Genomic DNA, 273,097 nt, shown 5'->3' on the forward strand with positions numbered 1-273,097 from the left:
GGTGGTAATTTTCATAATCAAAAGCCTATTCTTTTTCCTTCCCTTAAACGTCATTCTTAAGTCACAACTTCCTGGAATAGAAGTAGGCTGCAGCTTTATTAGCCCCTGCAATAGTAAGATCAGAACACTGTGATTCCTGGCAAATACCTAAGTGTTCAACATCACATTACAATGTTATGCACACATTTAAAAGCAAGACAATATCAGTAGCAGTTATAAAACAAGTCAATTCATGGACCACTAAAATACCTCTAGTACCAGGCACCCAAATCAGGTGCATAAAAGATTTCATTAAAAAAAAAAATCCCCCAAACCTGTGCTTCTTTGCCCTGTAAGGAAGCTAAAGTAGATTCTATCACATACCCAGGGTCCCAATTATAACAGAGGCCCTGAGGTTTTTTTGTCCTGTCTCACAAGTACCTTCTTGGAAACTTTTAAAAGTGAGTATCATCAGACTTCAAGCATCACTGGTCAACTAACTTCCCTCCTTTTCAACAGCCACTGAAGAAAAGAACGTGTCTGTCCAGTCCTTCCGGTTATTTTTATTCATTTTTACCAACGCAGCTTTAACTTCATACTCACTTCCAGTTTCCTACAGCCATAATGTTCAAGAAGCTTTAGCATAAAACCGTGTCAGGTTTTGAAGCAGTCAAATCATGTGTTGCTTCTCTCCTGTATCACTCATTATACAAGCACAAAGTGGTTTTAAGTTCAGTTTTAGCTACGCAATTAAGCTTGAAAATGTCTGTTTACCGCACATTCCGGAATAACATTTATCTCCACTTAAAGCCTCAGTGCCAGAGGTGGTGTTTGTTGCCAGCAATAGACACTGCACTACCAAATGCTACTCCTGATTAAAAAAAAAGGAAGCAGCTTTAACCAGACAAAAACAGGCATCAAATTAGGTTAGGTAATATCTATAAATGGATCACTTTTTTTTAGTGTAAACACAACAGTTCATCTCCTAGGTTTACTGTAAACCATTTTACACTTAATTTGCTTATCAAAGACAAAGACAAGAGAAACTGAAGGTATTTATTATTCAATCCACTTACAAAGCAGGTGGCTTAATGCAAGCTTACTGACATGTGCATGTATGATCCCCGAGGAACATCTTTTCCAAAGTGACAGTAATACTGTCTCAAATGTTTTTTGCACACTTGCATTTTGCAATGTTGAGCACATTTAAATAAACTATAATCTATCATATGCGAAAGAATGCTGATGAGCAATTTGAATCCTGATGTGGACTAAAACTTCCTCCAAAGGCGAAATGTTAGTACATTATAACTTAATTCTATATACTATATTATGCAGCAAATCTTAACTATAGAAAATATTTCAATCAGTGATGGACTGTTGGTAATTTATAAAGAGGGAATCTATGATCAAGGCAAAAACTAGGTAACCACATAATTTGTCTCAATTTCTACAGAAATTTACAGGCTTTCCATTTAGTAATGAAAAATAAAACAAGAGACAAGTAGATTTAGCTAACTTTATTAACTTTAAAACTAATAAAAATCCCAAGACAAGCCTGGAATCCTTAGAAGTTCTATGAATGCATGTATATCTGTCAAACCCCCAAAGCAAAAAAACACTAAAAAAACCAAACCAAAACCCCTGCAGCTCTAAGTCCTTATTGAAGGGTTTCATATTAAAAAACAAACAAAACCCACAAAAACAAAAAACAAACAAAAAAACCCACCCACCCTCAATGTGCGCAGATACTTCAACTTAAGTTAGCAGAAGACCAAACAGATTCAAAGCTCTTTTTCCACTTCCCTAATAATTCTTTCAATCTGCAAGTATCTACAATCCAGCTAACTGAAATCAACATTTAGTGTTCACTAGAGCTGTTTCACAGCAGCAAATATTTAAGTTAGGGATTCAAATTTCTAGACATAGGAAGAAAATGATAAATACAATCCGAACAGCAGTCTAAATGTTTAATATTGACATTCAAATATATCTGCATTGTGCTGAAATTTTAAAAACAAACACAAAAATCTGATCAGACAATAACTCCGGTGATGAGTATGCTATATGTATCAGTCAAACTGAATACAGTTCATATTCTGTTCCCAGTATTAAGGATGTTATCTGACTCAGAACTGATATTGTAAATATACAGCAGCCATTTTTTCCTAATTAAGGAATGTCTCAATACATATTATTATCCTTTTCTAGATGATCTTTATACATTTAAACTAAAATATATGATTGATTAAATTAAGGAATTCGAGGTTAGTAATGAGTGAAATCATACTTTCAAAGCTCGGTACTATGTAAAACAAACAAAAAAAACCAGACCACACAATTCTACTTACTAAAGCAGCTAATCTTGCCTGCAAGTTTGGGGTCACAAAGCCCGTAATATGTGCAAACAAATGCAATACAAGGAACCATGCAAAATACAGTAATGAATTGAAAGAAAAAATGTAAAACCTAAAAAAAAGTTTTATAAATACACTGAAACTCAACTGTCTTCTACACAAACCGTAGGTCTAGCATAAGTTGTACCATATAGCAGAGCCAGCACTCTAGGTTCAATGCTTCCAAACCTGCGCAGGGAAGTCATGCCATCTTTGGTTGACTGCAGTACCAGGAAGGATGAGAGGGAGCGAGAGGGAGGACAAGAGTTCTGGAAAGCGGTGTCAACTTTCACTGGGCAGTTGGGCCTCAATGTCCACTCTGCAAATGGGGCACTTCTTGTTAGTAATCAACCACTGATCTACACATACTTGGTGGAAAAGGTGCATACATGGAAGGCGCCTGTCATCAGAACAGAAAAACATGTGTGTTAATAAAGCATTTCCACACTAACATACTCATTGGAAAATGGTAATGTGCATTCTGCTATTTTGCTTTTTGCACATGCATGTTTCTCCACAAGCTTCACCAGCCTTTCCAGTTGAACCTGCATTTTGTCTGCTTCTAAGAAGAAACAGATATGGGCAGTGAAGTCAAGCATCAGCTGGCTTCTGCTGCATTACATTGGTTTAAACCTCTTATGGCTTAAGTAGCAATATTACAGAAAAACTAAATTTACAGCCCTGATTAATTCAGGATGTCAGCTTGGGCTCACGTTAGAAGACAGACAGTCAACTTATGGAAGACCATAAGAAAATAACCTATATTTTACTCAGCGTCAATACAGACTGAAAAATGTGTATTTTCAATTGCAACTTGTTTTATTTATTGGTTCAATGACAGGCAGTCTTTAATTGTAACTGTTAAGCTGGGGAGTATTGCAAAGAGTAGAGTACCATGTTCAAGTACGTATGGTCTCAAATCCAGAACATTAATATTATATTCTCATATTCAGTGGTACCATTTACCTGACATCTTCACCTTCCTCCAATATAGACAAACAGATGGTACACTTTTCCTCTGTGTCTTCTTCTGTTCCTTCCTCCCCATCTTGTTTGCAGTGCAGTTTCCTCTGTGAGAACCAATCAGTTGTTACCTTATTAGTAGAGATGACATTATTGACAAACTGAGTAAAATCTGTTTTTAATACACATTCAACACATACTTCTTTGAAAACATTTCATAATATTTATTCAAATGTATCTGAACCAAAATGAATCAAGAACTAGCACTTGGAGCAAAATCACAGGACATTTCAGATTTATTTAACTATTGTTAATTACAGAAGTCTACTGAACTGTGAATATATTCATTTAATATTGTTGCAACCAGTCCTTTAATGTGTGGTATATGTATGAATACCTCCATTTCATTCATGAAGAGGCAAAAAAATTCCTTTCAAACCTAGTATCTTAAGTCACTATCAAGTGTGACAGAACACTACACAAACGCGGAAGGGATTCTATATATTATGGTACAACAAACTCCAACTGAAAGACAACTTAAGTTGCCAAAACTCTGTGACAGATTCAAAACTTCCTAGTGTCCCACATCTTCCTAATCTGATCGTAGTACGGGTTAAAATGATACATACCAAGCAGGTAACCAAAATGAAAAATTCATTGCAAAAAAAATAAAGTTTTACTTTATTTAGTAAGTTCTCACTGAAGTCTGTTGACAATATAGCTATTACCAACAGTTATTTCATTTCTCACAAGGTCATTCACAGCTGCTGGACAAGTTATTAAATCACAGCAAAACACTTTTGTTTATCACATTAGAGTAGCTCTTTATCTAGGGACCAAATTTTAATCTTTGTGAAAGAAGAATCGTGCTAAGCTTTGCTTACAGTCCTTGAAATTGCAAGATACAGAAAACATGCACACATTGAAGCTGCCATTTCTGCAGATTGAAGCTAAATATAAATGTTATTACAAAGAAATATTACAGACAGGACACAATTTGAGAAATCCTCACCTTTTTGTATTTATGTGGATATGTGCATCTTTCTATAGTTCCCTGTGTTGCTCCACGATTCACATTGCCTAATCGTTCCTCCAAGTGAATCAGCTCCTAAAATATTATCAAGGAATAAACAGTATAAGAGCTGTTATTTCAACTACCTTGAGTAATATTAATTTTATTCTAACCCATTTGCAGAACGACAAACTTTCAATTCCCAACTTATTGAAATACAGGCAAAGCAGAAAAGAGTATGTTGTGTGGGAAGAGTGTGTGGTTTCTGTAGAAAACCCCACACAACACTGCCTGGTATTTTAAGTTATAGGGAAACACTATTTTACTACTAGAAAAAATAGAACTTGTTTGTCACCTAGGAATGGTTATCACTATGTTCACATGTACTTGCGTGTCTAATGAGGAAAATGCAATTTTAATGCACTAGGTAGATATTTGCTTTCTAACTTTATTTGCCTTCATTAAGGCTTAGAAGAAAAAAAGTTGCTTAAGTTGAAATACCATGACTGATTTTTCTCCAGCAATAAATTTATTAGAACCATGAGATGTCACTGAAGATGTTTTCAGTGGACTAGATCATTAACTCTCTGCATCTGATACCTTTTATTTTCTCTCTTTTTTTTCCTTTTCTCCATTTCAATTCCTGCACTAGATAAACAGGACACCACTGTTGAAGTTGCCAAGTTTCACCCTCACGAGGGGGATCCTGGCACAGTTATTCAGAGACACTACTAGCTTTGACCAAGATATCATGTGAATGCTACATCTGACTAACTGGGCTGGTGTGCAGAGCAAGATGTACTGTCAGTTAATAACCACCTAAGCCTACACTGTCCAGGGTACCTTTCATTGGCTGACTTTTCAACACGCTTTTATCCCAGTTTACAGTAGTGAGGTCATTCTATAAACAAATGGCTTTTTCTTTATGATTCTTTTACATCTATATATAGAACTAGCTCTACCATACACCCTCCCCATATTCCCTTCATGACACATTTTGACATATATCTAGTTTTATTCTATTACAAACCTCAAAATTGCCCCTGAAAGGGCCTCTGAATGATGTTCCATCCAATCCCGATGAAATGTAACGGATGTGAGGGTAGCCCGCCATGTCTGGTACCTATTCAAACAGCAGATGTTAAGTTAAACCTATTCAGAACAGTTTCAGTGCTTTACTGTTCACTTTGTAAAATTTAAGACCCTTTTGCTTTTATTGAATCACTTATTATTTACACTCCTCAGCTTGAGCATACAATTCGAACTGACAGGGTAACACAACACCACTCTGAGTTCTCTAAACATAACCAGAAGCAAAATAGAAGTGAGACTAGATCCTCTATTATAATCTCTCCTTATCTGCTTTACACATTGCTTGGTCTCGCTTCCCAAGTCTCAAATTCTCAACCCACTTTGTAGAAACTGCCATAAATATCCACCTGTTTTTGTAAACAAAACATCTAAAAGCTACATGTGAAGTTATGAAAAGGACTTGCTATAGATTCTCAAATGTAATTTTTTGGTACCACGGAAGCAGCAAGGCTACCACTCATTCCAGGAAAAAACAGCCAATATCCTTATCTTACCCAAAACAACTGAACATCTTCAGACACACTTTGAATTTAGAAGCAGATAATCAAATTTAGAGGCAGATAAAAAAACCAGTAACACTCAAGACTTGCATCTAAAGTCACAGGCAACTCTACATACACTCTATATTCAAGCATCCACTGACTTCCTTGCATATTAAGAGATACAAGCAGTGAACAAAATATCAGTGTCCAGTGATATACTCTACAGGCACTTAGAACACCAGTGCTTTTCATATAGGAAAGCAGAAAGGTAGTTAAAATACTAAGGACCACCTTCACAGCAGGGCCTCTGTGTTGTACTTTCACCCCTGAAAGATGAGTGAATAATGGTATTGACTTTCTGTCAGAAACATGCCAGCAGCAATTCTTAACGAACAGGTGAAAAAAACCCCAAAGGATCAGCAGATTCAGTTGACTTAAACATGTAGACTGCACTGAGGACTGTAAGCAGCAGTGCTTTTGGAAATAAAGCACTCGAGAAGTACTGTCTTCCCTTCTGTGCTATCAGCTGGTAACACCTCTGCTGCTGTATATGACAGTTCAAAATTAATCTCATGAGGCTGGCAACAAGTCAGACATTCCAGATATTATTCATGAAGTCAGGTATTCATCTGTGGCTTTTCATATTTCCAGAAGACACTTCTAAGCTTAACATATATAAGGATGTAAAACTGAATGAATGCATTGTGGAAAAGCACAGGCCTACACAAAGTCACTCACATAACATAACAGACCAATACACTACCTTTCTATATTTTTCAAATCCAGTCTGGTAACTAAAAGCTGACAGGGACAGAAAAAACTACTCTGCCCTAAATATATATTTTATTTTTTTTTTTAGAAAATAATAGAATCTAATTATTTTAAAGCAGTTTACATGGTGCTTGTTAAATGATGACCATGCAATGCCAATATAAGCCACAAATGCAACCACAATATTAGTATTAGATTTTTACAAACCGGAGTAACAGAAACTGAAGACTAAACTTGCAGAATATTTCCAGAATCCTAATACAGGAGGAGCCTCTCTCATAAGCAGCCTAAGTATCTGTTCACCTGGTACCAATTAGAGCTGGAGATGAGAAACAAGCAAGACAGCATAACTGTTGAAAACTCCAACAGTGTATCAATTTAAAGATCTACATTGTTATGCAACGTGCAGAGTGTATTCACAGAGATTATATGTCAATATATTAATTCAGTATAATATTGGGTGGGACAATACATTATCATGCTAATAAATCTGCCTTCATGTTATCCTGATGGGGAATGGCATAACATCTCTGCAGAATTATGTAAACATACATTATGTACAGGCTCTTCTATAAGATATTGTGAGAGCACAGTTTCTGGCCAAGTGAAACACTGTATTTTGGAAAACTTATCTCTGTAAGAAAAAAATAGCTTCTACACCTGCAGATTAAGTATTCTCCTAACACAGCAAGATTTTAACTAGTTCAATTTGTGACTACGAGCTAGAGGAAAGACAGGCAAGAGCGAACTATCAATAATGCCCAACTAAGAGCAGTCTAACTAAAATCCCTGTGACAACTACCTTCAAGTTTCAAATGCAAAGAGAAGATTCCAGCTCTCTTGAAACAGCTTCACACACAAACAGACATGTGTTTTCAGTAAGTTTTCATATTGAACATAAGAAACAAGAAAAAGCTTAAAGCTAACGAAGAAAGAGTTAAAGGTAATGCCAGCCTGCCCTAAGTGCTTGTCTTTTGGATACAGTCAAATTATAATATATACTTTAAAGTGACATAGTCTGAACCTGCAAATTCCGCTACAGGTTTGCCAAGAAGTGTTTGTTTCCTGTAGAACAAATATCTGTTTCTGGTTTTACACTTTCTATTGACACTTCCCACTACCACAAAAGTTTGTAGCAACTTATTCAAGGCTAAGGCTGAGCCACTTACAACACAAATATTCTGAAATAGTTTCAAACAGCTAACCTGCAGGAAAAATTTTCTTCCTTGGTACCTTCCTTTAAACACTCTCCATCTTTCCAGGACCTTTTTGCCTTTCAGTTGCCACAGTCAGTGAGCAGATTCTTGCATTGTATGGAATTACTTATCTTGTTCATCCCAATCTTTTATTCAATGGTTCATATTAAGTATGATCGTCACACAGGTTAAAACAAATCCAAACAATAAACTTATCCAGTTAACTGCTTAGGTCCACATCAATACTCCAGAAGTAAAGCTCATCAATTAATATCTTAATAAGCCAAATTCAAACAAGGTAAAGTTGCAGTATTCATAGAGACACTGCAAAGGAACAAGTAATGTGTACTGCATAGCTAAAAGCTGACTGTACCTGTGTCTGAGGGGATCATAAAATGAACACACTACAATAGCCTATATTCTACAAAGAAATGAAGACTAATTCATGTTGATATTAAGAAAAAAGCAGCAGCTGCATTACAAAGGTTCATTTTCTTATTTGAAAAATGCAGTTAAATTTGATGCAGCTAATCAACGCTATTTCAAACCTACAGTTCCCCTTGAACTACTATTGCTACTTTAAGTTACAGGTTTAAGCTAACTAAATGTTCAGATATCTTACAGCAAGTTTGCTAGCTTTTTTGTATGGAACAGTTGCATCTTTTAGAGCTATGATGCCCACAGGACTGCACTCTTGGTGATGATATTCTGACCAGCACACATCTATCATAATGTACTGGCACCTATTGGCCTGTACCTCCAAATCCCTCCCAATTTTCACAACTAAGTGTAAAGACAGCCTCAACTACTCTGCATTACTCAAGAGTTAAAGGAACAAACCAGCAAGGCTATGAAACAGAAGAAAAAGGGGGGGCGGCATATGAAAGCTGGATATATAACACCTGAGAGAGGTTAAGTTACAGTAAGTAATTTTTTTTTTTTTTCTTTTTAAATTATGATCCCTAGATCTCCCTCTGACTAGCAAGCTGCAGTTAGGTTCACAAATAAATTAAGGAGACTTCTCAAGGATCACCCTATAGAGATCATTACACCAGAGCTAGCAAACTGTAAAGTCCAGATAATTTCCCTTCCCTGAAATCCACGATCAACAAAACACTGTTGAAGAAGACAGAAGCAGCTGGAGTCAAGAGACTGGAACAGCATATCCCAGGAGCTTCTTTAACAGGTAGCCGAAATAATTTGAGAGGTATGTAGATAGCCTCCATTATTTAAGATATATTTTATAAAACAGAAACTAAAAAAACCCAACCAAACCACAAACGAAAAACCACCCATCACCAAATGCCACCACTATGCATAATACGATCTGAAAATTGTACATATGACAGATTTGCGTGTTTTAAAAACTACAAGCTGGATAGAATACTCAGTGGCAAGTTTGTCGCTTAAGTTTTAAATAGTCACAATCCCAGACCAGTTGTTGTTCACCTAAAAAGAGTAAAAGTATACTGAGTTAAAAGTCACAAAGGGAATACTGCCCGCTTCAGTTCTATATTACATTTAAAATTTAGTTATCAGTTTAGAGTTGAAGAGATTTTGTTTTTCTTCATTAATTATGAAGAGGAGAAAATGAAAGAGGGGAGAAACAAGACATTCTAGTTTTAACCTTTCACCCCACTTCCCGCTAAATGACAAAAAGGAACAAATTCAATTCATAAAAATAACCCTTTCTTTAGCAGAGCAGATTTAAAATATAAAGCACTGATTTTTTTTTTTCAGTGTCCTAGTAACAAACTCATATTCAGAGCAAGTTCCTGTTTCAAAGCTGAACTACAATTTCTAAATAAATGTCTGCAGACTTTTGAGACTTTATAACACACTATTGTCCATTTTTCTAATCCTTTCTTATTTTTTGAAGCCTGAAAAATGTTAGAAATATCATCTTTGAAATTACAAAAAGTAACCAACTTTACAACTAAACATAGCATTCTGGTCAGTCAGGTAACTGGATAACATCCAGAAAACATGAGACACAGTAGAGATGGCAGTACCAGAAGGGGACAACTTCAGGGTGTCCTCAGGCCAAATTTAGAAACATCTGAAGTTTTCTTTTTGGACTTTCATGCTTCCAGATTTCACTACAAACTAAGATGCCTTTTCTCTCCTGAAGTAACAGAATAAAAGAAATTCTGCTTGGATATGTGCTACAGCCCTAAGTATGATTTGGCTAGTCAGAATTATGGCTGGTAGATAGTTCATTATGAAAAAGTCACATTCCTTTTAACATCCATCTCATTACATTACAGAAATTCCCATCCTGTCCACCTATATGTGATAACTGGTGCTGGGCACTCTGAGTCAAAAAGCCTTTCATCAGTGCTAAAACAGCAGCCAAAGTCATTCGGAGTAACCAGAAACTGAAGTGGCATCTAAGAACAAGCACCAGCAGCAGAGCAGAACAGAGGAACAGAAAAGCCTCTGTCTCCTGGGTCTGTCTTGTCAGATGTTCCATTAGTTGTGCCATGCATTGATCTTCAGCTGATTCTTCCTAAAAATGTTCAAGTTCACAGAACGGATACTTGTCCAGAATACAATCCAGCATAAAAATCACTTTGACAGATGATCTTTCCTCAGCACATACATGGTGTTAAAGTAATAACAATAGGAACACAAACTACTTCTAAGCCAGGGTCACGCTTGACGTTATTTGTGTTAGATCAAGCAGGGAAGCAGTCTAATGCTTGTCTGCATAGCTATGGAAGAAGTTCTTTTTAACTGTTTTTAATCTAGGATTGCTCCCGAAGCAGCATTTAAACACGTGAATGTTTCTTCAACCAAGCTTATAGAAAGAAGAGATTTGTTTCCCCCATCTTCTATTTGGACTGTCAAAGCTGCTGAACACTAACTCTCTCCCCCAACATTAGTATTTTGTCTCCTGAGGGTTAAAACTGCAGTCTTCATTCCACCACTGACTAGATGAAGATTAGGTCATCTGCATGCAATTAAAAACTGAAATTGATATATCAGAGTACTAGTGTCATTAAAGCTCAAATAATCCATTATGCCCTTTATGGTCTGGCAGTAGTTTGAAGGGGTTTTAGTACTCCTGAACAGCCAGAAAAAACGCACAGTGCCTATTGGGCAGTATGGTATTTCAGAAAGTGGATTCAACACACATGAATTTTTTAGTTGAGCTGCATGAGTTACATTAAGACTTCTCCCTCACAATAAAGAATGGAGAATATAACATCCAATGACATTCACATCAAGAATACAACTAATGAACCTTGTAAATTGCTATTTAGTACCCTCAGTATTACTGAAGGGAAGAAAGCACTCCTCATTGCATTCATCACTTAGCAGAGAGACTCTAATCATAGCTTAGCCTCCTCTCCCTTGCCCCTATTCCTAAAGTTACAATGAAAAACCCAGGTGACAGCTGCAATTAACCTGTTGCTCTTTAATAAAAACTAAAATGGTACTTTTGTTTAATATCCAGTTAAGTTTGTTAGATAAAGCACTTCACTGACTGCTTGGTCTCTATTCAAAGTCAATTTTGCTGACAGATCTGCCATATTCTTACATACACGCAAATGAAGAAAACTTTGGCTACCATTATTGCCATAGAAGGGGTAGAATCATCAAAAGGCATTTGTAATGCTTTGAGCTCGTTGCATGTTAACTTCTAGCAGTGCTCTAACCTGCCTTTATGTTCTTCTAGTGTGTGTAATATGAGTACTCTTAAAATTAGTCTCAGAACACAACTTTTAAGTCGCAACACTCGATCCAATCACAGCGAGGTTCAGAATAGCCCCCAAACAGTCGAGGAAGCGCTGCTTACAGCAGCCTGCACACTGTACTGACAGTGTGTACAAAAACTCTACATACAAACAACTTCCATTCCATTTTGTCCAGCAATTCATGAATTACTGTTACACTGTTACAAGGGTTAGACATGCATAAATTTAACTCTAGAGTTAAACAGCCCTGTTCCATCTGACACCTTTATCAATTAGTAAGAGCAGTTACGGAGCAGAATGGCAAGACCCCTTTAAGTATTTTAACATTCACGAGATATTTCTGAAGGTTCTCTATCACAGCTTTCTTCCATTCTACTGCTAAAAAGAAGATAAAGAGTGGGGTCCCAACTACTCATTTGTGTAACATTTTAGTTGCAGGAATACCCTTATGAAAATTAAAACCCAGTTAAAAGTTTCTCATCGTACTGTAATACAAAGACCAGGTGAACTCTGACGTTTCTAGAAACTTCACAGCAATAGTGGAAGTAAATCCCCTAATTGACTCATTAGCCCTGATAGAAAAATGAGATAAAATAGGCACGTTTAACTTGCTGCCTCCTAATGCCATTGCAGCTCCTTGAACTATTAAGGAGGGACCTTTCTCTTTGAGAATCTAAAGCAACTGATACTATCTGTTATGGTACAATGCATGAAATAAATGTAAGAGAGGCAAGCCATTTTTCATCCACTTGAAAAAAGCCAGACACCTAACTGAAGAAGAATGCAGAAAATCTTAATTTGAATAGATCATGCACAGGAGAAAAGGTTATGCACTAAGAACCTTGTTGGCTAAACTAAAATACTGAACTCTACAGACTGCTCTAGAAAGTCTGTGATTAAGTATGCAAGCTGTGCATCCATGAATGACCAGCCCTGATTTATCAGGAAATTACTTGAAGGATTATTATCATATTTCTCAGTTAAACAGCAAGGAATAAGCAATGTAAGACCAGACTATGAAGAGACAGCTATTCCGGCATTGATTGTAAATTTACAGTTCAATCCCTAGATGTCAATTCTGGCTACTAACAGAGGAATTCTGGATGGACAAGACTTGCAGGTTGACTTTTAATTACAATTTTAGCATTCATTCACAGACGAGCCTACAATTTTTATTAGATTATCTAGCTTTAAGAGGGTTAAATAATATGGGTTAGCCATACAGAATACCACACAGAAACACTAAACATGCTCCGTTAAACTAAATTTGTGTCTCTATGAATTTCCATTAGACAAAATTAAGAATATTTTCTATAAACCTACAAAACTTACTTTCAAAAATAAATACTCCATAACATTCAGAAAGTATGCTGATTTTCCTTGGTTTTCTACTGTAGATTTAAAAAATCACGTGTAACAAGGGACTAGTTTAGCCTCACACTTCTCGTTGCTTGTAACACTTCATGCTACAAAACTATATAGTCACACAGAATTAGGTTGATGAATATCAAATATTATTTGAAAACAACCAGATCTCTAGATGGAATTCTAGCTGTGCTGTATACACACCTTAAAAATAAAGCACCAGTGCTAATCCTCATGCACTGGGTGGAAAGTTGGTACCTTTAACAATCCAAAACTCATTAAAGAAAAATCTGAACTTTAAAAATCAGATGCAGAGGGTCAATGCATTGCAATGCAAGTGACAATTTAATTCAAATAGGTTTCATTTTACAAGAGCTGAAGTTAGAAATGTTAATGTCTTAAACTGTGTTCTCTTATTAGACGTGAGCCTGTTCTAGCTCCCCATCTGGGAGCGACACACACAGAAACACTGGAATATTTTCTTCTTCAATTGAACCACTAACTTTTGCAGCAATGTATACACGTCAAATTAAATGCAGTAAACCTTAAAATAATCTTACTGACAGACAAAATAATTACAATGACCAATGATCATCACTTCTCATAAGCTATCTCCTTACCATTAGAGGAAGAGCCCCTATTTGCAAGTGATGAAGTCGAGGAGGTGCATGGTAGTGGGCCAAGTGGGGATGCAAGGGCCCTGGAGGGTAAGTGGCTGCAGTCACACCAGCTTCAATTCCCAGTTCCCTGTCACATGAAGGAAAGTGGCATTACAGTAAAGGTACATCCTGACTCCAGTTCCACTGCTTTGGAAAGCATACAACACAGCGCACCTACTGTTAACAGTTTTACGTAAGAATTTCTTTAAACTTATTTAAACTTTACTAAAGAATAATCTTAATCCTACTATAACTAAAAGTTGTTTTAAAATCAGCTGTGAAGATTTAGTATGATAAATCGCTGGAGACAACTTCACCATTATTGTGCCCAGTAATATTATCAGTATGGAACCTTCTCTGTAGCTCGTGCTGTGGGAGCAGCAGCTCTCATGCATGCACCTCTTCCCTAATGGTCAAAAATATGTTTTTAATAACAAATATAATACAGAACTTAAATAAAACTTTAATGAGTGGGCCTGATGCAATTTTAGATAAGTTCAGAAAAAGAGGAGAAAGAATAAATTAGTTTGTAACTCAAATCCAAACCTCTATTTTACAAAGAACATAAATACAAGAATAGTCTTCAGCAATGTTTTACTTGCCTATTTTAAAATCAATTATTGATATAACAACCTAGAGTCAGCAACACACAATTCCACTCTAAAAGCAATAGATAAAACCCTCTAGAAATACATTTAAGATACTGAGTACTCGAAGCAGTATTTCAAACCCACATGAACATCTACAACTTTTAAAGTACAGGTGCACGCAGCACTTTTTAAAATCACAGCCAGCATTATCTGTACTGTGATCAGCACATTCTGGTCTTTTGTCCTGAGTCCCAAAGAGCTAAAATAGTATTTGATAACTAACCAGGCAGATCTCTCTGGAGCTTGTCGAGGATGGGAAGACATTGTCTGAGGCACATGAATGTGATGCCCATGACCATAATTGGGATGCATTCTGTGAGGATGCGGAGGAGGCCGTTCATGAGCACGTCTAAACAACATAAAATAGCAACGGTTAATTTCATGTAGTTACTGGTATCAAGAAAGCAACACCCATAATCAAAACATTACAGACTGAATTACTGGAATGCACTTAAAATTAAAAAAATGTAACTCCCCATAGAGCATTTTAATTTCAACTTTAGATATAAGTCAGAAACTAATTATAATAGAGATTTCATATTCAAAGACAAGACCAGCTTCAGCAACTGTGATCTGCCCTTCACTCGGCAGACGTGACTACAGAAGGACTGACAAAGCGTTTAATCCCAACCTCAAACTGCAGGTAGGAAAGAAAAGTCCACGTGACAGTCATGTTGAGATCCATAGTCATTCACAGCTTGCTGAAGTTTATTTCTAGTAAAACTATACCAGTAAACACAATTAGAGGAAATGTAATACACTAATCAGATCTTGAAATATGTCTGTATCACAGCTCAAGTACTAAGAAGAGCACACAGTTTTTTCCATGTCAGCTGGTATAGAACAACTACAGTTTTGGAAAAAACCTTAAAAAAACCCACCTGCTGGCTGACTTCTGTTACTTTACCATTTCTCAGTTACAGAAAGAAATGGATTGGTATTTTTCTTTCCATTGCTTTCAATGCGGAAAGTGTGTTTTTGTTGTTGTTGTTTGTTTTTTTTTGTTGTTGTTTTGTTTTCTCAACGCGGAAACTTGGATTTTGCCCAAAGCAGTACACTGTCTTCAGATTCAGTACCACCTTAAACTACTTCATGAAGTGGACTAGACATTTTGTAAATCTACATGTCTAAAGAAGTAAAAAGTTACTTAACAGCACACCGTTCTAATAACTGTAAATTGACACTTCTCCAGAGAAATCTGTCAAGCCTGTATAAATTCCATCAGAACTATTAGTTTTCTGCAGTGGTACAGACCAACATATGAACAGACCTATCAGTGGAACCTACTCCTAGTCTTACCTCCCCCTTCAGTTTATCACATAACTATGGCGAAAAACATTTTTTGCTAAAAATAGCAAACCAACTTCCATAGTTCCATAAAAACTGAATGTCATGTAGGCCCATTTTTCCTAAAATGAGTCTTAATTTAAAAGAAATACCTTTGAAATTATTTCTGTGAATGTAAAATTCCTAGGCTGTCTATCCCACAATCCTAGTATAAAGTGGGTGATCAGATTGAAAACAAACAGAAAATTCCTATGTTACACAAATGCAATGCACCTTCACACACTGCCTTTTGCACATGTTGTGGCTGATTTCAAGAGCCTAAGGAGATTATACCTGTTGTACCCACACTTGAGACATGACAGTGAGGACTCTAACCATTCTCTGTTTCCAATCCTGAAAAAGTCCTATATTGTTAGACAGAAGGTCTACGAGCTAGACTATCCCATATGTTATTTCTAGAAATGAAGGATGCAACAATATCTTAAGAACACTTTGAGAGGGTGCAACATGGAACAGAAGGAACTGCAAGTCTGCTGGCAGTCTCGGTCTGTGTATTAAATAACTGAGTGAATATACACAAGTTCCTGGTTGTCAGAGTATAATCTGATTTATAAGAGGTTGGGCCAAGACACAATATTGATTTTGCATGTAATTTGTACAAGGATTAAAGGGGAAAAGAGCCTAAGGGTGGAACAACTTCATAAGATTACAAAAACAAAACTATAGAGGAGAACCCATACTGAGCAAATGGACATAGTTTAACCAGAGATGGGCAACTTCGGAAAGAATGTCAAGGAAGACCTTACCATCAACATGTGACTATAGTTTCTATACAGAAAATAAAATTCACCAGGCTAAGGAATGCCAATACTTACATTTCCAATCCCCAAACAACCAGAAAGTTTCCAGAACTGGTAAGATAGCTATCACTATTATTTTTCCTTAAAATGCTATTTTCCTCTCTTACATTCACTGGCTTGAATGTTCCAAAAATAATTTTAGGGTATGACTACATAATCATGGGCATACACAGGCAGCATGCCTGTATGTTTAGACGTTATGCCATTTGCGTAGCAAAGATAACAAAAGAACAGGTGTAGGTTCAGATCACAACTTCAATGACTGAGAAGGCAGGGTTATATTTGACTTTCCTGGGGGACAGGGGCAAAGTCTGTCATATGTCACTTTCTGAGCAGTTGCTGCCTATTGATACTCCTACGAATTACCCACAAACTACCTCAAAAGTTGCAGTTAAAGCAAACTGTTGTTTACGCATAAAATTTTAAGTTGGTTTCAAGCTAGTTACCAGTAGAATTTGTAGAACAAAATTAGGAGCAACAACTAGAGAGCTCATTCTTGAAAGTCTCTTGGAGATTTAAAAGCATTCTCTCCAGAATTAAAATAGCTTCATTTACTTTGTGATTGAATACCAAGCCAGTACTGACCTGATTTCTAGTGTCACAAATCTAGTTCAACAGCAACAGTAGCACTTCTTAAACAGTATCACCAAAGCTACCTCTCAACATTGGTCACATTCTCATGCAGATATTGCTCAGTCTCTTCCTTCTCTTCTAAAGACATAAAGGCATAGTAAAGCTAGGGAAGTATCTGAAGTTAAATCTGAATAAACCTGGTAAGCTGTCCCTTACGATAAATTGTTCACTTCATTTTAAAGCATTAGTTAGATAAAAAGAATCTGAACAGAATTGAGAAGGCAAAACACACTGTCAAGGAAAACATTTGAAAGGAGCTTATGATGTACTTTCTAGGCTGGCCAGCTGGAAGAGGAATTCCTGCCTGTTATCTGGAGGATGAGTAATGGGCAAGAGAAACATCAGCTTCCCTTCTCTTCCACGGCCCATTCGTGCCTTACCTGGAGACACTGCTGAGAGATGTCACGAAACAAGTTCAGTCTTAATGCTCATGTGACTCTGACAGTATTAAACCATAGTAAGAAGAGTCTACATACCAACGGTTCCTAACCATGCAATTAACAGTTTGAGATTCACATGCAATATTTTACAAACCTGAAGGAAACGAATTATATGTTTAGATATTGTTCTGAGTACATTTGTGACATACGTTGGGTGTTGCATCATCCTTCTTCTCTGGACCTCCATCCTCTGGATCACTTCATGAGGATGTAGCCTCTGTGCTGGAGGTGCCGTTGCAGGGATGTGATGGGATATAGGCTGGTGTGTTGCAGGAAGATGCTGTGGTATTGGAGCAGCTGCACTGGCTAAAGGATGAGTTGGTGGTGGAGGCGGAGGTGGAACAGGATGAGAAGATGCATGAGAGGAGATTGAAGGATGGAAGGGATGCACTGGATGAGGAATAACATAATCTACTTGAGGCGGAGGTTGTGGCTGTGGAGGAGGATTTCCGTGAGAGTGAGGACATGCAGAAGCTTGATGGTGAAGAGGTCTGGTCAAAGAAGCATCTGCAATGAAAACATCAGGTACTTTTAATTTGGTCAGTAGCAGGTTTTAACCTGAATTTATTTTAAAAAGTATCTTCACACAGGTGCTTCAGTATTATTACACCAGTGTAAACAGTGGCAACATGGGAATATGTGCTTATGCAATTTTTAAATAAAGTGATTCCAGCAATATGCCCAAAAGAAATCCACAATTTCTGTAGCCAAAAGTATTCCACTTGCCAATGTTGGTAAAATAGAAAAAAACCAAACAAAATCCCTATGTAACGCATGCTGAAAAAGGTATATATGGTGAAAAATTTTACTTCAAGTTTGTTGTTTTGAATTTTTAAAAATTCAACACACACCACCCCCCCCCGCCCAATGTTCTGCAGAGACAATAAAATCCAAAAAAATAAATCACAATCAAACAAATGAGTTGACAGCTTGCTCAAGCAGAACTCATTGAGGGGATGGACCAAGGAAAAAGAAATAAAATGTCACTGCTAAAATACAAAGGAGATGAAAATTATTTCCACAGTAAATACAGTTTTTGAAGTCTGAATGTTATCAAGATCACTCAAAAAAATATTTTAGCTTCACCTTGATCCTGTTCAAATCCTCTGCACAAGCTGAACTGTTTAAATACATTTCTTAATATGTGTTTTGCTAGGCCAGTTCTAAAGATCAAAGTAAGCAGATAGTAAGAGTTTTCAGTTGTTGTCAGGGGAGCTGTTTTCTTGTTTGCTTGGTTTCCCCCCCAGGTACCCAGTAATCAGCAGTACTTACAAGGAGAATGCATATAATGCCGACAGGAGGAGAGCGATGCCTGAGGAGGAGGTTGGGGCTGTGGCTGCGCAACCATACTCGATCCGTATCCATCCATGGTTATGGACTGGCTTGGACCAGCACCAGCCTGATGCCCATAAATTGCAGTTCGAGATGAAGAACCAGGACAGCAGGGGTCAAAAGCAGATGTTCCATGAAAAGCACCACTTCCATGACTTCTTATACCACTGCTGCTTAAGTCTACTGGCAATGCCTGCTGCGTAAACAAACCATCTTTTTTCAAGCAATTCTTCAGACATTGAAAACAAAGTCACTCTCAGACATAATGTGATAAAAAAAATACTATCACAAGCAACTGGGATCTAAATTTTTAAGTTTCAAGGCTCGACTTTGGAAGATACCTTAGATATGGTTAAGAGTTCATACTCTTAAGTTCTTGAATCTGGCGAGACACACAAAATTCATTACACCAGATCGTATAAAAAAACCTAAAAACCCTATGATGGATAAATCAGTGAGTATATGACAGCTACATGCCCTGAAATATTTGGAGGCAAGAAAAAAACTTTAGTGTTTTCAGTTGTGCCTAATACACTTAAACCAGAAAGCAGACTGATAGTTCTGCATGTTGTAAATTAGGTTTGTAAATATTGTTCTTAGTTATAACCATATTGTTTTAGAGCTGTGATTTTAGTTACTTAAAGAATCTTAAAACCCAATGCTTTTAGAAAAGCAACTCTTTTATACCTTTTATAAACAGATCATTAGACTTGATTTTTTTCTTCCCTTAAAGTAACTCAATTACTTGCATTGCAAAACTGTTATGGCTTGGCAGAGTGTATTTCAAGGTACGTATGTTTGCTTTGCTTAAACAGCCACTGTCATCTTACAGTCGTCAAGAAGATGTCAGCTGTCAATGCTTACTTGTTGGATCATGACTTTCTGTAAAATTTCAGTTTTCTGTGTCCATATATTATAGCTCAAGTTTTCCTTTTAGTTCCCTTCTATAGTGCCTGCTACACGACAAGAGAATAAGTAATCCACAATTCAGCATCCTATTCTATTCTCTCATATCTGTAACAACTTGAAATTGCAAAGGGAGGGTCACAAGAATTAAACATGCCTGGTCATGGTAAGTGGTGCCAGAACTGCTGCTTGCTCCACAAGGTGCAGGCACTGGAGGAGGCCGTTCAACAGGGCAGCTGGAGTCACTGAATGAAGGAGATAGCGGCACAGCTGGGTGAGGGTTGTGGTGGTGGTGGTGGTGATGTTGAAAGTGGTGGCCATGCTGCTGAAAGCAGCTTGTATGCGGGTGCCCCAGGGCATGATGAGTCTGTGAAGGTCCTCCACACGGAGAATGCTGAGGGCAGCACGACGGTAACCTTGGCATGGCCGGAGGGCCAGTTTCCAGTGTCGTATTAGGTGCAGTTCTTCTTATTTCATCTTGAAGATAAAGAAAGTTAATATTGAAGTCAAAGAAATCAGTAAAGCTGATCACCATAAAGCAGTGCCTTAAATGGAAAAATTTTACTTCATGATTAAATAATTAACTGATTGAAAACCAGATCTGAACTAAAAACAAACTGGATACAAAAAAAGACACCTAGCAATGTCTGCCAAATGAACCAAAACTGAATGGTTCAGGTTGTGTACTCACGGGACCCACTAGAGGACATAAACTGACACCTACCTTATTTCACTAATTTAAGGCATGTAATCAGCAGGGAAAGGAGGAAAGACTGTCCCTGTAGTTAGTGTGCAGAGACCTCAAATTCTTGTGCAACTGTGGCCAGCTCAAGTGTTTTGTACCGCATCTGACTTGCAGACAGGGGGAGAGCATCCATGTTTCAGAGATGCTATGAATGCTACCTGTATATACGGCTCTATTATAGGTCAGTATCTGTACAGATCTGTATAGATGTGCTTCCAGTGATCTACAAGGGCTGATTCAAGAAATCTATATACTTCCTTACAATACACATTAAAAACCCCCACCCCTGTAACACGCTGCAATGGAAGACAATTTCCTGTGAGCTACATCCTACCTTCTCAAAAAGCAAGGATGTGGTTCATTAGGTATAATCAAATCATTCCAATGGCAAAGCCAGAAGGCTCCAGCACAATTTCCTTCATGTTTGGGGAGAAATCAATGATCTTTTTCAGATTCCTGTCCTTTCAACTTATTACTGTTACGTTCAGTACTAAAAGTTCACGTCGTTTAATCTAGAGAGTCCTTCTACCTCTTTTGTACCAGAAGGTACAAAACTAAACTGTTCTAAACCCTCGTGTTGTCTCCTCGTACAAAAGAGGTAGAGGAGGTACCAGGAGACAACACAAGAATTTAGAAAGGTCTCTTATTCTGTACCTCCAGCTGAAGTCCCAGCAGTGGCGCCACTGGGAAGACTGGTCGCGGTGTCTGGAGCTGCAGAGGGCTGGCTGCTGGAGCCACTGGGAGCCACTTCAGAGGCCTGCGCTGAGGTAGACGCACCAGCACTGCTACTGGCAGCAGAACTCACCACCTGCGGCTCCACTCTGGCTGATGTGGTTGGCACAACTGTTGGCTCTAGCAAAACAAAAAAGCTTTTATGTTCTTTAAGCTTTAATTCTGTTTCACTCTTTTTCAATCAACTCAAATTTTAAGAATTACTATAAAATCAATTCCCAACCAAGTCTGACAAACCGAGTTTTATTTAGTGAGTAAAACACTACCAGAAATGAAATTAAATTACTTTGGTACTTTATGATGAAAACACTTGCTGAAATCTTTCATAAATCCACAAGCAAACTACTCTATGATTAAGCATTACCCTTACCATTTTTTAATGCCTCCAAAGCATAGAAAAACTTACAGATAACTAACCAAGAACAGCATAACATCTAAACTAGCAGTACTACTTTACAAACTTAGGTCATTCTAGATACCTAGTACTAAAGGCTATAGCAAGATGAACTTGATTTCTATTCTCAATACACATTAAAAGCAGATTAATTAAATCAGTATTTGAGACCTGTTAAAAGTACATACAAGTTTATTTTGCATATTGTAAAGGTAATAGTTGGCAATATATTTAATGGGATCCAGGGACATACACCAAACACTTGATAAATCTTGTTCTCTACTACACAATCATTAACAGGTGAAAATTTTAAAAGATACTTAGTGGCACGATTCATATTTAGTTTTGAAAAAGTCTGCCTTTGACTGTAAGTTTGAAACTTCTCTCTAATTGCTCACAAGGCAGTGACATGACTAGGAAGATGAGATACCACAGAAGGGAATATCTTCAGAAACAGCTCGGGTTTTTTTAGTAAAAATGTCTGCATGGATATCAGGGGAAAAAAAAAAGCATCAAGACACTTCAAATACTTCTCTTACACAGTCTCAAAATAAAATATGACAAGTTTTCAAGATTTCTCTCTATATCTCAGCGAGCCAGGGAATAAACATATATCCCCTTCTTGAAAGTCTTCCAACTCATCACATTAAAAAAACATGATCCGATACCTATATATAAATTCCTTTGGATTTTAATGTGGCATTCCAATATACTAATTTTATTTAACGCAAAACATTTTGGAAAAATGTATTAATGTTCAAATTCAGAAAAAACCAGCAAGTATATAGGACACGTATAACCTAATATTGATACACGATCACCCCGCGCTCAAGGCTGGATGCTGCTCTGTTCTGAACGCAGCGCTGCAGCCACACAAGTTGCAGTCACCCTGCGAGCTGTGTTGACTCACCACCAGCAATACAGACAGTTCTGTTTCTCCCCCCCAAAACCAGTAACAGCCAGTGTGCTCGGTCAATCTCAAACTCTTAGCTAACAGAAACTCAATTTCAACGCACCTACATTAATCCAGGAAGATAGATGGAGATATGATCCTTAGGCTCATGGAAGTAGCTAAGCAAAGTTTTAAGATCAGTATCTTTGAAGACATAAATAAAATTATGATAAAGTGCACGGTTGCCTTATGACAGTGTTAATTCAGAATTTTCATCATTTATTTTCATGTGTGCAATTTGATGCCTAAACCCAAAAATAACAACCCTGAAATCCTGGAAGCTTCATCTTAAAAATGTATTTCCTCAGGCTGGGAGGAAACAGCTAGTCTTAAATATACACATTATAGAAGTAAAAGTTCATTCTTTGGTACAAGAATTTGGTTCCTCAGTTTAAGACTAAGTTCTACAATTTGAGTTTAAAGAGTAAATTAAAGCCTTCGCCCCTTCAATCATAGAGCTGTTGGGATATTTCACAGTAAATCCATACAGAAAATAATTTGTAAATCAACTTATCCTCTTTCTTAAAAAAGATCAAACAACTAACACCAATTCCAAACCTTCCAATTCTCCAACACACTCCAAAAATCAAGACAACTGGAAAAATACAACATTTGCAAGATACTAGCTTGTAATGCACTCAGGGATGGAACCACAACAGGACCAAACTTTTATAAAACATTAACAGTAGCATGTACTCAAGGAATCCCAAAAACCAACACCACAAAAATAAACCTTGAAAAACATACGTGAGCTTTAGTTTTTCCTTCTCTCAACAACTTGATGTTGCCTGGAAGTTGCTTTTAAGTTTTTCAGCAGGAATAGACTTAAGTGCCAGTAGGTTTTAATGTTAGGAAACAATGAAAGGTTACAGCTTCAGAAACCTAACATACTTTACTAGTTTGGGGTTATTTTTTTCTTTTTAAAATTATTTTTACTCAAAGGCCTGAAAGAACAGCAGCTATTCCAAAGCATAGGCAATGATTTTCCTTTTATAGTGTTGTATTGAAGTGCATATTTTTAAAGAAGTAGTTCCAACCTGTTCTGTAATTTCTGCCTGATGAGTCAGCCCTCAGCCACACACCCAAGTCTGTTTTGGAAGAAAAATCAGATCTAGTAGACCCACTGGAAATGACTAAGCTTTTTATTTTACAAGGAACTTTGCAAGAGGATTTTTCTGACAGACTTAGAAATTACGGGGGTTTTTTTTGTAATTTAGACTTTTTCACAGAATGCTACGTTCTAACCGATGCAATTAATTCCACTTCCCTTACAGTGATCATCCTGCTTCTGAAAAAGGAAGAGATTTCTCAGATAACTGCAACTTACCGTCTTCATCCACTGTGAGGTCCACCACTTCTGCTGCGTTCTGCCTCAGGGGCTGGATGACTGTGGAGATCCTACTGCGGCTCCGTTGTTCCTGAGGTCGTGCAGCATGAGAACTGGAGCTTTGTCCCCAGTGTGACCTTGTGTGTCCAAGTGTTGAACGAGACCTTAAAAAAAGGTAACACCTTAAGTATCGAGCTAAGTTTTGCCACTATTAATTTCTTCCCCTCACTGTTTGAGAAGTTATTTGAAGTTTTTTTATTATTAGAAAAGCATTTTTGTTATGTTGAAATACACCACTACTCCGCATTCACTAGATGCATACTTACCCACCTTACTGCAGCCTTTACCAGATAACAATGGCAAATATCCAATGGGTAGAGTTTAAAGGTCTTGAAACCATGTTCCTTTAAATACATACAGGTAACTTATAAAAAAATTCACTGTGAAACCCTAAAAGTGCAGTCAGGCAGCAATTATATCTGATGTTATGTTTGAATGTTGTTAATAGTAAATGAAGAGTCTCCAAAACAGTCTGAAAGAGCAGATGTCTGAATGATGACAGAAGTGTAAAGACAATAAAAATTTGTAAACATTAAGCTCTTTTTGCATGTTAATTTGTGACAGAATATTTTCAGAAGATAGTTTCTACACTTCAATTAAAATTTCCAAAATGTCCTAAAGGTGCAAAATATCTGGACTTTTCTCTCTTGAATATTATTTCCCCCATCTCCTCTAAGAACATAGCTTTATGTAACACTTAAATGAAATGTGGCGTGAGGAGAGGAAATCACAAGCCTGCAACTGTACCTAAGGCAAGGGATGGCTTTACCTCTGTAGTGTACCATTTAGCACCCATTCTGTTCAATTTAGCAATACAAACCCAAACACTCAAACCAATGATGCTTTGGAGTTTAAGTTAAGAGGATACTGTCTTTAATTAAGGGAAAAATATTTTTACAGTACTGTATTTAGCAGTTCACTCTCAAAAAACCTTTGCCTCTCCAGTATTTATATAAATCAAGCAGCTCTTATTTTCCAATTTGGAAAAACAATGTACTCAGACTTCAGAAATTCAGAAGAGGAAAATGTGAAGAAAAGGGAATGACTTCACTAAAAACAAACAAAACCCACTGCACGAATCACCATGGAGATCAGTCTACATTTCTGTTCTGCCTGTATTCCCTTCAACCCTGTCTGTGCAACTCACAAAGATCAGTTTATTTTCCTGCAGTGCAAAAAACACACTTGCTGCAGACTTCTCAACTGGCTTACATTGCAATTCCACTTCAGTACAGCTTTGCTTCCCCAAAATTCTGCCCATTAGTCACACAGGAACTACAGCCACCTTAACAATTCCATATTAGTTGAATTGTCATGCTTTAGCAAAGCTGTGGTTTGGGGGTTTTTGTTTGGTTTTTTGTTTGAGTGGTGTGGGGTTTTTTTGTTTGTTTGGGGTTTTTTCGTGGTTTTTTTGTTTTGGTTTTTGTTTGTGGGGGTTTTTTGTTTGGTTAGTTTGTTTTGTTGTTTGGGTTGGGGTTTGTGGCAAATTTGGAGTAAAGCAAAATCATATCAATACAAAGAGATGCAAGTCTCACCTGTAGTTTTCACCAACTGTGACAATCTCCACTTCACTATCTGTTGAGGTAACATTTATTTCTTCATTAGCAGTGACCTGGGGAGTGGAGGATGCTTCAATCACCACCACATCTTCATCGATACTTCCTGATGAGGAAAAAGGAAGAAAGAAGTTAGTATACTTCGTCTATCTCAGGAGCTGTCGTTGTAAAGGACCGTTTTTTTCCTGGACTTAAAATGAACTATTAAATTATCTACCTATGTGTATGTCAAAACTTTGGCTGCAACTATCAAATACAAGACGTAGTTACTAAAATTAGCAATTCTGCTGTAAATATGCAAATAAAAAAAGGAAGGAGACAGAAGATGGGGGGAAGATATGCAAGCTTGCATTCTACTGTGTACTGGAAGCAATTACAGTGAATTTTATTAGCTATAACACCAATGAAATTAAATAATTTAATATAAAAACAAACATTTAAACTAACAAAGCAGTGGTGGCTTGTTAAACAGTGCAACAGGATAAAAATGTTGCACCAACTAATATATTTTATTTCTACAACAAAATGATCACAAATACATTGGGTTTTAGAAACATCTTTACACCTACACTTCCAGTGGCATTCACAATTGCACAGTAGACAGAGCAAGTTAAAATGAAACCATCAATGGTAAAAAACAACCAAAACCCCACAAAATCAATTTAGAGACAAGTTTTGATAGGAAACAATTTCCACTTCAGGATATGTAATTAAAGTTCCAGCCTAATACCCAGACACAAGGGGACACTCTTCTACAGCTGTAATACTGACAGTAACAAGTCTGAGCTTTCTAGAACACTGAAACTGAGCTACGGATTATTCACTATAGTAATACCACTGAGCACCAAAGAACTTACTAAATAAATGAGCTAGATAGCTTAGAAATAGCAAACTACCACTTTAAGATCTGCAAATTTCCTCAAGAAAAGTACTTGAAGAATTTGCTCTCATTCAAGTCAATACTTACATCCTGTATAGACTGACTGTTCTCAGCTGCTCTACCCAATGACAAGGTGAGGCAGATTATTTCCCCCCACCCAAGTATCAACATCTTTGTATTTTGAAAAAACAAGCTGCATTCCTTATTTTCCAATGGCCTTTGTTTCTGGTCATACTTCTCTCAGAGAGATTGATGCTCAAAGCTGGAATGAATGATACTTCCAAATACTGATATTCACCAAATTCTTACAACTGGAAGTAATATGTGACTAAATTAATTCTCAGAACTTGCATGAAAATATTAGGAAAAAATGAAAAAGTTACAGTGTCTAAAAAATAAAGTCACATGTTAAAATTGAAAATACAGAGAGGCCAACTACTCAAAGTGAAAGAAAAGCAGCTAAAGTCATCGTCGCGCTCAGAAGTATGTCAATCTCATGCTGTTGACATCTTGCAAGTCATGGGCAAAGAAGCAACAGCTTCTTTACACAGAACTGTCTTAGCTGCTGCTCAGACAAAACCAGCTAGCCAAGCAGCTGGTGAAATGTCAGTTAGGGGAGAGAAAAAAAAAAAAAGACCAACTATTTTCCCCCTCTCACTGTGTTTCTAAACATGCGCTTCTCTGAATTACAGTAAGTTTGAGAGTAGTCCTGGGAGTTCACAAGTCCTCTGGCTCAATATTTATTGAAATTTATGACAAGTGCAAAAGCAAGAAGACTTAGATTTAAGTATGATTATTACTTCTCAAAATAAACAGCACCTTCTTGAGGACAAAATCATATGCTGCGTAATTTCAGTGTGCATCTCTACCTAAATTCTGACATGAGCTTATCTCATGAAAACCAAAGGGAATTCTCAACTGAACAGCTACACTATTCAGATACTCACCTTCATCATGGCTTGAGAGTTCATTTTACTTAACCCTTTCTTTAAGCAAATCTTTCGCCAAGATGTGATTTTACAGACTTCACTGTAGAAATCATTTTGACTGTTACTGAATGAACAGGTTTTATGACATCCAAAATAAGAAAGAAAATCTTTAGGAAAACAGTCAAAGTTGCTATAAGTGGGATCTAACACAGATATAGTTCAACTGCATGTATTTCCTACTACTCATGCTTTCTAATAGCGCCCTCCCACGTCAAAAGCACAAACTGACCGGGTTTTCATCCTATACAAGGAGCCTATAGTACACACTTACTTCAAAATGAAGCGGAAAAACAACTCCTCTAAACTATGGAAATATTTGTGAGGCATTTAGTAAGATTACACTGCTAGCAAAACTACAAATATAAGTTGTGATCATACACAACTTTGTACTCGCTATTAAATACAAAGAGCTTCCGAGCGAGTTCTATCAGAAGTATGCCAAGGTGAAAAGTACATCTATGTGGACTTCGCATACATGTTTTAAGAACATTGCAGTAGTTTGGAGAACAGTAGATGCAAATTAAGACAGTTGGCCAATACAAACTGGCTTAATTACATTTATTTGAACAATAAAAAGTCAGCTGAACAGCAAAACTTCAGCAGCATAAGCAACACTGAAGTAATGCTCATCAAGCAGCTCTTGCATGGTCAGACATCAGCCACAGAGCCAGCAGTACTAAGTAGTATGAAGACCAAATCTTTCATTGTCAACAGGACTTACTGTTTCTTTTTTGTCTCTCCTCATACTTTACTACGAGGAAGAGTAACACAGTTTTTGAAACATCACAAACAAAACCACACCAGCTTATTCTGATTTAGACAAGCTCCTACAAAGCAGAGCTATGGAGACTGGTAAACCAAAGAAAAGTCTCTGAAATAATCTGTTGAAATGAGGTCTCAGAGGACAGCCCCCTCGACAGGCCAACAGGAGGACAGGGGCTGCAGCACCCAAACAGCACCACAGCTGTGGAGGAGGAGAGTCCCTGAAACTTCAGCAAGCACATGCATAAGGGATTTATCCTAGTGTTAGAGCATTTCATTTACAAGGCAATTAAGAATTAAAACAGCAACAAAACTAAAAAACTAGTGAAATTTAAGATGTCTTTTTCGAATGTTCTGTAGTACCAAAGCTAAGAAAAAAAAAGTTCCCTGAAAAATGCACTTAAAATTCAAGTCTGCTGGCCTGAACTACTTCAAGCCTATTCCTAGCAAAGCCATGATGTTTTGCAGTTCCACATAATGTAACTTTGCAGGTTAAGTTAGTGTCTGAAGATGAACTTTACTGGTATGTCAGTGGGAGTAGTTCAAGATGGTTGACTTGAATTTTAAGAGTGCACAACCCTGTAAAGCAGAAGGAAAATTTCTTCAGTGAAATGGCTGACATGCAGAAGTAAAACAAATGGATTTTCAGAGGTTTTGCTATATTGTTTCTAAAAATACTTGCTCTAGAGAATTTTGAGGCATTCGCATGTCTCAAATATTTACCACATATGTAAGTCTTAGGAGCCATCTGGTGAATCCAAGGCTACACATTAGCAGTAAACAGCTGAACATATCTTTAAGGTGCCTACACCTTTAGGTTTATCTGGGAATACACTTGGTATATTGACACACTTTTAAAGTGAATTTCCTAAGAACAGCAGAATTCCAACAGAATTTGGTCTTCCAGTAAACCCCAGTTCTAATGTACCGCACAATTTACAAAACATACCGACACCCGAGGAAAAAAAAGCAACAAAAAAATCAAAATCCAGAAATATACGAGATGACAAAATACTTGCACATCTTTCTCAGTATGACTTTTCACTCTGTGGTCCACCACACAGGATGTTTTTATATAGTCCACCATGGCAAAGAATACTTCATTTATTTGCTTTTATGCATGTACCAGTCATCTTCCATCTGGAATGAACTTCAAGCAAACTTGATCTTACTTAAAGTACAAATATGGATACCTTACTCATCAATGCATCATCTAAATGACTGACCCTGCAAGAGAACAGCTAAATCTGTACACTACACTAATCCTATACTCCCGGAAGGTAATCTCCCTTCAAGGAGAAGGGTCACCGGACTGTTGGCAGCAAAATAGTTATGCAGATCTATGAGTGGTATTTTGTACTATTTTCTGCATAACAAACACCTATGGCTGTAAAACAAACAGAAAATTATCCTCCTGCAGGTACACACAACTTCTCTCCATCATGTCTTATTCATCTTGCTGAATAACCAAATGCAGCAAGCAAATTATACTCTAGGTCTTTGTGACTAAATTAGCCTTTGGGCTACCAATGAAAGACTCATTCTACATTTAAAATGGGTTGGTTAAAAACAAAACCTTTACTGAAAATTACAGCAAGAATTTTATTAGTTTGCACTGAATTTTGTTTTATTCCCCTTACTCACATCCACAAATAATATTTTATAGTGCACGCAAAACAACAGATTTTATTTTGCAAGTTTTGCATATCCCAACAAATCAAACTCATCCACAGCAGTCAGCAATTAGGTTTTGTACATAGCTGAAAATCAGTAATAAGCAGTAACTTCTTTATAGAAGCTTCTCTCCTCTCTCTTTAAGGCCTGGTTTATGATAGAGCCTAGTACTCAGCCAACCTAGCAGAAGGTGTAAACTATACTGGCTTGAATCCAAATTTGAACATGCTCAAAATCATAATCATCCCTTAAAAGCCAAAACATTCCTTCCCCCAGGCCCTACATCACAAAGACAGTAAATCTGTCAGATTGAAGTACTTTATTAAGCAGAATATAACTTTTAAAATAATTTAATAAAATGTAGTCCAATATTTAGAGGATCTCTTTTCCCCAGAAAGTTGTAGGATTATTTTGGAACTATAACTGAAAGGTACTGTTGATAGACCACATGTAGTTCTGAGAAGCAAGTTTTAGAACCAAATACTTATAATAATCCAGAAGTTATAAGCAAGACACTAAGCTTTGCACAGTATAACATGTATAATAGATACAATTATACTCTGTGCATAATGTATATAATTATACTATTACTTAACTCTGAAAGATCATGGCATAACTCAGAGATTAATCAATCATCATCAACCCAAGTACCCCACCAAGGACATAAATAACACTAGTACAATATCCAAATTTATGTTTGGCTGATTATTGTCCTTCCTGAGGGATATTTTACACCTATTTTGCAATTAACATGGGGTTTAACTTGTTTAAATATTACATGTAAGGTAGTGAAGGAGGTTTACAATACACAGTTTCAAATGAGACAGTCTGATCAAGCCATAAGTGAAAACATTTAAAATAAGCAGCCAAGTTCCAGGGACAGAGATAACTTATTTTGAGTTCCAAGCTTTCACTGGATCAGACCAAGGCCTGGCTGAGGCAAAATGGCAAAACTATGCAGTCAGAGCAGAAAATCCAGGGTACAATCTGTAACTGAAGCCTCTCACACAACCCAGCATCCACGACAATGTCAGAGAGCACTTTCTTGTTGATTCCTTGCTCAGGGACAGCTGTCAGTAAGTGCTTCTAAACCCTTTTTGAACTTGCTGGTACTATGTGCCTCTACAGCACCTCGTGCTGGTGAGTTAATTACCTGGATAGTAATTCAGCTTGAAATGGATAAAATAATGATATCCTACTAGTGTTAATGAGCACTCCCTTCTTCAACTTTCAAACTTCTTGAACTAGGTGTGACCAGCACCCCCTGCTCCCAACCCTGGTAATACAGTTAGCATAATTAATGCCATTTTATGAGGCAAGCAGCCATTGCCTAGGAGCAAGCCGGTCACGTACGTGTTCTCTTTCCCCTCATTCTCAGGCGCTGAAGGTCCTGAGAACCAGGCAGACAAACCAAACAGACTTCTCTGTCCCCTCCCTATCAGACTGAAGATTCCTGGGCACCAGGACAATTACTCCCTTCCTTGCTGGCCTTGAAGGTCACGGGCACCTGGCCAACCAGGTGCTCCTGATGCCCCCGTGGGAGCATAACAGCACACAGAGCACTGCCTATAAAATCTGGCAGTTAGAAGACCTAAGTGGGAACCTGGACCAGAACTGCTGCTGGACGGTGAGAACTGTGATTCCCCAGAGCCAGGGACACCCACGCCATTGTCCACTTCCTCCAGGGACCCAGTGAGTAACACATATTCTTTTATATGATTTTATTGTTATGTTGATACAGCAAACCACATAGTAAAGATTTTACCTGATCCACAGAGACCCAGGTAACTAGAAATTACAAGTTACATTATAAATTCTGTATTACGCTACTTATATATTGTACTATATTGATTCTCCTTGTAAAACCCCTGTGCCATTCTCATAATAAATTCTGTGCTATGCTAATCATAATATTCTGCTAAGAAAACAAAACTTCAATTTAACTACAGTTTAGTGCCATCATCATTCTGCCAAGTATCCTGAAAAGAACCTGCCTTTCCCCTTAGTGTTGGGTGACACCAGGTTAAAAGGTAACAGTTTTTCTGTAGCGAGACTTATTTGGAATATACTTTCCAGTAGATATGCATGATGGGAGAAATTTTCAAACACAGACAAATTGCTTAGGAACCTGTGCTCTGGTGCAAAAGATTGGAGTATATACCCCTGAAAGCACTTGCACCTTCACCCGTAACTGAATCACTAAACTACACAGCTGTTTTACCATCATCCTTATGCCCCAACTCTCCTCTGTCTCCTGAATGAGCTTCATCTGGTCAGCCCAGATTTAATGAGGACAACGGCCTTTTATGGCAAACGGTAAAACAATATAACCTATTCACAGGTGTCAGGATTTCATACTTGTTCAATACTTTCCCATTCCCACAGCACAAAGTTCCACCAGAAGAACAGCTGATACCCTGATAGAAAAGGAAAAGTAGGAAAAACCTGATAAAGTGTTGTTTGGGGTTTTTTTGATAAAGGTTTTGTAAACAAACAAACCAACCTCACACATAGATCTCCATTCATATAATTTTCCAGAAATAGCAAAATTACTTTTATTAACTACAAGCACTAACCGACTAAACACTTACTTGGTTAAAAAGATCTGTTACTTTAATTTCTCACAACAATCAGAAAGAAACATTTTTCAGAATATTACACATTAATTAAATTTACTAGTTCTTTAAATGCACTGTATCTTTAGATAAATGTCAACATTCGAAGCAAAGAAATATTTTGTGACATATCCTCAATACAAATTGCTATTAAGTAGGCTACAAGACTAATCACTTTGATGCCTGCTTATTAAAAACTGTTATTACCATATCTTTTAACTTTATTTTCTGATGATTATTCTCCTCCTTTCTTGAGTCTATCCTTTATTACTTTTACATATATGCTGCAAACCTCATATTCCTAGCAGTTCTTTGTCCTTCAGTACACTGTAATTTCAGCACATGCCTACATAACCTTGACATGCCACTCTAGAGCAAACACTTCCTCCCTAACATTAACAGGCTAGTGTAGCATTACTAGCAATACAACTATTTCCTCGTACAGAAACACCATCATGCTTGCTCACTATACAGAGAAGTTGCATAGCTATTTTTCTAGCTGGCCCCATTTCTGCCCTAATTAGCTCAAGAACCAGAAATGCCTTATGTAACAGCAGAAAGGTATATAAAGTGTTAATCATACTTTTACTAAAAATAGGATACTTTTATACAGGAAATCTGCACAGCTTCCCATTTTATCTGCAATGTAAATAAAATGCTCAAAACCTTCCCATCAATACATATTTCCACTGGAAAAAACCCATAATATTCACATACTTTAAGCCAGAATTACTTCTCAGCTCACTGCAAGTGTTAGTGGTGAAGTACAGCCACCACAATACACGTTCTTTAAAGCTTACCTTATTTCAGTTACAACTGATGTCAGTATTTTAATCTCAAATTAACTGGGGCAGAGCTAATCAATTTTTCATTCACGACACGAGAATAAACATAATTATAAAAATGAACTAAGTGTGCTTTTCCAGTAGTATAAAAATTAAACCATTGGATAATGCACTCTTCCACATAACTGTATGAAACAAACTGCAAGTTTCAGTTTTCCTACCATAAAAATAACATCAAGCTGAATCACTGAATTATCAGAAGTTACCTGAACAGTTTGAACACTGACTGACCATTGCATCAATTTTTAAAGAGATCTCTCTCCAAAAAGATTCTTTTGAAATGCCTATGGAAAGCCTCACTGTGGAAATACTTGTTCTACAGTACAAGGGAAATAAAAGCACAGAAGTGGTATTAATTGAATTTGTGTTCAAAGAGGGCAGTAGGTTTTAATAGTTCAAGTAGACTAAAAAAAAAAAATTATTGAAAACTCTCTCTTTAAATGCATTTATCATGGTTAGAATCAGTTGGTTGCCCAAGAAGTCATAACCTACATTTTCTTATCCATATACCAATTTCACCATTGCATGGTGCTCTGTGTGGCAAGAGAGTTGTTAATGGTCCTACATCATTTTACAGTTACATGGAAATCCTTTCTCTCTGAAAATGAAAAGAAACTATTAACCCAGAAACAGAAGCGTTAACACGGTACTTTCCCAAATTGGTTTTGAAGATGAATGTATGCATATCACCATACAATGAATTTTTACAAATCATAGCCTTTGATATGCTTGAACATGCATGTCAAATGTAACTTTTTTAGGTTTAAAAAATTACATTTGACTCCCCAAATATGCATGAAGATAATTAAGGCTGTGCAATAATTCTTCTGTTTCAGAGTTATTTACACATCTCTAGCCACTACACTTCTGCATTACAAATTTTACTTCTTGTATTTAAACAGTACATTACAGAACAACACACAAATTATTTCCTCTGCACTAGATAACAAGCAATAGCTTTCAGTACTCTGGTTCTGTTCAAGTATAAATCCTGCCCTAACATGAAACTCTACACTTTTTTTTTTTTTAAACCTGTCCTTGTGTTTTCAGGCATTTTTTCTTAGGGGAATGATCAGCACAGTCTGAGATATGGTTTCACTTCCTAAACCACACTTGTCACTAGGCAGAAAACATGGCTGCACAGATTAACACTACACTGCATTCTATCTATCTACTTCTCTATGCTCTCTAAAAAGCTGAAATGATAAACAGAAGGCACAAGTACAACATTGTGAACATCACTGATCCCAGTTCAGCACTGCCTTTCACTTGGCAAATTTAAGATGAAAGGAAGTCCGAGAAAATTGGTAGATGGTGCAAACAACACCACCACCACCACCACCCACAACACAAAAAAATCAACAACCTAAAAAAACCCACCCAACCAGAAAAAAACCAAGAAACTCCAAAAAACCTCCCACTCCAAAGATTCAAGCATGCCCTCAAATACTGTGTCAAGACATACTAGAGAAACACCTATGTAAACCAACTGCAAGACTATTGCATTGAGTTTACCTGGGTAAAACATTTGGTATGTAAAATACTGTGCTTTCCACAACTCCAAGACTGAGGATTTTCTTTTAATCTTGCAATACTAAAGCTACCTTCAACTGAATCCTGTTTTAGGCTCTTATCACAATGACCCATTTTATTATTTTTATCTTTTTTTAAGTTGTCAGGCACAGTTAATTGTGTATTAGCAGATATTTATACATTCTGAAAGCAGACAGAATTATTATTCCAACAATCAGTTAAAGCTATAATAGATACATTTTTAATACAATTCAACGGCTTAAAAAAACACAAGGCAACTCCACAGCATGTGACTTATCAGACTCAGCAACCTTCCAGTACATTGTTTAGAAACCATTAACTTTACCCTTTACATCAAAGATTCTACATTGTTTTAATTTTACTGGAAGCTCTGAATATACTTTTCCCAACAAGAATTTATGGTGTAATATTCACGTTGATTACAGCAAGTCTATTTGTAATATAACTTCTACAAAACCACAAAAAACAACTGCTCCAAAGCACTTACAAAAACCGGCATATTGTACATGATAAAGCTCATTAACAAAAAGTATCTCAGGAATAAAGTTTTACCTGAAGGAACAGCTGTACTGTTCTGGTGGTTTTCACCAGGCGACACAAATAAGTCTTCTTCTCCTTCAGTGGATGAACTGGAAGAAGATTCACTACTGAGATCATTCTCACTGGAACTGCTAGAGCTGGGTAGTAAAGCATATTTTCTTCGAGCTAACACTTCCCGCTTTTTCCTCTGCATTAAAATTCGTTCTTTTTGGTTCTGTGTCCGCTGTGATGAACTTGTTTTCACAAATCTCTTCCTATATGGAAGTCTTCTTAAAGAACTGCTGTGAAAACAGGGCCTTTTCATTAATAACCCAGGAACAGAGTCTGCCTCAGTCCGAGGCCACTTTTGTGACCTTGCACTATGAGTTCTACTTGTAGTATTCAACACTGCCTGAGGATGCCTTACAGGAGCATCTTTTTCTTCATCAGATGTTACTGTGTCGGAGTCCCCAAAATGTAGGCTAGATGAAGGCGAAGAGATACAGTCACTAAAAGAAGAATCATTGTCTTCACTCTGTGTTTCTAGATGCTGTCTTAATCCTAAGATTCCTTGGCTTTCTTTATCAGGACAATTTTGAGTATATGAAGGACCAGCCTGCTGGCTCTTGCGTTTTTTTCGCACCACGATACTTTTGTCTTGGTCTGTATGGTTGCCATTCATGTCCTTCTGCTTTTGAGAATCACCACATAAGTGAGAAAACTCATTCCCTACTTTACTGGCAATCATCTCAACTTCTGCAGTGAAGCTTTTGGCTGCCCCAATAGGTTCAGGGTTCAAGAGGATCCCCTTCAGGCTCTCCTGTCTCTTTGGTGCATCAGAAGGAACTTCACTCTTCATATCCGCTTCTAGAGTATAAATTATATTACATTCAGGAGTCCATTTAGACATGGGAAGTTTTAAGAAAGGCCTAGAAATAAAAATAGATATGCATCAATAAAAAGAAGCATCAGACTTTTCCACAGCAAAACTGAAATAAGAGAAAAGTCATTTATTACTAAGTCTACCCCGCCATGGGAAAAGCAAAACAGTAGTAACTGAAATACAACTGTTTCATAATATTAAGAATACAGCTTGACAATGTAATTTCGAATTGAGACAGAACTCTTGTAACTTGCATTGAAGGGAACTTACAGTCAGTGAAAATATCATCACTTCCACAGAGCAAGTATTGATGTATGTCACCTGCAAAATACGTGGACGATGTCTTGTTTTACTGATGCCTAAGCATTAGAGTTTTACAGGCTACTGCTTATAGAAGTTACATAAGTTTCAGCTAAATAGCTCCAACAGCCATCAACTAAACTACGTGCTTAAAGAAGGCCCACATCTTCCCCTATAGCTGTACATATGGATAGTAAATACCCTGAACACAATACATGGTACAGTATGGTGACAACTGAGCTATAAAAATCAGTTACTTAGGATTTATGGTTCTTTTCTGACATGAAAAGGAATAAAACGGATAAGATTAGGATCTTATTATTTGGGGGTAAAGTAATTCATCTATTACCTTGAGTTTCTTTAAAAAAACCCACCACATATGAATAGCATGGAGTGGCATACAAAGCTATTTTCAGTCCACTTGCCTCTGACTTTATCCCGCAACAGATACTGTGATATCTCACATGTTCCCTTAATAGTTGGTACTAGGCAGGTTCCCCTCACTGTCAAAATATTAGGCTGTCAACATACAATGCTACATTAGCGTCAAAGGCTATTTCAGAGAAAAACTTCTGTACTGGAAGACTACTCAGAGAGAGAGACAGAGGCAACAGCAACCTCAGTAACATATTCACCTTCAAACTGTTTCATCTGGCATCTCTGCCTTGCGTTTAAATTCCCAAAAGTGACAGCAGAATTTGGTTCACACTGTGATAACCACTGAAGCACTTTTTACTGTAACTAATATCACTTTTTGGTGCCTCAGATGAATAAGGCTATAGACATTTGACACTTGTACTATTTAAACAGAGTAGTATTCCCACTTTTCTCCCTCCCTCACCACTTGTTTGAAGGAACACCTCCTATGTTCTTCTAGAATAAATGTTTATGCACTGAACTGGAATGTAGAGCTGACCCATCTGAAAAACAAATTTCCCAACCAAATCAGACACCAACCCAGTTCATCACATAAGCACACAAACAGCTCTACCTGGCTCACTGCAGGCTGTGCTGAACTACCAGAAGGCTGCTTAAGAAAAACATGTGCAATTCTACCTCAGACAGCACAGCTGGAATATGCTTGAAGCCATTAAAAAATTAGTCTAAGGTAGAAACAGCAGGATTTACGGCAGGTTAAGTAGCATTGCCTACTCAGGTCCATAATCTTCTGCCTGTACCTTCAAGTTCTTCAAAATGCTAATGTGTTGCTACATCAGGCACTAATATTTAAAGCTCTTGTTTATTTTGTCAAGAGAATGAATCAATACAAGATTGAGACTACGGAACAGAGTCAACTCAACCACTCTGAGGTTGTTTCACAAGCTGATGATGCTTTCAGGAGCAGCTGTGAGCTTGTTGTTCCTCTCAGGCCCGGAAGAATGACTTATCTCAGTTTGCAATGGGTATAAACTTACACATTATCCCTGGCAGCCTGCATTCTCCTCCTAACCTTAAAAAATTAAAAGTAATTCTTCAAGTGATGTAATCTGAAATAAAAATTTTGCACAAAGCATGTATGCTGCAGTACTAACATCTACAGAAGCCATAAATTCACCAGATCTTTCTGGATATCAAGAATCATGTGGATCCTAGAACCTCAGCTGAGAAGATCCATTTGAATGTTCTCACCTATAATCCTACAAATTTAACAATTACTGTTAAATGTGAGGCCTATACGCTGTTATAACTAAGAAAGTGTTGCTGATTTCTACTGGAATTACAGTAGATAGGTATGTTTTACATCAGTAGGTCAAAAGCTAACTGCATGCAAGTGGGACTAAACCTCCTCTTGTCTGTGAATACAGGAGGACAGATTCTTACTTTCACTTCATCAGAGCACAATCCACAGTAGGAGATAGTTCTTATTTTCAAGTGTTAAATGGAAGACACTTGAATCCTGGACAATATATGTAATTATTTATTGCAATAAGTTTTAGTGGCATGTACTATATAAGGCTACCCTCTTCTCTAGGACTGAAAAAAGGAAGTTGCAAAACTGGAATAAAACTTGGAATGAACATTAAGAGTGTAAGACATCTACGTAGTAAACAAAGAAGCCTCTATTAAAGCTGTGGAATTCTGACATCTACCTTTCTCTGCTCGTGAGGAAAATGCCAGCTCTCACATGCTCCTCCCTATGCATGCACTTAGCCTCACATACATGCACCATCCTTCCTTGGAAAAATTAAGACCGAGACTTCCGTTTTATAAAATTTACAACGAGGGCATGAAATCAGAATTCAAACCTGTTATAAGCACACAGAGAACAAGCAGTACACGGTCTTTTTCTCACCCTCACGAGGTCACCTTTAAGGCAGTATTTTTGGTCTGTTATTTATGCACCACTGTCTTACAGAAACGCAACACCTAATCAATCTTTTCCGCAGTCCAAAAGCAAGCCAGCCCCTCCCACAATAAACCCCCTATTTCGTCACAAGTTTCAAAATAAAAATAAAAATCCACAAAATATTTCCCTTTGAAAAAAAAAAAAAGATGACAAAGTTATTTTATTCATGGAGCTTATTGTCTTCAAGGAATCATAACTTAACATTATATACTATGTGTCCAGCCTATACACAATAGTATTCCACCCTTTAAACATGATAAATAAAGGGAACAATTACATTTAATTCTGAACTTTTCTTAGGAAACAAAACTCTGAACATTTCCTCATTATGTGAGCACAGTCAGGGGCTGGTTTACAATGGACTCAGTTCTACGCACTGGAGTGCTTTCCCCCTTCCCCTCTGTTTTATTGTTAAACTCTAGTGTGGAAATCTCCATCAGTATGAAAGTTCTGCATTCTGAATATGATTATCTTTGTATAAGCTCTGAAATACAGACAGAGCTATTTAAGTTACAGCAAAAATATTAAAGCAAGAAACTTTACACTTTGAGAAACCTCAAACTACTGTAAGATGACAAAAAACCTAAACCATGACACAGTGAAAACTAACCAGAGCACTTGAAACGCTATTTACTAGCTTAGTTTTATTCCAAAAAGCAGCCTAGATAAAATAGCCAGCTAACTCTGTTCCAAACATTTTGTATATTTGCAGTCTTACAACCATGAAAAAGTCTGCAGTAACTCAACTAAGTCATCAAGAAATCTTCATTTTTTTTTTTGCTAACGAATACAGAGCCTGAGGGACTGCTTACATATGGGAGGGCTGCTGGCTTCCAATGAAAAATTATACAACAGCTAAAACGTGAGTATATTTTTGAAGTGAATGGCAGCAATCAACAATGACAATCAATTCGTTCACTATTTAGAAGTGCTATCACAAACCTTTGAACAGAAGACTTGACAAGAAAGACAGAATCTGGAAGAAGACCTTACCATTTAACTAGATTCCAATCCATTTTAAGTATTTTCAGTGGTTAGGCATAAGAAATATCCATACTACATGTAAGTCAAATGCTTTTACACAGAAGACAAAGTTTAAGATAGACTACAAAATTATGCAAATAATTAAGACTCATTAGAATGAGATAATCTGCTGTTAAACAGTTAGAATGTCATACAAAATCTCCCTCTAATTAAAAGTAGTCCTCAAGCTTTTCCAAAAAGCAGCAGGATGCTCACTCAGCATTAGTGTTCTTCCTTCCTAATCAAAACATTTACCTATTACCTAGAAAATCAAGACTTTGAGAGGAAAAATAGGGTAATATCTTCTTTTAAGTCATTTTAAGTAAAGACTCAATGAAGAACTGTTAAGACAGCTACCTGAAAACTATAAATAATCATTCTAAGTTCCCCCTGAAGTGTATAACTTGATTCAGAATCATGAATTGTACATGACACTTATCCATTTATGTCACACATGAAAGAGACCTTTGATATTAATCATGCCAAGGCACACAGCAGTGCAAGAAAACTCATGCAAACTGGGGAAGTCCCTCAAAATAGTTAAGTCAAAAAAAACAAGCTCAAAGTTTGAGATCTTTACAGCATATGTTCACATATAAAAGCAGAACACCTTGAGTTATAAGACAGAGCAAAGTATTTTCTCATTAAGAATTAATTTCATTACTAGCAATCAAAAAGTATGATAGCATTAAAGCACTATAAAACAGTGAAATGGTTCATTACACAGCATTAACTCAATTTTTTTGGTGTAAACTAGGTTGATGAGTACATGTAATCTAATACGTCATTACTCTGAAAATGTATTTTCAGTTACATTTTAAAATATAGTTGACTCCCTTCAACCTCAAGAAAAAAAAAAAAAATCTCAGTTTTAGGTGTCATAAAGCACTTTGATCAATTCTCTCAAGCTTGGCTCTAGCAAGTACACAGTGCTTTGACACAAGGCCAACCGACCACTTCGCAGAAAATGCCTATCTTAAGCATATGCTTCTTACATAACCCCAAATTACTGGTCTCTGTCCTGTTAGTGTAATACACACACCTCAACCCAGCTAGCCAAAGAGTTTATTCACCAAATATCTAGACTTCAAGCCAACTTGATGAAAAGCAGTGAACAAAAAATGCTTCATTTACAAATCAGTTAGTAGTCTATTTCCTCATTTTCTCCATCTTCGATTTCCTGCTTCTCTCTCATTACAAACCCAGTAACTTCCCCTTGTCTGATGCCCTCTCCACCACTCAGACCCTAAACGCACTCACAGGCAACTCGGCGATCCAGTAACGTTGAGCCCAGAGGCCAGTGCAAACAACAATTCTTCCCTATACAACTGCTCTCGAGACTACCAAGAGCTTACGGAACATGCTGCCATCATAATCTCAGAAAGAACACAGCAGTTCCACTTCCACAAAAATTCTGTGCTACCTTAGACCACTACTGTACCCAGCCCAAGTGCCCATATGTAGAAAGATATCAGGCAAGAGGATATTTACGATTGTCTCAGAAAGGAAGTTCCCGTCAGTTGCATTGGTAGTTTCTTTATTCAGTCCTCTTATTTTCTTTGCATATGTTCACTGAACTCATGACTAACTTTTAAAATTAATTCCCTTCCCTAATACATGGCTTTTATTAGATTTTACTTCTAACGTTATTTTTACTCTGATAAGCTAATCCTGGTAGTTATCTTCATAAGAAAACTGCACTGTTGATGTCTGGTATGCACAAAGAAATCTTACATTGTGTATACTGTTCCTACCACAGTACTTTTTTGAACTGGCAAACATGGCTATCAAGAGCTCAAAGAAAGAAACAGTGAATGAAATCATTGCACAAGCTGTATTTTGGAACACCAACAGTTGTTTCTTTCCTCTCATTAAAAAGACACATTTTTATTCTTTTGGCAAGGCTCTTCCATCAGATTAATCAAGATACCAAGAAAGGGAATAATGAAAAAGCTTACAAAATTTGTACAAGACCTTCAGCAAAAGTGAGATAACCTGCATACTACTACTACCCTTTCTCAAGAGCAAAGAGCCAAACAAGACTGACTCACGTGTGACCCTGATGCCATGGAGGCTGACAGAGGACTTGGAGCCATTGGAGAAGCTGTGCCCCCAACACAATCCTGTGAAGATCAAATCTCACTGCTATCATGCCCTGCTCCAAGGAAAATAAAGAACTCACTGAGCAGTGCACAAAACCCCTCCACTTGTTAGGCTAAAAGGGGCAGTCATGCCCTATTCATTTCATTCCTATCAAGCAGGGGACAACCTGCATAATGCAAAGTAGCAAAACCACAAATATCCAATATTCAGTTCCACTATGAGCAAAACAAGTGCATACTTTGAAACTTTATTGCACTATTCTTCACTTTAGGTTGCTCTTCATTTTCACCACTTCATGAGACAAACAGTGCTCTTTTAAAGCTTGTTTTAGCAACTAAGTTTTAGTATACTATATATTGGTCTTGTAATCTTTGCCAGAAAATAAAGCAATTGATAGTTAAGGATTATGCATCTTTATAAAACAGCAACAATCAGAAGGTAAACTGAAACTCTATTATGTTTGCTCTGATATTATGTAGTATCAAACACATCTTTATTCACAGGACATTATGAAGTACCATTACAAACCACTCTCAATTTCCTTTGTTTGCTTTAATGCAGCCACAGTGATGACAGCTACTCCAAATTTTGAAAAGACAAAATTGCCTGAGAATTCTCAGAGCAGAATACTTATCCTTTGCTCTATGGAAAGGTACGGTATTACAGAATAACATCCATAGTATTAGTTACTAACTGCATGACATTGTTCTGAAGACAGGTTCTTGCCTACAGTCTACCAAAGACACTCCCTTACATCCAGCCCAGACAGAAGTTTGTGCTCTGTAGAGGCGCTGTAGTTACATGAGCACAGCAATGCAGGCAGGCTTACTCAGTCCTTGCAGACAATTCTAAGAGCCATCATCAGCTTGGAAAGTCTACTCTTAAAGTGAAACAATGTTATTTCAAGTACACTACTACCTTTGCAAAGCCACCTCAAAAGTAAGTCAGACCGCAGTAACCGTACTGTGAAGTACTGTAACCAACAGTATCCATCTTCTGGAACAGCAAAGCCTCCTTAATTTTATTTCCAAAAAAAATTTCCTTTGAGACCTTCAAGGTTTGTTTCTTCACGCATAAGTCAATTCAGATCAGTAATGCAATTATCTTGCAAAAGAAATGCCAGGCCACCTATAGAACAGCTACAGAATGCCCTCATTATGCCATGTTATCATTCACCTCTGAGACTTACCACTACTGTATTCTCATGGAGAGACTACTGGAAGTGTTTGTCTCTCACTCCTTCTAACAGTATCCAGCACAGGACAGCTACAAACAGAAGAGCTCTTTGCTAGGAACAGATCTATGGCCTGGCTCCAGCTGGGACAGACAGAATGCAGGGAGCACGCGCAGCTGGAAGCAGCTCAGTTAGATGAGCTGGCAGGCTAAGAGTAGTTCTGCATTGAGCCCTATGAACAAATTAGTTCTCGCGCAATATACCACGAATCAGTCCAAGACCATAAGGCACCCACAGAAATCCCAGCATCAATCAGGTATCAGTGAAGCATTAGTGTGCACATCCTCACCTGTGCAAGGAATCTGTATGGCTTTGCACAATGGATGCAAGCAGGTGGATGTGACAAACATGGTGTTCACAAGCACATTCTTCAGTCTAGACATTTATTTGCTCTGTCCTAGGCTTAAACTCAGTTAGCTACATTAACACTATGTAAATCACGGTTTTAAGACATAAGCGTTATGATTTGGCAACCAGGAATGTTTTGGCTTTAGTGAACTCCAAGACAAACATAACAGCAATGAACTCGGGAATAAGGAGTTGTAGCTTTATAAAAGTCTGACAAAATAGACTTTTTTATTGGGGCTCAAGACCTTAACTGCAAATTCTGCTTCAACCAACTTTAAGAGTATTGTTTCGAGAGACAGCTAGGGAAGTTCTGAGTCAAACAGCCATCAAAAATAAAATTATTTCTTAGTCCCCCTGGCAGTTTTGACCTTTGAGGTACATGTAACTGTTCTCAATGCAGAGCCATTTTGCAAAGACTTCTTGATAAAGGTCTGAGCATCAGAGATGATCTTCACTACAACTGCTAACAAGAACCTTGCAACTGAGAACTAAGAAATTAACCGTTAGGACAGTTTTATGCTGTTCTTCAGAAAATCTATGAGAAAGAATTTTTGAGATACTAAACTGAGTAGATCTACCAGTTTAAGAGGGCAGGACAGTGCAGCAGAATTCTGTACTCTTCATCCTGTAGAGCCAAGTGGCAGTGGGTAAAAGCAAACATTTTACTTGACAGTAGCCAAGTGTTAGGACTGTACTTTATTGGCAAAAAACAACACAGAAGAAAGTCTCTTGATAGTAAAGTCATGAACCAGTCTTCTCAGATTTCACTTGGTAAACACTTAATAAGGAAGACATCACTTTAGTTCACAATTAATTACTTTTCCAAATAGCATAAACTATATAAAACAGCAAAATAATCTTGTTAGCAAAATTCTGGGTTAGTGAAAGAAACATTTTTCCTTTCTTCCTTTCCCCCTGCTCCATTAGGGGTCTCTGTTAGGCCTGACATCAGCCCACAAAGAAAATCACTAATCTAACTTTAAGCCTGAAGGAAGTTCACTAGTGTAACACTGGCTGCAGATACATTTTGTGTTTCTTTTAAAAGAACTGCAGTCTTTGGAAGCAGCTGATCACTGTCGCACTGTCAAAACTTAAGAGACTAAGACTGGAAGTAATTATCCTACCCCTATGTTGTACATGTGTCCCATATGACATTACTCAACATAGATATTTCTAAATCTCTTTCTCAACCTCACTGACATACAAACAGCTAAAACACTAAAAATCTGATGATAAAACTGACCTAAAGGAGGTTGCACATTAGTAAAGCTGTGGGGGAAATCTTTATACAACATCTACCTTTGGCAAATCCATCTCTCTGTACTACCCCCATTGTTTACATGTGAAGTAAATCATCCTGTTCCCCACCCCTCTCAGCAATTTTTTTCCCCATTTATTCAACAGCCTGACATTTAAGCCTTCAAAGTTCGTCAGCTAGAGCGAGAGGGCATTATTACCTCGATCTTCTCAAAAGAATGTCCTCACCGTTACAGGAAATATAAACAACTGAAAGATCCTTCATCTTGGAAAAAAAAGGCAGTAACTGCTGTCAGCTAAATGTTATCGCAACACGGCCACCTCCACTGAAAGACAAGACTGTTATAAATGATCCGGTTCTGCAGGTCTACAAAGTTATTAATTTGAAGATAAAGTACAAGTCACAGACCTATTAAGATACACTCTTAATACACTTTTACAAAAGCCATTGCTTCATAAAAGACACATTTCTGAAAGGTCAGAATGTTCCCATCCAGATTTTGAAAGGACATGTGAAATATGCATGAATACTAAGAGCTGTTGTTCACCCCCAGACTCCCAATACTAGACATAAGCACAGCTGTGGCTGCCAGGGCTTCAACCATCAATAAACAGATGTTTAAATATGCAAGACTTAACAGTCTTAAAACGGGAAGCTTGGTGTCTTACACACTTTAACTTAAGTGAAATGCAAAATGTTGCACACAGCCTTTCCTGTCTTATGAATTCAATAGGTCATTTTATACTGTGGATGACAGTGTGAGATGAGTGACCAGATGTTCACTTTATAAAACAAACTAAGCCCACATCTTTCCCTATCAAGCCTTGCACATCAGCCAGAATATAAATCTGAGCTGGTGATAACCTTGGCTAACAGTCTTTTTTGTTGTTGCCCCCCCCTGCCCCCCCAGTAGTCTCTCTATCCAACAAAAAGCTGAAAAGATGAGTAAAAACATTTAAACTTGTGGAAAACTACTTTGATAGCAAGGACTACAGGTATGTGAACTAAAGTTTTAACTTCTGGTTTTAAGAGTGACAAAATTATTCCAATTCTTTAAATATTAATTTTCCTCAAAAATGTTTCTACTAAGTATGCAGAATTTATTTTTGGAATTTTCTACTGGTTACAATAAAGACAATGTAAGGGCTTCATTCACCACCTGAAAACCTAGTTTTTATTTATTAGTTTATAATACAGATATTCCACCATGATAAATGCTAGCAAGGTCTCCATGCTGAGCAGTCAATTCTTACATTTTTTGTCAAATATGTGCCTCTGAAGTAATCATGTTAAAATCAAATAAAGGTGGACTATTACAGCAGGATCTTACCTCCTGCGTTATGTCTTCTGTTGGAGAAGTCATTGAGTATCAGGAATTAAGGGTATAATTTAATCAGCTAAGGCAACCAGGACTCGCTTACGATTTCACAAAACCATTTCAAGCCCTGGAAGAGCTTACTCAAAACAAAAATTCCACAGACATATGCTCAGTGTTAATCACCCAAACGCAGACACTTTAAAAAGTACACAGATCCTTAACACCTGTCCATTTCAGTAAGTTACAAACCTACGTACCTCTGAACATCGTGGCCTATATTTCTGAATGAATGTTGCTTCCTTGTTTATTAGGAAAAAGAAAATCTGACAATGATTTTTTTTAATACTAGTTAAGAAACAGAATACCAACTTTGCGAACAAAACAAATGACGTTGTAATAAACCCTATTACGCACACAAATAAAAATAAATTCTCTATTGTAAGGTAAAATTTGTGACAAATTTTCAAGAAGACAAAACCCAAGAGAGTGCTGCGGCTTCCCGCAGTGAAGATACTGCTTTGTACGTCAACGAGACACTGGGAAAAAAAAAAACCAAAAACCAAACCCCACCACCGCGAAGTTCCCACCCGCCCAACGGCCCCCGCGACCCCGGGCCAGCCCCGGCGGGAGAGGACGGGAGCGGAGCGGAGAGCCGGCCCGGCCCGGCCAGCGCTGCCGCCACCGGGGCGGGGCTGGGGAGAGGAGGAGAGCCCACCGCCCCCCTCCCGGCCCCCGCGGGCCCCACCCGCCACGACACAACGCCCCGCGGAGTGCGGGCAACACCGCGGCCCCCGCCCCCCGTACCTGAGACAGCGAGGCCGAGGGGAAGAAGCGGCTGCCGCCGGCGCCTGCCCAGGGCCGGAGGGGAGGAAGCGGCCCCGGCGGGCACCGCAGGGACCCCGTGTCGCTGCCTGGCGCGGCCCGGGAGGCCACGGCCTCCTGCTCGGCGGCGCCCTGCCCCGCCGCCCGCGGCGCCGCTTTGCCCCGGCCTGGCCGCCGCCGCCCGGACCCGGTGACACGCCGCGAGGCGGGCGACGTTTTGTTGTTGCGCAGCCCCCGCTCCCTCCCCAGCCGCAGCGCGACACTCGGCGCTGCTTTACAGCACTCCGCAAAGCGCAGCCGCGCCGGCTCGCGCCCCGCCTCCCGGCAGGCGCCGCGCCCCCTGCTGGGCGGAAGCGGCGGCGCAGCGCGGGGCTCGCCGCACCTGCAGGGCCCGGGCCGGGACCCCTCGGCACGGAGAGGCTGCGGCCGCGGCCGCCCCCCGCGCCTGCCCGCCCTGCACAGGACAGCGACCGCCCGAGCAGACCGAGGGGAAGGCAGCCGACACTGCCTCGGCCCCGGCCAGCCCCGCTGCCGCTGTGTCCGCATTTCCCCCTGCGACATCTCGTACGAACGCGTCGCTTTGCCACCCCGAGACGTCTCTTCCGTGTGCACCGCGCTGTCCGCCGGCCGCCCAGCCGGAGCTGTGCCGCCCGAGCTGACCGGCAGCGGCCAGGCCAAGGATCCCCGCGCCCGCCCCTCGGCCGGGCGGCCCAGCCCGCGGCAGCGGCGCCGGGTCCCGCCTGCCCCCGCAAACCGCGGGGCAGCTGCTGGGAATGCACACGCATCGCACCTACCCGCCTTAGAAACAGGGATTTAATTTGCGTTTACCGCAGAAATGCAGGAACAGGTGAGCCTGCCCGCTCTTCTTATTTACCGCTGTCAGTTGGACCTTGTGAGACCTTCTCCAGCTGAGGGCTGTGCCTGCTCATTGTCAACCCACCAGCGCTGTGAGCATCGCGACTTTGACAAGTCTCTCATTTAGCAGAAAGCCTTAGTGTTTGTTAATTTCATAGCTGCCCAAGTCTGCCCAGGCCGTGATACCCTTCCACGGAGATGACCTTCCAGCAGTGCTGGTGTACACACTCAAAACTCTTCCAGCTTAAAACACTGGGCAGAGAAGGGCTGTGTGCTGTGAGTGAGCGACATCTATACACTGGAGATTCGGGAGCAGAAAGGTGCGGTCTGATCCACCAGCAGTTAAAGATCTTACTCGGAATGCATTGCATACAAGAGTTCTTACACGTTTTGGCGTTTTGGAGGAGGTAAACAACCTTCATGCATCATTACAAAATAAATGGTCATTGGGAAAAAATGCATTTTGAGACTATTAATTGAATGAGTATTTGAATGGAATTTCCTTAAAGCAAAAGTGGATAAAACACCACAGAAGCTATTTCTCAAACAAGGAAAAAAGGCTGTAAGGAAAGACTCCAATAAATGCCTACCTCAAAAGAAGACATATTTCTGAGGCAGGAAAAAGGATTACTAAGCAAAGGAATAACCAAATATGTCAAAAAGTGTAGAAACAAAGTGCAAAAGGTGCTAGACCATGTAAATGGTATGAAAATCAACAAATTTTTCAGCTTTATACATAACACAAGAGCAAAGGAGAAAGTGAGACCCACATACAGGGAAGGTGGAAAGAAGGATCACAGGTGATTTCATGTGGTTTCAGAACCAAAATAATTCATTTCAGTTTTCAATAAAGACAAAAATACAGGTCATCCAGCATTAACTTGCTAGCTTTTTCTACACAGTTTTTTTGGTGTTTGGTTGGGTTTTTTTATTTTTTAAAATCAAGGAATACAGTACATTTCATGCAGCCAGACTTCAGGAAACAAGGACACTGAGCCACATATGAAACAACCACTGAAACCAGAGAGAATGGGGAGCAGTCCAAAAAATAAAAGAAACATACCTAAACCACTCAATAGAAGAAAGCAAAAGACAGTGGAAAGAAGGTCACATCAGGTTCTATGGAGGTCACTAATGGCTTGGTCATGTAAGCAATTTTAATATTTTTCATTAATGACTGGAACCGAAGGTGAAATACATAAATAAACATCTGCTGGGGAAAAAAAAAATACATGGGAAGAATTGAATGACCTTGAAGACCAGACTAATGTGAGCAAGGTGAAAAAAGTAAAATATAAAGAATGTACACTTAAATACTAATGACTAAAAGTTTTGGTATATATTTCATACTTGTCAGGTAGAAGGCAGCAGGATGAGAACTTCAATAAACTATGTAATTAAGAAAATGACCAACAGTCAACAACATGATGTAGACATGAAAAAATCAAACATGCTTGTATAATATTTGAGTCTAAGTATTTTCCAGAGAGAGAGAGGTTTCAACGCTATCGTAAAAACTACTCCTGATGTAGTCTTACAACTACTTTATCCAGCTTTTTAAAAAATTTATTCTGGAATGATGAACTCTAAACAGGACACTGAAGAGAATATAGCATAATATGAGAGGAAGCTAATGAAATTTAGCTAGATTACTTTAAGAAACGAGACAGAGGAACATTCTTTATAAACTGAACAGCGGCTACTACCAATAAAAACAATACACCAACTAGTTATGTATTTATCTGTTTACTTAACAATTGTTTTGAACACTCACATGAAAGATGACAGAAAGGTATTTCTTGGCAGAGAAAATGTAGAGTCACTCTATGCTCACCAATTGAAAGACATACAAAGACCATTTCAAAAACCAAAAACAAGGGCTACAGAGTGGCTATAAATCTCAGTTCACAAAATAAAAAGAAACACATGGTAAGAACAGATATTCTTGATTTTCTCCCAGTGCAAAGTCAGAGTGGCCAGATGATCTGTAAATGCTTTAACTGTATATGATTTGGTAGACCTTCCCTCCTTGGGTAAATTAAAGGCAGAATTCCTAACATCTTTATTAGCTATGATTTCCCAGTTCATATTTCACTATGGGCTACCAGCTGACAGTAATCTGCTAAGTTGTGGCCTACCTCACCCTTAAATTAACACTTGATAGAAATTAGTTTGTCAATTATTGACTGGTTATTAACATATTTTTAAAGCAAAGTGATGGAGAAAATGCACTTCGATGCCTAGAATTACTCACTTAAAAAAACCCCCAAACTTCTATCTGTGCCCTTTGATATATTTATTAAAGTTACTTCTGCCATTATTTTAGGTTATAGACAGCTGTCTTGAAAATATGTTATTGATTCCTTGGACAAAACCAAAGGATTCTCCTTTTCACACTTCTCAGCTACAGAAAACAAAAAGGTTAAATCAATTCATGCTAAATCACTAATGCAAATTTCAAAATAGCTTTCAGGCTGGGTGTCATCAATTAATACTAAACTCTTTGACTTCTAAGTGGAGCCTAACAAAACCATTTATATACGCACCCCAGGGCCTGGCAGGACTAAAGACACAAAGAAGCAGCTGTCTTGTCTAGGATCAAAATAATGCCAACCAGCAGGAGTCTGCACTTTGCATTTTTGGCAAGAAGACAAAAATCAAAGCAAACCCCTATGCTGAGGTACCGTCAGCAGCTCAGCTTCATAGCTGGACGCAGCGCTATGCAGGAGCACCGTTTCAGTCTGCTCACCCACAAAGGAAAGCCAGGCACAGCCTCTCCAGGTGCCAACACCAGCTTCTGGGACACCGTCCCACTGGGCATGTGGGCAAGGTGCAAGAGGGGCACACTTGTAGAAGGAGATGTCTTTGAGCTCTGTTACCTGCAAGCCTGGAAGAGCCCAGGACAGCATGGATCGTATACACTTACATACTCCTGTATATAGGCAGGAGGTTTATATCTCCTGTCACAAATACCGCAGGAGCTCAAAATTACTTGCAACCAGGTTATTTATCCAGATGAAAACAGCCCATTCTTTGACATGTATATCATATGTAGTTCTGTAGACTTAAAATGGACCATTCTTAAGCATATATTTAAATGTTTGTAAGTGTTGAGTCACTTTGAAATTACTAGTAATATTATTAAACTGTAAAGCCTTTCATGGCAGTATGTTGTGAGGGTAATACAGGAGAAAGAAAAAAAAAAATCACAAAAATTGTGAGATTCATATTCAGATGATACAAATTGTCACAGCTCAAACCAGTCCAGATGAAGATCCTACCAGTGAAAACTGGAAAAAATAGGGAAGAGGATAAAAAATGCTGCAAGATTTGTAACACGAAAAATTGCTGATAGGAAGTGAAAAAACGGATGCATTTGCAGAGTAAAAAAATACAACTCAACAGCTGTTGTGTTATATATTTTATGATGATAAATAACAGGAAATTTTCTAACGTGACCAATCTAAGAGCTTTCAAAAGCTCTGGAACATAACACACACCACTCAGGTAACTGTATATTTTTAACATATACGGAAGAACAAAAAAACCACCTACATTACAGCAACACACAGATACAGAAATGACCCACCAGTCACTCATTTAATTTCACACTATAAAGCCTGATAAGGCTGTGAAAGGTTAGAAGCAGCATTTTCACAACACATTACTTCAAAAATTATGCAAATCCCTACTAAGGTCTCAAGCAGTTAGATATTCTAAGATATTTTAAGTATTTAAGTTGTCGTATAATTAAGTAGGTGTGGTATATGTAATTACTTAGAAATAGCTACTTTGTTGACGGTATTTTTAATCTTTTTTTTTCTTGTCAAAAGACAAATATGTTGCCAATCTGTTAATAGAATGATCACATGAGATATTCCTTTATATTCTTTCAGTGCTTGTACAATAATGAGGCCAAATAGATTTTTGCACTTTAATGATGAATCAGCAACTATTTTTAGGGCAATTAGGTTTAAAACAAACAAAAGTATCCTGCATTTAATGATCTGATTTTACACTAAGAAATTCTATAGCCATTTCCTAGCCTGTACATATATACTTTCAGTAGTAAAATAAAGAAAAATATCTGTGTTTGATTTACAAGCAGCTTATGTTCTTCTCCTTGCTGTTCTGTAGAATTATAACAAGAGCTACTTAGAGACCAGAAACTCATTTCTACAACCTTCTTCTGACTGCTCATCATACAGCATATCAATAATACATCAAAAAGAAAACTATAAATTTGGAGTGGAAAAAGCTGTTTTTATAGCAGTGATGCATATTAAATTATCAGCGATTGTTGATGTCAAAATGTATCTATTGTCAGGCATTTGCTGAAAATGTCTCAAATGGCATTATTCATTCTTGCTTTGCCTGTAGAGGAGAGAAATAGTGCAGCAAACATACCATCTGATAATTTTTAAATGTAAGCTTGATTGGAGGTTTGAATATAGTCAGATTGATATCAGGAAATACTAAAAGCAAAGTTTGAAATTGTAGTAATAAGGCAATGTAACATGAGAACTGGGACAAACTCGGCGCCTCTCAAAGCAAAAGGGATTCTTCCTGTTCCTTTCAGTTGATCTAGCATCAGCCCAATGTCTCACTTTTTAAAAAAAAGTGTTTAGATCCAAGAAGGAACTGAGTCATTGCATCATTAATTGCTGTAATAACTAGCTTTGATGGAGTCAGCACCCAAAATACTGTACTAGAAACTTGGATTTCTGAAGCAAACAAACAAAAGCCTAAAGTTAGAGTGAAAATACACATTGCAGAAATCAGGTTTTAAACAACCGGTTTGTTAAGCAGAGAACTGCATACAGCTTTGCTGATAAAGAGACACGGAAGAGCAATGCATCTCAAATGAGACAGGATCCTGCTAATTGTAGGTACTTTATTTGGAGGTGACCTTCCAGGACTCCAACCCCTCCCCTTTCCGTAAACCAACATCTCTTCTTCTCAGGCGGAAGAGAAGAAAATTGGGGCAGCCTTTTCAGCTCTAGGTGAATGCCCTAGCCGGGTGGCTTCCTTACAAAAAAAAAAAAAAAAAAAAAAAAAAAGGCAAGAACTGCTTCCTATGTTTTAAAAACATTGAATATCACTGCATTTTTACAGAGCCAAATCACGTTAAAACTGCACAGAACATACCACCTGCGTGAAGCTGTAAATGAGGTAAAATAGCCAGTGTTTGGTCCTCCGCTAGGCTTTCGTGTGAGGTTAGCACTAGACTGGTCAGCACGGTTCAAACTGGGCTAATCTTCTATGCAGAAAAAAGCAAATTTACAGAACCCTGGGAAAAACATTAAAAATTGAAGAATGCTTACAACTTTCAGGTGTCTCACAGACAAGACAGACAAAAAAAATTACAGGAGCGCAGTTTTAGACTTCTGTCTTTGTTGCCATTTAAATATTAATATCTGGGCCAAACATTTCTGCTCTTTGAAAGTCTATTACCACTTCCTAACCAAACTCTACCACAAATCTCAGAACCTAATGGTATAAAACAATCTCTTTGAAAAATAATAGATGTTTCGAGAGTCTACAAAAGGACTAATAGAGTATTTTTCTTTAAAAAGACCAAACAATCAAAAAATCAGGAAATTAGAAACCGGCCAACCTAATTAAAATTCTGGGACGAATTCAAATTATTTGTAGATACCCGGAAAATAACAAAGTGATAAATAACAACCGACATGATTTGTTCATGACAATCTATCAAACCAACCTAATTTCCATTTATGGTTCCACAGACATCAATAAACTGAAGATGTTCGCTTCAGTGAGACTTTTGACATTCTGTTCCATCGACATTTTCATAGGGAAGATAAGGAAATTTGATTTGAATAGAAACTACACAAATCTAGTGCAAAACTGGTTTGTACCCAGAGGATCACTATTAGTAGTTTACTACCAAACTGTAAGTTATATCAAATAAAATTCCCCATACACTTCAATATTGTAAAATCTTTGGGTAATGGCTTAGAGATTATGCTCATAAACCTGGAGCTGACACCAGGTTGAGAGGTACTAGAAAGAGCAGAAGTGAAGACTGGAGTTTGAAATAATTGCAGTGGGACAATCCTATAAGCATGAGTGCAAAGTTCTGCACTTAGCAAGGAATAATCAACTGCACAGGAAAGAGATACCATAATAAAATTGCAGAAAATAAACCAATTGGTAGAGTGGATCACAAGCAGAACATGTCAACAAGTTCATGAGGTTGAAAAAGGCATCCACCCTACTGAGATGCATAACTGGAAGTGTTGTCACCAAGATAACTTCAAGAACTTACAGAAAGATTGGTCAGGAGCTAGAGGGGTACAACGACAAAAGGTCATGCGATTCAGAACTCTGATTTAAAAAAAGGAAATAATCCATGCTTTTAATCAAAAAATAAGAGACGGAAGAAAAATATGGTGACAGTCTTAGTTTATGTAAAATAATGCTGTGAAAAGAAAGGAACAATCCTTTATATTCACTTTGAATAAGAAGGCTAAATTGCAGCAAAAGGGGTTTAATCTAGACATCTGAAAAAGGATAGTTAAGGACTAGACTGCCCAAGGAACGAGGGGAATCTGTGTTTAAGGCTTTAAGAGCAGATTAGGCAAACATCCATCAAGGTTATTTTCATAATAGCTTATTGTCCCTTGAGGCAGGACGCTGACTGAGAATAGTCTTAAGGTCACTTTTGGCTCTGTCGGCTGATTTTTTTTTATTTGGGGGGTGGGTTAGATGTACAGCTTTCATATTTACATGACATCAACCAACAAGCAGTGAGGTTTAGGTAAGTCAAGCAACCCCTCTCCAACAGTGCGAGAACTGTATTTGTTACCCATCTCATCTTTCCTGAAACTGGACACAGTAAACTTGTCTTCACCACTACTAGAACCTGACCAGTGGGCTTTGTGTGTATTTGTACAACAGTTTACCACAGTAAAACTGACAGTCCTGAATGAGACTTTGTTGCACAGCCAAACTCAAAATATGCAAATAAATCAAACTTAGGACTTTTTCATGCAATGTTTAAATGTTATACAAACGATCACAAAAATCTGTTTCTGTAGTCTAAAGTTAAGCTAAAGAGTTCACTTATTAACTTCAAGGTCAACCCAAATGTATTTGATGCTAATGCAAATGTTATCACAGAATACAGCATCAGGAAAAAATAAATTAATTTCTTATTTGAGATTATTCTTTTAACAAAATCTTGGTACTAAGTGCAACAGCAGCATTAAATATCTAAAATATACATGCAATTATCAGTCCAAACTGTTTTTAGACTTCTGTGCACGCTTAACTTTTAAATACGTGTATATTAGTCTTTGTTAACTGATACCTAGTTAAGCAAAGTATTATTTAAATACTTCAAGTACATTTTGAAAAGAGAGGATGGTGTTACAAATCTTTGTAGGATTCAGGATTTCATCTGCACAAAAGGTTCTTTAACCAGTATTTATTAAAGAAAACTCTCATTCAATGTCTCATTTTTATCAAGATGCAATTTCTGAATGAAGAGACAGAACGAGAGGATTGTTGTGACTTATACTGGTTTAGACATACTTAAATTCACAGATTCTGCCTCATTTGAAGATTTAGTAGCAGCTGTAGCATCTAATATTGACAAAATAGCTTCAAGCATTCTCTACAGAAAGCAAATGAAATAGTTAACTAAGAAATCGCACGTTCCATTACCTGGTACAAATACAGCCTAATAAATCATAACAAAAAGTACTTTATTTGTTAATAAATAAAACATTAGTATCGTACTTCTAGAATACTTCCAATAAAAAACCTGTTAGGCAAACAGATCTACTTCTCCCTAGATTCTTCTTCCTCTGATATTTAAAATCATTGGAGCTAATATTTCACCTGAGAAAAATGAGTAAAACCAGCATCAATTATTTAAGCATATTTCCCAAACTTTGAGAAGTCAGTGGCCAGAGCAAACAAGAAGGTACGACCCAACTCCTTAATACGAATGGAGAAGCACCGACAATAGGTAAATAAATATTTTGCTTTTATTTAGGGAAAAAAAAAATCTAATACTTATTCTGTCACGAATCCAATGCACACTACAAGAGCTAACAAACTGAAACAGGAGGTAAGTAGATGTGCCTCCGCAAAGCTTGCAAAAGCCCACCAAAAAAACCCCCCAAACCAAACCGACAAACAAACGCCACAAAAACAAACCAACCACCCCCCCCCCCCCCAAAACAAAACCCCAACCAACCAACCCACCAACCCCACCTGCCGCAGATTCCCGCCCTGGGCGACCACCCTTCAGCTGCTCCGAGCCCCACGGAGGCCCCGCTGGAACCGCACGCTGTTTGCACTCGATCGAACTCGCTGCACGTTTCACAGAACGGTTTGGGCTGGGAGGGACCGTCAAGATCACCTGGTTCCAAGGGACACCGTCCAGCAGAGCAGGCTGCTCAGAGCCCCGCCCGGCCCCGGACGCCGCCCGAGGAGCGGCAGCCCCAGCTCCGCCGGGCGGCCCGTTCCGCGCTCACCGCCCCAGTGCGCTGGTGCTCACACGCGGTCACCTCACGCTTGTTCAACGCTACTTTTCCTGAACAGGCCTACAGCTGCATAAAGGGAAAGCCTCCGAACGTGCGCTCTCAAGAGAAACCAGCGTAACACAAGCCCACACAACGGCGGGCGGCGCGGCGCTGCCTCAGGCCAGTCCCGGCCCGCAGCCGGCGACCCCTCCCCGCCCCAGCGCGGCCCCGCGGCCCCACGCCTCCCGCCAGGCCCGGCCCCGCCGCCGCCCGCACCGCCCCGGGGCACCTCATGGCTCTCGGCGCCGCTCCCTGCAGAAGCCAGAGCCCAGCCCCGAGCCGTGCCGAGCACCGGCCCGTCCTTCCTGGGCGGGCTCCGCGGGGCCGAGGCGCAGCCCAGCAGCCCAGCACCCCCCACCCGGCCGGCCCGCCCGCCGCCAACCTCTCGCGGGGAGGTCCCGGGGCCAGGTGAGCCGCAGCGCGCCTGCGCCGCGCCGCCAGGTCGGCCGCAGCCTCCATCCGGGTACTGGGCGGCCCGGCGGGGCGGGCGGGGGGGGTTTCATTGTGCGTGCAGCTGCCGCGCTCAGTCGCTCTAAAATGGCCGCCGCCGCCTCGGCTCCCGCGGCCGCGCGGGCTCCCGCGGCCCCCACCGGCCCGGCGGCCGTGGCGCTGCCCCACACCGAGAGCAAGAAGATCACCGACCTGCGCGTCATCGACCTCAAGTCGGAACTGAAGCGGCGCAACCTGGACATCACCGGGGTGAAGACCGTGCTCATCTCCCGGCTCAAGCAGGTGAGAGGCCGGCACAGGCCGCGGGGGCCGGCCCGGCCCGGCCCGACCGGCCCGCTGAGGGGCCCGGCCTGCCGCCGCCAGGCTTCGGGGGCGGGGCCCCGCGACACGGCCGGCTGCCTCCGGTGCGGGGGGCGGGACCTCTCTGTGCCGCCGCCGGTGCCGGGGTGAGGGTCCGCGGGGACCGGGCAGCCCCGGCTGGGCGGCACAGCCCTCTCGGCCGCCGGGCTGGGGGCGCGGCTGGGCCGGGCCGTGCTCGGTGTCCCGGCCGGCGGAGCGCGGTGTCCGTGCTGGCGGAGCCCCGGCCGGCAGAGCTCGCCCCGCGGCCTTGCGGCCCGTCCGCCGCCCCGGGCGCTGGAGCTCGGCGGGCGGCCGGCGGGAGAGCCGCGGGGCCGGGTGTTGCTGTGGGGTTTCGGTGCTTCCCTCCCTCCGTCCTGTTTTTGCACTGCCCTTAATGTCATCACGGATGTCGCAGTGGCCTTCTGGTGTTGTGTTTCAAAGAGAAATGTGCTGATCCTTGATAAGCCGGCCTGTGAAAATGTCATTTTAACAGATTAAACTCTCGCCGTTATCGTTAGCGTTCCTTACCTCCTCTCCAGCTTTAAGTGAAAAGTTTAACCCGAAGTGTTTTATAAAATACTTTCGAGGTGGAAAAAAATAATAATTTGGCTCAGTGACTTCTGCTGAAGTCAAGTTGTTTAGCGTCCCACCAAAATCCATTAAAAATTCATTTTTTCTTCCATTTAGGCCATTGAAGAGGAAGGAGGTGATCCAGATAATATTGAAATAACTGTTTCAGCTGACACACCCACCAAGAAACCAGCTAAAGGCAAAGGTTAAGATCTATCAATATACATTGCATTCTTAAGCTGTTTTTGTTGTATATATCACCTTAAAGAAAGAGTGTGGAACTGTGTCATGTAGTTTGGATACAGTTGTGAGTTTCCTGTTTGTGACTTCTGTAATGTAAGATGTTTTGCCTTGCTTATCTGTTTTCAGTCACTGTGTATAGGCAATGTATAGGGATGCTGGATGTATATGGAAAATGGGTGGGCTAAGAGATGTGTTATTAGGCTGTACTGTCCGCAAATCCTGGAGACTTGCGCTGTGTGTGCCGAGGCTGTGTAGACGATCTGTGAGATTTTTGGAATATGCTGTGTTAACAGCAATCCTGATGTTCAGGAGTGTTATGGGGCAAAGCAAGTATAGGAGCTGCTGGGCAGCACTGGTGCTGGGCAGGGATATCTCTGTAGCATCCAAGAGTATTTGTGCAACAGCAGAGGGAGAACTGAGAGGTTCTTTTGCCATGAGAAGGTGCTGGACCTAGACTAGTGATGGGTGGACAGTAATATGTGGTAGGGGGTCCACCACCTGAAGAGAACTGTGTTGTGTGGGTTTGTTTGCATACTTTTTATTGAAGACAGGATTTACAAATATGAATTTCGTGAATAGACTCTGAACACTCACTGTGAAATGTCTAATTAAGAGACTTTTGGTTTTCTGTTGTGAAAAATAACTACCTAGATTCTAAACAAATCTGTTTGGCAGTGAATGTGTTAGCTCTGTTTTGCTTAAGTATTTAAATATTGTTTTGTGAATTTGGATTCTGGGGGATTTTTCTTTAGCTTTGTTTTCTGTTCTGGGAGCATCCATAGTCAAGTAATACTGGGAAAGGAAATGTCTCTTTTATGCACAGCATTCTTCATTGAACATACTTGCTAAGAATCTTCATACGTGTGCTTTAGATACCTGTTCTGGAAATGATCCACCTTCTACCACTGTTACTTGCCTGAGGCTGAATTTTGTGGTGGAAGTGATTATTCGTGCTTTTCTCTGGTGCTCTGAATAGGGAATTTAGTAATAAAGTCTATCTGCTTAGAAACTTTGAATAAGTTATCTATACTTTTGACACCCTATAAAAGTGAAGGGAAGTAAACTTTCACAATGCGGTTTAATTTTCTTCTGTGAAATTATTTTATTCCCTACTCTGCAAAGGTAACTAATACCTAAGAAAATTACATGGAAGCTAAATAAGGAAATGCTTCTCCAATTTTTCATGTAGAAACTGAAATGATTACTTGTTCTGCTGTGATGAACGCATTTCTTATCTGCTGCTTTTCATCCTCCTGTTCTCCAAATTAATATGATGTGCATAATATTCTCAAACTGGCTTCTTGTTTCATTATTTTATTTTGCTTCTGCAAAGGCAGTTTGCGTACTAGTGGTGCTGCTGCCTGAGGCAGGGCTGCCGTAGCTGTTCCCCTGCCACCTCTTCTGTGGATAGAACATGTATGTTCTTGGTAAACCTCAAAGTAAAACACTAGCTTCATGAAGTTCTTATCTGCTCACTTTGCAAGCTCAGGAGTTTTTCCTCATTACTTCTTGAATTACAAGTCTTACGAGCAAATTTTGTGCCAACAGTATGAAAAGTTTGTGCTGTATTAATCTTCAAGTGTGGAACAAGAAAAACTAATTTGCGTAGGGAAAATGGTTTTTGGTCTTATTGGTTTACTTCCAACTGTAAGAAAGAGTGTATTCTTTCTTTTTAAGTATGCCTTGTGTGTGTTACCTGCTGATTCTGGTGTTATTTCCCTCTGGTGCTTTTTGCTGAAATATGTTACTAATATCCAGAAAATATCCTTGAAAGCTTGAAAATCTAGCACTTCAAAAATCCATTCCTAATGGATCCCTAGGAAACTTTAAAAGGCATGTGGAAGATGCACGCCTGCCACTTCGTGCTGGTTTTGCCTAGACTGAGTTAATTTTCTTCATAATAGTTAGAATCTTTTCTTTTTAGTAGCTAGCACAGTCTTTTTTGGGAGCGAGTTTAGTATGAAAATAATGTGATAACACACTGAACTTCCCATGGCTTTGCCTGGGACTCGGTTAATTTTTTCTTTCCAGTAGCTGGGCTGTGTTTTGGAGTTGGTATGAAAAGAATGTGAGAACTCAGTGATGTTTTGGCTGTTCTGAAGGGGACCAAGGACTTTTTCAACTTTCCAGCTGCAGGTGCACATAGAGGCTGAGAGAGAGTACAACAGGACAGCACCCAGATTGACATCCAGGCTGGCCAGTGAGCTGTTCCCTACCACAGATCGCAGGAGCCAGCTTTTCTGGCTCTCTTCTTCTGGGAGGGGCTGTTCAGCACAACCATGTTGAAACACGAGCAGCTGTCTGGGTCTTCTTTGCTCCAGGATCAGCTGCACGGGACCGGTGTCCGTCGTCTTTGCTTGGTGGTGGGCTAGGTATCGGTCACCAGCTGGTCAGCAATTGCGTTGTGCATCACTTATTTTGTATATATATTGTTGTTATTATTATTATTATTATTTTCTCTTCCTTTACTGTCTTATTAAACTGTTCTTGTCTCAACCTACAAGTTCTTCCCTTCCCTTTTCATTCTCTCCCCCATACTAGTTGGTGGGGGGAGGATGAGAGAGCAGCTGCGTGGTCTTAGTTGTTAGCTGGGGTTAAACCACGACACAACTGAGTAGGACTGAGTTTCTGTTAAAAATTTACTATCTAGATTCTCCTTGTGCTGGTACACACTCTTCACTATGAGTGGTGTTGCCTCCTTCACTGATTTTGCCAACAGATTGCAGTAGGCCTTTTGCTAATGCTTGCTTCCCCTCAGGCCCACAGCTTCAGACTAATAGTAATGGGTCTTTAATTATTTTGCTGCTGTCCAGTGGGAAAATTAACAGCACTACTAGTCCTACAGTATTTTTTCTCCCCATGCTATTATTGCTGTACAAAGGAAGGTGAGAATATTAGATATTCATTGGAGTTATGAAGAAAGTATAGCCTCAGAAAAGACCATGGAATGGAGGTAATGGATAAACCTCCTCACAGCAGCCAGAGAGGTGAATGGGAAAAAGGAAGGAGGTTTCTCTTCCAAAAAAATAAAAAACTTTGTCAGATGGCTATCAGCTTTAGATCTGAATGTCTTTTGTAGCCAGTTTTACTGCAACTCCTAAGATCTGTGGAAAAAGTGAGATGTCTAATTCTCTAACACTGTCTGTTAGAGAAAACTTGATCTGGATTGTTGGCGCAGGCTGAATTATAGGGGGAACAGTGTGTGTGTGAGTGATATATTTGTTTTCCCTCTCATTGCTTTTTTGTGTGTATGTTGACAAAAATGGAGGAGAATAGGAATGAGGTTAAGGGTGGAACTTACTTTCATAGAACTGGGTTTTGTAGCAGCCTGATAAATTGATTTATCAACTGAGTACATACTGCAGATTTTTACTGGACTATGACAAGCTTTTGACAATGATGATGCAAAGGCAACTTGCTGTGAGTTAGGGAAGAAACGCTGTGAGTATAAGAATAAGGCTGTGACTAAACTGGTTTGAATGTAGACCTTCTTTCTCTATTAAAACAAACAGTACCTTGCCAATGGCCTGTACCAAGTTCTCCAGCATAAGATATTGTATGAAAAAGGAGCCATATTTAAAATAGGGCATTTACTGACTTGCCCAAAATTGAGATAGTACAGGGGGAGCCATGTGGATCATCATTGGGAAAATGCATAATAGGATGATTTTGCATCAAGACTTAAAGAATGCTTGCAGAAGGATTCTATAATCCAACAAAAACCCTGTATGCGAAGTTAGTAAAAATCTAACACTTTTTCCAGAAGCTAGTTTATTTAAATATTTGGAGTAAAGAAGAACTGAAGAACAGTTAATTGGAAGAGCCATACACGTGAGAGATAAGTTGATTTTGCCAACTGAAGTTTGAAAGCTCAAAGATGGAACAAATACTAAGTGCTCCATCTTTCATTGCCTCGGATGTGCCTCTCCACCCAGGAGTTTAGTGGCTATGGGCAAGTTTTTCTTTTTGTACAAAGATCACAGGTTTTGGAAAAAGCTGTTCTTTTCCAGCCTGAACATTCTGGTGCTTATATCTAGATCTCTGATATCTAGAGGAAGTTACTTTATTGCTAGCATGAAATATTTTTCAAATGTTTCTGATGTGAACATTAATTTGAGGTATCTGCAACCAAAAATATTGTAGCATATTAATACATCATAACTTGGTGATTGAAAGTTACTTTTCTGCCAAGTTTTGGAATTAGTGTGGCTGAAAACCAGCTTTTAGACTAATCAATTTTAACCTCAGAGCACTAATATTAGCGAGGATGTTTATTTGCTGCACTTCAAGTTTCTAAGTCCAGTTAGATACATATTACTTTGTGTCTTAAATATCCATCTAGATTCTGACTGAATTTACAATTCGACGAGACTGTCTCTTAGATGAAATGCTGACAACTGACAGTGGTTGGCTTATACTATTGCCCAAATAATTTTGGCTTCTTTGTTTAGTTACTTGAAAAAGTGATTTGATTTCTGAAACACCGCACTGCTGACTTTCTTCTTGCCTGTTACTGAATAGATGACGTATAGAAAAGAATCTTTCTCTGGAGGGAGGAAATTATTAAAGTAAAATACCAGAACTCAGTAATGATGATAGAAATTTAAGATATTGTAAGTTGTAATCAACAATTGAAAACCAACATGCAGACTGAACCTTGGAAATACTTTGCATAGGTGGTTCCGATATTAGAAGGTTGTTTTCATTGGTTAAGTTATTATATATCATGCCTTATTGAAGCAATATATAAATGGTGTATAACAAATTTAAGGTAAGCCTTCCATGTGCCCTCAGATAGGAAGAAGTAATTTTGTCAAATACTTCCTAAGTAATTTCATTAAAGTGGGGGTGAGTGTTGTCTCTAATGAGCTGCACTAGAAAGTGTTACGAATGTTTAACCATATGATTACAAACGATGGCAAATCTTATGAGCAAGTCGATGGTTGTCTAGAGAGTTATCTGACTTTGCAAAGTATCCCTCCTTTATAAAAACCATAAATGACTAAGAGCAGGATCCTGCAGGTGCTGTAGGAGACTTAAATATTGTTGTTACCCTATACCATTTAAGAATACAGAAATGTAACAGGATAATTTATTAGTATTGTGGCCAGTGATACTATTCAAATTGCAGCAGACTTCTTAACTAAATAATGGTGTAAAGAGTTTGTTCCATTGTAAAGACTTTATTTCCCTTTCTACCTTTGTGTCTCCTGTCCCATGTTTCCAGTGAATCTTCAGCATCGAGTATGACAGAAACCTGTTTGGGGTTTCAGCTGGAGTATCAGAAGAAATGCAAACACAGTCATCCAGATGCAGATGTCTAGTTTGTTTAAGGCTTATCTAAAATACACTCTTCTATAATTCTGTATGTGCTTGGGTAGCCTGAATTTCTCGTGCAGAGGACCACGAATAGATAAAACAAGCTTATGCTACTGCAAGGCTTGTAAATGAGATGAAAGCTACACCTGCATGATGTTAAACCAACGTTTTAAAGATGTTCTAAGTCTTCCACGTGCTTCTCAGAAGAATATTCATTCTTTATGTAAATAGTCTGTTGCAATTTTATGGTGTGTAGCAATTGCCATTGTCAGAAAAGGTATTGAGCATGGCTTATAAAGGAGTGCGATCATTCCAAGGTAAATTAGTATTTGTGTTGTCAGGCACCCAGATTTGTGGTGAGTGCTACTTACTCCACTGACATTTTCAGTAGCCACTGCATGGATAAGCCTGTACATACATTTTATCATGTATTGACAATTTGTATGACTTGAGACCTACTATGCCTGTTGTCTGCAGAAGGTCCAGCTGTTCTGACTGTAATTGTTAACATACCTTTTCATGCTAGTTATTTTCCTCAAAGTGCTGCTGGTCTTGAGTAAGTTCACAGAAACAGTTTCTGAAAGGTGTTTGTTGCAATCTGACTTCAGCTATATGAAATTATGAGCTAAGTATGCCTTTCGGTAGCCTGTCATGGATGAGTATCAGTTTGGAAAAGTGTTGAATTTTTGTGGGCACTGGCTTTTTGGCAAATTACTGTACCAACATCTGAAAACTGTTTCAGAACCTCGAAGTGTCACTTTTGAGCAATGTAACTCTAACCAGATCCAAGTAAACTCAAAACACAGAACTGAGAGGGAAAGCAAACTCCTGACCACTTTCTGGCTCAAAGCTGAAGAGTGGATACCTCTGTATGCAGAGTAAATGGCACTTATTGCAAAGAAAGACAGACAGACTAAAAAAATGCTAATGAACACATGTATTTCTGTCTGGCTTGATCTAGCAGCAAACAAATGATATGGACAGCTTCATTACTGGAAGGTATAACTTCCTTTTGATGAGGACATGTCAATAAAATATAGTTCCCTAGCTGCCATTGCAGAATGGTGGGACTGACTTGAGGGAACTTTGCCACTTTTTCTTTTTTTTTTTTTTCCTGCTGTTCCCTGTAAAGTCTGGGTCCTAGTTCACCTGCAAGATTGCCTCAGGCAAGATGAGTGAATTTAAACAGCTTTCATGACAGTACACGCTAGGCGGTTGCTAAATATGTCTAGCACCTGTGCGTCTGCCTGTCTCTGTATGCTTAGCTGAATATGGGATGCAGGAAAACCTTGGACTTTTAGGTTTAACAAACTGAACAACTAAAATGTGAGTGGGATAAAACAGAAAACAGTTGAATGTGTGTAGAAGTCCTTGCTGTCTCACTGTTTTACTTATATTGAAGATATCTGTGGCTTCAGATTCTATCACAGAATATTAAAATAGTAATACAAACATTAAAATAGTAATACAAAATGTGAGTTAGTCTTGCTTTCAGGCATCAGCGGTGATACATATCAAAACCTGTCCTTTCCAGTGCAAGTGCGCTCCTCTTTCTGAGGAAAGCGGCTTCCCAAACTACACCTGTGCTGCTGGCTTTTTGCACCAATATCTCACAAATCTGTTGCATTACAAATAGAAACCAGTGATGTTTTGTTTGTTTTAAATGAAGTAAAATCAGTGGCTAGATCTCTTTATGTGTTTGGATCTGAATGTTTAGATCTCATGTTTTACCGTGGTAGAAATAACTTCTGTCATGTGTCTTTTGCTGGAGTCTAGTGTGTCTGAACTCAAAACAACAATGTGCTGGATATAGGAGTGCCGTCCAGAGTGCTGTCTTTCAGTGAAACGAGTAAAATAAGTTGGACTCTAAAACCAAGACAGTAGTGTCTCTTCTTGCCCTGTAGTTGAGCAGTTTCCAGCTTGAAATGCAATTTAAGAACTGTGTATGTAAGACCATTGCTGACAAAAATTGACTCTTCCAGGTAGCAGAAATGTCTATAATGTGCGAAACTTTGGCTTGTGTTTTTCTTTTCTATTCCTTTTGAGTATCTATAGAATTGAGGTAGCCATTCATTAGAGGATGAAGGAATGAGGGAGGATGTGATGTCAAAAAGTAAGGCATTAAGTGCTGACAATGACTGCCATCCCATTTGCATCTCGAGTTGACACTGAGTTTCAGTAGAAGACAGTGAAGCCACTTCCTAACAAAGGTGCTTTTGTACCTTGAGCTGCTGAAAACCATTGCATAGGATAATGTTTGATAGAAGGAATCAAAGAGACAGAATGTGTGTGTGCTTGCATGGAGATATTTGTATCTAGTGTTATTTGGTCTTGTTTTTGCAAAAGATTAAGGAAATGCATTCTGTTCCAAAGGGAACTGTGTCTAGTCGTTGTCTCCACAGAGCCATCCTCATTGGAGAAAAGTGGGCGTGTGCTGGGAGAACAGAATTTTTCATGGGTACATGCCCTTACTAAATAAAAGAATATGAAGAAAACCCAAGTACTTCACCTGACTCAATTCTTTGGCTGCTTGTTCCCTCTAGTGATGAAAAGCACTGAAAAAACTGGCTTGGAGAGGCTGTGCAATGCCATGTTTGTGGCTATTCAGAAACACACTGAGCAATCTGATCATACTTGGAACTTAGCTCTGCTTTCAAGCAGGAAGTTGGGTGGACTGTATGACCTTTAGAGGTCCCTTTTAACCAAAATTGCTCAGTGATGCTAATTATCCTGTGGAGAAAGGCCTTTCCAAAGTCTTAAATCATAAAGTCTAGTTAATTCCAGTGATTCTAGAAATATACTCCTGAATGTTCTCCTGAAGTCCATTATCACTGAAAGTAGAAGGATTTGTATTAAAATCACTAAATGGGATGTAACTGCTTGTTTATACAGCAGCATTGATTGCTCAGCTGACATTTTTTCTCCTCATCTTAAAAATACTCAGTTTTGGGAGGGTTATATTACAGTAAACAGTTCAGATAAACTAGAGCATATAGAGAATAATAAACTAAGGCCCAAGATATAATCAGTATTGAAAGAAAGTCTGCTCTATATAGCAGCTCCAGTCATTAGCATGTCCTATCATTTCAGGTAAAAAGCCAGAAGCTGATGAACTAACTGGCGATGCTTCAGTTGAAGACGATTCCTTTGTCAAGGTAATAAAAGTATGTAAATTTTTTTACCCAGTTTATATTTAAGTTCGATGTTTGGCTTGATTTACCAAAAAAAACCCCCAACAAACCCTACTTCCATTTTCTTTGCACTAATCCATGTGGAAATTTGGAGCATCACAGCTGTGATGCCTAAGGGTGTTAAGGTGTGGGGTTTTTTAAAATGCTATGAATGGATGTGATGCAGTATTTTGCGGAAGCAATGATTCTAGAAGTAGATTTTTCAGAATATAGCTAATACCCTTAGTTATGCCAAGTATTTCTTGTTGATACGAAAAGGAAAGTGAATTGGAGACTCAAGATGCAAGTGATCAAGATGGAAATGATGAGTTAAAGGACTTTAAAGAATCTGTTGAAGATGAGAACTTGAATTCTAAAGAGCTACCATCTGCAGAAAAGAAAAGATACCATGACCTGGAGCCAGCGGAGACTACAGAAGATGCAGAGAAGGATTTGGAAAGCCAGGTACTTTGTTGTCTTTTACATGCATTTTTGTCAGCAAACTGCATTTTTTTTCTTGGTGTGTCTGTATTACTAGACAGTCAGAACTAGTTTTTCAATTTGTCTTGCTTTCTTATCTCCAAAAGATAATTTGGTACTTTTTTCTTTCTGTTCTCCTTGACTTATGTTTGAATAGTCCTGAAACAAACATGGCATTGATTGGTAAATTTCTACCACAGTCCATCTAGAGTTCTCAAGCGGCCCTTTTCCCTGGTGCTAGTAGTGACATATGTAATCTGAATAGTGAACTGAAAGATCCAAGTCATGAGAACTGCTCGTTGATGTTCACCTTATTCAGTGTGTATCCACTTAAGTAAGATGTTTTCTGAGTTAACCGAATCTCTTTACTCTCTGAATTTTTAAGTGTCTTACAAATAGTTTGCTGAGTAAGTCCCTTTTATGTTCTTATAGGAAAATGAAGGCCAAGACGTAGAAGATTACACTTTTCCAACTGTACATGTAAGTTCTGAATCAGTTCTGTTAACCTGATTTTCATGTCTGTTTAGTTGGAAAGGATCACTTTAGACTGGCTTTGTGTTCCAGAATGCATCTTACAGTCAGATGGTGTAATACAGTACAGGTAAACAATGTGGGAAGCTTTCATTCATATTTTTTTTTATAATGCAGATAATTGTGATTACCAAGTAAGGTGTCTTATTTAAATGCAAATTCCTGTCTACAATTTGGGAGTATTCAGTGCATAGATTTAGCAAGGAATGTTTTTCAAACTCTGTTAAAAACACTTCGGAGAGCCATGCCAAATGCTAACATAGTATATACAGCCTATACAGGGGTTTAGAACTCCTGTTTTAATGCAGAAATTTGCCTTTGGGGGGATGTAGGTTGTTTGGGTAAATGTTGGTTGTTTGGGGTCTTGTTGTTGTTGTTGTTAATGCTTATATCTGTAACATATTTAAGTTCAGAAATTCATTCTGAGTTACATGGAATTCATGTCTGAAAAAGGCCATATCATACAGCATGTCTTGCTCAGTGAGGTTAATGATAAACAAGTAAATACCTATTAAAATCGTAGTTACATTTTTAAGTACTTAGTGGAGAAAGTCTACCTACTTTCTGACTTCATTGTTAGCTTTAAAAACTTAGGATTGCTTGCATTTCATTGACAGTAGTAGTCAGCAGCATGATATCCATTCTCAAGGCTTTAGCAAGACACAGGGACAGTTTAGAAATGTCCTGTTGAGTTAAGGGAGGGAAGAAAATAGCTGCGTGTTCGAACCAGTAGCAAGCTGCAAGTGTTGCAGATAGATATGAGTGAAGTTTTGTGCAAATTATCAGTGATTTAACAATGGAGATGCACAGGCTTTGTGTCTAGATCATCTTTTCTTTGTAAACAGTTTTCAGTTCATTAATTTGCATTCATATGATAGAAATTCTGTGGAAAGTATGAACTGTTCTGCCTAAAATTTTAAAGTAGGAGATATTTAGTATTGACTTCCTTTTCTTGCAGAATGGAGAAGATGAAGAAAATGAGAAAGGTATGTTTAAAGTTTAATGGAGTTCAGAGGTCTTTAGTCTGCTAAAGCAGGCAACTTTCTCTTGTAATATTCAATCTCTTTACTAATACTAGGCTTGTCTCCAGTACTAAGTATCAGTTGTCTCTTTATTAAGCTCAGCACCTGGAATCATTGCAGTCAGTGGGTTTATCTCACTCATAAGAGTTATTTTACTCTTAAGAGTTTATTACAATATTTATCAGTTACTGTGGTAGATGTATAATATAGTTGTAATACTATGATTCTTAATGAAACAAACATAGTATTCAAGGACTCTGATTTTTATATACGGTAAGTCATGATGCAAAAGCTTCCAACTTGCACTGCAGTAACTGATGTTTAATTGAGTGAAATCATACACCCTTACACTGGACTTGAACACCCCAAAAATATATGGACCATCATATGCTTGGCTTACTGTCACTTAGGAGTACCAGTTGTATATAGGATGGTAAAACTAGTGTTTGGAAACCTTTGGAGTGGCTACCTTTTTTTTTAAGCTGTGCTCATTAGCGAAACTATAGAAGGAATGTAATGTATTTGGGCAAACAGACTTCCTGGAGAGAAGTCTTAAGGATTCTGCGTATGGTGGACTAGAAAGGACATGGAACACCATCACTTTACACTAGATGGAATAAACACATTACTGAAGTCACAGGATAAAATTACAGACTCCATGTTTACGAGGAACCCTATGGCTGGAATGTCTCATCTGCGCAAATCCAAGAATACGGCTGGAGATGCCAATGGTTGGAGATGCGGGACTGAGATGGAAAATCTGTCCAGTGGATGTGGATGAAGACTGAGAACCCTTTGTCTACGAACTCTGGATTAAAGCTCATTCATCCATTTTCTTCAGCACTCTCGTACAGCTAACTTGACTGCCAAACAACTGCTTACAAAGGAAAAGCAAAAGGGAACACTAGTATGGAAGACTGACTGAAATTCTCCAAGACTGTAATTCTTTTGGATTTGGGAAGACTAGAAGTCCTAGAAGCAGGAAGATTCAAAGACGGATTCAGTCAAACTGTGAGCTTCCAATGCAACTATTTTCTTCTGGAACGCTAAATCCTAAACTGGAAAATGTTTACTTCTTATGAAGAACGGGTATCTCCAGGATGGAACCATATTCTCCCTCCTAATGTTTGGTACTTGTCTCTAGAAAATGTGTTTTGCCGTGAAGAATAAGTGATCCTGGGTAAAGGATTTATATTTGTGTTAATACACTTTGTGTTTTTTTCTAACCTTCCATCAGTGCTAATAACTGGCTTTGTATTTTCTAGGTCCTATTCTAGCTTATGCATTTGAAATTGTTTAAACTTCTTGTTTTGCCGTATTTATTCCTGTTAAATCCTCTTAGATAAAGCAGGTTCTGGTGATGGTACACAAGAAGTATCTAAACGTCTTCCTTCAGAAGAAAGCCTAGCTGAGGCTGATCACACGGCTCACGAAGAGATGGAAGCTAACACCTCTGTGAAAGAAGCTGAGGATGATAACATATCGGTTACAATCCAGGCTGAAGATGCCATCACTCTGGATTTTGATGGTGATGACCTCCTAGAAACAGGTAAAAATGTGAAAATTACAGATTCTGAAGCAAGTAAGCCAAAGGATGGGCAGGATACCATTTCACAGAGCCTGGAGAAGGAAAGCAAGGACTATGAGATGACTGAGAACCATAAAGATGGTAAGAAGGAAGACTGCGTGAAGGGTGATCCCGTCAAGAAGGAAGCCAGAGAAAGTTCAAAGAAAGCAGAATCTGGAGACAAAGAAAAGGATACTTTGAAGAAAGGTCCCTCGTCTACTGGGGCCTCTGGTCAAGCAAAGAGGTTTGTTTTTCTATGTCAGTTCTTTACGATACCGAGTACCAGCATTCAATAAGATCACTCTACATTAAGGGGGTTGCAGCAAGAATCTTATAATTAGTATCCTATGCTCCTGCCTATAGATTTTTTTTGACCGCCATAAGTTACTTTTTAAAATTCAAGATCTTCGTATAGACACTATGTCCTACTGATTGCATTGTCGAATTGTCAGCATTTATTTATTTTTTTCAATTTGACGATTTTTTTAAATGTCCTTGTGATGATGGTTATGAACAGCTATCAGTTCTAAGAACACAAAATGAAGTCAAGTCCCCGTCCTGAAATCTGGAGAAGATTGCCATATATCCACTGAATAGAGTTGTCAGAAAATCTAGATCTTCAGGCATCTTGGGGAAAATCAGTGCAAGAATCCATAAGGGAATCATTTGTTCCAATATACAGTCTAGCCCTTTTTTATTTTTATTTTTTGAAATGTTAACTTGTCTATTAGTATTAGTAGTATAAAATGCAATACTTACCAAATTCTGTATTTTCAATTTTCTTCTGATTTTTTTAATTTGCTTCTTTAGCTCTACTAAGGAATCTAAAGAAAGCAAGACAACATCGAAGGATGATAAAGGTAACTATTACAAATTAGGGTGGCATTTTTGATAAGTTGCTTGCCACACTAAAATGGCAGATGTAATTGAAATCATCCGTCTGTAGTGAATTGTGCTAGAGGCACAGTAGTCATTAGCTGTATGTATATGTCTATGTATTTTTTCTCTCCTTATGCCAGATTCTTTGTAAGATCAAAACTACTTATTCTAAAGAGTCAAAATATATTCTATTTCAAAAAACTTTTGGGAGCAAATTCTACTTAATGTTTCCTAAGTCTTTATTTTGATGTGAAGGTGTAATTTTCAGATATGCCTACTGTAACTTACATACAATGGTTTGGGTTGATGTTATACACAGAACAAGGAAAAAATAATTGCAAGTACTTAAGCATAATGCAAATGAATTTTTTTTGTCTTAATTCTAGCTCATTTTTTAATAAAGTAAATTCTTAAGAGCTGGAGATGCCAGCTGGCAAAATTGTGCTTGTGGCTGTTTAGTGCATTAAAGTTGGACCTATTTGTCTGCCTTGGAGTTCCTGTCTGTTACCATAAAACCCTGTATTACAATTACAAAGTCACAGAGTGGAGCTTAAGAGCATGGTTAATGTCACCAGTTATGCTGATGCTTCATAGCTCAACAAATGCATTTGTATAAGCTCGTGTCTCCTTATTTTACCTGCTAGCTCTCTGCCAAAAACCTTTGTTGCAGCGTCTCTTGCCTATCACTAATGAGTGAATGGAACTTGACCTGATAAATTAATTTCTGAGGAGAAATTTTAGTGACAGACATAATTCAGTCTTCTCTAGATGCACGTCTGTTCATAATGGTTGTATGCTTACAATGAAATTAAACGAAGATGCAGCAGATCTGCTCTCATGTAGCATATATGATAACTGTAACAGTAACTGTCAAAAGCCTGTCTTAAAATACGTAGCCAAAGCCAGCGTAGTGGCTCTTTAATGATACTCTAAGTGTATCGTGGTTATCAAGATATCTAGGATTATCAAGATAACCCTAGTCTGACGATAACTGAGCTTTGTTGCCTTTCGCTCTTAGTTCATTTTGATGCCTTGAAGAAGGAAAGCTACCCTTTTTCCTCAAGGTGATTACCTTTTAAAACTCTGCGTACTGCCAGATTCTCCAGCTGTTTAGCTGAAGATTCAGTTCTGGTCTATGACTGGCTATGTTTTAACATATTCAAAAGCTATTCATGCATTTAGCAGCAAACAACAACAAGCTGAACTAAATAATATAAGGCTAAAAGATGTGGGGAATAAGAACACATGAATCTCTTGAGTTCTTAGTTGTTGCAAAAATGGATAATGTATGGTAGTGGTGGTGTGTTGGTCTTAAAGGCACGTAATGTTTTTCCAGCTTTTCTTTAGTATTTTCCTTAGCATGTGGGAACTAATTTTGGTGGGTTGCATCTAGTTCTACATCCAGCAGCATTTTTAAAAAGCTGCTCTGGATGGAGGGCAGATGCTTCAAGAAGTTGTGGAAATCAACCACATTATTTTGGAGGCTAGGATTACCCAAGTCTCCTCTATGTACCTTTTTCCTGTCTCTACGGTGAGTAGTGTAAAGACGTACTGATGAAGAACAAGTGTGGGGTGCTAAAAAAGATTTTCTTGGATGGAAGTTACTGATAAGAAGCAGAAGTTGAAGCTTAATGTACATACCTGAATGAGGGGTAAAGCATGCCTTTAACAAAGAATTGTCTGATTTTCCTAGTTCTGTTGTTTGGGTGTGAGTTAGCCAAGCTGTTGGTCTCAATACATGGCTAAATGAATGAAATCTTATGGCCTATATTTTTTTTATATAGAAGGCTTTTCAAGAAAGGTAACCGGATAAACAGTTACTTAAAGGTAACAGGCTAAGTTTCTCTTTTCAGCAACAGTTTAGTTCAATATTCACTGTACGTGTGTCTCCTTAATTGTTTGGCTGTTCTGTAAAACTTGTTTCAGGAAGTGCAAGCAGTGTTAGTGGTAGCAGTGGAAGTTCAACTAGGAACCTATGGGTTAGCGGACTGTCTTCCAACACAAAAGCTGCCGACTTGAAAAATCTCTTTGGCAAATATGGAAAGGTATTTCCTGGGGTGTGATGTCATGTGTTGTGTCTGTCTCTTTCTTCTAATCTATTCAGTTACAGAAATTGAATAACACTTGATTTAAATAAAAGTCTGAGATGAAATGTCTAACCAGTGTAATCTATAAAAACCCAGTCCTTCCAGCATCTAATCTAAGAGTGCCTGCTTACAGGAAGAGCCATATGTTAATTTTATAAGAAATTTTTCTTCCTCTTGAGGTAAGATAGATGCAAAAGAAATATCACAAATATGACTGGTTAGGACTGGCTTTAATTTTTTTTTTTAATTAAATAACAATGGCTGTGTTCTTCTGCAGCAGCTGTGTTTAACCATGAGTGTAAGATAATGTGCTAACCAGTAAAATTATATTATAAGCAGTCTTCATAGAACCTGCTGCTTTGGGAGACTGTTTTTAAAATGTTTTCTGAGGGCTTATGAATGGGAAAAACAGATTTTTAAAAGTTACAGTTATTGTCTGTTCTTTTAGGGACTCTTTTAATGACTTAATTATTTTCTTTTACAGACTGCTTAAACTATGTCTGTTTTCCTGGATTTTGGTTTAATGTAACCCACAAATTCCATACTGTTAAGGAAGTTTATTTTCCCTAGGAATAATGCAGAATCCATATAAGCTAAGCAGTCTTCTGAAAACCGTTTTTGTTGCAGTTCTCATTTTCTCAAAGGAGTTGCTGATAACTATGTGAATTTATAGTGTTCGTATAAGGCCTGTGCACTTGCGATCTTGGGAACTAGTTAGAACGTTAGTACTGTGAATATCAAGTGGATGTAGTGATTATTGGATACCTGATTTTTTTTTTTCCTAATGAATTTAGTAGGCGATTTTATTTAATGCCTTTACATGTATGGAAACCTGAAAGACTATGTCTTGTTAAAACTTCCAGTTCTTTGGCTGTTTTTACTGTAAAGATGCTTGGTACCTGTATTTACTTAACTTCCCAATTTCAAATTAATTGGGAAATATTTACTTTGTAAATTACTGTACCATTCATTACAGACTGGTAGAAAAGCAGAATTGTTGCATTAGAGCATGAGTACATCAAGAAGACTGGCTACAGTGGTTAGAGAAATTCTAGTGAGGAGCAGGAATGCAAAGCTTAATGCTTTCTCGGGAAGCAAATGTCAAAGAGCTGGTTGCTAAAGTTGCTTCTTTGACACATTTCCTAGATGCCTTTGAAGAACTGGCTCTCTCATAAGTAGTATTATGTATTAACTTTGTACCTTCTTGCCATTAATGCGCAGCTGCTGACTTTTTTGTGGGGGTTCACCTGTCAGACAAATGGTCAAATTCAGATCAATGGTGGTTTTGTGAATGAATTTTGACGGTAACTGTCAAAAGAAGCATTTAGATAACGTGCACGAGGTTGTGTCTGCTCAAAACAGGACGTGAGCGTTAATATGCCTTGATGTGAAAGTTGGGATAAAGTTCTCAAAGCTGCAACCTCCTGTGCAATGATATGCTTTTGAAAACTTGGAGCATCCGTTCTTCTAGTGGGGTGTTTTTTTAATTGTTGTTGGGGTGGTATTGTTTGATTTGGTGTTTATATACTAGGGTAGAAGTGTTATTGGAATACTGTTGCTTCCTTACTAGAAATATCTCTCTCAAAACCTAAATTTTATCTGTTTATGTAGGTGCTTGGTGCAAAGGTGGTCACAAATGCGCGAAGCCCTGGGGCAAAATGTTACGGCATAGTAACAATGTCTTCTAGTACGGAAGTGGCTAGATGTATTGCACACCTTCATCGAACAGAGCTGCATGGCCAGCAAATTTCTGTTGAGAAAGTAGGTTTAATAAGATGAAAACTTTTACCAAAATAGACCATCTTATGCAAGGATCTATATTAACCTATTTGCTTTTGGAAACAACTATAGGTGAAAGGTGATCCCTCCAAAAAGGAGTTTAAGAAGGAAAGTGATGAGAAATCTGGTTCAAGTAGAAGCACAGGAGATAAGAAGACTGCATCGAGTGATAAAGCCAGCAAGTAAGAAACTTCACTTGTCTTCTGAAGTTGTGAAAACCCTTTAAGGTGAATTTTCCTCATTGCATTTGTGTGTTTCTTTCCTAACAAGAACTCCATCAACCAAAAAAGAAGAAAAAAAATCTGAGAAATCTGAAAAAAAAGAAAGTAAAGAAGCCAAGAAAACAGAAGGTAAAGATGAGAAGAGTGATAATGGAGCAAGTGGCCCTAATCAAGAATCCACTAAAAAAACTGAAGAAAAGAAAAGAATAAGTATGCAATAGAGCCATGTTTCCTCCTGTTGAATCTGTGTGTCTGACTTGTTTTGGGAGCATGTTCTTGCTCTTATTGGAAAACAGACAATTGAACACATTCTTTTTTAGACTCCAGTAACATACATGTATTACTTCAGAGCTGATGTTAAAGTTTCCATATTTTATATCAGATTACAGATGTGCTGGTATGCTTCTCCTACCAGTTCAATCTAGAGATTTAGAAATTTAGCCAAGGAAAATCTGTAATAGGCAAATAGGGACGTGTGTGTGTTTTAAACCTTTTTTTCTTTTTTCTTTCTTTTTTTTTTTTTCCTCCCTTTTTTCCCCCCCTTCTTTCTTCACCCCCTTTACTAGGTGGTAGAAGCCCAGGTCAAATCGTAATTTTAGACCAAACAAAAGGAGACCCAGGCCACACTAGGACAGTCAGAAGGGGAAGGTTTGATAAAGTAAGTATCTGTAGATTTGATGCAATCCTTATCTGGTTTGATACTACCTTACAGTTGATATTTTAATTGAAGAGTCAATAAACCATTGCAAACTGTTAAGCTTAGAAGTTTTGTGTGCTTTGGGGTAGCTAAGTAGTTAATGATACTTCAATGTAGCATCCAGAAATCTCCCTAAAGGAATGAGACTTCTGAAATAACCATTATAATCTCTATCTATAGCCACAGATATTGAGGAACAAGGAGCGTATTATTCAAGATAAAATGAAATTCAGGGAATACAGGAGTAGAAAGGATATCTTGCCTTTTGAAAAGATGAAGGAACAGAGAATGCGAGAGCACATGGTTCGATTGGAAAGAATACGACGAGCTGTTGAACTCCGAAGGTAGTAATTCGGCTTTTTGCTAAAGGCTATTTCATGCATTAATTGATCAGATACTGTATTTAGAAATCTAATTAGAATGCATTCTGTCAAACCTTGTACTCAGATGTTAAAGTCCGGGCTTCTACCTAACAGTATCTTTATATGAATTAATGGACTCCAAAATTTTTGTTTAGTGTTTTAATAGCCATATATGTACATGTATAACTTAGTGTTTGTTATGGGGAGGATGTATCTCATAGGTGTTACTGCATGCCAGTTTTCTTTTTGAAGAGATCAGAAGCTGAGTAGGACATGTGGCCAAAAGTAGTGTTCAGGGGGTTTTTTGTATGTTTTTAAACAAAGAACTGTTGTATATCTTCTGAATGACAGATCAAGCATAATACAATTTTGTCCCTTTAAATAAAAGGACTAAACGCTGCACTGTTCTAATTCTGCTCTTTTCATACGGCCAGAAGTTTGCAAAGGATTGTTAAATGACTTGTGGTGTTAGCTGGATTTCCCTAAACAAAGGAATTCCCAGGAAGCATAAAGCTTAAAGGAGAAAATGCCTCCCCTGCTTCTTTTAAGGTGTACTATAGGAGGCGGGAAGAAGAAATCAAAATGAAGCTGCTGACAGGTGTACCTAACCCACGCAAGTCAGGGCGGCTATGTTATTCTGTCTCTTTTTTGAACAGAAAACAAGAAGTATTTTTTTTGTTAGCTTGAAGAGGGCAACAGCTAAAATAGCAAGTACTTTTAAGATCCAAATCATATTCTTTGCTAAGCTGTTGTTACTATCTGCTAGATGACAACAAAGAAGTATGAAGTATATACATTATATACATAAAGAATTATGATTCTTGATATAACTTTTCCCAGTATCTGTTGTCTGCTTAAATGGTTCTGTAGGATATATTAAAACCAGTTTGGCTACTTGGGCCTAAAAGGAGTAGACTTCTGATACCACGACTTCTGTCAAGAGCTTACTCTCAAATAGTTTTTTTAATGTCTGTGCCTAAGGTGACGTTAGTTTCAGATGAGAACGTTTTTCTGATGAGTTTCTGCTACATTTTTTCTTTAGGCGAAGAGAAATTGCTGAGAGGGAGCGTCGTGAGAGAGAACGCATACGAATAATGCACGAGCGAGAAGAATACTTGCAGAGAGAAAGGGAACGATTAGAAATTGAAAGGCAAAAACTAGAGAGGGAAAGGATGGAACGGGAGCGTTTGGAAAGAGAGCGTGTTCGTATTGAACAGGTGTGCATATTTACATGTTGGACACTAGTGCAGTATCATTTTGTAGTATAACCCAGTTTGCACTTGCGGTGAATTTTTCTCTTCACCCTTCTGCCCAGACCATAAAAGAACCAACCAAACATTACATTAATCCACATGCACAACAACAGTAATCTTTATCTTGTTTGCTTGGCTTGTGAATAGTTTGATGGCAAATTCTTTCTGCTGGTTTATGCTGTGGCTATACGTGTCTGTCTCTCAAACTGAAGTACAGCAGATCATATTGCCCATACTAGCCTTCCATAATTTTACTAGATTTTTCCTGGAGAATGTCACTGCAAACTTAATGGGATGTTTTTCCGGGCAACAAATACGATAGCAATACAAGAAATTGTCTGGAGATATTTCTGTCTAACAGCCGATGGTTCTCCAGATCTGTTCTCTACAAAGTATTCCTTATGCTCTTTAATTTTAAATGCTATCCAAGGATGAATTGTATCAGATGGCCTTTAATAGAAACTATCGAGTATTAACTCTGTATACTTGCTAACAGTTTTAGAAGTATCTCTAATAAAGAGCTATTTTATTTGTTGTGTTTATTCACCCTTCTCTTTCATTGCAGGAACGTCGAAAAGAAGCAGAGCGTATTGCTCGTGAAAGGGAGGAACTTCGTCGACAACAGCAGCAGCTTCGTTATGAACAGGAAAAGAGGAATTCTTTGAAACGTCCACGTGATGTAGATCACAGGTAATCTAATTCTCAAACTATTGTCTTAACAGCATTCAGTAAAAATAAACAGCTACCAGCCTTGCGTCAGACTTGAAAATGCTTTTGTACCTGAAACAAGCATTCACAAAAGAACTGGATTTCTGCTATTTGTTTGGTTTTTGACATCAGTTTATGCCAAGCATGAAACATACCTTATCTGTAGGAGAGAGTTTTGAAATAAGAGAAGCATCTCATTAATTAATTCTTATAGTATGAAAAGAGCATAACGCAATTCAGTGCATTTGCTGAGAAAAGCTGGTCTCTTGCCTTAATGGTTGAAATTTCTAGCTTCCACTTCGGAAATAATTCACATTTCCGGTAAACGGACAGTTCAGGAAGTCAATGTGATGGCTTTTAATTTTTACTGAAGCTGATGACATCTATCACTTGCTGTTTGAGCCACATGAATTGAACTGGCTTTGATTTTTATTGGATTATAAGAATAGGACAGAGACCTTAGCCATAAAATCAACATATTGGTGGTATGATGGAAGGTAAATGTAGGTCGTCAGGGTAGATACAGTAGCAGAACACTAGTATTTCTCTACCAGATGAAAAGAGACAGCTTCATTTTTCAAGGCTATTGATTATACAGTTTAGTTACTCGTGTTCTTATCGTAGACACTCTTTACCTGAATATTTCTAGTGAGCAAGGCTGTGAGGTTTCCTACGTTATTCTTTCCTGAGAAGGCTGTTGTGGTTTGTGGGTGTTTCAGTGGGGTTTTATTGTTTGGTTGGTTTGGTGTTTGCTTGGTTTTGGTTTTGTTTTTCTAGAAGGCCTTTTATTTTCCTAGAAGGCCATTTTCAAGACAAAATTTTGCTACAGTGATGTGTTTGTTGGGGTCTTGTTTTTTCTGTTTTTTAAACTGCCCAACATGGTAAACTATTGCTTGGATTTTATTACATATTTTATTGATATTTTGTCTACTTAATTTGCACTTCAAACAGAGGGGTGTGTTGTTTTCTTAAATTATTTTCTTCACTACTATGTAAAGAGTCTACCTTTGTAGGTGGCTTGCCAAAGGTCAAATTAGTGCCTTTAAAACAGATAGCTGACTCTTAACAATTTTCTGCAGATTAGACCTTGATTTGGATACATGTAACTGATGAGGGTTCATTTTTTTGCTTAAAGGAGAGATGACCCTTACTGGAATGAGAATAAGAAGATGGCTCTTGATACAGATGCACGTTTTAGTCATGGTTCAGATTACAGTCGCCAGCAGAACAGGTTTAATGATTTTGATCACAGAGAACGGGGACGATATCCAGATGGTTCTTCTGTTCCATCGTCTTCTTTTGATAGGTAAGTGTAGATAATAGGGTAGGTATTTGCCTGCCAACATCTCTGTAGATTCCACTCTTAACTAATCAAAATTTAAATGGTGCTAAAGGCTTTTTACAGTTCCTATGCAATAGAATTGCAGTAGTGTTCTGAAACTTCTTGTGTCTTCAGGACTGGCAGTTTATAAAATGGAATCTAGTCCACTTTTCTCTGAGGACTTTAAATGAGCTGCCTGGTGATCTTTTTTGGGTGACATTTTGAAATAATTTTTGTAATTATTCCTCTTTCTCATCTAGTCATAAGTGGGTTCCAATGGATTAGATATATCCAACTTGGTAACTTAGCAAGGCTGAAAGCAACTGATTTAATAAGTTATGAGCGTTACTTGCACGAGTCACATTCATCAGGGTCCGTGCAACTGTGCAGTAAATGCTGGTTACAGATGCAACTTCATGTTTCCATTAAACATCTCCAATAACCATTAAGGCCACATAACTGTAGGTGCTGGACTTCTAGTTCGTTGCAGCATAAAAGCAGAATGATATTTTCTAGCTGATTTGAGAAATCTAGTATTTCCTCTGCTTGATACTAGGCAAAAGGGAGGCCTACAATTGCTTAAATTATATTGACCAAAATGCGAACAGATCAATAGATAAAGAAATGTTAAATGGGCTGTAAGAACTTGAGTTCAAAATTACAATTGTAGAAATAAATATAATTTGGGGTGGGAAGGATCTTTGAGATATATACCCCATATATAGTAATAGACATGTAACATAAAGATGAATAATAGTTCTGTATACTGAGCATGTGCTTAAATGGGCAAATGGGAGAGAAGGAAATGACGTTTTCCTACTTTACCAACTTAGGCGAGAACGTTTTGTAAACCAAGGTGAAGCAAAAAAGGCTCGCCCGACAGGACGAAGAGAAGAGCCAGGGTTTGAGAGGTATCCAAAGAACTTCAGTGAGTCCAGAAGAAATGAACCACCACAACCAAGAAGTGAACTTCGAGATCCAGACAGACGAGAAGTGCGAGGAGACAGAGACGAAAGAAGAACAGTGATCATTCACGACAGACCTGAAATACCACATGGTCGACATCCACGAGAGACTGGTTCAAATCCACCTAGGCAAACGAATTGGAAGAGCGAGGGAAGCATAAGCGCGGACAAACGGGATGGCAGGTAAATTTGCTGGCTAACCAACAAACTAGTGAAGGTGCTGATTCTTGTAGGGTTTATCCATAGCAGCAGTTCCACAAGAATTGATGTGTAAAGGAAAAACAGACTGCCTCCTAAAGAATGGCAAAGTCACTTTCCAAAAGCATTAGAAAAAATTGTCTGTAGGTTGTCACGTATGCTAAACTTCATCTGTAAACTTGATGCTGACTCCCAGCAGTCTGTTCTTAATCATGTGTAGCTACATAGAGTAAGGAGGCTTTTGTGCAAGAATGCAGGTGTAAACAAATAACATGTAAGTTTTAATTATTTAGAGAGCCACATAGATCTAAAAGAATGTTTCTAAGAAGCAAACTGCAAGTTGCTAGAAAAACAAAAAGGAAGCTTTGAAATCTACATGTGCTATGATTTGGTATTAATTCTATTATACTGAAACCAAAATTTTGATAAAAGCCATTTTTACAGAGGTGAGAGGCCAGATCGATCGGGAAGAGAAGTGTCTGGGCATGTGAGAGGTGCACCTCCCGGCAGCCGCAGCAGTGCGTCTGGCTATGGAAGCAGGGAAGGAGAACGAGGCGTGATGGGCGAAAGAGGTGGAGGACAAGTGAGTCATCTTTTTGTGTTTGTGTGCATGAGTGAGAGACTGGAAAATGCAAAATCACACTGGAAAAATGACCACGTGGCATCACATAAATCATTAGTAAGCATTCTGGCTATTTTCAAATTATTTTAAAGGTTCTTTTTTGTTGAGTTTTTTAATAAGCCAGGAAATTCCAGAAAACATACCCAATTCTCCTTAGATCTAGCATCTTTCAAGTAGATCAGAACAATACCTGAATGAGTTGCTGATTTGGCTTTTAAAATTTGTTGTCATCTGATGTTTTCAGAGTCTTAATCTTACACTGCCTGCTACTTCTGGTGCAGTTGGTCATTTTAGTCTGTAATGTGCTGAGAAAAAACCTTCTGTAAGACTTGTCTTTAAAGTCCACAGACTAAATGCTCCATGCTACCAGATCCTGAACCATTAAAAAAAGTTTCTGTAGCTATATGGAACAGGCTTGTCAGTGATCATATGAGATCAGGGCAGAGCTGGGAATAAAGTATGAGTTCATGGACCTTCACTCTCCGCATGCCCCCTAGTCATTATTGCAAATTAGTTCATTTTTGTTACCTAGAGTTATTTTTAATAGGACTCTTGTAAGCATGGGTTAGCTGCCAGTGGCCTGAAATCTTAGATGCTTGACTTTTGTATGTTATATAAGTAAGCTGTAAGCTTAACTCTTTTGAAAAGCTCATTTCCTGTTGATAATTAAATATGCCTTTCATTCTGAAAACCACTGTCGCTTTTTTACCAGCACTATAATGAGGACAGACATGTAGTCGAACGCCACAGTCGTGAAACTGGACCAAGAAAAGAATGGCACGGACCTAGTTCTCAAGGAAGTGGGTATCATGACACAAGGAGAATGGGAGACGGCCGTGGAGGTGGCATGATGTCTCCACACACAAGGTACAAAAACTGCTCCTTCCTCTCCATTCCCTACTGAGCTCTCCGAGCTGCGGTTGTTTAGGAAGTGCAATAGCCTCTGTGCAAGCAGCGTGACTCTCTGTGGAAGGGTTGCTGCTGCACAACATCCAAAAAACAGCTTTCCAGGCCAGCACACAACTCCACAGTTGTCACATTGCTCATGGCAGTATTGTTTGGCTGCACAGAAGTGAGTCACTTCTTGCAAAGCCTTTTTTGCACGGTTTCAAGTCTGTTTTGAGACTTACAGTTTAACAGTTAAGTGATTTGAGAAGTAACAATGCTCTTACCTGTACACCAAGAGTTTAGATACTTATCGTAACTTAACACTTTTTTAAAACCTTTGTTTCCAGTAACTCTTCACCAATTAATAGAGTTGTACAGATCACAGGCAATTCCATGCAGAGGGGAAGTGGCTCAGGATTTAAGCCATTTGAAGGTGGACCTCCACGAAGATTCTAAGATCTACAGCTGCTTGGTTTCAAGATAACTTATTGAAATCTCTTGTAAACTTTCTCTGATTAAAAACAGGAAATCTTGTCTGGAAGTCCTGGTTAAATTTTTTTAATTTAACATGATTACTTTCCTCTCAATTTTGGAGGCATTTTAATAGTTACGTTGTAATTTTGGATAGTTTTTGTGTATCTTTGATAAGCATTTTCCCTGAGGCACTAGAGCTGTGTAAAAAAACAAATTGGAACCAAAATATTTGTTAATTCTGTATAAAAGAATAGGTTGCAGCTGTGTGCTAGTAGTTTGATTTACCCACATTAGCTCTGTGGTGTCATGCTTTAAAGTTAGCTACTTATCACAACATACACAACTATAACCTCCATTTTGAAGGTTGTCCAGACTATTATCTCTGCTTTCTAATTTGTAGAGAAATAAGATTGTTCTTTCATTAACTGGGTATTATGTAACCTATTTTTGCAGAAGGTACTGTTACATTGAGTGCATTTATGTGTATTCTTGGAAATGTATTCTTTTGAAATAAACCTTCATATTCTGTATAGCTTCTAGTAAGTCTTTGAAACAGTCCTTGGGGAAGGAAGATGTAATGAAACAGACATGTTGGCAAATCAAAACATGAGTGCTATTTACTGCCAACTAAAACTTCTTTAGTTGTCTCCTTCACTGTTACTGGGAAGCACCTCTGGTAGCTCAAGATTAGTACCAACAAATATAGGAACACTCAGGGGAGGCCTAAAGAAATAATTCTACAGTTCCCTCTTTATGTCTCGCAAAGCTCTGGCAGAACTTTCAGCTTATTCTAAACCAGAGTACTGCAAATGAACTTTGTGTATAGTGGCTGGGGAATCCTATAGCTGCAGTCTGGTTCAGGTATGCCTCGCTGTTCACTGATGTGGTCTCCAGCAAAAGGATGTGTCTTTTTAAAGCTTGTGGTTTAGCCTATGCTAAATCTCTCTTGACCAGGCCAGATCACAAAGGGAGTCAGTCCAAGACTCATCTATAAGTATATAGTTACAATGCTGTTTCAGGAACTAAAAAAAAAAAAAAGCTTGTAAAGTAGTATTTGAGTAAGAGCTGGAATTTTTCCTGGTCCAGATTGTCTTTTAAAGAATGATTTAAGTTACCAATTTTAAGGCAAGAGCCAGTAGGAACACGCTGATGTTGCCCATGGATCTCTGCCACCCTCAGCTGCAGTGGGAGAACTGCTACCTACCTGCAGCAGCCAGAGGGCTGAAGTAGCAGAAACCATGTAAACTAAATTGTTTCTCAGCAAGTAGCCTTCCAGGAAAGACGGGAGGAGAGACAAACCTGGTATAACAGCATTTTCTATAATTAATCCTTTGTGAATATTCACGACTAACAAATACTTAGGTTTAAACAAAATAAATATGCTGTATCAGCAAATGTGTCAGGACACATTTATCCAATAAGTAACTTATCCTGATGCATTTAATAAATCTTCTCATGTTGTTCAATTCTTAGTAAATTGAACTACTTAGATTTTTCTGAGGTTTTTTGCATGAGTTTCAAAGATAAAAGTACAAGTTAAGGGAGTGCATTTGAGAAAGTATCTATTTGGCTGCCGTCTGTGCTTCATTAGGTGTGACAACACATACAAAATAAGTATTTGCTATAAGATGAATGTGTAGTGGCTAATTGATCAAATGGGAAAGATGAAGCTATAAAGATGTACCAAAATAAAACTTGAGGTGTGACTTGATAACTTGCCTACAGTAAACAGGTCTAGATGCACAACCAGTAAGGGTATAAAAATATTTCCTGTCATTTTTTGTTTAATTAAATGAAAATGTGATTGTGCATGTGTAGATATTTCACTTAAAATATTGAAACAAACTAGGATGATAGGGGAAAAAATCTGATTGAAATAATTTGCCAAAAACTTTGAATTTACAAGATATTTAGATCAACAGAAGTCTATCCTTTTCTTTTTCAGAGCAAGATTTTTTCTTTTTTTCCCCCCAGATTTCATCCAACCTTTATTCTTGGGAAAGAACTTAAATACCTAAAGGAAATGTTTATTTAAGTTTGCACACTTAAATTTATTTACATACAATGAATTTCAGAAGACTGTTAACCAAAATATCTCTCAATAAGGTAAAGATCTTAAACTATAGAGAGGCTGATAACTGGAGACACTTTAAACCATAACAGAATTTAACAGTTCTTTTGTGGTACACAAACAAAATGGGGTATTAAGATACAGAACTGGACTTACCTGGAAATTATTTAAGTGTTCAAAATTATTTTAACAATTTACAAGGAAAATGTTTCCTTATAGTCTTTTAAAAACACATTAATACAATATAAACAATTAAGGCTTTTAAAATGCAAAACATTCAGTAGTTGGACTTGTAGATGCCATTACAATGTTGGATAATGGTGTAACAATGTAAAGGATTTCACTCACGTACATCGGTACGAACAATACTGCATGACTAGATTCAATCAAGTCATGCACTTTTAAAATTTAAAAAAAAATTAACTTCTCTTAAATCTACAGTAGCTTGCATTAGCTTTTATTTTTGCATTTCCCTTTAAAACTAGATTTAGAGATGACAGTGAACATGAGGTGACAAACAACCTCACAACTAAACTGCTGATTTAACACATCAATTGCACAAATCTGGTGGGTCTAAGCATGGCATCTTGAGTCATTACTAATCTGGAAGTCTCTTGGAACTTTCCTAAAATACGTTGTTTTTTTTTTTTTTTAATATATATCATTTCATTGTAAAAAGACTCAGTCAAGACAGTTAATGTGGTAACAAATATTTGACATAACACTGGAGAATTGGGGCAACTTCTGTAGGATTCATTTTTCTATGTTTCATCAGTTTCAGCGGTAGTTTCTTTAATAAGCTTACATGTATATGTAAAAGGTGATTATAAAAAGTTGTGCAAGTAATAGCTATGCGTCTATTCACCAGATAAAAGGATAATAAAAAATTACATGTGAAAACTTTGACAGAACCTTTCCCTGAAAGCTGTAATACAAAAGATAAACCAGAACTGTCATTTAACATTAAAGCTCTACCAGGTTATTGTGTGGGAACTGATAACAGTATTTTTCACTCCCTTATAAAGAAAGTAGCAGTAAGGTATTAACATTCTGTGACTTCTTATGTAAGAATTAGTACTGTGCAAATAGCAACAGATTTAGAATTTATTTCTGAGAGACACAACAAAATACTTCATACTTCCTATAGTTTTAGTGCCACTAGCAAATTTTTTGAGACTTGAAGTGGCAGCAGTGACTATACACTGCCAAAATGCAGGGGAGGAAGCCGTTCACAAGTGGCATCCTTGTCCAGTACAATCCGACAGCCACCTGGGCAAGTACAACCTGCTGGCTCCTTGCAAGCAGAGTCCTGCTGATGCGGTGGGTGTCTGTGCTGTCAGCAGGTCACCCGGCACACTCCTCAACATAATCTAACAGCACTCGGCATTTCAAGAGTTACCAAGATATAGGTGAAAAAACACTTGCTGCAACAGTTGTCTCTTGAAATCATTGTACCCATGGTCACTTTTTAATGGGTTCCTGAATTATTTTTGCCTGCCAGCCTGAAAGAGAAAGCATGTAAGAAATCCAGAAGTGCAAGCATACTGTTGTAAACTGAGTATATGAAATGCAAACGTAATTATTGCAACTCTTCGTGATAAAAAATGCAAATGCTGAGTTTTAAGTAGTTTAAAAATTCACAAGCAGATTCATTGGTTCACTGCATCCATCTGCAGTCTTGAAGATGACCAGCTACTATACTTTTCCAAGCAAAAGGAGGATTTTATTTTCACAGCAGTATTTTTTCCTATAATAAATACAACTCAATTGTAAAGTATACTAGGGATGCAATTGGACACACCCCCCATACTGTTATTTATTCACCTCACGTAGAACCTGTTTTTCAACTTCCAATCTGAAGGATTTAGCTAAAATACAACTGTAAACAAAACCAGTAATTAATATAAAACAGCTCCTTTTGACTGGGGTTAATCTGCAATAACAAAAGCTCTAAAATTAAGAGGCCAGTTGATGCCCTGACACCAAAATACTGAAGAGAAAACAAAGTTCTGTTGGAAATAAGCATAAAATACAGAAGAGGTGACATGCTGAAATCTGAAGAGACAGGTAAATTCAAAACTGAGGTTTGTTTGTTTTTTCTCTAAAAATACACAGGATAATCTAACACTAGCTTTCCTTACCAAAAAAACCAAAACAAAACAGAAGGTAGAAACAGCACAGATTAAACTTTCTTATTTGGTCAGATTTTTCAGAGGATTAGTATTGGTCATCAGCTTCCTCTACACCCTTTGGAAGCTCCAGCTGAAGTACAGGCTTTTATTTCAGTTGTTTCTCCCAGCTCTGTACTTGCAAAGCTGATACATGCTGCTAATTAATTTTGAAAAATTATGAAACTGGCTTGCATAAGTCTACACTGAAATGTTCCTCTTCATGGCTGCATCTGGTAGTCTGAAGTTGGACTGGACAGCCATTTAATGAAAAAGATTTAGAACAAGCGTTAAGCATTGCAATACGGCTCTGGAACTTTAAAAGGATCCTAAGACTCATTCAGCCACCACAAATTACTGTAAGACAGCCCTGAACTGCTCGCTATCGCAATTCACAAGAGACCACAGTAAAAATAAAAAAGTTACATTGTTTTGTTTAGAAATATTTGTTCCTGATATTTGTTAAATCCTTCCAGTGAAATTTCTACAGCATAGGTTTGCTACTAATGCAGTTTGTTAGTTCTAAATGTGACTGCAGCATATATAGCTAAATACAACATTCCCTTTTAAAATCAAGTGTTAAGGTGGTTTTTTTATAATATTCCATATAGATGTACTACAACACAAGAAAAACATGATCTCAAATCATTACAGTTCTTCAGAAACTCTCATGCATTCTTTAATTTCCCCAAACTGCAAAAAACAGTATTACAAAGAACATTTCAAGGTAGTTTCAAAGTCTATTAGGAAAGCAGTCGTCTGATTTTCTGTATTTCTTTCACAGAAAGTATGTGCATTTATAGCATGAGCAGAAAGAATCATGCTAGCTCTATTACGCCTGGCACAAATAATCAATTATAATATGGATTTAATGACAATATGTACTTGGAATTCATACATTACATGGAGAACTAAATCCATATCATCATGTCCTCAGTATTAAAGTCATTAGCATTAGCTAGGCAAAGATGGCACGGGTGTGTCTAGTTCAGCTACACCGTGTCTCCACGAGCTGCAAGAATCCACAGCAAAGGACCAGGCAGCAAACCAGAACTGCCTTGCAGCAGCAGCTGCCTCTCACAGCCCGGCCTGGAAAACTGCCTGTTCTGGATTCCTTGGGATGCAACACAGAAAAGCACTAGTATTTTATCTGATTTTATCACTTCCATTACATTTTATCATTTACCATTGCAAAAAAGACTGATTTGGCAAGGGTAGAAAGCTTTTTTTAGGGTTTTCCTTTAACTCTTCTACAGCTCCTGTATTTAAAACCATCAGAGCTGGTAAGTGTAAATACCGATTTTGTCCGTGTCTGAAAGCTCGGCAGTGTTTACTGGATTACAGGCATCAACATTAACTCATCAGCTTCACCCACTGGACCACATAAGCAAGCCCTAAGAAAAAACATTCAGTGCAAGTATTAATTACCAGATACGGCCAGTTCATATAAAGGGGGGGAAAAGTCTGTTTTCATATTGTTATTTTGGAGTTCCTCAAACGAAGAGATGACAAAGCCCAAGGATGTACCTGCGACTCAGCTGATTTAAATTAACTTTAAAGGACAGTTCTCAAGAGATTAACTAAAGAAATATAAAACATGAGGTTTTGTGCCTGTCCACCCTCAAGATCTATATACATTTGTCTTATGTTTGGCTGTATCAAACAATCGTCTGTCACTTGCCCGTGGCCACAGCAAGACCGTTGGCCACACCTCCACCTGTCTCCTGAAACGCGGGACCCGGCCAGCGAGGAAAGCACTTGCAGTACCTTATCTCATGTTTCAACAGATTACATTTAGAGAAACAGATGCCTTTATTTTCATCATATTGTCACAATAAAGTATTTTGCAAGCATACTGTTCATACTAAGCTAGCAAAATTTTCCATTAATTTGAGTACTGAAATGTATCTCAATTGTTCCCTATGGATTTCTCAAACCTAACAACTTTTTGCTGAAAATCTTTCTACGCTGTCAAGTAGAGGTAAACATGAGATCTTGACTTCTAAATATAATTAAGTAAAGTTCTTAACCTCAAAATAGCAAGGAAATGCTCATTTCAACACATGAAGCTTCTCCATGAGCACAAGTAATCCCACAAATCAGAGAAGTAACTGTGAAGGCAGGAAAAAACTTTCAGGTGTCAGCAAGTTCTCCAGAGCAAACTCTCCAGTAAAGAGAGCTCAGTGACAGAGCTGGCATAATGACCAAAATGGAACAGCGGACAATAATAAATACATTGCATTTCTACTGAACAACTACAAGGACGAGCTGTGAACAAGAAGGAGCTATATGGGAACAGTATGGAAATGAACATCAGACTTCTGTGTAAATGATTTTGTATGAGAAAGTCTCATTCATCTCAGCAAATTTTCCCACTCAAAACAACTGGCAGTGCTATGCTTAAAAAAAAAAAAGTAACTGCACTGAATCACAAGATAAAAAGGCAAAGTTCAAGTTCATGCATGTGACATTTGCTGTCATTGGACAATATGAACATTTTTCTTGTTACCATCGCATAGATGGAAAAAAAATGTGAGCATTATATTGCAACCAAACTAAGGCTTGGGTGGTTTGTTTGTTTTTGTTGGGGTTTTTGTTTAATATGCTAATGAGGATACTGCATAAAGTAACTTGCATTTCCTGAGTCACCTGCTGTTTAAGGTTACAAACTTTAAAAGTCTACTTTTATATAAAATCAATACAGCTCTTAATTCAGTATGTTGTATTTAAGGATGTACTTTGTATAAGCTTCAGTAACTGGCTGTGATAAGCATCCAAATGGTAAGAAAGCTGATCTAAGCGATGACCCAGCTTGGGGTTACACATCTATTGGAGCAGGAAAGAAGAAAGGTTCAGTTAAAATACATCGGCTTTACCTTTTACTCAAGTATTTCCTGCTGAATACATCAAAAGATTCAGTATCAAGAATTCAAATTCCTTTTATTACATACTGGAAAATTTTTTCAAGAACTTGCGTATACAAGTTTGAAGAAGCATTTGACAATAACATGGAATATCAAATGAGTGCAGAGATTGACTGGCACTGCAAGCGAGTGTACACAGAAGAGCATGTGCTTCACTTCTAGCTTGTGTGTCTCGGTCCACAAGAGCTCTGCAAGGACAAACTGAACAGAGACTTTATTATATTAACTAGATGGCTAGCTACAAAATATATTTTTTTGCATTATGTTTAAGTGAATTTTCAGGAATGATAATTTCATCTTCTGGTGTTACAGTCTTACTTTGGATCTGCTTTGGTGGGTCTTAGTCTGTATGACTGTCACAATAAAAGTGGGATATTTGAGTATTTACAAAGTGTCTTTTAGAAAAACATTTATCACTATGGCAGTGCTCAATTTTTTGCTAATTTTAGGCATACTTGTATTTAGCTTTTTTATTTCATAACTACAATGCAGCAACAAAAATTCTATGATTCCGTTTTCTGTGCTAACTTTTATCTAGTGGAAAACAAGTTCTACTCTACTTTTCTGGACACTTTCATATATATTATATAAGAATTTGAAGGAGGTGCATGCTAAATGGTAAACACAGATTTAAAGTATAAATCTGTACCCTTTCACCAGAACATGAGCAAATGAAGTAAATGGTCAGAAGTAGACATCTTTCTGGTACTCCATGAATATTTTGTAATATTGTTTTCCAAGCTTACTATTACAGATAAAAGCAATTCTGTTCAGTTTTGTTTGGGGTTTTTTTTTGATCCTCAGATAGTGTCATAGACACCAACTGTGATAGTTGCTTTTGGAATGGTTAGTCACAGTAGGGTATAAATTAAGCTTCCAGATGTATTTCATTCTGGATAGCAACAGGCTCATCTGCTTATAACATTTGCCACTAACAAGCCCAACTCATGCAGAACAATGGTCTAGATTTCAGTAATTCTTTACCTTATTTCCAAAGCTTCAAGACCTGTAAAGAAAAAAGGATATTAACAGGAAAATGCTTGAATAGCATCTCAAATAACCTGAGGCCCATTAGTCCTTTGTTGAAAGAGAAACTGAATTATCTGGGAGTTCAGAGTTCATGATGAGCATTGACATTTAACTCTTCTTCCTTTGTGACCAAGTGACAGCAAGTAACAGACTGTAACTACAGTATATTAGGTTTCAGGCACACCTGTCTGAAGCTGGAAATTTTACATTAATTCTCCTAATATGAGCAAGTATCTTAGGCAAAAAAAATATACTGAATAGTCACAATGCCTGCTCCAGCTAAATTTGTTCAAAAAGGAACTTAAAGTGGCAATACTGTCACTGAAAATAATAAGATAACAAACACTTAGCTTGACATATTTATTTTTCAAGGTCAATAAATAAATGTAAATACACGAATTTGGAAAAAAAATCTTAGTAACAGAATGTTTTTAAACAACATTCTGGCTTAAAGTCTTTGTTATTGACACTATTGGAATATTTTTTGATCTGCTTAATGTAGATAAGTCATGTTGGTGATCCTCCATCATATGAATTTGTCTGAAGAAGTTAGGCTACTGCAAAGGAAAAAAAGATGGCAACCTTTGCTCTGACATAGGAAATTATCTGAACTGTATACATTAAGTATTAAAATTACTTTTCTGGGCATGACTTTTCTAGAGAATAGAGAAATCTTTAAATTTACACTTTACATATTAGAGACCTCCTACCATTCATTACTTCATTATTATAAAAGGGAAATTGTAAAAAAAGTGGAAAAAAAAGAAGAGAGAAAAAAGGCATGGAAGAAAAAAGTGATACAAACTGGCCCTTTAGTTAATAAGACATTCTTCCTTTATACACCTAAATTTCATCCCAGGTTTGTAATAGATTTATGTGATGACTGGCTCCCATCACTGCAGCAAGTCTGCTTGAAATAATTTTAAAGCAGCTTTTCAGCAGTGGACTTGTGTTTAGCTACCCTCTCTCTTACTGACATTCTCCAAACACCTGAAACCAGGAATGTCGTGTTCCACCTGGCTGCCTTAGGTTTCCCAGATTACCATATACTAATGCACTTACCCAGGCGTACAGCGTGAATATGTAATGTGTCCAGGAGAAGCAGCCTTTTTGAAAAGTATCTACAAATCACTAAATAGAAATTTTTATCAAAAAGGTTCAACAAGAAGGTAATTGTTACTGGGTTAATGGAAGTGGAGGAAGATTTGTGGTTCCCTCGAAATTCAGCAAGTATTCTGTTTCTGTATTCTATAAATACTACAAGACGCAACGTGTTTATTTGGTTCCCATAAATTAGAAAAATCTGTTTTCCAAAAATTCTAAATTAGTGATTTAAAAACCAAAATGTTACACCTGACCACCTTTCCAAACAATCTCAGAGAGCAGCCTAGCTTCTCTCTCACCCTTGAGAAGTGTGCTTTTTAAGGATACATGATTTATAAAACAAACAGTGTGGTTTTTAACTACAGTACACTTGCTTAAATATACAAGTGGACCTGTTAAAGTCATGTTAAAGTTCAAGGTACTTCTGGAAAAAAGGCAGATAGTTATTTTAACTCTGCATTCTTACATAGCATAACAATTATTATAGACCTTAATTTCCTCTCATCATTCACCTGTCATATGGAGAGGTCAATAAATAAGAAGTTACCTGGTCCAGTTTACCTACAAGAGAAAAAATACTAAACCAAAAAGTTACCTATAAAATTACTTGTTTAACCCTGATAACATCTGAGTTGCCATGCCCAGTTTGTAATTGCAAAAAAAGCAAACAATAGTCATCTTGCTTATTAATAAATGCCCCATTTTTTATAACTTTTTGGATGATGCCTATCAAGTCACATATTCTTGGGGCAAAAGAGCTGGCCAGGAGGTGCAATGATAGCAGTAACACAGTATAAATCTGGGTTCAAATAAAAATGAACATACCAGATCCAGAAGCAAAGAAATCCAGACACTTTGAGGAGGCAGTGCCCAGCTGTTATTTGGGCTCTTATGTCATGAAGACTATACCCAGCCTAAGATATAGTTACATACCATGTAAGTAAGACAGAATTCTGTTGTGCTAGTGTACAGACTTCAGGAAAAAGCCTTACACAAAACCAATTGCCTCCTTTGTTTAGAGTGGAAGATAAAATAGCTTACTAACTGATGTAACGAGTAATGGATGTCACTATGACACAAAACTTGCCATGATTTGTGTGTTCAGCTACAAGGTGCAGTATTTCTTATGACTAACTCAAAGCACAGCGCATCCAACTGTGATTTGGAATTCCATCTTGAGCAGCACGCACTATGACTTTGAAAGAAGTCTGTATGATTGTAACAAAGTCATCCATCCTCTCTTGAAACGTGAATAAAATCCATGGGGTAATCAGGCACAGGCGGCATGTAACAGGTTTGTCTTCCTTTGTATTCCTTGTTTTTGCTTCCGAGGACATGCACTTGGCTCCAGAGTAAATCTGTTTTCTATTACAAGAGAACACAGCTATTCTTCTCTTTTTCTCTCTCTTTCTCTCGAGGCTCTTTACGTTTGCGTTCGTTACTCCCAGATTGTCTTCCACTTGCAGGAGAAGCAGCACCTTGCACCTGCTATGTAGAAAAAAATAACGGCTTGAATAAAACAAACATTGTAGATGCAGTGTGAAGTATTACTCTACATTTGAGTTCACAAACAAAAGTTTAACTGTTATGCAAACAGCAGAATTCAGAACTGCCACAAAACTTCTTATTTCTAAAAAACAAAGTCCGCTGAAAATATATTTCAAGTTCTGTGTGTCCCTCCTATTGTGCCAACATATTCAGATCAGTTGTTTCAATAATAAAATTTGTCTTCAAGCATTTTCTGCCACTTCTGTATTACTGTGCTGGAATTTTTTCCTACTTTCTTTTATAAGAACATAATCCACATTTCAGACGTTACCAAGCAGAAGTGTTGTTTTTGACAGCTAGATATGGCAAAGGAGCAGCTTTTCGTGACTAGAAACTAGTTAAGAACTTGGCAAGGGGTTTGGTATACAAAGGCAACATGAATTTTGTTAATTCATAGAATCGTTTTATTTGGAAGACACCCTCAGGATCATTGAGGTCAACCATAACCTAACCAACTCTAGCACTAAACCATGTCCCCAAGAACCTCGTCTAAGTGCCTTTTACCATCCATTCCATCTGTTATCCATTCATGGCTGCAAATGAGCATGCTGTTCAGTCCTGTTAAGCATGTTCTTCAGTTCTTTCTGCCTTTTTGCAGCTAGCAGTAGTGAATCTTTGTCTTAGAAGTAGCTACTGTTGATTCCAAGTAAGGCAATAAGCAGCAGAAATAACACAAATTGTCAAAATTCTTGTTTCATGCGTAACAAGCTGTGCTGGGTTTGCTGGGATCAATTTTCTTCATAGTAGTTAGAGTCCGTTGTTTTTAGGAGCTAGCACAGTCTTTTGGCAGGGGGGGGCTAGTATGAGAATAATGTGATAACACACTTAACTTCCCATGGGAAATAGTTAAATCTTCCCTGGGACAGAGTTAGTTTTTTCTTTCCAGTAGCTGGGCTGTGTTTTAGAGTTGGTATGAAAAGAATGTGAGAACTCAGTGATGTTTTGGCTGTTCTGGAGGAGACCAAGGACTTTTTCAACTTTCCAGCTGCAGGTGCACATAGAACCTGAGAGAGCGCACAACAGGACAGCACCCAGATTGACATCCAGGCTGGCCAGTGAGCTGTTCCCCTGAGCTGTCTCATGCTCCATACACAACTTTTCCGGCTCAGCCTTTGGCCTTTTTGCTCTCTTTGCAGGACGGGCTATTTGGGACCAGGGTGCGTTCTTTTCCAGGACTGGCTGTTTGGCGCAATCGTGTTCAACCGCAAACTGCTGTCTGGATCTCTGCTCTTCTGGGATCGGCTGTATGGGACTGATGATCATGACCAATTGCATTATGTCTCACTTATATATATACACATATATATACACATTATTGTTATTATTATTTTCTCTTCCTTTACTGTAATAATAAATTGTTCTTATTTCAACTCACGAGCTTTTCCCTTCCCTTTCGATTCTCTCCCCCATCCCGCTTGGCAGGGGTGGAGCTGAGAGAGCAGCTGTGTGGTCCTAGTTGCTGGCTGGGGTCAAGCCACACACAAGCACATCAGTGAATGGCTCTGAATTGCTTCAGGCCAGAGATATAGTCTTCGTGCAGATTATTTTGTACATATTTGTAAATAAAAGCAGTTTTAATAGTCTCCAGTGGTTACGAACTCCCTGAATCCAGAACGGTAACTTAAACATTGCCTTTCAGACACGAGATTTAGTTATATGGCAATTTTGTGTATACATCCACATGAAGCACATTTTCCAAGCATTTTGAATGCAACTGCTTAATGGGGATGGGGAGGGGACAGAAAGATATACTGGGAAAAACTGTTCATTTCCTCATTTGAAACAGGACTGAATGGACTCACATGATATCATAGACTGAAACACCTAAAAATATGAAGCAAACTTCTGCAAGAAAAAATAAAGACAAAACTTTGACTACTATCAAAAAGCTCTTATTTGAATTCCATTTTGCAAGTAATGTAAAATATTAGCTAATGCAATCTTTGTAACCTTATGTATTAACTCGTTCCATCATTCCAACTTAAACAGTATGAAAGAAACCCTAATTTCGAAGGTTAGGCCTGCTTTAAAGTATTCAAGTGGCAGCAACTGCCGTATCTGCATACATACTCCGACAAATACAGTGTATTTCTTAAGACTCCTATATTGATCTTGTCACTTGCTGTACAGAATGTAAAGGTCGGTCTTATCAGTCTGAAACACTGACAAACGTAGCTGTGTCTGTGTAACTATTAAGTTAATACTCTCTAAAACTCATGATCATACTATGTAATAATGCTTTCTTACCTGGACCTGAGCAGCTGCTTGTTCTTGTTCCTGATAGTACTGAGAAGCTCTTCTGTCTTCCTCTTCCTGGAGCTTCTTTGCCAGCTCTAGATCACTGATTCCTTCGGGGATCTGTTCCCAGTTAATATCTTGATTTTGCTGCTCTTGTTGTAGAGACAATGCCATCAGATAATCCTAAACAATAAACTTGTTTATTAATGCTCTTTCACATAGAAAGTAGCCAAGTCATATCAAGTGAATTTCTCAGCACGTGGAGCTACGCAGTCCCTTTTCCCCCAGCCTCAAATACATTTACCCATGGAAAGCAGGAATTTGTTTCAGAACCTGCTCATAACCTAAACTGCAGAAAGGCTGAAAACAGCTACTTTACATTTCTCCTTGCACAGTGCCTATGTCACAGTATAAAACCACAAAAGCTAATTTTAAAAAAAATTGCTTTCAGGTTTAAATTCCATCACTCAGGCAGCAGCAAGAGTGTCAGCTCATACCAGTTCTAGGTAGAAGATTTTGAAGTTGTCCTTTGTAATTTGCTATTTCTAATTAACACTCTGATTTACGCTTGATAGAGTATCTGTCCCCACTGCACTGAACAGCGTTGAGAGTACATCAATAAGGAACACTTAACTACTAAACAGATGAGAAAATAATCAAAGGGTAGTTTCAGAAATATCCAAACAGAGAACAACTCCAGACATTACTAGCCCTGTTATCTCTGCCAGATTCTTTATTCTACAAATGATACAGTGCTTGAATTTATTAAAAAGCATCTGCTTATTCATTTTTTCTCCAGTATTTGAAAACATTAATGATGATTATTATAAGTATAAACTTATTTTGCTTGTTCAGAATGTAAGATTTCTTGCTAGGTGCTTATGCATTAACTGGTACAAGTAAGTCCTGTCTCAGACATGACTTCTGGAAACTATTATATGTAGTTAAGAATAACAAATAACCACCATTACACACAATCTGCTATGGCTTTTGTCTTACATTCAGCAAAGTGGGCATCAGAAGACAAAGTTCAGCTATGAAAATATCTCCATATACGAGGTGTGACATTTTACCTGAGTAAGTTCTTTGCAGAAGGAGATTCTGAGAGATTAAAATCAGATTTTCCAGACTATTCATGGTTGGTCCTACTCTTCCTCCCTTGAAATCATGCTAATACTTCAAAGAAGCACTTTCGAGAACCCCAACCAAAGTAGCTAAAGAATATTTTATAGTCCTATATATGCATGAGCACACATACATACACATCTGTGTAAGGATACATATATATGACTAAAACCAAGTAGTAATTGTTATATATAGTCACAAGCAAACAGAAAAATACAATAGAGAGGCAGAAATCTAGTACTTGATCTATTTGATCCTGCTGCCCTCTGTAGACAGTTTCAGGGTCTGATGGAGGCCGTAGGTGGAATTCAGAATCACAGAAATTTCCATCACCATCCACATTGTGTAAGCTTTCCCAAACAACTTTCTCTTCCGTAAGAAAGCCCTGGTCTGTCACCAGCAGATAAAGCTGACCCTATGCAGAAAAATAAAGAAAACCTGTAAAACTAAAAAATTTTTTTTTTATTCTGATGTAATTAGCAGAAATGATCAGCTAATACAACTGTTGCATTCCAGTAAAACATTAATTCAGATTTTTTTAGCAAGTTTAAAATTTAAATGAATCAGTATACAGCATTAAACCACCAGATACTAGTATTCATTGCTAAATTATAGCCACACTTAATTTCTGTATTCCATCTTGTAATTTTTCATTAGTAATGAAAGTTCATATTGACTAAAAATTAATATAAAACATTAATATATACCTTGATAACTCATTGGAAACACACCAAAGAAGTATATGTCAAGAGTGCCAACGTAAATTTTAAATCCCAGGACAAATCACAGTAAATTCCAAAGACAAGATCTGGAGACAAAGGTGATCTTTCCAAATAATCCAAGAGGCATTACCTCAAAACGACTGCATCTCAGACTTCATGTTTTACAATAGGTTTTGACAAAATTTGAGGTTTATTTCAATTAAAAATCTGAATTTAATATTCTTGCTATCACTTGTCACCAATAACTAGTTTTGCTGGATTTTAGCCTCCTTACAGTTCCATAAGGCCAAATTTCTTGATTGCAAACTCTGAAATTATAAAATGGGCTGGTCTGGCAGTGAAAGAGACCATACTAACAAGTCCAGAAGCCAAGGAAGAGGAAGGACAAAACGCAAGCTTAGGTTGGAGGAATGAGAGAGGAGCTGAAATCAAAAGGAAATTATAAAAGCAGATCTCAAGTAAAAGGAGATGGTGCTGCATGTTTGAGGGAGAGCTAAGCAGCACAAAAATCCACGTTTAAATTTCAATTTAAATTCTATTTTCATCTTATCCTACCCTTTTTATAATGTTTTTTAGAATTATATTCCTAAGCAAGAATGGCCATACAGCACACTCAGACTGAAGCTTCCATTAATATTACTGAATGTACCAGATCAAGATATTCAACACAAATCTTGACATTTTTTAGCTGTAAAAAAAAAAAAAACAAAACCACCAAAAAAGCAAAAAGAAACAAACAAACCAAACCAAACAAAAACAAACCACAAAGCCATTTATTGTGACATCCACAAAACCTTTCTATTTGTATTACAGCAGACAAAGGGTTCTCAAAGATCACCATGCTAAAGATGTGCCAAACTCTGCCAAAACACAAGGGGCAGTTCCTGTGCTAATGATTTCATAGACTGAATAAGCAAAAAATGAAAACATTGACCCTATTCAAGAAGTCCAGAACTAGCTCGCTGATTTCTTTGAAGTCATTAAAAGACTGTCTATAAGAGATGATGAAATTAAAATCCAATCTCTTGAATCCTACTAGGTTTCCAGCCATCCCTTCTGCAGCTGAAAGGTCATACCACATAACAAAACCACTATTTGAAGATTCACATGCAGCAATTTCTCTAATACCACAAGATGCACTTATACAAAAGATCAAAATGAACAGATAAAAAACCCACAAAGGACACTACTCTATTTTCAAGCTTTGGAATGGCTGTTTCCCCAGCACAGGTGGGCTTACAGACAGAAATACAACTGTGAGAAGCAAGTCTAGTCACATAACATGATCTAAGCAATCATCTTTCCCTCAGAAACCTGCCTAAGAAATGAATGCTACTTCTGATGCTTAAAAATCACCCAAAGAAAGTTAAAAGAAATAATTTCATAACATTTCCAATTTGCACAGAATACCTACTTCACAGCATCTCATGTATCAGAAGTCTTTAAAAAGATGTAAAAAAAAAAAAAAAGAATCACAGGATCTTTAAGGTAAGTGTATTTAAACCTTTGAAAAATTATTTTGACCAGCACATTGAGTCAAACAAAACCCAAAAAGAAAAAGGAGTGTCAAGTTTTCCTCTATTATGCTATACATTTTGAATGACTTTTTAAACAGCTCCTAAAGAATGTAGCTTAATAATAATGTTAATGATTTAATAATCTCCCAACTACTGTGAGCTGAACTTTTCACACACAAATATTGGTGTATATTGCCACCTTTATGGGATTAGAATCTAATATCTGTCATTCAAAAACATTTTAAAGCTAACACTTGTTTCAATAGAGAACTGTCTCAATCTTCAATAAAATTCATTTTCTTCCTTTCTGTTTTTAGGAGTTCCTCAGTTGAGCTATACCTAAACACCTATTTTTAAAATGTTCTCTTAGAGTAAATAAAAGCACCATTTAAATACAGCTCCCTAATGAAAAGCAATAAACTGCATTACGTATCACCACATCACCGAAACAATACCATCCCAATTCCAATGCCAATTGTGTATTTTAAAATCACACTGCTTCATTTAAACAAAACCTAATAAACTAACAACCACAGGCTCCTCAGTGTTTGCAAAGAGACAGAGTTCCTTTTCACTTTACTGGAATGAAAGAACAATGGGAAAAAAACAGATCAGAGATCCAAAGTCACCTTTCCCTTTTTGTTTTACACCAAATCCTCTTATCTCTACTTCGCATTGGTATAATTTTATAGAATTTATCAAAAAAACCCCAGATTCCCAAGGGCCCTCCTAATATTGCTAACATTAATGTAATTTTTGGTAATAATTGGACAACTTCCAGTTTCATATACAAAACAAGTCAGCTCTTTTTGTATTAGGTGCAATGTCGCTACTCATCCCTGCAAAAAATCTGTCTTCCTTGAACTTCAACAGTTTTGTTCCTTCTACTTGCAACAAGCAAACTGAGGCCACATCTACAGACTGGTTTTCCAGGCAGTGTTTTAATGCCATGCATGTTCTCTTCCCAGTCTCCTGAAGGCTCACAGGCCAAATTCACTGGCACATCCAAATTCCACTGAGGGGGTCTGTGACATGAGAAAATCTGTTTATCATATGACCTTCATGCTGCCTCTAAATTTGAGCTGCACTAAGTACCAACAAGCCTGGTGTCAGGAATGAGCCACCGTTCTCCAGCACGTACCAGATCACGAGGATCAGTCGAGCAGTTTTACACCACATTTGTAGCCTACCTTCTGCACTTCAGCTCCACACAGTGCAACACACAGGGACGAAAAGGGAAAGATGGACCAGAGTGACAGAATCAGTAGGAATTAAATTAATAAAATTAAAACAAGACGATCAGTACACTAAGGTCATGCAATTCAGCTAATGACTGTACATAAGTACATTTTTCAAGTACACTTTGCCAAGAATGATACCATACTTCATAAAATAATGGGTTCCTAACTTCATAAAATCCTAACTGGGCATTTCTAAAGTACTACCAGCTTATCTTTTGTTTTTAAATGGTTCGGGGTTTTTTTGGTTTTGTTGTTTATTTGTTTGGGGGTTTTTTTAAAAAAAATACACAAGTCTCATGGGTTAACACTGCCCCCAAAATGCTAGCACATAATATATAGCAACAATATCTACTAATAACTGTTGTTAATAAGGAATAAAACAATAAAAGAAAGTCTCAAGTGCATAACTGTTAAGAATAACTATTTATCCTAAGAATCGATATCTAGATATTGCAGACCAATGCCCAGATTTTATAGTTTCACATATAAAAAGCTTGAAATAAAGTCAAGGATAAAAACAAGGCTGTTCTCCTGAAGAATGATCTCAGTCTTCTTGTTTGCACAAAAAAACCTCTCTGAAATGCAAACAGATGTAGGATGCAGTGATGTTACTGGTTACAAGACCTCCTTTCCTGGGTTAATTTAATGACCAGATTAAGTAATTAAAATTAATGCTTTTAAACTACTTGTTCTGATGCCAATTACCAAGTTTACAGCAGTTTAGAAAGCTGAAAAGGAAAATCAAACACCTGTCCAATAGCTTCATACAGTAAAGACAAACATTTTAAGCCTTTAAGTCTATGTAAACATTCTCTTGGACTTCTGGGCCCTTGGGTTTTATGAAGGTGTTTTATGTTGATGTGAATGAGCACTATTATTTTGAGATGAGTCTAATGTATCTGAATGTTTTAGCCATTAGAGAAAATTAAGAATTTTTTTTTAAAGTATACACAATTGGATTCAACAGAGTAACCTCCAGAATAAAAACTGTACACTTAATAAGAAATGGAAAAAAATATTTAAATATGTTTTCAAGAAGTTATACACATTGCCTCTACTATGCCAAACTCAGACATCATCTTAAATGCCCAAGGAAAAAGTGCAATTATTGCTATGAAATATACTTTGTATTTGGATAAGAATCTGTGTTGAGTTCTGAAACAGAAACCCAACATTTATAAACTAGAAAACATAACTGCAACACACATACTTCAAAATCTAAACAGGTGTCTTGTTACTTTTCGGTAAAGAAAATAGATTGCATTACAGTCACATCAGTGGGGAAAAACATTCCAACTGAACTAAGTTATTCTTACCAAACTGATCCCCTCTTTACAGTCCTGTTTTTCCTTGATCTAGGGAATTATCATTTCATGTATTTATTGTCTGTGTAATGAAAAGCAAAGGCAAAAAAAAAAAATCACATCTTTAACTGCTGAAAATGCTTACTGTATAATCACACCAGCCAAGACTATTAATATGCAATTAAAGGGATCGGAAGCAGAATAAACGTCTACTTGGGCAAATGGACAAATAATAGTGAAAGATATTAAGAATCTAATAACTGAACTGCCATTATTATCTAGCACTGACCATACTTCAACAGATGTGTAATATATTACAGAATTGCCATATTTGCTTTTCTTTCATATGTAATAAAGAATTTTTTTAAAATGTTACATAATTATTATATAAACAAACACGATCCTAATACTCACAGAAATTACAACTCTCTATTATGCAAATTTCATTCAATTTTCAGAAGAGGAATAATTTAATTATTCAAGACTATATTATATAATATAAACTGAGTAAACAAGTTATAACTGAACTGGTGGTCTATTCTGAAATGCAGTCTGTGAATCTTCACAATTACATTGTGATATCAACTCAGCAGCTTCAAAGAAAGCAATACTGAAGTCATTAGAGGAAGATTACTACAAAACTTTTCATAGTAATATCTGAAAAAACGCACTGCCATCATTCTTCTACTATTGTCACTTTATTCCTCAACTTCCATAATTTTAAAGTGAATGTTGTATCTAAAATAGATAAATTGTTTCTGAATGAGCCCTTTCCATTTAAGTACTTACTCCCAGAGTATGGAATTTGCAAGATATATAAAAATGGCACGATAGTTACCTGCCTGAAGATTAACCTTTTAGAAGTGTTCATGTGTTAAATTGAACTGGAATATTTCAAAACAGTAACAAATATTTTCAAACACAGTGACAGTGAAATAAAGTTTTCCCCTTTTGCTCTTTCTCTTGTTCATTAGTCAAATACATTTTAAAGTAAATATTTTTGAAAGTGTTCTAATATAACTTCTCTCCTATTATTGTCCAGCTCAAAGCCCAAAGCATTATTAATATCTTCATCCCCACAACTAGTGTAGAAATGCCTTTTAAATACCTGCTAGCAGAGGCTGTTAATAGGCACTTGCCTATAGCATATAACAGCATTGATACCTCTATAATCTATCCCAGGTATTCGTAATGTTGCTGTATGTTCATAACCATTCTACTGCTGATCTTGCAAGAAGCACTTAAGAGTAAAAAAACCAAACCAAAACAAACCCCACTATTTTATTATTGTTAATTTAGTAACAATTTTAAAATAATATTACAAAGAAAGCCGGGTTTGTGAGGAGTCACTCCACTTCCCTTTCTTACAAATTCCTTTACTACCCATGCAAAAAATATATCTTGGAGTCAGAGCCACTGGACACAAAGGCAGCATGAGCAGATTAACCAGTCTAACAATCAAACTCATTGGGCACCAGTACGCCCAGTGCTTCCAAGGGGTTCTTGCCACTATGCAACATTTTGTAACAGCAGCCTATGAACAAATTTTGAAGGCAGAATACTGTACTGTTTATTCACACTTTCATGTAACTCTCATTTCAGTAAAACAGTCCTCTATAATAAGCAACCCCAAATCAAGGTAAAGATCCTTTGATCTGACAGTGGAAAGCCACTCTAAACTCAGTATAATTGGATGAAGTGTTGCCAATGTTAGTAAATCTTCTCTTTTCAAATTGATACAGTGTTTCAAATAAATACTTCAAATGCTTTTAATAAAGACTTAAAAAATAGGAAGTTCAAATTACATGCACAAAGGGTGTTAGCAGTCTCCACCTCTCCTGTTTCTGCTCTCAAATATCTACAACATCATGCCTTATTAAGGAATAACAGGTAAATGCATATATAATATATTTAAAACCAGAAAATATCTATTTTCTCTAAAGCAAGCTCACCAGATAGGATGTGGAAAGAACTCTAATACAAATTAAAAAAATAAATCTGTTCAACCAAGCACCACAAATATTAAAAATAACTCAATCGCAATCATATGATTGTTATGTGGCACCAACATAGAGCAGAATTAAAGCTATCTGGGGGTTCGCCTGTTTTATTAGAAAAATCGATATGTTGAACTATAAAATGTCTCCAATTTATGAACTTTGCTCTTTGAATTATTTCAATATCACCAAGTATTTGTTTTTCTTTAATTACTCACACTCCTCAATTACAAAGCAAATTCTAGAAAAGATAAGCCTATAAGAGAACTTGGAACAAGTTTCTGCACTTCCTTTGAAAAAGCTTAGTGATATGTGTTTTTTCTTTCCTCCAGTAAGTGCAGTTAAGATCAACCGACATTCTACTTTCTTTGAAATATAACAACTGAAATCCAAGTCTTTTCACTAAAATATTAAGTTACTGTATCAGGTGTACATGAAAGTTTTCAAATAAAGTATTAGCTTTGCTACAATAATACTTACGTACTTCATGTACCTAAGGGATTTTCATTATAAGTTCTTGCTAATTATTTGAAGTGTAAATGTTTGTAAAAAGACAAAAGTTTTATTACATGACATAACTTCAATTACATGTATAATTCCCTTTTGTTTAACTTCATAACTGGTTTGCTGATACGTTTCCATATATTGGTTTGGAGGCAGAAGAGGGAAAGGCAATATTAGAGAAAGACAAACAAATTGCATAGTTTTTGCCCTAGAAGCTCTACACCTTCATTTTCTCTGGCATATCTTGTTGCTTCAGTTTTCCAATTGATGGACTTTTCTCCAAAATCCAGCTACTGCTGACTACTGCTCAAACTGTGAAGTAAAAGAAAGTCCATTAAAAATCTGCAGAGCTAGTACTAAACCTAGGAAAAGGAAAGAGTAAAGCAGTTGAAAAATCTCAGCTGTGTGACAACAATGCATTTGGCACTCACATGAGTATCCTGGAGGTCCAGAGATTTTTGGATAGCTAACCTTGGCTGAAAGCCCAAGTCGAGCCTATTTCTCACTTCATTGATACAGAAGAATTCCTAGTTGTATTGCCATTGCAAACAGCTAGGTAGTTTAGAAACAGACAGAAAGGTTACTGCTGACTTTTAAAAATACATAGTTTCTATCTTTATTAAATTAGTTTCTTGATAACTCAAATTCTGTCATGTACCACTCACCAGAAATCCAAGGCAAAACAACACCGTTTAAAAGTGACAACCCCAGGAACTAAAAGCCTGTAGATAACATGGCAATTGAACACTCACTGCGTGAGGTACACACAGTGACTATGAAACACAAGAATTATGGCCCATATTCCAAAACTTAGCATTTCAGAAGTCTAAGACTTCTCAAAAAGAACAAGAATAAAACCATAGTGACTTAGCAGCACTAAAGCTTAAATACACAACTAACTAATACTATACTTCAAATATTTTAACTCAATGTTTCTTCAGACTTGGATTTAGTTCCTACACTTAAAATTCAGACACAGATTTTTACTCACTGCCTTAACCTGTTCTGTATTGTTAATATTGGTTATGTTACTTAACTCACAGATGTGTTGCATTTTATTCCTTTAAGGAAAAAGGATCTCAACCGAGAAGTATAAGTTTACAAGTATGAAGTTGGTAAAGCACTGACAAACAAACACCAGGTTTTGGCCTTTAAATAAGGAGCTGCAGAAGACCACAAACAGTCTACATCCTACAAACAATATTCTGTATTGGTAATTCACAAGGTCAAATTGATACTCATTAACTGTATCTAATACAAAAAATATTTTGTTTTAAAAGATTTAATTATAGCACAAAACTGAAAGATTTCCAGGAGGATTTAAGTATTTTATCTGGAATATCCTTTAAAGAAAGTAAAAAAGATTTCCTGCACCTCTAGCTACCATTTGTACCCAGAAAGTGCACCTGCACTTCTCAGTATTTTCTTTTTAAAAACAAATTGTTTTGAGGTTGTTCCCCACACCGTGCCCCGTAATGAAAGTAACCATGAAACAATGTACAAGTTTACATGACAAACCACTACCAACTATTTCAAGAGCTAAATTAAGAAAAATGGAGACAAGCAAAACTATACCTCTTGAAATTGTGACATAAATGAGGTTCATCAGGAAGGGTAACAGTTGTAGTTTTAACCATACACACATATATTCCATAACTTTTTTCTAAATGGAAGGTGGAGAAAGATCCTTTCACCTGTACTACTACTTTAAGAGAATATCATTGTACATAGATCTAGAACAAATCTTAGATGCGCTCTACGAAGATATTAGGAAACCAAACGTATTACCCATTTGTAGAGTTGATCATTATTTATCAGGACTATTCAGAGCTTTAGCTCAGCTTATGGGTAGTTATTCAAACTGCCAAAGATAAGCATTGACAGTCAAGATTAAACAGAGGAAGATAAAAGGACTAGCACTGCCAAAGGGAAAACTTATGGTAATGTCATATACTTCATGTGAATTACACTATAACAGATGGCAAAACCAGTGCTTCCTTAACATTTTTGTATGTTACACATGCCCTTTTTTATTACCACTATTCATAAATGCAAGTGTAAATGAAAGTAGTTTTATTAAATAACAGATAACCAAATTATAATTTCAAGAGTTCTATACAAAGGTAAAAACTCATATGTTTGAGAGAAATGTCTAAGCATGATTTGACATTGCAAGCCAATGAAAAGTTTACTTCAAGATATTCGCATTTATCACTGAAGAGAAAGGAATTATTAAATCTTAGGAGACAATCTGGCCATGCCCCTTTCTACCTAAGTCAGATACACAAAAATACGCTGTAATCTTAGTAAAGGCAAAGTTGTGTCAGAATGAAGGTGTTCCGTTATTGTAAACTTGCCAAGCCAGATTCTCCATTCCACAGAGGAAGGAGTCTCAGAAGCATTAGCCAAGTTGTCACTTGCTTTTCATACCCTGAAGTAAATACTTCTTTCACAGTTCTCACCATTTTGCTTCCCCAGTTTCAGATTTTAAGAAATAATCTCTTCCCTAACAAAGGGAACCAGTATCGCAATTCATCTCAACTTCTCCAAATGTTTGGTTTTTTGTACACCATCACGGAGCTACTCATGACCCAAGCATAAAGCAAAGTTTCATATTCTCAGAAACAAGAAATTAAATAAAATCATTAACCTTATCATTCCCAATCACAAACTGCAAGTCAATTTAAACCATGTAAGAAATGTATGTCACTATACATAACCACAAAGGGAGTTAACACAAGGAGTAAACTGAACCTAAACGGAAGAGCTACAAGAGGACTTATAGTGATAATGGATCCTAACATCTAAAACACTGTAATAAATAATTCGCAAACAACACTTGTTACAGATCTTGTTACAGATTCACCATAAGCCATACTTACATATAACAACAAACTGGAATTTGTATTTCAAAACAGGGGAAAAACAGAACTTGCTTTGAAATGAGAATGCAAACAACAACAGTCGAGACAAAAATGTTGAATATACCTTGTATTTGGTCATGGTGCTAAAATGGTTGTTCCTGAAGAACACACAAAGCTCTCCCTCCTGGACAGCTGAAGTCAACTCACACAGTCCATGGTATGTCAACTGTGTAGCTGTGTTATTTAGAAATTGCTCAGCTACAAATCCTACAAAAGCAATACACAGTTATATGTGTCTATTACATACCTTCTAATATAGAAAATCTTGTTACAATGTTAATATTTTTCCTACCTTCTCCCTACCAAGATGCCCCCTTATTACCACAAATCTAAGGGAACACATTCAGAGGGCAAAACAAGTTAAAAGTTCTAAACCCTCAGTGTTATAGATAACCCTACCATGTTCAGAAATGCTATAGCCGCTTCTAATAGTACTGATTTTTTCCTTGTCATCATGTAGTATATAACTCATGTTCTAATTATACTAGGTAACACATAGCCAAGTAGAAATCTGAATGCTGCCCATAATACATTTTCATAAAAAGAAGTTCTCTCCAGCTTTTTAAAAAGTGTATTTAATGGACCAAGAGAATGAGGTTGATCCTTGGTGTGGAAATTGCATCAGAGAAGTTTAGAAGACAAGCACAGCGCTGTCTGCCTGCCCAGGCAAAGAAGTTCAGCAGACAGAATGCAGCTCTTCAGACTTGTGTCTCTACATGTTGAGACCCACATACAAAATATGTAAGTAAGATTTGACAGGGAAGATACTTCGATAAAGCATAGAAAACATTTACGCACCTTCACTAACGAGTTCACTGTTGTCTGACTGTTTACAAGAAATTATCTTCTCCACTAGCTGATTGTAACTGCAGTTACCGACTGCTTTTACTATGTCAGCAACCTGGAGCAGGAAGGAAGAGCACACAAAACAGAGAACTTAACCTTTGTGAAGAACAAAACACAATTGTAAACCTATGGCACTTCTTATTTTCTTATGAATAAGAGTTTCAAAGAGAGGACATTATCAACCTAAAAATAGTAGGCCAAGAAGATTTAGCCCACACTGTTACACATTGTGTGGTTTTGGATCCCATTTTAAATCCCTAAGTTAACGCTTAACATCAAAAACTGTTGCTGAAGTGGACAGAGGAGAGAATGGGGCATCAGTTGGCTCAGGTGGGTCGGGAAGAAGTCCAAGGGGATAAGCGAACAGCAACTTTCACAAACAAGGCATGAAAAGAAAAAACAAATCTAAGGCACAACTATTCCAGCCAAACTCAACAGTTTCTCTTTAAGTAAACAGTACCAGTTTACTGTTTATTAAATAATGTCATTAAAAATAAATCATATGTTTGTTAAAGATGCAGTTCTCTCTAATTGCTTCTGTAATAACATCCTCAGTTCTCAAAAGCAGTGACTAGTAAATCAGAATTAAAGGAGGAAAGTAACCTCGCATTCCTTCCAAGTGTTCCCTAACAAGCTTTCAGAAACAATCACTGGGACACCGTATCTGGCAACTTCCTACCTTCCTCAGAACAGCAATTCTTATTTACATGGTCATAAATTCAGCACAGAAGGTTTTGAAAGTTAGCTTGACTATAGACATAGTCTCTGTAAAGCTACCACACTAAAAAAACATCACAGCCTGTATTTACTCCTCTCTGAGGAAAATCCAATTTTTCTGACTACATTTAAAAAATCCATTATTATTATTTACTCCAGTTAAAATTCTGAAGCATCCCACTCCCCCCAATAAAATTCAAAATAACTTATATAATGTCTGAATTATTGAAAAAAAGTAAGTTACCTGAGGGTCCACTAACCATCCATGGTACAAAGGGATATCAAGAAGATCAAACACTATGCATTCAGGCGTGTATTCAAATACTCGCACACCTGTAAACTTCACATTGACATCCAGACCTGTCTGTAACTTATGTAGAATTGCCATTGCATCACTCATATTCTGAAAGCAGCAAAAAACAAAAACAAAAAAACCACAGATGACCAAACAGAGCTTTGTATACTTGGTGGTTACTTTTGTAACCCTTCATCATTTAGTAGTCATCAATCCAACATTAAAAAAAAAAAATTACAAAAGCAGAAATTAGCTAAACAACTGTTTCAATGCATATTCAAATTAATCATTCTCACTGTGCCAGAAGAGATCTGCAAAGTAAGTCTCCCTCCGATCAGCTGTATCTGATTGTTTCTTCTTCTACAATCCTAAGCTGCTTTTAGGCAGTGCCTATTTCTTTTAGCTCCATTTCCCACAGCCACAAGCCAGATGTTTGCAAGAAGAACTGGATTATAAAGGAATCTGTAAGAGATTCTCTTGAGGTTTCTTCTCCCCTTTTAAGTCCTGCCTTATGAGTCAGGCTGAAGTACTTGCCACCACATAACAAATGAACAAAGCAAACCGATCTACACAGTTCTAATTGCCAACTCTAATTTGAGGGTTCAGTACTTAAAGTGGTGAACAGCAGTGAAGAATCTAGGTTTCTTTGTTTCACAAGAAAAGTTTTGAAATTTTATTTTGGGGATACCTTTAAACGGCCTGTAGACTGTACTGCGGAAACAAGTCACGAAAGAAGCATTTCTCATAGTAGTGATCCCAACGGAATCTTAAGGGGAATTATCAACTTATGAAGATCAAATCACACAAAGCAAAGAAGAGACAAGGAAAAAGTGCTTTATGAGACAGTTCTCCTGAAATAACATGCAGGAAAACTAATTTTCCACCAAGTGGGAGGAGTCCACAAAAGGTATAATCAGAAAGTATTTGCAGTATTTGCAAAAGATTCAGGAAAACTGAAATGCCTTTTTTTTTGGCAGGGGGGGAGTGGTGATGAGTTTGGTTTTCATTTTGTTTTGTTGGTTTTGTTTGTTTTCCTCATTTTTGCAATATTCTGTTGCTTAAGTGGAACTCACTCAGGATTCCAACAATGGGGAAAAAAAGCATTACAAAAACCAGAAATACAGATTGGAACAGAGATGGAGACAGAAGAGATGCACAGACTAAAAGTACTGACAGTTAGAGACAGTTGCCTCTGTGTTGTCTTCTTCTAATGATAAGACAGTTAATAGGAAGAACCACAATTAATGGAACCAGTAAGGGAAGACAAAAAACTGAGGATAAGGATGACTGACTATGAAGGATGAATAATGAGAAAACTATTAAAGAGCTAAGTAGGCTAACAAGGCCTAAGTGGGATACATAGTGATGAGTAATTTTACCAAATTAAAAGCACTTGATGAAATGCAGAAAATTTACAAATAAATGGATCTGTTAAACAATAACATAACCAATACACTAACTTGAACATTCATGTGATGGAGCCCAGCTGTCCTGGAGATGGCTGAACACCTGCCTGTCCATGGGAAGTAGTGAATGAATCCTTTGATTTGCTTTACTTTTTAAACTGTCTTTATCTCAGCCCATGAGTTTTCTCACTTTTACTCTTCTGAGTCTCTCCTTCACCCCACCGGGGGGAGAGTCAGCAAGTGGCTGTGTGGTACATAGTTGGCAGCTGGGGTTAAACCACAACAGTGAAAAAAAAAAAGTTTTAGTTCCTTTGGACATAAGCAACAGTATTTTAGGAGCAGTTCCTTACCTGCTCATAATTTAGACGCTGAATTTCAGATATCTCTTTAGGTTTTGCATCAAGAATATAGTCTCCTAAAAAAAAAGTGGAAAAAAAATTAAGTTTACTCCACAAAGCATCAACACTTCTATGAATACTTCTGACTGAAGCTGACTGATACTAAATATTACCACTGAATTTTTCTATCAAAGTAATGAGCACACTTTGTTTTATAACCTGAGTTATAATTATGGACTAAAAGATGAGTCTAAAAAACACAGTAAGATCATATTAAAAAAACAAAATGCAAATGGCCAATGTTGTTAGTAAAGCAGCATTTCATAATCTCTTGGGGTATCATACCAATCTCTTAATTATTCAGAAATTTACCTCCCACTGTGCCTCAACTTAAAAATACAAAAAGGTCAAACTGTTCACAATAAGATATGTAATTGCATAACACAATTTAAAAATGCAACCACTTATCCTGACTGATACTATGAATATTCTGGCAAACATTTCCACACACCAATAATGCTGAAATGCTTGTATTCCATCTATGTCTACAACACAAAGGCAATTAATCAGTTAATCAACATACTGGGGTTCAAGATTTATAACATTTTTTGTGACTACTATCCATAAGCTGCCTCTCCAAAATTTTTCAGATCTTTACTTCAACGCTTTTCATATTTATTGTCTTGCTCCACTCCTAAAAAAAAAAAGTTTCTACTCAAAGAAAAACACCAATTCAGGTTTCCTAATTTATAATCTTTTAAGTTAAGATTGTTCAAATGGTTGAAAGGCTTTTCTTTTTTCATTTTTTTAAGCTGCAGAAGAACCACTTTGGCAACTGCTAATCCTGCTGACTGAATAGAAACCTAACTAATTTGAGATGGTAATTTTGTTATTCAATTTAATTAGGTAATTCCAGAAGCTAATATATGCCTTCAAGAAAAAAACACAAACATTTAGCCAACAGTGAGTATGCAGTGACTTCAGACAGTATTATCCTATCAATACAATTAGACAAAATGTTTAGACACAGAGAGCAAGATATCTTAAGACTTATTTTTTTGAAATTATGTAATTAACGTTTTCTTCCACTGAAAGATTGAGTGGCATGCTTTTGAAAAGAACAAGCTACATTCTTTGCAAGAAAAAAAAATAAAAAGAAAATATATTAAGTTTTTTTTCTTCTGCTTAAGAAAAAACAAACCTAGTCTATTAAACTCAAATGTTTTATATTTGTTATGCTACGAAGGGAAAGAACTGTGGTACATGTAGCTCAAGTACTATCACAACTGCACTTTTAGCACCTGGATCACTGTGGGCTATTGAAGTTACAGACTTGTCGGATGGAAACAGCTGCAGTTTTGCTAAACACTGAATCTGATAATCGAGTAGTGCCAGCAAATGAGGCCCAAACCACTGTGATTACTAAATTAATTTTTCCTGCTATTTTAATTGGGTTATACTACCAAGGATTGGTTACTACTGACAATTAAAGGCACAGTTGACTTACTATGCTCTGTGAACTATAACAAAAACACATTGTAAGAGACACAAATAAGTTTAAATCTACTGATGTGTTGGTAGACTAAGCCATACCAACTGCATCACTAGACTAAACACTCAGGAAAACAGCACAGAAAACTTTTTAAAACAGTTAAGGAAAAATATGAGTAACTGAATACCGTAAGTAGTTTTCTTGAAGCATGCATTCAAGTAAAGCAGAATAAAACAATAAGTAAATAAAACAGTCCTCCTATACTACTCACTAATAAGTATAACATAATTGAAAATTACTAACCTAAGTATTCCATCAGCTGTTCAGCCGTTATGATTTCCATCATTGGTGGCAGCTTAATCTGTGAAAGCAAAAGTATATGCTCTTTAAAACGCCAAAACAATACAATTTAGAAAGTATCAATAAGGCATCAATTTAGAAGAGCATTAGCATACTTGGACCAAGAACGTTCCCAGGACCTTCACTAAATAACAGCTACAAGAAGAGGTTAAAAAAGGCATTTTTAGAGCAACTACACGCACGCCGTGCTTTCTCTTGCTTGCAGCTCTCTGCATAGCGCTTCCTGCTCCCACCAAAACATCTCACCAGCATCCCCCTCGACTTTCCAGGAGTTCTCACTGCTCACTGCACCAGCTCAACCAGGATGAACAGACTGGAAACTGTAGCCACAATTAGTTAAGAAAGCTTCACCTTTTTCAGAAAAGTCTTTGACTCCCTGCCTTTATTATAGCTCCTAACCAAGTTTTAACTCAAAGCTCCTGCATACAGGCAAGAGGCTGTAGAGAATCAGGTGCAGCAGCTGCTGGGGCAGGGAAGCCAGGACTCCCGCAGGCAGGAGGAAATGACCTCCAGCCCCATCCCGCGCCTACATCTCCGAGGTTTGGTTTAAGTCCCACTCTTCAGAAAGGCTTAAAAAAAAAATTAAGTGATATAGCCCTGCATTGAAGCTAATACTTCAAAAATACTATGCATATGGAAATGGACCATGCAAATTTCTAATGGCTTATTATTTATAGGCTCAGAACATGTTGATCTAAAATATACAATTCCCATGAATTCAGCATTCCAGACAAAAAACAATTAATACTCCCTGCAAATAGTTACCTCTTGCCTTGTGGGAACAGCTTTGTGAACTTATCACACAATAGCCTGACAGTACGTGCTGCTGCGCGATAACCTTGCCCTCTCCCCGGACCTGGGCTTCCTCAGTCCCTCAGAGCAGGCCGCCTGTTCTGAACGGCCCCAGGCCGGCTGCCCTGCCAGCCCCGCTCACCCACAGCCCAGGCAGGACGGGGCCAAGGCCATGCTGAGCACTCAGCAGCCGCTCACCGGCAGCTCACCTTGGGAGGCTGAGCCAGCTCATCTCAGCAATCTGTGCAAGTTCTGGCCATAAGGAGGTTTAGCTCAGTAACAAGAAAAGGCAGATCACATGTGAAGAGCCAATGCCAGACCTCAGACCAGGCGCTACCACTGCAGATTCTGACAAATCAAATGGATATCACCAGGAACATACTGTCCTCAGCGCCTCAAAAAAAGGCCATTTTTATGAGACCCTCAAACTAAAAATTTCTAACTAGAAATTTTTTACTCTACATCTTCTCGGCGCCTCAGTTTGGATACATCTAAGCATAAATGGCTATATAACATTTACTTACATAATTGTTACAATCACCTAAAGAGGTAATTCATACAGTTCTAAAAGTTACCGAAATTCTAGTAGAACTAGGCATGTAGGGAACACAGCTCCCAAAACCTTCCATTGGCTGAGAGGACTGTGACAGAAAAAACTTTAAGATGCTACCAAATACTCTACTGGGATTATTCTCCTACATAAAAAGCTGTAAAGACAAGATATTCCATATGCACTCACTTCTCAAGACAATAGTAATATTATTTAGACTTCTATCACATTATGTTTTCACTTAGGCTTATTTTATGGTCCCAAACAATTTTTTTTATGTTCCCTGGATATTTCAGGTACGTAATTTCTATGCAGTGCGTTAAGGCGCACAGAGTTCTTCAGCTATATGACATAACATCCTACCTAAGAAACACAAAGCAGGATTACATGGCACCCTTATTAAGCTTTTAGCATTTGATGATGGCCATGGAGTCCATCCTGAAAAAGGCTACCCCCACAAAATTAGTTTAATGCAATGCCAGAAGATATTAGAAAGTGGTGCACGAACTACACCTAAGAAAGATCACAAAAAGTATTTAGAAAAGCAAGCTTTGCATTGCTAACCTTAACTACATAGCGAGCCAAAGGTCTGAGGAAAAACTGAGCAGTCTTCATATTTAAACAAGCTGAAAGACAGTGTCCTATACTCCTCCACATCAAGAGACAACCCATGTTTGTACATACGTTTTCAAATGTTTGTTTCAATACTCCTGCTTTCATTTCCATCACAGAAGCCTAAATAGTTACCACATTGTTTTGCTCAGAAGTTACATTTTCAAGTTGGTATCATACTGCTTTTGTTTTCTTTTTACTCAGAAGAACATTTCTGTATCTCTCTGTAAGTGGAACTCCTCGGCTCTATCTCCTAAAGGCTAAACTGCAACTTAAGCTTATACGGGCAGTTTGCAAAAACACTTCAAAAGAAAAGCAATTTCATAATTTTAACATTTCAAAGTACAGCTTCTACAACCTGCCACCTTAAAGCTATACGTCCAGACTCCTTTGAAAGTAGTAGATAGTAGAGAGGTAGAAGTTTTATCACAAGTTTAGTTCCAAAACCTGGTACTATCAAAAAGGAATTTGAAGAGTCCCAACAGGTGCTACTATTTCAGAATTTCCAAAAGCCCAAGTGTTGCCAAACCAGTATCTCACAGATTAGAACATACACTCTAAAAGAATCCATTTTTTTAAAGTAGTCTTTATACCTGTATCCCTAAATACAGGTCTTAACTCCAATATCAAAAGTACCTCCAAAAGGCATAATAAAAAATGAATGACTATAAAGAATATTGCTCCATTAATGAACAAGATTTTCATAACCACTACAAAGAAACACTTTGAGTGCACACTAACCTAAGGTACAGTACATCTTAAGTCTTCTTGTTATTGCAGTCATTTAAGCAAATTAACAAACTACCTATAGTCTCTCTTTACTCAGTGAGGCCTATCTCAAAAAAAGTTGTTTTGAATGAGGGCAACTGGAACATAGAAACAGAAGGTCACGAAAATGTTAGTATAGTTAAAACAATATTCTAGCATGGGGGTAAGAAGCTTGCATCTTGAGCAGCTGAAATACCTGAAAAGGTGAGTTCTCCTTAATATATCCAAATGTTAATCTGAGTTTTTATGCATAAACTTTTCCGTGATTATTGCCCACATACCCTCTATGAAGGCTTCCCACTTATTACTAGGCAGCAAATAAATATTTTGGTTCTAAGCAAATTGATTATGTGCCATTTCTCATAAACAATCATGTGAATTCAACTTTCACTTCTGCACAAGCACAGCTGATACACAGTATCTGATCTCAAGGTTATCACTCCCATTCTGGAATAACAGAGGCATATAATTGGCCACGCAAAGGGAATTGTTCATGAAAACCTGAAAACTACTGTTGTAACTACTGCTCCTCAGCTTTGAGTACTTGCATGTATTCTCTGAAGTTATTTGAGACCGTATCTACCTACGGATGACCAAAATTCTCAACCTTGTCAGGACAGAGTTCTGAGAAAGAAAGTTGGTGGCTGATAACAGGGAAGAGAGCCCAAACCTTAACTGTTCACCTTTTTATTCTCTGTTGTGATTTTATCTCCCCTCGTCTCCTCCTTACTCCATTTTTTTCCCTGCCACATAGCTTCTTTTCACCCAACATAAATTATGGTATTCTTCCTCTGCTTTCACATATTTTCATTTCTTGCTCTGCTTCCTTGTTGCCAAATTGTAGTTACCTGACCCAATCTAGTGTTCATCCTGGGTCAGGAGAAGGGTCAGGATGTGGATGTCCATCCTCAGCCTTGGTATGTAGCCAGCTACTGTCAATGGTGTGCAGATGAGCGGCCAATAAGCTTGCCATGACAAACAATGCCAATATGGTTCTTGAGTACAAACTGAGGAAAAGAAAGGCTAATTTGGAGAGGCACTAATTAGGAAAACAAATTATAAGCAACCAGCTAACAGGAAAACCCTCAAACCTATAAATAATAAGTCCCGTGATGGCAGTTTCACCAACTTAGCTGCCTGTCTGCAACTCATGTAAATTCTGCTGAAGTTTTACACAGACAGAATTACAGAAAACCTGTACTGTAATCCTAGCAATAAGAAATGGTAGGGCATTCCCAAGAGGCATTCTGATTTTCAACTATTTATAAAACTGGATATCACCTGAATTCTCACTAATGTAATATCTGATCAAAGCAGAATGCCAGTTAAAATTCTGGATGGAGGACAGCAGAAGAAAGCAATCATATTTAAGGTGCAAAGGAAGAATGCTAAAGAACAAAATCTCCAAAAACTTCAATTGAAACAACAAGAACAGTGTTGTGCCATTGATATGCTTTCATTGAATGAAAGGTTAAAAAGGAAAATCCCGTAACTAGCTATTTCTTTTAAAACACTAGCACACAGAATGATAAGGAATAAGTTCTCCAAAGCCTTCCACTCGCCACTAGATGTTACAGGGAGCACAGAAAGTGAATGTTAAATATTGAAGTCTAAGACAACCTTCACACCTTCTTGAGGATGGCAGAACCTACATAAGGCAATACCTTAAAATCACACACAATTTCCCTGCAGTGCTTTCACCAATGGCTAAGTATCTACATCACTGTAAATGCTTTCCCCTTGATGTATGAACTGTTCTGCTCAGGAAAGAGGACAGACACTGTAACTCAAACCCAATCATTAATCTTCTGGAAAGTTACCTTCCTATAAACAAATTTATTCTTATAATATTATTTCCACTTCGGCCTTTTCCTATGTCACCTGTTACACATGCGAACAACCTTCTACTCTTTCAATACCAAATTTCTTCCCCTTAATACGAGAACACAAAAACTATTCCCATAAAGCTTTCCTATTCTGTGACTCCACTCTATCAGCTCATCAAGCTTGCGTGGTTGAATTGCCAGCATTTCTTGATAAGTACCCCCTCATCCTTGTTTTGCAATGCACACAACCTCATAGCTCTTCTCCAACAGATATCCCTTTCACATATAAATGTTAATAACCACATTATGCCTTATATTTTGATTACTTAAAATTAAAAAGAATTATTTTAAGACTACAGAAGGCCCATATCAATGATGGCCATTAGAACACAAGAACTTCCAGGTCTCAAAGCTGTACCTGATCGTGACCTGATTTATTCGTTAATTTAAATACAATCTATGCTGCATAACTACATGAATGTACCCCTACTATTCAGGCAATTACTTGTACAAGTCTGTATTTTGTACAACTCTGTACGCACTTTATTACACAAAAATAACCTATTTTCTCAAAATACCACCTATGTTTTCAGTGCTATAATAGTAATGGTTACTTACTCGAAACCTGCACACATCTGCAAACCATACATTGCTCCGTTTAGTAAAGTATCATGTAGATTTTGATTTCTATTTTAAGGCGACAACAAAGTCTCTATGTAACAGCAGCATCTAGGTAGTATATTGGCAACAGACCGTAAGCCATGACTTATTTCTTTCCCGAGTTCCCTATGCGAGATACGTGCTTAACAGCAAGAACAAGTCTGCGTCTTCACCAGCACAAACTTCCAGGGGTGCACTGAGGCGGTTTCGGCACGGCTGCCCCCCGCCCGCTTCCCGCACCACCCGCCAGCGTTTCCAGGTCGCGGCGCTGCCCGAGCGGCCCCGCCCGCCCCGCGCACCCGCCATGGCGGCAGCGGCGCCCGGCCGCGCCCGCACCGCCGTACCTTCCAGGCCAGGAGCAGCACGTTCATGATGGCCAGCAGCGGGCAGGGGCCGTTCTCGTTCTGCGTGATGACGGGCGTGTTCTCCTCCTTCCAGCGGACCCACTTGATGTGATAGACCGACTGGCCCGGGAAGCGCTCCTTGGAGGCGGAGAGGAGCTGCGAACCCGCCGCGGGCCTGTCCCCTGCGGGCTCCGGGGCCGGGCCCCCCGAGGCGGCCCCCGCCACCACCGCCTCCTCGGCGTCGCTGTTGAGCTCGGAGCTGCTCGGGCAGCAGGAGTGCAGGTTGGAGAAGGACTCCAGCGAGTCCAGGCTCCGGGACTCCTCCCCCGGGGGGCTGGGAGCCCCGCTGCTGCCGGAGCCGGCCCCCGCGGGACCGCTCTCGGAGGTAGGCGCCGCTCCGGGGCTCTCCGGCACCGCCAGTCCCGCGCCGTCCGCCGCCGGTGGGCTGTCCTCCGCGGCTCGTGAGGGAGACGCCGTCCGAGGGGCCGTGGCAGGAGCGGGGGCCGGCTGAGGGGAAGGGCTGCGCCGCCCGCCGCCCTCCTCAGCCGCCGCGGGCCCGTCCCTGCAGCCGCCCTCGCCCGCTGCCGCCTCTTCCAGGAGGAGCTGGCTGGCAGCGCCCCCGCCGCCCCTCTTCAGCGAGCCCGGAGGCGGCGGGGGCTGCGCCAGGCTCTCCATGCCCGGCCCGCCGGCCGCCCGGCGCCTTCGCTCTCTATTGGCACTGCAGCGCCTGAGCCTTCGCCAACAGCGCCCGAGACGCCATCATAGGAGCGACGGCTCCGCCCCGCCGGGGACGTGTGGGCGGGAGGGGGAAGCAGCCGCGGGTCACGGCGGGGCCCGGGGCGGGGGAGCGCCCCGAGGGCGGGGCGGCGGGGCCGGGGAAGCCGCCGGCGGGGCGGGAGGCCGGAGCGGGGGCCCGGGGGCTGCGGGAGCGGGGGGAACAGGGGGGGAGCGCTCCTGCCCGCGAGTCGCGCGAAAGGCGTGTGAAGCCCGGCGCGAGCCCGGAAGGGGCCGCGCGAGGCGCGGCAGCCGCGAGGCAGGGCCGTGCCCGCGTCCCGGGGCCCGCGCGTAGCGGTTGCGGCCGCCTCAGGACGCCCGGCTGAAGCGGCGCAGGCAGCGGGGACACCCTCTCCCAGGCAGGACAGGCCCCCGCCGCGGTGCTCCTGGCTACGGGAGACAGAACGGAAACCGCGGCGCTGCCCCGCCCGCCTGTTTTGCCGGAAGCTGGCGGGGGCGGGGCCGCGCATGCGCGGAGGGGCGGCGGACAGCGCCCCGCCCCGCCCCGGAGGTGCCCGCCCGCCGGCAGGCGCCGAGGTGAAGCGCGGCGGGAGCGGCGGCAGCCCGTGTGACGAGCGCTCCTCACGGAGGGCGGCAGCTTTGCTAAACGTTTTCAGCGCCTTTCATTGCCGTTTGTTAGATATTCGTATCATAAAAGCATGATCATGGTGAGTGTAACGGATAATTTAAGAACTAATGCGGTTGTATTACACTTCACCTTAATGAGCCTGTTTCCTTCTTCTGTAGGAACCTTCAGCTTTAAGTACAGTTTTGCAAAGACAAGAATTTAACTTTTTTCTGTCCTCGGCAGTTCTCTTGCGTAAGCTCTTTGTGAACAGTTGCATCGACTTTAGCAGCCTTATCTGAAGTACCAGCATTGTAATTCCTACGTACATGTTTGCATAACAACTTTACTGTAACAGTGTTAGCAGAGTAAGGGTTTTCTTGTGCTGTAAGAGCAATCGGAAAGGAACAGCACAAATAGAAGTGGAGTGACAATAAACTGAGAAACTCATCACAAACCCTAACATAAACCAAAATATATTTGAGTTATCATAGTCGAATGTAAGAATTAGCACGTTAACAAATATGAAATGAAGCCTTTTGTCTGAACGGCTCACATTTTTAGCTTCATTGGAGGATTTTCCTTTACGCTTTGTGAAGGTTGTTCAAGGCAGCCTCAAAATGAAGAAATCCCTGCTCCGTGGGAGGGCTGCAATGCTTCACAGCACACGGAGCACCAAGAGAAATAGGTGACCTAAAGTAAAACTCGAAAAGTAAGTAGATTAGTTTCTGCAAAGAAAAATGTGCACCTGACGAAGGGATAAACGAACCCAGCTGAGGCGGTGTGTTTACACTTTCCTAAGACCTCGCGATGGCAAACGGCGCTGGCGGGGCCCTTCGCGGGTCCGGGAGGCCGCAGCCGCTGTGCTCCGCAGGCAGCCCCGGGGCGGCGGCAGGCGCGGGGCCGGCTGCTTCAGCCGGGAAACACCACCGAGCCGGGGCGGTGCTGCCGCTGTGCCTCGGGCGGGACCGGCGGCGGGGGCCCGCCCCGATTTGCTGCCGAGATAACACAACCGGGCCGGCCCGGCCCCGCGGCAGCAGCCGGGAGGCCCCGCCCCGCCGGGCCCTGGGGCGGCAGCCGACGGGCGTCGCCCCGCAGGCCCCGCCCCCTCCCCGCCGGCGCCGAACTCCGCTCCGCCGAGCCCCGCCCCTTGCGCGCAGCGTGGGGAGGCGGGGCGGCTCGCGCGTGCTGGGCGTGCCCTGCGGCCCCGCCCCGCCGGTGGCGTCGCGCGGGCGGGGGCGGGCGGCCGGAGGCAGTCGTGGCGCGGGGAGCGGAGCGCTGCCGGGCGGGGGGCGCCGGGCCGAGCCGCCGAGCCGTGGGCGGAAACGGTCCTGCAGAGCGGCGGGGGACAAAGCGGAGGGAGGTGCAGAGCTTCGCCCCTCCCCATCCCCGCGCCGACTGGGGCGGATGTGCTGTGGGTAGGCGGCGGCAGGGCCTGGGCCCGGCGAAGATGGATCTGGCGGGGACGATAATCCTGCTGTGCTCCTGTGCGGCGGGCGCCGGAGGTGAGGAGCGGCCGGGCCCGCCCGGCTCCGCGGGGCCCTGGCCTGCAGCCCTGGCTGGGGGCTGCCGGCCGACCTCCTTCCCTCCCTCCCTCCCCGCCGCGGCTCGGGGCTGGGGCGGTGGGCCCCGCTCCCGGGGCGGCAGGCCGCGGCACGGCTGCCGGCTGGGGCTCTCCTTGCCGTCGCCCTCTCCCGCGCGCGGTCCTTCCCGTCCTGCCCGGGCTCTCTTCCCCCGCCGCCTGGGCCGGCCCGGCGCCCCCACCCCTTTCCGGGACTTTCCGTCGCCGAGCATCGAGTCAGCTGTTCTCCGCTCCTTTCTTCTCCGGCCCCTCTCCCCCACCGCGCTCGGCTGTCCCTTCTGCCCGGCTCCCTGCTCCCAGCTCCGCTTGGGTCCGTCGGGACTTCGCTCGCGGCCCCAGGAGCCGTTTCCCGGTTACCGTTCCGTGCCCGGTCCCCGCGGACGGGAGCAGCCGTCAGGGGGAGGCGGCGGCGGGCGCTGCGGGGCGGGTGCCCGCGCAGGTGTCCCGCTGCCCGCGGAGCGACAGACCGGCCCTGCCCCCGAAACCGGGAACCCGGATTGACGGAAAGTTCAGTTCAAGGAAATAAAAGAGGAGCCCGGGCTTCTCCTGCAGCCTGGCTGTGGCCTCAAGGAGGGTCTTCGCTTTCTCCCAGGCCAGAGAAAAAACAGTTACCGGGGGCGCGTAAGTCTGTAACGGCTCCTGCTATGTCTTGGGGGTCCCTTCCAACTCAGAACATTCTATGATTGTTTTTCAGCACTAGGGAACTGTTGGGGCAGTTTCTTGACAGTGTCTGATAATGTTCGATTGGTCAGGTCACGGTAGGGAAGTAGTTTCAAATTTCTACAAGAAAAGGTGACTTTCTGAGAGTGTTTCTGGGGAAGAATGGGTGGAGCAGCTGATAAGGACTTAATTCCTCTGTTTCCTTTGGCAGTCCTCTTTATCTGGGCTCCACATCTGTGTACATCAATGTGTAGGTTTATTAACAAAGGCGCTAGCCCTAAGTCCTGGTCTTTTACACGTTCTCAAAAAGTAACATTAAAGTACGTGAAAACTTCAGCAGGTTGTACTTGTGACTAAGCTGTGAAGTAAAAAGCAAGCTGATTTTCATAGTTAAATCTCATTCTGTTACTTATACCATTAGTACTGCAACACACAGAAGATTTTGATGGTGACTTTTCTGTCATAAATTCTTGGAAACAATCAAGATATTTCAGACTTAATTATTGGCATGCTTTTCAAGGCCTCTTTGTTTTCCGAACTGAACTGTGCTGGCACAGAATTAATTCAAAGTGATTCATTAACCAGTTGTGATGGTTGTTTCTACTCCTTAATTCTAGACAGGCAAATAGGCCTTTTAAGTTAAAATCACAGTAAGCGTGTGAAGTGCAGTCCTTTGGATATACAGCAGCAAGTTCATGAAGTGTATTTTATTTTAGAAATGCTTGTTAATTTTTTTCTTTGAGAGAAGAATGGGCACCTTCAACATTTCTGGCACTAGGAAGCACACCTCCCTAGCAGATAACAGAAGCATGTGTCTTTTGGTGTTCAGCAGTAAAGGTAAATCTTTTAAGAGAGCTTAATAATGCTGGATAGAAATCTAGAAAACATGGCTGATACACATCTCCAGAATATCCTATGAAACTTTTTTTGGTAGAATTCTCAACATAATTATGAAAGACTTATCATAACTTTATGCTGAATTAAAATTAGTTTTTAGTATTAAAAATTTATATTTTAACTGTGTTCAGCTTTCCAGAGTTCCTTAATTGCTGTAAATGTTTTTATTTTACTGAAAAACAGTTCTTCATTTGCATGCTTTTCTTCTAGGCAGGCATTAATATTTGTGTGAAAAAAGGCAAGTTCATGATTCTTGATGATGGGAGAGCAGCACAATCTGGAAACAACTGAAGAAACCCCAACTATTTACCTGTGTTTCATTTGTGTAAAGTGTATCTTGTGCTCACTAATTTTACAGAAATCTTGAAGCTAAGTTATACTTACCTGTGAAGTTATCTAGTTTTAAGCTATATAGGTATTAAATAATAATAATTTTGAAAAAGCCATTAATCCGTACTTTTTAACAAACATGCTCTTCTGTGTGTTGAGTCTACAATTGGAATATTTTTACAGGATACCTCTTTGAACTCTTCTTTCAGAATTATGCCAGGCTTTTTCCCTGTATACCGTATTTATACTCTATTGTAATGGTCTTCAGACACTTTAGATATAAAGATGTATTATAGATTAAAAGATCCAATTGTACCTTTAGTTCACAGTTAGGTATGAATCACAAAATAGACAGTTTAGAATATTAACATACAACATAACTTAGTTCATTTGAGGAGAAGGATTAGAGTGATTTAACGCCTGAATGAAATATCTTTGTTTTGATAGAAAAAAATATTTTATTTTGTAGTTTGTATTGTTCTTAAAATTATGTAAAAGGAATGCAATCAGAAGTGACCACTAGCATTGCACTAGACATTTTGCAATGTCTGTATTATGTTGCTTTATAACCCACTGTATCGTTTATGGTTAAAACAAAGAAGTTATCAGCCATTTGGTCTAACAGGCCCCAAAACACAAGCTTAATCCGGTTTGGTATTAGATCACTTTTAGGGTGCTCTCAGACATTTTTGTTTCTTTGCTACCACCGAATAAATATGGCCCTCACAAAACAAGTGGCCCAGTAGGTCAGTTTGAATACAGTTTCAATAGTGTGAGAAGAAAAAGTGATGCCAATTTTTCTAATATAATTGGGGAAAGGTAGAACTTATCTCAAGTAGATACATGTATCTTAGCTTCTAGTATATAATGCCTTGAATTTTAAGAATTCTTTAAAAATAAAAAGTGAATCTCAGCATTTTCCCCAATATCCTTGGAATTGCTTGGCTTAAGGGATCTATTCACTGGCTGGTTCTGTTAATAATTCTGACATGTATGAAGTAGTCCTTAGTTTGAGCAATATTATTTGCAGCTTTTAGTAGTGCGTTTTGTTGCACATGATGAAGATGCGTGCAGGTATATTAAACAGTACTTAATTATCTGTACATAAGGATGTTCTTTAAGGAATGGAAATAACTGATAAAACCTTTCCTTCTCCCTGAGAGTCATTAAAAAAAGGGGGGGAGGGGAAAGGGAAATAGAAAATACAGAAAATAGAACTAATGAGATCCCAAAAAAGCTTGGATTTAACAAGAGTGATCGTACTTTGGCTAGGCTGGTCAGATGCTGAATATCATTGCAAATCTATGATCAATTGTTTTCACTGGTACAGCACACTCTTCTTTGTTGCAAGGACTTCCAAGTTGTATCTTAGTGTCTTGTGCTGCTGGATATTGAACTACCTATTTCCCAAAGAGCATGGGAGAAATTCTGTTGTTTTCTGAACACATGGGGGAGTTCTGGGAAGGCATTTATGAGCTATCAGCATCTGAGTGATTTAGTTTGCATCCTTGCTATAAATCGAGACGAATACTAGCCTTCATTAGCATGGCGCTCAGCCTCCAACATTTATCTGGGGTTTAAAATAAAAACATTGCGAATTTTATGAGACTGTGTCTGGTAAAGGCAGCTGTCAGATGGTTGTTTCAGAAATGTCCATGGTAATTGAAAGTAAATAAAATCAAGTGTTTAGATAGTAACTTTGAAATGCCATTGCCCAGAAGCCTAAGACTGCAGTTTATTTTGGCTTTTAAATGGATTTAAATGTTTAGTTGTGCGGTATGGCAGAGCCACTGTAATGAGTTACTCCTGTCTGGCAGTCCTGCCCTGGCAGTGCATCCCCACCTCTCTTTCTTCACCGCTTCTTGTGTTTGGTGGCATGAGGAGCCAATTCAACCTGGTAATTTAAGCGGAAGAAATGAACCATTTCCTGTCTGACATGTATTAATAACTTCTATTTGTTTATTATGCAGACCCAAGCCTAGTGGGGAGGAAAAGCTGCGACTTACACTGGGTGAGGAAGAAGAGGTTTAAAAAAAAAAAAATGGATATCTGTGTACGCTCACACTGGTGCTGCCGTACTGTCTAACTGTGCCCTAAGTGTGAGGTTTCAGTGAAGGGAAATGATCCTGCCTTGACTTTGTTTACATGTATTTCTTTCACCAAAACCTAACTTGATCAGTGGAGAAAGTCTGTTTTTCAGCTGTATCAGTTTTAGTGCCAGCACAAGGGCAGAGCAGAAAGGGAGTGGATGAAAAAGGACCTGCCCTTCTGCTGGCAGTTATGAAACTACAGCCTGAATGTGAAATCCAAGTTGGGAGCTATATGGTAGGATAACTGTCCTTCAGTGTACTTAAGCACAAAAGTGCTAAATCTGGGTGCTGTGTACGGTCTCTAGTGTCCCATGTAAAGAGAACATTTTTTTAAGATAAACTCTACATTGAAAACAGCTTGAAGAAGTACAACTTGCTTTGATAATCTTAAATTATAATAATAATTATCTTAAAGAGATTTATCATATGCTGGCATTTCAAATTTGCAAATCAGTAATGACACTTGCAGTAAAAAGTTGTTTGGTAAGTTAGCCTGGCTGCTGAACACTTTCTGATAGTCTATCAAGTCATATTCTGTGATTTCCCTGCCCCCCCCCCAACAAGCTTGACTTGTGTTTGAACTATTTGCTTTTGTCATGCAAGTCTTCACCTTTTAAAATAGTGTATGCTTGATTTATTCTCTTATGGGAACTTAAATCTTATCATCTTTTACCACGATATTTGTAAACTGAATAGATGTTTGTATTTACATTGCTAAACTTTCAGTACTGTTTATTACCAGTCGTCTTTACGTGCACGAAGCTAGCTCCTATAGGATTTCCTCCATTATCTTCCCAGGTACTGAGGTTAGTCTGACATGCCTGTAGGTCTCCAGGCCCTCCTCCTTGAAGATAGGGTTGTCAGGAGCCTGCCTCTGTCACCATAACCTTTCAAAAAGGTGATAGCCTCAAACCAGCATCAGCCAGCTCCCTCACACTCCTGGCTGCATCCCATCTGATCCCGTGGACTTCTCTATATGCAATTGGCCTAAGTGTTCCCGAGCTCATTTCCTCTGCTGCAGGTACTGCTTCATCAAACAGTTGTTATATATATAGCTGCTCAAGGTGTGCCAGGAGGCTTACAGCTAAAATCCCACGGGTGATGCATTTTACCCTTTGCATAAGCTCTGTTAGAAGGTGAGAATGTATAACTCAGACTCCTGCCTGTCTGGTGGGATTTGTCTGTTTAGAACAGCAACTGTAGATACTTTCTTTACAGCTCTCTAGGGATGCTGAAGAGATATAAACCCTCATACACAAAAATCTTTCACAGGGACTGTTGCCTTCAGATATTTGCCTAAATGTTCTGCCTAATTCTGTTTAAAGTCCTTCCTTGTATTTGGTTCTAAGCCCGTGAGAATAAAGCTTCATTCCTGGAGGGGTTTATTCATAGGAAATGCCACATCTAGTTTAGCAAGTGTTTAGAAGACTATCCTGTCAGGTTCAAAAGCCATCCCATTGTCACTCTTAGATATCTGTATCCTAAAGGATTCACTAGCTTAGCATTTAGGAGAAGTATAATGTTGGCTTATTCCACTAGGTTTCCTGGAAAGGTGTGATGCTGTCCTTGATATTTGGTTGATGGCAACATGATACATGAAATTTGTAGAGCAGCTCCCTTAAACTATATCTAGGTGCTCATAGTTCCATGTTCCTTACTGCAGGCTTCCTGATCATATCCTTATTTCAAAAGATCTTTGTCTTGCAGTCTCTATTAAAAAAAACCACCACACTAATTTTCCAGTGACAACAAAATAACCACAGTAGTTTTCCACAGAGAACTGTGTTCGTGCTATTGTAATGATTTATTGGGGTGCGCTACTCTGGTTCTGTGGTAGACTTCTTCCTTTTTGATGCAGGATCTTCTAATTACAAAAACTGGAGTTGGCAGTTGGACCTGCTTCGTGTACCTCAGTGAAGTCTTCTTTCCAGTTTAACAAATGTTCACCATAGAATCCTGTAAATTCTTATGTTACCAAGGTTGAGTTACTTTTTAAGCTACCTTTGTGAATAAGGTAATAACTTTTGATACGTAGCTGCTTTTATGAGAAGGAGATTGTATCAGTTGCAGATTTTGAATGCTATAGCTGTGTTGATGTTCTACATGCTTCTGGAAGTGAAAGTAAATGTTCATTTTGAAGCCTTGATTTCAACCCTGTCTGAAGTCCTCTTCTAGAAAACCTAAGAAGTGGTACGTACTGTAGGTGTTATGCAGCTGTTGGGTTTAGGAAGATGTGAGCAGCAAGAGTGTCTGTGTCAAGTGTTCACTATAAAAGTACTTAAAGCATAAGGAGTTGTTTAAGTTTTGGAGAAAGAGGAGATAGCATTGTTTCCCAGTGTGATCACGGAAAGCATACATGTTTTGGTTAAGGACAAAGATTTTTGCTTAAAACCCTCTCCGCTTTTGTTTAGCGGAGAGAACAGTTATATGACTCTTTAATGTCAATAGTCTTCTGCTGTCTTGTCACAGTAGCTAGCACTTAAGAACTATTCTTTGTGAGTCAGTTGGGTGCAGTCTCCCAGCTTTTCATGTGGTCATGAGGCCTGGATCAGGTGCAAAGCATTATTAGGTCTTCAGTAAGTTGTCAGTGCTATAAAACTTTTTTCCTAGGTGCCTGAAGCTGTTCAAAGAGTACCTTGCAATACTAAGAAAAAAAAGGCCTATAGCAATTTAAGGAATGTGTTATCAGAAGCCTCCTACCACAGAAAAGTTGAAGATGATTTAACTTGATAAATAGTCTTTGGATTATGGAGCACAGAAGTTTATGCGTTCTGCAGCATACTAACTCCTTAGTTTTAATAAAGGCTTTAAAGTGAGTTATTAGTATCATATTCTAGATTTAGGTTCATTTTAGAATTAAAACCTTAGCTAAGTTTTACTTGTATCGATTAATTTTGAAGCTTTAATGTTGGCACTTCGGGGTCATGTACCTGGAATTGAAAAGCATGTACATGGAGTCAGGCTAATGGATATTGTGCATCAGTCTGGTATAACAAGTGGACTCAGGCTGATCTTGTTTGGTTTATTGGAGTTCTTGGGTGATAGAGGTGTTTCTGCTTCATTTTGTAGGATAAAGGACAACATCCTTCATCCTCAGTTCCTCATGCTGGTTGCTGAAACTTTGGATTCGTCCTGTGTCTTATTTGAATTAGAATTCATGTCGATTTGTGTAAATCACAAATTTTATAAATGTTTAAGACACCTAGGAGGCTTCTGCAAAGCTGGATGAGAATGGACTTGTATTTTGAGACGAACACTGAGAGGAAATGAGAACGAAATTTTGTTATTGGACTGTGTTTGCAGTTAATGATGAAGAATCAACATTTGCAGAAGCCTACAGTACTGTGAGGGAATTTGAATGTGGTTTATCTGCAGTATATAATTACTTGAATTTTAAAAAGATGGCAGTGTCATCTTGTGCACATTGCTGCTAAACGCAAGTGATGCATTTGGAAGTATTAATTTACTTAGTAATCTCTCATGTTGCTCATTGAGCTTATTGGTGATCAGACATACAAATCCATTGAAAAGGAACAGGTACTGAGAAATTTGTGATCTTAATTTAAAGGCAACCTCATGAAAATAAATACACGGAAAGGCAAATCTGTATTTTTTGCTTACGAAGTTGTGTTCTGGGTACAATACCAAGATTTTTTTAATTTGAAAAACGTGACGCCGCTGAAGAAGAGCTTTGGGATACACTCGTCTTTCATTGGGTCTCTCTGAACCTTGTCAGTATAGATATCTGAAGAAAAATATTGCATGAAAGCTCCAAAAATTCTCACATTTAGATTGGTCTGAGGTTACACCGATTATGGGATATCCTGCTTTTTCTTACAGAATTAAGAATTCTGGAGAAAATTGGAGATTTGACTTTCTATTTGATCTCTCAAATGCTGCATTCTGTTATTTCTTCAGAGGAAAAAAAGATGATAGCCCAAGTCAGGTTCTTGAAAAATCACGCATGAACTGAATGATTTCTTCCCTTCCTTAAGGAGGAGGTAGAGGAAGGAGGGCTTTGAAGCCAGGTGAGGAGCCAGGAACAATGGGGCCAACACTGATGTACAATCAAGTAAGAATAACATGCGGTGAAAAAAGTAACAAAGCGGAACAGAAAATGAAAGGGAAAAAAAAAAGTTCATACGTCCTTGAGGCAGAAACTGGTGCACAGCGTTATACCATCCATTGTGGCTGCCCAACCTAGAATGTAGTAGTAAGTACTACGAAATGCAGTTACTATGACCTGGAAACAAATGTTATACTCTTCATGAGGACATGTCTGAATATTACTGACTCAACCTGTAACTGGAAAACAAGCAACTTGCATGTTCTGTGTTCTAATTTCATATTCTTAGTGTAGATAAGATTGTGTTTGTATACCACACTTTTCAATAGACAATTCGGTTTTATGTCAGGTCTGTCTCTTCGTAGATGAAGTGGTTGACAGTTGAATTTGTGTGTCCTTTTTGTGAAAGATGTGTTACAGCTAGTAAAAATTATGAGTATACATTTGCTGCACTCAGTTTATCTTTGTATTGGTTCACATTGCATCTCCGTGAATGAAAAAGATAGGGCTGATTTATTTCAATAAAAACATATAGTTCACTGAAACACCTAAAATTTTGGAATCTGCTTTATCAAAGGGCCATGTGGGTAAGAATTTGTATGGAAATTTTTACTAAACATTGACCGTGCTGAAAGACTCCTTCTCCATATACATTTGGCAATATCTTGCTGTCGCAGGCTGCTTGAAAGAAAATTAGACTTTTTGCATAGTAAAACTGTAAGAGATGGTGTTTGCCTTTAAGTGATAGATACATGAAGTAGTTTCTCTAACAAATAGGTGCTTCTGTGGAGTTACAAGAGAAAATAATTGTATGGGTTTTGGGTAGACTGTGTAGAAGAATACTGCGAGGCTTGGTTTCAAGAAGAGTGAATGTCTGCATGCTAGGTGCTGATAAAAGTTATGTATCAAAACATACAATTAGTCCTTGGAGTTTTGAAACTATACACTTAATATCTTTAATTCTTTGCTAGCTTAAATGTTTGGTACATCAAGAAACATGACATAATTTGGGTCATATATAATCTGGCTTTGAAACCAGGACCACTGAAGTGATCTCATTTTTGACTGTAGATTCTAAACTAGTTCCTTATGATTGGATATTTTAAATAGAAACTATTTTAAAACTTATTTTTCACTGTGTATGTAAAATGCTGTGTGCACTGTCTCCACTGCAAAGACACAGTGGTTTGCTCCACAAATTGTGTGGTGTTTTGTTTTTTTTCTATTTATCCACATTATTTTCTACTGTTGGAACTTCTGTCTTTTTTGGTCTCTCATCACAGTTACTGATTCACTTCCTCTTAATAATTCCTTCCATAACATTTGTGTTTACTTTTGGCAGGTAGATGAAGTATTTTTCATGCATAGTGTTCTAGGGCTGATGTTTGAGATAAAAATGTGGTAAGACTTGAAAAAATCATCAGTGTTGAATGTGCAGAGTCAGGGGATGGAGACTTCGGTGATCAGGCTATGAAAATATACTTCTCATGAAATAAATGCTGTACTGTCAATTTATCGTGCACACATTTGTATGATTGCTTGGGATGTGTTAACTAATAAGAAGATGAATCCTGGCTAAAAACTGTGTACTTAATTGGAAGAAGTGACACAAGTCAGAATTAACCAAATGTCTGTAGCGCATATAGTGGCTCCTCATCAGAAGGAAAGTAGTGCTATATTAACTTCCTTACGGTTTCAGTTCTTGCAGTTGCTGTCCTGTTGGCTATTTGGTAGGCAAAAATGCATGTCAGCGGTGTGCCTGACAGGTGTCTGGCAGCACAAGGCATTTGCTGTCCTGTTATTGACCTACTAATGCTAACCTTGGAGTGAAAAACACTGCGTTATCGTAGAATGTTTACTTTCTGGTGTAAATGCTGAGCTGATACGGTGGTCCTCTGTATGTGGATTATAGATCTATGAAAAGCTCTCAAGTGCTAGTGCCTCTGCTCAGTTCTGCGTGTCCCTTCCTCTGTCAGGATGGGAGGACCAAAATCTTTCCGTTTTCTGTCAGGCACTCTTAATGTGAGTCAGAAATATTACCTTAGGAGTGTCCAAAATAGACTGAACTGAATCTATGTCTTTGGAGATACATCTTTAATAAAACTTTTCCATGTGATAGAACATTCCATGTGATGCAAAATGTTCTGTTGCTAGATGGCATGATTTGCTCTTCATTTTTCTGGATATTTGGCATTCTGAGCAGACGCTTTGTTGTCATGAGTGCAGAGTGAGGCTGGAAATACAGTTCTTCTAGGGAACCAGAAGAAAGATGTTCAGCAGTTGCACTTTTCGTGGTTGGATCAGGAGTGCGTTTCTGAAATATCTCTCAATCATTCCTGTCTACAGTGATGTAGTTCGCATTGCCGAGTAGTTTTGGACTAAATGAACTGTACTCATTTTGGTTGAAATTAAAATGGAAGACGCCTTCCGAGTCCACCTAAGACACCCTAACTGCTAGTGTGCAATCAGTCTGTGGGACCAGAGTAGAATGAATCTGAAGCATACAAGGGAGAAAAAGGAAAGCTAAAATGCATATAATGTGCAATTCGGGTCCTCCTCACTGTTTTGCACCATGGATCTGCCATACCTGGTAGTGTGGTTGTAACCTTAGTAATTTCTCAGACGTGATAAACCTTGCTTTTTTATCTTTTCAGGCCAGTATGGAAATCCTCTAAATAAGTACATTAGACATTATGAAGGTTTGTCTTACGATGTGGATCTGTTACACCAAAAACACCAGCGTGCCAAAAGAGCAGTATCGCATGAAGATCAGTTCTTGCGCCTAGATTTTCATGCTCATGGAAGGTTAGTAATATTTTTAAAGGTATTTGTTTTAAATGTTTTATTCATGTATGTGTTTTAATTATATAGTAGAGTGTAAATGATGAAATACAGTCATCAGACTAGTGTTGGCTAGAGTACACTAAAATACAGTGCTTAGAGTTTCTATGAAGTGTTTGCTCTGCTCTTCAGTATAAGTGTGAAATTGTTGCTTATAATCACTCATTCAAACTTCTGGTGGTAACTATTCATGCACTTTGAAGCTTAAACAGTGGAATCGTATTGGGAACAGAATGGTAGTTGATTCTGAGTTTATAATGCCAAGCTGCCTGAGGAGATTCAGTTGAGGAAAAGTAAAATTTCAAATTGTGTTTGAAATTACAAAATAGGCCAAAAAAGTGTTCTGCTTCTTGTGTAATTGAGCCATCTATTTTCTGTTCTGTTGTGGAATTTAGCAATTATTTGACATGGGGAAAGCATAATTGCTGTTAGAAGGCTTGATTTGCCTTGCATTTATCATGTGATTGTAAGATCCAGTACAAAAGTTAGATATTCAATGTGAGCAACTGGAGTATAATTTGTAGGTTTCATTTAGGAAGATCTCTTTGTGCTTTAGAATATCCTGCATTCTGTATAACTGAGGAGAAGCAGTAAGAAAGTTATAATAATTGTGTCTGTATCTTTGTTTCTTTGACTCCCTCCTTTGCAGCACCACTGTCTTAATGTATTTGAGGAATATGTTATGCCCTTGCTTTTATAATTATTTCAGTTACAATTTAAGTAATTAGAACTTGATAAATAACTGCTAGCCATATATAGAAACATAGGAAGTTTGACAGAGCAAAGGTAAAACCAGGTCCTCTGAACCTGTTTGGAACATTGTTTTATGGGTAAGTGTTCTGCTTCTATGCCAGCTTGTAATTTCTTCAGGGAGTGAAGTTGCTACTGGAGGTGTATAATGTAATGACTGAATTTTAGTGCATGCTCCCAAAAAGTTAGCATTGGCGTTGTATTTGTAACTGTTGTAGAACTGCAACCCAAGTTCTGAATTCTAAGTCCTTAAAATAACATTTTGTGGGTTTTTTTAGTCCAGGGAATTTTATTATATAAAGAAGAGCCATATTGCTGCTGTCTCTGCTGTAGCTTCACAGGCAATCTCTAGTCTTTGCTATTAAATTGTTCTAATAAACAAGACTGCAGAGTAAAATGTTTCAAGGCTCCTCATTGTAAGCCTCTCCACTTTTAAATTAAATCTTCAGGAAGGTTGCAAGACAGTGAAGTTTAGTTTCAGCCTAATGCTGCTACTCTTAAGCTGCAGACTGATGGTTAATTTTGGTTTACCAAAGTGTGTACTACTGCAGAGAGGAACAGGCCTGACGGCATTCCCAGCATCAGCTTTCTGCTAGCACTAGTAGTCTTAAAACCATGGAAGGAATAGGCTCTGGGAACTGATCCAGCTGAAAATTATTTCGCAAAAAAACCCGTGGTATGACTTCAAGGGGTGATGAAGGGAGGATGAGACAATTCTTTCTGGGAGTAATCTACATTGCAGTCTGTTTGAGCAGGTCATCTTGTCGTCTGTAAAGATCCCATAATACTCAGCTGTAAAACAGAGCTCTTAGCTTTCCCTGTACATTCTATCTGTGTTAATAAGGTGGCCTGAAAATCCTTATCATATAAAAATGTTAACCGTACCTATGATAATGAGGTCTAAAAAATATTTCCTCTGTTGCTTCATGGCTCTTAGTCACACCAGACCGTAGACAAACAGGTTTGTAAAGATTTTGATCGCAGCTACTATTACTCAGGAAGGAAAGTGTTGATGTTTGTATGTGGAATTGATTCTAAGTCCCTATGCTCTGAGGCACAAATCCATCATTAACTGAGGAAGCTGAATGGAAACTTACTATAAGGTCAAACCAGTCCATAGTTTAGGATTTTGGTAGTTTTCCTGTGACATGTCTAACGCTTCCTGCCAAAGAGAGGATAGCCTGTAAACTTAATCCGCAAATTCCTATGTATCGGTCAGAGTGTGTTCTTACAAAATATTTTCATTTTTCTTTAAATGTGAATTAGGAAGGATCAAGCGAATTGCGTTTTACTTCATACAGTCTATTTAGTAGTTTTGAAGGTGTATAGCAGTTAGAAAAACTGTATAAATAGGATTGCCTTTTTATGGTTGTAGCTAGTTTGCTGTGCATATATGTCATCACTGAGAATGACAACATTAAAACCTTTCTGTCAAATATTCTGATTACTTCGTGCTAAGGTAGGAAATAAAGCTTTTGCAAAATACTTAAGCCACTTAGAGCTAGCCAATGGACTCTTAACGTATTGTTTTTTTTAAATACAGCTGATGAAACTTAAAGGCATTCAGTCAATGTGAAGTTTGAGATTCTGAAAATTTAAACCTCATTTTTTTAAATGATGTTACACCAAATGGTTACTTAAGACTTTGTCCAGGTGTAGTGGTGTTTTGGCACACAGCTCTCCCACTTGCATCTCCTTAACAAAAATACTAAACAGCTGCTACTTGTAAGTACCGAAGTTGTAATTTTGTGGTTTGAGTTGGCTCCTGCTGAAGTGGCTGTGTTCTATAGCCAGGAACCAGGGGAAAAGCTGTCTGATATTTCCCGCCCTTCAGCGCTGGAACCACCCGATGCAGCTGGCTGGGCCACAGCGGTTCCTCGGCTGTATCTCTGGTACCAGTGTGAACTTTATCGACCTCATCTGTCCATCTGGGCCAGAGGAAGCACCTGTTGGTCACGTGGCCAGTCAAGATGGGAAAGTGATTTGGCTGGTTCTCTTCCGGGCAGTTTAATTCCTCGTTTAATTCCATATATAAACAAACTTGCTGCGAGAAGAAAGGGTGCAGAAATAAGCAGAAGTGGTGAGAAGGAAGACGCAATACTACCCTTTTCAGTGGCAGTGCTGACGTGTGCCAGATTAGCATCCATCAATACAATCATAAAGTGCTCATAGCTGCCAGCCGTCTTGTGGACTGTGAACCTGTAAGTAGCAACTATTTGGTAGACTGTTTGGATTTAAGAACTGTATTTCATAGCAGTCTTTTGCTGAAAAAGGAAAAACAACCTAATAGAAATACAAACCAAGTTAAAGTGGCTCTTTAATCGTGGACTAGTAACGGTTTAATAGGGAAACAGGTACTGCAATAATGGAATTAAACCCAAAGCTACCTTTTTTCACATAACACTAAATAGTTCTACAAATGAGTGTATAACATCATAGTTTAGAAATGCTGCTTTATTTAACCTTAATCTGAAAGTTAAATTCTACACAGTATACTGTTAAGAAGAGTAATTTTTCAAAACTTTGTTGGGTGATCTAAAATACAAGTTGTTATGGCAGATGCAATGCCTGAATTAAACTAAACAAGCCACTATTCAATGCTAAAACACTAGCTTAATAGGGCAGTTAATTGCTGAAACTAAGCTATGGATACCTATTAGTTCTTTTAAATCATAAAGAGTGTTGTTTAGATGAGTTGACATTATTGCTTCACCAGTGATGCAAAATGTACTCATTTCTAAAATGCTTCAAATTGGAAGGAACACGAAGTTTTAAAACAGTCCTGGTTATTTATCATAGCTCTTCCACCTGCCAGTTATTATTGAGTGTTTGAGTTAATTTAAAGGTGCCCTTTGAGTCCAGGGGAGGTTTGTACGAAGTTAATGAATGCACAGTGTTAATATTAACCAACCAAGTTCTTGGTGTAAAGTAGCTTTTGAATTTACTCCACAGCTTCTGCTCTTTCCCCTCATCTCCCTGCTAATTAAAAAAAAAAAAGACACCCCCCCAACACACAAAAAAACCCCAAACCCACACCAAAAATATATGGAATTATTCATAGAAGAGCAATGCGTATGGCACCAGCCTGGGATATGGTGAAGGAATTTAATATAGCATAACTTTCTTTTGCATTTCAAGGTAATATCAGTAACTTTGAAAATGAAGTTGGGACATCAATAAAACTGACATTGTGTTTTATACTTTATTTTGACTTAGTGGCAAAATGTATACGTGCACTTGTTCACTTACTGAACACAGTCTTTCTCATGCAGAGGATTTGGAAAGTTGTTTTCTTCACTTTTTCAGTATAGGCATTTCAGTATAGACATCTGCAATATATTAATTATAGACCATCTTAAACTGAGTTCCTATCAACTGTAGATTGTCAGAAATACACTGGATACTTCATTCAGAGTGACTTTGTTTTGAGGAGAGAACTTGAAAAGCTCCCCTGCCATCTGCTGTTCTCTGAACTGTACCTTTTTACCTGATGACAAAACTGAATTCCTGAGACACTGATGCATTCAGAGGAATGTAGCATTAAACTGTACTGTCAGTCAACTTTTTACTTAATGCATTCCTAATAACTTAGGCTTTCTAAATTTTTCTTGATTTGTCTTGTTAGTCATGTATCCACACCCATCTCTGTCACTCTTTCTCTTGGATTAGTCAATGACTCTCGCTTGGCAAAGCTGCCCATGCAACTTGAGTGAACAGTTGAGTTTTCAAGTGGTACTTGAACACATGATAACACCTGCTTATTACTAAATTAAAGATGCATTGAGAGCTTCTTTGAAATGTTTGGCAATTTAGCTACAAATTTCCGTAGATTTTTGCCTAAAATTTTATTTAAAAAAATACTCTAAGTTGTTCAGACATGTTTGTTGGAATATATGGTCTATACGTGATCCTTATAGTAAGAAAAAGTGTTAATGGAAATGCTTGTACCATCACTTCTTTTTAGGCCATACAAATAAAAAGACCTTTCATGTGATTATGCTTGTGAATATTAAAACATTCAGCTGTTGAATATTGTTAGATTATTCTGTAAAACCTGAGATAGTTTAAAAGTGTGGGCTTCACTAATAAATGCTTCTCCATGTTTTAATTTGGGCTTACAAGGCATGGCTGCTAAATCCAGATTCTTTTAGCTGAGCATATTCAAATCTTAAAAACTGTTTCACTATAGAGTTAAAATCATCTAAACAGTAGATGATGATGCTGGTTTGTGCAACTAGAGTAACCTATTCTTCAGTCTCCACCACCTTATATGGTTCATCTGGACTCAAAAGTACTTATTTCTTATACTGTATGTGAAAATATAATGGACTATTATATTTTTCAGAGCAGTGTGCATAAATGGTTGTATTGGTTTGCATTATGATAGAAACTGGAATATCTTCTAACCAAAGATAAAAACCAGGTTTTCCTTCCACTCCATTAAAAATCAGTGATACTGGTCATTTGTAGTGATCCTTGGTGACCATTAGACATTTTCCTTCTCATTTTCTTGTTTACCAAAATGTTCTTGCCTACTGTTGTGCCTCACTACAAGAGCATAGCTCTGTGTATCCAAAAGAGCACTCATCCAGCTCTGCTCTCTAACTTCAGAACTACAGCACTAAGTGGCTTTTGGAGAGGAGGGAGTTTAGAAAAATCTTGTTGTCCAGTCCTTCTTGGGTTTGTGTGGAGGAGGCAAGGAAGGAGTCGTTGTTCTTTCTTCATGGTTCTATAAAAAGGTAACAGTATGCATGTGCCTAATGTGGCAAGTCCAGCGGGCACCAAGATTTGGTCATTATTACTTCAAATAACTTGAGAGGTGAAGCGCCTGTCAGTGCTGCTGGGTGCCAGGAGCTGGGCAGCTCCTGTCAGACAAGCTGCTGCGTGAGGCTGTTCTGCCTCCTCAAGTCCAATTGCCAAGAGTGGTGTTTGGACCAATAAGCAGCTGGAAAAATTTGCATCAGTCTCACTACTGCTGTTAGTAGGGCACTGCATGAGACCCTTTGTCTCCTGTAGTTGAGGAGTAAATTTTCTGCAATGTCTTTATAATGAAGAAAATGCTGTGTAAAGCTATGTGTTGCAGAGTGACCATATGATTCTGCTGCCAGGTAAAAATGCTTTAACTGTCACCCGATATGGAATAAAGGTCAATAAATGATTAGTTATTAAATATTCTATTACCTTCTACAGTGTTTTGCATTAAGCAGAGGAACTTTTATAACAATGAGAATGTATATTGTGAAATTGTGTGGCTTTGGGTCTTAATCTGTGCTCACTATACCATTTGGCAAGGCAAATTTGTGAAGCACTGTTTGCTCATTGGCTTTAATATTGATTTTCTGTGCAGCTATCAGTCATACATTAGTTGAACTTTCTAGTAAAGCCTTGAATGGCAGGGGTGGACCACAAAATTTTGACCTTCTTAATGAAGTATGTTTGGTTTGGGGTTTTTTTTATTCTTGGTTCTATAGTAATCTGTAATTTTTTTTTTTTTTATTGCCTTCATGTAAAAAATATTTTAGAGGCTGGATCTGTTGTTTACTGTCTTGCAGTTTATAAGCTTAAATACGGTGAGCTGGAATACATGTAGCTCTTGTGGTTAAAAAGGCATTTGGTGTTTCAGTCCCGTCCGTCCAGGAGACCCTGGCACTGCAGCGTTGGTCGGGTGAGGCTGTCCTGCTGGGTGCGGGGTTTCCCAGCCACACTGCTACAGTTGACATTAATGCTTATAGGACTTTGCTCCTTGGCTAACAAACTTTGGTAGGCGTAGCCACGTTCTCGAAAAGTGATGTTCTTAAAGTGAAAAGCAGTAGATTTCAGTGAAAGCAGTGCTACATGCTTCAAATGTGCTCGTATTATCAGCTAGCAGGTTTCTTTCTGTGTCTTTATTTGTTTCACTAGGAAAGCATCTTTCTAGTTTCTTAGTTCGAATTCATGTAGTAACTTTGCCCTGTGATTTTATTCTAGTACATCTTTACCTGATTTTTTTTTTGATCTAATGTTTTTTAATTGTTAGAACACGGCACTGCATGTAAATATTTAACCTTACGTAAATACAAATGAGAAGGTTATTTTGGAAAACTGGAAACCAAGTGACAGAATCTGCACTTAACTTCGCAAAGAAGTTTTACTCAAAGGAAAAAAAAAATCAACCCCAGGTAGAGACTATTCCGCTTTTAAAATCTGCAAACCATACTGTTCAGGACAGAGATACCTGACTGACTCACAGTGTAAATTAACCAACATGTAGCTACTTGTAATCCTGCTTGGATGGTTTCTGTTACCTGGGCTAGCTTATGTGTTTGCAACTCTGTATGTCAAGAATAATCAGTGGCAAATTGCTCAGGATGAAGGCTTCATCCTCAGTTGTGTTCTTTCTAGAATAACAAGCTTAGCAAGTCTGACTTGTGAAGGTGAGGAAAGAAATCTCTGAACAATCACAAGTGCTGCCCTAGCGGTGTCAACAGAAAACCAGCATGAGCTGCAAGCATTCTGGCTGGCATTGCTAGGTGTTGCAATGCTGTAGAGATTGTCTTTTAGACAAATACATACTAGAGGATGATACCCTCTATCTGCATCTAGGTGGGTAGTAGAAAGAATGATAAACATGGAGACCCCACCATGTGCTGTTTCAAAGACATGTTTTCTTCAGTGTCAGTAGTGGGACCATGGGAACTGTCAGTTAAATGACGATGGAGTATGTTACATGGGTTTAATAGTACGTGAAAACAGTGTGAAAAATAAGAATGTCCATAAGTATACGATGGTTCTGTACTTAGCTTGTGAGTAATTTAAATCCACCATTAAGTTGTTGAACTGTCTTCTATTTAATATAGTTCAGGGTTGGAATGAGTCTGACAGTCTGTGGGAACCAAGTTTAGACTTTGGGATGCTCGTGTGGAACCAGTTAGAAAGAAGGGCTCAAATTATTCTCCCCTTCCATTTATAGATCCTCATCCATTTTTCAGGGAAGAGAGTCTTTGACTTCTTAAGTGGGAAAAGTAGGTATAAAAGACTTGCACCTCAAGCAGAGTAGTATCTTCTAGATCCTGACTTGTGAGGAGGCTCATGAAGGTACAACTGCAAAGATTTGTCTGATTCCTACTGAGAAGAAAAGAGTAGAACCCTAAAAGTCCTCTCCTTGTACTGGAGTCACATTCGACACTGCTGCCAACCCAGAGCCTTCCATTTCCTTTTTCCAGCCACTGCTTCCAGCTGTGGAGTAACTCTTCCATCTCCTTTTTTCCTTTTTTCCCCAAACAATCTCCTGTGGTCACTGAGTGATTCTGTCTGCTCAACCTGCCACTGGTTACAGCAGTTTGAGGAAAGGGAAAATACCATGTGCCCTTTCATGTAATACGTGGGAGTTTGTGATTGCCATTGCTTAAAGTTTGGTGATTTGTTAAAGTTGTAAATTCTCGGAGTAGAGACTAATAGATGCGTGTTCCCTGCATGCCCCTCCAAGTCACCTCTTATTCCCCCTCACTTTTTTTGGTGGGAGACAACTAAAGGAAGATTTATAATTTCTTTTTTCAGTATTAAAATGGTGAGCAGTCCAGCCAGATAATCCTGTTCCCATTGAGCATGTTTGAATGACCAAGAAAAGACCTGTTTAAAAATAGCTCTGAGACAATCACGTTATCTAATAGTTTAACTAAATTAAGAAATCAAGTGGTCAGAGAATTGTTATTGTGAAACACAGCTGTGTTATTTTGTATTTGAAATAGTTCTCTAATTCTGCAAATAGAGGTAATTTTATTAATAAATAGATAATTAACAGCATGGGTTAGAATTTGTAGTGTTGGTTACATACCAATGCGGGAGGGAAGAGGAGGGGGAAAATGAAAGGAGAATAAATAGAGGCTTCTTAATTTTAAAATTAATGAAACTTTATTTGGTATATATAGCTTCTAATAGTCTGTTCTGAAGACAATATTGATGGAAGGGTATCCCATCCAGAAGGAAGAACCATTCCCAGATTCAATAAACCCTACTGAGCTTCCCATTGCCACTCCTGAAGCCCAGTCCTGCAGAGCAGGCCATCTGGGCAAACCTCCAAACCGATCCTAAAGCACGATTATGTGATGGTCAACAGCGGTAGTCCAGAAGCAATGTTGAATATCATGCCAAATTGTAAGAGTGAGAATGTAGATGACTTGGCGGTTGAGGACAAGATACCCTGGATGGCTTCACAACTGAGTCCTAGGACTAGTTCAGTTATCTGCTTGGTGTTATTTTAGGCTAATCTTGGTAAATCACTCACTTTCATTCTGAGATAAAAGTCTGGGTTTTTTCCCCACTCCACTGACATGTATGGGAGTTAGTATATGAGAAGTCCTGCATTGTCTTATATAGTGCACTTCAAAACAATAAATTGCTAAAACAATTGAGTATCAGAGATGGTAATTGCTCCTCAATTTTTTTTGAAAGTTACATGAATACAACAACAACAGAAAAATCTAATTTTAAAGTAACATTTTTGCACTTCTCGGAGAAAAGTGCGATGTAGATTGAGGGTTTTTTTCAGAAAAACTACCTCTTATTCTCACCAGGAAAAAGTTATTTTTACCTTAATAGGTGCTCTTGCTGAGATTAGTAGTTCATCAGTTCATCACAGAGACAGAATCGCAGAGTCCGTAGTGTAAGAAGTCTTCTATCAAATATTAGAGAGGGGAGGAGAGCTATTCTAAAGTATCTAATATCTCTTGTCATTGAACTTCGGTTCAGATGCACTTGAGGAGAGTCTGATTCATCCACAGTAACTCCGGGCAACTCAGGCACAGGGAAAACTCAAACTAAAATGGAGTTTGAATCCCTGGAACAGCTTGAGCAGTGTGTTACAACCAAAGTGAGGAGAGCTTCTTGAAGTACTTGAATGAAGTGCTTCAAATTCTTATCCATGCTGGTCTTAATTTTTTCTCCTTGTTCATTTATAACTTCTGCCCAGAAGAGCCACATAAGGTGGCTTAGTCTTTTTTTTGTGCTTTTGTTTTCTGTTGTGTGTTTTGGTTTTGTTTCCGATTTTGGGGAGTGTTCGGTTGGTTTTGGGTTTTGTTTTTGTTTGTTTGCTTGTGGGTTGTTTTTTTTTGTGGGTTTTGGTTTGGGTTTGGGTTTTTCTGTTGTTGTTTTTCTTAGAAAAATGTACAGCATAATTTTGTAGCATTCTGTCCTATGATGTTTTTGTGGATTGCTTGTTCATGTTATGTACTTATCCTCATGAACCTCTACGTTACCAAAAAGACAGTTTTACAGAACTATTATAGAGACTAACATAGAGAAGAAATTTTTTTTTTTTATCTCTATGTTGTGTATTATAAATACTAGCTAGCTATGATAAAACATGCCTTTCTGCCTGGGTATGAGTAGCTACTGTTTGCTGGTGTGTGTTCTTTGCTGACTCCAATTCTCAAACACATCTATAGTGAACTGTTTCTTCCTTTTTAACAGGAGAATCTGCCCTCATTAAATATAATACATCTGTACTGAAGCTACGATAGGAGCAGTGGTTGACTTGGCGCTAGGCCCAAGAGTTACAGGGAATTGCTGAAGTTTAATCTTCCTGGTCTACCAACCACGTCACAGAATTTCATAACCTTGTAGTAGATAACTAATGCATCACCAGAGGAGAATACACACTTTGAAACTTTTTAACGCTGTGATGACAATAATAAATATAGTTTGATTGTGAAATAGGGTTTGCATTACAGAGCAGTCAATGTGAGTCACTAGAGCCCTTACCAGGTTTTAAGTGGCTTTTTTCTTTGATCTTGAATTTTAATGTACGGTTGTTTGGAAGTACTTATAACTGTAGTGTCCTATTATTTAGCGTGCAAGTGAAAACTGAAGATATATATGCTTCAGGTATGCTAAAAAGTAGTTAGATTTGATCGACTTTACCCTGTGGAGCTTAATGTTTTGGTTATTTTTCTTTTAGCACAAATAGAACCTAGCTTTTGCTATGGAAACTCTATCATTAGTATACTGAGAGACTGGACACATGTTTTTTAGATGAAGACTGACACAGGTGTAGTTGTTATCAGTTACTCTTTGTGTAACAAATTGTTGACATAAATATAATACTCCTTCAATTTCATGGTTGTGCAGAAAGAGAAAAATAGGAAGAAAATCAAGAGTAAAACTGGAATAACTGAAGTTTCAACACCTTCACTGATACGTATTTGCACAGTGTGTTTGTAAAAAATTTAAGATAGTACCAAATGAAATTCTGAAAAGTAAGCTAATGGTTGTCACAGGAATGAATTCATATAATGTCAGGCATTTTACAACACTTCAGTTATGTTGCTTGACTTAACTGAAACAAACTTTTTTTTTGTACAATGTAATATGTTTCATATAAAGATGGAAATCCTAATCAAAGAATGTAGTGTTGTAATTTGAACAAGATCATTCAGCGAGTAGTCTACATAGTTGTGCATGTAACTCTACCAGTTTAAGTATTTTTTTAATGTTATTGCTTGTCTTATTTTTTGAGTTTCAGTTGGAACAGTAATTAGTTCATCTGCATTTCATTTACATTACTGAAATGTTGGCAATGAAAATAAAATAAGCTGATAGTTGTTCTTATCTCTTCTGCTTCACAGTGCTGTGGAGTAAAATAGTTGCTTGTTCCCTTAAGCTACATCTGTGTCTTCTGGAGGAATGGGAACAAGTGTATAGTCAAAGTCAGAATTCTGGATTTATGCATTTCAGTCTAACCCTGTTTTGTGGCTTAAATCTTGTAAATCAAACTACTTGTATTAAAAGCGTCCAAATAATCTTGCTTGAGAAAATCCTTCTAGGCTATGGTCTAATTCTTGTACAGTATAAACATTTTCTATAGATTTTACAGGATCTGCAAATTGTTTGCCCAGAAATGTTGATTAGAAGTACTTAGCTTAGTGCTCTTGTAATTGAAGCTCAAAGCCAATTTACTCTGTTTTATTCACTTTAGACACTTCAACCTTCGAATGAAGAGAGATACATCTCTTTTTAGTGATGACTTTAAAGTAGAAATATCAAATCAAGTAATTGATTATGATACCTCCCATATTTACACTGGACACATTTATGGTAAGTACAACATTCAAAATGGATTAAAGTGCAGTAATTTTAAACCAGAGATTTTTTTAATTGTACACGCAGAAAATTAGTATCTGTGTGATTAGGTTATCTTCATTATTAAACTTTGATAATTCATCTTAATGCACTTTAACTCCATCTGCTTTTACTCTCATGTAACAGTCACACTTAACGAATGAGTACTTTTACCTGGTAATTTTCATATCCATAAACTTGAAGTTCAACTCTGTTTATGAACATACTCTTCATAGAAGTCTGCATTTAAAAAAATTGCTGTCGGCATTAAAAAAATAATCAGGAACTGGTCTTAGCTTAAAGGAATTTAAGGAATATAGAGCTACCAGCATTAAACGTAGTATACCCAATTTCAGTAAATACAAAAGTAAAATTGATTTAAAAGGAAGGAGACAAGGAGTTAAAAGATGAAAAGAAAAGGCTTGAGACTTATTCTGTCCCTCTTTATACAGTCTTTTTGGTTCTGAAAGGAATCTAACTGCTTCCTGAAGATCTCTATTAGTAACGTCCTACAGTCTTGAAGTGACAGTTTTAAACTGCAAAAAGAAATATACTCTTAGCACTTTATGTGCATCTAGGTAGACTAACTTACCAGTCAACTTAAGTAGGTCAGAGGACTTTAAAGGTGTGTGGGGCTTTGTTGTGGTGTGGAATTAGTTCAGTTCTGATAATTTGATAGTGTGATTCTGAACCCTCCTCAGTGAGGAATATATAAACATTTTGTTAGTAATCTTTAATCCTCTTTATGGAAAGGCTTGTTGAGGATGCTGCGTGTTGTAGCTGTTAATGATTAAACTTTAACAGTTGTACTTTTTCAGATTGTGACTGTTTCAAATTCACTCCATCCCACATTTAAACCTAACTACACTTTTAAGGAGCTTATGCTTGAAGAGAAAAGTGGATGTTTTGAATATAGAGAAGTCTTTCTTTGAAAGCTTTCAAAATTCAGTACACACTCTGTGGGGGCTTCTTTTGTTGTTTTTTTGTTTGTTTTTCTAAGTAATTGTGTAAGGAGGTATATAAGGACAGGACTTGGATATAGGATCACGTGCTGTATATGTGACGGCTTTGAACTACAGAGTAGAATTCTTCATTATATGCTTTTAAACTTGTTATTTTTGCATCTGAGTAGGAAGCTATTCAACTTGGTAACTATGATTTTGGAATAACTGTATGTCTTATTGTTGAATAATCTTAGTCTTAAAAATTCAGACACAAACTTTCTGCAAGAATGTCTTACGGCTGTTATCCAGAATCTTATTACTGTGTGATTCATATAGGTTTATAGCAGTTGGGAACTGGTTCACAATCAGGATAATTATGCAAGTATCATGCTTTAGCTTTGTCTGCTTAATACCTTGGGTGGAATGTATGCTGAAATTTTGCACAGGACTGAAAGCTTCTAGAAAGTCAGAAAAACTAATGCATTTTTTTCCTTAACAGGTGAGCAGGGAAGTCTTAGCCATGGATCTGTTATTGATGGAAAATTTGAAGGATTCGTCCAAACTCACAGTGGGACCTTTTATATTGAGCCAGCAGAGAGATATATTAAGGACAAAACTCTACCCTTCCACTCTGTCATTTATCATGAAGATGATATCAGTGAGTACTTCAACTTTGTGCCGCAGATGAAATAATTTTTTGTATTAAATGTCAAAAACTGTAAGCCATTCGTAAGCATCAAATGAGACTTTGGCTTGTGTATGGCACTGTGAATCGTGCTGTCCTGATGTGATTCATATACAGTTATGGTGTGAAAGAAATTTATGGCAAACCAAAGTGAGTCTTCCTTATTCTGCCATTTTAAGACATCCTTAGCAGTCAGGTTTAAGTGTATAAGCAGTGTATTTTCGCAATGGAGATGTGTTTCTTTTGAAAAATGAATTCTTAAAATATACTGATTGTTCTTCCCTGTGATATGCAAAGTAAAGGATAATTATAAGTCCAAGTCACTCAGCATTTACCTACATCTAGTGAAGGTGGTACTTGTGGGGAAATAAAAGATTCCCCTGCTTGCACAGGTTGCAGCTGCCTTCAGAAAGCTCTTTAGAAGATGTGGTGGCACCCAGTATTTTCCAATTTACACAGTAGCTGATGGAAGTGTGCAGTGAATACTACTTGAACAGTATAGCCCCAGAAGTCTAAGCTTAGCTTTAAACACCCAGAAAGACAAGAAAGTAGCATGGAATAGTTTTACATCTTCAGAACTAATGCAGTAGAGTTCTCCTGCACTCTACCTGCCTTTTTATGTGCGATCGGTCTTTAGCTGTAATAAAAATCAGTTGTATTTGATGCTCAAGTAACTTTATGCTAAACCCAAAACCTACCGCAATAAAGTTGTGATTCCAAGTTTCAACCCTTCCAACTAGATGTTGGCAGAAAGTCACTCTAAGATTACCTTTTGGTTAAAGAAGCTACAAGTTGTGTGTTGCAAGTGAACTTTATGTAGAAGACCAGTCTTGCTTAAAAATCAATGTAAACTTCATTTAAAAACTTGTCCCATCAGGCCATTGGGCAAATCCTAGAAGACTGGAGTTTGAAATGTCACTTGAAATTGAGTGACGAGTCTTGGGTTAGATCACTAAAAATTACTTGAACCACTCTTATGATGATATATGTATAAATCATTTTCAAAATATATCATTGTGAGATTTGTATTGTGAAAATAAATGTCAAAAATAGGAAGATAGATGAGGAAAATCTCTAGTTGTGATTTGGCTTTATTTTATTTGGCTGTCTTTGAGTACGTTAAAGTGGTTGTGAGCGAGCAGAAGTGTTAGTCCTTCCTGTTACCCCATTCTGTAAATGTGATTACTAACCCAAGATCAAATAGAATCTGCATAATTTTAAAGAGCTTCTGAATGAATACAATTATTGAATTTTATGTACGTCGGGAGCTACACTTGTCTTCTGACTAAACATATATCTTCCTGACGCTTACAAGACCCATATTTGAGAATGAAGTTACTTTATAGGATAGTGTTCCACAGACTGGTTTTGATTCTCAAGGAGACGTTGCAGCGTGCGTTGAGTTTTCAGCTGTACAAAGCGTTGTGGGTGGAGGTCTGAGGAGGCCGATTCCCTTGCCGGCTGCTGTCAGAGTATTGCAGAGTTTGCTGCTGGAACAGGAGAGTAATGGGGGAACTAATAATAAAAATCACAAAAGCCTGGTGTGAAACCCATAAGAAGTCTTCTATAACAACATTTCTATGGATAATTTGTACGTACTTCTAAGTTCTTTAGTGTGTTTTATAGGTCTCACTGAGCAGTTCAAGTCACTGCTTGGTAGTGGGAGTACTAGACAAGAAGTCACTGTCTGCTTTACAAAGGGGTTTATTAAGCCTGTTGTAGAAAAGAGAGGGAGGGAGGAAGAAAGAAAAGCAACACAAGGCAGTAAAGTGATTTGCCCAGTTTCCAAGAGGCGAGATAAGCAGGAAGATTGTCGCATGTCCCAGTTCCTGATGCTGTAAATAGTGGGTGACTAAAAATACTCTCTTCGCTGTTATAAACTAATGACAGAAATAGAACTCTACATTAAAGAAGCAGATAATTTGATTTTATGGAAGTTAGTATTGCTGTTTTGAAGAAGTGATCTCTGCTGGAGGAGTAAATTGATCGCTTGAGAGCTGCAAAAAGCTAATGATGGAATCAGTTCATATTAATGACTTATTAAAGTGATTGGGAGCAGGATATGTCTTATTTTTAATTACTCACATGATGGTATGTTGCCTTACACTGTTTTTTCCTCTTGAATCTAGTGCATCAAAACCATGAGTTAGAAACAAAATGAGATTATCAGAGAAGAGTGTCTAAATCTATTGCAGAGAGGCCCCTGAAAGCAGCAGCGGTGCCCTGTGGCTTCCAAACCACCAAGGGGGTGAGCGTGGTCGCTGGCTCAGCATGGCTCAAACAGCCGTTCTGGAGCCGAAGCTGCTGCCGCGCTGAGCCTGATGTGCACGCGTCCTGATCGTACAGTTCAACTCCTTTCCTTGGTATCCAAGATGCCCCTAGGATTTCTGTGATCTGAAATACCTGAAGTATAGAATTGCTGCTGCCACTTCCTGAATAGTGCTTTCGAGGCTAAATTTTTTTGCCTCTCATGAGAGCTGTTTTTCACACTGAACTGCAGTTCAAAAAAAAAAAACCCAACAACAATGAAGAAAGCTAAGATTTACAGTAGCTTTAAAAATAAAAACAAGCATGCAAATCTGTTATTGCTCTAATCCTAAACTAACTCTTGCGAAACAGAGTAAAACAACAAGTGTCTTGTGCAAGACAAAAGCCACAAAAATACTCACATTTCTAACTCAGGATAGACTGGGGAAGAAGTTGTCTTTGCTTTAATTTGGGATATTTTTGGTCATCCATAGCAGTGTAGGGGAAAGGGACCTGGGGGTCCTGGTGGACGGCAGGATGACCATGAGCCAGCACTGTGCCCTTGTGGCCAAGAAGGCCAATGGCATCCTGGGGTGGATTAGAAGGGGGGTGGTTAGTAGGTCGAGAGAGGTTCTCCTTCCCCTCTACTCTGCCCTGGTGAGACCTCATCTGGAATATTGTGTCCCGTTCTGGGCCCCTCAGTTCAAGAAGGATAGGGAACTGCTGGAGAGAGTCCAGCGCAGGGCCACAAAGATGATGAAGGGAGTGGAGCATCTCCCTTGTGAGGAAAGGCTGAGGGAGCTGGGTCTCTTTAGCTTGGAGAAGAGGAGACTGAGGGGTGACCTCATCAATGTTTATAAATATATAAAGGGTGGGTGTCACAAGGATGGAGCCAGGCTCTTCTCGATGACAACCAACAGTAAGACAAGGGGTAATGGGTTCAAGCTGGAACACAAGAGGTTCCACTACAATTTGAGAAGAAACTTCTTCTCAGTGAGGGTGACGGAACACTGGAACAGGCTGCCCAGGGGGGTTGTGGAGTCTCCTTCTCTGGAGACATTCAAAACCCGCCTGGACGCCTTCCTGTGTAACCTCACCTAGGTGTTCCTGCTCTGGCAGGGGGATTGGACTAGATGATCTTTTGAGGTCCCTTCCAATCCCTGACATTCTGTGATTCTGTGATCCATGTTTCAGCCTTTTGAAACAATATGCTTTTTAGTGCTTTTCAGAAATCACAATGCTACATATGATTAGCATCTCAATGAGTTCTTTTTCAGTAGTTAAACAAAAGATTTTTTTATAAATGGGGATTATATTGTCAACTTCATAAGGCAGCTTTTGTCTGTTACAGTGGATGTGGTGACCAGTGGAAGGCAGCTTTCTATTCATGACTTGAAACACAAGTGGAATGATTTTAGTTTCTAAGCCACTCTTAATGAAACTGTTTTATATTTTAGTGCTAGAAAGATACACATGGATATCTTCATTAAAATATTTTGGACACTTTTCTTTAAGGATTAGGATTTCATTGGAGCTGTTTATTTAAGTTACATATGCTTCAAATATATCCCTGAGTTCATACTGTAAAATAGAAAATCGGTATTTTCTCAGATCACCAATAGACAGGAAAATCCTGTTCAGACCTTCAGGAAAACGAACATGGTCATTTAATTGTCATTATGGTCTTGGAATAACTGTACAACTGAGAACAGAAAGTAAAGTGTTTTGTAGTTTTGCAAAGCCTGATCTGCTGAATGAACTGACCATTGCAAACTATGTATTATTAGTGAGAACTTGGTTTCTTCTGGTTTTGTGTTGTGTTTGTCGATTTAATAATGAAGTCTACTTGGCCATTGTCGTGGGAGCACAGTGACAGACTGCATAGAATGAAATCTGTAATAAGGATTTCTTTGTATCTGGTTAAATTTTAATTTTGCTCTGGCACTATTGCTTTTGCTAGTATTGGGCAAAGCTTTATGGCTGAAAAACTGAATTTTCATCACTTTTAATGGAAGTTTGATGTCATATCCTTGCCCAGATGCCTAAATCTGGTATCCATTAAGTAGTTAACTTAAATGTTCAAGAGATCATCCTATTTACTGCCAAGCAGAAGAAAAATATTAATGCAATCAGGAATATCTTTGTGGTAGGCAGTGCCTTTATAAAAGGATAAAAAAATATTATTTTGAGCATTTGTAGCTGTATATATCATAACGGTCTGCCATCTGGTTAGAATAAGATATCATTGTCAAAGTATGAAATGACAAGGGTTTTTTGTTGCTTTTTTAGGTTTGTTATTGTTATTACTACTATTATTGTCAAGATGTACAAAAGTTGAAAGTGGAAAATGGGAAACTGGACAATACAGGAAAAGAAAAATGAAGTATTTGTTTCACCTGAAGATTTTCTGTAGTAACAGAACAGAACCCGTAATTAAACTCTTCTTCTATAGATCTGATGGAAAGTGGGCTTCTAGTTTGCTTTGTATGCAACTTGCTCTGCAAGCCAGACGTGGTTCCAAAGTGAACCATCCTATATTACCTGCCTCCTGTATTTAGTAGGGTGGATGCAAATCTGTCTTTTCCAGCACATGCAAAGCTTTGGCAATTGCTGGTGCAGACTGTTTCCTGATCAATTCTTTGTAATTTTAACTGTCAGGCTTTTAAAGTGTTTCTTACTAGATTATTACTTTTGAAGCGAGAAATATTTGTTCAAATTGCAGGGAATCAGTATTAAAAATGTATTAAGGGATTTCCTAACCTCTTTAGGGAGCAAGGTACAGAGGAAAGACTGCTTATTTTGTGTAATGCACTGAGAGCATTTATTTCTAGTACCGTTCTGTCAACTGTCATAACACCACCAAATATGAATGGAAGTGTGATGACAGCAGAAAATGGCATTTTGTGCTGGTGCAAAATATGCTGTGCAGTTTCCAGTTATTTCTGTGGATTCCTGCAGTTATCACCTGCAGGGGTTGCTTTAAAGTTATGTTGGGTTTGTGTAGATGTAGTGTGCTGATGGTGGGACAGTATTGTCCATTACTGACACCCTTGTGTAATGTACTTTTGTTGCAGAGATAAGTGGTTGGTGATGTGAAGTTGCGTGGTGGGTAATGAGAATTTTAGTTGGATTAAATATAGCAGATTTCTTTTTTAATACTGTGGTGGAAGGAAAAAAGAAGTGGTGCAGATGGAAAAGGGAAGGATCATATTTATAATCCTTTGCTCCAATCTAGTGGTAGTAAACAGCATCCCCAAAAGTGCAGATGACCTCAACAGTGAATGAGCAGTGCTTTTTGTTTAATATTGTTTATAGCAAAGCCAGTGTTCCACTACATTGTTAATCAAGTTGGGTGAGGTGGTTTACAGGAAGAGCTTTTTTTCCCTTCCCTCTTTTTCTCTCTTCATTCTTCTGGCACTGTGCTAGGGCTAACCGTACTGGGAGGAATGTGATGAGACAGCAGCACAGTATTTTGTACCTGGAAAATGACCCAATTTGGAAAAAAATATTTGAACTGTGTTTAACTTCGCCTCGTTTGTCATTAACTAGTTTTTTAAAAATAGTGTTAAACATGACCTCTTTAAATACTTGTAAATACGTGTGATTGAGAGGAGTGAAGGTTGGAAGACTCATTTCTTGATCAGTCCTTTTAAGCTTATCAGTGGATCCACTGAATCTGGTCTTTGGGTATTTTGGAGCATAAACTCAAATGGTTTGGTGGGGGTTTTTTTGAGAACTAAACTTACCTGTATGCCAAGGATATGATTTTTTTTTTTTTAATTCCTGTTTGCTATTTAATTTTCCCCTAGCTTTTAATTATTGAAATATGAAGTTTAGAGCTTAATGATATAGGGAAAAAATCTGAAGTTGAGCTTTTTTATTGAAATAGTTTAGCAGTAGCATACATTACGATTGCAAGAAACAAGTATGAGAGTCAAGGGCAGTTAAAGACACCAGTCAAGTGTCACTGCACCGGAGCGCACACACCAGGAACACATGTGCTGCTCTGCGGCTGCTCGCAGGCTGTGGCTCCACAGCACCGCACTGGGCTAGTCCGGGGTAAAACCCCCTGAAATGCAGATGTGGACATCAGGTCCTCAGGGCCTGCTCTTATGTGTCTGTTCCATTTACTCTGATTCTGGATCTTCACACTCCCTTTAAAAAAAAAAAAAAAAATCCCAGCAACAACTCCCAAAAAACAACAAACCTTGGTAAAATTTACACATTTCTGACAAAACCTGCACCTTGTTGAGATGATGGTAAAACTCTAGTTTGCCCTGCAGAAGCTGGTTCCTTAAGTGTTTACATATGTGGCTCCCATAACCTGTACTCCATTAGCTCTTACTGGGCACCAATTTATTAATATAATGGGAGTCAAACTGTGGAGGAATAGAAGGGGCAAGACCTCTTCCCTTCAGTACTTCTTGTCTTCAGAGGCACCTTCTGCAAGTACAGTTTGCTCACAAACCTCCAATAGGTACTGACAGTCAAAACCTCGTCATAGGTGTCTGAAGCACTTTCACGTGTGCAATGAGATCTGCCTTGATCTACTTGATCTCAAACAATTTTCCATTGCGAGTTCATCTTTTTCGAGCTGCTGTTTGTTCAAGCTAATGGGTACAGATGTGTAAATAATGGCTCTTGTTCTTATGTTAGATGTTGCTCATCATATTTTATTTTGCTGTCTATAAGAAAATAATGTTAAGAAGCAGTTGTCAGGTTTGTTTTGTTTGTAAAACTAATGTATCTTAGTAGAAATATTTAATAGAAGCAGACAGCTGCATAAAGCTTGAATGTTAGAATGGTTCCCTCAAAGTACATGAGCAGTATTGGACACACTGGAGAAACTGCAGTGATACAGCCATATTTTGCACTTGGAATTTGAAAACTCAACCCGGCCTTCCTCTTTTTAGGGTATCCACATAAATATGGACCACAAGGAGGTTGTGCAGATCACTCGGTATTTGAAAGAATGCGGAAGTACCAGATGACTGGTATAGAAGAACCAACAACAGAGGTATAACACTGGCTAATGGGTTATGCTGATTAGAAATCAGTGTAATAACATCCTATTTCTTTTATGTGTTAGTAGATACTGCTCTGACTAATGAGCATTATTTTAACTTGATGTGTAGCATACCACTTGTTCTGTGCTGAAGTGCTTTAGTATTTCTGTTTGCCAAGATAGCTGATAAAGGTAACTACAATGTGAAATAACCTGTGTTAGGGGGGTACATTTAAGTCCCATAGCACTGGGTTTTTTTCTAATCTATAAACTTGTTTGTTCATCTTAGAAAATGACTATGAAAAAGAAAAATTCCAAAGATCACATGAATGAAAAAATCTATTTCACATTGACTGCCTTTTGTAATATAAAATGAAATGCACAGAAGGGTTTCACTGAGATATTGTTAAAAATAGATGGCATACTTGAAAACTGGCTATAACACACTTAGTTTAATTCAAAATTCATAAAACTTTGTGGGTTAAAGAAGAATGAAAATCTGTTTGTATTAGTGGAATATGTGTAGCAAAATCTATTGCTATTTTTGGGTAATCTGGTGCAGCATGTAGATCTAAAAAACTAATATATTTAATTCCTGTGTATACGTAGAAGCCTTTTGAAGAGCCTAAGAACAATGGTCCACAGCTTTTAAGAAAAAAGCGTGCCACTCAGGCTGAAAAGAACACCTGTCAGCTGTATATCCAGACCGATCATCTGTTCTACAAGCATTATGGAACAAGGGAAGCTGTAATTGCACAGGTACTTTCAATCCCTTTATTTTATATGATCTGCTTTTACTTTATTTGTGTATTTGTGATAGATTTCATGTAATTTGTGTAGGTTATTGCTTATTTACTTTAGAATGTCTTGTTTCATTTTTTACAGTGATCTTGACGTTATTGAAACAGCTTTTGTTTCTACTAAAAAGATGCCATATATCTGTGATGGAATTCCTGGGCACTTATGCTTCCCTTAGTTAATAACAGCAGCTGTGGTTTGGTTAGCACCTCTGAGCAAGACTGCAGTCTGACTTTTCTTAGTTCTTCCTCAGAAAAATGATACTTCCTGAAGAGTTCCATTCTGTTTCAGAGCCTGGCAAGCCTCTGTGATAACACTCACATAGCCTTGTGTTTGAAATTTTAGTTCAAAACGCTGTGAGGTAATGACACTGAGAACTGTTCCTGTAGTGTCTGATGTAGTGGAAGGCTAAAAATATAGTGGAAGGCTAAAAATGCAATGGCAACTAAAGGCAGATGCTTTTCATTTGTCAATATACTATTAGCTGGAAAAGTTTTTTTTCTGATAATTTGCTAAAAATATAACTAGTTAACATTAACATACTTCTCTTGAAGTCTTAAGTTTCACTGTCACTTGCAAATCTGACTGTTACTATTTATTCATCGCACGGTACATACACAATTCAAGTAACATTTTCCAAAGCTCTGAAGTCACCTTCAAAATCAGGTTTTCAATGAGTTAGCATTTCTATGTGCTCTTGGAAAAGATAAATGATCAGTTTTTTCCTACCAGAAATAATATACAGAGTAATCCTGTAACAAGTAAATTTTTTCTCAAAAAAAAGAAAAACACGGTACTTTGAATATAATTTTCACTACAGTGCTCTCTTATCATAGTAATGAGTCAAGTGAGTATCACAAACAGGTATCTGAATAGTTGATGAAATTGTGTTAAAAAAAAAAAAGCAAATGGCAAAATATTTTGCCATTATCTGGCATGGTAGCAATGCAGAGACCAGGTTATGTAGCATGATTTATTTCCGTTATTTGCCATCAACATTTGATTTTAAAGGCCTGTTAGAGTTCATATGGCACAATATCTTATACGTTAAAAGTATAGGCCTAGCAGTTGTTGCTATTTAAGATTAGCTATAGCGTACTGCATAGATCTTTGAACTGTAAATACTTTAATTTTTGGCAGATATCCAGCCACGTTAAAGCAATCGACACAATTTACCAGTCAACAGATTTCTCAGGAATCCGTAACATCAGCTTCATGGTGAAACGAATAAGAGTAAGTTGTATTTGAAATATTTCTAGCTTCACTCATATTTCTTGGACGCTGTGTTTTTTGAAAGTCCTGTTGCTGTTCACTTGTAACAATTGTTAGTAATTTCGTAACACAAGTGTCTCTGTAGTAAATGGTTCCCTAACCCATTTATTTGTTTGGGTTTAGTGTTTATTGTCAAAAACCCTCTACTTCTGTTATTGAGCTGTAATCAATTTTTATAGCAATCAACTTCTTGTGTTTCATCAGTGTTGACTGTGCGGCGAATAGACTGTATTGCTCTCCAAAAACGTTAATACTAAAACAGATAACAGCTATCCAGGTTGAAAGGTCCTTCTAAAAGTGATGATTTAAGAGAATAAATATAAACTTTTGGGTACCGATGGAAAAGAAAAAGAGAGAGAGTGGAGATTTACTACACAGATGCAATTATTTATCGTAGAACTTGCTTTTGCAAATATTTGTCAAAGGGTGGTAATTTGTCAAGACATATAAAACTTTAGGAACCTCTTTAGCTATTTAACATGACAAGGTGACATTACAACCATAAGCCTCTTAGCTGGTATTTACAAGTCAAATGAAAATTAATCGTGTCTTAGAGTTTGTTTCCATTTACTTTTAGATTAATACAACCGTAGATGAGAAGGACTCTTCCAATCCCTTCAGATTTCCTAACATTGGTGTGGAAAAGTTTCTGGAACTGAACTCTGAACAGAATCACGACGACTATTGCCTGGCCTATGTGTTTACAGACCGTGATTTTGATGATGGAGTCCTCGGTCTGGCTTGGGTTGGAGCTCCTTCAGGTAATTATATCCAAACCTTCAGCACCAAGAGATAAAGTGTTGTAGGTAGGTACAAATAAGAAGGGTAGAAACAATGTCATTTGAATTGCCAGCAAATAGACAAAAACCTCATAACCAACACTTCACAATTTTGGTTAGGTACGGTTTGATTTTTTATATATGTATATTTATATATATATATATAGACAGCCTATCATGTGTAACTTCAATTAGTCCCGCTGTCTTTCTGATGAGTAAGATGCAAACAATAAAGAAAAACGTCTTTCTTTGGTTGGGTAAAGGTGGTATTACTTGGATGGCTTTTTATTTATGACAGGTGTGACTGACCAGTAAAGTCACAGAAGAAACAAGTATTTCTTCTATAGATAAACAGAGCTTAGAACTATTCAGTATGAATTTTGTAGTAGAATTACACCACAGAATCCTTAGTTTTTCTAGGTAGTATTGGAAGCAATTTTTGGCGTATTTGGCGGGTTTTAAAGTAAAATCAGTAAGATCTTGTTCTGGGAGATACCAGAATAAATATCGTGTGACTCTTCTTGAACTGTTTCTCATTAGTTTCAATCTAGTCCTGTGGTTTGGGTCTGAAGTATGTGTATTGATATACAAAAACATTGGTCTTCATGTGTGCAGCACCTCTGTTTGTCCTGGATGCCTTAGTTTTCTACAGTGTATTAGTTTCATAAAATGACATATTTGAAAGTTATTAGTCTTTAAATTGAAGTAAATACAAATTCTTTATAGCTCAGCACGAATTCCAAATTGTGGAAACTTTCACAGACATCAAAATCAGAAATTCAGAAGGAACAGTTTTCCCTTGTTTTTTCACTCAAGTGATTTCTATATAATAAGGAATTAAGATGAGGAACAACAGGTTCCATGAGACTTTGCAAGAGGCTGGATACTCTTATGAGAACATTTTCAAGAACTTTAACAGAATTTGAGTAATTTTGGAAGAAACATTAAACCTTATAACCTCACTTTGTTTACTGCTGTACTTTCCCCTAAAGCACGTGTTGGTTGTAGAGTACCGGAGCTGTGTGGAAAACTGTTGTGGTATGGCAGTCTCTCAGACTTTGATTTTAGGAGATTAAAATTCTCAAATAATTATTAGTAGAGTATCCAGAGAGGTAACAAGTGGTTAGACTGAGTGTAGGAAGTAGGTTAGAGGGACCTGTGTGGACTGACCTTAGTGACTATAGAAGGACCATAGGAAAAACACCACACAGGTGGCCTATAAGGAACTGAGTCTGTGACTAGTCTAGTGCGTAGGCTGAGTAAGCACAGGATGATTGGAATGTCCATTCCACAAACACTGCTTCCAAGACTAAATTTAATTGAGAAAAATTAAGAAGCTTTGAGACATTTTCATCTTGAACGCACGTACTGACATAGGTTGAGTGGAATCCTTCACTAAAATGAAATTTCACTTCAGAAAGCGAGGAGTGTTTTTTAGACACCATTTATGTTGTTGACAGAATAGCTGAATTTTGGAACATTGGTAATGCCTCAGTACAAATTCAAGTTATGGAAAGATTTGGCGAAATTTTAAGTCACAATTCTGAGACTTTTCCAAACACTAAGTGCGATGCACTTGATTGTTGACCTTCTAAATATGGGTCTGATTAACCCACACATCAAAAGCGTTTTCAGTTTTAGTTTGTACAGTGGAAAAAGAGTCACTTTTGCTGACAAGAATACATGGCTAATGCTAGGCATTTTATATAAATGCTCTTTCTGTGAGAGGGGATTTCCTGTGATTTTTTTACTTTGGGTTTGTTTTTTTACTTAGTGAAATATAAATGGGATGTATATTGAGGCCTCCTGTATTGGACATTGCACCTTGCTAGTCTTGTACTACAAGGATGGTGAAATCAGGGTTGGTCTGTGCAGTGAAAGCCCAAAATAGCTCTTAATAGCTATTCTAGAACAGCTAACTACTTGTGTGAATGTATCCATTCCGTGCTGAGAGCATTAGTGTGGATAAATCTAATCTACTTTCAAAGTTGGCTTAATATTAATTATACAGAACTCTTAGTCTGTAAGTGTCCACTGAGGAGGCAAGCTGTTTCTTGTTCTAAATGTCACTAGAAAAGTAACACAGTAATTTCTTAACTGTTGTACTTTTGTCTAAATGCAGGGAGCTCTGGTGGAATATGTGAGAAGAGCAAACTGTATTCTGATGGTAAGAAGAAGTCTTTGAACACTGGGATCATCACTGTTCAGAACTATGGCTCTCATGTTCCTCCCAAGGTTTCTCATATCACTTTTGCTCATGAGGTTGGGCATAACTTCGGTTCACCTGTGAGTACCACTATCGATCTGTTAACTCACTTTAAGCCATTTTGAAGTGCATGATTTGCAAATGGCTTTTTTACTACTTATAAACAAGAAAAAAGATCATGACTGCAAGTGCGTATGTGTGCACACACTGTATACAAACAAAAAACAGATTGCCGAACTGAGCCCCTTTTATGAGTATTTGTCAAGGCTGGTGCAACAGTGGAGTTTGAGAATTGTTTATTTCTACTAATTCAGTCTCTTATAGGGGGGCTATATTATTATTTCCTATAAAGTTCACTGGTTTTTATTGAATACTAGGGTCACGCGCCTGTTAAATATATTTTAGTTTATCATAGAGAGGAGGAAGAATCAATGCAAAATTGATTAAGATGACACTTTATTCAAGAAGTGAAGATAGAGCTGGCTCTTTTTTTATGTTCAGTTACAAATTTACCTGAGAAAATTGCAGAGAGGATTAAGGTATCAAGAACAATATTTTAGAGCAAAATCGTCTCCCAGTCATTTAGGGATGTAATTTGTTGTGGCAGGCTGAAGGCATGAGGCTTTTGGGTTTTGCTGGAGATGAGAATGAAGTTTTCTGGTTTGGCTTTTTTATTTTTAAACTTCAGTATACAGGCTTTCTACTCTTGGAAGTAAAGTGAAATCAAGATGTGACAGGAATGAGTTCTTCCAAAACAGATGTTCATATGTGAATGCTTTCTTCACGTGCCTTGAGAATATCCCTAATACCACTACTTGCAGTGGGAACAAGCCTTCCAAGTGTAACTGAAAATACGAGGATATGAAACTGAAAAACTACTCCCACTGAGTGAAACATCTTTTGGACCAGCCTTGAAGATGATTCTTTTAATTTTACTTTTTTTAAGTTGCGTTTGTTGTAGGGAAATATGTGAAAGTACATGTTTGGTTCTACCAAACTGTAATAAATGATATAGTTCTTGCAACTATGTTGAAAATTTTTAAATGTACCTACTTTTGAGACATAGGTTGTACTGCTGGAAGGCTGGATGCGTCAGAACAGCATAAGAGTTCCTCTTACACTTAACAACTTATTATGTTGTCAGTCTGCTAATTGCTAGTATGCCAACCTGTAATGCAATTAATTCCTCATGCTGGCTGTTGTACAGATCTGGTCACTGGCTGCAGAACCAGACTGCTGCACTGTTCTGGACATCTCTTTGTACCTCCCTCAAAACAAGCAGCAAGAATGGACTGCTATTTCAGTTGACTCCTCCAGCTTTTACTCCACAGAATACCTATTACCATTGGGTGATCGTAAAGCCACTCTTCTTAGGAGATGGCGACTTTTTCAAGTCAGTATTCATTCCAGGACATGCACTTGGGTTACACATTTGCCAAGAATGCAAATAAGCTGAAACTTAAGAAATTAGGTATTTGCTACTGTTTTGAGGAGTAATTAAATAAATTAAAACCACCTTTTTTTTCTGTATACTTTTTGTATTCCAAGAAACCTTAGAGTATAAGATAGTGTTGTGTTTTTATGAATCTTTTATTCTCACTGTGTTAAAGTTGCCAAGTCAGATTACTTTTACACATGTATAAAAGATAGCAAGAAATTAGAGAAGCTGTCTTGATAGAAATAATTTTAAAATATTTGTTTTGCAGCATGATTCAGGAATGGAGTGCACTCCAGGAGAGTCCAAGAACTTGGGACAGAAAGAAAATGGCAATTATATAATGTATGCACGAGCCACATCTGGGGACAAACTTAACAACAACAAGTTCTCTATCTGTAGCATTCGAAATATCAGCCAAGTTCTTGAGAAAAAGAGAAATAATTGTTTCGTTGGTATGTATTTAGTCATGCTGAAAGCAGAGTGGCTAAGCTGCTATGCTTGATTAGAAATTTATTTTAATATTTATTTCACTTTTTTATTTATTTTACTCAGTTTACTGAAAGATTCTATAAGAATTGAGTTTGAGATCTGGAGTACTGTATCAAGTTCTGGGCTCCCCAGTACAGGCAAAAATCTTAAAGGTCTTTTCCAACCAAAACAATTCAATGATTCTATACTGGAGTGAGTCCAGCAAAGCCCCACAAAGATTATTAAGGGATTGCAGCATCTGACATATGAGGAGAGGCTGTGAGAGCTGAGGCTGTTTAGGCTGGGGTGGGGATGGCTCTCGTGTCTCTTTATAAATGCCTCGGGGGAGGGAATCAAGAAAACGGGGCCTGACTCTTTTCAGTTACAGCCACTGAAAGGATAAGAGGTAAGGAGCACAAATAAAAATACATGAAATTCTATTTAAACATTAGGAAAAAAAAGGACAATTTCTTTCTGGAATCTGTGTGTGAGTTCTCACAAATTTTGTGAAATTGTGCAGTGAAGTAGGTTTGTATTTTGGGGTAGCAGTAGTTCACCCCAGTACCATCAGCTTTTGCCTTAAGGTCCTCAGACTCTGCTAAACAAGGAGGAGTGCAAGAAAGGATGCTGCTCCAGTGGAGGCTTAGCAGAAAGCTTCCTCTTGTCACTGTTCATTTCCTATCCACGCAAGAAACTCTTGTTATCGGCAGAAACATTTTACTCAGAGGTTTGAAATTCTCCGAGAAGTGACTAAGCTGGGCAGGAAGCAAATCATGCAAGTTGACTTGAGCCCTAGTCTGAAGTCCATCTTGACCAGGCATTTTCAGCCACATTAGCTGGATGCCAGTGCAAGTCAATGCTAACATTTACAAGTCTCTTTGCATATTCTTTGTACTGCTTTGTACATAATTTACTGGCATTTTTCAGAGTCTGGTCAACCCATCTGTGGTAATGGACTGGTTGAGGTAGGAGAACAGTGTGACTGTGGATACAGTGACCAGTGTAAAGATGAATGCTGTTATGATGCAAACCAACCAGAAGATAAAAAATGCAAGTTAAAACCGGGCAAATACTGCAGGTATTGTGTATGTCTGTTACAGTATGCTTTCATTTGGGGGGTTTATTGGTAGTTACAATTGCTATTTCAGAAAACGAATCTGTTTACTTGCGTTTCTCTTAAAGTATTTATTTTGTTTAAAGTGCCTTATACAGTGAGTGAGAAGTTCATAAGCACACTAATGCTGTGCAGTTATTGGTATTAATTGCAGCTTGTTTTCCCTTAGATGACTGTTCTCTAGCTTTTGAAAAAACGTAATATGGCACTGGATTGTATCAATAGTAACGTGTCATAATAGCGCAGACAAATGTGTTGAAGTTCTGTTATCCTTACCACAAATGCATTGTGCAGAAGTCTGGCCAAAAACTATATGATTCATAAAAACATGACCAGGATGCTGTTTTTACAATAGGGGTAGGAAAGTATTAATTGCCCAAAGGATAATGGAGGAGGATATTATGAAATCAGATCCTATCCTAGTGCCATTGCCTAACTAGAAGATGACTGAACAATATAGTTGATTTTTTTTTTTTAATGCTTGTTTTATAAATTAAATTAAATTAAACTATGCTTTTAAGTCACCTTGTATTTTGACAGTGTTGTGTACACAGTAATTTATAAGAGGAACTTTTAAAGATCATAAGACTTACAGTGAAGTAAGTCAACTTCCATCTTTTAGTTCCGTGACTTAAGATACATGTTAAATTTTTACCTCATCTGAGAAGTTAAGTGGACTTTTTTCACATGAAAGGCATGAGCTTTTGTTCCTTTCTAGAGACAGACATAAATCTAATGTCTGGTTAGACTCTTAGCCTAAGATTAAGTGACAATTACTATTGTTTTTAAGTCTAAACCAGCTCAACTTTTTAATGCAACATGCACAATATTGTTCTTATTAAGCTTTCCTCCCCTGAAAATGATCTTTGTCATCCTAGGACTGGAAGTAGTACCTCCTGTTAAATTGTATTTGACAGTGCAGACATAGTAGAAGGACCATCTCCTGTGAATTCATAGTTGCAATGATTTTGCGTGTCTCTTTGCCCCTCCCGGCACCTAGCAAGTTCTTATTATTTCAGCCAAAATCAAGGCCTTGCATTGTCTTGTTTTATAAGTGGTTGGAGATTTTATGTTCCATGTTGCACTTGTGCTGAGGACCCGTTTCCATGTACACCAGGTGCCACCACTACCCCCCTTCTTTGCTCTCCTGTGCTCAGCTGACTGTAGTCTGGCTTTATGTCCTACTGGAACAGCCTTAAATATGAATTGCTGTATCATTTTTGGTTTAGGATTCCCTTTTTTTCCAGTTCTATTAAGATCGACAATTTTGCTGTAGAAAGACATTTCCAAAGACATGTAAAGCAAATCCAAGTTTAAGAACGGATCACATAAATAACATGTTAAAATACACTTTAAGAAAACTATGGTATCTGTCCAGCTGCTTTACATGTATTTTAGTCTTTTTCATGTGTGATGGAAGAGTGATTTTTCTCACCATGCAATCGTTTTGAAATAGGGAGATCCTGACCTGCAGAAGGTCTGTGCGATCTGGTGTCCACTGAATGCCAACGAGCACACTGTGAGGGGTGGGGAGATACAGAATCATTTGAGCTGAGATCTCAGGAGGCTTAGCTTTAGTCAAGCAGTTACATATGTTTTATAACCTTCGCTCTTCACTCTTCTGCTGCTATTTTCTATATATTTTAATTTAAAACGTGATTATACTGTTTTTCTAATATAATGCAAATAGTTAAATTGGTTCCTACCATGACTAAGGAATCTGTATTCGGTGCAGTAACCTTTCGTTACCTTAAGGCACAGGAAAAATTCTTTTCAATTCACATTTTTCTTAGCACCAATCAGAATTATGTTGAGTATTTGAGCAGGTTGCAGGGTGAATAGTTCTGGAGTCATTCATGCTTTTTCTTTTCATCCATGTTTTGTTTGTTCGTAGCCCTAGTCAAGGCCCCTGCTGTACTGCACAGTGTAATTTCAAGCTGAAGACCGATAAGTGTCGAAATGATTCTGACTGTGCAAGAGAAGGGATGTGTAATGGGGTCAGCGCTCTCTGCCCACCATCTGAGCCTAAACAGAACTTCACAGATTGCAACAGACGCACACAAGTTTGCATAAATGGGGTATGTTTTTTTGCAGTCATATGCAACCGCAGTCATTTATTGCAAGGCACTGTATTATGAAGTGGTATGGTTTCCATACTTAACAGAGGAGAGTGTAAGATTAATCTGTTGTTCAATAAGAATGTTCAGTTTATTTGTTTCAGTCAAAATAACTGTGAAGGAACGCCAAATGTTAAGAAGCAAGTAACAAATATAAAGCTAGCTTTACAATTTGAGAAATTTCAACTTAAAGATTTTCTAAAAATCAGGAATATGAGAGTGTGTTACTTCCTAGTTCCATCTGTTCGTTGTTTGGTGGTTTTTTTCAGTCCTGGTCAAGTAATTCTGTTGGCTTGGAAAATTAGATATGCTATCAATACATGTTGAATTTGGTCTAATGAAAATACACGGTTCTTCCACCCGCGTGCATGTGATGCAGATGTGCAAGCATATGGAATTACTCTGAACTGCCATTAGTTCCCTGCATTAATGAGTCCAGGGCAGTTACTATGAAATATTGATGGGAAGTCTCTTATAAATTGATCTATGTTTACTTGGAAGCAGAAACAAGCAAAAGTTATCCTCTTAAAGAGCTGTAACTTGTTTTGCTCTAAGTCTGTGTTTTCTGCAGTCTAGGTTTTTATCAAATGATAGTGCTTGTAATAATTTTTCAGCTAATTTAGAGTCATCTTAGATATAGAGGAATTGTCTTTGTATAGTTACTTGATTTTGAAACAAGATTATAAATACACTCTGAAGGGTCTTCCCACAGTGAAATTAAATACAGAATCTTTCCTTCCATTAATTTTAATTATTATTATTTTCTGAGAGAAAATATTTTTGAAGACATGCTTTTGATTTATTTTCTTAACCACGGTTTTGAGTAATCAGATTTCAGTGTGAATTGCAGTGCTGTGAGTGTTTTGCAGGGTACTTTGAGACCCTAAAACCAGATAGTATTAAAACGGGTAAATCACCTTTAAAAAATATCAAATAAACACTGCAACTGAATAACTAATAAATTTTGTTTTATAAAGTTTAGAAGAAATTCAAGCTACTATTTTTATTGATAAGCATCTTTAGACCTACAGTTGTGGCTTTAGCTATTAAAAATTAATGTCTTTCCTAATGTTACTGTGCTTAAAAGTGAAATTGATTTTTCTGGTGTTGTGCTTTTGTCTTAAACAGCAATGCGCTGGCTCTATCTGTGAAAAGTACGGCTTGGAAGAATGTACATGTGCTAGTTCAGATGGCAAGGACGATAGAGAACTGTGTCATGTCTGCTGCATGAGAAAAAGTAAGATTTGTCTGAATTGTAAGCGTAAATATAGCACTAGGTATCTGATTAATCTTCTCACAGTGTTGATATTTTATTTTTTGTTAACTTTAGAGCATACTGCAATTTTGATCATACTTATTTTCAGGTAGGCATTGTATTTTGTAGGAAATGAACAATGTATTTGGGTTTTTCTACAGATCAATAGAAACTTGAAAATTTTCAAAAGCATTTTGAACAATTGAACACCAAGGTATTAGCGCACATATGTTTTGATACAATAATGGTTTGATTAATCTGTATTCACTTTTCAGTGGACCCAGCTACTTGTGCAAGCACAGGCTCTATCCAGTGGGAGAAACACTTCGGTCGTAAAACTATTACTTTGCAACCTGGATCTCCTTGTAATGATTTCAAAGGCTACTGTGATGTGTTTATGAGATGTCGGCTGGTAGATGCTGATGGCCCTCTGGCTAGATTAAAGAAGGCCATTTTTAATCCGGAGCTATATGAAAATATTGCAGAATGGATTGTGGTAAGTATTTTTTTAATCTTAGCAGTCTAACATAAAATGTTCTCGTTAATCAGTATTCACAGCTGGTAGGTGTTGCTGTATTTACACAGTATTTCAGCATTCTTCAAAGGACAATCAGTCCTTGTTTTGCTAGTTTTTCTATAATCGCCCCAAGTGCAGCAAAATAAGTTTGACAGATTGAAGGGAATGGAAACAAACAAGTAAATATTCTGTGTTAATACCTTTACTTACTCTGCTGTCTGTTTTGGTGTTAATGTTCACATTTTTAATTTACTGAGTTTTCCTATTTTAACTCTTCATCTTTGAGTGCTCTGATTTCTTCAAGGAACTAAATATATTGATCTCCAGCATTTCTTATTTTTATTGCAGTAGATGACATTTTCCTAATAATAGACTGGGAGGAGAGCTACAGTGAAACACCATTATAGAACTGCATAGTTTTGTGTAAGCTGTTGATTGTTTTAGGCTTATAGCTCTGTTGCAATGTATCTTCTATGAAATACTCTTATGATAATAGAAAGAATCTGAAGTTATTTGGGCGTTTTGTGTGTAAAAACTTTGGGGATGTTTTTCTTTAGAATGCCACGGTCTTTTAAGTGATGTTTCAGAACAGCTTTTTGATGAATTTTAAAAGGCAAACGAAAGCCATATTCGGTGACATCTGTTTCTTGTGCATGTCTACCAGACACCAAAAAAATCATTTTTCCATATTTTTAGGCTTATTGGTGGGCAGTGTTGCTTATGGGAATTGCCTTGATCATGTTAATGGCTGGTTTCATTAAGATATGCAGTGTTCATACTCCAAGCAGTAATCCAAAGTTGCCTCCTCATAAACCACTTCCAGGTGAGTACACCAGGTTATCAGCTTTGTACTGAGATGTTTTATCCTCAGCTGTTTTGTTCTAAAGGGAAATTTCAGGTGGCTCAACCTACAGTTCTTAGTCTGGCACTGTGAAACTGCAAATTGAATTCATGCCAGTGAAACAATCAATAAAAATGTAACTGTTGCCTTATTTTCCTGTAACACAATATACAAATCAAAATAAAGCTTTGAAGACTTTTTCTAAGTCAGAGTTCCTTTTATTTCGTATTCCACACTATATTTTATAAGAATCAGCCTGTTTAAGGAACTACTGTTTGGATAACAAAATGTACTCTGTAAATACTCCATGCAGGTACTCATCTTTTTAAAAGCTTGCAGGTATAAATCTGAAGCCTTTCAGAAAAATAGCTATATTTAATTTGCATGGCCAGGGCAACTTTTCTAGAATTCTTTTATTATTATTATTCATTTTAATAATGTGTACCTTTGTTTGAAACAGGCACTTTAAAAAGGAGGAGACCGCCACAAACCACTCAGCCACCACAGCGGCAAAGGCCCCGAGAGAGTTATCAGATGGGACATATGAGACGCTGACTGCAGCTTTTTGCCTTGGTTCTTCCTAGTGCCTACAATGGGAAAACTCACTCCAAAGAAAACCTAATAAGTCATTGTCCCCAGTCTAACTGTCAAAAATGGAAGAGGAAAAAAAAAAAGCATTGTATGCCCTCAAAGCAAGTGGAAATGGTTCATTTTTAATGAGCGAATCTTCCAGCGCAAAAAGAAGAAAAGTGTTTTTCTTGCATATTTTTAATTTAGTGGCACAAAGTCCTTAGAGTATCATGATTCTTTCCCCCTTCTGTGCTCTTCATTGCTGCATTTTCTTCACTTGCAGGCAAATATGGCTGTAGTAAAACTTTAACTCAATAATTGAAAAAAATATATATTTTTCGACTGCCAGACAAGGCTAGGAAGCTAGACCACCTCAGCATTGGAGACATTACTTGTCAATGTATATACGTTGTTATATGCAGACATGTATTTCTAACGTACACCTGTACTTGTGTGCAATTGTAAACAAGAGATTTGCAATATGGATGTTTCTTTGTATTATAAAACTTTTCCGCTATTAATGAAGAAATTACCATTTAATTGACATACTCAGGATAACAGAGGATGATGGTCAAGGATCCTGTGATGCTTTACACAGCAATTTTGAATCAAATCGAACTTCTTTATCATGATCCGAGTTGTTTCAAGCACTCATTTCATCTTTATCAAACAGCTGCTAAGCCACAGCATACAAGATTGAATGGTCTTTTGGAGAAATAACAGGTGTTCTGCAAACTTTGCAAATGCCAGAATGTTTCAAAAGCGTTTTATATATGTGTCTCATTTCTTGTAACTCAGCATAAATATTTCTAATTTGTCTGATTATTCAGTTGAACAAGGGATTAGATGAAATGTTTCCATGCTTTATTAGAAAATTCTGCCCGTTATTCAGCTTGTTTTAAAAATTACAACCAGTTTATCTGGGCCGTTCAGATATTCTTACAGTATGATAATTAAGTTTGTGGCCTGAGGGATATGGAAAGAAAGAAAAGCTGTAGTTTTTTAATTTTCTTTTTTAATTTATCAGATATTTGAATAACTTTTCAGCATGATACTGTTGATTGATAACCACTAAAGTAGAGTGATTTGCCCAGCTACTGTGCCAGAGTTAAAACTGTAGTTAGGACTACCGATTTTCCCACATTTTATAACAGTAGTGAAGTTCAACAGCACGATGTCCCATTCTGAAGTTTTTATTACGAATGTAATAATTGGCATTTTTGAAAGAGGAAACAAAAGATGTCTTAAGGTGCTTATTGCTATGCAGGAGATGAAAGGGGGCATTACAAAATGTTGAAGCTTGTGATGTATTTATTGCTTGTTTTCCAAAAGCACCGAGCTAATTAGGGGCGCAAATGGCTATAATTTTCCTGGCTTTGCTTAGGAGAAAATTTACTAAGGGTTGGACAGGCTTCCTTTGTTTGTTTTGTTTTTTAAGAGTATAAGGTTTACACAATCATTCTCATAATGTGACGCAAGCCAGCAAGGCCAAAAATGTTACAGAATATAATGAGATCTCTTCCTTGTAAACTTGTACAGTATGTGGTAACTTTTTCAAAATACAGCTTTTTGTACATGGTTTAGAGACAAATTTTGTACATGAAACCCCAAGTCTGATAGACTATATAAATAATTCTAAATGATCTTAACTAGTTAGAAGTGTACGTAGTTGCTTTTAAGTCATTTTAAATACATTTGTTTTAAGACTGTGCAAAGATTGGAAGTGGGTTTGCATTTCTAAAATGGTGACTTTTATTCAGCAAGAGTTCTTAGTAACTTCTTGAGTGTGGTAGACTTTGGAACATGTAAATTTTTTGCCTGTAATGTTATCCTGTGGTAGGATTTTGGCAGATAAATGCTGCCCTATTTTATTTTAAGTCTAAGTTAAATGTTTTCTGATAACAGAAATGTGCACTGAACTCTCCACTGCAAGTCAAGATGTGGTAAAACCGAAAGGAAGTTCAAGACAATGAAAAGGAATACTACTGTCGATTTCATGTCCACTGTGTTTTATACAGTATCTTTTTTGTTCACTTTGGAAATTTTTACTAAAAATGCAAAAAATAAAGTATTGTGCAAAGATATGTAAGGTTTTTTTGAAACTTGAAATGCATTAATAAATAGACTTGATGAAATCATCTTCTGAAGATCCATTTACTTTTTGAACACTGAAAGCCAAAAGGAATACACAGGATATACTTCCGCTTAATTTTTAGCTTTCGCTGGAAAGGGCCTGTCATGCCAAAAAGTAATTGTACTATCTTTACATTATCAAAGTGCACCTCTCAATATCATGCAGTTAAATTTAAGAGTAAATGGTTTTGTGCAACCTTCTTAGGAAAAAGCCCTGAAATTGCCTTTAAATTATTTGTATGATCACAGGAATAAAGCTTTCTCTGTTCTTGTCTTCAAAATGGAAACTAGTTACTGGTGGGGTGTTCAAGCCTGGCACCATAGGTAAAGAATGATTCTTCGGAAATAAACACATTTTTTGAAGGTGAATACTGGAATTAACATGCAATACTCTGAATTCACAACTGATGGATTAGACATTCAGAAGGAGCAAATTTGCTTTTTGCAAGGTGTTTTAAAACTGCTAAGCTGGGTCTCTGCGTTTTTGTGTATGTTGTATAGTTGGCTTTTAAAAGCAGTCTTGTCACTTAGGTCCTGGCAATTATTCTTTCATTCTTTGGGCTGTTTGTGGAGAAAGTTCTGCTTGGACATCTGCTTCCTGAACTGAGCAGCATGTGCTTTGAAGCAATCAAAGCATATTCAGAGTTCCTTCCTGTGCTGTGGGTTTTTGGTTTGTTTGGTATTTTTTGTTGTTGTTGGTTTTGGGTGGTGGTGGTGGTTTTCCCTGTGACTTTTATTTTTAATAGAAGTGCTTCTGATTGTAGCTAAATAGCACTGTCAGGGCAAAAGGTATCTTAATATCAGTTGGAGTGGAGCCCTTCTGCAAATCAGCATCATAGGTGCCTAATAGATTTGATGATGGTTGCGTTTAAATTTCTGCCTAGGAATGCAAACCAGAGGGGTAGAAATAATGTCCAAGCCTCTAAAATACAAGTTTTGTATATATTTTAAAATGTGTTTGGGGGAAACAAATGAGTACATAAATACCTGTAACTTTCCTAACTAATGTTTGACCTAATAACCCCTAGTTGTAGCTATTCATTTGTTCGTCTTGTATTTCTTAATGTTTTAGTCATTAATAGCATACATTCACCTCTGGTGTAGAAGCACGTATGGTCAGAACGGTGTGAATGGGAGAAGGGTATCAAACTCCCCTTAAGCTATGAAACTGTATTTATACCGTACAGACTGTATCTCAATGAAATAGTTTGCCTTTTAATTAACGTTCCAACATTTCTTTCAGGAAAAACGCACAAAAAGAAGGAAAGAAGAGACTGACTTCTGACTATTGAAGGTTCATGGTTACAGAGAGGTCATTCCATCGTTCTGAGCTGCGCTGGCTCAGAGAGGAGCGGGTTCCTGGTGGCTTTCGAGGGCTCCATGGTGGTTTGGAGCGAGGCAGGAGCCGTGCCGATGCGCACTGACTGAGGCACCGCCAAGGCACTTGCACTTGTATGTGTGACTTCGGTCTGATGTTCAGGTATTGGAAGACTCTGAGTATGCTGCAACTTGGGCTTTATTTCATTTTTTTAATCAGAAATTAGCGTAATGGTTATCAAAACACAGGGACAGGATTTATTTGGACATATGATGTGTGAAAAATGATATCATAATATCTTCATGTCTGCAAGAGTTCAAATACCAAATGTTCCTTTAGTTTTCCTGTTTGACTTCTTAAGTTTTCGAATTGTCTTATCTGAAGATATACTGGCTTGTTTCAGTTGAACTGGATAATGGGTTTTTTCCCTGGAAACTTCAGAAGTCCACGAACTGCAGTTTCCTGTTACTTGAGTTTTAGCACGTTGTAGACGCTCTGTCCTTTTCTCCACCTGCTTTTCCTGAACTAATGCTTTCAAGCTTGTTTATGCAAAAGTTTAGATCCCTTTGTTGGCCTTCTTACCAAGTAAGTGATAGTAATGTGAAAGAAATGCCAAATTTAATGTCTAAAATGTTTTGAAGTGTGTTAGAATGTCTAACTACAGGAAAATCATGACTTGAAAGAATGTTTTACACCATACAAATTCATTAAAAGCTGTCTCATCGACTCTGTATTACTCTCTTTTTTCAGGTGTAGCAAAACGCTAATGTGGTTTATGCACTGGAGAAGAAACACAAACCAGTTCTTTCTTGTCTTTATCTCTTGCTCTGACATCCTTCAATATCTTCTGAATATCCTTTTCTGAGGAGTGGGGGTAGGATTTGGTTGAGGAAGCTTAGGAAGTTCATAGCTGAGAAGGCTGGTGATAACTAATGTTGTAGATGCAATTGCAATGACAGCATTTCGATTCTTCTGTAAATAGACAAGTATTTTATAAAAAAGGAGCCCTAAACACAAGAAGTGGCAGATCTTTAGCTTTTTCCAGAAGCAGAAATTGAATTCTAGACCCAGTCTAGGGAGATTCATGGTTTGAGTCATCTACACACACACTTCTTTCCTCTCTGTCTCCATTTTTCATTGTGTTTTGGAAAACTAAAATGACTACATTGTCATTTGTTTCTTGTCTGTCTTTCTTCAGGACACAGTCCTTTTTAACTTCATGCCCCTAAAAATGCTGTTAGTGGGTCTCTAGCAATTGATTCTCTCCAGTGGATTATAGCTACTACAAATGTTTTAAAAAAAAAAATCCTAAAAAATATTAGAGCTGACCTAACTCTTTCCGGGGCATTTATTACTGAATTTTCCTTCCTCTGTGTGTGCTCCTGATTTGACATTTGGCTATTGTATTTAGATGATGTATTTAGATGTTCTGCGTTTATATAAAGAGCTTTAATATAATTATGGTTATGAAATTTATGTATGGAGATAGCAATCTGAAGCATGGAAATACTCAAATGGTAAAATTTTGACATAAAAGGTGGAAATACTTTTCATGTTTGAAAAAACAATTTGCTTCATTGAACAAAATCTTTAAAAGCACAAACATTAGTTTCAGTGAAAATCTAAAGATTCTTTTACATGGAGTTTGTATCTAAATCTATAAATATTTCTCCTAAGCAAGATGCTACTCCAAGTGGCCATTTTAAAGATCAGATCAGCTTCTGAAATGTGTACCTCAGGAAGGACAGCCCTTCTCATTTGAAAAGTAAGTATGCTTTAGTTCCCATCATATTTAGTCAGTGTTTCTGTTTCTGCATTGAATATTCCGGCTTGTTTAAAGGAATGGTAGTTATTGAAAACAGCTTTTAAAATGTAGAAGTTAATATTCTGAATGGTTGGCAAGATGACTGCTTTCAATATTTGGTCACTGTTCATTGCTTGCAGATTTGCCAGTTCTGTTCAGCTTGTTTATTTGTCATGCTTTTTAAATGAACCTCACTTTAATCCAGGTAACATCTGTATATTTCAGTTGAAAATTCCCTGCAATATCTGGATATGCAAAATATGCTTACTCCAGATCTTAGGAGTATCTTGCACATTTTTTTCCATTTAGAGAGCATTTAAAACAAATGACATTCAGAATAGAGTTGTAGAAACATAATTTTTAATGAATCTTGTGCTTAGCATTACAAATCGACAAATGAAATACTCTGACATACATATTGATTTCTATTTCAGTATGCAGTAATGGAAAAATAAAAATAATCTGAGATAATGTTTCTTTACGTAGTTTATACTCTGACATAGGAAACAAGGGAACTGTATATGTTTGAATTGATAATGTTTGTTTATATGCACTGAAGATGTTTGAGTGTTACTATTTCCATTTATTCGTGCGGTTTCAAATCATGCTAAGATCTGCTATACAGTGATTTAAAAATCTCAGGCCTTAAATGAGCAGGTAAATACGATTTTAATGGAAAAGCTAACTGAACTTAGTTGTGCTAGAATTGCGTGTAGTATACTAAGCATTATTAAAATAATTAAATTGCTAGTAATTTAAATCAGTACTTTAAAGTAGTTAATCAGCAAAGCATTTTCCAATAGCACAAAGTTTAGTAGGGCATTTTTAGGTGACATAGTTATTTGGCTTGTCATATGGTTATGACAGATAGTTCAAGCATTCTGTATGTTGAGATGGTTTTTGGTTTTTGAATGTTAGAGTAAAAACTTCAAACTCTTTGTTAACAATGTTATCTATTTGGGGAATCTTTTCTTCTATTGGTTATTTAACTCCCACTTCATTAGGAAATAATTAGGAAAGGTTTAACTGGTAGTAGTCGCTACTAATGTTTCAAAGTATTTAATGGGAAACGAGGCTCTCTTTTTCCCTTAAATCCAGCAAAATTATATTTTTGAAAGCCTTATGGCCATAATTCTTTCAAATACTAATCTTTTTTATTTTTAGTGAGTAGCAATTTAAAACTGACAGTTGCTGTTGATGAAACTGCTCATTGATCACTTTGAGGGTAGATTCATAGACGAACAAAGCACGTATTTCAGCTTACCATTGCATCACAAAATCTAAATTCTTTTATTATATTTTCTTCACCACCTACGAAACAATCAGGATATTTAAATTTAGTGTAGCTGTGTATTTTTAAAACATTTTACTAGATGTATATTATTTGGTAGATGTTTCGGTGAGCAGTTGCTTTTTGTGTTCTTGCTCACTTTCTGTTTTGCCTCCGAAAGCGATCGTCACACCTCACAAATGTTTTCTCTTGGGCTGGATGAAGGTGAAGGTTGTCGATGCTTTGAGAACAAAATGTCATTCTAGAAAGAAAACACAGCATGTAAGCATAATGTTACTTTTTAGGGCTACTATCTCTATAAAAGTGTGTTCTCTAGATACACTGGATTTGACTTTTTTTGTCTTTTTATGGTGAGGTTTCTGATTGTTTTTACAGGCTCGTGAGGCAAGAGATCAGATATTAACAGGTACAGAATAACAGGAGTGTGCAGCTCCTGGGCACTAGTGCTTTACGCCTGCATCTCTTGCTGGTATCCCACAGAGCCTTCCCTCAACAGGGAGTTGGTCTTTGTGTTCTCAGTGGCTGTTGTCGTTGTTTCAACTCTTACTCTGAGGATTGCACTAGTTGGCCTGCTAGTACTCAGCTGGACTACTAGTAGTTAGTTGTGAGGTTGCTGAAAATCAGTTATGTAGGATGCTAACAACATCAGCAACTACAGATGCTACAGAAATGTTTTCCATATTTGGAACTCATATGTTGGAATCTGGTATTTTATTGCTCAGTAGTCTGCTTGTTAACTGCTTATTAAATTTATGCTATTATGTTGTGTCTAAATGTTTGTTATTAGATAATCTAACAAAGGAAAATTTATCATGTGTATAAATACCACAAACATTGTGAGGAAAAGGTACATGGAGATAAAGTACTGTCAACAGTTTTTTCAAATGCTCAAGAAAGCTCAAGAGAACTCAAAACTCATCTTTTGTTTACTACCTTTTTTTAATACTGAATTTCCAAAGTTGCCAACATCCATATTTGGTCTTTCCAAGAAGGCCAAAATCTACACACACTTTTTTCTTTGAAGAAAATACTTTTCCTTTAGTATCCTCCTTTTAGAATCACCTCGTAGTCTTTAATTTCCCTCTCAAGCATTAATACAGTATTTCAACAGTAACATGTCATTTCCATTCCCATGCACCAAGAAAAACGCAGCGTGTAATTGGTATCCATTAAAATCTTGACACAAACTCCCACTTCTGCTTGCAGCCAAAAAACTTCTAAGGAGCATTTAGGTACCTGAAGATACCAGCATCATTTTTTGTTAGTATAACAACTACCCACCTCTGTTACCCATTTCCTAGGATTTCTTTAGTACATCAGTAGTAATTGGCTTGTGTCAGGTTATTGACACACCTGTATTTGACAGGAGCTTTCTGATTAGAAAAATGACTATACCCGACATAATCCTTTCACAGCCTTCATACTTTCTTCTCCAGTTACAAAAATCTGTATTTAAACAAAGCGCACTAACTTGCAGTGTAAACTATGCTTTAATTTCCTTCGGCAGCCAGGTCAGTACTGATTTGGGATCATTGATTTTAAAACAGCAAGAGAAGTTACAGAATTTTTTTTAATGGCAGGGGCATGTGCCAAGTGCAGGGTTAGGAGAGGAAAATACCGACGGAATATATTTTCAGGGCAACAAAACCCAAAAAGGTGTGAACACTCCTCTATGCCCCAGCACACACAGATTGTATTATGAAAATGTCCCCTTAAATTGTCTAATTTGTCTTTTGTGTCAGTATCAAGGAGATGCAGCTCTGCCAATAAGTATCTTTCCACAGAAAGTCTGTAGTAGTTATAACTGAGGCTGGCAAGAAAGAGACTATAGCAAGGAAAAATCACCTTCTAAGACTGAACCACAGTTACAAAGTAAGACATGTTTTTCTCATTAACCTTAATTAAACTGCTCAGCTAAAATTTCTCAAAGGATTAAAGCAGTGGAAATCATTACAAGTTTTGTTATTCTGTTCTTTGGCTGAAATTTCTCTGTGTGAATAAGCACTTTCAAAAGTTTTATTAGCATTGCTGTATGTAGAGAATAAGGCCACTCAGACTTGGTGATCTGGTTTCAAAGCAATCAGTAGAGGAAAAAGAAAAAAAGAACACCCACCCACCCCGCCCCAAAACAAGACAAACAAAAAAACCCCCACAAACAACAACAAGAACAAAACAGGTTCAGTTTGCACTCAGAATTTTTTTTCCTCCAGAAAACTACTCTCTGATGCTACTTCAGAGTTCAGCTGACAAAATTCACTTCACTGAATTCATACTTCAGAAAAAAACCACAAGCAGTGTGCAAAAATTACTGTCAAATACCAGTGAAAGTGCGGTATGTAGAAGTATAGGTAGTCGTTTTCCAGGACTGCTCACATCTCTTTGCCCAATACAGAAATTTCAAAATGTCTGTAATTGAAACTTTGCTTGCACACTTTATCACTCCAGGAACCTCTTATACAGCCTGCATGGTGTAGTAATCCATTATCAGCTATCGGACACTGGACTGGCTCTTAAGTGAATGAGACAAAAATATGGGAATTTTATGATAAAACCCTTAACTTCAATGAATAGTCAGATGACTGTAGGTTCTGCATGTGATCTGTCTAATGAGGACTTTCAAGAATGGCGATGCTGAGTTTCTCTGTGAAGTAGGTATTGAAAGTCAAATAATTAAGATTTGGCATATTTTTTTATAAGTAGGAATTTGAATTTTTCATGGCCTTAATGTTGGAGTTCATATTTATCTTACATACTGTCTTGTTTCTTTGAAATTTCATACAGTCCCTATGGAGTGAGAGAACCTCATTCTAAAAATGAGTAAGAAATTGTCATCAGTTATTGTCATCAGTTGTGTAGAAAAATTGCCCAGCAGAACTTGTTAAAATTCTTCCTTGGATCTGTGTGCTAACTCCTTCTCTATCCTCTATTCTAAGTATCAACAAAACTGTCACCCAAGGTTATTGTGCCTTAAACTCAGATTAGCAGCACTGGTGAGTCAGAACATTTCCCACTAGTCATTTCTGACCTGAGAACAAAGGAATTCTTTGTCACTTAAAAATCATGCAGTCTGATCTGAGGGGAAGGGGGAAAGCCAGAAGTTCTACATGGATAAATTCCCCATTGGTGTGAGTGCTGGGACACAGATGCTTGTATTTGAACTAGGATAACCTGTGTGCCAAACATCTGTGGGGTTATTACAGAAAAAGTGTTTTCATTACACTTACTTTTGCTGTGTTTCCCCTGCCTTCACTCTTATTGTCTTCACTATTAGTCCTGGTCGACGGGTGCCTTTTGTCCATGGTATTATGGTTTGAACCGTGTCCCAGATATTTTCCCAAACTGCAGTTGCTTCCCATTTTAACTTGATCATTATTAGGTCACCAATATCAGTGTCCAGGGTGATGAGAAAAGAGTAGGTTTTATTCCCATTAATACCTTCAACTCTGCAGAAAACAAAACCAGCATAATGTTGCCTTAATTATTATGGATTAAAGTGAAAAACAATGAGTTTCTCATTTCTTTAAAACCAAAGAAAGAAGTATGTTTCTTTGTCCTTCTTCAGGGGAGAACATTACTGTCTCAGCTATACTCTCCCTTCAGGTGCATAAAGTGGTGAAATATGACAACATGCTAGAAAACAAGCAGAAGCGGGAGAAGCTTCAACAGCTGGTGAAGCTGTAGTGGTTTCTGACAGCAAAAGAAGTGTCCCATAATAGTATCTACATGACGTCTTTTGTCTGCTAGAGCAAAGACTGACCCACGCTGTTGCCTTTGCTTTTGTTAATGCAGGTAGTGTCCATCATGAAATGTCCATCATCTTCACCTTAATTACAGCTGCTCATTTATTTGTGTTATAATTGATTAGACCTTCCCTGGATTAACCATGGAATGAGCTGAATATAAGTGGACAGGATACTTAATGTTCAGGGAAACTTCCAAGATTACAAAGTTTGTTTTATAGAGATTTTTCATGCAAAAACTGTATGAACGTTGTAAAAGCTTGTGACTTTTAGGGAGTATGGGTGAAGAGAGGACTAGTTCCAGTTCATCTTTAGCTGTGCTAAACCATTTTACTCATAGCACAACTATGTGTACGATATGGTATTATAAACTGGCACCTTGTTTCTCACTTGACATGTAATATCAATACTCACAGTGTGATGGGCAGGTTTTTAGCATCCTCCTTACTCCCTGTCAGAGAGATGGTAAAAGTTGGGTCTATCTGCTTGCCTTGGATTTCATTGATGAAGTGGATCTTGAACTGATAGTGGTAGACTGTAGAAAGGAAGAATTTGCAAAGTGACAAAATGGTCAAAGAAGCAATAGATTTCTCAGGCAAAAAAATTTTGCCTCTCAGAGCAGGAACATGATTGATATTCTATTTTATTTTTTAAACAAATTTGTTGCAATTAAGACATCATGGTTGGTTTGTTTTGTGTTGTTTTTTTCTGGTTGTTGCTGTGCTGTGTAATCCTTTAGGGTATGGAGCCCTGTTGCTCTATTTAAAAAGACGGAGAAAAAAGTTAACCTGGACTGAGTTCCCTTTGTAGGATAAAACATTCTTCCATGGGGAATATTTCAGCTTTTCTGAAGTTTAGTTGTTAGAATTTCTGGCAAGCCCTCTATCTAATCACCAGACAAATCCTTATGACTGGACATGGCTAGAGATGTGTGATACAGATTGAAGACCTTATACAATGTACTCAGGCTTTTTCTCTGAGCAGCTGGAAAATTGCTTTGCAAAAGAGATGACTCACAAACTTTACTTGACCGCATAATGATACATTGTGCTTAACATGCATCCATTAACAATGGGACTTTGTTCACACACATTACTATAAGAAAGATGTCATTAATACCTCGAGGTTTGGTGGGTTTCTAGAACAGTGTTTAGGAACTTCTTTGAACTGAATATTGTCAGAATGAAGAATGCGTGAGAAATCATCAGTGTACTGATTATGATCGGTTTGACCTTTAGAAGTTATGCAAAAAAACCCAGAAACAACGAATAGTTAGAGGCCATGTGCACAGATACTGTCAGCTAGATTTGAATGTCCCAAACTCTTCTGTCTGGTGATTCCACCAGCCACCATCTTGACAAAACTGCTAGATTTAGGTGTTAATTAAGAAAACCCAAAGTAATTTCTATTAACAAAGACCACAGAGTATTTGGAAGAATTAGGGGGTTTGCTTTCATCTTTGCAATGTGGTCAAGTTACACATGGGAAACTGTTCTGGTAAACATTATTGCACACTAGTTTTTGAGTAGAAAGATGCTCTTTTCTCATTTCCTCTCCTTACCCACTTCAGGCTTCCCTACAGCTGGGAATGGCTCCACCGTACTGCAAAGGGAGTCATCTTTCGATGTATGTGCACAGATAGATTTTGGTTGTGGTGGTGGTGGTACAGTTCTGAGTGTTCACAATGGAAGGTATTTGCTAGAAAAGCTGTATCTTTTTGTTGTTTTGTAGTTGTTGTATGTTAGTGAACAGTGTACTTTCTTTTGAAATGGTGTCACTCAGTAGAAAACAAAATGACTGATTCTTTGCCGCAAACCTGATGAGGACAAAGTAGGCAGAGAGGCTTGTTTACAGATCACTTTTATTACTAACTTGTTTTCTCTGAGTTTTTTCTCCATGTAAAAATTGATTGTTCTAGTGTATGTTCTGATGTGGTTATGATGCTCACTTTAAGGAAAAAGATGAGCAAATTCATATAAAAACTCTAACTCAGGGTCCTGGTACAGCTTTATTAGAAATGTTTACTTTGTAACAACTACATTTTGTTTGAACTGGATTGATGTATACTCCAGAATATAATGCCATTAGCTTGAAAAATGAAGCGTCAGATTTCATGAAGACACAGTGGATTGTGAAGTGTAATGCTGAGTTTCTCAAATTTCTTCTTTTTGGGCTTCTCACGTGATCTTCAAACATTTTTTTAAGAGTGTTACAAAGATGACTTTGTACGCGCCCTTCCACAGTTGCCGCCTTGTTTGGGAACTTTTGTGAAAGGAAACCATTGTCTGGGGCACTGATATCTGCCTATGCGCCAATGACCAGATCCAAGCATAAAAATGCAACATGTTTCAAATTGAAATCAAAACCACACAGATATTTGACCACAAGCTGGAACTACCTCCATGTCCAGAGAGGAACGCAACACTGGGATCGCATTTCTGTGCCCAGGTGTGCTGGTCGTGGGCAGAGCATCCTCAGAGCAATTTGCTTTCCTGGTTTGGACAGTGACCTGACTGTATTGCAGCGAAATTGCATCAGGAACTAGACATGGCCTCTTGAATTTTTAAATCTACTTCAAGTAGCTTCCTGGGGCATTTTAAAAAGTGTAATAAGAGATCCAGGGGATTCAGCTCCTCTGAGTATCAGTCAGGGCTGAGCAGCCTCCTCTGGAGTCATCACTGTGTGCTTCACAGCTGTGCTCCTGGAAGACTTCCAAAATTATTTTTAAAGTACCTGATTTTTTGTATTTTTTTTAAACCTATGATATTGCAGTTGAGTACTGGGCACTGTAGGAAAACAAGATTTGCAATGCAAGCAGTGTTTTTTAAAAATTTCACCTCAGCACTGGAAAGCCCTTGAGTGTCTATGCCAGGAGAACACTGCTGACGTTCAAAGTGCTTCCCCAACCCCAATGTCTTGGGTGGGGGACAAGCGGGCTGACCCCCTCCAAGAGGAGGGAGGCACCCCCTTTCTGGCTGTGCTGGGCTGAACGGGCCACCCTGGTGGCAGGGTGAGGTGGTGGGGGACCCCCATGGCGTGGGGCTGTTGTGGGGGAGCGCGGGGCAGGCAGGGCCTGGCACTGCCTCAGTGCTGAGGAGAGGGGTGGCTGTGGCACAGCAGGCACCATGCACTGAGGGGGCAGCAGCACAGGCGCTGAGGGGGCCAAAAACCCTTCGGAAGAAGCGTGTTCCTGCCGTTTGTCCCAGGCGATCCTGCTTGTTCTCGCTTTAAAATGTACGTAAACCTTTCCACTGGCAGGTAAATGTCTGCTCAAGAGCAGCAGTCTCCTCATGGGTGCTCTTGACAGCCTACAGCCTGGCCCAGGCCGTTTTGTAATGGAGACAGGCAGACAGGCTGGGTTGCCCTGTCAGATTGCTTCCCCTCTCTCTGGCAAAACGTGCAAGAAACCACATCAGTTGCCTCTCTGAGCTTATCAAATTGTTACTTTGTGCTCTCTATAAAGTAATTTAATGAAGATAAAGCTAGAATACCAGTCACTTTTAGTGCTACTGCTCTGCCCTGTAGAAGTCCATGCTATTCTGTTGTCTATCCATTCTTTGAGAAGTAATAATTTATATGTCATCTTGTAGACTTAATTGCAGGTAACAGTTGGGCAAACTTGGAACAGGAGGTTTTACAGGCCTCCCAGAGCAATTACGCTGCTTTCTTGGCTTGGCTGTGTGCCCGCATGTGTTCTAACAGACTCGCACAGGCCGGTTGCGGGAGGGGTCTCTGAGCAGCTCTGAGGCCTCGGGGCCGCAGCCCGTGGCGAGCGTGCAGCGCGCGCTTCCCCACAGAAATATTAGCAGTCAGGATCTTGATGAAAAGGCATCAAGACGGCCTACCGGGATTCTCAGTTGTCTTGGCAAATTGATTATTCCAGTAGGTTTTATGAGGTTTAGTAAATGAGTAAACAGGATCACAAAGCTTAGGCTCATTCTCACATTTTGTGGTCAATCTGGAGACTGTAACAAGTATTTCCACAAACCTTTGAAAGGCATACGTGCTCTCGTTTTCAAAAAGAGTCGTCTGCTTTTTGGTAGCCTTTCCTCTCTGATGTTGTAGCCCAGTGTGTTGCAGCGGTTCTTTCTACAGCTGAGGCACATTCCTTTTTCAAAAGTGTTGATGTCGTTGCACCAGTATGCTGTGCTTTGCTTATCATTGTGAAGCAGAGAGTCGATGAACAAATGAACTGACCTCTCGTGGGCACATTTCACAGTTTGAGTGATGCCTGAAAAAATGCAAACAACACAATTTTGGATGCCCTTTTTCCTCTTTACCATTTCAGCTGCAGAGGGTTACAGGAACCAACTATAAACAAATGTTATTGTTTTCCTCCCAACCCTTTTACTACTGAAACATCATGACTTTGCCTCAGAAATCATATATTGTGGCAGCTTTACTTTTAGGAGCATCCGAAAATAGTTTGGCTGAACCCACATGGTAATAAAGTTGAATAATTTAGTACTTAATGTCCTCTACCCTGACTGCATAAGACTGTAAGTATGAACCTTGATTTCATTGTCCTGGCTTTTCTGGTCAATATGAAATACGATATGAGACTATATGCAGTCTTTCAGATCATGCCACATCAAAGACATCGTTGTCGTTCTGAGTGGTTGAACGCTGTTGTCTTTTGGATGCTTACATGGTAATGTCATATTTTGTCCCTAATGTTGAATTTTGCTTGCAGCTACTGCTGAGGAAAAAGGAGCAAAATATGCCCTAAATACATTAAAAATTATTAAATACATAGATCTGCTTTTACAAGTATCTTTTTCTTAAGTGTCATCAAAGTTATTTTCTTCTGTGTAATTGATATATATCAAGATAGACTGTTTTAATACACGTTCACTGATAAGCTTTCTAGCTGATGCTTGGTTTCACATTTGTCGTGAATTATCTGTTAATAAGAAAGACCTACTTTTAGGTAGTGCGATGACAGTTGAGAAATATTTTTGCAGTGCAGTGTGCTGGGTGAATAGAACTCTTGGGGTTTTTCAGTGATCAGTTCTGGTTGTCACTGTGTATCAGTACCTTACTTTTTTTCAGTGTGTTGCATTAGTTTCTCTATGTGTTGATGTCTAGGTACGTTGGAAATAAGCTTCTATATACAAAACCTAGCCTGGAAGACTGGCAGTCAGGTCCTAGAGAGTGCATCATCTACGCCGCTGAAGGAGAGGGAGTTAGGAAGAAGTGAACTAAGGAGGTGAGTAGTGCAGCCCTGTGTTTTATTTTATTTGAAATAATTAATTGCACACTAGATAAATCTGGCTTAATTAGAATAAATTTTCTCATTTCCTCTGCTGCTAAAACAAATACCTTTGAAATTATTCAGAAGTGCTTGACAGCAGGATGCTCCTGGCTTTGTTTTCAGAAGTGCTAGGCAGCCGAATTCCTTACTGGAGTCAGTAAGAACAGTTTGAACTCAACACATGTAAAAATCAGAGAACCAATTTCTAGAAAAGGAATTTCACTGCATATAATGGGAGATAATACTCCTGTTAGGTACGGTTTAAGACCATAGAGATGTGTAAAGTTTCCCAGAGATACTGTCAGTGCAGCTGCAATGCTGCTTCCCGTTTTGTGCCATTGGTTCTTACCAGTGATTCCGTATTGTGCGATGTGGTTATACACGTGCATGATGTGACAGCCAGGCTGAAAGGTGCCTCCATTGGGATAAAAGTCGAAATGAGCCACAGGCTGTTTGATGCCAACACTGAGACCCATGTGCTGTTTAGTGAATGTATGAATTGCGTCTACAAAGTTTGCATCATCTGGAGATAACCGGTCTGTTGGTGACATTCCTTCAAACAAGGGACCAGCAGGGTCAAGGCCTGCAATAAATGCAAATAATCCGATTGTGATATAGTGCAGATGGGCTCTTATTTTACTGTTATGAGAAAAGTCTGTGATAAATATTTTAAGACAGGCAGCACTGGTACTTTACAAGGTCTTTTAGTGATAGAAATAACGCTAGGAACATTTGTCCTGCAGAGGGTACCTGGTTACGCCAAAGGTAAACACAGGCACTGTAATAAACAGTAACATGCACAAGGACACAGGCCCAGAGATAGATGTGTTTGTTATAGACAAACCATGCTCGCTACTGCTTTGTCACTTGAGGGATGTTTACTTAATTTCGTTCTTTCGTACTCTAAAGGTCATGCATTTCAGAGGCCCTTTTGAAGACACCAGTCTCACAACAGGGCTGACTTTTAGCCCACATTTGGGACCTGAAACTTTATAAAGTTTCACGTGTTGTTTGAAAGATCTATATGACTGCTAGATGTTGTTTATAATAATTTTTCAACTTTAAAATTCTTCAAGGCAACTTATTATGGTATTCAGAAAAATAATATTCCACCTAGGAAGTCTTGCTGATTTTTAGTTTGCTACATATTTTTCTATGGTGCTCTTTTTGGTTGGGAACTGACTTATGGAAAAGGACTGCCTGCATAGTTCAAATTTGCTTTCAGTTTTGAGGACAAGTTTCTAAGTTTGAGATTCTTCAGTTGATACTAAGGACTAATGCAGTTGCATAGATGTAACTGGACAAGACTAATAACAGAGGCTAGAAGTAGGGATGTCACCCTGAAAGCATACATTCCTTTGATTTTTTTTTTAATAGTTTTATCACTATGAATTTTTAGAGCTTATTGTTACAAGTCTGAATAATTTTTGCTGAAGAATGCATATAGCTGTTACAATAAATAATGCATTTTAATGTTTTTTACTTATCCATTATCGATGTTTGTACTAATACAGTTTGAACAAGCAGCATTGATGAACTAAAGTCATTCAGTGTACAACTCAGGTATAATGCCACAACACGTTGTGTAAAATCAGCTTCTTGGCAAGCAGGCACTGTCGCTAGAGCTGATAATATAAGGGGCTATGGTATGTGGCAATGCATCCAAGATCAGAATTGGGACTTCAAACTATAGCCATGCATATTTGCCTCACTCCTAAATCAGATTAAAGTGTTTTCTCTGATAACTTAAACGTAGCTGATATGGGTCTTGTGTAAAATGCACTTCTGGTTTGGGTTTGGTGGTGGTTGGTTTGGTTTTTTGTGGGGTTGGTGGGGTTTTTTTTTGAGCTGTCACTGCATTGGATATGGTACTGTATACAGTGTATCAATAGCCGTATAAATGAATTTTCATGACACTCATAATTAGTACAGATACAAAACATTACAAAAAGTTCAAAATGCTGCTAGTGAAAACCGTCAAGTGTTATGGTTAACTTTGTTTACTTTAAGCATCTATTAGGGACACTCTGATTATATGCTTCTTGTAAAATGTAATCCAGGACTACAGTTTTTGCCACGAGAACTGACTTTAATTCACTGTATGAGTGAGCCATGTACCACACACAATTGAAAGCTCAAGCAGAGTTAGACAATTTCCTTCATGTAATGTTCTTCTTAAAATAAGTTGCTAACAATGAACAGTGTATTTGAATGGCTTTGGGTCAAGATAGTGACCAAGATCCAAGGTTAGTGGCTAACATTTACTTAATGTGTTACTGAGAATGGATGCAAGATAAATTAAAGCGACTTGCAACTTGAATCTTTGGTTTATGATTTGTAGTCCTCACATTTGTATATTCTTTATGTCATAATTTGGGCTGAGGTAGGAAAGATCAGAGCTAGAAATACTATGATATTTCATTTTTTTTAAAGTGTTTTCATGAAATTTTCTGAAACTTATAAACTGTGGCAAATATTGCTATTCAACAGCTGAATATTGATCTGACATGGATATGTCAAGTATCTATGGAACATAAAACAGTTGACTGTTACATTTCTTAAGGTTGTAAGTCTTTCACCTGTAATTCTTCCAATCTTGTTCGTACCACTGATATAACTTCCAGCAAATCCTGAAACATGAGCTCCGAGGCTGTACCCAATTAAATGAGCATTGCTTCTGGAAAATTGAATGGATTCCTGAAAGATAGAGGCAGCTCGATTTAGATGCGGAAAATGGGGAAAGTGGTGAAATACTTACTATAAGCTAGGAATTCTATGAATAACAACACAACAAATTTGTATGGTAATGATGCAGGTCAAATAAGGTACATGGATCATGCACTAAAATTCTTCAGTGACTGTAATTTCTTGCCTCCTTTTCATGCAGCAGGAAAATGCCACACACTTGGACACTGCTACTCACATGCTGGGCTCAGGAAAAACATCAACACAGATAGCGGGACTTTTGTTGCAAGTGATGCAAATGTGCATTGTGTTTTGTCTGCAGTATTTGACTTTCCTTTTTGTAGAAAGTGCCTTGATTTTTTTTTGCTTGAGATACTATTACGAGCTAAATTAGAAGCCGAAGTATCAAAACATTGATCAGACATGCTAAGTGGTATGGCAGTGACATTTCTTGGACCAATTTTTACAAAACTGGGTATCTGATCTGAAACAAACCTATTGAAGCAGAATTGGCCTCAGGCCCTTCTTTCTATCTAATCAATGCTATCTATAATAGATCTTAAGCATTTCACCCAAGCTGCAAGGCTCAAAGATTTTCTGACATGTAAAGAAAAATGTGGCATATTTTTCTTGCAGGAAAGGCAAACATCTGGTTTAATTTCATTGTGGATGTTGCCTGTCCCAGTGAAGTGGCTTTGCAGTCTTGATACCTGCCCCTTGTGAAGATGAGGTGAAACTTGGCAACCTTCTTTTGAGAGAGGCAGCTCTTAGAAATCACAAGATCTGACCAATTTTCTTGAGAGGTGTTATTGAGATGGATGTTATTGATATTGTTACTGGTGATGCCCTATTAACTCTTGGACTAAGAGCACTAGATTTACTTTATTTTTATTCTTTATTAAAACGTTGCACAGCACTGCAGTTTTTGTTGCATGCATTGAGGATATTTCAAATACTTGCTTGCCTGTAAGCAGACAGAAGCATAGTGGATAGTTAGTTATGGGAGTCAGAATGAAGGGGTTTCTAACTGTTCAGCTCAGGAGAAGTGCTTCCCAAGAGAAGGAAGGTTTAGTGCTTAAACACGCCCAATTGAATGTTGTGAAATTTTGTGGTATATTTAAATCCTGGAATGTATTATGGTACAAGAAAAGCTGCCTACAATGCTGGAGCAAGGACTCATTTATTCAAGCCTCAATTTGTTTGCTGACATTGGAGAAATCCTGGACTGTCTTTATTGTTGACAATGTGGTGTGTCCTCCTGGGAACTGAACAAAGTCCACAGTTTGATTAATTCAATAATTAAACAGCTTCAAAAATACAACTTTAGGCTCCAGCAGCTTAAACTGCATTTGACCAAGAGCTAACGTTTCTTGTAATGTCACAATGAAAAATAGTGACTCTGGCTCTTCTGCCGTCTCTTTTGTGCCTGCTGTCCCTAACTGGGCATGGTATCTAACAACTTCTTCTACCCCTCCATTCCTGTTGAAAGCAGCTTTAGCACTTCAGTGGTATTTGCTACAAATCTTTCAGCTTTGCAATATGTTTCCCTTCCACCTTAGGCCTCACTGTATTTAAATTAATGTATTAAAAAATTCATTGTGATGAGATAGAGGAAGTAAGAGTTGCATAAGGTGCCTGGTTCATATGAATGATTTTTATTCTAGTGTTTGCTTTCTGCCTTTTCTTTAAATAGTTCTGGAGACTAGTGATCCCTTGCAGACTCGTCTGCAGCCTTTTCAATCCAGCCATGGCCACTGCTTCCTATGTAGCAGGAGGTTTGATGAGTAGTCACTGCCTTAGTGTGGCTCTGTACTCATTACTACCTCCATGTCATCTGCTTTGTGAGGCATGTCTGTGCTCTTAAAAGGTCTCCTTTTACATTCTGGACCTCTAAGCCATTGTTTTAGAATAATATTTGGGGAAAATCAGGAAAATGTCATGCTTGAATTCTGCATTATAGTCAGAAATTAAGCACAGGTAACATAAGCCCATTTTACTGAACTAACCACTTGCAAATGATAATGTGTGCCTGCTTTCTAAGTGTGTGACTCTGTCAGATGTTTGCATACATGCTAATTGAAAAGCTAAAGTCGCATGAGATTATCTTGCCTCTGAAGATATATAAAAATAGTGTAATAAACAAGACCACTCATTTTGTTTTCTCTTGCGTGATGAAAGTTTTATGAAGTCACACGAAAGTTCATGAAAGAAAAATTTGCAATGTATTAAACATAAGTGATTGAAATGAACAGTATTAAGCAGTATAGTATTTCAGAAAGGTGGTAGAATCCTAAGAACAAGTAAATCGGTCTATTCCAGAGAAACCTGTGTTGATCTGGGGGCTCTTACCTCCAGCCATTCCAGGAAGTCTGCGATCTCCTGTCCTATGTAGCGTGTGTTCTGTACAGCAATGGGGTAGTGCTGGTGGGCAGATGTGAGCCAGTCTGCAATGATCACATTCATTTGTTTTTGCTGCGATTTCAGAGCTGCTGCCATTTTCCAAATCCAACTTTCTAAGATCCCATCCACCTGTTTTGTTAAAACACAACAAGAAAATCCAGAGTCTCTGGCAAATATTTATTGTGAAAAGCTCAAGCAAACAAAATATATAACATAAACAAGGAGGGCTTAATCCTGATACTGAGATTTTAGGGGCTTCAGCATGCTTCGGTGCTGAGAATCTTTGGGTTTTGGTAGACAAAAAAAAAATATTAATACAAGAACTGTATAATTTGTCTTGTAATATGAACTCTTATCAGTGAAATGATGTTCCTAAATATTTTCACCCATCCCAAGATAATTGGTATTACTGATTAAAAAATAAAAACAGAAATGCCCAGAAAATTTCTGATTTCATGCGAGAGCAGCTATCCCTGTAAATTTTAGCTAAAAGGGATGGAGAGGGAAGGAAGCTGGAGGGCTGCAGACCAGCAGGCATTTACCTTCTTACAGTCATTCCCTTCTGAGATCTGCCTTTTTTACTTTTTTTTTTTTCTTTTTTACAGACCTGATCACAATTTCCTTACTAGCTGCTTCTGATTAGGGCCATGAAAGTGATCCAAGGGCTGGAACACCTCTCCTGTGAGGAAAGGCTGAGAGAGCTGGGGTTGTTCAGCCTGGAGAAGGCTCCAGGGAGACCTTATAGCAGCCCTCCAGTACTTAAAGGGGACATATAAGAGAGGTGGGCACAGACTTTTTAGTAAGGCCTGTTGTGATAGGACAAGGGTTTGATGGTTTTAAACTAAAGGAGGGGACGTTCAGGCTAGACATGAGGAAGAAAGTTTTTACATTGGGGATGGTGAAACACTGGCACAGTTTGCCCTGCTCGTTGCGGGAGGGTTCAACTAGATGAGCTTTAAAGGTCCCTTCCAACCCAAACTATTCTATGATTTGATGGACCAGAGTGTTACTATTTAATCTATCAGACTTAATTGTTGCTCTAGTTGCATGTAGTTCCTCTATTGAGAGAACATCTATATCTTTTCTGGTGTTTTAACAGAATTTGGGAATCTCAGTTGTGGGTTTCCATACATATTCCTCTAAGATCCCAACACCTCTGCAAATTAACTTCATATGAATGATAAACTTCAATACCAGCAGCTGCTGGTCCATGGGTTGTCTTTGAGGAGGGTATAGGTTTTGAACAAATTCTTATTTGGGAGGCATGGCTGAAGTTATCTAGGGCAGTATTTCATCCAAAGTCAGCTCTGCTCTTGTTTGTTAACAGAGCTATAAGCTTCAAGGGTGGTGTTCAAAGTTTCTCTGCATATTTGTAGATGTGCAAGAAAGGTCTGTTTTGCCACCTTCTGTGATGAGATTGGTTCTACGAGAATCAAGGATCTGTTAAAATGACGTTATTTCTATTCTGTCTTTTCTTTCTTTTTCAACTGAGAAGCGCATCAAAAGTCACCCTTGGTACTTCTGTGCTTTAGAGAAATGTTTTCATGGTGGATTTTTCTTTTTTTACAGTTTAACTGAAAGCAGTTCAGTGATAATTCATTGACGTTGAAGGCTTCATTTTCAGCTAAAGGGGCTTATAGAGAGGTGCTCTTTAAAGTTGTAAAAGATGTGGGGAGATTGTATGCACTTCTTTTCAGTAAGTCTGTAAATATCTGGCAGTGAACATGTCAGAGAAATGAAGCTGGTATTCAGTCCTCCAGAGGCACAGCACGTTAATTCAGCTGCTTGTTTGAAATCTACTGGCTTTAAACCAGGGCTGAATCTAATCCTTGGCATGGGTCTCCCATATGAAAAATTGCTTGTAGACTCTCTCTTCAGAATCTCAGTAGGGAATATCAGCTTCATATTATTTCTAGCCATGATTGCTACCAGAGAAAGCCACCGTCTTTCCAATCACAGCATTTCTTCTAAAGTTACTTTTGGCACTAGCATAATGAGAAGGAAAGTATATCAAATCAGCTCTAGTTTGAATTAAAAGTAAAAAATGTGAGTTCATACCGACCAGCCATGGACTATCATCACCAGAGGAAGAGAGGCATTGAAACCGCATTTGTCAAGAGTCTCCAACTGATTCCAAAAAATCTGACAGCTTTCTTCAGTTGTATCTGTATAGAGTCGAAATTTGGTTTCTGAGTTTTGCTGATCTTTCTTTGCTCTAGTGTGCTGACTCTCTGATCCCAGTGCCTCTGTAATGAAATTCACAACAGTCATAACAGGATGGATTCTAAAACCTGAAGAAGTTACTAGTGAAACACAGTTTATGAGACGAAGTAAACTAGTAAGATTGAAACTCTTGCTATGTATAATTGTTGCCTGCTCCAGGGGGGCCCAAGATGTACATTTTGGGTCAAAAAAAGGATCTCTTTCAAAGTTCAAGATGGTCTAGATGTGCCTCTGAGTCCATCTATTGGAACGATAACAATTACACAGGAAATATTGATCTTATTGCTCTGGGCACTTATAGAATGCATAAGTATTTTAAAAACACAGTACAGATGTTGTGGCTTTACAATGTTAGTGTATTCACAGGCAAGCACATTCATAGGCTATTAACTCTGCAGGGCATGTTTTAGTAATGTGCATTTGCTAGTCAAGCATCATTACACTAAAATAACCATTTTATTCAGGGTTATAACTCTGCTTAGAGACTTCGGTGACTGCTTAAAGCTACTAGACCACATAATAAATTATTATTTTTCTCTAAAAAGGCAACATTAAATGTTCTTGTTCTAGCTGTAATATTTTTGGTGGTTTTGTTTTTGGATAAAATAGATTGATACATAAAAGACAGCATTTTCAGAAATGTATGATAAGTAACTGAGATGGAATCTGTATTTAAGAAAATTGGGGCAGGGTGAACTGTGGTCTTAACAGTATTACTAGCTTAGAAGGAAAAAGATGAATATAGGGAAATTGCTGAAAAATGGAATAAAATAAAGCAGAAGCTTAAAAAAAAGCATATTGTGACATGCAAGCCTGGTGTTTCTTTCTAATAAGACTTCAGAATCTTTATCTGAAAATAATCCATATAATGAATTGTTAGTTATCTAGAAAAAATAGGTACTAGTAGAAGAAAAGGTAGAGTGTGATGAACTAGACAAGTGAGAGGTTACAGTCCGTTGTGTTGGAAAGGAAACTTTTAGAGTGGAGAGGGTTTACTAATGGAGTTCCTTGGGGACTGTTTGGCTAATCTTGTTTTAATATTTTCATTAAAGCAGGCAGGAAGGGTACAAGACTGACAAAATTTGGGAGGCATTTGCTAATACTGAGGAGACCAAAAAGTTAAACTCTTAAGAGCTAGATGACCTTGAAAACACAGCAACAGAAACAGGTAGGAATCTCATACCATGAAGTGCAAGGTCATACAGTTGATAAGAATTTCTCTTTAAATGGGGCTCATAAATCGGAAGTGACACAAGGGTAAAAAGACCTGACTGTAGTAATCAATAACAAAACTGACTGTGAGTGACCACTGTGATTTGGCTGTGAGAAAGGAAAATATAATTCCAAGATGCAACAAAGACGACGTTTTCAGTAGGAAGAGAGAAGGTTAGTGCCTGTAAGTGAAGGCACTAATTAACCACCTACAACACAGTGTGCATAGCTCTTGTTAGAAGTTCAGGTGATACCCATTCAAGCTGCAGCAGCTGCTCAGCAGCACCACTAAAATCATCAGGGAGGAGGCTTTTGTTTTAACTAGACCTAACAAATTAGGAAATACTCTTGGAGGTGAAAATTAAGTATTTTATTCACTGAGAAGGAAGTTGAAATTTTCTGTGTTGGAACAGCACTCGCATTAGTTAAATTTTAGTTCTTATATTTTTCTTGCATAAAAGTTCCTTAATTATAACACTAATATTAGAAATATTGTATTGTATTTTATCTTCTGAGTTGGCACATTTTTCTTCTGCATCACAACTCTTATGTTGGTAGATGTTTTCAGAAAACATCTAAAATCATAGCATGTTCATTTTCGTATTATACATGTGCAAATGTATCCTGAGGTTCTGTGAGATTTTGTCTTGATAAGGTTTTGATAATTTACAAGATTCTTCTGATATATTTACAGATGAGCCTTTATCCTACAAGCATATTTTGTGATGGGAAACTCCTATATTTATATATTTGCAGTAGTACCATCTTATAATTCACAGTACAAAGAAATCTAATGTGAAAGCATGCTGTTATTAGATCAGACTGTATTTTTGCCACATGTCAGTCTTGTTACACACTTTATTCAAGGTTTCATTTTAGGATAATGATGAGGCATGATACAAACAGCATATCTAATTTTGTTAAGTGAATGGCAATTCTGTCAAGAGAACTTCCAAACTGAACTACACTGAATGTGCACTGTCTTCTATTTATTGCTAATTGTTGTACATTCCAAGTAACTCCAGGCAAGGTTATGCTTCACATCTAGGAAACATTATTTTAGGAAGTTGTTCAGCCATTTACAAGAGCTGGAATTTTAAAAGCTTAAAAGTTGGTTTAAAGTAATACTAGGAGAAAGCGAACCTAGATTAAAAAAATGAAAATTGGAAAGTTTTAATGATGCTGGCTATTCTTAACCTCTGTTTTATTCAGGTTTTGGTGAGTAGTCTCTACACAAAAATAAGCATTGTTTTCTATTTTTAGCACAAAAAAGAAAAAACAAAAAGAACTGGTGGCTGTTCCATTGTACACATACTTTCTTTGTTTTCGTTTTCTTTTCCTGCTCTCAATGTTTGTACAATGCAAAGGCACTTTGTCACTCTCCATATTGTTTGTACTACAGAAAACAAGTCTAAATAGCTGTTTTCTTTATACATTGACTGTGAAAGTGCTTGTGGTGCTTTAATGGGTGAGCTTTTGGCTTGCCAGTAAGTTTGAGAAAGGGAATTAAAAATACAGTTTGAACTTCTTCATGGCTGTCAAAAGTCAAAAGTTCCAATAGAATCTGTTGTGTTATTAGACAAAGAACTGCTTCAATCCATTAATCCATGTAATGACTTGGAGAAAGAAATAAAGTCTGAAGGCTTCTACAACAGACTCCTGGTAAAAATGTCGTACCAGTGACTCTGTGACATGATCGAAGGGAACCGCAAAGTTTCATAAGTCGGTTTACAAAAGCAGCAAAATAAAATGGCTACGTTTTCCTGTGCTAGTTTCAACTGAGTGCCAAGGTCTTTCTGAAATTCCAAAGGGAGTTTTGATCTGGAAAATTAGCCCTTACCCAGGTGAGTCAGTTGCTGACTTAATTTCCTTTTTCTCTGAAGATCCTACTCTCCTATGAATTCTTTCAGTAAAGCAATACAACATGGCCACACTGATCCATGTGCTGTCATAAATTAGCCTCACGCAGAGCAGCACGGTAATAATGAGCAGGAAATGTCATCATGACTTCTTGATACCCTGGAGGAGATTCAGCCCTTTACTGTATAGTGTTAAAATGTATGACTTAAGAGCAAAATTTTAATATTTGTTAAATTCATCTTACAGTACAGCACAAAAACTTTGATTAAAATTGGCATTCCCAATTAAGGAAAGTAGCTTTTCTGGCTAAGAAAAATGATATTCAGCATCCTTTTTCCTGTCATGGAGCTCTACAGGAAGAGTTTTTTAATAAGGTCTCGCTGAAGGGGTTTGAAGAGGATGTTTCAATGGCACTCACCTAATCCATAGGCAATTGAAAAATTAATTAAGTAAACCTGAACGGAAGCTGAACTGTGGGCTGCTGGTATGTTAAGGATACTTAAAAATCATACACATAAGCACACATACAACCCCAGTACCTAGACACAGTGTATATATATATCTATATCTAGATATATTTTTAAGATTGCCTGCTTTTCATACATGGCAATGTCTCCAAAGGAGTGCTTAGTTATTATGATGTTATTTTAGTGGGACCAGTATCCAACATATTTAAGAAACAAGTGATGCAATTTGGGAAATCTGTGTCTTTTGTTGCTCCAGAGTCCCAGGCAAGATAAGCCAGTCAAAACTAAGGTCTGTTGATTTCTTGGTAGATTATCATTGTGCTAAATTTTTTCATATACTCATGCAGTTCCTTTGTATTTTCCCTAACCTTAACTTGTTCACCTTGCCAAAGGAAAAGTAGGTATCATTCACAAAAGAATTAACGAAAAAGTAGCAAGCAAGAAATATCTGTACCAGTTGGATTAAAAATGAGATCTATTTAGAAATAGACTTTTTTCTTAAAAACGCTTCCCTTTTTGTTCAAGCTGAAATGAATAATGAGTAGGTGATACTTTTTTCAGCATCAGATGCTCTGTCTGAAAGTATCAGAGTTTTCTGAGCTGTCATTTCTTGTTTCTCCTCTTATATGCATTGCACACAACAAACTCACCATGAGCGTCGTTTGTACCCAACAGCTGTAAAGGCAGAGGAGAGGCTGTTAACCCTCTGTTAACATATTTTTAACCCTCTGTTGAAAAATGCATGAAGAGGAGAGCCTATAAGACCACATCATTCATACTGTCTTCCCTGGGTGTTTCATGGCTTCCATATCATCCAGGTAATGCTGCCGGTGGGTGGCTTTGGTGACTCTTGGAACTGGAAGAAAGATGTGTTTAGAAAGAGGCTAATATAAGAATTCGTTGGAGCTGGTGCCCTGTTTTAATTAGTGAGGCAATCATACTGTCAGTGGAAGGTGTGCATGAGTGCCTGTTCAAAGATCAGCTCCTTAGTTATTGGGGATGATTCTGTCTGTGATTCTTTACCATTAAAGACCAGAGGATACTTTATCTTCTTTGAAAATCAGACCCATCCAATGTCCACCAAAAGTGAAATTTCTAATTCTTTATTAAAACATGATTAACATTGGGATTTTTTTTTCTGGTGTCTTAATACAGGTTATCCTTCCTGAACTCATCAGACACTGCTGTCATGCTTTGAAGCAGTGTGGAAGACACAGTGGTCTGAGATCATCCATAAAAACTCATCCCACAGTTTAACAAAGGGAAGGTTGTTCTGTTCCGCTCTCCCTAGATCTCCCAGGTCTGTGTTCTTTATTTACCTGGGCTGTTTGCAGAAGGGGTGAGGAACCTGGCAATTTGTTTGCAGATGTGATTAGCAACTACAGTGTTAGAACTGTCAGTGGAGATCCATATCCCTGTCATTTTCTGGTTGCTTCTATTCAGAAGGAATTTCTGGGTGCAGGGAATTGGAGAAAGCAGAGGATGTAATGTCTTGTTCAGTAGTAGCAGAACTGTGATTTTTAAAAAGTTATCAACATGTTAGTGAGAACTTTAGACCCAGATGATATTTCTCCCTCTCTTTTTTAAAATTAGAATGCTTTCCAAAGGGAAAGTAATTTGAAAAAATACCCAGCACTGAATTCATGACATATACAAGAACTGTGACATACTTTCGGATTATTCGATACGGATCCTTGTTTAGTACAATTTGTTTGTTTGCTTGGTGGCCTAAAACATAAAGGAGAGCAGCCCACTCTCAGAAGTTGCTTATATCAAAGTAATAGATAAGAGACCCGTGTCAGTTCATTTTAAATTTTCTACTTATGTACCTCCTGCTGCTGTTTATTTGGAATTGCCTCTCTTGACAGCATTTGGGCAGGTGGTAGAGACAGAAACAAAGTCTCAGTTCCTCAGAGTGCCTTAAGTGGGAGTATTCAGGGATCTGGAGAATAAAATGAGAACATCAAAACAAAAGTCTTGCTGAAAAAACTTTGGAAAATATGATGAAACATTAAATATGATCATATTTTGGTTTACACTTGCTGTTGTGTGTCTCAACTATTCGGAGACATATATCTTAAATCACCTATGAATCAAACAATGCATTTATAATTAATGGTTTTAAAAGAGAGAGAAATAAATGCAGTGTGACCTGTCTTTTAAGAGACAAAACCTAGTCGGTTAGCCTTTTGCTTTCCTCTAAATTATCTGTATATCAGTTACATGTATTCCTCTTCTTGGTAAATTTGTGTTTCACTCATTGGTTTTGAACACTGAGTTGCCTCAAACCTCCCCAAAGAATCACCTCTTTTTTTATTCTTATGCCTTACTCTTTTAATCTTTTTCTTCCCTGTAAAACACTTCTCTACTATGTGAAACTTCAAAACTTATTTTTCACATCTCCTTTATTTAGAATCAAGCATTGAAGTGATGGTTAGAACAGAAGGCAAAGAAGTAACACCCACCCTCCAAACCGTTAACTGTTCCTTTTGTCTTTTTATATCAGGTGAAAACTTCATGGAAGAATGCTGATTCTCAAAAGCTTGATATCTCTTTTATTGTCTGATTAAGTTAGGCAAATAACTTTTTCCTTTTTTCTACCCTTCATTGTGACATAATTTAAAAATATTAGTTCTCCATTAAAAATATGAGTTTAAGTGCAATAATCAATAAGCTTGTGAGGCTGTTGTTGCAAAGAACAGGGAAACCAGTTCACAAAGGAACCAGCAGTGCCTCTGTTTAGAACTGCTGCTTGGGTCTGCGCTGCTGCCCTGTGCAGAACAATGCATCCGAATCTCTCTCCTCCCTTGAAGAGGGTGCAGACACCAGCACTTACCGAGGAGATACGTGAACTGAAAATGTTTGATGAATGGCAGAGTCCAGGGGGAAGTGTGTATGGACATGTAAACCTCCCCTGCTGACTGTGCGTCTGCTTTTGGCCGCTACTGCGGGTGGTTGAACTAGGTGGACCTTGGGTTTCCTCCACTACAGACACTCTTATGTTTGATACAGAGCTACTTGGCATTCTTTTTTACTTTGCTTTTTGGCTGTTTTTTGAAACAGAGCCAACATGTGAAAAATAAGAAGTTTTGAAAAATATTTCAGTTGAAAACTTTTTTCATTCCCTCCCTCTTTACATTCAAATTATCAGTGTTAATATTTGCTGTTCAAAATTATTAATTGTCTAGAAATACTTGTTATTTTTTAGTACTTAAAAAATAATGTTGAAATCAGAATTGATCAACAGTATATTTAGGCTAATTTATGTTGAAATGTTTGGAGCTTTGATTTGCAATTTTGTTGCTGTTGAAGTTTTGGCTTTTTGTCTGGTTTGGGCTGGAAAATGTTCATGGGATACGAAAATATTTTCCTATTCAGCTCTAGTAAAAAGTCAAGTCTGCTCTTACCCTGGAAGAGATGGACAAGAGCTAAACAGGAAATACAGATCAAAGGATTCAAAACTGTATGTGTACTTGCTTATAACATGGCTCAGAGTATTGTTTTCTTCAATTGTATTTCTAAGGAACCAGGAGAAAATCTATGTTACTTATGTGCATATCCCTGGGAACCATTTCACATATATTGACACTATGACAGGTGTAAATTTTGATTTAAAAAAAAGAAAAAGTCTTAGAAAAGATAAGATGTTTTTGGAGTTGTATTTTAGGATAGCTGTGCTGGAAGTGGGAGTTTGTTTTCTTCCTATGGCCTTAATTTTTTTTGTTGTGTGATCCTGCAGTGAAATCACTTGTCTGGTGCCAACCTGCTATGTCAGAAATTCAGCATAACTTGTGGATCACAGCATTCCGTAGGACAAGGAGATATTGAATATATGCAGCAAGAATCTGTGTTTGCTCAGAAAAAAACCAAACAACAGGGATCTTACAAGAATGAGAAGATGAAACATTAGAATCTTTAGCATATTAGCACAGGATGCCATTACTGAGTGAAACCCACTTGCTGGGCCATGGGACACACTGCATGACAGCTGAGCGGGTGGGTGCTGGGTGCAGGCACAGTGTTCATCTGCACAGCAAACCTTGTCTGTGCTGGGAAGTTAGTGAATTGTAGGTTTGTTTAATTTTTGGTAGTAGCTGTTCTCTCAAACTCCCCCGTGAATATTTATGCTTGGCACCATTCTGATACTCAGAAAAAGACAAATACCTGTCTCAGAGTTTGCAGAAAGGCAACGGGAAATGAAGAGGTCACTGGTGCATGGAAGGTGATTGAGTGTTGCAGTGGAAAGGAGAGAGGGGGGGGGAAAAAAAAGAAAAAAGGAATTTGTATGAGTTTTAGCCTTAGGACTATAGTGACAATTACAAAGAGATGAGACGGCTCTCCAGTGCCAGGCAGCCCATTGGTTGAGTGAGAGAATCTGCCTTGCTTAAGTATAATTAAATCCCCATCTACCAATGTGGCCTTTGTTTAATTCAAGGAATAGGACTAAGCATCCAAAGATCTCAGTCTAAGAGTGGTGACTTGGCATCTGATCACTTAAAATTTACATACTTCTAAGAAATCTCTATTTTAGAGCAAATATTGTGAAATTTTTGAAGGCTATATTCTTGGGAGCTATACTTTGCTTTAATCACTCCTCCCTTCTTGTTTCTTTTTCTCTTGCCTCTCAGATATGGTCATTTTTTTTCCATTGTGTCCTTTGACTTTTTTTTTCATAGAGTTGTTTTATTTTTACTGGTTTTGCCTGAAAGCCTTAGTTAAGCCAAAGTAGCTGTGGGGAAATCCTGTTTGTGCAGCACATGGGAACCGTTTGCTTTGACAATCAGTAGGTGTGTTCATCTAAGTAAGAGTTTGATGGTTTTACTGATATGGTATCAAAAGGCTTCAGTCTCTTTAAGTGTATCCTGAATTTCTCAAAACTCATCTCTTACAGCGGATGCCTGCAGTTATTTCTTCTAAAACCTCTGCAGTGCATGCTGTTTACAAAAGTTATCTCCATGCAATTTTGTCTAGAAATGAGACTTCTTATCTAACACGGAATGTTATTTTTTTAATTAGACTCTTTACGAAGAAGGAAATTTACTGTGGACATATTTTGAAGTAGATTCTGCATACTGAACCAGTGTTTGAGGTTTTGTTACTGCTCTCATACAATTTTTGTTACGATTTTCCTTGTATAGGTGAACTGAGTCTAGATTATAACAATTGATATCACTTCAGCTATAGTTCACTAAAAATTTCTCAAGTACTTTTGTTTAGTACTCTAGTATAACTCTCTCTTTTAGTAAAAGTGGTCATGCAATGGTGTCCTACAAAGATTTGTTAGCATAAGTTTGGGGTGAGCTGTTACCAAAATTTGCAGAGCTGCTGCTGAGCTCTGCAGGCCTTTCCAGGACTGCTGTGAAAACTATTATGCAAGATATTATTTTGTGGAATACTTAATACTATACGCATTATACAATGCAAAAAGTCATTAAAAATATTAACAGTGTATAAAACTTCTATTAGTTTTATCCCTTTTACCCAGAAGGCCAGCCACCTTTGCACGCTGTGATTCCAGTCATAGAGACAAGATGTATAAAATGGTCAAGAATATATTTTAAAAGTCATGATGCTAAAGTCCAGTAAGATGGTGAAGCAGCTGATATTTGTCCCATTCAAAGCCTTTAATCTCAATTTCAAGCAAGACAGAGCTGCCCCTGGGCAGCACTGCAAGGGCACACAGTGCTGGAACTTTAACCTGCTGCTACAGCGGCAGTGAGAACTCTGTAGCTGGGCCTCTGGCAGTATTTGGGGTTTGAGTGCAAAATTCCAAATTGGGATGTGGTTGATCAATAGACATAATTTGTTGATCATCTCTCTTTAGTCATTTTGTATGCCTTAGTGTAGGAAAAGAGAAATACAAAAATACACATACCCATAGCAGGCCAAGCACAAAAAGCAAGAGAGAAATGTGGGCATTTTGTTGTTTGGTTTTAGTTTGTGTGTATCCATCACAGAAAGGCAGAGATTGCTCCTTTGCACATGATTTCAGGAGATTATTTATGTTTTTCAACTACCTTTCATTTTAATGGCTATTGCAAGTACTCAGCACTGTATAGGACTGAGCTATTGGTTTTCTTTGGATTTCTGTTTCTTGCTAGCTTATTCTTTAATGCTTTCATCTAGCTCTTCTGCAACTTGTTCTCCTTTCTTCCTTCCTTCTGCGCCAGAAGATTTTGTGATGTCTATTCACTTGAAACCTTGGTTAAGATAAAGCAAGAACTGTTCAGATGATTCTTCCTGAAAATTCTGTGATCAGACTTTATGCTGCATATTTTTTTGCCCGGTTTTACAGGTCATATGAAAACTGCTCACTGAAGGCAACTGGCAGGAGAGAGAAAATCCAGATTTAAACTAGTGGATAAAAGTACGTGAGGAATACAAAGCCTCATTATTCAGGGCATAAATCAACCATTAATTTCCTGGTTGGTTTTTTTCCCTGGATTGTTCAGTATTGATTTCTCTATGACCAGGTTCTTTAGAGTGTCTCTGGTTAGATCTGTTATGTCTGTTTCTGTAGTCCTAGGTGTTTGGGCTTTAACAACAGTATGTCAGATTGAAGGAAATTTTAACATTCACTTTCAGTTGGCTTATTTTTTATTTACATGTTTGTCGTTTATCATTTGCAGAATGACATGAGACAAACTGTGAGGAATGAAGTTGCTTTCCGTATTTTGAATACATAAAAATTGATGAACAAAATCACTATGTTCCAAAGTGAATTATAGTACAATTGATATGTATTTGTTTTCTAGGACACCTGAAAGTGCACACAGTTTTTTCAGTTAATGTCTTAATTATAGATTGCTAAAACCTATTGTGAAACAATTGGGAAAATGAATAAATGTATGAACTGCAATTATTATTTTAAAGTTTGGAATTCCAGATGCAAAAAGTGGCTCCTAATAATTTGCACTAAGTAGGAGTTGTCAGCAGAACAAACTGAAAGCCAAGGACAGACAGACAAAAGGTTCTGCAGAGGTGGAACAACCCAGGGATGCTTATGTTGGCTACAATGGTTTTGGTCTGTGACCAGAGAGTTTCAGTCTCCAAGTCAGTCAAAGCCTTTTTGTGAACAACATGTTCCCAATGACAAAAACTATACTTAAAGGAAAAATACTTTTTTCCCTATGACGTTGTTTCCCTGCTCAGGATGGGGTTTTATTTTATAACTATTTTCCACGTTGGAAGTGCAAACTGTTTTAATTCATCAGTTGTTCTTGCTTATTCTCTCTCGACTCCTTACAGCTTCACAAATGTATGAATACAAGAAGAGAAATAGTTCTCTGGAGTTTCTTTGATCTCTGCTTGTGATATCTCATTGGGGAGAAATTTATCATAAATTAACTGAACCAAGAATGAGCTGCTGAAATTCTTCACATGTTATTAGATTTGCTGGTGGATGGTTCATGAAACAGCCTTGTGTTCTGTCACCAGGAGCTCTTCAGCAGATCCAAGAGGGCAGCACAGTGGAAGTGTGCTGAAGCCAAGTTTGTTTTGCAAAGCAAACTGGATCTGCTTTAGTGGAGAAAATTTAACAAACATGGACACTAATAAATTTTACTGTAAATTTATGGTGTTTATAAGTTGGAAGTATGAAATATTTCCAAAAGTAGTGTCTCTTTTGCTAAATGAGGTCTCGTCTTCTAGGAGCAGAAAGGTAGGGATTTTCATTGTGTTGGGTTAGAACAGAAAAATCCTCAGTATACTTAAAGATGAGGATGGGATCATTAAACAATGGACGTATTAAATCTGACAGCCTAGAAGGCACAAACAAAGAATCAAGAGCTCAGTTGCCAGATGGTGAAAAGGAGGTTGTTCAGAGTTACCCTCGCAGTTGCGTGAGCAACAGAGGGCCTGCAAATTGCCTTTCGAAATCAGTGAGAGCTGGGAGCACTTAATATCCTTGGTGGGTGCTGACCAGTTTGTGGCCTTTCACCTCAAGAGTTTTCTCTGCTATTGCAGTGCTTAGTGCACAACCAACATTAGTCCACTTAACAGTTTTGATTGCTGATCAGTGACACAGCTTCTGACTACTATATTTTTGGCAGTCTAGATTTCCTAGTTTCTTTCATGCCCAGGAAGTGAGTGTGAACTGCACAATATATGTATATACATTATTACTGAATTACAACTGCTTTGGTGAGAAGCCAATGACAGTCAGCTGGCTAAAGTGTGGCCCTCAGTGCATGGGTGCTTTCTGGCAAGATTCACATGAGAAGCTCGTAGTACGCTTGTCCCTTCTATGATAAAGGTTGAATTTGATCATGTCGAATTTGGCTCCCTGATAAGCAGACTGATTTGCCAAGTTTCCAAGTAGTCCGGTTGTAACTTAGAAGAAAAAGGACAGACAAGTGATAATAGCCGTCAAGTCTCCGTAAACCAGCATCTGAGTAGTTAGTGCACAGAGCCTTGAGAAAAGGCATCTCACGAGATGCCATCACTAAGAGCACTGTATGCCGATCGTCTCTGAACCTGGACACTTTGCACATAATAATACTTATTGTGAAGTAAGCAGCGGGATATGCTTTGTGGGTAAGGTATTAGTTGATCAGTGAAGTTACTAATTTCATTCCCCTATCTGTCACAGACATGCACAGCAGCCTCTCCAAAGCCAAGGTTAACCTCTCTGTAGCCTCTGTGTTGCCTTCTGCCACTTTAGTGTTCCAAACCAGTCACCTTTGGGAACAGCTCAGATAACAGGAAGGTAAAATTAATCATAATGCATTTTAGAAAAATTCTGATAGTGGTGATAGCTACTTAGTTTAATTCACACAGTAGCAAGGAATAAATCTGCTGGCAAAAGACATAGGCTTATGGAAGATTTTTGGCCTTGAAAAAATACATTGTTATTGAGACTTTATTACGTGAGAAAGCAAGCTTGTGTCTAATGTCCAAATTCTGTTAGTCTTCAGTGTTTCTGAGTGATTCCATCAATTTGTTTTTCTTATATAGAAATAGTGACCTACCCACCAACAGGTAGAACATGTTAGCCAACTGGTAAAAGCCAGGAGCAGTATCACTGATGAAATTGCTGATAGCCTTGTACAACTGTTTCACCGTGGTTTAGGAAGGAGGATGGAAAGAGATTATTTTAATTTTAAATATTGTGATCCGTGTAAAACAAACTTTTGTGTTTATGGTGTGTTGTTCTAAGTATGGATGATTAGATCTACATTCTACTTGCATTTCAAGATGTTTACTTAACAAGTCTTTTTGGAGTCATATAAATAATAAATGTAACGTACACATTAGTACAGCAGAGTCATTTCCCCGAATGTAATGACTCTGAGAATTATTATTTGCATTCTAGTCATACTCAGAGGCCTATTCAGGATAGGAGCCCCACTGTGGCAAATGCTACCAGTCATCCAAGCAGATTAGGGGAACAGATCTTTGTTTCCCTGAGAACCATATCGATTTAGCAGAATTTTTCATGAGCTTGGCTCATGTCCCTTTCATGTCCTTAAGCCTCACTTCTGGGGTCTTCAGAGGTCCTAGGTGGTATTGGCACTAATATTTCTCCGCTGATGAGGATCCCTGCCTGAGGTTTGCTGGGCAGGGATGGTTTGCTGCCTGTTGGAGTGTGGTGTGATGCCAAGCTTGGTGCCAGGATGTGCACTGTTACACTTTGATCTGTAGGGAGAGAAGACTCATGAAGATTTTACTGAGACATATACAGCACTGGTGAGGGTGGAGTCCCCTGGTCCCAAGGCAGGGCCTGGGCCTGCTCCTAGGAGTTTGTATGTCTATGACGTAATAATGGAGAACCTGGAGGTCCCACTCCCCCATTCCTGAGCAGTGTAGCCATAACTCTTGCATTTGTCTGAGTCAGTTCGCTCAGCCAACATGTGAAAATTCACTTCTCTTTCTACTGGGTTAGTTTGCTCTTGGCTTAGCAAGCTAGAAAGACTGTTGCAGGAATTGGGTAAGTCAGTGTAAGGAATAAGAAAGAAACGAGATCACAGAACTAACCGGAAGGTGCTCCCAAAAACTCCAAATGTGAAAATCAAAATGGAGGCAGGAGACATCTAAAGACTTAAGCAAAAAGTTTGTTACCCAAAAGCAGTGATTTTAGAAAAATTTACATTTTAATTTGCTCAAGATTATTCTGTGGAAAATATCAACATAGCCCGCTCAAATATTCCCTTATTTTTTCTATTACCATAAGGAATAGTATCTTTGAAAGTGGATGGAAAGCCAATTTTATAATCTCTGTGTTCATTTGACTAGCACAAAGTATGTGGGCTCAGAAGTTAAAAATTCTCCAAATAGTTACATACCAATTGTATTTGGGCAACAATGTGAAACTTCATAGAAATAGCTGGGAAAACCTAATGAGACTCTCAGAGGACATCTGCAAGCACATTCCTCTTTAATGCTTGAGAGGCGACACAGCAGAGCCCAAAAGTCTCATGAATGCAATGTGGGGGACAGGAACAGTTTGTTATCAAAACAGAAATCACCGTCTCTTGCATCCACAAGCCCAGAAGAGATCAGTGGCTCAGCTGAACAGCCAGATAGCCAGTTTTACTGCTTGCTGAACAGCTGCCCTTGCTGAACATGGCAAGCCTACAAGAAGTGCTAGAACAATGTCAGAGTGACAGATTTTTTCCAGCCCTTCTGTGCAAAGTATAGATGTGACAAAGGCATCAGAAGATGCGTAATCGGAATTATCGTTTATGAGAACAGCTGTGTGAGTAAAATCCTAATGGTCGCCCTTTCAGCAGTCGTGTCCAAGTAGCTGCACTGGGACATGCAGCAGGAAGGGAGGGGGCTGAACCGTGGGCTTAATCTGGTAATAAATGCTCTGGGCAGGGGCAGCCCACAGGGTACGGCAACAGCTGGGTGCAGAGCCTTGGAAACAGGGTTCTCTGTGACACTGAGGAGACTAGCAGCATCTGGAGAGAAGCAAACCTGAGTGTGCAAATATGAAGATTACCTTTCTGTGGAGAATTGAATTTCTGCCTAGGAATTCAGTGCTGCATTGTCCTCTTAACTACTCTAGTTTGTCAAAAGCTGCTTTCCCATATTGTGCATAGGTGGTGCATGTAACACTATAACTCATGCATCTGACTTTGGTTGGCATGTTTTATCTAGAATCTGTTGTATTTCATAGGGTGAAGAAAGTGAGACTGCTGCTCATATGTAAAAAATTAAAGACCCCAAATGGGAGGAAATCTTGTATAAAACAATAGTTAAAAGTCCTTCTAGAAGGCATCTTTCTTTTCACTATACCTAAATTCACTTTGCAATTTAAAACCTTTTTTATTTTTCTTTTAGATCTTTTAATTTTTTTTTTCCTTTTTCTTAAGCTTTTGTAACAATAGAAACAAAGCTGTTTGGATGCAGAGTTTCCTTTGTATAGAAGAACCTGAATGTGCTTCAGAGTGTATAACTCTGCTATGGAAAACCAGTACTTCAACACTCGTTACAAAGGAGCATATTCCAGCAGTGGACAGGCATCCTTGTGCATCCATCTGTGCCAGTGAAGAGGTTACCACCCTCAGCTTTTTATCACCTCCTACCAGTCAGAGATTACCACCCTTACTGTTCTGTTCACCAATGCTCCAATGTTGAACCATTGTCTATTTGCTGCAAGGAAAATCAGCTAGACTACCTCAGATCACCAGTTTTGACTGTTTAAACTAGCCTAGTTTATATTGCTTGAAACAAATTAGGGCATGCTTACATGAACTGACCTAGTGCACGAGTTGGATAGAAGTGGTAGCTGTCAGGAGGTGATGAAAGCTGAGGGAAAGCTACAGGCAGTTACCCTTGACTAGAAAAAGGGTGTTTGTTCATGACCTGAGATACACACGTGCAATTCAATAGCTTCCTGAAGACAACCTTACTCATTTTCTTTCTTGATTCCTTAGGATTTTGAAATGGAGGTCAGGTATATCGGCTTGTGTGTAATGCTCACTCAGTCCTACTGTGGACATTAGAATCTTTTCACTGTAGTATAAAGATACAGAAATTAGTTATAAATAGACAGAACCTATGAATTTGATTGTCACCTTCTCAGGAAGCAGTAATATCAATTTATCAAATTTCTGTAGCCAGAAATAATATCAAATTGTTCCCTTTTATTAAACTACAGAAAGCTTTATAATGATTGCAACACTCTCTTTTGTCTCTGTAAATCATCGTTGGGTTCATGTCCAGTGACCAATCTGGTAGCATAGTCAAAAGGTTACACAGATAAACGGAATTATTTGGCTCTGCGTGTCATGCCTGGAACACCAAATAGGTGAATTTATCCACTTTGTTACTTAGCACGACATTTGAGTTCAGCCTAGAGTCCTCAGAGCTGAAGTTTTACATTAAAAAAGTTATACTATATAATAGTTTATGTGGCTAAGTCACAGAAGGTAATGATATAATATACACTGCCAGAACATTTTGTTTTCAGTGTCTCCTCTCTCCAATTCAGTGCATAATTTCCTTTTCCCTCTGGCCCATCTCTGCAGAGCTATGATAATATCCAGTAAACATATCAGTTTCCTCATTTTAAAAAAACACATTGCATTTAATATTTGCTTTAGGAAATGTTGTAGCCTCCTATTGTATTGTGCTGTTTTATATGGAGTGAGCAAATCTACATGCCCAAATACACAATTCAAATCATCCCTGTCAAATATCAAAGCAACCAAACATAGCACAGTGACATCTGTTTTGTCAAAAAAGGTGTTGTGCATACTGCTGCACATAGGAAATTCATCCTGTCATTGAAGCAAGTTCTAGAGCTGGAAACTCTCCAGTCTCCTTGAATGTCTCCATGTATTGACACTCTGAAAAAAAAACCCCAAAACCCCCACATTATCACCTCTGCTAGCTTGGTCATTATAACTGTGCATGATAAGTGATCTCAGAGCAGAGACTGCTTTTTGGGCTGGAATAATGTTAATGTTTCAATGCCAGCTGCCAGCAATGCCCTTGTCCACTGCAGAGTCAGCTTCAGCCAAGTTTGTTCTCATTCATATCTGCATCTTGGCTGAAGAATGGAATTTCCGATCTGCTAAAAAATAGAAAATAAGCTGAGCATCACCAGCATACTAACAGAACCTGAATTTCCTCCCAGCTGGTGGCAGACCAGTCAGTGCTGCTGAATGAACCCCACAGCACTGTGACAAGGGGACACCTACTGAGACCTATTCTCTGTCCAGTTCTCAGGTTCTCTTCTCTATTGAAAAACACAGGAAAAAAATCTATAGTAAAAACCCAGTCTGTTCCAATAGTGTGACAGTTGTCTTAGGTTTATCAAAGGGTTGTAAATTTAATGAAATGAGCACAGACACCTGGACACATAATTTTTAGCTAAGGAAATCTGCAAAGAATGTATTTTGCCCTTTACTGACAGGGAATAATGACAGCAGAAACGTACTGCAACAGTCACTCACTGTTCTGGTGGTGATCATATTGCGATGCAGAGAGGACTAGATATAAAGTGCATTTATAATGATATCTGGAATGGTGTGGGAATTAATGGTGTAGCAACAGAGAAGCAAAGGTCCAAGTATCCACGCTCCCTAGCTCTGCACGTCAGACCCTTCTCTGTGCTGCTGGATATTTTTTGTTCTCTCGACAGTACCTATCATGCATCTCAGCTGTAATAATCCTTTTCTTTCTGTTCTCTAATGAGAAAAGAAATGAGCACAGACTGGTTTTTAGTGAGGAAGGTATGGGTGCTGTTTTGTTTTCTTTAAAAGCTGATTCGATTTAAGAAGTTCTAGAATGAATAGAAAAACTGTTGTTCACGATTGGTAAAATAAAATTAAAGGAAAAAAATGTTACTAACAAAAATTTTTGTACTGCTTCACCAGGCACTTGGAATACTTATTTTTCTCTGTACAGAGTCTAGGGGAAAAAAGGATATATTTGAACCTAATTCATCACAGGAATAGTTGTTACTAGACTGAAACTACTGGGCAATTGCTTTGGAGGATCCTAGTGGGAAATACTGGTTAGTGATTCATTTGGTATTAAATGAGCAGGTGAGTTTGGCCATGGTTCACAGAAGACATGAGATTCAGCTTTTGAAGGTTCCTGCTGTGTTCTCTTCCTTCCAAGTACTAACTTGCCTGTTCAGATTTAACTAAGCATACTCTTCTGAAAGTTCTCAGTGATGCTGTTTACAAGGAAGAATTCTTTAGTGGCATGTCATGCCTCTGGTTTTGGAAACAAAATTAAAAAGCAAAACAAAAAAGCACCAACAACTTTGTGGTAATATTCTGAGAGCTACAGCTGCAGTAAACTTCAGCAGAAGCTGAGTGTTGTGTGTACTCATAAGCATATTGATTTTGATAGAATAAGTACGTGAAGAAAACAAGGAAGATAAGCCTGAATTAAACAGTAGGGACATATAGTCACCTAGATAGACGCTTAGATAGTCTCACTGTTGATGATGACATTTGGTAGTGAGAGCTGTTATTTCCCAGCAAGATGTTCGAGTTAATAAAAAGCTATTAATTGATTTGATTTGACATATTTAAGAAATGTAAATTTTACAATAAAATATGGAGTGAAGTCATTGTAGTGTAGGTTCTATTATTTTCTTCTGGCTTGAGAATTATGAATTTTCTAGGAATGTTATATATGTACTTCTCAACAGGATTTGAGATGTTATGTTTATTTTCCTGTGTGTGAAAATGCTGACTGCATTTCTGCTCCTTAACATTGGGGAGGTACTAAACCAACTATTTCTATAATTATTTATTCTGCAAACTCTTAGTAATTTAAATTACCTTAAAAGATTTTTTAAAAATATTTAATTTTTAAATTACCTTAAAGAAAGAGTCACTTCCATCAAGAATTGAGAGTGTGAAAAGCCAGTGGAAAGATTATTTATGATAATTTAGTTACTGGGTGGGGGTGGGGGACGGTGAAACACACACACGCACACAAACTTATACTGAGCTAATTGAAGAAAAGAATGCTAAAGGAAACTTTAAAGAACCGCCCCCCAGTTTTAGTTCAGTGTTGCGATTGTTGTATTGCGTAATTTGGGTGTTCTAGTGCAGTCTGGACAACACAGGCAACATGAGAATTTATAATCAAATTGAACATGAAGAACAACTACCTCTGTTCTATACTTTACAGGTATTTTCTGTTGATCCATTTTTTGCACTGCATCTGATATTGCTGATGGTACATTGTTATGATCACATTCAATGACTAAATTGGCATTTTGGGGTTGGCTGCTTGGCAGATATTTTTGGGTTTTGTGGTGGTATTTTTTGTTTGGCTGGTTTGGGTGTGGTTTTATGGGTTTTTTTTGGTTTGGATGTTGTTGTTTTTAAAATGTACATCTGAAAATAGATAGTCCACATGTAACTGTGGGGAGTGCTGGTAGATACTACTTGCTTCTCAGGCTACTGTACCTATCAGCTGGAGATATATCACACATTTTCCATGGAGGCTGGATCAGTTGTTAGAAATGAAAGTGAAGCTATTTGTTCTCTTTCTTTTTCGTTTCGTTTTGCAGCAGCTTCACGAATTTTGTTCAGATTTATGGGAGACTGCCTAGACTAAATAACTGGCATTGCAGGCTGCAAAAGTCACTCTCAGATCATTTTGAATTAGAACTATCTGTTACCCTTCTACAGTGAGTTTAATAACTCCCATAATTTTCTACTATAGATTCGCATAAAGGGCATGTTATTTTTTAAAAGAGAAATACATTTTCTACCTGGACCTGACAAATCTATTAGCAAAACCTTCCATTAACAGAAAGAAGAGTTTCCTTTATTTTACACAAGTTCTTTCCTAACCTTTCAGGTAATTAACTTTAATTATGCTGCTATGTAATTACAGTGGTTAGGTTCTAAGTATTCTGAATTCTAACTTTATGCAGCAGTTATTCTGGCTTTTCAGTAGCTGACTCTTCTGTGGTGTTGTGCAGTCCTGAGGCAGTGCTTTGTGTTGTGGCCACTTCTTGAGGTACGTTTGTTGAAATATAGGGAGAATTATTCTTTAAAATAATGTTCATTTTGTCTTAAGCATACTTCCTTCGCAATCTTTCAGCTTTATTGCTTCTTTTATTTGTGGCTCTGCAATTCAGTTAGTCCTGGACAAGGGCTTTTTGGGAGTGGAGATTTGGGTTTTATTAACAAACCTAATGCTGTTATTCTTACACAGGTATAAGCTTGTTTACAGGTACAGGCTCTGCCCCACATGTATCTTGTAGCTGCCACCCTAGCTGGACAGACCTTTTCAGGACAATTAAAATAATTGGTTAACTTAAGACTTTTGCAGTTGGTTACACAACCTCTGTGATAATGGTTCATTTTATAAAACCATGCTGAGAGATGCTCACCCGCTCTTGCCAGCTGAACTTTCCTAGTCTGCCACACTGAACTAACCCAGGATTTTCACATCAACATATTTTTGTGTCTGTTTTCTGGTATATCAGACTGGGAACTTCAGAACACACTGGAAGCTTCCCAGCAATACCATGAGGTATCACAAGGGCAGAGCAGCATTTCTTGCGGTGCTTCAGTATGTTTGCAGGTACACTAGAATCCAGTGAACATGAAATAACAAGAAATTTGCCCAAAATTTTTAACCTTCCAATTTAATCTTAGTTGCTTTTTATCTGTTAGATTCTTTTCTGTCACGTGCAGGATGGTCCCTGGTGGAACAAATGCATCTGTTTCCTTCAGGTGTGCAGAATAGTTCCTGTGCCCCTAATATGGTTCTCCTAGCTCAGCTTTTAGAAAATGAAATGTTATTTATCCAAAATATAGGCCTGAAATAGTTGTGGAAAAGAAAAAAAACAATTAAAATATTTTCCTCCAAAATCTAGCTAGAAATAAAATATTATTTCTTAATATATTATATTCTTTCGTATTACATGGAGAATAGGAGGACTATAAACATGCCATTAGAAAATTAAATTCTGGTCCACATTCATCTATCTCTTTCATCCCTGGAACAAAGGTGAAAGAAGGTAGCTTTTTGTGAGCTGAGGTCTGACAATCTGGACAATCTGAAGTCCGAGTGGAAACAGAGCAGTCCATGGCTGGTTCATAATCCTTTAAATGGATATTACTGTCTGCCATAATGTAGAGTTCCTAAGCCAGTCTGTGTTGCGTCTAGAACTTAAAATGGGGGAAAAAATGAAAAAATCTTCACAGATTCCCCATTCTCTTTCTCCAGTTGGTTATTAATAAAGCATAAAAACTGTTTAAGTCATAGTCTTCCTATAGCCAGTTCTGTCTGGACCACATATTCCTTTGGACAGGAGCCAGGTTTCACAGTGTGTCTGCAGCACAAAATCATCCCAAAGGGCAGAGGTGTAGGACAGACAAACGCAGTGAGCAGCAGCGACAGCCCTAAAAGCCTTCTGCTAAATCATTTCCTTTATTCCTTCAAATAACTGTTCTATTCTGTTGAATGTAGCTTGGCAGTAAAACATATGAACAAGTTTACAGCATTTCAGCCTAGGGTAGAGAGCTGTTCGCTGGCACTGAAGTGTCCTAAACCTCCCAGGCAACAGATTACAGTTGAGTCAGCTTTCCTAATCTCGTCATTGGCTCTGCAAGGTGTGAATGTGTCAGCAAGCAAAGAGTTTGGCCAGCATGCAGGGAACGCGCCTGGACAATCCAGCACAGTTACGTATGTGATATATGCAGTGTAGGTGTGAAAACAGTATTCGCATCCATTACAGCAGCAGTACTGGGCCGCCTCCTTTCTTCCCACACCCATGAGGCTTTTGGCTTAACTAGTGTTGTGCTTTGCTCTGTGCTGCTTTGAAAGAGAACTCCATCTGGGGGCATACATTAGAAGACAGTGTAGCCTTGAGATATACGTAAGCTCTTTTATAAGTTTAAATCCTGTTTCTGGTTATTGGTTTTGGACTAGACATGCCTAGGGCATGTTCACTGAACATCATTTGTTTGAACAAAATGCTGTAGTGATTATGCATGTGATACTGGAAGTGTGCATTTAAGGAAGATTTTGCTGACTCCTAAACCTATCGGATAAAAGCAGTATTCAGAGAGGACACAGCAGCTAACCTGTTTGCCAACATGAATACAAAGTTAACTTTCAGTAGGACTGTGCAGACTGAATGCATTTACTGAAAAGGAAGACAGAGTATCTTGTAGAGAAATAAATATGATGCTTTGAAGGCTGGAGATACAGACAACTTCAGGTTACTTAGGGGATCTCTGATAAAACTATTGCTCAGCAAAATAAGGAGTTTGTTTGGAGAACACTCTATTTGTATTTTTCTGTTTGTCATTTAATCTAATTGTAAATTCTACAAATTGTGAGTAAAATATAGTACATGGGACAGTTGGACATGCATCACAGGAACTGTTAGGTGAGGCCTGTCATCTCTGCGGTGTGTTGGAGAAAACAGCACCTTGGCCAAAGAAACAAGATAACTAGAATCTGAGCCAGTGGCAGAGCCAAAATGAGAGAATAAACATCTCTTCCTACACCAAACCTTATGGAGGATGCCTAAAATTTGCCTAGGTGGCTGGGCCTTAATCTAAAAGCTATCTTGCACCAGATAAATTAATGCAGACAAGATATGTTTCTGCTTTTTGCTGCGGAGACAAATCAGTTTCTTTATAACAGCCTCTGATGTTTCAGACAGCCAAAGATTATGACAGGATGAAATAATTCTCTGTATTTAATTATCATGTTTTTAATTTGAATTTATCAGGAGACTGGTTGAATAGAGTCTGCAAAATTGTCAGGCAAAGGAATCTTCTAAAAAAGAAATGTTGTTAGCAAAATATTCAGCGTGCATACGGTGAAGGAGTTCATAAATAGGTTTAGGAAGAATTGAGCTCATTATAAAATAAATCAAAGACTGATTTTTATGGGTATAGCCTGTTTTCAAAGTTATTTCAAGTGAGCCTAAATCCTGACTGAATCTTGCAATGCTACCAGGCATTTCAGACCTTTTAAATTTGCTTTAGAATGACAATAGATCTGGAAATACAATTATTATCTGAGTTTTAATTGTACTATTTCAATTTCCACTCCAAGACCCATTATTTACTAATTCCTCATAATTAGCAAGACAAGCCTTATTCTCTAACAATCGATAAAATAATAGTCTTTCTGTTAAACAGAATCCAGCTTCAACATAAAATTGTATACACTGACAGTACCTCTTAGCTATGCTTTTTTAATTTCATTTTAAAAATCTTGCAAAATTTTGGTAGCCGAAGAGGAATCTCCTGATGTTTCAGAGAAGTGTTGATACAGTGGTTTACTGTGACCTGCTGAAATTGGCTACTGCTTGGCATCAGTTATTTGTGAGAGTCAGTTTCGATGCATATGTATGTATCCATAAATACAGTCATTTTGCATAAAGGCCAACCGGAAAAAGGTTGGCATCATCTGCCTCAGTTTTCCCAAATGCTCACAGTGTGAACATAGTGGAAGTTGCACTGAAAGCAAGCCTAGAATTTGACCATTTCTTTCAGAAATCGAAACCTAGGTGAAGTTCCCATAAGTTACAGCTGTTGAGTTTAAACGAGGAATTAAATTACTTTTCTACAATGAAAGTTTAGAGCCATATTATCAAATAAATTAAGCTCCATTCCTATCACTAATCTTGATGCAAGCTATATACAGGAAAAAGATAAAGACCAGTTTTGACCCATGCAGTATTTATTTCCATCTGACGCTCTGCTATTTCTTCTTTTAAGTCTTTATACATTTTAGTGGAAATATGCTGTTGTGCTGAATTCAGAAAAATAAACCCTTCCAGTAAAATAGCTTTGTTTTGTTGAAGGTAGAAGTTTTGCCTTGATGATCATTTGCTTGGTATGGTTAACCTGTTTGGTGCCATAAGATCAACTTTGAAAATCACTTTGTGGAAATGGTAACTGGGAATTCTATTTAGAAATAGATTGATTAATTTTTAGAAATTAATGGTAGGTTTGCAGCAAATAAAGCCACAGAATAAGCTGACCTGTTTCTGATGTCTGAGACTGTTTTTCACAAGATAAAGTATATTTTAGCTTGAGAGCCTTGTTAATATAATTACCTAGGTTGACTGTGAGGATGCTGTTTAAACAATAGTGATGGCACTGTAGTTAACTAAGGAAAAATGTAGAATTGCTTTAGGACATATCTATCTTCTTGTAGAATGGATGGACCATATTCTAGGAAAAGGATCCCTCTAAAATGTGTTGTTCTCAGGCTAATTAGAAAGGAGAACTGAAACATTTTGCTTAAATGGAAGTACAAGTAAGATGTGGCTACATAAATATTTTTTTTTCAGCACCAGAATGAATGAATTCACCACGAGTTCCCTTTTAAAGCAAATCTCCTGATCTAACTGTGCTTTGGTTCGTATTGTGGAATGATCTGGGAGCACACAACGCAGATTCCTTACACATTAATCCACACCAAGACCTGCACCCCAGGAGTGTACCTAATGATTCCAGCTCCTGATGGACACTCATCCACAGAACTAGACTAGCACCAGTCCAAAGTGATTCCCACCACTCCCCTCCCAGAGAGACCTGGAGTGGGGTCCCTTTGGTGTTTAACACCAAATGCCTCACTGTGCAGATCTGCTCTTACTGCAGTGTACCTCTTACATTAGACATCATCTACATCTGATGAATGATGTAGTTATGAGACTCTGTAACAAGATGAATACCTGCTAATGGAGCAAAATAGTAGTTAGAGCAAATAAAAATATTTTTAAAATAAGAAATAATAGGTTAGATAAAATGAGCTTCTGCTGTCTTTCTCACCCACCGTATCCTTTTAGTATACAAATTCAAACTCTTGTGGAAGCTGGGTGAGACCATGGATTAAATATGAAATTCCTTGTTCTGTTTCATTTTCTGTCACAATACTGCATTGGAGTGTAAACGTATTAATAAAACTAAAAACAAAGCAGAAAGAAAATGTGTCTTTTTATTAGTGGCATGTTGGGGCCTTTTTCATGCTTATCCTATTTGGGATACTTATTTGCAGTCTTAAATGATATAGTTAATAAAAAAGATTTTTAAAACCAGCAAAGATCAAAACAAAGTAAAACCCCCCCAAATTATACATCTCTCTCGTTGCTTTCAAATTCCTTTGTTGGCATGCCACTTTCTCTTACTTTCATTCAAGTTTTGCTGCTATATTGCAAGTGCCACTGACAGCCAGCCTTTACCATAATAAAGGAGCGGTATTTTTATTAGAAGTTCTATTTAAGAGCATGCATATTTTATCGGACTACTTCACAATGCAAGAAACTTTTCAGAGAATTACATAATTTCTGTAATTTAAGAACTTGGTTGGGATGTTAAGAGTGTAGCCTGATTCCAGTAGTTTAATCTTCATGTACTAATGCGTTCAGAAATTGCCTTTCTGTTTTCTGACTTTACTGGTCAGGACTGGAGACTCTGGGAAATGCCTGTCTTTTTACAAAAAGTAAATGTAAACCTGTTGAACAAGTCTTTTTCTGTCTCCTTCCTCTGACTGGATTATTTTCTTTCCAGAAGCAAAATCGACAGAGACAGGGAAGTCACCAAAGTTTGGATTTCATGTGATTTTTATGGAATGAAGCAAACTGCCAAGAATCATTGCGCTGGATCAGATCAAGGGAACCTGACTGATCACGTAAGAATGATGCATTTAGACTTTTATGTAACATTTCATCTGCTGCTCTGGAACACTCTTCTCTTGACTATAAAAAAATACCTTGTTAAGAAAATATTGTCCTGTTCTGTGAAGCATTTTGTGTTTGTATGACTCCTAACGGGTAAACAGAAAGCAAACAGAGAGAACTATCATTTTTGGTTTAAAAAGTTAAGGATTTGGAACATTTGGGTTTAGTAATAGTGGAAACTACAAACAATTCTTGTCCTTCAGGATCCTGCTCTACCATCTTATTTCATGAGTGGCTAATGTCAGTGTAAAAACTCTAGTGGCCCATACGGAAGTGATGCAAGGTAGATTACAGTATGTGTAAAGGGAGATTTTGTATGTATTTTTGCTTTCAGTTGTCAAATTTTGCTCTTATTTGTTTGTTTGGGGGTTGTTTTTTGTTTGTTTGTTGAAACGCAAGCTCAAAAACATATAAAATGTATCCTAAAATAAGCACCATCCACATTCTTTGAATCTGTCCAGCTCCTGTTTATTTAGGAAGTGGAACCTCTAAACACACATCGAAAGCATCCCAGGGTCCTATTATACTATCAGTGCTTGGCAACCTTTACATAACTTTGTAACCTTAAAAATGGCTTGTCAATAAGCCAACAGTATTAAAATCATCACAATCAGTTAGAAAATTTTGTTCTTTTCTGAGAGTTTACTATGGGCCAGCAATGCTTGTTCTTGTAGAGAGGTTTGTCGTACCGCGTCCATGAAGGAAAGTGTTCCTGATATATTTGACATTAATTTCTATCGTAGTGTTTAAAAGGCTTGATTTTAGTTAGATGTCTAGGGAGTTAGTTCCAGAATTCCCATTATCCCAATTAGTTTAGCAGAATGACACAACTCCATGCACTTCCAGGCAATTATTTCACCCTTCAGCTGGTGACATTATACTAAAGGAAGTAGATCATGGGATTTTTGCATGCCCAGAAATATACCTTGCAGCTGTGCCCTCGTGTCAGAAAATCAAGCGTCTAAATAATAAAAACACTACAGATGTGTGTTGTTGCAAATTACAGAAATGAGAAAGCAGCTAGTGTCACATCTCAGTTTGTGACACTTCCTTTTCAAAAAGTAGACATCACAAATAAAAAAGCAGTGACCTTGCTTCATCTGCGTAACGGTACTGTTACTGAGAATGTGAAGGCCAGAATTTTGATGCTATGTGTGTTTTAGTTTTAGAGGAAATACATTGCTGTCTGCAGTGGAACAAAGAAAATGGCTTCAAGAATGGGACCAGGAGGCTAAAAATATGGCTTCCAGTCCTGGCTCTGAATACTGTCTAATACTACCTAGCAGCTTGGGGGTTTGGGGTGTCTAATTTAAAGCAGAGGTAATAATACTGATCACGCTAAAATTGCGACTATTAATATTACTGGTGCTTCAGAGTTGTGGAATTGTTCTATAAAATTTTGAGGCATTAAGGATGGCATAAGGTCAAAAGGGGCTGGCTGACCATTGCAGCCACAAAGCATGATGTGTTGCATCCCATGGAAGGGACTGATGTGTATCCTGGGCTCCTTATTTCCAGCTCTGTGATTTGACATTTGGCTGTATGAAAATGCACACCACACGCGAGTGTGTTGCCAAGTGGAGCTTGTGGTGAAGTTGCAGCCTCTTGGGGACAGACACAAAGTTGAATGTAGCTCAAAGGGACACAGGCAATCCCCAGTCTGGATGCTCACCGTCAGTAGCTTTCAGCTGGTGTCCGGCTCGTGAAGAGGTGCTACTTGTCTAGCTGCACTGAGCTGGGCCTTGAGTTTTTGCAGACATAGCAGTCTTTATTCTGTGTTGCTCACTCTCTACTTTTCACTTTGGCAAAGAATGGTAGTTGGAGACATGCCTTGCCTGTATTTTTAAAGATTTTCCATTGTTTCCAACTTCTTGCCCAAGAGGATAGTGGATTGGTTTTGGAGGTGAATCCTTTAGGTGCCAGGTTCCTACGCATTAGGTTCTACAATACATGCTTTACTAGTTTTACTTTTTGATAATGTTACCTTGCGACTCCTGTTACAATTTTGCTTACTTTTTGTAGAAAATTTATTTCTAGACTAAAGGTCATACTGTGGATTATTTTATAGATCCAAAATAGCTGATTTTAACACATTTTCTTTCTCTTTCAAATAAATCCTTCTACTGCTCTGTAGCAGTCCTTTTTACTAATGAGAGCTATTGCTAGGCTTCCTTATTATGGCACTTTGTTAGAAATGTGCCCAACATACAAAAGCGATGGCTTACTGGGCTTTCATCAGTTCTTAGCCAATTTCACAATTAGGATCAGTATTTTATTTGGACCTCTGTGACTCAGTTCAGATCTCTCTAATTTTCAAGGGGAGGCTGCTCACAAGGGGAAACATTCCGTTTTTGTACAGACTTGTCTTCAAATTCCTACATAAAACACTAACTTAAAAGAACGATGTTGTAACTGCGAAGGGGATATGAATGATTTGTATGTAACCTGCTGAAAAGTTTAAAATTATAGCATCACTATAATAAATAAGGCTAGATATCTTCCTTTTCTCATTAAGATTCTGTTTAGACATTTGTAGAATTCCTTTGTTTTGGAACAGTTTCATCATATTTCTGCTTCTGTAGATCATTTGGTATGTGGATCAGACATAATTTTACCAGAAGCTTATTCATACGCAATAGACCTGTGTTTCTAAAGAGGAGCTGTTTCTCTGATTCTTTCAAAGATGTTAGCAAATTCTGCACCATATTGAGTGCCCCTTGGCTGCAGGTAAAGAATTCAACAGCTTGTGGCAGTGCTAATTAGAGCTAATAATAACTTCAGTGACCTGCCTTGGCTTTAAAATACCTGACAGAAGTTACCCTGTCCTTGAAGGACAGAGATTTTGTTTCTGTGAAGGTGTCTGATTAGAGATGCTCACACTTTCATGTTTCTGTGTTTAGTGATCACACACAATTAACTAAGTGCTTGCTTGTGTGTGAGTGAAATGGAAGTGTGTGGTATTGGGAATCAAGAGGAAAAAAGGCAAAGAGATCTTTCAAAAATACTACACCAGAATTCCATTATTAGAGGGATTTCTCTTGTAGGCTAAATAGCCTTGTTAAAACCAGAAATAATAATAGAGAAGCAATTAGAATAGGAATTGAGTTATTCATAATTAAACCTTTTCTCTCTAATTTTGGTACTTTTTCCATGGTTAGTTTGCTGAAATATGTACAGAGGGTCTGAGGGAAATGAAAGCTTTAATTTGAGCAAATACCCAAAAAGCTCTGAGGTACGAGATTTTTATCTGGCTAATAGGTTGCTGATGGTGCAGAAAACAATTATATTTTCAAGGAGATTGCCCTAGACCTTTCAAATGTAAATATTATTAACACTAGCGAGGGAAAAAAAAAATAATTACAATCTTTTATGAGCTGTTATTGGAATGATAAATTAGACATTTTTCTGACTTCTCTTTCTTTTGCTAAATTGATTTTTGGAAATTAGTCAAATTAGAGGGAGTGAAGGGTCTTTAGAATTCTAATAGTGCTGGGAATTATAAATAAAATCACTGTAGTCATACACAGAAAAGCAAAGGTTAAAATCTGTTTTCTCCTACACAAGAGTCAGTGGAGAATGCTTCACAGCAACTGCTGGGATTACCCCCGGGTTTTAAAGACATAAATGACATCAGAATATGGTCACTGTAGTCTTCAGGATTTGAGAGGAATTTTTAGAAATATAAATAAATTAATATGCCTGGGCTGAATGTGAGAAGTATCTTCCACTGTTTTGTCAGCTCCAGTACTGCTATTAATACTGCTTACTCCTTTGTAAACTGTATAATGTTTTAGGGTTTTTTCAGATGCTATTATTCCTAAATTAGGTGATGGGAAGCCTGATAAAGTAAATTGTATTTAAAAAAAAAAAATTAAGCATAAAAGCTTAAAAAAAATACTCAATGGTTGGGGTCTTTAATTCCTAACTAGACACTTGTAGACACTTGGCTTCAGTGCCACCTGAGCAACTCTTGGCAGATGACTTGCCCATCTTCCTGCCACCCACTCGTTCCTGACCTCCTGCAGTGCCTTCATTGTCCCAGCACAGCTGATTGCTTAGTTGCACAGAGAAAATGATTAGGGAGCTGATCCAGCTAAAAAGTAGGATCACCAGGAAAAAATAGGATTATTTTTTCAGCTGGATCGGTTTCCGAACTGCCAGCTATACTGGCTTATGAAGTACCTGCAACAGTGGCTTGAGGCAAGGGCTGCTTAAGTTGTTAATGGCACCGAGTGCGTAACAACCTACAGCCTTTCCCTTTGACTTTGAAACATTTACTGTTACTGAACACTGGTTAAGTACAAAACACAAAAATCAAGTATTTGAGGCCTTGATTTCTCCCAGAGCTGGACAGATGTGGAATGTCACCCTTTCTCTTCTATTAATACAAGTATTTGATTTTTCTGTTAGATTCCTAGTTTGTTGTAACTCATGTCCTTAGTCTCCTTTTGGCTATACTGTTAAAGGCCATTCTAAAAGTCAAAGAGCAAAGAATATTCATATTTGATTGCCTTATTTTGGTCAATCAAGCTTGCTCAGGAGCAGTTATGGACTGAGGAGCTAACTTTATGCACAGCAACAGGCCAAATGTTGGTTTTGCTGCATTTTCCAACTACCTGCACCATCCAGGAGTGAACAATTTACAGTCAAGGTAGAAATTTCCAGAAATAGAAGAAATTTTTCACAGGTAGAAATTTTCAATAGGTAGAAATTTTTCACAGGAAAAAAATAGACTACCAGCTTTAATAAATATACTACCAGCTTTAATAAAAGTTGGTTTTGCTTAGGGTAATTTCAATCATAAATAACTTAAGCTAAAATCAAAGCATATTTTAATTAAATAAAAGAATATCTGAAACATACAATCTTCCATCTGGAAACTTAAGAGATCCAGAGAGTTCTGTAATAAAACACTTCAATTGTGTGGCTGTGTTTACTTTGAAAAACAACAATACAGGTAGTCAGTAGCTGAATTTTTACTTAAAGTAGATTACTGAGTAACCATGAAAGAAATCTTCAGTCACTTGTTGAAGACCCAAGACTCATTTGTTTAGATTACTCTGGACTTGGTCTAGAATGTCTGAAGAGCAGATCAGAAGCAATGGTGTGCTGGGGTTGCAGAGTGCCAAGTGCTGATCTGGTGCGTATGTTGTGACAAGTCCTGCTGAGCTCCGACCACCTTGTCCCTGAACCGATGCAGTGTAACTCTCACATGTCTGATCATTTAGTTCCTTTCTGCATGTCAGGATTATCATTTTCAAAGTATCCAAAGCCAGAAGTGAGGTATGTTGTGGTTTTGGTTTTTTGGTTTTGTTTTCTTGGGGGTTTTTGTTGTTTTTTGTTGGTGGTGTTTTGGGGTTTTTGTTTGGGGGTTTTTTTGTGGGTGGTTTTTTTTTTTTTTTTAGCTAGCTTAAGAGCTAGTGTTGATGCCTCATGGATGGAAAGTAACAACTATTTCTGGTAGGCCTAGAAATATCAACTATTTAATGATATTCAGGGGAGTAACATTACATTTAAATGTACATCTTAAAGCCGTGCAGGTATCCTCAATGGAATTTGTTGACTAGCACATCATGTTTTTTACAGAGGTACACAATCTTCATAAACTGAACTAGAAAGACAGGAAAGGACACAGAATCGTAAGAGGAAAAAAAAATCTAAAATGCAAATCCTATGAATTTCCTAAAATTCCAGAGATGTGTTTGGGAGAAGGGAACTTCAAAGATTCCTCTTGGATGGAATAATATGTCACACTCTTGCTTTTATTTTTATTCTCGAAGAACCTCTGCAGTAATTATGTTCATTTATTCTGCCTGAAATTCCAGTGTCAAGGTCGCTACACTCACCAAATTTTGGTGTTACCTCTCCCTGCTGAAGAATGGAGTGCAGTCAGCAGCCCTTCCCGTGGCCACTTAATGTGAGCTATGATTTAGGGAGATTAAATTAGTAAGCAGTACAACTGTCTATTTTGGGAGCTGGATCAAAGACTGTCAGTTTGGTCCATTCGCTTCAGTTAAGAATCTCCATTGCATTTCTTAGAAATGCTGACACTACCAAGCCGGAGGGTGCTGAGGGAGATGTTCCTTGGCTGAAGTTCCTTAGAAAAGTTACAGTTCCTTGAAATTACGATATTAAAGTAAAAGGTCACATTATGGTCACATGGCGTGTGAGAAGAGACCAAGGCTATTGAGTGACATGCATGAGGATCATGCAGAACTCCTCTCTCCAGGAACGAGAGCAGGGATTGTGACTGGGATGGTGGGAGAGTTCTGGCAGAGAGGAAAGGCATGTAAACTTTTATGAAAGGGTGGATCCTAAAGCTATCTGTGCCCTAGGAAAAACGTGGAAACCTCCCAATACTCTGGTGTAGAATGGCAGCTGAAGGTCACCAGTTCACATGTAGTAAGCAAAATCTCGTGTTTCATATGCATTCTATGTATATTTGATGGTATTTGAAATGACCCATTGCTGCTGAAAGGGAGAAGTGTGGTGCTTGAATGACTGAATAAAATCATCCAATCAGATATTACATCTTATTTTCCGACTGAGATGCATGAAGTAGAGCCATGAGTGATTTAATATACATATGATTTTAAAATAAGAAACTGAATCTCAGCAGTGCTTCTGTATATTTGTTTACACCGTTAGCAGGAAGATATGGGAAAACATGACAGTGTAGGAGAATTTTATGGGAGTTTGTCAATTCCAGAGGCTAAGCAAGACCAAATGTGTGTGTGTTTTTCTTTTTGTCCTTGGACCTGCTCTGTCATCCTCTCCCTCATGGTTCAGTACTTTCCTCTGCAAGTAGTCTCCATCAGTTTCACTTACTGAGGAAAGCTATATGCAGAAAATGGTATTTGGATCAAATACATTGAAATAGCAAAAATTTTGAGGGTTTTTCTAATAAAAATTAATCTTTCAGACAGGACATACTGGTTTAATTCCAGAGAGCAATATATGTTTAAACATCTTCTCCACTCATATTACATATTTCTAGATTTCTTTTTTGTCATTTCCTTTGTTATTTACCTGATAGCTATTTGTTGCAGTTAGAGCAATACCATGAAGTCTGGAGGTAAAATAGGAGCCCAAATATAAACAGTGTTGTTGGTAAAAGATTCAAATTAATTTTATTGGACTGGGCAAGAATATTGGAGAGGGCAGGAGAATGTGAGCATTTTTAGGCAACAACTCCTATTTCCACAACCAGGAAGCAATCATGTTTTATTAGAAGCATTTCAGCACCAGCAAAAGCTTTTGTTGGCTGATCATAATGGCTATGTGTAAGGGTGTGCAATCCTGTGCAGTTAATGCTTCCTGGGAATATTAGCAATTGCAACAATTTTTTTTAAATTAAAAGGAGCAAGCAAGAAAGATGCTGTAGTAATATAACTTAAAAACCAGTACATCTTTTCTAGAAGAAAGGCTACAAAGCATGAAAGCAGTGATTTTTTTACTTAGAACATAAACATTAAATATGGTAGTGGGTTTTTTGTTGTTTGAAGTTTTGTTTGTTTGTTTTTTGTTTTGGTTTTTTAATGAATTATAATTCACGTTTGGCCTATTACCAAAAAGCAGTGAACTTTATCACCCGGTCTTGGCATGTGCAGATAGATGGCCCCTTCTGTCTCTTTTGCCAGTTATTGCTTATGTTGCCAGGAAATCTTAATCACGTTGCTTGGAAGTGGCCGCTGGCCCGTCCACCTGCTGCCAAGTCATTACCCTGTATAAGGAGTCCGACTCAGCTTCAGCAAACCATCTTGTAGCTCCAGCTAACATATAGGAAAAAAGGTCACTGTGCTAAGGCCACCCTAGGGGACCGTATGGTGTTATGAGCTACATCATCAACATTGCAGCCACTAATGTAACCCTGTTACTAACCCTGAAGCTCCACATGGACTGGGCATAACTGTGTTTTCCAAAATGAGATGTGCAATATAAACCTAGAGTGAACCACAAAATAAACACAAAAGAAAAATGTTCTCTTTAATAATTAATTATTCGATTGACAGTTATTTTCCGTTAAAACTATACATACATATATATATTTTTAAAACCTATAAGCATCTCTAGTTTGGGAGACAACGGAAGAAAATTAGTTAAGCAATTAGATTGCACTGCTACATTATTAAGAAATGTTCTGTATGTTCAAGTTTCTCAAGTGTTATAAGAGTTCAACCACTATTCATAAAGTAGTAGTCAGAAGAATGTAATGCCTAGGTCTAGTGAATTACAATCCTCTGGTGAATTTAGGATCCTCATTAAGATGTTCAGTCACTTGCATTAGTTAGAAATATTGAAACTTGTTTCATGCCTGGATAGTTCCTTTGTCGATGGAGTTCCTATTATTATCTCTTTTAATGGGAAAAAGCAAAGGGTCTTCAATTAGTTAGACTACAGTTATATTTTGGACTCTTTGGTGAAAATTTATGTCTGAAATTATATTTGTAGATTTCTAAGATATTTGCTAGAATTCTAAGACTCCTGAGAGCATAGCAAATGCTGTGTACACACACAGTAATTCTGGAACACAGCCACTTAGAAAATGGCAGCAAATATATTTGTAGAACTTTCCTAATAATACCACAACAGAGCATTAGTGTAACTGGTACTGTAATACTTAAAATATAGCAGAATTGGGCAACAACTAAGATGTTATCTTCTATTTTGGGGGGAAAAAAAAGTGCAGCTCAACTGCCAGCTGTGAGACTGTCAAGTAGAAAGCACTAGCTCAACAACATGCATTTTTATGTCAACTACCGAATAATTCTGCTCTACACAATGACATGGAATAATGGAATATATTCCCACCTAGTTTTATGTTTCCAGGAGAAGAATCAAAATAAATAGCAGCTTATATTGAACTATTTTTCACATGCTTTTAGAAAAAAATCATCCTGGCTCAACTTCAGGGGTGTTATTTTTAGGTGCTTATTTCTGGTCTTTTTCTGGGATGCTACTTCTAGATAATGAACTTTTGGCAAAAAATGCTGAACTTATTTCCTGCTATGTAAATATACAAGAAAACCATGGCATTTCAGAAACACTCTGTGGCTTTTTAAGAATAACCTCTCTGTGTGTTTTAAATGTGATGTTATGTTTGCTTGGTAATGCAGTCCATCTTATTCTGCATAATTAAGTATAAAATAAGAACCTATAATATGTATTTATGTACACAACTCGAACAAAAACATTTGCATACACCTATCTATAGTAATTTACCTGCTGCAGTCTAATTCCTGTAAATTCTTTTTTTGTAATGTATTTTACCGTTTAGGTGGATAGGATGATACAGAGAAAATTGAAGCAGAGTGTTGTTTATTTGCTGAGTACAAATAAATGAGAAGGACTTTTACACAGTGATTGCTCTTTTAGAGGATGGTTCCCTTCTAGGCAATTGCTTGCACTAAAACGACATGCCTGACGCTCAGCTTTGAGAAGGCTTTGTAGCTTCTTGTACCGTTTGTTGCTGCAGTTCCTGCTAAAGCCAGAGCAAGCAAGCTCCAAGGTAGAAGGATTTTCAGGTAAAATATGTACTATGCTCACTGAAAGCTGTCTCCACATGACAGTGTTAAAAGGCCTCTCATGTAGGGCTAAAAACTTCACTGCTCTTCCTTAGTGAGGATGAATGCTTTACTGCCATTTGCACACACTGTTGTGGCAAACCGATTTGTCTCGTTGAGAAATGAAATGAGGAGAAAGACACCTTGAGGTTACTGGGTGTGACTGTTGCACTGGAGCTGATTGGGGCAAAGACAGAACTAGCTGAGCTGTCCTGATGAATCAAATGGTAACAGAAATAAGGCATTAAGTTTCAAAACCAGTGAATTACATTATCTTCTGGACAAAACTGAGGTGGCTGAGGTTGGACTGGGGAAAGAGAACAAGGGAGTGAAAGGTACAGAAATATACATTAATGTAAATGGATGATTTGAATTAGAGTTGAACTGATTTAAAAGAGATAGGAGATGAGGGTTTGAGTTCAACATAATGGAATATCAGGGCATTTAACTTTGTAACTACTCTGAAGCACATCTAGTTAGGCTGCCGATAGCCTCTAGAAGAAAACACCTTTGATTTTTTTTTGGCATTTTTAGAAATGTACTTACTCTGCTTCTTCAATCAGTCTCTTGCTTCAACGCACTATGAGCTAGGCATATCTGCTAGTACTAATATGACATGTGACCTGTCTTTTGTGACCCACAGGCAAGGTTTTAAGCTGCAGAACCAAAGAACAAACAAGTCCGCTGACAGAGGAGTTCTGGGTCAGGAGGGGAAAGGGGGATGGAGAGAGTGAAGGGACTGACCTTGCTGTAAATGGTGCCACTGACAGTGGGGACAGGAGAATGGGAGCTGGTTATGCCAGCACAGGCACGAGCTGTGAGCGTAAAAGAATGGAGGTGCAGTGATGGCCTCTCTCTGCCTTGTGTTTGTATCTAAGGTGAACTAAACTTAAGCACCCAGCAGAGTCTGAATAGGTCTGGGCAAAGATGATGTGACAAACCTCAAACTGAAGTTAGTGCTCTGGTTTTTGGTTCTCTCAAAAACACAGAATTTGAACAAGGTTTCTAAATAGCTTGCTAGAGTTCAGCAACTGTTCAGGATGTGCAGACATTGCTGCCTGGTAAGCCAGGCGAAGTTATAGCACTAGTTGAAATTTACAGTTTTCATTGTGTTTTAATTCAAGGATTTTATAGTGTTCATAATGAAACCCAAGGTGAAGCTTAATGTGCAGAATCAAAGAAAGGTGGTCCTGCCTCCTGTACATTGAAATCACTGTGCCTATTACATATCAAGCATTTTTATAGCACATGGTTTCTAAACTGTTAATACAAATTAGCATGAATGCTACTGAATGCTACAGAAAGAGGCCATACTTGTGTGAATGTGCATATCTTGCTTTATTTCCAGCTGAGCAGAAAGCTACATTTACCACCTCCAGACTTAGAGTATTAGAAATGCAGTTAGATAAGAAAGAAAACTAATGCTTGCTATGTATGGCTCAAGGATGCAGGCAAACATGTAATCGTCTTTGTCAATTGCATTTGGGACGTTTTAAGAAATGCAGTTGTGTGATCCGCTGTCATACTGAACAGTCACACAGATACTGACAAAATGCGCAGTGTCATAGATGCAGAGAAAATGGTTGTACAACCATGTAAATGATAAAGATCCTCCACAGTACTTTTCTACAAAACATACTGCAGATTTATCTTTCACTCAAAGATATTCATCACACTTGAGGTAAAAGGCAGCCTAGATTAGGCAACTCAGAAAATGAAAGCTTAAACACTGTCAGGTAGCCAGAAATTTTTATTCCTTGTAGGATACTGAATCTATTTTGTAGAATACTTCCAGCCCGAGAAGACTACAACTGTTATCAGTTCAGTGTGTATTTTGAAATCAATACATTTTTAAATTAACTTTGGCAGAACTCTTGTTAAAGGTCAGACTACCTTAAGTCTATAGACTCAGGATGTCTATATTTCTACTGAGAAATTTTTGTTGTAATTACAAACAACTACATTTTCCAGCAAACACAGATACTTCAAATACCATATTTTAATGGAACAAAACACTGAAAAAAATTCCAAACCCCGTCACGTTGATAACCAAACAGTCAATACTACTTAATTTTTATAGCACAAACATTTCTTTAAAGTTTGTTATCACTATTTATGTTTGATAGGATATTACCTTTTTTCTTTCCTCCATGTGTATTTGCTGGGGTGATGATACAAGAAAGCAACAAAAATGAGAGAAGTTGCAAACTTTTCATTTCTTCTCTCTCTGAATGAGAGTTGCGGAATGCGCTGCCGAGAGATGGGAAAAGGAGAGAATTATCAATGCTTTGCAATAAATTCTTTGCCCATTAATCATTAACCTTGAATTCTCCTCTTCACTGTGGCAGTTTTTCCTTTTATGGAAGTGAAAATGGAATTTGTTTGTTTCCCACCTCTTCTTTTTTATTTTATGCCACTTGTGGCAGAAATAATTTGGAACTGGACCCTCCTACCTTGCTCAACAGTGCTCAGCTCTAAACACAGCGAACTTGAGGGCGTGTTTCCTCTGAAATACCGTTAAAGGCCTTGGGTAGCCAGCTCAAATTTGGTTGGTCAACAACTCAGTCTGAACAAATTGCAAAATAACCATAAGAGCTGAAGGTTAAGCTAAATATTTCATTAACATAGACAAATCCCGGTAAGGGAAACATCAAAATTCAATGTATAATAAGCACTTATTTCAGGGATAAAATTGGTACCAAATTTTGGATAATTGCAAAATTTTTTCGTTCAAATTAAGTGAAGAATTGTTATCACATAAGAAATCACTAATGAAGCACAATTAACTAACATCTCTTTCCACTTCCAGTAAAACAATCATAAGGAAGTGTGTGTAGTAAATGTAGGAGTCATTTCAGAGAGAAAGTTACTACTAATATGGTATGTTTTATATTGGAAATCAAAGCAGAATCTTAATTACAGCAGTGTGTGTAAGTGCCACAATGAACAGGTGTGTACTGCAAAGTGTGACCGGGAAAACATACTCTTGGCTGTGCAGTGAGTGTTACCACTGAGCGGGATCTCACACATGAGCAGGACAAAATGCTGTCCTCTGGGCCTCATTGCAACAGTCTGGAGCATCACCGCTTTCCCACACCAGTCAGTGTTTTGGAGACGTACTCCAGCTCATTTTAAAGGAACTGGGGGCCAGTGATGATGTAGCCATGGCAGCACAGGCCTGAGGGTGGGCTGCAAATCAACCTGCATGTCCACTTATCATTGGATTGCCAGCTTATGTGGGTTCGCCAACCTTCATCATTACCTGCATACCTGAGCTAGTATATAATTAGGCAGATAGGTCTACACTGTACCTCACATGAATGCTTTGACAGCACTGTGGAACTTCCCTTAGAAATAGGTCTCTGTCACAGTAGACTTTCTTCTGGGTTCTGAATGATTAAGAAGCCCTCAGGTTCAAGAAGGGGTGACAGTGAAAATTCTTTGCTAAACTTAGTTTGTAAAGGATTTACTGTTAGTAATAGCAAGTAGGCACAATATTTTAAAACTCTACAACTATCTCAAACTAAATGATTGAAACAGTGCTCGTAAACTTGAAAAAGTATATTTTGAGTATTCAGTAGCTCCCAAGTTTTTTATGAAGCCTCTTATCATAATTACCAAATCTAGAATGTGTGAAATTATAGCCATACCATCCCAGCCTGAGAAATTTTTCATTGTTCTATAATTTTTATGTGTCCTAGCTAAAAGATTTCTCTCTCTTCTAGAAGACAGTAAGTCTCATAGCAGAACTGGTGTGTTACACTACCAAAAAAAGTATTCTCAGCAAAGCAACTCCGCTGTCATGCTTCATACATTCTTTTGGCACACAAGTGCATGCTTCATGGAGAGTGGCCTATGGTGCTGGATGTTGCATGAATAAAGGAGAAAAACAAAGATCATGTCCTTTACCTGCTCGCTCCAAAGAGCCTCGAGTCTAGGAGCCAGCAGACAGCTAGAAAACCCTACAAGCAATTTACACCAGCATCTGAAGTGTTGTCAGGATTGATTGATCTGTGTGTGTGTGAAAGTATACTGATAAATAGGGAATACAAAACCTGCAGTGATAAGATTTAAATGACTGGCTGATAAATTCTCTTTGCAGCAGTATTTTCTGTGGATATGAGCAAGAAAAGGATTTGTAGTAATTGAGACAGGAGGTAGAACTTGGAAAAGAATTTGGGCTGTGATGGCAGACAGGAAATGCTGTATTTTAGCAAAGTTAACACTGGTAGAAATTACTGATGTGATTTAGCATAGCTTTGCATTGAACTTAAGCTGAAGGTGATGTGAAGATCACAGAACTGACTGACAGTTGAATGGTGATACTGACCACAGTAATCAAGAAAGTAGAGAGCATTTAGGGGTAAACAATACTATAAGCTTTATTATCTCCAGACAGGAATTGTTCTGAAACAGTGTGGTAGATCTGTCAGGTACAGAACAGGCTGTTGGATCTTTGTGAGGAGATTGCCTGGAAAAAAACTATAAGTATCTGTCTTTGGATTTACTTCTCACCAGAGAACCCATATAGGAAACCAGAATGGCATTGTGAGCATCTTATGAAGGATCGCTTGAAGTGGTAAGAGGAAAACTGGGAAAAGGAGTTGGAAAAGGAGGAAGAACCTGCCTTCCTCCCTGCTGTCTGCATTGCTTCATTTGGCAATCCTGCATGCGTCATTGTGAGTATTAATTTGTCTTTTCAGTGTTGACAGAATATCAGGAATAATGGTGAGAGAGCTAAGCTGTGTTGTGGGAATAATTGTACAGCGTTTGAACAAGAGATTCCACAGTGCGTATTCAATATGACTTTATGTAGCACAAAATTGTATGCTATGGCACATTAGTCCACAGAGTGCAGAAGCAATTGTGTTCTGGAGGAAGGAGCTGTTCTCGATGGCCTCTATGGCATTGCCATGCAATATGTTTTTGGAGTGTGTGTTCTGTTGGGTTTTTGTTGGTTTTTGTTTGGTTTGGTTGGTTTTTGGGCTTTTTTTCCCTAGGTCCCTTCTCCATTTGATTCACATAAGTAATTCCAATTACCTTTATTATCTACTCATAAAGAAAAGAATGGCTCTCCTGCAATGTAATGAATGTTAGAGGTAGAAGACTCCTGATAAATAATTTTCCTGTTAATCCAAGTGTTGAAATAATAAACTTTGCCATCTTCAGTATGTTTATTTGGTCACTTGGTGAAGTCACCTGCTTTGCTTGATCTGCTCTCAGCTCAGTTAATTGTTATGTTTGTATAGCACGTATAATATAACATTAATATATAACCTAAATTGTTTTAGGAATTATTTCCTTATATAAAAAAGTACAATAAGGAGGAGTCTTTGGTACATTATGAGAACAGAAAAAATGGAGACGGGTGTTTGTCAGAAGGGACTGTGCAATAGCTGCTCAGCGTTACCTGCTGCATGTTGCATCACATACTGAAACGTCTTTTTTTCAGCCACATTTGAATCTGTATGAGGTGCAGTGAGTGGGAGCTGCAATATATTCTGGGTGAAAAACATTTCAGCAAACATACGATCTTCTGGAAAAAAGGGTGCTCATATTAGTCCACGGGTCAATCATAGGGACTGCTGTCTGAATTAAACTGGGTACTTCTGAGACACTAATATCTGTCGGCTGGTCTGCCTGGGCAATGTGAACTGTAAGACTGCTCTGCTACGGTTCTGCACCACTGGCAAGGACAAAATTTCCAACAGCTGAATACAACACAGGTTCTAGAAAATCAGGGAGCAGAAATCTCAGGGACTTAAAAAAAGCTGGGAGATTCATGTAGAACAATGACACCTGGAACATGCAAGCTACACGGTGTCCTGATGTGGCTTTCAAGAGTGAGTGGGAGGTTTATTCTTTAGAGTTGGGTATTTTTGTTCCCTATGCTCTAAGTAAGGCAAGTGGATAGTTTGGTATTTGCAAAAACCTTGATTCTTAAAAAGAATATCTGAAATTAAGTTCTTAAATTTAAGGTTTAAATATGTTAAGCAAAAAATTTAAAGGATCCATCAAAAAAAAAAGGTAGTTATTCTTCTACCAAGTAGGTAGATCTAATTTTTTTTCCATAACACCCAGCATTGTCACATTACTTCATTTTCTGCACTGAGATCACTCATACCTACTGTAGTGATCTGGACTTTTTAATTTTAAATACTAAATTTAAAAATAGATAATCCAAATTGCTCTCCTGTGGAACAGATAGAACACATACTTTGTATTTCATAGAGGCTAGTGCTTTGCCTACTTTACATGAAATAGAACCTTTTCTTAAACACACAGCATCCAACCCCAAATTTCTGGTTTATATTGCTGTGTTTATATCTAGTTTGCTTATACTGTAAAAGAGCTTGATAATCTTCTCTCTTCTGCTAGAGATGCTGCTTGTACAACATATACCCAGGAGGTATACTCTTAATCAGAATCCCCATCTGCTTCTTTGCTAATGTTCCAATTATAGTTAGACCTCTTGCTCATATTCACATCTATAATAAAATTGATGGTTTCGCTATTGAGAAGCGGCATGTGACTAATGGTGCATTGTACCAAGCACACTTTTGCTTAAATGTATCATTCTAATCAAAGTTAAATAAAGGAACACAGCAGAAATTTGTCAGGCATACAGTCCTGTTTTTTTCGCGATTTCACACTGTTCATCAAGATGGTTTTCAATCACCTGAAGACCAATAACAGTATAGTACAAGATGTTCTTTCAGGTTTAGAAGAGATTTTATGGGCCAGAACTTCAGCTGGCGTAAATTGGCTTCTGTGCAGCTATAGCGATTTTTACCAGCTGAGGATCCACCCTGTGTTCCTATAATTACCCACTGGCATCTGAAAAAAGGTTAATGTGATGGTTATGCTAATATATCTGAGGTTATAGAGCAAGAAAGTTTTTATGTGGTTGCATTTTTAATGCCATTTTTAAATCCAGAATTTATTCTGCCTGTTTCATTTTTCCTAGGATTTTAAAAAATCAAATAACTCTGAAGAGACATTTTTAGATCGACTTTTGTGTGTGGATTCATGGCCTATGTCAAGCATACAGCAGCTGCACATGAGCCTGAAACTTCCTTTACAGCAATAGCTACTGAGCCATCAGACTTTTCAGTATTAAATTCACAATCAAATAATTGATCAGCAGACTTCGTTTTCTGATATGAAAGAAAGCCACTTATTTGCATCAGCATAGTCTTGTGAAATACACGTTTCTTCTGAAAGATGTATTTCATACTTAGTAGTCTTCTTCCAAGACTTGTCACCCAGAATATTGTCTGACTTTCCTTGGATGAACAGCTGGGACTAGGGATTGTATTCTTGCAGTTTGAAGTTTTCTTGCAAGTTTAACGCATTCTGTATATGGGTGCCTTTTATTAATTTTTAAAATATGCTGCACTGAATGGTTTGTATTATAAACAGCTGTAAACAAAGAAGAGAACCTAAATACACCTGCCAAGGTGTATTGTACAATAAGTGGGTCAACTGCTCCTACTCCCAACTTTAAAAAAAAAAGGCATTTTTTAGCTTGTTTCCTTCAATGTTAGCCTAGTGCTTTTTGTAACAATGCATTACTTGTTTGGTTGCCTTAGAGGAATGCTATCTCTTGGCTTAGGTGTCTGTCTGTCTTTCTCATGGGTACACTGTGTTCATTTGGGGTATGTCTCTGAAAGCTTAACAAGTGAGAAAAGCACAGATGAACCAAATAAAATGGAGAACAAATCCCAATAAATCTCGGCTGCCCATGCTCTTGCATTATGTGTACAATATTGTGTGCTTGGATATTAATCTTGCCTTAAAATAGGTGAGGAGCTGGCCTGCTCCTTGACTTTCATTACAATTATTTCTGTTCTTAAGTAGATGGGGCTAAATTTCTGCATGGTTGTACACTAATGGAAAGGGCAGTACAGCTGCAGACATTTTTTTACCTGCATTCTGTCTTATTTTGGATTTTCACTGTTGTCAGTGCCCTATTTCAGGGTTGTTTGTATGGGCTGTAAAACACGTTTAAAGCAGATTTTTCGTAGGGCTGTGATCTGTAACATGTAGGAAAGCTTCCATGAATCAGCACTGCAGTGTCAAGACTGTAAAGCACAGACGTGCTTTGGAAAGCCCAGCATGCCTGCTGAGGACGTTGTCCTTCATGGGCCTGTGTAAGAGACAGCTAAATCCGAGCAATAAACCTCATTGGAAGACTGAGACCCAACCTCCTTTTTAGTTTTTTCTCCCCCCGCCCTGGGGAACAAAACCAACACGAGTCCAATGCTTTTTGCAGCTGCCTTGCTTGATCACCTCCCTCGCATCAAACAGAAGCACAGAATCCATGAGAAAACCAACACTGCTCTCTCCCTTCCCTTTCTCGCTGCTCTACTTAGGAGGGAGGCTTGTTAACAACAAATAGAAAGCAGACTTGTTTCTGAAATTGATTTATGGTTCTTATAAATAAAGAAGACAACAAGAACGAGACAACTAGGGCTTATTGTAGGCAACATATTTGAAGAGGATACACTTGAAAGCACTTAAAACAAAAGGCAGAGAACCATGCCAGAGTAAAGGAACGTGGAAGGCATTAAACATTCAGGTGTTGATTGATGATGACTCTAAGGAGTTAACATGCTCATGAGAGCAAAACCTGCATCTCTGTGGAGCTGCTGTCACTGAAATTGTGACTTTATGAAAAGAGAAGAACCAACAGACAAGAAAGCTGAAAGAAGAATAGGATTAAAATACATGAAGTAGATACAAACATATAGATCTGAACAAAGAAGCCAAAATTTCGTTGTCAATTAGGAAACACAATGAGAAACACAAACCTGATATCTGAACAGACAAAAGCCTTTGCAGCATAGCCAGACTAATCAGTAGCAAAAAACATTTCCAGGCAATCATTTCTTCTGTACCTGCTGACCACCTGATTTTCAACACCCATGTCTGAAACAAGTGGTTCTGGCCACTAGAGCCAGGAAGCACTTTCAGGGCAATATTGAAGGTCTAGGTAGAAAACAAACCAACCAAACCAACAAACTAAAAAAAAAAAAACAAACAAAAAACAAAAAACACCAAACCCACAGACCCTGACAGAGGCAGGGGAAATCTTTCCTTGTAATGTCCTTTGTTCCTTTCTCACCTCCCCTCACCCTGGTGTCTCCTTGCTCAGACTCAGCAGCCAGCACGTCTTGGCTTTCTGCATTGCAATACTGCAGTCATTGTTAGCGAGTGTAAAGAACAGGAGGATGAGGAGGTATGGTGGGGGATGTAACTGTTTGAGGTGGTTAATTTTCAACCCTAAATGCCTTGTTTACTTCAGGACCTGAAACGGCTCTTGCTAGTCTTAGCAGAACTTAGATTCTGGATTGGGTAGACCCTTAGAGCTGATGTATTGTGGCAGTTCCTACATTTCTACAAGATTAGAGGAGATTATAGCATAGACAATTGGCTTACTTGAGGAATGAAGAAGCCTTAACTACTTTGAGCATCAGTTAGGATAAACATATATTTAAAATCTTCTCTAAACTTTCTGAAAATCTAGTCTGAAATACTGCCTGAAAATATTTTCAGGAGCTTTGTCTTCCAAAAATGTATGGAGCTAGGCAGAACAAAGGAGCGGTAAAACAATACTGCAAGTATTTAACCTTTTTGAACCTTAACATTTCAATCTAGGTTTGGATTCTGTTTGGCATATGGATTTGAATCAGTTTGACCAATCTTAATTGATTTGTGACAAGCAATGCGATCTTTTTAATGGGATTTATATCGGCAGATTTGGTAGTCAGCTGCCTGCTTTTATTCCTTGGCAATTCTGCAGGTGTACCAAAGGCATTTGAAAGTTCAGTGTGGCTCCTCAGTCTGCTTACTGCTGCCACGATGGGAGGTGTGTTCCTCGGGACTGGATTTTATCAGGGTTGTGCTGGTTGCAAGCTTTTCTGGAAAATGCACAAGTTTATGCTTCTTTCCTGTGCTAGGATGAACATATCTAAAATTTTCTGGTTTATTTCTAAAGGTAAGGCTATAAGACTAGCATGGAACTACTTTTTATCCCAAGTGACCAGTAGCGTTCTGCAAATTGACACCATTAAAGAATATGACTGTCAGATTGTAGCTTGTAATAAGTAGTGTATTATCTGTAGGTGATGTTTTATGCCCCTATGGGAATGTGTAGGAAAAGCTTTTGCCAGATGTAAGCTATGGATCATTTGTCATTCTCTGACACTGGAGAATCTCAGACTCGTCAGACTCAGCACCAGACTTATTTGAAATTGAAAACTGTATACACTCCAGACTTCTTAAAATACAAGTTGATCTCTTAAAATGAAAAAAACAAATGTGCCTCTAGGTAGGAACAGTTAACTACATTTTTGCATGACTGGCTGAGTAATACATGTGCTTAATACACAATAGTGGGTAAAATGTCACAAATTAAGCTGGAGGAAGACACTCTGCCAGTATCTCCCCACATACGCCCTGTCAGGATACTCCCAGTTCAATTCACCAGAAAACAGCTCAAAAGGCAGAGCAGTCCTTGGACAAAGACTTTGGCAGAACCCTTCAGACATGGAAAATGCTTTGAGCTGTTTTCTAGGCAAGTCTGGGCAGTCAGGTTGCCTTCTGCATTCCCTCAATGTGGGGTGGGGGAATAGTGTTGTTCCCTTCAGTCCCACAACAGTTTTCTCTATTACTGGAACCAGATTTCGTCTAACAAAAAGAAAGGACAACCTACAGAAAATCTGTGCGCCTCGTTCTTCTTAATTGGAAAGGCAGTAGAAGGCAGGGAGGGGTTATTTGCAGAGGTATGGTAGGTATTTTACTGAGTTCATTTGAGAAACGAGTTTCCTAGAGACAGCTATTGCTCTTTGAAGGTTTCTCCCTGTATGTTGTACTATACAAAATTTAGTGCTGAATGATCCAGTGTTTATTTCAGTGACAATTGTATGTTGGAAATTATCTTGCTCAGGAGATGATTCAAGCAATGGGGAAGTTTAGCTATGCTGCTACAGAATGGTAAAAGAATCATTGACTTTGTTCACATAAATAGAAATGATCGTAGCCTACTAGAAAGAATTGAAATACTTATTTCTCTGTTAGTTCTGGAATTGAAAATCTTTGACTTCTGGATTAACCATAGGATAATGGATTAAGAATATTGGCATTCCAAAGTCCACAGTTGAAACGATTCACAGGAACAATTCAGTATTAGATTTTAAGGGACTGAGACCATGAGTTCAAACAATTTCTTGGTAGTGTCCTGTAAACACTGCTATTCCACAATTTAAATGCAAAACGGGAAGAGCTATTAAACACTGAATTTAACACAGATGTTTCCTGTTATAACAGATTAGTAAAATTTCAGTATTCAGTGGGCCTTTAACACCCACCTTCCATCTGTGGTATTCAATTTTAGCTTTGTGGAATAGGCCAAAAGAGCAGGCGTATAATCAAAAAGAAACCCCACCAGGGTGTTTTCTCTAGCTTCGCTTTGTTTTTTGCTGAATGTGTTCCTTCATTTGTATGTGGAAACATTTTCTGGAGGGCAACATGGATAAGACAAAGCTAGTTCTCCATCTGGGAGTCACACATTGCAGCCAAGTGCACTGCAAAAAAGCCCTTGAGCATATGCTACGTATGTAAGTGCTAATTGAGAAAGTCTGATATGTCAGTTGCGTAACCATAATATTCTTCGCCAAATGACCAGTTTGTGCTTGTAGCTTTTATGAAGCTCTGTTCAACACAGCGCTTGAGAAGTGCCTTTGCTTTGGGGAGGAAGCAGAGCAAAGGGCTGAAGCCAATGGCGCAAGATGCAGTAAGTTTCTGCTATCGTTACCTTTCTTGTGAACAGCAAAGGGGAAGAGGAAGCTGACCTGTTCTCCAGAAGCGTGGTTTAGAGATTCAGCTCAGCTACAGCAGGTCGTCAAGGATTGGTGCTATGCATTAAAACAACAACAACAAGAAAAACCTATTAATGACCAAATCTAATAGCATGACAATAAGTATTGTAGTTTCCAACTGGTTTGTCTTTGCTTTTGTTCTGTCTCCAATACACCTTGCTGCTGAGAATGAATTTTATTTCTTTCTGCATCTTTATCTATTGGCATTTCTCTCCCTTATTGTTTACTTCCTGCCTGACACTGGTGACCTGTGGTTCAAGCTCACCTGCCTATGAGGTTTTCAAGCAATCTACATATGTCTCCCACTGACCATAGTATTGTTTACTGTTAAAAGGAGTTAATTTAGGAACGTAATGTACTGTGTCCTGTGCAGCATCAGGCAAAACTGGTTTAAAAAAAATACCCCCAAAGCAGATCAGTTTAATGCCACCATTAATATTGTTTACAGGTTGGAAAGTGAAAAGTGAGGAAAAGTAGCCCTCTGGTTTCTCAAGCTGTTTTGTTCTGAATAGTTTTGTTGCCTTTTGAGAAATCTCTTTAAACAATTTCACAATCTTTAGCTTAAAAACATAAGCAGTAACATTGTATCTAGTGCTTAAAATATTACATTAGGGATGAGATGTTTGGATCTGGCTTCTTTCTGTGTCCCTAATTTCCTGTTAGCTCATTGGTAATTCACTCAACTTGCCAGTGGCTCAGATGTCCCATTTGCTAAAGGGAGTCTAATACTACTTATTTTTCTGGAGTATAGTGAGGCTGAACGAATCCTCTGTAACTGACATTGTATTTTCTGAAGGAAAGGTGCTATATAAGTCAAAGTAATAATTTTGTATCTAATTGAATACTTCAATCTAGCAGATGGGAGCAAAGCTTAAAAAAATGTTGAACATTTTTTTCCCTTGCATATTTCTGCTATTTTTATATCTCAGAACTCACTTGGAAATGAATGCCTGTTAAACGAACATAAATGTTAACAGAATACATTTTCCCACACACAGTTATATGTGCCTACATCAAAAACTTCAGATTTATTGTTTTTTAGACCACACACGTTAGCAGGGCAGACTGCAAATGCAGGGAGGCAAACAGTGATTCCATGTGCTGTTTGGCTGGAGCTCAGCTTTGCTCCTTCGCAGTGGGGTGTTGTGTCCTCCCACTGCCTCCCCACATCCATTGGGATCCTGCACGTTCAGCAGGGCAGATTTTTCTCTTTCTAATGAAAATAATAGCTCCCAAAAGTTCTTGCTTGTCTTTTACAATCTTGTGGGCTGATCAACTTTCTGTGGGTTTTGAGTAAATATTGGTTGCTGTCAGTGAAAGGTGAGGTGTGCCGTGGCTCCATTCACAGCAAAACAATGACACCCACCACAGAGGGCTGTGGCCTCGTCATCTGCTGCAGTAGATAACTTAAGGCTTTTTGCTGTTATAGCCAACAGTAAACTCAGATTTCTTTGCACACAGGCTCACTGCTTCTGCTCTGATTCCTGCATTGGCATGAGTTTGTGCCTCTGCCTTGCCCTTGATTGCATTTTCAATCTGTGCTTCTTTTACTAGGGCTTCTGCATGGGGACCCTCATAGTTGTCTTTCCCAAAACCTTAAAAGATGACAAGTTATTTGTTGAACAAATTGGGGTCAGTCTAAAATGCATTTACTGTGGAGATGAAGAGCGCTATTGCAAAGGGCTCATCCATAGGATGCAAACCTTTCTAAGCCCACACTTGCCCACACCATGGAGCTGTACCTCCATGTCTGTGGGTTTCTTCACTCTGCACTGTGGCGTGAAACCCAAGGCAGCCACCGCTGGCCTGCAGTGCCCTCCCACCAGTCCTCAGAAGAGCAGATAACCAGGCAGCTAGCTATTCCTCCTGAGATTTTAAGAGCTTAGTTCATGCAGGGCTCAGTGCCCTTCTATGTATTCCTTTCTCTTCTGTGTTCTAATTATAACTTTAAAATTATTACTAGTTTTTAATTTATTTCCGAATTCCATTTGGCATCTTGTACCAAAATTTCCTGCAGAGAAATAATTCTTGTCACAACCTTTCTTGTCACGTTCCCTCACAGATGGTCCAATCTGCTCTGCAGTTCATGCCTGACAGCTAGTTAATCTGGCAGTGCAGGAACACACATTTGAAATGCAAGCTCTGGATCAGCTTCACCTAAACACCTCAGCTATGTTCTGTACCCCCAAACCGTAGGTATGCAATGGCACACAAACCACATGTAAAGAGAATGATCCTGCTACTAGTGCTTACATGTACTTTGGAAGAGAGATCCATATTTGGTACATATTCAAAGACACATGAGAAGTGTTTACCTTTTCAAACTAAGGTATCTGGCAAGTTTGGCCACGGTAGTACAAATTAATTAAGGCAGACATGTGTCACTCCTTTCTAACACAGTGGATATGGAAAATATATCAATCCATGTTTTGATTTATTTTGTTACTTCATCTGCCACAGCCATAGCCCTTACCAGGGCTACACAGCTTATGCTACTGCACATACACAGCAGATTGTCATAATTAAGATGCTACATGAGGTGAATCTATGCACCTCTATTTCTGTGTAGACCATCACTCATTAAAGTGTTCACCTCCGATGAGGAAAGGAAATGAAATCTTCTCTGTTGATTTGAAGTAAAAGGCCCTACAGAATTACCTGTGCCAGTTCAGGTGTGCCTTTGCAGTCTAACCACACTGCCTGGCTCCAGGGAGATGTTCTCCAAAGAAGTCAGATGTCTGAAAAGAGACATCCTGGCCACAGAGTGTGTGGGTCTCCAGCTACTTCTCACCGCCTTCCATCTCAGGATAGAAACAATGAGCAGCATAGAAGGGCTGTGGTACCAAGCATTTGCAGAGTATTCCTCTGCATTCGTGGCGTATTCCACTGCAAATGCTAACCTCAGGTAAGAGGCATTGGGGACTGGAGGGAAGTACGCAGAGTTCAGTCGCATTCGTTTAGTGCTGTGAAATTTTTGGCAATGTTGGTTTTCGTTGTTTAATCCAGGAAGCCAGCTTGGGCTGAAACCTGCAGGGTTGGCTGTTTTACATCGGAACCTGTATCCAAATCAGTCTTGCACATCCTGAGTTGATCTTTCATGGTGCCCCTTTAAAGACAGAGTTTAAAAGCTTGCCTTTGAGCTCAAGACATTTTTGGACAAAAGGAGTATTTTCACATGTTTGTGTAGTGTCTAGCATGGGGGATGAGACCTTCTACGAATCACATATATGTGAGCAATGATTAACTGACAATAGCAATTTCCCTATTGTTTTGCATGAAACAGGTTGCACAAACCATTCAGATTTTTTTTTCTCTTTTTTTTGTGCTGTCAAACAGTTCTTGGTTTCTTCTTTCTCTCTTTTGTAATTTATATTTTTACTTCTTGGACACATTGAAGAATTTGGTCCCTGTCCTCCTTAAAAATGTGAAGGATAGTGTTTTTCAGTGATAAGGTATATTGTAGAAGATAATTCTCTAAAATCTAGATGCAACTAGAAATGTTTATTTTGTTGTAGTACACTAACACATTGCTTTCAAACTTGCACCAGTGGCTTAGGGTGCTTTCCTAAAACGTTATAAAAGGTGACTGAGAAAAACAAGCCTGTTCATGGTAGGTCGGAATTTGCTGTTCATGGACTTTCACCTCCTCTAGAAAACAAGAAAGGGAGGTGGGACTCAGAAGTTATTGCACTAAACATTTTCAAAACTTCGGCAAAGCATTGGATAAATGCTTTAAACTGTATATTTGTTAGATCAAATTCTGTACTCTGTCTGGTTAAACCATCTTACTCTAAGGTACTGTTTCTAAAACATCACTGAGTTACACATACATGCTTCTCCTAATGAACTCTGGGAATGTCGTGGGGGGTTTTGTGTTACTGGTGCATTACACAAATGCATAATTCATTATAATTACAGTAATTTCATTTTGATACAGAAGGTCTAATAAAGATGCACTTTTACTCAGTACCACAAGTCTTATTTCTGAAACATATTTAAAACACAGATTGTAACTAAAAAGTTGAGAAGTTGTTTGCTTGGGTTCTTTTGTTGTTGCTGGTTTTGTTTGTTTTCTTTATAGAACTGCAGGACTGTTCTAATCCTCTTATTTTTTTTTAGAAAAAGAGGGTATTGTGTTTCTGACAACCACATGCCATACTGATTTTTTTTTAAATTGTGTCTTCCATTCTGTTTGTTACAGATTAGTGAAATTACCATGTGAAATTGTACAAAAGTTATTACACTTCGAGTATGTGGTTTTGTTATTGCAAAAGAGAGAACTGAATTCCATTTGCTCTGAAATGACAGTCTCCAAATGGCAGCAAACAAATTCCTCAAAATGCTACCTCTATTTTTGCCCGTCCATTCCGTATGGTATTTGTCAAGAGATAAGTTAACACGAAAATTCAAATGAGTCATTTACTCAAACTTTAAGGCTGAGTATTGAGCAGAACATTTAATGTCAAATTTTCCCACTCCTTTTTTCTGCAGAAGTAAGAAATTCAAATCAAGAGATCAGGATGCCATTATGCTTTTATAGATCATATATAAATGTAAATTTTGAGATGGGTGCAGAATTTTTCTGTAATGCTTCTTAGTGAAAAAAAGAAAAGTTTGCATAAAAGCTATTAGAAGTGTCCTTAGGGATCCCAGTGAGGTGATGATAATTTTTGTTATGAATTAGTCTTAGAAAATTTCACAGTAGCAAAAATCCTGAACATTTAAAGAAATACTGTAACTTTAAGAACTGTTCTTAAATATTCAGGCTAGCGTAACCCCAGGTCTGTCTTTCAAAGGTACTGAATATTCCTGATTTTAATTGACTTCTGATTCCTTTCCTCTGAAAATAATCAGTTTCAAAATAAGTGAGGGTTTGGCAATAGAGTAGTTGCCAGAAGAATCGCTCTTAAAGGGGTTTTAAGGTAATGTATAAACATATCGTTTTGTTTTTCCATTTAGACTTAGGCAGAGTCGGTCTACCTCAAAGAACTGGTGTAGCTTCCAGGTCCTTTTTGGTTTACCTGTAGGTTTTCGATATCCTTTTTCCCTTTTTCAAGGCTTGGTTTCATGCGTTGTAATGCTTATTCCCTTTGAGAGGAACGAAATACACAATGAAATTAAGGTCTTATTTGGAATTCCAGGGTACGTGTATCACATTTTAGATTTCATAGCAAAGGCTATCCAGGCTGTATCACTGCAGATGACTACAGCTGTAGACCTTAGAGAGCCATCAGTACCAATATGGAACATATCGCGTGCAGCCAATCTTCATTAGGAATTTTGGCAGCCTAAGGAAGGCAGGTTTGGAAATATGGTATTTTGTTTGTATTTGCTTACATTTTGATCCACGTATCCCTGTATTTTACTGATTCATTGTCAGAGGAGCTATTAGTCTGGATTAAATGGTGATGATTTCATTTTGTAAAACAAAACAAAAAGCAAAAGGAATTGCTTTTGGGAGAAGATGAAACCATTACTTAGAAGAAAAAAATTACCTGAAGTTCTTATCAAAAGTGAATACAACAGAATATGAAAACAAATAATTTAGATAATAACTTGAAAATAAATATTTAGACAATATTTCCTTGTTCTTTCAGTGCATGTGATTTGCCAAGTAAAGCTGTGTAAGCGATTTTATATTAAACACTTGGCTTCATAGTGATAGCTGCTAGTAATGAATTTCATGGCCCAGTTACTACTGATGTGATAATGGCTGACGTTGTGGAGTGTTGGCAGTTTCCTAACATATCAAATAAGGAAAATTCAAGTGTTAAATGTCCATTTACACCATCGTTTCTGAAAGAAAGTGCTTCCCTACAAGGTGCTTAGTTTCACTGGTGCTTATGAATAGGAGCGGTGCTCTTCTGTTATGGAAACTGGTTGTTGATTTTGTCCAGGCAAACCAGGTGCATTAAGATTAGTGCGTACAGAGAAGGAAAACCCCTGAAAATCTGACTTTTAAAGAATTGACTTTGTATCACGAGGAATGAAGCCAATGTGTGGCTGGAGAATTGTGCTGGAATGCTGCCCGGCCGGGTGCAGCGATGCTGATGCTTTGCTGCTCTCTGCTCCGGGGCTGGTGGTGCCTCCGGGGCAGGTCCTGGGGATGCAGCTGACCCCTGACTTTCCAAGTTAGTCAGGACTGTGGAGCTCCAGTCACCTCCTGCCCAAGCAATAGCAAAATGCCATGCAGTCCTTTTCTGGAATAGACTGATTAATGAGGAGAATAACTTTCGGTCCCAGAAGAAAGTGAATAAAATTCCTTAAAAATCTGGGCTGCCAAAGGAGGAGCTACTACTATATATATATGTGTGCCATAAATACCTTAAAAGTGCATGAGCTACAGTGGTTAGTATGATGTCTACTGGGAAACAGGTTTCATTTTTCCATTTCTTTCAAGACTTATTGTACTGTTTTGAGTGACAGAAACTCAGATCTATAGAAAATTGAACATTTCTATAGAAAATTGAACATTTCAGAAGTGTGTTCTTTTCCCTGAGCAGGCAATCTGGTCACCTGAAGGAATACTGGTCCTTCTCCTTTGGTGATGACAAATGGGATGGCCTTTTAAAAATACCCCTAAATAATATTTTTATTGCACAAGTGTTAGGGAATTTTTATGGTGAGCTTTCTAGATTACTATGGTATTACTATGGTTTTAAGTATAGGCAACATAAGCGTCACATCTTCTAACTTCAACTGCTAACTTTGAAACCAAAAAAGCATCTTATGACTACAGTTCTTGGACTTCGTTCAGTCAACCTTTGAAGAAACAGAATGTGTTTTTTGTATAAATCAGGACCAGACTTAAACACATGGGGCAGTTTGCATGCTGAATTTAAAGTTAAGATTTGACATAACAAAGGATATTACAAGAAACTATGGTGAAGTTTAAAAAAAGCAGTACAAAGCTGAAGTTTATTGCCAGTACTGTTCTTGCAGATCAAAGCTATGCTAATATGGTCTAGGGTTACTTTAATATTTTGTAGCTTCTCATTCCCTCAGTGCATGTTTTAAGTATGCATATCATTCACTCGCTTTTGTAATAAAATAACTTGAAAAAGCCTTCTGAGGTAGAAAGTCACAGAGATGTTAAGTCTCACATTGCTTGCTCCAGCTTCATTATGTTTGATGAAAGAAATATCTTGGTCATATCTTGTAACATGCAGTACTTCCTCAATAACTGGATTGCTGTAAGGAAGGGTGGTTTTTTTTACCTGGATAATGAAATTGTATCCTAATTATTTCCCTGGTGTTCTTTGTATGATATATATATATATAGGAGGTTGGCAACATGTTAACAACTACTGCACAGCATGATGGAAAGCTTTGAAAAGGAATTTTTTCTTTACAGATGGATGAGTGGAATCTTTACAGTCTTCCTGAAAGACGTACTGTGCAGCCTTTTATTTTCTGTGCAGGAAGAGGTATGTGTATATTCTAAATATAATTATGGGTCAGAGTGTAAATGTTAGGCTCTGTGAACACCATGACTAAAACCAGACCTATCAATTATGTCAGTGGGAGGTTACTGCCAAGATCAAAATTAGATTATAGGCCTGGCTAAGTCTGCACTCATGCAGCTTTGCTGGTGCAGCAATCTCAATCTGCTACCCTAGCAAAGATCGTGTTAGTACTGTGGATACAGCATATTCCAGATTGCTGTGAGTGAAAGATGCTCCCTAGAAAAAAAATGTTGTCCGTATAACTGTCTCTGCACTATGGCTTTTGCTTATGCAAATAGTCATGTGTCAGTTTTGTCTGTGTTCATGTCAGGAGTATTTACCAGCTCTGATTCATGATCATAGGAGCCTGGCCTTCAGTAAATGGACTAACAGGGCTAAGCTGAGCCCTTGCCCGTGTCCTGGTGAAGGGGTTGAGCATCCATAAGATTCTCTATGCCATATGGGACAGGGATAGAAACAATTATTCACCTGAGACAACCCCAAATAATCCTAGGGCATCCAAATCCCCAGTCAGTCTTTAAATTTAAGTTGCAAAGGACCTTTTTCTTTCTGTTCTTTGTTTTGGTAAGGGAGTAGAAAAAGCAGAAAAAACCAACAACTAGCAGAAACCTAAACCCTAAAACCATTGGATGAAAATTTCTTGGTCTTGCTCACATGTATAAGACAAAATTACTACTTTAGAAAAAGAAAAATAATAAGGCTTTTCAGTGTACACACCACAATATAGTTACTCCAGTTTCTTCATTTTTGCCATACTAGAGCATTGGATTTATAACTAAGGGATTGCAAGGCATTGAATGTAGAAGGATTGCGAGGTGATGAATGCAGAGTCTTTGTTAAACAAAGAAGTAGAAAGTATTGATCAAAAATGCTCCGGGGCAAACCAATTAGGGACCCATTGACAGCAAAATGACCTGCTCTTCCATCTTCCAAATGACATGTAGAACTTAGGTCCACATCATTTGTGGCCATTTTAAACACTTGAACATTTTTACTGAAGTCTGAATGCTGTTAATTTTGGTCTCCTGGCCAAACTTCAAACTGAATAATTATTCTGCTTACTCCTTTCCTAAATTACAGCAACAGCTTCATTGGGAGCAAAGGCATTCATAGTTTGCTGACCTAAACTGCTCTTATATTGTTATGGACTATTAACTGTTGCTGCGTTTCAACCCATGGCTTGCTGCATTTCCATGGTGGATTAAATGACCTCTGGACAAAGCATGTATACCTTTAGCTTGTTTGAGAGGCTTTTCGACAAAAAGCACTATGTGTATAAATGCTATCATAGAAATAATTTTAGACCCAGAATGCGCAGGTGTTGAAGTGTGTTCACTGACTGGAGGAAGCTGCTGGCACTCAGTGATGCAGCTGGGTGAAGGACAGAGACTGTTTGGGAAGAGAGGGTGTATGCTCATGGGTTGAGAAGCTGGAGGCTGCTGATTATCATGAAAAAGGTTCTTTCACTGAGAAGCATTGCAATATTACAGAGCAAAAAGGAAAGCAAAGGGAGAGTGGTGATTTACTGGAAACAGGAGGCTCAGTGCTTTGTGGGTACCTGTTCCTGTATAATGAGGCTAGCTAGTGGAATGCAGTTTGTGTTTTGTTTTTTGTTTTTTTTTTCCAGAAGTAAATGAGATTAAATTGTTGAGAAGTCTTCTGTTCCAGAAATTCTATGCCTGGTTTCTTAAGGTTCTATATTTTCTTCTAATTATGTTATAACTTCTTTTAAAAAGGTCCATACTCTGCCTGAAAGGTGAGGGAAAGCCTGCAACAGCATAAGATATGAGCAAAAGTCTTTACAGGCTTTATCCTCCTACTGTGCTGTCTAGCTACAGCATCATCCTTGGTTTCAAGTGCTCTGGTCATAGCAGAACCTGAACTACTTGCCTGGAGCATTTTTAAGCTTAGATGCTCAACTGCACAGCTGTTTCTAAAAAAAACCAGAATAGTCTAAACACAAACAGTGAAATTAATAAGTTATGTGAACCTGCTCTAATTGTGAGAGAGCCACCCAACAATAAAACACTCCACAGAATGGTTGCAGTGGCAGCAAGGAACAGATCTTAACCCAAAGGCCTTGGCTTTCATTAACCCTTGTCTCTGTGGTGCGAGTAAGAAGCTCTGTCTAATCTTTTTGTGTAGCCTGAAAGCAGACTATGCTGTAGAGCTGGAGAATTTTCTTTCTGTAGATAACTCGAGTTTAGCAAGTTCAGAGGAGAGCTGTGCTCCCATTCTCTTAAGTGGAAGCATCTTCTTTCTTCTTCACCAGTTAGCAGGTTTATAGTAAGGAAAATCAGAAAATTATTTTCAGCACCAAAGATATTACTAAAATCTTTTTAACTGCCTAGAAGTCAGATCAGTACTTAGCAAAACTGAGAAGATACAACCTTCTACCGAGAGCTGGTGAGGTCTGACCCAGTAAGGCAGTCCAGTGGCACAGCCGGGGCAGCTCCAGTGCAGCTCCCTGCCAGCCCCGGGCCAGTGGCTGCAGCCTGGCTGCGCTCAGCGCTGCCACCGGTACGGTCATGGCCCAGCTGGGCGACTGTCTGGTGCAAATGTTTCTCAGCTGTTATACTCTTCATGGTTTGAGCTCCCCTGTTTCTTTCTACGTCAGTGAATGAGGCTGCTGTCTCCAAACTACAGCTAATGGTTTGAGGATTAGTCTCTTGGCTGTGTGTTTGTAAAGCATAGCATAAACCTGTGGGGAAGTGCAGGATTCAGAGAACAACAAAAATATATATGGATTTTAAAGTATTACATGCTTTGGAATAAAGCTGCTATAGTCAAGTGGTCATGGTGAACTTGGGTATGACTATTCGGTATCTGTCGGTTGTTGGATGACTGGTACCAGAACTCTAAATCCCTACAGTTTTTCTTTCCTAACATTGAAGCATTTATACCAGAAGTGTTTAGTCCATTAGTTGTTATCTGAAATTATTATCACGCTTCTATACCTTGCTAGGATGCATTCTTAGTGCTGTTAGTATGTATTGGTGCTCTTTCTTTTTTATTTTCTCTCTTATGAAACTGTACTGAAAGTACAGTGTTCTTTACAAATAGGAAAGTATAGATTCTTTTCAAAATGTCCAAGTTTGACATCAAGTGAAAGAACACAAAAAATCATATTGTGCACATTGCCTGTCAAAGAGACTGCTGGCCGTTGTAGATGGTCTCCTAATCCCTACCAGACCAAAAAAAAAGCATTTAGAGAGACTGAAGCAGCTTTGAACAGTTTGCTCTGAGTGAAATGGGTTCGTTTTGCAACAGACTTTATTTGCTGTGATAATTTGATGAGCTTTATTTAAGTGGCAGACACAACAATAACCAATCATATCACATTTCCCGCAGGCTCTGAATCATCTTAGAGCCCTTTTACACTGTTAACATGGTGACTAGTTTTCCTCTTTCAACATCTGTTTTAGTCAATCTTGTCAAGTATCCATTCATTGATATTTAAAATTATGAAACAGCTTTCAAATCATGCCTGAACAGCAATTACCTCTCTCTCACTTTGGATTTTTTACTTTGTGTAACATGTACAGAACTTAAAAAAAACCCACAGAAATCTATTACTAGAAGAAAAAGGGAAACACAATGAGTACATCATTAACAATTTCAGCAGAATTACAGATTCTCATTTGGATTTCAGCAGAATATAGATATCTAAATCACTTTGGAAAACAAGCATTTTTCTATCCAAACAGAAACAATCCGCAGCCTTTTCCTCCCTTTCAATAATAGTCCGATTTGCTGATGTGAAATTATGTTGGAAAACCTACTAAAGCCTATGTAAAATTTGCATGTCAGCAATTCTCGTTCTGCTTTAGTAGCCAATGGAGACTCAACACACATTATTTGGGTCCCAGGATGAGTCAGTTCTTTTTGACTTGAAGGACCAGCCCTGGATACTAAGAATAACAGTAGATTCCTAAACCTCTCACTGTTCATAAGCAACAAGGGATCTTAAGCTGATTTTAAACCTTCATTCTAACCTCTCTGTTAAAAGCAGCTTAGTAAAACAACTTCAGTCTGAACAGAATTCGGACAACAATGTACTTCTTATTACATACAAAAAACATGTGCTTACCCAGCTTTGCCTTACTTGATGATATGTTCCAGTTTGGCATAAACTGTTTTATAAAATGAAAATTAAAAAAAGATGCTAATGAAGATTCCCTCCTTAGAAAGAGTGGATAGATATCACAAGCAAACATTTCTCAATTTTATATCCTCTTCAAAAAAAGGCACAACTCTGTCACATGCTTGAATGGCTGGTTTTTCAAAATTGGCATGTTCTTCAAAACATTGCTAAATAAGATCATTGTGTACCACATTCTTGTGCCAAAATACACAAAGTACACTATATAAGTCACATATGCATTTAGGCGTCCAGGACAGGGGCCCAGAACTGGCTTTTTTTAACTGTAAAATAATAAGCTTCTATTATGAGCTAAATGCTATTCTCTCCGTGAGACAACCATAACATTTAGTTACCCAAACTCAGCAGAACTGCTTCTTTCAAATTATTGCAAACTATCAGAGGGAGAAGAGAAAGACAGAAAAGATTTAGGCCCAGATTTGTCATTTCCTAAAAGAAACCAGTATTTTGCTTGTAATGAACAGTTGCTTTGAAGCTGGCTTTATGACTGAATGAAAGAACAAGGAACTGTGGATGAAGGAGATCAGATTTCCTGTTATGACCAAGGTTGCGTAAGCTGGTGTACAGATAAAAATGTGCACAGTAGTCTTCTACATGCTGGATCTTGTACACGGAAACAGGTCCATGTAATAAGATACAAATTTTGAAGGAAATAGAAATTAAAATGAAGCCCCGACATGGAATTTAATTGATCAGATACAAGGACAAATACAAACTCACTGTTCAAGGAAAGGTTTCTGTGTTATACAGAAGCAGTTAGTGGGCTTGCTATCTTACCATCAGTTGTGACTGAGAATATTGTAAGACTATTTTGCAGGATTTCACGAAGAAATACCCTGAAAAGCATGATTTTGTGAAGGCTAATCGACCTGAGTTTCAGACAGAAAGGTTCTGCCCCATCAATTTTCCTGCTTTCTTCAAGGATACAGTGTCACAGCTGTGGCCGGCATGGATGATACAAGGGATGTAAAGCAGTGCATGTTGAAACAGAAGAAGATGATTCTGTGCTTTGGTGAGAATTGCATAGCAGGAGAAAAAGCACGTAATGGATAAAAATCCATCTTTGAGGGTACTGAGTGTGATTATTAGAAAATGGTATGTTTCCTTAAGGATCAAGAGACAGCTCTTTTATTTATCACTGCATCTACTATCAGTTTTAAAAGAATCAGTTGCTTACAAAACCAAAACTGAAGATAAAGAAATTGCAGAATAGTGCAGCTATGTCCTAGCAGACTTACTTGTTTAAGACTATAGCAGAGCTAAATGATCAGCCAAGTACAATGCAGACAAACAAATTAACACTCTCAAGTTTACATGAATACATACGGCATGTATGAAGAGGATGTCACTGTAGAAGTGAGCTGGAGGATTTTATGAATTCTGGCTGCTTTCTTCTTGAAAAAAGCCCACTTGAACAGCTGTCCAAGTGCGTTAGAGAAATGAATCCTTCAGAGGGTTTGAGGGGGAAAGGGGCTTAGCTAAAAGTTTCTGAAGAGTATATTTCCTAGCCTAGGGAAATAATATGAAAATGATGCTTGGCTAAGATGAGGACATTGCTCTTGTTTGCTCTCCCAGGGGAATTTGCCTGTTGGTTTAGATGAGGGAATCCGTGGGTGTTTAACCACAGTTCTGGGGACCTTGCTCCAGCACAAAATGTTCACCTCTCCAAGTTGCAGGCCTGGCATATCCCTTTCCATATCTCTTACAGTTTCCCTCCTGTTAGGAGCCAAATCACTGCATGTTTGCAGAGCAAAGTGCACTGAAGTGTCAATCTCCAAGGCACTTTAGTGAAGAGAATATTCACAGCAGGTGAGAGGGAAATAAAATTTGAGGAGGGAGAGAAGACAGAGGAAAAAAACCCAGGAGGATGAATGGAAGTGGTGAACTTTCATCTTTAGTTTGTGGGATAAATCCAGATCACGGTAGACACAGCTTTACTCCTCCCAATTTCATGAAGATGCAGGAAACTCAGGTTTATGGTTTCATTTATATCCTTGGATTTTACTCTCCCCTTACACTGCCCTCGTGTGGTCTTAGTTCCAGCACAAAAAATTGTGCTAGAAGCACAAAAAATGACTCTTGGGGTTTTGAAGTAGCGTAAGCCAGTCACATTAGATTTTAGACCTGACTCAGGTGCTTAATTCAGGATATTTTAACCAATCCTGCTGTTCTGGGCTAAAATCTTACACTGAAAATCAGAATCTGTTTTTGTCTGATCAGAACAGTGGTTCTTAATCTGATTGTGAGCCCTGTGCTCTGAGAGCAGGCCTTACTATGATCTAAATGCCAGTTTCTTGCCCTGTTTCAGCCTCTGGGTTTGTCTCCTGGTTGCTGTCGTGTGGCTTGTGTGAAATGACTTGGTGGTTCCAGTCCTGTGCATAGGAGATGGGTGGTTATGTAATGAAAATCAGTATTTCCAAGCAAATGGCATGATTAGTGCGATCAGATCTCCGAAACAGAGGGACGAAGGCTTTGGGGGTAGTGGGACTGCACCACCTTCTCTCAGATGTGACTCCTACACCTGAGTCATTAGTTAACTAAGTTAAAAATCCCCCTAACTGTAGAATGTGCTGAATATGTTTCACTGATCTATGCAAGAGTTTTGCTCTTTAACGGTTGTGTCCTTTCACGGCTCTAAACTGTCTAGAAGTGTAAAGGAAATTCCATGAGACCAGCAGGAGGCAAGTGTTTGTTGTAGCATTGCCCATCAGGCACTGGCGGGTGATTTTGTGCTTCCCCTCACGCCCAGCAGTGTCTCAACAACATCTGACTAGAGCCAGTTGGAGGCAAACAGTTGTGCCTGTGTGTAGGGTCCCAGGCTATTTTCCTCTCTTAAAAAGGCAGGATTGCCTGACTCACAAAGTCACCTCTTCTTCCTCCCCTGTGCTCTTTATTGCACCCGACTGCTGCTGAAATAAGGACCAGGCTTTCCAAGGATTGAGGGCTCATGTTGTCTGTGGTATAGGCAAATGTAACTCTAATAAAGCCAGTGGCAATGCACCGGCTTACGCTGAATTGTGGCCTATAAATATTTCTCCACCAGTGATTTGCTGGACAATATTTTACTTTAACTGCTGCCTTAACTAATACTGAAATGCAGCATGGAGCGGGCACTCGGCCAGAGCTCTGGGTTCTCTTCCTGGCTCAGCCACAGTCGTGCTCCATCTGTTTTGCTGTCTGTCACATGGGAATAGTAATACTGAAATTCCCTTGTGAAGTGCTTATAGAGCTACAACACGCTATGTAAGAATTAACTGTTATTACTGTAGACTTGGGAAGCCAAATTTTGACCTTTCCATGCACTTATATGTCATCAAATTGCCATAAGCCTGTCTGAAGAAAGAATTTAACCAGCAGGCTGTTGCAGAGCAAGGACTGCAAAAATCGCTCACATCAAAGATCTAATGGAAGGCTCTTGTCCCACCATCAAAACAGGAGTGAACAGATCTAGACAACATCAGGGCTTAGCAACCATTTTACACCAACCTCACCTAGGAGAGGTGAGATGATGGAAGTTCATTTGTGTTTGATTTGAAGAAAAATCTCAAAAAAAGCAAGGGATAAAAGAAATGAGTGTTGTGGAACTCAATCTGATGAGGCCCGTTGGTCCCCATGACCTTGGCTATCTCCTTGAATTCTTTTCTGTTAGTGAGCATCCTTTTCCTTCAGTTCAGGCACTTTTCTGTTTAGGCAAACAAAAATAACAGCTATGTACTTTTGTTCTAAGGGAGACAGCAAAGAAAGCAGAAAAAACAGAATTTTTCCATGAGAAACCACAGTCTGATCTTTAACAGGCTGTAGGAACTCTGAGAACAAAATGAGTGATGCCTCTGCTAACAGGTAGAGTTCTTACAGTTTTACAAGAGGGAAGCGGCACGGTGATTTTGTGGCAACATACCCCGTGCTCTGACTTCCACATTTAAGGAAAGGCGAACGGTCCTGGTAGAATATGTGAGGTGAATACCCTTAGAAATTAGTAACAGAATGTATAAAACAATTCCTTTTCAGTTATGAGTCAGGATTTCTCAACAGTGCATCCATTACACAATAAAATACTACCTAACATACCCTGACTTTCAGTAGATAGGGCCTAATTAATCACTGGGAAGCATTTTAATAGTCATAAAAATGAAGATACAATTATTTGAAGATGTTAATGACTGGTTTGTGGGAAGAAGGTTAGATTTTGGCAACTCCCTCCAAAGAGAATTCCAACCTGGAGAGAATATGATTTTCAAATAGCAATGACCTGTACTTTCCAATTGTATCAGAAAAGAAGACATCTGAAATCCATGGCTGCGAAAATAGAGATTTTACAGCTTTTCTATTTGTTCTCCCTAATTTTCTGCAAATTTCCTGTGTTTGAACCAGTGCTCCCCATTGTTGGTGTCTGACCCCTTTCCCACTAGTGCTCTCGGATGTACTTTATTTTCTCCTTTTATGCTGAATTATATGCAAATTGCCACAGGTGCTTCTAGCATCCTCGATCACAGTGATTATCAACAAATATGAGAGTGGATTAGCAAAGGTTACTAATTAACTGGACACAGAAGCACATAGAGAGAGCAGGCAGCAGGAGAAATGCCCGGCTCAGTGAAAGGTGTGTGGAGTGATGCATGAGGCTTTGCAGCTAAACTATGCAATGCGTAAGTCTTCATTGTGGAATGTACATTTCATTCATCACTTGTGGAAATAATCTGGTGGCAGGAAGATGAAGAGTCTGCCATATATTTCGGTGTTACCTAGAATTTGTAGGTATTTGTGGATTGTTTTGCTTTATGTTGAGTTTCTTAGGTGCATGTAAATGTGCATGTACCTTTGTTCCTTAGAGATGGCCCTTATTCTTGGTCCTCTCCTCTCTTGCACAAGCTACCATCAGTGAAAACGATCAATTCTAATGAAAGAATTCAACTACCATGTCTTAATTTTAGATGAGACCTCAGATACACTGGCAAGTTAGATTCCTGTAGATCCACTGTGCATATTAACATTGTGCTAAAGCCCATCTTTATTGTATCTGGACACTGTGTTTTGTGGTCTAAGAAATCTGACAGCAAAGCTTTTGACTAAATCCACAACAAAGCTCTGTTTAACACTCAGCAATCTGATATCCATTAGCCAGTTACACTGTTCCTCTAGGTTGTGCCTGGAAGTTTTATTGCAACTATTTGAGCCTAAACTAGAGATCAGAGTGGAAAGAATTTAAGAGAAAGCAAAGAAAGATTACTACTTTTATTTATAACAGCAGGCATTTTAGTGTGTACTCAGAAAGGAAAGGGAACAATTTTAAACCTAACCTTTCAAGATGTAGCTTTGCATGTTATTTTAAATTTGAATCATACTTCAGTGTATTTCTATGACAGTCCATCCACCACTTTTAAAAGAACAGCAAATCATCGCATCACATTCTGACTATGCAGGGGGGAAGCTTTTCTGATACTCTGTCCTGGTCCTACAACAAATTAACAAGCCAGGGCACAAACTCACTTTGAGCTGCAGTTACTGTTCCTGTCCCCCACGTCACACTATGTGGGGAGGAGGTTAGTGCACCCGAGCATGGGATCTCACTAACGTATCCTCCACCAGTGAGATGGTGAATTCACAGGACAGAAAATGTCCCAACGCATTTTACCTTTTGGACTATGGGCCAAATTTTGCTTCATTTCACTGCTGTAAGTCAGAAATGGTTCAGTTACAACAGTGTAAATTGGAAAAGCTCTATTGGCCTCAGTAGGATGGCAGAATTTGGCCTTTTGCTTTACAACTGTGTTATTAAAACAGTCAATCTTCTGGCTGCAAGGAATAATAACAATAATAAAAAATTACGTATGTTGGGATGTGCTCCGGATGGCATTGTAACACGGTAGACTATCAGACTTCATCTTGTTTTGCACTACAGTGCTGACAACATATGTGTGGCATCACTGGAGAAAAAAGCGGCCTCCTCCTCTTTATTCTCAGTGCATTTTGCAGCACACCAAGGCATCTGGGCAAGGTGACTCTCAGAACTGTGGCATGGCTGGAAAAAATTGCCTGAAATAAGGTGTAAAGATGAATAGAGAATGATTTCCTTGTTTTAGCTTGAAGAAGATAGTATTTTTTTCAAAGAGTAGGAAGACAAATTAGAAAGATTTGCATCTACTGTAAACTGTTACATGTATCTCCAGTTAACAGAAAAAATACATCAAAATTTATGATGAATGATACATCCACTTTGTCCTGTTCTCATTATACATACATCTGAAGTGGAACCAATGCCATTTATGAATAGTTTAATTAAAATAATGACAAGTATTATTTTTGTAGCCTAGAAAACTGTAAACATTAATTTAATAAGGCTGAGAATCATGAAATGCAATCTTAATTACTAGAAACTAGAATAATCAGCTGAACTGAGGCAGACAAGACAATTAACTCTTTAGAAAGGAGTTTACAGCTGCTAGGGTGGAACTAACATCCTAAGAGAGTTAGCATAGTCATTGCTTTGAAGTGCACAATGTTTTGGAATAAACCATAAAGGCAACATAAGATCTCTTAATTCTGCGTGTCTTTTGAATATTTTATGGCCCTTAGAATTTCTCCCAATATTTTATGTTTCTGTTGGCCCCAGGGCTTAGTAAAAAATTCCATGTCAGCTGTCCTTCCTAGTGGTGGCTCAGCTGTCATCAGGTGATAGTGCAGACTAGATGATACCCCTGGATCATTGCAGGCATTTCTGTCATGTTATCTCTCTCCTAGCTATAACGATTAAGGTCTGCTTAATAATGAGTAAAGTTTCTTGCATCTTGTGCTCTCCTGAGAGGAACTTCACTGACTTGCCAGGTAGAAACCTCCTCCTGATTTCCCAGCTGTCCCCTACTTTAAGTTGTGGACATGTTTTATAGCTGCTTCTCTCCTCAAGTCTTTACCCCTCGCCCCAGTGTATTTAAAGAAAACAAGCATACTCTTTGTACTACCAGGAGAAGCAAAGAAGTTGTTAAAGCCTCCTCTTGTAAGATGGACTCACCTTTCCCCTGATGATCATTTCTAGTTTGATTTCAGCTTTGTTTAATATCGGTACCAAAATTGTGCAAAGCTTTCTGTTGGCTGTAGGGGAGAATGCTTTTCAAACTGCATCACCCTCTGCAAGGGTCAACTTTTAGTCCACGTTCACAGCCAAAAGCATCAGAAAGCTGAGAGTTATCGTTCTGAGGATAAAATATCTAGAGCTTTTAAACCATAAACACTGTGCTTGACAGCATCTCTGTTACTTCCAGCAGGCTAAAATGACACCGTCTGTTCTGCAAGTGGCAGTGCTTTTTTTCTCAGTGTGTTCATTTCTCTGCTTTTCATTCTCCGGTGCTTCATTTCTGACTCATCGTACAAACTGAGCAGCAGCAGAAGGGGAACTGGTAACTGAGGCTTCATGCTTTTATTCCAAAGTCACCACACGCTCACTCTCATAAGCCGTGCTGCCCCAGCATGCCCAGGACCCCGCGTTTCCCAGGTCTGTAATTCGTCACTTGCAACAGAAGGAGAAAAAAAGCAAAAGTATTACTTTTGTGGAGCTAAAATTCTGATCCCAAATTACAAATGTGATAGACAAATTCAGATGACATTTACACTTTCTGAATAAGAGGGTGATTTAACCTTTGCCACAGTGTTTTAAGAGCTCAGATTTGGCAATATGGAGTAATCATAATCATTAAATTAGGTAAAATACTAATTAGCATCACCAGTTCTCATTTAAAACGATTTAAAGTGAGAAGGAAATTAAGAAGTTACCTACTAATCCTAATAAAACTCACAGACTAGGGAAAAATCTTAATGAAGTGACATCTAGTGGCCACACAGCGACAGGACCAAGACCCTGAGAGAAGCTGGTCCCAGAGCAAGACTGCACAACCTGTGAAGTTCAAGGCACTACAGGTGTGGCAATAGAAGCAAATGCCATGTAATTTTGAAGGGAAAGTACTTGGACCCGGCTTTTTTAAAAACTCTGCGGTTAGCTGGCACTTGTCTCTCAGAGGACAGTGCATTCCTGGAACACAGGGCAAGTCATGTTCTAACAGAAGTGAGTCCCACTGCGGTCTGTGAAATATTGAAATTCACTTCTATGGGCAAGGATTTCCAACCCTAAATTTCAATTCTAGATTTAATCCCGACCACCTCTGTGACCTTAGTTCCTCTTGCCTTGAGTTTCTCTATCTGCAAAGAATGGACAATACAGGGAAATTTTTTGTTTCAGTATGGCTTTCCAGCAGTGTTTTATTAGGTCAGTTCTTGCAAAATATTTGCCATTTTCAGATGGAAAATGCTACTAAGGAGCTTGATATTGTCACGCATTTTAAAAACAGTATTCTAATGACAGGTAATTGAATTGATCGTGCACAGGAGACAGAGAACCTGGTGTGCTACTCAGACTAAAGGGAAAGACAAGTATTGGTAAAACAGTTAGATGTAGTCTTTCTCTCTCAGGAAAGGTGCATTTGGAAAACTTTGCAGAGAATAATTCTGATTACCGCACTGTGCTGTCTGCACAAGCGTTATTTATTAGCCAACATGATTCACCTTTTCAAAGCTGACGTGGTCATGCTGTGTAGCCTTTTTTCTGAAGCGGCATAACCAGACATCTTTCTCCGCAGCTTCACTAAGAACATCAGCATACAGAAGTGAAAATATTTAATGCACTGTGTACCAGTATGATAGAGCCGTCCTGTGTTTCAGACAGTGACTGTGGCCAAAGTCCAGTTTTCACGAGTGAACTGGAGGGCATGAGCCAACAGATCTGACCCGTCAGGATCACGTTGAGTGACACATCTGTTCTGATAGGCACCCAGAATGATAGTGCTGCTTCTCTCACCAATGCGGAGAGCACTATGATGCTGCCAGGAATGGGAATGCTTCTCATCTTTGTAGTCTGATGAGATCTTTTTTTTTTCTAGGTTGTTGGAGTTTTTGTGTGTCTTGTTGGGTTTGTGGTGGTTGTTTTTGGGGTTTTTTTTTGTTGTGTGTGGGTTGTTTGTGGGGATTTTTTAGGTTTTTGGTTTTGTTTTGGGGTTTTTTTATTGCTGGCAGAAATTTTGCTGCTCTGGGTATTTTCTATGTGTACCAAAGTTCCCATTCCCTTTTGATTTTGTGTTTTCTATTTTCTTGAAAGTTAATAGTTTTTCAAATACAATTGCAGCTCGAGGGAATATAAGGAGAGTAGCATTTGGTGGTATGGAGTAGCATTTGGTGGTATGAAGTGCTGAAATAGTGCAGATTTCAGTAATATCTGAAATGTGTGTTGCTCTTTAGTTTGAATATATAGCATTTTTATTTGGTTTTATTTCATTCCATGTGCATTCATCAACTTTGAGTCTCTTCAACAATGGCAACTTAATAAGTCGCATTTGCCAGGACCACTGAAGTTTGTACGTTGCCAAGAACAGCTTTTTACAGAAAATGGATATTCCAGGGCTCTTAAATATAATTTTAAAATTATTACTATAGCTTAGTAGATTTGCTGTTCATATGTAACAGAACTCTGTTTGTCTTGGAGATAATTTCTGTAAGGAAACACGTGTATTTTTTCCCAGAAAGCAAAATATTGTTAAATAACCTTGCACACTAAGGACTGGGTCACAATTTCTGGTGGTTTACATGGTGTATCTCTTATTTTTAAAAATTCTCGTTTCCATAGTAGGTTTCACTTATAATCAGTAAGGTTTGACACTAAGTAAGTTTTAATGACAGAAGATAGAATTCACCTTTATATGGACAAGCAACTGATTTCCTGATAAGCAAAAAATATCTGATGACACTTCAGAGCTGACTAATGGGTTTGCGTTTGTACAGAATTAATCTATATTGAACCACATAATTAAATTCAGACTTTGACTCATGTTGAAGTATTTTGAGCAACTGTGAATCCATGGGGTTTCAGAGGGAAGACTGTAGAAATGAGGAAATTTAGAAGGGTTAGAAACACCCACTTCACAGAAATGAGAATCCAAACTGCGTGGTGTTTTTTCTTCAAGTGTGAGTTCAAAAGATACAGCTCCTCCTCCTTCTCTCCCTTCATCTAGTATCAGATTATAAATGGAAACAAAGGCTTCATGCTGGGTAGAAGCAAAGGCCCTAATTCCAGTTCTTCAAGAAGTCTGGGTCTGGATCATACTTCTCGGTTCTGGCCTAGTGCTCGTTACGTTGGGGTGCTAGGTGAGTCAGTCACTTTTAAGTAGCATTATGAAAATGGGACAGGGGCATCAGTTTGTAAAGACTACCTACAGAATATGTTGTAGTGGTGGCCAGAGAATAACCTAATGCTGGAAAACACAGAGAAATTACTTCCTATTTTACCACGGTCTCTTAAATGTTTCTCTGAAGCAGAAAGCCAGTGACTACTGTGCTAAGGACTTGAAGCATACCGGCAAATTGCCTGATAGGGCAAACAAGGGCATCACACAATCCAGACTTCGCAATCCCTCTTAAACAAGAGGGAGAAGTAATTTATTGCATTCTGTCATGAGACAAATATTCAGTTTTCAGATATAACAGTACTGAGTATTTTATTGAAACTTGTAGACATCAGCCTGCACTCTCCATATGTTCAGGCTTATACAAGCTGTTTCCATTATAAAAAGAAATCAATGCTGAAGCCAGATAGTTAATGGGTTAAATCCTTTTTATTTACCAAAAAAAATGTAGGTGAAACACTGTTCCCCTCAACACAGTAGGCAGATTCCTCGTTTATGTTTCCAAACTTGCTTTTCCAGAAACCTCTCTGTTTATAAAGCTTCCTTGGAGGAGGATGATTCTTTCACTATCTCTTTACTATTCTGTTCTTTTTTTTTAATTGCATCTCATTCATTAGGGCAAGAAGAGTGTTTTTCAGCCATCGGTTACATTGCAGGTAGGAGCTTTGACTGCAGCACACACAAGCTTTCTGTACAGCAGACTCAGGAATCAAGAGGCTTTTGCAGCGGTTAGCTGCTTGTGTCATTTGACTTCCCAAACGGCTGACGTGGTCTGTGCCACTGCTACTGCTGGTACCTAAACCAGCTGATATAAAATCTAGATTGCATCTGCTGCAGTCACACCTACTGCAGCAGCACTGTGGAGGAACCACTGTTGCATCACAGCCTGCGTTTCAGTGGCTGCTGGGAGACAGGGACAGGAGGTCCAGCAAATTAACCGGAGTTTTCAAGTGTGCTGTCCTTCCTATAGAATGTCTGTCTCTTTCTTTGCCCTGCCCTAGAGTTGGAGCAGCTTTATGTGTCAAAAGCCATTTTGCTTCCAGTTCAAAAAAGAAATAAATGGGAATTTCTAAATTGCTAGGTATTTCTCATGAGGCAAATCCAAACGTAAAATGCCTAATTAAGGATCACAGTGGTGAAATTGCTATTGTGGGGAAGTTAATTTTTTTTTTTTTTCAATAAAAAAATGTCCATCTTGTTTGACTTTTCAGGGCTTTACAACCAGCAGAGGCTCAAATACATTTCAGAGAGGTAATTTTTTCACTCGTGCTTTTATTCTGTGAAGTGCAAATCAGAGCCTGCTCTGTAAAGCGGAATAGGCCAAAGCCACGCTGCCGGCTATGGTCCTGTCTCAACCCTTTTCACAAAGCGCTCTTTGACCACTTTTTAATCTCATCTTTTCAGCAAACATGGTACATGCTCTCTCTGAAATACAGGGCATGTATTTCCCATTCTGATGAGCACTGTTGTCTCTTTGAGACTACGTCTGAGTTTTGAAGCTATAATTCTGCCTTGAAAAATTTGAAAAAAATATGTAGTATGCTGGTTTTATTTTTTAAAGCAGTACCTGGTGCTACAGATAATCTAGGTTCTACATAAGCTACTGTTTCGCTAATTAATAGTGGGCTGTGAGGTTTCCTAGCTGGCTGTTAAGTCACCAATTTATTGAAGTAAAATGGTTCCACGGTTGTCTTAAAATTTAAGGACAGTGGAATGCATTTCAGTAGACAGAATTTTAAATAATTCTGTAAAAGAAAAAAAAAGGCAAGGCGAAGGGTATAGTCATTCCTTTAAACTAACCTCTCCTGGAAAGCTTTTTGAATCTCCATTCAGCTGATTGATACTGTGTGGGAGGAAGGGTTTTATTTAGAAAGGTGTGGCTGAAGTCTCAGTTCACGTGCTGTTAGGTGTGTGCAGTTTTATTGAAGAGAATGGAGTCCTGTGCAGGAAGCAAGCTCCTAGATCACTGTAGCTCATATTATTTCCCGGTACCTACAGAAGCCCCTCATCTTCCCTCCTCTGTGTGCGTTGCAGAACAAACAGGGAGAGCAAACAAAAAGCACCTTTGACTCTTCAAATACAGGCAGTATTGTTTGCAGTAGGAGAGGGCCAGCTCCACGTCACCTGGGGAGAAGGAAGGAGCACCCAGTTCTTTGCAGATCTGCCTCTGGCTGCACTGACAATCTGCAGAAGGCCACACTATGTCAGATTTTCTTACTCCATCTCTGTGATTCAAATAGAAAACTTTTCATTTGTAATGAATAGGAATGTTTCCATTGATTTCAATGGTCTTTAAATCAGGAGCTTGTTGTGTAATCAAGCATGGAGAGAAAATGAGAAGATAAACATTAAACAGAATGGTTTTGGCTATAACACAAAGGCTGAATTATATTTAAAAAGAAAATCTGGTTGGCAGTTATGTAAGACTATTTTATAATGTTTGTTTCTGACTTGGGAAAGGAGGAGGGCTTGGCAAGGAAATGTTTTGTTCTAAATCCTGGCAAGCACATTCATACACCAAAAATGCTGGTTTGTCTGCTTTTCGTTTTTCTGAATTCTGTAGACATCAGAAAATACCCATGTGTTTTTGTGAGCATTTATTCTGTTGTGAGAATGTAGATTCATCATGTGAACATGAAATCAGAAGATTAAAAAATTAGGTATTGCAGCTACTTCACACATACATGTTGGAAACTGAGAGTTTTCTCAGTATGCATTCTGAAGAGAAAAATACCCAATAGAAATATTGCCTTGATTTTCCATTCACTTCTATGAGTTTTACATTAGTGAAACCTTAATGCTTTCATTGGGCTTACTCCTGATTTACCACTTTGCAAATGAAAACAGAATCAGCTCCATATGCTTTTGCAGACTTTCACTGATTTTTGGTAGGTTGCTGATTTATTTGGAGAGCCATAATCTCAGAAGAACACTAATCAAATTATCGTTATCAAAACCACCTCAATTTCTCGAAGACATTTTTCATAACTTATTTGGCACCTTGGCTGATTTGTGCTCTGAGTTTCAATCTGCTGTAGAGTAATACAAATGATCCATAAAGAGCTAGAAATGAGGTTTTATTAGAAATTTGAAACTGCATTTACTAAAGGCAGTTTTCTTGACTGCCTTTGCAAATACATCGAGAGCCTGGTAACAGTAATGACATGCCATAGTTTTCTATATGGCCATAAGTATATGCTGAACTGAAGGGATTTTGTCTCTCAGAATTTTTCACTCCTAGAGCACCTGTAGCAAAGATTAGTGTGAATGACTCGTAAGCCATATCTATGTAAACCATTCTAAACACCTTCCCATACACTATATGAAAAACTGTCTCCAAGAAAATAGCATTAGAATTATTAGAACAGGTATTTTTGAAGTATCAGTATGTATTATGCTTTCGTTTTTGTGGTTTTATATGTATGACATATCCTGAAGAGAAACTCCAAATTCATATTATATTGAAGGTTGAAAGAAATGACTTGCAGTTCCTTCACAATCAATGCAAAACTTTAGAAAAAAAATCCTTCGTTACAATGTTAATGTTTCTCATCTTAACCTTGTTTGGGGAACCTCAGATGTAGGTTAGAGAGTTGGGAGTCTGAGATCTAAAGAAGATGACAAGTATCCTTTAGTGCATAATGTGTCTCAACTAACCTGGCTGAGGGGAACAGTATATTTACAGAGACCCAGTTTCTGCTACACCATCTGAGTTGCAAGAGCAATTGCAGGATATTTCATACTGAGGGGCAGTGAATAATTCTGTCCTCTGCAGTAGAGTTCTGTCTCTACCTTACTTCTGTAGTGATGTTGTAGTGAGGAACGTCCAACACACAGCAGTGAAAATGTTATGTGCAAGCACTTCAACAGCTTGTGTAGCAGCTGGCAAATGATGTGTAGGAAGGTTTGTTCTCTTGTCTGTTTACGTGCTGAATACTCACTGGTCCCCACCTTTTAAATACGAAATACTAAATAATGAAATTTAAAGTAGTAGAAACTCTTAGGAAAAATGTACTTTTATGTAACATGTCTCATATTTCATTATGACATGAGGATACAGCTAAAACGTCAAGACAGGACTTAGAATTTAATCTTCACTCCCACACTAGACATAAACTTGGACTTTGTGTGAATCCAAGGACATTCAAACATTTTGAAAAACATTGGCTAAAACATTGGTCTATAATGAGAAAAGGAACTGAATAACACATCAGTAGTAATGAAAATCCTATCAAATATTTGTACTAACCAGGTTTAAACCTCAGCAGGTATAAGAATCCTGTAGTGGAACCTTTAATGATTATTTTCTACCATGCAAACTAAACAGGAATGTAGTGCACAGTTTAAATGTTGTAAGACCAGTAGGATATGTAGGTAATGTACTAAACAGAAGAAAGCACAATCTGAGAAACCATACCTTTGAGTTCATGACGAAATAATTTTGTATGGAAATAACTTCTCACACATTTCCAGAGGAGAGAAGAAACAGTTTGTCTACATCCCATTATTAAATAAACTCCTTAATTTATTATAAATGGAAAATTCTGAAATTAGCATTTCAGAACTTCTCATGTTAAAGATATATAGCAATTAATCATTTGACAGGGAATACAGAGATTCTAATTAGGTTATTTTGCAGAATGTTGAATGTAGATATTACTCAATGAGAGTACTTTCTAATCCTAAACACGTGCCTGCCTGAGCTACACTGCCCAGGTGTGCCTGTTTCAAACCCTGTTCCCTGCTGTTCCTGAATACTCATTTGGATTTCCTGGCCTGACTTTGGAGGTGACTTGCTGCCCTGCATTTGTCTGAGGATGGAACTGGTTGCTGTCCCAGCCGTGCTCTGCTTGCCCAGCCAGGTGCAGGGGTCGCAGTCCTGCCTGTGCCACACTTGCTCACAGCTTCCCTCAGCGGGCAGCTCTGCTCTTACTGCTCACCAACGGTGAGTTCAAGAAAGGATGGAAAGATTCCTATAAAGCAACAGGAGAATTTCTAGAAAGCTGAAAAGAATTCATAGAAAGTGAGAGGCAAAGTACTAGAAAGCAGCAGGAACATCCGCAGAAATCGGCATGTGAATTCCTAGAAGACTCTGTGAGAGTTTGAAGGAAGTGTAGGAAAAAATCCTAGAAAACAGACAGGACATTCCTAGAAAGTGTCTGGATTTCTAGAGTGTAGAAGGGGAAGCCCTAGAAAGTAGTGGGGAAATTCCTAGGAATCAGTGAATGAATTGCTATAAAGCAGAAGGTGAATTCCTGTAAAGCATCAGGAATATTGATAAAACAGACTGGTGTAATTCCTAAAAAATCTCTAAGGGAAATCTAAGAGAGCTCTTGAAAATTTCCAGAGTAAGGATTCCCCAGCAAGCTTCCGAAAAAGTCCTTGGAAGTGCCAGAAAATAGCAACATTGGTTAAAGACACAGTTATCTTTATAAATCTTCAGAAAACATAATTTTTATACCTTTAAGAACAGTATCTTGCTTTATTTGGAAATTTGAGGCTTCATTCTGTCTTAGACATTCTTTCCTTTAATTGTTTTATTGCAAATGTTCTATGTTTAATCACGAGGAATTGCAGTTTCACAGTCAACAGCTTGTGATTTCAGATGAAGTGGAAGAACTTGGAACTAATGAACTTCAAGGAAAAAAAGCTTGCTGTCATACAAGTTTTCTTAATAAATGAAGAACAGGGAAGTGGGAAAAAATAATATAGGCTCCCAGCAGACACGGCGAGGTTATTTTCCATGAGAAGTTACTGGTTCTTAATGAATTACATGAATTTATTAAAATATACTGTTCCTTTTTCAGTGTGTAATATCTCAACTTTCTGTACAACATACACGACCAGTCTGATTTGCAATGATTTAGCAGGTTGCCAAAACAAAAATCACATATAGAGACATGTGAAGGTAAGACGAATCTTCAAAGCAGTGCCTGTCTAGACCCCAGTGTTTGTACTTACTTGTATGAAAATCCATCCCTACCTTTGCCCTCCAAAGTCTTGTTGACTGAGATGTTTTCCCTTCGTTCTTGTGTGATAGCACGACCCAACAGATTGGGCCTCCGCCAGCGTCTCTGCCAGGCCTCACTCTTGCTTGCGCTCGTCCAAGCATGAATTTCAGCAGCTCCGTTTACTTCTTCGTCTGCTTTCCCACTTAGCCAGAGCTCCCTAACCACTGTGGAGCACTGTGAGGTCTGTGAGCAAAAAGCACTACCTGAGCACTTGGTGGCTAACTAAATATAACAGAATACCTTTTTCAGGAGGAATTCTATTCGTTTCAATAGACTTGTGCCTGAGCAGGCCCCGCAGGTTATGCTAATGTGAACATTTAATAAATACGTATTCCTTGGAGAACCTAATAACTAGATTTTCATGCCAGCAACTGATGAGTGCACCATAGCGCTTGACATGGCTAACGGCATTTAAAATATTGGCCATGTTGAATAGTTACAATCCGACATATGAATCTCTTGGGGCATATTCCTTCTAGATAGGAAGTTCCCCATTGTAAATGGTTTCCCTGCTTTAAGGCACCAAACTTTTAATTCAGCCTTTATTGCAAATGCATCTGGCTAATGTTAAATTAGAACACTTCAGGAAATCTGTACTTTTCACTGTATTTGTCATTTATGTAAATCTTTGGACAGTATCCATTGCTCCAAAATCAAGTTAATTGGAAACAGAGCAACAGGCATGAACCCAGTCCCAGCAGAGTGTTCTATGTCTGATGCTGAACTGTTAATCTTTATTATTCTTCTAAGACATTCTCCACATTTCCACACTGTGAAATCCTCAGATGCCAGTTGAAGGCACAGTCTTTTATACTGAAACTTGTCTTTTTTCTGAAGACTGTTCCTATTCAGCAAATCATTTTAGGGAAACACTGTAAGGCTGACGTAAAGCTAAATCTACGCTTTGTTGATTTGGGGCTTTGGCCTGCATTTGCAAGGTTTGGGTGGACTCAGAGATCGGAATCCATGTCTAAGGCCACAGGTGCTACGCTGATTCACATGTTGATGGCCCGTGGAATGTATTCTCTGAATGACAACCCACTGTGCAGATCTGCTGCCTCTCTGTGATGTTTCAGTCACATTTTATACTGACAGAAGGCTTTGTGAACTGCTCCCAGATTTTATAATAGAACAGCTCTCTGTTGCATGAGACCGTTTTCCCCACTGCAGGTTTGCGTAGTTTTGACAAAACATTTCTCTGCTTGGCTGGAACACTTACTTTCAGCATAAAGCAGCCGAACATGTTTGCCCACAAAACAGCACAGCAGCATCAGCAGTAACCATGGCTAGGGATACAGAGAATTAGGAACTAAGGGATACCTGGCTATGTATTTTCCTCCTATGATGAAACTATTTGGGTGAAATATCATGTCCTACATTGAAATGCTTCTGCCAGCCTACTTATATTGATTTTAAGTGTAACAAATCACAAGTTACCTGCCAGCGTAGTCAGGCCAGCAAAAGTTCTCATGTATGTGCATTTAACCACAACTGTCTGTGTGCTGAGGCTGCGATAGTTCGCATGGTATTTTGATCAAGTGAAATTCAGGCAGAACAGACCACTGCTAGTGGCTTTTTGGGACTGACCTCTCCCACATGTTATGTGCCACTCAACTATTAATAGCAGAACTGCTTGAGAATCACAAGATTCTCTGAGACAACCAGAACTGAGATCGATCTAAAGTTGGTGTTTGTATCATAAAGTTTCTCATAAGTAGGCTGTGGTGATGACAGCAAGGGAGGAAGTTTATTCCTTGATTGCAGGCATTGCCATGGCAGTTTGCAGATGTTAGTTTTCAGGAAAATAAGCTTTCATGGAAATGAGATGTATTTGCAGAGATGGGCTTTTACTGTATGAGACTGCTTTTGAAACTGGTGCATGGCTGAGGAGTGCCACATGTTAGATAGTGGCAGTAATTAGGAGTCAGCCACCTATTGCTTAATCAACAAGTAGCAACAAGTAACAGCATGTTTTTACTTTGTGAACACAAAAGTTACCACAGGACAGCCCAGCCCCCAAACCGGGGCAGAATTATGGTGTCAGCAGCCTGTTCCTTGGCCAATTAACTCCAGCAACAGGTGAGGCTAATTAGCCATGGCTGAAGCCTCATTAATTTGCCTGCATAACTCCTGGGATCCAAGCTGGCATCTTCAGTCAGGCATGCAAAAAGGGTGGTACTGCCACTGGAGAACTGGAGCTTTTTTAGGTAACAAATCTTGCTCTGCTACCCCAGGACGCATGTACATGCATTCAGTCAAAGTTGTTAGCGCTTCCACTTTTGAGAATTTTTGCTCCAAGTTGTGTATTTGTCTGCCTCCCTTTTGGTCACAGCTGCATCTTGTTTGCCTTTTGGCAAGTGTGCCTTGTCAGCATAAAAAAAGCAGAGAGGAGGTCTCCTGTATTCACAAAGCAACTACTAAGTTTGAGGAGGGTATCTGCCTTGTGTTTCCCTGGGTTTGTATGCTCTAACAGCTCTTTCAAAATACTTGACAGTATTTGAGCTTTATTTTGTCATAAGCAATCATAATTTTAGTGATTGCTGTCTTTTTACACAGATCTTATGGACTTCATCATGCACTTGACTCTTCTTTGTGACTCGTCTCTTGCAATATGGGCAGTTCCAACATTGAGGAGATATACCTGCATTTTCTTCTCAGACGTGGTCTCCAATAAAAGGTATGCCTCTTAAAAAGTACTCAGTGCACAGAGTACATCATTCTTATTTAAAGTCTTAGTCTCAGCTTTTGATAAATTTTTCATTTCACATGGAATGGACAGAGGTTGTTTGATGGCATGGACTTTGGAGGAATTTGAGAGTAAACCACAGACTATTTCTTAAAAATAAAATTGTGAAAGGAAATGAGAATTTATGTCACTTATATTTCGAAACTGAATTGAATAGATTTTCTAATATATGTGCATCTTTAGGTTTTGCACTTGTCAGGACCTGAAAGTTATAATTAAATTATAATCCTCAGAGTACTGGTTGTTTGGGGGTTTTTTTGTTTGTTTTTGGTTTTTTTTTCCCCAGATAGAGGAAGATGAATATGATATTTGAAAGTGTCTTGGAGGACGTCAAATATGGTTTACATATATGAGGGCTTAAGTAAACTGCATCAATATTTTTTGTACTGTGTTTCACTGAGACTAAATACAATGTGTCATCAGGTCTTTATGGGCTAACGTTTCTAGAAAGTAGAAATTACTTTTAAATGAGGGCTATCTGCTGAGTGCTAGCTGTTAAAATTATTTCTCTCTCTGTTTATAGTTTTCTAAATCTGGGTGGTTAACAGAAGTGCAAGCAGTTCCTTTAAATATTACGTATTTTCAAAGAATTTGACTGAAGCACATTATTGTAATGAATTATTTACTGCTGACAGTGCTGGCTATTATCATGAGATAACCAGGTTAAATATTGACTACATAATTTGAATTGCAATGTTTATAAGTGGGCAACTACTAAAGTATGCAAGTATATCTTATAAGTCTAGATCAAAACAATCTAGTATGAAAGGAATAATTAATTACCCATGAAATGTGTGAATTGCTCAGAAAACACAGTTTTGTCCTAGGAAGTATTGAGATAAACAAAGTAGATATTTTTAGGCATGCCTATGGAGAACCTGATTCAAAACTCTCTAAAATCAGTGGGAATAAAGTCCTAAATTAATGCCCTGCATCCATTCCTTTAGCAAATATGGATCTAGTCAATTAATCATGACTGCAGTTTGAAATAATTACCCTCCAGCGGGCTCCAAATGTTTCAGAAACCTAAAAATTCTATTGTATGTCTTGGATTTGGAAATACGCTCAATCCATTTGGTATGGCTCAAGTTTTAGAGCATTTTGAAGTACGTTTTCATTTTCTTATGTGAACTTCCAACCATGGATAAGTTTATTTTTAACCATTTACAGAATATACAGAATTTTGGAGTATGTTTTCATACTCTTACATGTACTTCAACTTATAACTAAGTCTGCTTTCAATCACTGTTATTAAAGCTGAGGCAAATTTGTGAGGACATAATTGGATTTCAATTTTAAGTCTTTCTCTGAACATTATGAAAAAACCCCCCAAACTTCCAGAAGACAAATATAGAGCTTGTATTGTAACATTATTTTCAGCTATCCTGGGAACTCATTAGTTTCTCATTATACCTTTGTTCTAAACATAATTTTCTTTTAAGTAATTAAGCAATGAACTTGCCATGCTCTTTCTCATAATAATATGCTGAAGTGTATATAATTGTCTATTGGTAAATGGTACTGTGGAAACATTGCTCTGATTAAAAATCATTAGTTGATAAGAAACAAATAGAATGACAAGAAATTTGTGGTCCCATAAGATCAAGTGCCATTTTGTTAGCAGCATTGGGCAATGTACTAAGACTGTACATTATCTATAGCTTTCAATATTAGTCTACACAATTAGCCTATGTTTTCATATTGTGTAATCAAATCTTTTGATAGTGTTTTGCTTTGATAGTGCTCCTAAATATGACAAGAGTAGAGAACATACAACCCAAATGATCACTTTTTATTGCCTGGTTTACATCATTTTTCTTTTGTTGGGCCTCTGCAAGATATTTTCTGGCCATGTGTTACTGTTTAATCCAGTGACTTTTGTTCGAACTATATTTTCAGTTCCTGGGATCCTGAATTTGCTTTTTGGAACACCTATATATAAGCTGCCTGGGAACTAGAAAGTTTAAATACATTGACATATATTAAACCTTTTGTCCTCAGCGATGTAGTGTTCGTGTTTTCTGTATTGTTTTAAAGCTGCTTCAATACTGAGGAGATACAGTGTCTGCAAAGGAGGAAAAATAAAATTAATAGGGGAAAAGTTTAAAGTTTCATCTGATGTGTGCGTTTAATTCTGTTATTTTCAGAGGATGAAAAGAGGAAAAGTCAAATTTATTACAGCTAAAATATTCTCTTTTTGAAAAATGGAACAAGAAAATATTTTGGAGCTTTCTAATAAATCAAAAACTGTAATTTTGGGTGAAGACCCGGTTTTAATGCACTTTTAGTAGATAGCAAGATTTTGGCCTTGCTGGCATTTAAACAGTTGTGCTGTGATATACTTCATTCCTGCCAGCAGCCTGCTTTATATTTGCAAAACTTTATTACTGTCTTTATATATTCTGTTCTGAATGTGGGTACACAGAAGAACTTCACTCAGAGTTCATGGCAAAATGCCTTTTTCCAGTACAAATCTTGAGGAAGAGAGTTATGTGTAGGTTTCTGTTACTTGGGTGCTAAATTCAGTATGTCTTTGCAATTTGTATGCAAGTGTTCCAGATTGTGTAGCCCTCCTTGTCACAGCTGTGGCTTATAAGCTCTCTACAAAAGGGTGGAGAAAGCTACTTTTGCAGTGTTCAGGACAAGCAAGTCATTTTAATGGACCATTCTATTTTTCATGGGCAAATCTGTCTCAGCACTGCAGTAGGAACAAGTAATTATCCCTTAGGAAAACCTCAGACGTTGACTAAGGAGTAAACCATTAGATCAGAATGTCGCTGACATGAGAGATTCTGATGTGCTATTTCAATCATGAGCACTTGCTTTTCCTTAAAGATTTCGTTAAGGTTCCCAGGAGGCCAATACGAGTGATCGGTGCAAACGCTGAGCTCTTCAGCTCGCTCTGGAGCACTTAGCTCGTGTTGCGTGTGGGTCACTTCACCGTGTTCTGGCTCCTTCCCCACAGCTCCCTGAGCTGGTAGGTGCTGGTGCAGCAGAGACAGCTCATGCCCCCAGCAGCCTCTTGCATGCAAAGGTGGCTGTTCTATCCTTAAAAATGCTTCAGAACTGGTGATGCTAATTTTTGATATAAATACAACAAATAACCCAAAAATAGATCTGTAGCCGGAATGTGAGCTACTTACATGGAATAATGTGTTTATTAAAAATAGGCTTGTGAGATACACATGACCTTTGCATGATACTCCCTAGAGATACTGGTCGTGCTGTCCAAAGGCAGCATAAAGTAGTTCAGTCTCATATGAACAATACAACTAAGGGCACTTTGAGCCTGGTAATGGGATATGAGCATAGTAGTCCTGCTCAAGTCATCTTTCGAATTATACCACAGTTGTCAAATACTGCAGTTATTAGTGCAAGGGTTTTATATCTCTGGATACTAGTAAGTTCTATGCTTTCATTGTTGAAGAGTCTGTTTCTTCTCTTAATAAGCTTGTGTTAAACACTACTCTGTGTAACAAGGAACCAGAATCTGCCTCTGTGCATGCATTTTGGTGATCTCAGTTTACTGGGAGTCTATCTTGTCATAAAAAATAGCAATCACTCTCAGCATTCTTTGGAAACTATATTATTAGCAGTCTCGGCAGAAGGGGCAAGGACTGCACGAATGGTTTGGAGTCAAGGATTATTGTGGGGCAGCACAGAGAAACTGCATATCATATTATCAGCACTAATACTATGGGGCCTCATCATTGTGCTTAGTATCGTACAAACATGTAACAAAAAAGGTCTGCACTTAGGTCTTAAAGTCTAATTGTTGTCCTCCCCATCTGGGCACAGAGGACCTGAGTGACCCAAGTGTGGCATCTTCTATTTGTATTACATTTGCTCACTCCATTTCATACTTACACTGCTGCTAACTACAGAAGCCACCTCTGTTAAAACAGTAGGATCAATAGACTTTGCTCTCACAAATTAATTTTTAAAAAGATGTTAGCATTTCAAAAACCTTCTAATTAAGACATTCATGTAAGCAAATAGCTTAGTAAAGTACAAACATAGTCCATGTATTTCAAGACGGAGACAGATAAATAAAATTTTCTTGAATTAATGTGCCATACTCCTCACATCTAATATGTATATTTTACATCAAAATAATGTTTCTTTAGCATTTCTAGCACTGCGTCACAGTCTTAAAAAAATGTAGTAAGTAATGGTGATAAACAGCATCCTGTCCAAATCAAACTTTTAAAAACAGGCTTTGTTTAACTAACTAAAAAACCCCAAACAAACAAAAAAAAACCCCAACAAAACCAAAACACACAAAAAATCTACTGGTGAATACAGGGCTGATTATTAAAACTTACAAGTTCTGTGGCTTTTGATACATAACTGACTGAAAGTATTCTAGGTGGTGTTGCAGAGTTGATGTTCTGAAAAAATGAGTTCTTTCAAGTGCTGCCTTCTGCCAGGAGCAGCTCTTTGCCAGGTAAAGCTTAAGGCAGCAGCCTCAGCAACTTATATTCACATCTTCTGGACATAGATGAAAGGTACCCAGCAGAGGAACTGTATGCCTGAAGTACCGCCTTGTGCTACATCTGCTGCAATAGAAATTTTTTTTTCTGTCTAAACTTTCATCTGACCCTCGCTGCAGAACAGCTGAACACCTTCAGTCAGCACTGCACCCCTCCTTGGCAGGCTGCCCTCCTCTTCCTCTCGTAACCATGAAGCTGAGGTACTGCTGTAGCTTTGTACTAGATGTTGCTTTTGATGAAGTTGGCCTACAGAATAAAGGCCTGTTCTGACAGTGAAAATCTTCCCAAAGCCACTATAGGAGGAAGGTTTATGGGCTGAAGCCCTTCAGAACTCACTGAGCAGTGGCAGTTCTTTGGAAGCCAGGTGTGTAACACATTGTTCTTCCACAATCAGACACACCATGTGTGTGGAGTCAGGGAGCTTTGCTGTGTGCACCAAAGCTGAGGAGTGAGGTGATCATGAGGAAGGGTGTGTTTACTATCAGACCAAATAAAAGCACACAAGGAAGGACTTCATTTGCGTTTATTAGAAAAATATATCAAAAAGTTGAGAAGAGCTGGAACAGAGCAGGATGCTTTTGGGAGCATCAGTAAAAATTATGATGGAAGCAAAGTTCATAGCCAGAGGCTATAATGTTGCAAATCTATTAAGGAAAAATAAGTTTGAAAGTAAAACAAACCAAGTATTTTTGAGCATGATTATCTCTATCATGGTAACGCTAAAATGCTATCAAAAAGGCTCAGATCACAGGAGTTCTTTTACAACTTTTCATGTTTATAAACTGTACATAGTTGCTATTTGGGAATGGAGTGAAGTTTCTACATCTGAAGAGTGGGGTTTTTTGGTTTTGGGGGTTTTTTTCAGGATCACAGTGCTCTAAATTTTACTTAATATATTTTAGGGATATACATTTGCTTCTGACTTTCTAATTTCTAATGAAATGAAACCAGGTGTACAAGTAAGAACTCTGATAAGCTTAAACACTTTCCATCTAGAATCTGGAAAACAATCTGATTCTTTGTAGCACAGTGTAGCTAACTACCCAGTTTCTCAGGGTCAATCTTGTATAACAAATAAAATCCACCAGTGCCTGAGCTTGTCTCTTGTTACTGGGGGAACTCCAAATCCCATGTACTGTAAATCTCCCTTAGTGAGATAATTATTGTCCTGCCATATTGCTGTAAGCAACACATCTGATCAGAAGCAAGGAAAGAGACTGTAATTGACAGACAAATTGTTGGAAGACCTGTTTACTAGCAGGATACATTTTCAAATTGTACTGAATCATATGCATTTTGAAATACCTCTTGAAATTGCTTTTGTTTTGGCTTCATGGAAATAGAATGTTTTGGATGGGACCTGGTGCTCGATGGATATGAAAGACCAGTGGCACACAGTTGAGACAGAAGCCCAAGAGAGAACCAGAGGCCTGGTGCCAGTCGTACTAGAAAACCAGGTAAAAGACTTGGAAGAAGAAAAGGCTACAGATCCACTTGTAGGCAGGGTAAGTATTTTGGGCAGATTTTTGTCCTTTGTTTTAAAGCAGTACTGTTTAGTTTCTTGTGTTTCTCTAATTTCAAAGAACCACCCGTGACAGCAAATTGGGCTTTTAATGGCTTCCAGTATTCCGTAGCTTTTAGTGTTTTCCCTTTTTGTGAGAAAGCAAGTTGAAAGGTGTGTGTTCATATACATGTTTTGTTCAGCCATCATATTTTTTTGGATCAGAAGCCTCTGAAGTGCTAGTGGTGTTTGCATATACATTAGGTTTGCAGATGGCGTGTGTCTTCGAAGCATTCTTCCATGAAGACTATTCACAGGCGTGAAGACTGCATTTCTGAGTCAGGGTTTGTCTGTTGTTGCTTTCCTCCCTGAAGACTTGCTGGAGCAGCCTTTGCACTTGCTTTGTCCCCTGGGATTCCATGGTAATCTGGCAGCTGGATTCGTGTCTCATTGTATTTGTGTTTCTGATAGCTGTTCTGCAGTGCTAGCATCTTCAAAAACATGTGTTGTTTTTATAGCCTGGAAAACATGAACCCACTGGGGATTACACGTGTATGAGATGAAATTCTCTCTGCACTGAAGCCAAGCAGGCTTTCTTCCTTATACAGCAGAATGGTTACATAGCGGAAGTTTTCTGTGGTGCGTAGCCATCAGTTGCCAATATCTTGAACATCTGAGATGAAAATGAAAATAATACAATTCTGGTCTTGATATTGCGCAGTTTTAATGGAAAGGTCCTTTACTGCCCCTTTTGAGGGGCTGCAGCAGGGTTGATAGGAATGGAAATTCATTCCATAAAGTTACTACTGCACTTTCCCTTTTTCCCACTGAGGTCTGCCTTTTTTTTTTTTTTAACTTTGTTACAATAATCTAGAAATGTTCAAATCCTCAAATTTTGCTCCATTACAATGGACAACAACACCACTGCAGTTTAGTCCTTTTATTCTCAAATATAATTTCATTTGTAAGTCTATTTAAAAGGCATTGACAAAACACCTGACTCTTTAATTTAGCAATGTTTGTTGCCAAGCACGTGCTGCTGCTTTGGCTTCACGTTTGTTATTTGATGCCTTAGTCATGCTACCGAAAGTGTTGCATCTGTTCAATTCTGGTTGAGGTTGTTCATTCCCTTCTATTCAGATGTTGACTTTTCGAGTCTTAATGTATTGTTTGCTTT

At 38.3% G+C, this 273,097-nt stretch overlaps 5 protein-coding genes across 10 annotated transcripts; 2 read left to right on the plus strand and 3 right to left on the minus strand.

Moving 5' to 3' along the window:
- Positions 1-1,484: 1,484 nt before the first annotated feature.
- On the minus strand, positions 1,485-57,110 carry RNF111 (ring finger protein 111). Of its 6 annotated transcripts, none has more exons than XM_065641424.1 (14): positions 57,020-57,110; positions 35,362-36,257; positions 25,470-25,596; positions 23,875-24,038; positions 21,124-21,321; positions 19,882-20,201; positions 18,759-19,014; positions 17,636-17,993; positions 14,490-14,615; positions 13,578-13,704; positions 5,381-5,473; positions 4,351-4,446; positions 3,342-3,445; positions 1,485-2,775 (listed from the first exon to the last, which is right to left on the minus strand). In XM_065641424.1, exons 1-14 carry the CDS (start codon positions 57,091-57,093, stop codon positions 2,658-2,660), a joined length of 3,057 nt encoding a protein of 1,018 aa, XP_065497496.1. In that variant the 5' UTR covers positions 57,094-57,110; the 3' UTR covers positions 1,485-2,657. The 6 variants fall into 6 exon arrangements, with proteins under 6 accessions (XP_065497496.1, XP_065497495.1, XP_065497499.1 ...); XM_065641423.1 differs by having other exon boundaries at positions 3,342-3,469; XM_065641427.1 differs by lacking the exon at positions 57,020-57,110 and adding an exon at positions 56,760-56,803 and having other exon boundaries at positions 3,342-3,469.
- A 6,474-nt stretch (positions 57,111-63,584) lies between these two features.
- SLTM (SAFB like transcription modulator) lies at positions 63,585-82,504 on the plus strand. Its single transcript, XM_065641906.1, has 20 exons — positions 63,585-63,615; positions 66,389-66,453; positions 66,748-66,933; positions 67,381-67,428; positions 68,438-68,465; positions 69,844-70,312; positions 70,879-70,928; positions 72,874-72,992; positions 74,646-74,795; positions 74,886-74,995; positions 75,084-75,244; positions 75,601-75,692; positions 75,912-76,075; positions 77,136-77,310; positions 77,912-78,036; positions 79,190-79,360; positions 80,209-80,523; positions 80,983-81,121; positions 81,873-82,027; positions 82,396-82,504. The coding sequence occupies exons 1-20, from the start codon at positions 63,585-63,587 to the stop codon at positions 82,502-82,504; spliced, it is 2,862 nt and encodes a 953-aa protein (XP_065497978.1).
- A 2,045-nt stretch (positions 82,505-84,549) lies between these two features.
- On the minus strand, positions 84,550-118,720 carry MINDY2 (MINDY lysine 48 deubiquitinase 2). Its single transcript, XM_065641467.1, has 9 exons — positions 117,945-118,720; positions 112,336-112,393; positions 110,553-110,617; positions 108,746-108,904; positions 107,737-107,839; positions 107,003-107,145; positions 96,971-97,144; positions 95,614-95,787; positions 84,550-93,306 (listed from the first exon to the last, which is right to left on the minus strand). Exons 1-9 carry the CDS (start codon positions 118,617-118,619, stop codon positions 93,187-93,189), a joined length of 1,671 nt encoding a protein of 556 aa, XP_065497539.1. The 5' UTR covers positions 118,620-118,720; the 3' UTR covers positions 84,550-93,186.
- A 1,825-nt stretch (positions 118,721-120,545) lies between these two features.
- Positions 120,546-167,933, plus strand: ADAM10 (ADAM metallopeptidase domain 10). Its single transcript, XM_065641531.1, is given in 17 exon segments — positions 120,546-120,788; positions 131,563-131,713; positions 143,451-143,569; positions 145,037-145,195; positions 152,383-152,486; positions 153,084-153,233; positions 154,413-154,505; positions 155,122-155,305; positions 157,446-157,609; positions 159,236-159,419; positions 160,363-160,513; positions 162,444-162,627; positions 163,795-163,903; positions 164,197-164,417; positions 165,135-165,261; positions 165,740-165,823; positions 165,826-167,933. Coding segments are annotated over 17 exon segments (2,277 nt in total). The 5' UTR covers positions 120,546-120,733; the 3' UTR covers positions 165,864-167,933.
- Positions 167,934-172,530: 4,597 nt separating this feature from the next.
- LIPC (lipase C, hepatic type) lies at positions 172,531-188,745 on the minus strand. The gene is made up of 8 exons (XM_065641908.1): positions 188,533-188,745; positions 186,424-186,603; positions 183,969-184,086; positions 181,739-181,972; positions 180,124-180,366; positions 176,550-176,670; positions 175,620-175,838; positions 172,531-172,636 (listed from the first exon to the last, which is right to left on the minus strand). Exons 1-8 carry the CDS (start codon positions 188,743-188,745, stop codon positions 172,531-172,533), a joined length of 1,434 nt encoding a protein of 477 aa, XP_065497980.1.
- Positions 188,746-273,097: the final 84,352 nt, after the last annotated feature.

The sequence above is a fragment of the Caloenas nicobarica genome, chromosome 10 (assembly GCF_036013445.1).
Source record: "Caloenas nicobarica isolate bCalNic1 chromosome 10, bCalNic1.hap1, whole genome shotgun sequence".
Lineage (NCBI taxonomy): Eukaryota > Metazoa > Chordata > Aves > Columbiformes > Columbidae > Caloenas > Caloenas nicobarica.

Bases quoted from the DNA above. Each gene is read 5' to 3' on its own strand.
- RNF111 (XM_065641423.1), bottom strand. From the start codon at position 57,093: ATGAGCACGGTCTTCACCCCGGTGATGTCCAGGTTGCGCCGCTTCAGT. The intron at 36,258-57,019 runs GTCGGTGATCTT...TTTTATTTCTAG, and splicing joins TTGAGGTCGATGACGCGCAG to GCCTTTCTTAAAACTTCCCA. The intron at 2,776-3,341 runs GTAAATGGTACC...TTCTGATGACAG, and splicing joins GAGGAAGGTGAAGATGTCAG to GCGCCTTCCATGTATGCACC.
- SLTM (XM_065641906.1), top strand. From the start codon at position 63,585: ATGGCTTATAAAGGAGTGCGATCATTCCAAG. The intron at 80,524-80,982 runs GTAAATTTGCTG...CCATTTTTACAG, and splicing joins GCGGACAAACGGGATGGCAG to AGGTGAGAGGCCAGATCGAT. The intron at 82,028-82,395 runs GTACAAAAACTG...CTTTGTTTCCAG, and splicing joins ATGATGTCTCCACACACAAG to TAACTCTTCACCAATTAATA.
- MINDY2 (XM_065641467.1), bottom strand. From the start codon at position 118,619: ATGGAGAGCCTGGCGCAGCCCCCGCCGCCTCCGGGCTCGCTGAAGAGG. The intron at 95,788-96,970 runs GTACTAGATTTC...TTTATTGTTTAG, and splicing joins AGCAGGATCAAATAGATCAA to GATTATCTGATGGCATTGTC. The intron at 93,307-95,613 runs GTAAGAAAGCAT...TTTTCTACATAG, and splicing joins AAGCAGCTGCTCAGGTCCAG to CAGGTGCAAGGTGCTGCTTC.
- LIPC (XM_065641908.1), bottom strand. From the start codon at position 188,745: ATGACTGTTGTGAATTTCATTACAGAGGCACTGGGATCAGAGAGTCAG. The intron at 186,604-188,532 runs GTATGAACTCAC...TTAACAAAACAG, and splicing joins TGATAGTCCATGGCTGGTCG to GTGGATGGGATCTTAGAAAG. The intron at 180,367-181,738 runs GTAAGAACCAAT...GCATTTTTTCAG, and splicing joins CGCACAATACGGAATCACTG to GCATCACTCAAACTGTGAAA.